Consider the following 277535-nt stretch of genomic DNA (forward strand, 5'->3'; position numbering starts at 1 on the left):
AGTGTCAAGCTTGCACAAACACACACGAGAGAGAAACTCAGGACAGAATTTAAAGAAAGGGAGATGCAGACTATTTGAAGGCACTTTGCTAACCCAATGGCACGCTTAGGAATCGTGCATAGGACACACGTAGCAGAGGATGGTTTCGATCCATCGACCTCTGGGTTATGGGCCCAGCACGCTTCCGCTGCGCCACTCTGCTGACGGCCTCTCTGCGTGTGGCGCACAACTGCTCTTTTTATTTCCTACATAAGTGATGAAAGAGTTGAAAGTTTCAACGACAAACGCAGACGTCACTTTGAGCGCTTGGTGTTGTAGCACAAATCATCACATGCTGCTCTACACTGGATTATAAAAGCCGACACATTTTCCAAACATTTTAATGCTGGAGTCACAATGTAGTATTAATAACAGTGCGATACTCGAGGAGCGTAGTGGGATCGCGGTGGCTCATCAGACCGCCCCGGGATTAGGGGCCAGCGTCAGGATGGCCGAGCGGTCTAAGGCGCTGCGTTCAGGTCGCAGTCTCCCCTGGAGGCGTTGGTTCGAATCTCACTCCTGACAAAAAGCTTGCTCAGTGCCGTCTCCAGTCGGGTGCAAATGGGTGAAGCAGCCTGACGCAGGGAACGTGCGCCGATAGGCGTAGGTGTATCCCCTGCCTCTTCCGATTTAGCTCGTGCTCCATAGGATGGAAGCGGATGCTCTGGCTTTTTGACTCGAATATAACCTGATCACAACAGAAGGCCGTGCAGCCCAGTGCTGGTTTAAGAATGCCTCGTGTCTTCAGGCCCCTATTCCTTCAGGTTACCCCTTTGGAATAGTCGTCCGAAAAAGACGGGAAAGGAAAAGCATGTAAGCTCCCACACACTGCGTTAGCATTAGCGGTTGGAATCTGATGGGAGAAAAGCAACCTGGCTCGCCGTCAAGCAATCCATCCCTGGTCTCCCACGTGACAGGCGGGGATACGCACCACTATACTAACGAGGAGCGCTTGCTTGGCGCTTGAAGACACTTCCTCTTGCGGCTACTACTGTTTCCGGTTTCGTCTTTTCTTTTCATTCCTCCCAGAGGAGCGCATGAAAACGTTTCCATCTGCGCCATCCTCACCCCTCCAATGCTATGGTCCCTGCTCCTCCTGGTGCACTGCAAACACTCATTCAGCCGGTTCTTTCAGTTTGAATACTTAGGTCTTCAAAGGCTGGAAGTAGGGCGCAAGACATGCCAATGCCAAAAGCGTGGCAGTGTGCTTCCAGCTGTGAAATGTCACTGGTGGATGTTGAAGACATTACTTCCAAGGCAGCAGGTCCAAGCGATTTAGCGTTTGTACAAGAAGCAGGAAGAGAGAAACGGCACTCCGCCTTTTTCTGGGCAGGCCGAAGCGACAGGAGAAGGGCGCCGTAGTCGGCAGGATTCGAGCCGACGCGGGGAGACCCCAATGGCTTTCTAGCCCAGCGCCTTAACCGCTCGGCCACGACTATAGGGAGCGCCGCCGCCGCCGGCTTGCGATCATTTAACACGGAGGGCGAGGCGGCGGCGGTAACCTTTTTCAATGTCGCTCTCCGTTTCCCCCCCAAAAAAGCCAAATGACATGCTAGCACTCGGACACCCTTCACAAGACTGAAGGGTGGCTTAAAGCTGGAATGATTAGGTCTCCTCCTTCCGACGCGACAATCGAACTTCCTTAGGCAGAGAGAAAGCAACATCGAGGAGCGTCAACAAGACTTTAGAAGCTGCGACACACGCCACTTTCAGTCGCAGACACAGCAGTTTTAAAGGCAGGAATCGCCTTTGCGAACGCCATGAGAAACAGAACGCAAGCTGTGCTGTCCTGCGGTTTAACAAACAGCCACGGCTTTCATGCGACTGGACATTTCTTTTCTGGAGCGAATTCACTTTCAACTTCAAGAAATTCACACAACTTGCGAAATACGAAATACAAATCGGGCTCATCGCTGCACAAGAAATACCGCCGGCTGGCAAGAAAATGACAACGGTGTTTTTCCTTAACGAAAAACTTCCCATGGAGAAAAACAACGGCTGTGCGTCTCTGTCGGCTTGATTCAGTTTAATGCAAGTATTCATTCTCCTCCTGGAAAATACAGCTTGCGAAAGATGAAATACAATTCTTGGCTTTTCTGGGTGAGTGCAGAAGAAATCCTGCCGGCTGGCAGAAGAATTCCAGCCTTTTTTACTCTTTAACCACAAACTTGCGAATGATACAAAGCAAGCGGGGTGCGTTTCTGTGCAGCTGTTAACTGAACAGCTGCTGCTTCAAGCCCACCCAGGGCTCATTCCGATTTCAACATCATGCCCCCTGAAGGTAGACTGGATTTCTTTGCGAAGCATTCACCTTTTGGACGTTTCAGGAAAGGTGCGTGTCGATGCCAGACTTGAAAAGCTTTCCATACAAAGAAACAACATAGTGCTTTTGATTGATGGGAAACGGCAAGAGCGGTTTGAGCAGCTCCGGCCTCTCAACCGCTTTACAATGTGATCGGCACCTCGGTAGCCAGTTTAGAAGGCTGAAAAGGATGCTGGAAGCACAGCGACGTTCTAAAACCAGCGCTTGAAAAGCATCTGCATACATAAAATGTCCATTTCCCCAAAGCTGAATCTGCAGCTTCAGAAGATTGTCAGCTATACGTTTTCGTTCTTTGTTTCCTTTTTTACATGACAAGCTTTCGAGAAATGAACTGTCTATTGTGATGAAGGCTGCATTAGAAATTGTGCATCTAGCTTAGTTCAATGAAATCGGGAGGTGCGCCTGTCTCAAGCGGATGGCTCTTTGCAGGCACACTACGGAAACCTGCGGGCGCAAGTTGGGAGAAGTGACTCTTGCAGAGTGTTGAGCTTTGAGAAGAGGGCTCCGCTCAGGAAGATATTTCCACATGTTGAAGAGTCGCTTTTCGCCCTTTCTTTCCCACATTTTTCCAGTGCGGTTATTGATCGCGTTCAAAATGTTTTCCCAACGTACGTGTTACCTGCAAAATCACAGTGAAACTGTTATGGCGAAAAGATTCCTAATAGTTATTGTATTAGAATAGCTCTCCAATTTCTTAGCCTTCGTACACGCAATGTTTAAGGAAACGCTAGAGTAAATGAAACTGTAAATAGACAGGAGCTCTTCTTAGTTTTCATACAAGTTATGATGGCTGCAGCTCCTATCTGCGTCCGGGTGACCGGAGCCAAGGGATTATCTGCGGAACCTTTGATTTATCTCTCGGGCAAGGAGCTAGATACGCCCTTTTCATCTCAGTTTGATCACACCTGTGCATTAAAACGCAGTGCTCGGTACCATCGAGGTGTAAGAGGTTCAAGGATGAGCGGGAAACTTTGTTAATAAGGAGACGGGCACCGCCCAACGTGGGGCTCGAACCCACGACCCTGAGATTAAGAGTCTCATGCTCTACCGACTGAGCTAGCCGGGCGCCGGTGGCGCAGGTGGTTAACTTGTCCCTGTTGACGGCAATTTGACAAGGTATACTTCCTGGCTTTTCATCATGTGCTGACCGGATTCGAGAGTAGCACACCCTGTTCTTTGTTGATTACTGTACCTCCAGCAGCGCAAATGTCAGTAATCATTGAAATGTACGACCTACAATCTCCTCAGCATTGTGGACTTCTCAGTGATCATCCTTCTACGTTCTGCTGTAGTTTTCATGCAAGTGAAAACCGTGCTCCAAATAACAGCGGCACAGTTGTATCCTGCGGTAAGCATTCTTCTAATTCCATCGTTTTGCTCCAGGTAAAAGGTAGCGCATCATAGTGTTGATATTCCAAGGTTTCAGAGTCCGTATTGGATGGCTTGGATGCAGACATCGCTCAGAGCTCCCAGTATGATTTTCCCGAGTTCAGTTTTGCAGTGTTTTAGTGCTTTACTACTTCCAGTGGGCCTTTGAATGCTCTGCTAAGTAGAGACGTGACATAATTACTAATGCGACCGAGTGTGCTGGCTGTTCCTGGTTCGTAATGATTAACGCGAGAAATCAATATAAACATAACTGCTTCGATTTCGAGGTTCAGTTGAAGCTTTCAAAGAAACTATCAAAGACCTCAGAACAACCGAAGACACATTTGGTCATCTCCGTATTGGTGAAGATTAAAGAGTCCCGCAAGTGTCAAGCTTGCACAAACACACACGAGAGAGAAACTCAGGACAGAATTTAAAGAAAGGGAGATGCAGACTATTTGAAGGCACTTTGCTAACCCAATGGCACGCTTAGGAATCGTGCATAGGACACACGTAGCAGAGGATGGTTTCGATCCATCGACCTCTGGGTTATGGGCCCAGCACGCTTCCGCTGCGCCACTCTGCTGACGGCCTCTCTGCGTGTGGCGCACAACTGCTCTTTTTATTTCCTACATAAGTGATGAAAGAGTTGAAAGTTTCAACGACAAACGCAGACGTCACTTTGAGCGCTTGGTGTTGTAGCACAAATCATCACATGCTGCTCTACACTGGATTATAAAAGCCGACACATTTTCCAAACATTTTAATGCTGGAGTCACAATGTAGTATTAATAACAGTGCGATACTCGAGGAGCGTAGTGGGATCGCGGTGGCTCATCAGACCGCCCCGGGATTAGGGGCCAGCGTCAGGATGGCCGAGCGGTCTAAGGCGCTGCGTTCAGGTCGCAGTCTCCCCTGGAGGCGTTGGTTCGAATCTCACTCCTGACAAAAAGCTTGCTCAGTGCCGTCTCCAGTCGGGTGCAAATGGGTGAAGCAGCCTGACGCAGGGAACGTGCGCCGATAGGCGTAGGTGTATCCCCTGCCTCTTCCGATTTAGCTCGTGCTCCATAGGATGGAAGCGGATGCTCTGGCTTTTTCACTCGAATATAACCTGATCACAACAGAAGGCCGTGCAGCCCAGTGCTGGTTTAAGAATGCCTCGTGTCTTCAGGCCCCTATTCCTTCAGGTTACCCCTTTGGAATAGTCGTCCGAAAAAGACGGGAAAGGAAAAGCATGTAAGCTCCCACACACTGCGTTAGCATTAGCGGTTGGAATCTGATGGGAGAAAAGCAACCTGGCTCGCCGTCAAGCAATCCATCCCTGGTCTCCCACGTGACAGGCGGGGATACGCACCACTATACTAACGAGGAGCGCTTGCTTGGCGCTTGAAGACACTTCCTCTTGCGGCTACTACTGTTTCCGGTTTCGTCTTTTCTTTTCATTCCTCCCAGAGGAGCGCATGAAAACGTTTCCATCTGCGCCATCCTCACCCCTCCAATGCTATGGTCCCTGCTCCTCCTGGTGCACTGCAAACACTCATTCAGCCGGTTCTTTCAGTTTGAATACTTAGGTCTTCAAAGGCTGGAAGTAGGGCGCAAGACATGCCAATGCCAAAAGCGTGGCAGTGTGCTTCCAGCTGTGAAATGTCACTGGTGGATGTTGAAGACATTACTTCCAAGGCAGCAGGTCCAAGCGATTTAGCGTTTGTACAAGAAGCAGGAAGAGAGAAACGGCACTCCGCCTTTTTCTGGGCAGGCCGAAGCGACAGGAGAAGGGCGCCGTAGTCGGCAGGATTCGAGCCGACGCGGGGAGACCCCAATGGCTTTCTAGCCCAGCGCCTTAACCGCTCGGCCACGACTATAGGGAGCGCCGCCGCCGCCGGCTTGCGATCATTTAACACGGAGGGCGAGGCGGCGGCGGTAACCTTTTTCAATGTCGCTCTCCGTTTCCCCCCCAAAAAAGCCAAATCACATGCTAGCACTCGGACACCCTTCACAAGACTGAAGGGTGGCTTAAAGCTGGAATGATTAGGTCTCCTCCTTCCGACGCGACAATCGAACTTCCTTAGGCAGAGAGAAAGCAACATCGAGGAGCGTCAACAAGACTTTAGAAGCTGCGACACACGCCACTTTCAGTCGCAGACACAGCAGTTTTAAAGGCAGGAATCGCCTTTGCGAACGCCATGAGAAACAGAACGCAAGCTGTCCTGTCCTGCGGTTTAACAAACAGCCACGGCTTTCATGCGACTGGACATTTCTTTTCTGGAGCGAATTCACTTTCAACTTCAAGAAATTCACACAACTTGCGAAATACGAAATACAAATCGGGCTCATCGCTGCACAAGAAATACCGCCGGCTGGCAAGAAAATGACAACGGTGTTTTTCCTTAACGAAAAACTTCCCATGGAGAAAAACAACGGCTGTGCGTCTCTGTCGGCTTGATTCAGTTTAATGCAAGTATTCATTCTCCTCCTGGAAAATACAGCTTGCGAAAGATGAAATACAATTCTTGGCTTTTCTGGGTGAGTGCAGAAGAAATCCTGCCGGCTGGCAGAAGAATTCCAGCCTTTTTTACTCTTTAACCACAAACTTGCGAATGATACAAAGCAAGCGGGGTGCGTTTCTGTGCAGCTGTTAACTGAACAGCTGCTGCTTCAAGCCCACCCAGGGCTCATTCCGATTTCAACATCATGCCCCCTGAAGGTAGACTGGATTTCTTTGCGAAGCATTCACCTTTTGGACGTTTCAGGAAAGGTGCGTGTCGATGCCAGACTTGAAAAGCTTTCCATACAAAGAAACAACATAGTGCTTTTGATTGATGGGAAACGGCAAGAGCGGTTTGAGCAGCTCCGGCCTCTCAACCGCTTTACAATGTGATCGGCACCTCGGTAGCCAGTTTAGAAGGCTGAAAAGGATGCTGGAAGCACAGCGACGTTCTAAAACCAGCGCTTGAAAAGCATCTGCATACATAAAATGTCCATTTCCCCAAAGCTGAATCTGCAGCTTCAGAAGATTGTCAGCTATACGTTTTCGTTCTTTGTTTCCTTTTTTACATGACAAGCTTTCGAGAAATGAACTGTCTATTGTGATGAAGGCTGCATTAGAAATTGTGCATCTAGCTTAGTTCAATGAAATCGGAGGTGCGCCTGTCTCAAGCGGATGGCTCTTTGCAGGCACACTACGGAAACCTGCGGGCGCAAGTTGGGAGAAGTGACTCTTGCAGAGTGTTGAGCTTTGAGAAGAGGGCTCCGCTCAGGAAGATATTTCCACATGTTGAAGAGTCGCTTTTCGCCCTTTCTTTCCCACATTTTTCCAGTGCGGTTATTGATCGCGTTCAAAATGTTTTCCCAACGTACGTGTTACCTGCAAAATCACAGTGAAACTGTTATGGCGAAAAGATTCCTAATAGTTATTGTATTAGAATAGCTCTCCAATTTCTTAGCCTTCGTACACGCAATGTTTAAGGAAACGCTAGAGTAAATGAAACTGTAAATAGACAGGAGCTCTTCTTAGTTTTCATACAAGTTATGATGGCTGCAGCTCCTATCTGCGTCCGGGTGACCGGAGCCAAGGGATTATCTGCGGAACCTTTGATTTATCTCTCGGGCAAGGAGCTAGATACGCCCTTTTCATCTCAGTTTGATCACACCTGTGCATTAAAACGCAGTGCTCGGTACCATCGAGGTGTAAGAGGTTCAAGGATGAGCGGGAAACTTTGTTAATAAGGAGACGGGCACCGCCCAACGTGGGGCTCGAACCCACGACCCTGAGATTAAGAGTCTCATGCTCTACCGACTGAGCTAGCCGGGCGCCGGTGGCGCAGGTGGTTAACTTGTCCCTGTTGACGGCAATTTGACAAGGTATACTTCCTGGCTTTTCATCATGTGCTGACCGGATTCGAGAGTAGCACACCCTGTTCTTTGTTGATTACTGTACCTCCAGCAGCGCAAATGTCAGTAATCATTGAAATGTACGACCTACAATCTCCTCAGCATTGTGGACTTCTCAGTGATCATCCTTCTACGTTCTGCTGTAGTTTTCATGCAAGTGAAAACCGTGCTCCAAATAACAGCGGCACAGTTGTATCCTGCGGTAAGCATTCTTCTAATTCCATCGTTTTGCTCCAGGTAAAAGGTAGCGCATCATAGTGTTGATATTCCAAGGTTTCAGAGTCCGTATTGGATGGCTTGGATGCAGACATCGCTCAGAGCTCCCAGTATGATTTTCCCGAGTTCAGTTTTGCAGTGTTTTAGTGCTTTACTACTTCCAGTGGGCCTTTGAATGCTCTGCTAAGTAGAGACGTGACATAATTACTAATGCGACCGAGTGTGCTGGCTGTTCCTGGTTCGTAATGATTAACGCGAGAAATCAATATAAACATAACTGCTTCGATTTCGAGGTTCAGTTGAAGCTTTCAAAGAAACTATCAAAGACCTCAGAACAACCGAAGACACATTTGGTCATCTCCGTATTGGTGAAGATTAAAGAGTCCCGCAAGTGTCAAGCTTGCACAAACACACACGAGAGAGAAACTCAGGACAGAATTTAAAGAAAGGGAGATGCAGACTATTTGAAGGCACTTTGCTAACCCAATGGCACGCTTAGGAATCGTGCATAGGACACACGTAGCAGAGGATGGTTTCGATCCATCGACCTCTGGGTTATGGGCCCAGCACGCTTCCGCTGCGCCACTCTGCTGACGGCCTCTCTGCGTGTGGCGCACAACTGCTCTTTTTATTTCCTACATAAGTGATGAAAGAGTTGAAAGTTTCAACGACAAACGCAGACGTCACTTTGAGCGCTTGGTGTTGTAGCACAAATCATCACATGCTGCTCTACACTGGATTATAAAAGCCGACACATTTTCCAAACATTTTAATGCTGGAGTCACAATGTAGTATTAATAACAGTGCGATACTCGAGGAGCGTAGTGGGATCGCGGTGGCTCATCAGACCGCCCCGGGATTAGGGGCCAGCGTCAGGATGGCCGAGCGGTCTAAGGCGCTGCGTTCAGGTCGCAGTCTCCCCTGGAGGCGTTGGTTCGAATCTCACTCCTGACAAAAAGCTTGCTCAGTGCCGTCTCCAGTCGGGTGCAAATGGGTGAAGCAGCCTGACGCAGGGAACGTGCGCCGATAGGCGTAGGTGTATCCCCTGCCTCTTCCGATTTAGCTCGTGCTCCATAGGATGGAAGCGGATGCTCTGGCTTTTTGACTCGAATATAACCTGATCACAACAGAAGGCCGTGCAGCCCAGTGCTGGTTTAAGAATGCCTCGTGTCTTCAGGCCCCTATTCCTTCAGGTTACCCCTTTGGAATAGTCGTCCGAAAAAGACGGGAAAGGAAAAGCATGTAAGCTCCCACACACTGCGTTAGCATTAGCGGTTGGAATCTGATGGGAGAAAAGCAACCTGGCTCGCCGTCAAGCAATCCATCCCTGGTCTCCCACGTGACAGGCGGGGATACGCACCACTATACTAACGAGGAGCGCTTGCTTGGCGCTTGAAGACACTTCCTCTTGCGGCTACTACTGTTTCCGGTTTCGTCTTTTCTTTTCATTCCTCCCAGAGGAGCGCATGAAAACGTTTCCATCTGCGCCATCCTCACCCCTCCAATGCTATGGTCCCTGCTCCTCCTGGTGCACTGCAAACACTCATTCAGCCGGTTCTTTCAGTTTGAATACTTAGGTCTTCAAAGGCTGGAAGTAGGGCGCAAGACATGCCAATGCCAAAAGCGTGGCAGTGTGCTTCCAGCTGTGAAATGTCACTGGTGGATGTTGAAGACATTACTTCCAAGGCAGCAGGTCCAAGCGATTTAGCGTTTGTACAAGAAGCAGGAAGAGAGAAACGGCACTCCGCCTTTTTCTGGGCAGGCCGAAGCGACAGGAGAAGGGCGCCGTAGTCGGCAGGATTCGAGCCGACGCGGGGAGACCCCAATGGCTTTCTAGCCCAGCGCCTTAACCGCTCGGCCACGACTATAGGGAGCGCCGCCGCCGCCGGCTTGCGATCATTTAACACGGAGGGCGAGGCGGCGGCGGTAACCTTTTTCAATGTCGCTCTCCGTTTCCCCCCCAAAAAAGCCAAATGACATGCTAGCACTCGGACACCCTTCACAAGACTGAAGGGTGGCTTAAAGCTGGAATGATTAGGTCTCCTCCTTCCGACGCGACAATCGAACTTCCTTAGGCAGAGAGAAAGCAACATCGAGGAGCGTCAACAAGACTTTAGAAGCTGCGACACACGCCACTTTCAGTCGCAGACACAGCAGTTTTAAAGGCAGGAATCGCCTTTGCGAACGCCATGAGAAACAGAACGCAAGCTGTCCTGTCCTGCGGTTTAACAAACAGCCACGGCTTTCATGCGACTGGACATTTCTTTTCTGGAGCGAATTCACTTTCAACTTCAAGAAATTCACACAACTTGCGAAATACGAAATACAAATCGGGCTCATCGCTGCACAAGAAATACCGCCGGCTGGCAAGAAAATGACAACGGTGTTTTTCCTTAACGAAAAACTTCCCATGGAGAAAAACAACGGCTGTGCGTCTCTGTCGGCTTGATTCAGTTTAATGCAAGTATTCATTCTCCTCCTGGAAAATACAGCTTGCGAAAGATGAAATACAATTCTTGGCTTTTCTGGGTGAGTGCAGAAGAAATCCTGCCGGCTGGCAGAAGAATTCCAGCCTTTTTTACTCTTTAACCACAAACTTGCGAATGATACAAAGCAAGCGGGGTGCGTTTCTGTGCAGCTGTTAACTGAACAGCTGCTGCTTCAAGCCCACCCAGGGCTCATTCCGATTTCAACATCATGCCCCCTGAAGGTAGACTGGATTTCTTTGCGAAGCATTCACCTTTTGGACGTTTCAGGAAAGGTGCGTGTCGATGCCAGACTTGAAAAGCTTTCCATACAAAGAAACAACATAGTGCTTTTGATTGATGGGAAACGGCAAGAGCGGTTTGAGCAGCTCCGGCCTCTCAACCGCTTTACAATGTGATCGGCACCTCGGTAGCCAGTTTAGAAGGCTGAAAAGGATGCTGGAAGCACAGCGACGTTCTAAAACCAGCGCTTGAAAAGCATCTGCATACATAAAATGTCCATTTCCCCAAAGCTGAATCTGCAGCTTCAGAAGATTGTCAGCTATACGTTTTCGTTCTTTGTTTCCTTTTTTACATGACAAGCTTTCGAGAAATGAACTGTCTATTGTGATGAAGGCTGCATTAGAAATTGTGCATCTAGCTTAGTTCAATGAAATCGGGAGGTGCGCCTGTCTCAAGCGGATGGCTCTTTGCAGGCACACTACGGAAACCTGCGGGCGCAAGTTGGGAGAAGTGACTCTTGCAGAGTGTTGAGCTTTGAGAAGAGGGCTCCGCTCAGGAAGATATTTCCACATGTTGAAGAGTCGCTTTTCGCCCTTTCTTTCCCACATTTTTCCAGTGCGGTTATTGATCGCGTTCAAAATGTTTTCCCAACGTACGTGTTACCTGCAAAATCACAGTGAAACTGTTATGGCGAAAAGATTCCTAATAGTTATTGTATTAGAATAGCTCTCCAATTTCTTAGCCTTCGTACACGCAATGTTTAAGGAAACGCTAGAGTAAATGAAACTGTAAATAGACAGGAGCTCTTCTTAGTTTTCATACAAGTTATGATGGCTGCAGCTCCTATCTGCGTCCGGGTGACCGGAGCCAAGGGATTATCTGCGGAACCTTTGATTTATCTCTCGGGCAAGGAGCTAGATACGCCCTTTTCATCTCAGTTTGATCACACCTGTGCATTAAAACGCAGTGCTCGGTACCATCGAGGTGTAAGAGGTTCAAGGATGAGCGGGAAACTTTGTTAATAAGGAGACGGGCACCGCCCAACGTGGGGCTCGAACCCACGACCCTGAGATTAAGAGTCTCATGCTCTACCGACTGAGCTAGCCGGGCGCCGGTGGCGCAGGTGGTTAACTTGTCCCTGTTGACGGCAATTTGACAAGGTATACTTCCTGGCTTTTCATCATGTGCTGACCGGATTCGAGAGTAGCACACCCTGTTCTTTGTTGATTACTGTACCTCCAGCAGCGCAAATGTCAGTAATCATTGAAATGTACGACCTACAATCTCCTCAGCATTGTGGACTTCTCAGTGATCATCCTTCTATCTTCTGCTGTAGTTTTCATGCAAGTGAAAACCGTGCTCCAAATAACAGCGGCACAGTTGTATCCTGCGGTAAGCATTCTTCTAATTCCATCGTTTTGCTCCAGGTAAAAGGTAGCGCATCATAGTGTTGATATTCCAAGGTTTCAGAGTCCGTATTGGATGGCTTGGATGCAGACATCGCTCAGAGCTCCCAGTATGATTTTCCCGAGTTCAGTTTTGCAGTGTTTTAGTGCTTTACTACTTCCAGTGGGCCTTTGAATGCTCTGCTAAGTAGAGACGTGACATAATTACTAATGCGACCGAGTGTGCTGGCTGTTCCTGGTTCGTAATGATTAACGCGAGAAATCAATATAAACATAACTGCTTCGATTTCGAGGTTCAGTTGAAGCTTTCAAAGAAACTATCAAAGACCTCAGAACAACCGAAGACACATTTGGTCATCTCCGTATTGGTGAAGATTAAAGAGTCCCGCAAGTGTCAAGCTTGCACAAACACACACGAGAGAGAAACTCAGGACAGAATTTAAAGAAAGGGAGATGCAGACTATTTGAAGGCACTTTGCTAACCCAATGGCACGCTTAGGAATCGTGCATAGGACACACGTAGCAGAGGATGGTTTCGATCCATCGACCTCTGGGTTATGGGCCCAGCACGCTTCCGCTGCGCCACTCTGCTGACGGCCTCTCTGCGTGTGGCGCACAACTGCTCTTTTTATTTCCTACATAAGTGATGAAAGAGTTGAAAGTTTCAACGACAAACGCAGACGTCACTTTGAGCGCTTGGTGTTGTAGCACAAATCATCACATGCTGCTCTACACTGGATTATAAAAGCCGACACATTTTCCAAACATTTTAATGCTGGAGTCACAATGTAGTATTAATAACAGTGCGATACTCGAGGAGCGTAGTGGGATCGCGGTGGCTCATCAGACCGCCCCGGGATTAGGGGCCAGCGTCAGGATGGCCGAGCGGTCTAAGGCGCTGCGTTCAGGTCGCAGTCTCCCCTGGAGGCGTTGGTTCGAATCTCACTCCTGACAAAAAGCTTGCTCAGTGCCGTCTCCAGTCGGGTGCAAATGGGTGAAGCAGCCTGACGCAGGGAACGTGCGCCGATAGGCGTAGGTGTATCCCCTGCCTCTTCCGATTTAGCTCGTGCTCCATAGGATGGAAGCGGATGCTCTGGCTTTTTGACTCGAATATAACCTGATCACAACAGAAGGCCGTGCAGCCCAGTGCTGGTTTAAGAATGCCTCGTGTCTTCAGGCCCCTATTCCTTCAGGTTACCCCTTTGGAATAGTCGTCCGAAAAAGACGGGAAAGGAAAAGCATGTAAGCTCCCACACACTGCGTTAGCATTAGCGGTTGGAATCTGATGGGAGAAAAGCAACCTGGCTCGCCGTCAAGCAATCCATCCCTGGTCTCCCACGTGACAGGCGGGGATACGCACCACTATACTAACGAGGAGCGCTTGCTTGGCGCTTGAAGACACTTCCTCTTGCGGCTACTACTGTTTCCGGTTTCGTCTTTTCTTTTCATTCCTCCCAGAGGAGCGCATGAAAACGTTTCCATCTGCGCCATCCTCACCCCTCCAATGCTATGGTCCCTGCTCCTCCTGGTGCACTGCAAACACTCATTCAGCCGGTTCTTTCAGTTTGAATACTTAGGTCTTCAAAGGCTGGAAGTAGGGCGCAAGACATGCCAATGCCAAAAGCGTGGCAGTGTGCTTCCAGCTGTGAAATGTCACTGGTGGATGTTGAAGACATTACTTCCAAGGCAGCAGGTCCAAGCGATTTAGCGTTTGTACAAGAAGCAGGAAGAGAGAAACGGCACTCCGCCTTTTTCTGGGCAGGCCGAAGCGACAGGAGAAGGGCGCCGTAGTCGGCAGGATTCGAGCCGACGCGGGGAGACCCCAATGGCTTTCTAGCCCAGCGCCTTAACCGCTCGGCCACGACTATAGGGAGCGCCGCCGCCGCCGGCTTGCGATCATTTAACACGGAGGGCGAGGCGGCGGCGGTAACCTTTTTCAATGTCGCTCTCCGTTTCCCCCCCAAAAAAGCCAAATGACATGCTAGCACTCGGACACCCTTCACAAGACTGAAGGGTGGCTTAAAGCTGGAATGATTAGGTCTCCTCCTTCCGACGCGACAATCGAACTTCCTTAGGCAGAGAGAAAGCAACATCGAGGAGCGTCAACAAGACTTTAGAAGCTGCGACACACGCCACTTTCAGTCGCAGACACAGCAGTTTTAAAGGCAGGAATCGCCTTTGCGAACGCCATGAGAAACAGAACGCAAGCTGTCCTGTCCTGCGGTTTAACAAACAGCCACGGCTTTCATGCGACTGGACATTTCTTTTCTGGAGCGAATTCACTTTCAACTTCAAGAAATTCACACAACTTGCGAAATACGAAATACAAATCGGGCTCATCGCTGCACAAGAAATACCGCCGGCTGGCAAGAAAATGACAACGGTGTTTTTCCTTAACGAAAAACTTCCCATGGAGAAAAACAACGGCTGTGCGTCTCTGTCGGCTTGATTCAGTTTAATGCAAGTATTCATTCTCCTCCTGGAAAATACAGCTTGCGAAAGATGAAATACAATTCTTGGCTTTTCTGGGTGAGTGCAGAAGAAATCCTGCCGGCTGGCAGAAGAATTCCAGCCTTTTTTACTCTTTAACCACAAACTTGCGAATGATACAAAGCAAGCGGGGTGCGTTTCTGTGCAGCTGTTAACTGAACAGCTGCTGCTTCAAGCCCACCCAGGGCTCATTCCGATTTCAACATCATGCCCCCTGAAGGTAGACTGGATTTCTTTGCGAAGCATTCACCTTTTGGACGTTTCAGGAAAGGTGCGTGTCGATGCCAGACTTGAAAAGCTTTCCATACAAAGAAACAACATAGTGCTTTTGATTGATGGGAAACGGCAAGAGCGGTTTGAGCAGCTCCGGCCTCTCAACCGCTTTACAATGTGATCGGCACCTCGGTAGCCAGTTTAGAAGGCTGAAAAGGATGCTGGAAGCACAGCGACGTTCTAAAACCAGCGCTTGAAAAGCATCTGCATACATAAAATGTCCATTTCCCCAAAGCTGAATCTGCAGCTTCAGAAGATTGTCAGCTATACGTTTTCGTTCTTTGTTTCCTTTTTTACATGACAAGCTTTCGAGAAATGAACTGTCTATTGTGATGAAGGCTGCATTAGAAATTGTGCATCTAGCTTAGTTCAATGAAATCGGGAGGTGCGCCTGTCTCAAGCGGATGGCTCTTTGCAGGCACACTACGGAAACCTGCGGGCGCAAGTTGGGAGAAGTGACTCTTGCAGAGTGTTGAGCTTTGAGAAGAGGGCTCCGCTCAGGAAGATATTTCCACATGTTGAAGAGTCGCTTTTCGCCCTTTCTTTCCCACATTTTTCCAGTGCGGTTATTGATCGCGTTCAAAATGTTTTCCCAACGTACGTGTTACCTGCAAAATCACAGTGAAACTGTTATGGCGAAAAGATTCCTAATAGTTATTGTATTAGAATAGCTCTCCAATTTCTTAGCCTTCGTACACGCAATGTTTAAGGAAACGCTAGAGTAAATGAAACTGTAAATAGACAGGAGCTCTTCTTAGTTTTCATACAAGTTATGATGGCTGCAGCTCCTATCTGCGTCCGGGTGACCGGAGCCAAGGGATTATCTGCGGAACCTTTGATTTATCTCTTGGGCAAGGAGCTAGATACGCCCTTTTCATCTCAGTTTGATCACACCTGTGCATTAAAACGCAGTGCTCGGTACCATCGAGGTGTAAGAGGTTCAAGGATGAGCGGGAAACTTTGTTAATAAGGAGACGGGCACCGCCCAACGTGGGGCTCGAACCCACGACCCTGAGATTAAGAGTCTCATGCTCTACCGACTGAGCTAGCCGGGCGCCGGTGGCGCAGGTGGTTAACTTGTCCCTGTTGACGGCAATTTGACAAGGTATACTTCCTGGCTTTTCATCATGTGCTGACCGGATTCGAGAGTAGCACACCCTGTTCTTTGTTGATTACTGTACCTCCAGCAGCGCAAATGTCAGTAATCATTGAAATGTACGACCTACAATCTCCTCAGCATTGTGGACTTCTCAGTGATCATCCTTCTACGTTCTGCTGTAGTTTTCATGCAAGTGAAAACCGTGCTCCAAATAACAGCGGCACAGTTGTATCCTGCGGTAAGCATTCTTCTAATTCCATCGTTTTGCTCCAGGTAAAAGGTAGCGCATCATAGTGTTGATATTCCAAGGTTTCAGAGTCCGTATTGGATGGCTTGGATGCAGACATCGCTCAGAGCTCCCAGTATGATTTTCCCGAGTTCAGTTTTGCAGTGTTTTAGTGCTTTACTACTTCCAGTGGGCCTTTGAATGCTCTGCTAAGTAGAGACGTGACATAATTACTAATGCGACCGAGTGTGCTGGCTGTTCCTGGTTCGTAATGATTAACGCGAGAAATCAATATAAACATAACTGCTTCGATTTCGAGGTTCAGTTGAAGCTTTCAAAGAAACTATCAAAGACCTCAGAACAACCGAAGACACATTTGGTCATCTCCGTATTGGTGAAGATTAAAGAGTCCCGCAAGTGTCAAGCTTGCACAAACACACACGAGAGAGAAACTCAGGACAGAATTTAAAGAAAGGGAGATGCAGACTATTTGAAGGCACTTTGCTAACCCAATGGCACGCTTAGGAATCGTGCATAGGACACACGTAGCAGAGGATGGTTTCGATCCATCGACCTCTGGGTTATGGGCCCAGCACGCTTCCGCTGCGCCACTCTGCTGACGGCCTCTCTGCGTGTGGCGCACAACTGCTCTTTTTATTTCCTACATAAGTGATGAAAGAGTTGAAAGTTTCAACGACAAACGCAGACGTCACTTTGAGCGCTTGGTGTTGTAGCACAAATCATCACATGCTGCTCTACACTGGATTATAAAAGCCGACACATTTTCCAAACATTTTAATGCTGGAGTCACAATGTAGTATTAATAACAGTGCGATACTCGAGGAGCGTAGTGGGATCGCGGTGGCTCATCAGACCGCCCCGGGATTAGGGGCCAGCGTCAGGATGGCCGAGCGGTCTAAGGCGCTGTGTTCAGGTCGCAGTCTCCCCTGGAGGCGTTGGTTCGAATCTCACTCCTGACAAAAAGCTTGCTCAGTGCCGTCTCCAGTCGGGTGCAAATGGGTGAAGCAGCCTGACGCAGGGAACGTGCGCCGATAGGCGTAGGTGTATCCCCTGCCTCTTCCGATTTAGCTCGTGCTCCATAGGATGGAAGCGGATGCTCTGGCTTTTTGACTCGAATATAACCTGATCACAACAGAAGGCCGTGCATCCCAGTGCTGGTTTAAGAATGCCTCGTGTCTTCAGGCCCCTATTCCTTCAGGTTACCCCTTTGGAATAGTCGTCCGAAAAAGACGGGAAAGGAAAAGCATGTAAGCTCCCACACACTGCGTTAGCATTAGCGGTTGGAATCTGATGGGAGAAAAGCAACCTGGCTCGCCGTCAAGCAATCCATCCCTGGTCTCCCACGTGACAGGCGGGGATACGCACCACTATACTAACGAGGAGCGCTTGCTTGGCGCTTGAAGACACTTCCTCTTGCGGCTACTACTGTTTCCGGTTTCGTCTTTTCTTTTCATTCCTCCCAGAGGAGCGCATGAAAACGTTTCCATCTGCGCCATCCTCACCCCTCCAATGCTATGGTCCCTGCTCCTCCTGGTGCACTGCAAACACTCATTCAGCCGGTTCTTTCAGTTTGAATACTTAGGTCTTCAAAGGCTGGAAGTAGGGCGCAAGACATGCCAATGCCAAAAGCGTGGCAGTGTGCTTCCAGCTGTGAAATGTCACTGGTGGATGTTGAAGACATTACTTCCAAGGCAGCAGGTCCAAGCGATTTAGCGTTTGTACAAGAAGCAGGAAGAGAGAAACGGCACTCCGCCTTTTTCTGGGCAGGCCGAAGCGACAGGAGAAGGGCGCCGTAGTCGGCAGGATTCGAGCCGACGCGGGGAGACCCCAATGGCTTTCTAGCCCAGCGCCTTAACCGCTCGGCCACGACTATAGGGAGCGCCGCCGCCGCCGGCTTGCGATCATTTAACACGGAGGGCGAGGCGGCGGCGGTAACCTTTTTCAATGTCGCTCTCCGTTTCCCCCCCAAAAAAGCCAAATGACATGCTAGCACTCGGACACCCTTCACAAGACTGAAGGGTGGCTTAAAGCTGGAATGATTAGGTCTCCTCCTTCCGACGCGACAATCGAACTTCCTTAGGCAGAGAGAAAGCAACATCGAGGAGCGTCAACAAGACTTTAGAAGCTGCGACACACGCCACTTTCAGTCGCAGACACAGCAGTTTTAAAGGCAGGAATCGCCTTTGCGAACGCCATGAGAAACAGAACGCAAGCTGTCCTGTCCTGCGGTTTAACAAACAGCCACGGCTTTCATGCGACTGGACATTTCTTTTCTGGAGCGAATTCACTTTCAACTTCAAGAAATTCACACAACTTGCGAAATACGAAATACAAATCGGGCTCATCGCTGCACAAGAAATACCGCCGGCTGGCAAGAAAATGACAACGGTGTTTTTCCTTAACGAAAAACTTCCCATGGAGAAAAACAACGGCTGTGCGTCTCTGTCGGCTTGATTCAGTTTAATGCAAGTATTCATTCTCCTCCTGGAAAATACAGCTTGCGAAAGATGAAATACAATTCTTGGCTTTTCTGGGTGAGTGCAGAAGAAATCCTGCCGGCTGGCAGAAGAATTCCAGCCTTTTTTACTCTTTAACCACAAACTTGCGAATGATACAAAGCAAGCGGGGTGCGTTTCTGTGCAGCTGTTAACTGAACAGCTGCTGCTTCAAGCCCACCCAGGGCTCATTCCGATTTCAACATCATGCCCCCTGAAGGTAGACTGGATTTCTTTGCGAAGCATTCACCTTTTGGACGTTTCAGGAAAGGTGCGTGTCGATGCCAGACTTGAAAAGCTTTCCATACAAAGAAACAACATAGTGCTTTTGATTGATGGGAAACGGCAAGAGCGGTTTGAGCAGCTCCGGCCTCTCAACCGCTTTACAATGTGATCGGCACCTCGGTAGCCAGTTTAGAAGGCTGAAAAGGATGCTGGAAGCACAGCGACGTTCTAAAACCAGCGCTTGAAAAGCATCTGCATACATAAAATGTCCATTTCCCCAAAGCTGAATCTGCAGCTTCAGAAGATTGTCAGCTATACGTTTTCGTTCTTTGTTTCCTTTTTTACATGACAAGCTTTCGAGAAATGAACTGTCTATTGTGATGAAGGCTGCATTAGAAATTGTGCATCTAGCTTAGTTCAATGAAATCGGGAGGTGCGCCTGTCTCAAGCGGATGGCTCTTTGCAGGCACACTACGGAAACCTGCGGGCGCAAGTTGGGAGAAGTGACTCTTGCAGAGTGTTGAGCTTTGAGAAGAGGGCTCCGCTCAGGAAGATATTTCCACATGTTGAAGAGTCGCTTTTCGCCCTTTCTTTCCCACATTTTTCCAGTGCGGTTATTGATCGCGTTCAAAATGTTTTCCCAACGTACGTGTTACCTGCAAAATCACAGTGAAACTGTTATGGCGAAAAGATTCCTAATAGTTATTGTATTAGAATAGCTCTCCAATTTCTTAGCCTTCGTACACGCAATGTTTAAGGAAACGCTAGAGTAAATGAAACTGTAAATAGACAGGAGCTCTTCTTAGTTTTCATACAAGTTATGATGGCTGCAGCTCCTATCTGCGTCCGGGTGACCGGAGCCAAGGGATTATCTGCGGAACCTTTGATTTATCTCTCGGGCAAGGAGCTAGATACGCCCTTTTCATCTCAGTTTGATCACACCTGTGCATTAAAACGCAGTGCTCGGTACCATCGAGGTGTAAGAGGTTCAAGGATGAGCGGGAAACTTTGTTAATAAGGAGACGGGCACCGCCCAACGTGGGGCTCGAACCCACGACCCTGAGATTAAGAGTCTCATGCTCTACCGACTGAGCTAGCCGGGCGCCGGTGGCGCAGGTGGTTAACTTGTCCCTGTTGACGGCAATTTGACAAGGTATACTTCCTGGCTTTTCATCATGTGCTGACCGGATTCGAGAGTAGCACACCCTGTTCTTTGTTGATTACTGTACCTCCAGCAGCGCAAATGTCAGTAATCATTGAAATGTACGACCTACAATCTCCTCAGCATTGTGGACTTCTCAGTGATCATCCTTCTACGTTCTGCTGTAGTTTTCATGCAAGTGAAAACCGTGCTCCAAATAACAGCGGCACAGTTGTATCCTGCGGTAAGCATTCTTCTAATTCCATCGTTTTGCTCCAGGTAAAAGGTAGCGCATCATAGTGTTGATATTCCAAGGTTTCAGAGTCCGTATTGGATGGCTTGGATGCAGACATCGCTCAGAGCTCCCAGTATGATTTTCCCGAGTTCAGTTTTGCAGTGTTTTAGTGCTTTACTACTTCCAGTGGGCCTTTGAATGCTCTGCTAAGTAGAGACGTGACATAATTACTAATGCGACCGAGTGTGCTGGCTGTTCCTGGTTCGTAATGATTAACGCGAGAAATCAATATAAACATAACTGCTTCGATTTCGAGGTTCAGTTGAAGCTTTCAAAGAAACTATCAAAGACCTCAGAACAACCGAAGACACATTTGGTCATCTCCGTATTGGTGAAGATTAAAGAGTCCCGCAAGTGTCAAGCTTGCACAAACACACACGAGAGAGAAACTCAGGACAGAATTTAAAGAAAGGGAGATGCAGACTATTTGAAGGCACTTTGCTAACCCAATGGCACGCTTAGGAATCGTGCATAGGACACACGTAGCAGAGGATGGTTTCGATCCATCGACCTCTGGGTTATGGGCCCAGCACGCTTCCGCTGCGCCACTCTGCTGACGGCCTCTCTGCGTGTGGCGCACAACTGCTCTTTTTATTTCCTACATAAGTGATGAAAGAGTTGAAAGTTTCAACGACAAACGCAGACGTCACTTTGAGCGCTTGGTGTTGTAGCACAAATCATCACATGCTGCTCTACACTGGATTATAAAAGCCGACACATTTTCCAAACATTTTAATGCTGGAGTCACAATGTAGTATTAATAACAGTGCGATACTCGAGGAGCGTAGTGGGATCGCGGTGGCTCATCAGACCGCCCCGGGATTAGGGGCCAGCGTCAGGATGGCCGAGCGGTCTAAGGCGCTGTGTTCAGGTCGCAGTCTCCCCTGGAGGCGTTGGTTCGAATCTCACTCCTGACAAAAAGCTTGCTCAGTGCCGTCTCCAGTCGGGTGCAAATGGGTGAAGCAGCCTGACGCAGGGAACGTGCGCCGATAGGCGTAGGTGTATCCCCTGCCTCTTCCGATTTAGCTCGTGCTCCATAGGATGGAAGCGGATGCTCTGGCTTTTTGACTCGAATATAACCTGATCACAACAGAAGGCCGTGCAGCCCAGTGCTGGTTTAAGAATGCCTCGTGTCTTCAGGCCCCTATTCCTTCAGGTTACCCCTTTGGAATAGTCGTCCGAAAAAGACGGGAAAGGAAAAGCATGTAAGCTCCCACACACTGCGTTAGCATTAGCGGTTGGAATCTGATGGGAGAAAAGCAACCTGGCTCGCCGTCAAGCAATCCATCCCTGGTCTCCCACGTGACAGGCGGGGATACGCACCACTATACTAACGAGGAGCGCTTGCTTGGCGCTTGAAGACACTTCCTCTTGCGGCTACTACTGTTTCCGGTTTCGTCTTTTCTTTTCATTCCTCCCAGAGGAGCGCATGAAAACGTTTCCATCTGCGCCATCCTCACCCCTCCAATGCTATGGTCCCTGCTCCTCCTGGTGCACTGCAAACACTCATTCAGCCGGTTCTTTCAGTTTGAATACTTAGGTCTTCAAAGGCTGGAAGTAGGGCGCAAGACATGCCAATGCCAAAAGCGTGGCAGTGTGCTTCCAGCTGTGAAATGTCACTGGTGGATGTTGAAGACATTACTTCCAAGGCAGCAGGTCCAAGCGATTTAGCGTTTGTACAAGAAGCAGGAAGAGAGAAACGGCACTCCGCCTTTTTCTGGGCAGGCCGAAGCGACAGGAGAAGGGCGCCGTAGTCGGCAGGATTCGAGCCGACGCGGGGAGACCCCAATGGCTTTCTAGCCCAGCGCCTTAACCGCTCGGCCACGACTATAGGGAGCGCCGCCGCCGCCGGCTTGCGATCATTTAACACGGAGGGCGAGGCGGCGGCGGTAACCTTTTTCAATGTCGCTCTCCGTTTCCCCCCCAAAAAAGCCAAATGACATGCTAGCACTCGGACACCCTTCACAAGACTGAAGGGTGGCTTAAAGCTGGAATGATTAGGTCTCCTCCTTCCGACGCGACAATCGAACTTCCTTAGGCAGAGAGAAAGCAACATCGAGGAGCGTCAACAAGACTTTAGAAGCTGCGACACACGCCACTTTCAGTCGCAGACACAGCAGTTTTAAAGGCAGGAATCGCCTTTGCGAACGCCATGAGAAACAGAACGCAAGCTGTCCTGTCCTGCGGTTTAACAAACAGCCACGGCTTTCATGCGACTGGACATTTCTTTTCTGGAGCGAATTCACTTTCAACTTCAAGAAATTCACACAACTTGCGAAATACGAAATACAAATCGGGCTCATCGCTGCACAAGAAATACCGCCGGCTGGCAAGAAAATGACAACGGTGTTTTTCCTTAACGAAAAACTTCCCATGGAGAAAAACAACGGCTGTGCGTCTCTGTCGGCTTGATTCAGTTTAATGCAAGTATTCATTCTCCTCCTGGAAAATACAGCTTGCGAAAGATGAAATACAATTCTTGGCTTTTCTGGGTGAGTGCAGAAGAAATCCTGCCGGCTGGCAGAAGAATTCCAGCCTTTTTTACTCTTTAACCACAAACTTGCGAATGATACAAAGCAAGCGGGGTGCGTTTCTGTGCAGCTGTTAACTGAACAGCTGCTGCTTCAAGCCCACCCAGGGCTCATTCCGATTTCAACATCATGCCCCCTGAAGGTAGACTGGATTTCTTTGCGAAGCATTCACCTTTTGGACGTTTCAGGAAAGGTGCGTGTCGATGCCAGACTTGAAAAGCTTTCCATACAAAGAAACAACATAGTGCTTTTGATTGATGGGAAACGGCAAGAGCGGTTTGAGCAGCTCCGGCCTCTCAACCGCTTTACAATGTGATCGGCACCTCGGTAGCCAGTTTAGAAGGCTGAAAAGGATGCTGGAAGCACAGCGACGTTCTAAAACCAGCGCTTGAAAAGCATCTGCATACATAAAATGTCCATTTCCCCAAAGCTGAATCTGCAGCTTCAGAAGATTGTCAGCTATACGTTTTCGTTCTTTGTTTCCTTTTTTACATGACAAGCTTTCGAGAAATGAACTGTCTATTGTGATGAAGGCTGCATTAGAAATTGTGCATCTAGCTTAGTTCAATGAAATCGGGAGGTGCGCCTGTCTCAAGCGGATGGCTCTTTGCAGGCACACTACGGAAACCTGCGGGCGCAAGTTGGGAGAAGTGACTCTTGCAGAGTGTTGAGCTTTGAGAAGAGGGCTCCGCTCAGGAAGATATTTCCACATGTTGAAGAGTCGCTTTTCGCCCTTTCTTTCCCACATTTTTCCAGTGCGGTTATTGATCGCGTTCAAAATGTTTTCCCAACGTACGTGTTACCTGCAAAATCACAGTGAAACTGTTATGGCGAAAAGATTCCTAATAGTTATTGTATTAGAATAGCTCTCCAATTTCTTAGCCTTCGTACACGCAATGTTTAAGGAAACGCTAGAGTAAATGAAACTGTAAATAGACAGGAGCTCTTCTTAGTTTTCATACAAGTTATGATGGCTGCAGCTCCTATCTGCGTCCGGGTGACCGGAGCCAAGGGATTATCTGCGGAACCTTTGATTTATCTCTCGGGCAAGGAGCTAGATACGCCCTTTTCATCTCAGTTTGATCACACCTGTGCATTAAAACGCAGTGCTCGGTACCATCGAGGTGTAAGAGGTTCAAGGATGAGCGGGAAACTTTGTTAATAAGGAGACGGGCACCGCCCAACGTGGGGCTCGAACCCACGACCCTGAGATTAAGAGTCTCATGCTCTACCGACTGAGCTAGCCGGGCGCCGGTGGCGCAGGTGGTTAACTTGTCCCTGTTGACGGCAATTTGACAAGGTATACTTCCTGGCTTTTCATCATGTGCTGACCGGATTCGAGAGTAGCACACCCTGTTCTTTGTTGATTACTGTACCTCCAGCAGCGCAAATGTCAGTAATCATTGAAATGTACGACCTACAATCTCCTCAGCATTGTGGACTTCTCAGTGATCATCCTTCAACGTTCTGATGTAGTTTTCATGCAAGTGAAAACCGTGCTCCAAATAACAGCGGCACAGTTGTATCCTGCGGTAAGCATTCTTCTAATTCCATCGTTTTGCTCCAGGTAAAAGGTAGCGCATCATAGTGTTGATATTCCAAGGTTTCAGAGTCCGTATTGGATGGCTTGGATGCAGACATCGCTCAGAGCTCCCAGTATGATTTTCCCGAGTTCAGTTTTGCAGTGTTTTAGTGCTTTACTACTTCCAGTGGGCCTTTGAATGCTCTGCTAAGTAGAGACGTGACATAATTACTAATGCGACCGAGTGTGCTGGCTGTTCCTGGTTCGTAATGATTAACGCGAGAAATCAATATAAACATAACTGCTTCGATTTCGAGGTTCAGTTGAAGCTTTCAAAGAAACTATCAAAGACCTCAGAACAACCGAAGACACATTTGGTCATCTCCGTATTGGTGAAGATTAAAGAGTCCCGCAAGTGTCAAGCTTGCACAAACACACACGAGAGAGAAACTCAGGACAGAATTTAAAGAAAGGGAGATGCAGACTATTTGAAGGCACTTTGCTAACCCAATGGCACGCTTAGGAATCGTGCATAGGACACACGTAGCAGAGGATGGTTTCGATCCATCGACCTCTGGGTTATGGGCCCAGCACGCTTCCGCTGCGCCACTCTGCTGACGGCCTCTCTGCGTGTGGCGCACAACTGCTCTTTTTATTTCCTACATAAGTGATGAAAGAGTTGAAAGTTTCAACGACAAACGCAGACGTCACTTTGAGCGCTTGGTGTTGTAGCACAAATCATCACATGCTGCTCTACACTGGATTATAAAAGCCGACACATTTTCCAAACATTTTAATGCTGGAGTCACAATGTAGTATTAATAACAGTGCGATACTCGAGGAGCGTAGTGGGATCGCGGTGGCTCATCAGACCGCCCCGGGATTAGGGGCCAGCGTCAGGATGGCCGAGCGGTCTAAGGCGCTGCGTTCAGGTCGCAGTCTCCCCTGGAGGCGTTGGTTCGAATCTCACTCCTGACAAAAAGCTTGCTCAGTGCCGTCTCCAGTCGGGTGCAAATGGGTGAAGCAGCCTGACGCAGGGAACGTGCGCCGATAGGCGTAGGTGTATCCCCTGCCTCTTCCGATTTAGCTCGTGCTCCATAGGATGGAAGCGGATGCTCTGGCTTTTTGACTCGAATATAACCTGATCACAACAGAAGGCCGTGCAGCCCAGTGCTGGTTTAAGAATGCCTCGTGTCTTCAGGCCCCTATTCCTTCAGGTTACCCCTTTGGAATAGTCGTCCGAAAAAGACGGGAAAGGAAAAGCATGTAAGCTCCCACACACTGCGTTAGCATTAGCGGTTGGAATCTGATGGGAGAAAAGCAACCTGGCTCGCCGTCAAGCAATCCATCCCTGGTCTCCCACGTGACAGGCGGGGATACGCACCACTATACTAACGAGGAGCGCTTGCTTGGCGCTTGAAGACACTTCCTCTTGCGGCTACTACTGTTTCCGGTTTCGTCTTTTCTTTTCATTCCTCCCAGAGGAGCGCATGAAAACGTTTCCATCTGCGCCATCCTCACCCCTCCAATGCTATGGTCCCTGCTCCTCCTGGTGCACTGCAAACACTCATTCAGCCGGTTCTTTCAGTTTGAATACTTAGGTCTTCAAAGGCTGGAAGTAGGGCGCAAGACATGCCAATGCCAAAAGCGTGGCAGTGTGCTTCCAGCTGTGAAATGTCACTGGTGGATGTTGAAGACATTACTTCCAAGGCAGCAGGTCCAAGCGATTTAGCGTTTGTACAAGAAGCAGGAAGAGAGAAACGGCACTCCGCCTTTTTCTGGGCAGGCCGAAGCGACAGGAGAAGGGCGCCGTAGTCGGCAGGATTCGAGCCGACGCGGGGAGACCCCAATGGCTTTCTAGCCCAGCGCCTTAACCGCTCGGCCACGACTATAGGGAGCGCCGCCGCCGCCGGCTTGCGATCATTTAACACGGAGGGCGAGGCGGCGGCGGTAACCTTTTTCAATGTCGCTCTCCGTTTCCCCCCCAAAAAAGCCAAATCACATGCTAGCACTCGGACACCCTTCACAAGACTGAAGGGTGGCTTAAAGCTGGAATGATTAGGTCTCCTCCTTCCGACGCGACAATCGAACTTCCTTAGGCAGAGAGAAAGCAACATCGAGGAGCGTCAACAAGACTTTAGAAGCTGCGACACACGCCACTTTCAGTCGCAGACACAGCAGTTTTAAAGGCAGGAATCGCCTTTGCGAACGCCATGAGAAACAGAACGCAAGCTGTCCTGTCCTGCGGTTTAACAAACAGCCACGGCTTTCATGCGACTGGACATTTCTTTTCTGGAGCGAATTCACTTTCAACTTCAAGAAATTCACACAACTTGCGAAATACGAAATACAAATCGGGCTCATCGCTGCACAAGAAATACCGCCGGCTGGCAAGAAAATGACAACGGTGTTTTTCCTTAACGAAAAACTTCCCATGGAGAAAAACAACGGCTGTGCGTCTCTGTCGGCTTGATTCAGTTTAATGCAAGTATTCATTCTCCTCCTGGAAAATACAGCTTGCGAAAGATGAAATACAATTCTTGGCTTTTCTGGGTGAGTGCAGAAGAAATCCTGCCGGCTGGCAGAAGAATTCCAGCCTTTTTTACTCTTTAACCACAAACTTGCGAATGATACAAAGCAAGCGGGGTGCGTTTCTGTGCAGCTGTTAACTGAACAGCTGCTGCTTCAAGCCCACCCAGGGCTCATTCCGATTTCAACATCATGCCCCCTGAAGGTAGACTGGATTTCTTTGCGAAGCATTCACCTTTTGGACGTTTCAGGAAAGGTGCGTGTCGATGCCAGACTTGAAAAGCTTTCCATACAAAGAAACAACATAGTGCTTTTGATTGATGGGAAACGGCAAGAGCGGTTTGAGCAGCTCCGGCCTCTCAACCGCTTTACAATGTGATCGGCACCTCGGTAGCCAGTTTAGAAGGCTGAAAAGGATGCTGGAAGCACAGCGACGTTCTAAAACCAGCGCTTGAAAAGCATCTGCATACATAAAATGTCCATTTCCCCAAAGCTGAATCTGCAGCTTCAGAAGATTGTCAGCTATACGTTTTCGTTCTTTGTTTCCTTTTTTACATGACAAGCTTTCGAGAAATGAACTGTCTATTGTGATGAAGGCTGCATTAGAAATTGTGCATCTAGCTTAGTTCAATGAAATCGGGAGGTGCGCCTGCCTCAAGCGGATGGCTCTTTGCAGGCACACTACGGAAACCTGCGGGCGCAAGTTGGGAGAAGTGACTCTTGCAGAGTGTTGAGCTTTGAGAAGAGGGCTCCGCTCAGGAAGATATTTCCACATGTTGAAGAGTCGCTTTTCGCCCTTTCTTTCCCACATTTTTCCAGTGCGGTTATTGATCGCGTTCAAAATGTTTTCCCAACGTACGTGTTACCTGCAAAATCACAGTGAAACTGTTATGGCGAAAAGATTCCTAATAGTTATTGTATTAGAATAGCTCTCCAATTTCTTAGCCTTCGTACACGCAATGTTTAAGGAAACGCTAGAGTAAATGAAACTGTAAATAGACAGGAGCTCTTCTTAGTTTTCATACAAGTTATGATGGCTGCAGCTCCTATCTGCGTCCGGGTGACCGGAGCCAAGGGATTATCTGCGGAACCTTTGATTTATCTCTCGGGCAAGGAGCTAGATACGCCCTTTTCATCTCAGTTTGATCACACCTGTGCATTAAAACGCAGTGCTCGGTACCATCGAGGTGTAAGAGGTTCAAGGATGAGCGGGAAACTTTGTTAATAAGGAGACGGGCACCGCCCAACGTGGGGCTCGAACCCACGACCCTGAGATTAAGAGTCTCATGCTCTACCGACTGAGCTAGCCGGGCGCCGGTGGCGCAGGTGGTTAACTTGTCCCTGTTGACGGCAATTTGACAAGGTATACTTCCTGGCTTTTCATCATGTGCTGACCGGATTCGAGAGTAGCACACCCTGTTCTTTGTTGATTACTGTACCTCCAGCAGCGCAAATGTCAGTAATCATTGAAATGTACGACCTACAATCTCCTCAGCATTGTGGACTTCTCAGTGATCATCCTTCTACGTTCTGCTGTAGTTTTCATGCAAGTGAAAACCGTGCTCCAAATAACAGCGGCACAGTTGTATCCTGCGGTAAGCATTCTTCTAATTCCATCGTTTTGCTCCAGGTAAAAGGTAGCGCATCACAGTTTTGATATTCCAAGGTTTCAGAGTCCGTATTGGATGGCTTGGATGCAGACATCGCTCAGAGCTCCCAGTATGATTTTCCCGAGTTCAGTTTTGCAGTGTTTTAGTGCTTTACTACTTCCAGTGGGCCTTTGAATGCTCTGCTAAGTAGAGACGTGACATAATTACTAATGCGACCGAGTGTGCTGGCTGTTCCTGGTTCGTAATGATTAACGCGAGAAATCAATATAAACATAACTGCTTCGATTTCGAGGTTCAGTTGAAGCTTTCAAAGAAACTATCAAAGACCTCAGAACAACCGAAGACACATTTGGTCATCTCCGTATTGGTGAAGATTAAAGAGTCCCGCAAGTGTCAAGCTTGCACAAACACACACGAGAGAGAAACTCAGGACAGAATTTAAAGAAAGGGAGATACAGACTATTTGAAGGCACTTTGCTAACCCAATGGCACGCTTAGGAATCGTGCATAGGACACACGTAGCAGAGGATGGTTTCGATCCATCGACCTCTGGGTTATGGGCCCAGCACGCTTCCGCTGCGCCACTCTGCTGACGGCCTCTCTGCGTGTGGCGCACAACTGCTCATTTTATTTCCTACATAAGTGATGAAAGAGTTGAAAGTTTCAACGACAAACGCAGACGTCACTTTGAGCGCTTGGTGTTGTAGCACAAATCATCACATGCTGCTCTACACTGGATTATAAAAGCCGACACATTTTCCAAACATTTTAATGCTGGAGTCACAATGTAGTATTAATAACAGTGCGATACTCGAGGAGCGTAGTGGGATCGCGGTGGCTCATCAGACCGCCCCGGGATTAGGGGCCAGCGTCAGGATGGCCGAGCGGTCTAAGGCGCTGCGTTCAGGTCGCAGTCTCCCCTGGAGGCGTTGGTTCGAATCTCACTCCTGACAAAAAGCTTGCTCAGTGCCGTCTCCAGTCGGGTGCAAATGGGTGAAGCAGCCTGACGCAGGGAACGTGCGCCGATAGGCGTAGGTGTATCCCCTGCCTCTTCCGATTTAGCTCGTGCTCCATAGGATGGAAGCGGATGCTCTGGCTTTTTGACTCGAATATAACCTGATCACAACAGAAGGCCGTGCAGCCCAGTGCTGGTTTAAGAATGCCTCGTGTCTTCAGGCCCCTATTCCTTCAGGTTACCCCTTTGGAATAGTCGTCCGAAAAAGACGGGAAAGGAAAAGCATGTAAGCTCCCACACACTGCGTTAGCATTAGCGGTTGGAATCTGATGGGAGAAAAGCAACCTGGCTCGCCGTCAAGCAATCCATCCCTGGTCTCCCACGTGACAGGCGGGGATACGCACCACTATACTAACGAGGAGCGCTTGCTTGGCGCTTGAAGACACTTCCTCTTGCGGCTACTACTGTTTCCGGTTTCGTCTTTTCTTTTCATTCCTCCCAGAGGAGCGCATGAAAACGTTTCCATCTGCGCCATCCTCACCCCTCCAATGCTATGGTCCCTGCTCCTCCTGGTGCACTGCAAACACTCATTCAGCCGGTTCTTTCAGTTTGAATACTTAGGTCTTCAAAGGCTGGAAGTAGGGCGCAAGACATGCCAATGCCAAAAGCGTGGCAGTGTGCTTCCAGCTGTGAAATGTCACTGGTGGATGTTGAAGACATTACTTCCAAGGCAGCAGGTCCAAGCGATTTAGCGTTTGTACAAGAAGCAGGAAGAGAGAAACGGCACTCCGCCTTTTTCTGGGCAGGCCGAAGCGACAGGAGAAGGGCGCCGTAGTCGGCAGGATTCGAGCCGACGCGGGGAGACCCCAATGGCTTTCTAGCCCAGCGCCTTAACCGCTCGGCCACGACTATAGGGAGCGCCGCCGCCGCCGGCTTGCGATCATTTAACACGGAGGGCGAGGCGGCGGCGGTAACCTTTTTCAATGTCGCTCTCCGTTTCCCCCCCAAAAAAGCCAAATCACATGCTAGCACTCGGACACCCTTCACAAGACTGAAGGGTGGCTTAAAGCTGGAATGATTAGGTCTCCTCCTTCCGACGCGACAATCGAACTTCCTTAGGCAGAGAGAAAGCAACATCGAGGAGCGTCAACAAGACTTTAGAAGCTGCGACACACGCCACTTTCAGTCGCAGACACAGCAGTTTTAAAGGCAGGAATCGCCTTTGCGAACGCCATGAGAAACAGAACGCAAGCTGTCCTGTCCTGCGGTTTAACAAACAGCCACGGCTTTCATGCGACTGGACATTTCTTTTCTGGAGCGAATTCACTTTCAACTTCAAGAAATTCACACAACTTGCGAAATACGAAATACAAATCGGGCTCATCGCTGCACAAGAAATACCGCCGGCTGGCAAGAAAATGACAACGGTGTTTTTCCTTAACGAAAAACTTCCCATGGAGAAAAACAACGGCTGTGCGTCTCTGTCGGCTTGATTCAGTTTAATGCAAGTATTCATTCTCCTCCTGGAAAATACAGCTTGCGAAAGATGAAATACAATTCTTGGCTTTTCTGGGTGAGTGCAGAAGAAATCCTGCCGGCTGGCAGAAGAATTCCAGCCTTTTTTACTCTTTAACCACAAACTTGCGAATGATACAAAGCAAGCGGGGTGCGTTTCTGTGCAGCTGTTAACTGAACAGCTGCTGCTTCAAGCCCACCCAGGGCTCATTCCGATTTCAACATCATGCCCCCTGAAGGTAGACTGGATTTCTTTGCGAAGCATTCACCTTTTGGACGTTTCAGGAAAGGTGCGTGTCGATGCCAGACTTGAAAAGCTTTCCATACAAAGAAACAACATAGTGCTTTTGATTGATGGGAAACGGCAAGAGCGGTTTGAGCAGCTCCGGCCTCTCAACCGCTTTACAATGTGATCGGCACCTCGGTAGCCAGTTTAGAAGGCTGAAAAGGATGCTGGAAGCACAGCGACGTTCTAAAACCAGCGCTTGAAAAGCATCTGCATACATAAAATGTCCATTTCCCCAAAGCTGAATCTGCAGCTTCAGAAGATTGTCAGCTATACGTTTTCGTTCTTTGTTTCCTTTTTTACATGACAAGCTTTCGAGAAATGAACTGTCTATTGTGATGAAGGCTGCATTAGAAATTGTGCATCTAGCTTAGTTCAATGAAATCGGGAGGTGCGCCTGTCTCAAGCGGATGGCTCTTTGCAGGCACACTACGGAAACCTGCGGGCGCAAGTTGGGAGAAGTGACTCTTGCAGAGTGTTGAGCTTTGAGAAGAGGGCTCCGCTCAGGAAGATATTTCCACATGTTGAAGAGTCGCTTTTCGCCCTTTCTTTCCCACATTTTTCCAGTGCGGTTATTGATCGCGTTCAAAATGTTTTCCCAACGTACGTGTTACCTGCAAAATCACAGTGAAACTGTTATGGCGAAAAGATTCCTAATAGTTATTGTATTAGAATAGCTCTCCAATTTCTTAGCCTTCGTACACGCAATGTTTAAGGAAACGCTAGAGTAAATGAAACTGTAAATAGACAGGAGCTCTTCTTAGTTTTCATACAAGTTATGATGGCTGCAGCTCCTATCTGCGTCCGGGTGACCGGAGCCAAGGGATTATCTGCGGAACCTTTGATTTATCTCTCGGGCAAGGAGCTAGATACGCCCTTTTCATCTCAGTTTGATCACACCTGTGCATTAAAACGCAGTGCTCGGTACCATCGAGGTGTAAGAGGTTCAAGGATGAGCGGGAAACTTTGTTAATAAGGAGACGGGCACCGCCCAACGTGGGGCTCGAACCCACGACCCTGAGATTAAGAGTCTCATGCTCTACCGACTGAGCTAGCCGGGCGCCGGTGGCGCAGGTGGTTAACTTGTCCCTGTTGACGGCAATTTGACAAGGTATACTTCCTGGCTTTTCATCATGTGCTGACCGGATTCGAGAGTAGCACACCCTGTTCTTTGTTGATTACTGTACCTCCAGCAGCGCAAATGTCAGTAATCATTGAAATGTACGACCTACAATCTCCTCAGCATTGTGGACTTCTCAGTGATCATCCTTCTACGTTCTGCTGTAGTTTTCATGCAAGTGAAAACCGTGCTCCAAATAACAGCGGCACAGTTGTATCCTGCGGTAAGCATTCTTCTAATTCCATCGTTTTGCTCCAGGTAAAAGGTAGCGCATCATAGTGTTGATATTCCAAGGTTTCAGAGTCCGTATTGGATGGCTTGGATGCAGACATCGCTCAGAGCTCCCAGTATGATTTTCCCGAGTTCAGTTTTGCAGTGTTTTAGTGCTTTACTACTTCCAGTGGGCCTTTGAATGCTCTGCTAAGTAGAGACGTGACATAATTACTAATGCGACCGAGTGTGCTGGCTGTTCCTGGTTCGTAATGATTAACGCGAGAAATCAATATAAACATAACTGCTTCGATTTCGAGGTTCAGTTGAAGCTTTCAAAGAAACTATCAAAGACCTCAGAACAACCGAAGACACATTTGGTCATCTCCGTATTGGTGAAGATTAAAGAGTCCCGCAAGTGTCAAGCTTGCACAAACACACACGAGAGAGAAACTCAGGACAGAATTTAAAGAAAGGGAGATGCAGACTATTTGAAGGCACTTTGCTAACCCAATGGCACGCTTAGGAATCGTGCATAGGACACACGTAGCAGAGGATGGTTTCGATCCATCGACCTCTGGGTTATGGGCCCAGCACGCTTCCGCTGCGCCACTCTGCTGACGGCCTCTCTGCGTGTGGCGCACAACTGCTCTTTTTATTTCCTACATAAGTGATGAAAGAGTTGAAAGTTTCAACGACAAACGCAGACGTCACTTTGAGCGCTTGGTGTTGTAGCACAAATCATCACATGCTGCTCTACACTGGATTATAAAAGCCGACACATTTTCCAAACATTTTAATGCTGGAGTCACAATGTAGTATTAATAACAGTGCGATACTCGAGGAGCGTAGTGGGATCGCGGTGGCTCATCAGACCGCCCCGGGATTAGGGGCCAGCGTCAGGATGGCCGAGCGGTCTAAGGCGCTGCGTTCAGGTCGCAGTCTCCCCTGGAGGCGTTGGTTCGAATCTCACTCCTGACAAAAAGCTTGCTCAGTGCCGTCTCCAGTCGGGTGCAAATGGGTGAAGCAGCCTGACGCAGGGAACGTGCGCCGATAGGCGTAGGTGTATCCCCTGCCTCTTCCGATTTAGCTCGTGCTCCATAGGATGGAAGCGGATGCTCTGGCTTTTTGACTCGAATATAACCTGATCACAACAGAAGGCCGTGCAGCCCAGTGCTGGTTTAAGAATGCCTCGTGTCTTCAGGCCCCTATTCCTTCAGGTTACCCCTTTGGAATAGTCGTCCGAAAAAGACGGGAAAGGAAAAGCATGTAAGCTCCCACACACTGCGTTAGCATTAGCGGTTGGAATCTGATGGGAGAAAAGCAACCTGGCTCGCCGTCAAGCAATCCATCCCTGGTCTCCCACGTGACAGGCGGGGATACGCACCACTATACTAACGAGGAGCGCTTGCTTGGCGCTTGAAGACACTTCCTCTTGCGGCTACTACTGTTTCCGGTTTCGTCTTTTCTTTTCATTCCTCCCAGAGGAGCGCATGAAAACGTTTCCATCTGCGCCATCCTCACCCCTCCAATGCTATGGTCCCTGCTCCTCCTGGTGCACTGCAAACACTCATTCAGCCGGTTCTTTCAGTTTGAATACTTAGGTCTTCAAAGGCTGGAAGTAGGGCGCAAGACATGCCAATGCCAAAAGCGTGGCAGTGTGCTTCCAGCTGTGAAATGTCACTGGTGGATGTTGAAGACATTACTTCCAAGGCAGCAGGTCCAAGCGATTTAGCGTTTGTACAAGAAGCAGGAAGAGAGAAACGGCACTCCGCCTTTTTCTGGGCAGGCCGAAGCGACAGGAGAAGGGCGCCGTAGTCGGCAGGATTCGAGCCGACGCGGGGAGACCCCAATGGCTTTCTAGCCCAGCGCCTTAACCGCTCGGCCACGACTATAGGGAGCGCCGCCGCCGCCGGCTTGCGATCATTTAACACGGAGGGCGAGGCGGCGGCGGTAACCTTTTTCAATGTCGCTCTCCGTTTCCCCCCCAAAAAAGCCAAATGACATGCTAGCACTCGGACACCCTTCACAAGACTGAAGGGTGGCTTAAAGCTGGAATGATTAGGTCTCCTCCTTCCGACGCGACAATCGAACTTCCTTAGGCAGAGAGAAAGCAACATCGAGGAGCGTCAACAAGACTTTAGAAGCTGCGACACACGCCACTTTCAGTCGCAGACACAGCAGTTTTAAAGGCAGGAATCGCCTTTGCGAACGCCATGAGAAACAGAACGCAAGCTGTCCTGTCCTGCGGTTTAACAAACAGCCACGGCTTTCATGCGACTGGACATTTCTTTTCTGGAGCGAATTCACTTTCAACTTCAAGAAATTCACACAACTTGCGAAATACGAAATACAAATCGGGCTCATCGCTGCACAAGAAATACCGCCGGCTGGCAAGAAAATGACAACGGTGTTTTTCCTTAACGAAAAACTTCCCATGGAGAAAAACAACGGCTGTGCGTCTCTGTCGGCTTGATTCAGTTTAATGCAAGTATTCATTCTCCTCCTGGAAAATACAGCTTGCGAAAGATGAAATACAATTCTTGGCTTTTCTGGGTGAGTGCAGAAGAAATCCTGCCGGCTGGCAGAAGAATTCCAGCCTTTTTTACTCTTTAACCACAAACTTGCGAATGATACAAAGCAAGCGGGGTGCGTTTCTGTGCAGCTGTTAACTGAACAGCTGCTGCTTCAAGCCCACCCAGGGCTCATTCCGATTTCAACATCATGCCCCCTGAAGGTAGACTGGATTTCTTTGCGAAGCATTCACCTTTTGGACGTTTCAGGAAAGGTGCGTGTCGATGCCAGACTTGAAAAGCTTTCCATACAAAGAAACAACATAGTGCTTTTGATTGATGGGAAACGGCAAGAGCGGTTTGAGCAGCTCCGGCCTCTCAACCGCTTTACAATGTGATCGGCACCTCGGTAGCCAGTTTAGAAGGCTGAAAAGGATGCTGGAAGCACAGCGACGTTCTAAAACCAGCGCTTGAAAAGCATCTGCATACATAAAATGTCCATTTCCCCAAAGCTGAATCTGCAGCTTCAGAAGATTGTCAGCTATACGTTTTCGTTCTTTGTTTCCTTTTTTACATGACAAGCTTTCGAGAAATGAACTGTCTATTGTGATGAAGGCTGCATTAGAAATTGTGCATCTAGCTTAGTTCAATGAAATCGGGAGGTGCGCCTGTCTCAAGCGGATGGCTCTTTGCAGGCACACTACGGAAACCTGCGGGCGCAAGTTGGGAGAAGTGACTCTTGCAGAGTGTTGAGCTTTGAGAAGAGGGCTCCGCTCAGGAAGATATTTCCACATGTTGAAGAGTCGCTTTTCGCCCTTTCTTTCCCACATTTTTCCAGTGCGGTTATTGATCGCGTTCAAAATGTTTTCCCAACGTACGTGTTACCTGCAAAATCACAGTGAAACTGTTATGGCGAAAAGATTCCTAATAGTTATTGTATTAGAATAGCTCTCCAATTTCTTAGCCTTCGTACACGCAATGTTTAAGGAAACGCTAGAGTAAATGAAACTGTAAATAGACAGGAGCTCTTCTTAGTTTTCATACAAGTTATGATGGCTGCAGCTCCTATCTGCGTCCGGGTGACCGGAGCCAAGGGATTATCTGCGGAACCTTTGATTTATCTCTCGGGCAAGGAGCTAGATACGCCCTTTTCATCTCAGTTTGATCACACCTGTGCATTAAAACGCAGTGCTCGGTACCATCGAGGTGTAAGAGGTTCAAGGATGAGCGGGAAACTTTGTTAATAAGGAGACGGGCACCGCCCAACGTGGGGCTCGAACCCACGACCCTGAGATTAAGAGTCTCATGCTCTACCGACTGAGCTAGCCGGGCGCCGGTGGCGCAGGTGGTTAACTTGTCCCTGTTGACGGCAATTTGACAAGGTATACTTCCTGGCTTTTCATCATGTGCTGACCGGATTCGAGAGTAGCACACCCTGTTCTTTGTTGATTACTGTACCTCCAGCAGCGCAAATGTCAGTAATCATTGAAATGTACGACCTACAATCTCCTCAGCATTGTGGACTTCTCAGTGATCATCCTTCTACGTTCTGCTGTAGTTTTCATGCAAGTGAAAACCGTGCTCCAAATAACAGCGGCACAGTTGTATCCTGCGGTAAGCATTCTTCTAATTCCATCGTTTTGCTCCAGGTAAAAGGTAGCGCATCATAGTGTTGATATTCCAAGGTTTCAGAGTCCGTATTGGATGGCTTGGATGCAGACATCGCTCAGAGCTCCCAGTATGATTTTCCCGAGTTCAGTTTTGCAGTGTTTTAGTGCTTTACTACTTCCAGTGGGCCTTTGAATGCTCTGCTAAGTAGAGACGTGACATAATTACTAATGCGACCGAGTGTGCTGGCTGTTCCTGGTTCGTAATGATTAACGCGAGAAATCAATATAAACATAACTGCTTCGATTTCGAGGTTCAGTTGAAGCTTTCAAAGAAACTATCAAAGACCTCAGAACAACCGAAGACACATTTGGTCATCTCCGTATTGGTGAAGATTAAAGAGTCCCGCAAGTGTCAAGCTTGCACAAACACACACGAGAGAGAAACTCAGGACAGAATTTAAAGAAAGGGAGATGCAGACTATTTGAAGGCACTTTGCTAACCCAATGGCACGCTTAGGAATCGTGCATAGGACACACGTAGCAGAGGATGGTTTCGATCCATCGACCTCTGGGTTATGGGCCCAGCACGCTTCCGCTGCGCCACTCTGCTGACGGCCTCTCTGCGTGTGGCGCACAACTGCTCTTTTTATTTCCTACATAAGTGATGAAAGAGTTGAAAGTTTCAACGACAAACGCAGACGTCACTTTGAGCGCTTGGTGTTGTAGCACAAATCATCACATGCTGCTCTACACTGGATTATAAAAGCCGACACATTTTCCAAACATTTTAATGCTGGAGTCACAATGTAGTATTAATAACAGTGCGATACTCGAGGAGCGTAGTGGGATCGCGGTGGCTCATCAGACCGCCCCGGGATTAGGGGCCAGCGTCAGGATGGCCGAGCGGTCTAAGGCGCTGCGTTCAGGTCGCAGTCTCCCCTGGAGGCGTTGGTTCGAATCTCACTCCTGACAAAAAGCTTGCTCAGTGCCGTCTCCAGTCGGGTGCAAATGGGTGAAGCAGCCTGACGCAGGGAACGTGCGCCGATAGGCGTAGGTGTATCCCCTGCCTCTTCCGATTTAGCTCGTGCTCCATAGGATGGAAGCGGATGCTCTGGCTTTTTGACTCGAATATAACCTGATCACAACAGAAGGCCGTGCAGCCCAGTGCTGGTTTAAGAATGCCTCGTGTCTTCAGGCCCCTATTCCTTCAGGTTACCCCTTTGGAATAGTCGTCCGAAAAAGACGGGAAAGGAAAAGCATGTAAGCTCCCACACACTGCGTTAGCATTAGCGGTTGGAATCTGATGGGAGAAAAGCAACCTGGCTCGCCGTCAAGCAATCCATCCCTGGTCTCCCACGTGACAGGCGGGGATACGCACCACTATACTAACGAGGAGCGCTTGCTTGGCGCTTGAAGACACTTCCTCTTGCGGCTACTACTGTTTCCGGTTTCGTCTTTTCTTTTCATTCCTCCCAGAGGAGCGCATGAAAACGTTTCCATCTGCGCCATCCTCACCCCTCCAATGCTATGGTCCCTGCTCCTCCTGGTGCACTGCAAACACTCATTCAGCCGGTTCTTTCAGTTTGAATACTTAGGTCTTCAAAGGCTGGAAGTAGGGCGCAAGACATGCCAATGCCAAAAGCGTGGCAGTGTGCTTCCAGCTGTGAAATGTCACTGGTGGATGTTGAAGACATTACTTCCAAGGCAGCAGGTCCAAGCGATTTAGCGTTTGTACAAGAAGCAGGAAGAGAGAAACGGCACTCCGCCTTTTTCTGGGCAGGCCGAAGCGACAGGAGAAGGGCGCCGTAGTCGGCAGGATTCGAGCCGACGCGGGGAGACCCCAATGGCTTTCTAGCCCAGCGCCTTAACCGCTCGGCCACGACTATAGGGAGCGCCGCCGCCGCCGGCTTGCGATCATTTAACACGGAGGGCGAGGCGGCGGCGGTAACCTTTTTCAATGTCGCTCTCCGTTTCCCCCCCAAAAAAGCCAAATGACATGCTAGCACTCGGACACCCTTCACAAGACTGAAGGGTGGCTTAAAGCTGGAATGATTAGGTCTCCTCCTTCCGACGCGACAATCGAACTTCCTTAGGCAGAGAGAAAGCAACATCGAGGAGCGTCAACAAGACTTTAGAAGCTGCGACACACGCCACTTTCAGTCGCAGACACAGCAGTTTTAAAGGCAGGAATCGCCTTTGCGAACGCCATGAGAAACAGAACGCAAGCTGTCCTGTCCTGCGGTTTAACAAACAGCCACGGCTTTCATGCGACTGGACATTTCTTTTCTGGAGCGAATTCACTTTCAACTTCAAGAAATTCACACAACTTGCGAAATACGAAATACAAATCGGGCTCATCGCTGCACAAGAAATACCGCCGGCTGGCAAGAAAATGACAACGGTGTTTTTCCTTAACGAAAAACTTCCCATGGAGAAAAACAACGGCTGTGCGTCTCTGTCGGCTTGATTCAGTTTAATGCAAGTATTCATTCTCCTCCTGGAAAATACAGCTTGCGAAAGATGAAATACAATTCTTGGCTTTTCTGGGTGAGTGCAGAAGAAATCCTGCCGGCTGGCAGAAGAATTCCAGCCTTTTTTACTCTTTAACCACAAACTTGCGAATGATACAAAGCAAGCGGGGTGCGTTTCTGTGCAGCTGTTAACTGAACAGCTGCTGCTTCAAGCCCACCCAGGGCTCATTCCGATTTCAACATCATGCCCCCTGAAGGTAGACTGGATTTCTTTGCGAAGCATTCACCTTTTGGACGTTTCAGGAAAGGTGCGTGTCGATGCCAGACTTGAAAAGCTTTCCATACAAAGAAACAACATAGTGCTTTTGATTGATGGGAAACGGCAAGAGCGGTTTGAGCAGCTCCGGCCTCTCAACCGCTTTACAATGTGATCGGCACCTCGGTAGCCAGTTTAGAAGGCTGAAAAGGATGCTGGAAGCACAGCGACGTTCTAAAACCAGCGCTTGAAAAGCATCTGCATACATAAAATGTCCATTTCCCCAAAGCTGAATCTGCAGCTTCAGAAGATTGTCAGCTATACGTTTTCGTTCTTTGTTTCCTTTTTTTACGACAAGCTTTCGAGAAATGAACTGTCTATTGTGATGAAGGCTGCGTTAGAAATTGTGCATCTAGCTTAGTTCAATGAAATCGGGAGGTGCACCTGTCTCAAGCGGATGGCTCTTTGCAGGCACACTACGGAAACCTGCGGGCGCAAGTTGGGAGAAGTGACTCTTGCAGAGTGTTGAGCTTCGAGAAGAGGGCTCCGCTCAGGAAGATATTTCCACATGTTGAAGAGTCGCTTTTCGCCCTTTCTTTCCCACATTTTTCCAGTGCGGTTATTGATCGCGTTCAAAATGTTTTCCCAACGTACGTGTTACCTGCAAAATCACAGTGAAACTGTTATGCCGAAAAGATTCCTAATAGTTATTGTATTAGAATAGCTCTCCAATTTCTTAGCCTTCGTACACGCAATGTTTAAGGAAACGCTAGAGTAAATGAAACTGTAAATAGACAGGAGCTCTTCTTAGTTTTCATACAAGTTATGATGGCTGCAGCTCCTATCTGCGTCCGGGTGACCGGAGCCAAGGGATTATCTGCGGAACCTTTGATTTATCTCTCGGGCAAGGAGCTAGATACGCCCTTTTCATCTCGGTTTGATCACACCTGTGCATTAAAACGCAGTGCTCGGTACCATCGAGGTGTAAGAGGTTCAAGGATGAGCGGGAAACTTTGTTAATAAGGAGACGGGCACCGCCCAACGTGGGGCTCGAACCCACGACCCTGAGATTAAGAGTCTCATGCTCTACCGACTGAGCTAGCCGGGCGCCGGTGGAGCTGGTGGTTAACTTGTCCCTGTTGACGGCAATTTGACAAGGTATACTTCCTGGCTTTTCATCATGTGCTGACCGGATTCGAGAGTAGCACACCCTGTTCTTTGTTGATTACTGTACCTCCAGCAGCGCAAATGTCAGTAATCATTGAAATGTACGACCTACAATCTCCTCAGCATGCCCGCGTGGACTCCTCAGTGATCATCCTTCTACGTTCTGCTGTAGTTTTCATGCAAGTGAAAACCGTGCTCCAAATAACAGCGGCACAGTTGTATCCTGCGGTAAGCATTCTTCTAATTCCATCGTTTTGCTCCAGGTAAAAGGTAGCGCATCATAGTGTTGATATTCCAAGGTTTCAGAGTCCGTATTGGATGGCTTGGATGCAGACATCGCTCAGAGCTCCCAGTATGATTTTCCCGAGTTCAGTTTTGCAGTGTTTTAGTGCTTTACTACTTCCAGTGGGCCTTTGAATGCTCTGCTAAGTAGAGACGTGACATAATTACTAATGCGACCGAGTGTGCTGGCTGTTCCTGGTTCGTAATGATTAACGCGAGAAATCAATATAAACATAACTGCTTCGATTTCGAGGTTCAGTTGAAGCTTTCAAAGAAACTATCAAAGACCTCAGAACAACCGAAGACACATTTGGTCATCTCCGTATTGGTGAAGATTAAAGAGTCCCGCAAGTGTCAAGCTTGCACAAACACACACGAGAGAGAAACTCAGGACAGAATTTAAAGAAAGGGAGATGCAGACTATTTGAAGGCACTTTGCTAACCCAATGGCATGCTTATGAATCGTGCATAGGACACATGTAGCAGAGGATGGTTTCGATCCATCGACCTCTGGGTTATGGGCCCAGCACGCTTCCGCTGCGCCACTCTGCTGACGGCCTCTCTGCGTGTGGCGCACAACTGCTCTTTTTATTTCCTACATCAGTGATGAAAGAGTTGAAAGTTTCAACGACAAACGCAGACGTCACTTTGAGCGCTTGGTGTTGTAGCACAAATCATCACATGCTGCTCTACACTGGATTATAAAAGCCGACACATTTTCCAAACATTTTAATGCTGGAGTCACACTGTAGTATTAATAACAGTGCGATACTCGAGGAGCGTAGTGGGATCGCGGTGGCTCATCAGACCGCCCCGGGACAGGGGGCCCGCGTCAGGATGGCCGAGCGGTCTAAGGCGCTGCGTTCAGGTCGCAGTCTCCCCTGGAGGCGTGGGTTCGAATCCCACTCCTGACAAAAAGCTTGCTCAGTGCCGTCTCCAGTCGGGTGCAAATGGGTGAAGCAGCCTGCCGCAGGGAACGTGCGCCGATAGGCGTAGGTGTATCCCCTGCCTCTTCCGATTTAGCTCGTGCTCCATAGGATGGAAGCGGATGCTCTGGCTTTTTGACTCGAATATAACCTGATCACAACAGAAGGCCGTGCAGCCCAGTGCTGGTTTAAGAATGCCTCGTGTCTTCAGGCCCCTATTCCTTCAGGTTACCCCTTTGGAATAGTCGTCCGAAAAAGACGACAAGTTATGATGGCTGCAGCTCCTATCTGCGTCCGGGTGACCGGAGCCAAGGGATTATCTGCGGAACCTTTGATTTATCTCTCGGGCAAGGAGCTAGATACGCCCTTTTCATCTCGGTTTGATCACACCTGTGCATTAAAACGCAGTGCTCGGTACCATCGAGGTGTAAGAGGTTCAAGGATGAGCGGGAAACTTTGTTAATAAGGAGACGGGCACCGCCCAACGTGGGGCTCGAACCCACAACCCTGAGATTAAGAGTCTCATGCTCTACCGACTGAGCTAGCCGGGCGCCGGTGGAGCTGGTGGTTAACTTGTCCCTGTTGACGGCAATTTGACAAGGTATACTTCCTGGCTTTTCATCATGTGCTGAAAGGAAAAAAAAGGGAAAGGAAAAGCATGTAAGCTCCCACACACTGCGTTAGCATTAGCGGTTGAAATCTGATGGGAGAAAAGCAACCTGGCTCGCCGTCAAGCAATCCATCCCTGGTCTCCCACGTGACAGGCGGGGATACGCACCACTATACTAACGAGGAGCGCTTGCTTGGCGCTTGAAGACACTTCCTCTTGCGGCTACTACTGTTTCCGGTTTCGTCTTTTCTTTTCATTCCTCCCAGAGGAGCGCATGAAAACGTTTCCATCTGCGCCATCCTCACCCCTCCAATGCTATGGTCCCTGCTCCTCCTGGTGCACTGCAAACACTCATTCAGCCGGTTCTTTCAGTTTGAATACTTAGGTCTTCAAAGGCTGGAAGTAGGGCGCAAGACATGCCAATGCCAAAAGCGTGGCAGTGTGCTTCCAGCTGTGAAATGTCACTGGTGGATGTTGAAGACATTACTTCCAAGGCAGCAGGTCCAAGCGATTTAGCGTTTGTACAAGAAGCAGGAAGAGAGAAACGGCACTCCGCCTTTTTCTGGGCAGGCCGAAGCGACAGGAGAAGGGCGCCGTAGTGGGCAGGATTCGAGCCGCCGCGGGGAGACCCCAATGGCTTTCTAGCCCAGCGCCTTAACCGCTCGGCCACGACTATAGGGAGCGCCGCCGCCGCCGGCTTGCGATCATTTAACACGGAGGGCGAGGCGGCGGCGGTAACCTTTTTCAATGTCGCTCTCCGTTTCCCCCCCAAAAAAGCCAAATCACATGCTAGCACTCGGACACCCTTCAGAAGACTGAAGGGTGGCTTAAAGCTGGAAGGATTAGGTCTCCCCGTTCCGACGCGACAATCGAACTTCCTTAGGCTGAGAGAAAGCAACATCGAGGAGCGTCAACAAGACTTTAGAAGCTGCGACACACGCCACTTTCAGTCGCAGACACAGCAGTTTTAAAGGCAGGAATCGCCTTTGCGAACGCCATGAGAAACAGAACGCAAGCTCAGGTCCTGCGGTTTAACAAACAGCCACGGCTTTCAAGCGACATTTCTTTTCTGGAGCGAATTCACTTTCAACTTCAAGAAATTCACACAACTTGCGAAATACGAAATACAAATCGGGCTCATCGCTGCACAAGAAATACCGCCGGCTGGCAAGAAAATGACAACGGTGTTTTTCCTTAACGAAAAACTTCCCATGGAGAAAAACAACGGCTGTGCGTCTCTGTCGGCTTGATTCAGTTTAATGCAAGTATTCATTCTCCTCCTGGAAAATACAGCTTGCGAAAGATGAAATACAATTCTTGGCTTTTCTGGGTGAGTGCAGAAGAAATCCTGCCGGCTGGCAGAAGAATTCCAGCCTTTTTTACTCTTTAACCACAAACTTGCGAATGATACAAAGAGAGCGGGGTGCGTTTCTGTGCAGCTGTTAACTGAACAGCTGCTGCTTCAAGCCCACCCAGGGCTCATTCCGATTTCAACATCATGCCCCCTGAAGGTAGACTGGATTTCTTTGCGAAGCATTCACCTTTTGGACGTTTCAGGAAAGGTGCATGTCGATGCCAGACTTGAAAAGCTTTCCATACAAAGAAACAACATAGTGCTTTTGATTGATGGGAAACGGCAAGAGCGGTTTGAGCAGCTCCGGCCTCTCAACCGCTTTACAATGTGATCGGCACCTCGGTAGCCAGTTTAGAAGGCTGAAAAGGATGCTGGAAGCACAGCGACGTTCTAAAACCAGCGCTTGAAAAGCATCTGCATACATAAAATGTCCATTTCCCCAAAGCTGAATCTGCATCTTCAGAAGATTGTCAGCTATACGTTTTCGTTCTTTGTTTCCTTTTTTTACGACAAGCTTTCGAGAAATGAACTGTCTATTGTGATGAAGGCTGCGTTAGAAATTGTGCATCTAGCTTAGTTCAATGAAATCGGGAGGTGCACCTGTCTCAAGCGGGTGGCTCTTTGCAGGCACACTACGGAAACCTGCGGGCGCAAGTTGGGAGAAGTGACTCTTGCAGAGTGTTGAGCTTCGAGAAGAGGGCTCCGCTCAGGAAGATATTTCCACATGTTGAAGAGTCGCTTTTCGCCCTTTCTTTCCCACATTTTTCCAGTGCGGTTATTGATCGCGTTCAAAATGTTTTCCCAACGTACGTGTTACCTGCAAAATCACAGTGAAACTGTTATGCCGAAAAGATTCCTAATAGTTATTGTATTAGAATAGCTCTCCAATTTCTTAGCCTTCGTACACGCAATGTTTAAGGAAACGCTAGAGTAAATGAAACTGTAAATAGACAGGAGCTCTTCTTAGTTTTCATACAAGTTATGATGGCTGCAGCTCCTATCTGCGTCCGGGTGACCGGAGCCAAGGGATTATCTGTGGAACCTTTGATTTATCTCTCGGGCAAGGAGCTAGATACGCCCTTTTCATCTCGGTTTGATCACACCTGTGCATTAAAACGCAGTGCTCGGTACCATCGAGGTGTAAGAGGTTCAAGGATGAGCGGGAAACTTTGTTAATAAGGAGCGGGCACCGCCCAACGTGGGGCTCGAACCCACGACCCTGAGATTAAGAGTCTCATGCTCTACCGACTGAGCTAGCCGGGCGCCGGTGGAGCTGGTGGTTAACTTGTCCCTGTTGACGGCAATTTGACAAGGTATACTTCCTGGCTTTTCATCATGTGCTGACCGGATTCGAGAGTAGCACACCCTGTTCTTTGTTGATTACTGTACCTCCAGCAGCGCAAATGTCAGTAATCATTGAAATGTACGACCTACAATCTCCTCAGCATGCCCGCGAGGACTCCTCAGTGATCATCCTTCTACCTTCTGCTGTAGTTTTCATGCAAGTGAAAACCGTGCTCCAAATAACAGCGGCACAGTTGTATCCTGCGGTAAGCATTCTTCTAATTCCATCGTTTTGCTCCAGGTAAAAGGTAGCGCATCATAGTGTTGATATTCCAAGGTTTCAGAGTCCGTATTGGATGGCTTGGATGCAGACATCGCTCAGAGCTCCCAGTATGATTTTCCCGAGTTCAGTTTTGCAGTGTTTTAGTGCTTTACTACTTCCAGTGGGCCTTTGAATGCTCTGCTAAGTAGAGACGTGACATAATTACTAATGCGACCGAGTGTGCTGGCTGTTCCTGGTTCGTAATGATTAACGCGAGAAATCAATATAAACATAACTGCTTCGATTTCGAGGTTCAGTTGAAGCTTTCAAAGAAACTATCAAAGACCTCAGAACAACCGAAGACACATTTGGTCATCTCCGTATTGGTGAAGATTAAAGAGTCCCGCAAGTGTCAAGCTTGCACAAACACACACGAGAGAGAAACTCAGGACAGAATTTAAAGAAAGGGAGATGCAGACTATTTGAAGGCACTTTGCTAACCTAATGGCACGCTTATGAATCGTGCATAGGACACATGTAGCAGAGGATGGTTTCGATCCATCGACCTCTGGGTTATGGGCCCAGCACGCTTCCGCTGCGCCACTCTGCTGACGGCCTCTCTGCGTGTGGCGCACAACTGCTCTTTTTATTTCCTACATAAGTGATGAAAGTTGAAAGTTTCAACGACAAACGCAGACGTCACTTTGAGCGCTTGGTGTTGTAGCACAAATCATCACATGCTGCTCTACACTGGATTATAAAAGCCGACACATTTTCCAAACATTTTAATGCTGGAGTCACACTGTAGTATTAATAACAGTGCGATACTCGAGGAGCGTAGTGGGATCGCGGTGGCTCATCAGACCGCCCCGGGACAGGGGGCCCGCGTCAGGATGGCCGAGCGGTCTAAGGCGCTGCGTTCAGGTCGCAGTCTCCCCTGGAGGCGTGGGTTCGAATCCCACTCCTGACAAAAAGCTTGCTCAGTGCCGTCTCCAGTCGGGTGCAAATGGGTGAAGCAGCCTGCCGCGGGGAACGTGCGCCGATAGGCGTAGGTGTATCCCCTGCCTCTTCCGATTTAGCTCGTGCTCCATAGGATGGAAGCGGATGCTCTGGCTTTTTGACTCGAATATAACCTGATCACAACAGAAGGCCGTGCAGCCCAGTGCTGGTTTAAGAATGCCTCGTGTCTTCAGGCCCCTATTCCTTCAGGTTACCCCTTTGGAATAGTCGTCCGAAAAAGACGGGAAAGTTAAAGCATGTAAGCTCCCACACACTGCGTTAGCATTAGCGGTTGGAATCTGATGGGAGAAAAGCAACCTGGCTCGCCGTCAAGCAATCCATCCCTGGTCTCCCACGTGACAGGCGGGGATACGCACCACTATACTAACGAGGAGCGCTTGCTTGGCGCTTGAAGACACTTCCTCTTGCGGCTACTACTGTTTCCGGTTTCGTCTTTTCTTTTCATTCCTCCCAGAGGAGCGCATGAAAACGTTTCCATCTGCGCCATCCTCACCCCTCCAATGCTATGGTCCCTGCTCCTCCTGGTGCACTGCAAACACTCATTCAGCCGGTTCTTTCAGTTTGAATACTTAGGTCTTCAAAGGCTGGAAGTAGGGCGCAAGACATGCCAATGCCAAAAGCGTGGCAGTGTGCTTCCAGCTGTGAAATGTCACTGGTGGATGTTGAAGACATTACTTCCAAGGCAGCAGGTCCAAGCGATTTAGCGTTTGTACAAGAAGCAGGAAGAGAGAAACGGCACTCCGCCTTTTTCTGGGCAGGCCGAAGCGACAGGAGAAGGGCGCCGTAGTCGGCAGGATTCGAGCCGACGCGGGGAGACCCCAATGGCTTTCCAGCCCATCGCCTTAACCGCTCGGCCACGACTACAGGGAGCGCCGCCGCCGCCGGCTTGCAATCATTTAACACGGAGGGCGAGGCGGCGGCGGTAACCTTTTTCAATGTCGCTCTCCGCTTCCCCCCAAAAACAGCCAAATGACATGCTAGCACTCGGACACCCTTCAGAAGACTGAAGGGTGGCTTAAAGCTGGAAGGATTAGGTCTCCCCGTTCCGACGCGACAATCGAACTTCCTTAGGCAGAGAGAAAGCAACATCGAGGAGCGTCAACAAGACTTTAGAAGCTGCGACACACGCCACTTTCAGTCGCAGACACAGCAGTTTTAAAGGCAGGAATCGCCTTTGCGAACGCCATGAGAAACAGAACGCAAGCTCAGGTCCTGCGGTTTAACAAACAGCCTCGGCTTTCAAGCGACATTTCTTTTCTGGAGCGAATTCACTTTCAACTTCAAGAAATTCACACAACTTGCGAAATACGAAATACAAATCTGGCTCATCGCTGCACAAGAAATACCGCCGGCTGGCAAGAAAATGACAACGGTGTTTTTCCTTAACGAAAAACTTCCCATGGAGAAAAACAACGGCTGTGCGTCTCTGTCGGCTTGATTCAGTTTAATGCAAGTATTCATTCTCCTCCTGGAAAATACAGCTTGCGAAAGATGAAATACAATTCTTGGCTTTTCTGGGTGAGTGCAGAAGAAATCCTGCCGGCTGGCAGAAGAATTCCAGCCTTTTTTACTCTTTAACCACAAACTTGCGAATGATACAAAGAGAGCGGGGTGCGTTTCTGTGCAGCTGTTAACTGAACAGCTGCTGCTTCAAGCCCACCCAGGGCTCATTCCGATTTCAACATCATGCCCCCTGAAGGTAGACTGGATTTCTTTGCGAAGCATTCACCTTTTGGACGTTTCAGGAAAGGTGCATGTCGATGCCAGACTTGAAAAGCTTTCCATACAAAGAAACAACATAGTGCTTTTGATTGATGGGAAACGGCAAGAGCGGTTTGAGCAGCTCCGGCCTCTCAACCGCTTTACAATGTGATCGGCACCTCGGTAGCCAGTTTAGAAGGCTGAAAAGGATGCTGGAAGCACAGCGACGTTCTAAAACCAGCGCTTGAAAAGCATCTGCATACATAAAATGTCCATTTCCCCAAAGCTGAATCTGCATCTTCAGAAGATTGTCAGCTATACGTTTTCGTTCTTTGTTTCCTTTTTTTACGACAAGCTTTCGAGAAATGAACTGTCTATTGTGATGAAGGCTGCGTTAGAAATTGTGCATCTAGCTTAGTTCAATGAAATCGGGAGGTGCACCTGTCTCAAGCGGGTGGCTCTTTGCAGGCACACTACGGAAACCTGCGGGCGCAAGTTGGGAGAAGTGACTCTTGCAGAGTGTTGAGCTTCGAGAAGAGGGCTCCGCTCAGGAAGATATTTCCACATGTTGAAGAGTCGTTTTTCGCCCTTTCTTTCCCACATTTTTCCAGTGCGGTTATTGATCGCGTTCAAAATGTTTTCCCAACGTACGTGTTACCTGCAAAATCACAGTGAAACTGTTATGCCGAAAAGATTCCTAATAGTTATTGTATTAGAATAGCTCTCCAATTTCTTAGCCTTCGTACACGCAATGTTTAAGGAAACGCTAGAGTAAATGAAACTGTAAATAGACAGGAGCTCTTCTTAGTTTTCATACAAGTTATGATGGCTGCAGCTCCTATCTGCGTCCGGGTGACCGGAGCCAAGGGATTATCTGCGGAACCTTTGATTTATCTCTCGGGCAAGGAGCTAGATACGCCCTTTTCATCTCGGTTTGATCACACCTGTGCATTAAAACGCAGTGCTCGGTACCATCGAGGTGTAAGAGGTTCAAGGATGAGCGGGAAACTTTGTTAATAAGGAGACGGGCACCGCCCAACGTGGGGCTCGAACCCACAACCCTGAGATTAAGAGTCTCATGCTCTACCGACTGAGCTAGCCGGGCGCCGGTGGAGCTGGTGGTTAACTTGTCCCTGTTGACGGCAATTTGACAAGGTATACTTCCTGGCTTTTCATCATGTGCTGACCGGATTCGAGAGTAGCACACCCTGTTCTTTGTTGATTACTGTACCTCCAGCAGCGCAAATGTCAGTAATCATTGAAATGTACGACCTACAATCTCCTCAGCATGCCCGCGAGGACTCCTCAGTGATCATCCTTCTACCTTCTGCTGTAGTTTTCATGCAAGTGAAAACCGTGCTCCAAATAACAGCGGCACAGTTGTATCCTGCGGTAAGCATTCTTCTAATTCCATCGTTTTGCTCCAGGTAAAAGGTAGCGCATCATAGTGTTGATATTCCAAGGTTTCAGAGTCCGTATTGGATGGCTTGGATGCAGACATCGCTCAGAGCTCCCAGTATGATTTTCCCGAGTTCAGTTTTGCAGTGTTTTAGTGCTTTACTACTTCCAGTGGGCCTTTGAATGCTCTGCTAAGTAGAGACGTGACATAATTACTAATGCGACCGAGTGTGCTGGCTGTTCCTGGTTCGTAATGATTAACGCGAGAAATCAATATAAACATAACTGCTTCGATTTCGAGGTTCAGTTGAAGCTTTCAAAGAAACTATCAAAGACCTCAGAACAACCGAAGACACATTTGGTCATCTCCGTATTGGTGAAGATTAAAGAGTCCCGCAAGTGTCAAGCTTGCACAAACACACACGAGAGAGAAACTCAGGACAGAATTTAAAGAAAGGGAGATGCAGACTATTTGAAGGCACTTTGCTAACCTAATGGCACGCTTATGAATCGTGCATAGGACACATGTAGCAGAGGATGGTTTCGATCCATCGACCTCTGGGTTATGGGCCCAGCACGCTTCCGCTGCGCCACTCTGCTGACGGCCTCTCTGCGTGTGGCGCACAACTGCTCTTTTTATTTCCTACATAAGTGATGAAAGTTGAAAGTTTCAACGACAAACGCAGACGTCACTTTGAGCGCTTGGTGTTGTAGCACAAATCATCACATGCTGCTCTACACTGGATTATAAAAGCCGACACATTTTCCAAACATTTTAATGCTGGAGTCACACTGTAGTATTAATAACAGTGCGATACTCGAGGAGCGTAGTGGGATCGCGGTGGCTCATCAGACCGCCCCGGGACAGGGGGCCCGCGTCAGGATGGCCGAGCGGTCTAAGGCGCTGCGTTCAGGTCGCAGTCTCCCCTGGAGGCGTGGGTTCGAATCCCACTCCTGACAAAAAGCTTGCTCAGTGCCGTCTCCAGTCGGGTGCAAATGGGTGAAGCAGCCTGCCGCGGGGAACGTGCGCCGATAGGCGTAGGTGTATCCCCTGCCTCTTCCGATTTAGCTCGTGCTCCATAGGATGGAAGCGGATGCTCTGGCTTTTTGACTCGAATATAACCTGATCACAACAGAAGGCCGTGCAGCCCAGTGCTGGTTTAAGAATGCCTCGTGTCTTCAGGCCCCTATTCCTTCAGGTTACCCCTTTGGAATAGTCGTCCGAAAAAGACGGGAAAGTTAAAGCATGTAAGCTCCCACACACTGCGTTAGCATTAGCGGTTGGAATCTGATGGGAGAAAAGCAACCTGGCTCGCCGTCAAGCAATCCATCCCTGGTCTCCCACGTGACAGGCGGGGATACGCACCACTATACTAACGAGGAGCGCTTGCTTGGCGCTTGAAGACACTTCCTCTTGCGGCTACTACTGTTTCCGGTTTCGTCTTTTCTTTTCATTCCTCCCAGAGGAGCGCATGAAAACGTTTCCATCTGCGCCATCCTCACCCCTCCAATGCTATGGTCCCTGCTCCTCCTGGTGCACTGCAAACACTCATTCAGCCGGTTCTTTCAGTTTGAATACTTAGGTCTTCAAAGGCTGGAAGTAGGGCGCAAGACATGCCAATGCCAAAAGCGTGGCAGTGTGCTTCCAGCTGTGAAATGTCACTGGTGGATGTTGAAGACATTACTTCCAAGGCAGCAGGTCCAAGCGATTTAGCGTTTGTACAAGAAGCAGGAAGAGAGAAACGGCACTCCGCCTTTTTCTGGGCAGGCCGAAGCGACAGGAGAAGGGCGCCGTAGTCGGCAGGATTCGAGCCGACGCGGGGAGACCCCAATGGCTTTCCAGCCCATCGCCTTAACCGCTCGGCCACGACTACAGGGAGCGCCGCCGCCGCCGGCTTGCAATCATTTAACACGGAGGGCGAGGCGGCGGCGGTAACCTTTTTCAATGTCGCTCTCCGCTTCCCCCCAAAAACAGCCAAATGACATGCTAGCACTCGGACACCCTTCAGAAGACTGAAGGGTGGCTTAAAGCTGGAAGGATTAGGTCTCCCCGTTCCGACGCGACAATCGAACTTCCTTAGGCAGAGAGAAAGCAACATCGAGGAGCGTCAACAAGACTTTAGAAGCTGCGACACACGCCACTTTCAGTCGCAGACACAGCAGTTTTAAAGGCAGGAATCGCCTTTGCGAACGCCATGAGAAACAGAACGCAAGCTCAGGTCCTGCGGTTTAACAAACAGCCTCGGCTTTCAAGCGACATTTCTTTTCTGGAGCGAATTCACTTTCAACTTCAAGAAATTCACACAACTTGCGAAATACGAAATACAAATCTGGCTCATCGCTGCACAAGAAATACCGCCGGCTGGCAAGAAAATGACAACGGTGTTTTTCCTTAACGAAAAACTTCCCATGGAGAAAAACAACGGCTGTGCGTCTCTGTCGGCTTGATTCAGTTTAATGCAAGTATTCATTCTCCTCCTGGAAAATACAGCTTGCGAAAGATGAAATACAATTCTTGGCTTTTCTGGGTGAGTGCAGAAGAAATCCTGCCGGCTGGCAGAAGAATTCCAGCCTTTTTTACTCTTTAACCACAAACTTGCGAATGATACAAAGAGAGCGGGGTGCGTTTCTGTGCAGCTGTTAACTGAACAGCTGCTGCTTCAAGCCCACCCAGGGCTCATTCCGATTTCAACATCATGCCCCCTGAAGGTAGACTGGATTTCTTTGCGAAGCATTCACCTTTTGGACGTTTCAGGAAAGGTGCATGTCGATGCCAGACTTGAAAAGCTTTCCATACAAAGAAACAACATAGTGCTTTTGATTGATGGGAAACGGCAAGAGCGGTTTGAGCAGCTCCGGCCTCTCAACCGCTTTACAATGTGATCGGCACCTCGGTAGCCAGTTTAGAAGGCTGAAAAGGATGCTGGAAGCACAGCGACGTTCTAAAACCAGCGCTTGAAAAGCATCTGCATACATAAAATGTCCATTTCCCCAAAGCTGAATCTGCATCTTCAGAAGATTGTCAGCTATACGTTTTCGTTCTTTGTTTCCTTTTTTTACGACAAGCTTTCGAGAAATGAACTGTCTATTGTGATGAAGGCTGCGTTAGAAATTGTGCATCTAGCTTAGTTCAATGAAATCGGGAGGTGCACCTGTCTCAAGCGGGTGGCTCTTTGCAGGCACACTACGGAAACCTGCGGGCGCAAGTTGGGAGAAGTGACTCTTGCAGAGTGTTGAGCTTCGAGAAGAGGGCTCCGCTCAGGAAGATATTTCCACATGTTGAAGAGTCGTTTTTCGCCCTTTCTTTCCCACATTTTTCCAGTGCGGTTATTGATCGCGTTCAAAATGTTTTCCCAACGTACGTGTTACCTGCAAAATCACAGTGAAACTGTTATGCCGAAAAGATTCCTAATAGTTATTGTATTAGAATAGCTCTCCAATTTCTTAGCCTTCGTACACGCAATGTTTAAGGAAACGCTAGAGTAAATGAAACTGTAAATAGACAGGAGCTCTTCTTAGTTTTCATACAAGTTATGATGGCTGCAGCTCCTATCTGCGTCCGGGTGACCGGAGCCAAGGGATTATCTGCGGAACCTTTGATTTATCTCTCGGGCAAGGAGCTAGATACGCCCTTTTCATCTCGGTTTGATCACACCTGTGCATTAAAACGCAGTGCTCGGTACCATCGAGGTGTAAGAGGTTCAAGGATGAGCGGGAAACTTTGTTAATAAGGAGACGGGCACCGCCCAACGTGGGGCTCGAACCCACAACCCTGAGATTAAGAGTCTCATGCTCTACCGACTGAGCTAGCCGGGCGCCGGTGGAGCTGGTGGTTAACTTGTCCCTGTTGACGGCAATTTGACAAGGTATACTTCCTGGCTTTTCATCATGTGCTGACCGGATTCGAGAGTAGCACACCCTGTTCTTTGTTGATTACTGTACCTCCAGCAGCGCAAATGTCAGTAATCATTGAAATGTACGACCTACAATCTCCTCAGCATGCCCGCGTGGACTCCTCAGTGATCATCCTTCTACCTTCTGCTGTAGTTTTCATGCAAGTGAAAACCGTGCTCCAAATAACAGCGGCACAGTTGTATCCTGCGGTAAGCATTCTTCTAATTCCATCGTTTTGCTCCAGGTAAAAGGTAGCGCATCATAGTGTTGATATTCCAAGGTTTCAGAGTCCGTATTGGATGGCTTGGATGCAGACATCGCTCAGAGCTCCCAGTATGATTTTCCCGAGTTCAGTTTTGCAGTGTTTTAGTGCTTTACTACTTCCAGTGGGCCTTTGAATGCTCTGCTAAGTAGAGACGTGACATAATTACTAATGCGACCGAGTGTGCTGGCTGTTCCTGGTTCGTAATGATTAACGCGAGAAATCAATATAAACATAACTGCTTCGATTTCGAGGTTCAGTTGAAGCTTTCAAAGAAACTATCAAAGACCTCAGAACAACCGAAGACACATTTGGTCATCTCCGTATTGGTGAAGATTAAAGAGTCCCGCAAGTGTCAAGCTTGCACAAACACACACGAGAGAGAAACTCAGGACAGAATTTAAAGAAAGGGAGATGCAGACTATTTGAAGGCACTTTGCTAACCTAATGGCACGCTTATGAATCGTGCATAGGACACATGTAGCAGAGGATGGTTTCGATCCATCGACCTCTGGGTTATGGGCCCAGCACGCTTCCGCTGCGCCACTCTGCTGACGGCCTCTCTGCGTGTGGCGCACAACTGCTCTTTTTATTTCCTACATAAGTGATGAAAGTTGAAAGTTTCAACGACAAACGCAGACGTCACTTTGAGCGCTTGGTGTTGTAGCACAAATCATCACATGCTGCTCTACACTGGATTATAAAAGCCGACACATTTTCCAAACATTTTAATGCTGGAGTCACACTGTAGTATTAATAACAGTGCGATACTCGAGGAGCGTAGTGGGATCGCGGTGGCTCATCAGACCGCCCCGGGACAGGGGGCCCGCGTCAGGATGGCCGAGCGGTCTAAGGCGCTGCGTTCAGGTCGCAGTCTCCCCTGGAGGCGTGGGTTCGAATCCCACTCCTGACAAAAAGCTTGCTCAGTGCCGTCTCCAGTCGGGTGCAAATGGGTGAAGCAGCCTGCCGCGGGGAACGTGCGCCGATAGGCGTAGGTGTATCCCCTGCCTCTTCCGATTTAGCTCGTGCTCCATAGGATGGAAGCGGATGCTCTGGCTTTTTGACTCGAATATAACCTGATCACAACAGAAGGCCGTGCAGCCCAGTGCTGGTTTAAGAATGCCTCGTGTCTTCAGGCCCCTATTCCTTCAGGTTACCCCTTTGGAATAGTCGTCCGAAAAAGACGGGAAAGTTAAAGCATGTAAGCTCCCACACACTGCGTTAGCATTAGCGGTTGGAATCTGATGGGAGAAAAGCAACCTGGCTCGCCGTCAAGCAATCCATCCCTGGTCTCCCACGTGACAGGCGGGGATACGCACCACTATACTAACGAGGAGCGCTTGCTTGGCGCTTGAAGACACTTCCTCTTGCGGCTACTACTGTTTCCGGTTTCGTCTTTTCTTTTCATTCCTCCCAGAGGAGCGCATGAAAACGTTTCCATCTGCGCCATCCTCACCCCTCCAATGCTATGGTCCCTGCTCCTCCTGGTGCACTGCAAACACTCATTCAGCCGGTTCTTTCAGTTTGAATACTTAGGTCTTCAAAGGCTGGAAGTAGGGCGCAAGACATGCCAATGCCAAAAGCGTGGCAGTGTGCTTCCAGCTGTGAAATGTCACTGGTGGATGTTGAAGACATTACTTCCAAGGCAGCAGGTCCAAGCGATTTAGCGTTTGTACAAGAAGCAGGAAGAGAGAAACGGCACTCCGCCTTTTTCTGGGCAGGCCGAAGCGACAGGAGAAGGGCGCCGTAGTCGGCAGGATTCGAGCCGACGCGGGGAGACCCCAATGGCTTTCCAGCCCATCGCCTTAACCGCTCGGCCACGACTACAGGGAGCGCCGCCGCCGCCGGCTTGCAATCATTTAACACGGAGGGCGAGGCGGCGGCGGTAACCTTTTTCAATGTCGCTCTCCGCTTCCCCCCAAAAACAGCCAAATGACATGCTAGCACTCGGACACCCTTCAGAAGACTGAAGGGTGGCTTAAAGCTGGAAGGATTAGGTCTCCCCGTTCCGACGCGACAATCGAACTTCCTTAGGCAGAGAGAAAGCAACATCGAGGAGCGTCAACAAGACTTTAGAAGCTGCGACACACGCCACTTTCAGTCGCAGACACAGCAGTTTTAAAGGCAGGAATCGCCTTTGCGAACGCCATGAGAAACAGAACGCAAGCTCAGGTCCTGCGGTTTAACAAACAGCCTCGGCTTTCAAGCGACATTTCTTTTCTGGAGCGAATTCACTTTCAACTTCAAGAAATTCACACAACTTGCGAAATACGAAATACAAATCTGGCTCATCGCTGCACAAGAAATACCGCCGGCTGGCAAGAAAATGACAACGGTGTTTTTCCTTAACGAAAAACTTCCCATGGAGAAAAACAACGGCTGTGCGTCTCTGTCGGCTTGATTCAGTTTAATGCAAGTATTCATTCTCCTCCTGGAAAATACAGCTTGCGAAAGATGAAATACAATTCTTGGCTTTTCTGGGTGAGTGCAGAAGAAATCCTGCCGGCTGGCAGAAGAATTCCAGCCTTTTTTACTCTTTAACCACAAACTTGCGAATGATACAAAGAGAGCGGGGTGCGTTTCTGTGCAGCTGTTAACTGAACAGCTGCTGCTTCAAGCCCACCCAGGGCTCATTCCGATTTCAACATCATGCCCCCTGAAGGTAGACTGGATTTCTTTGCGAAGCATTCACCTTTTGGACGTTTCAGGAAAGGTGCGTGTCGATGCCAGACTTGAAAAGCTTTCCATACAAAGAAACAACATAGTGCTTTTGATTGATGGGAAACGGCAAGAGCGGTTTGAGCAGCTCCGGCCTCTCAACCGCTTTACAATGTGATCGGCACCTCGGTAGCCAGTTTAGAAGGCTGAAAAGGATGCTGGAAGCACAGCGACGTTCTAAAACCAGCGCTTGAAAAGCATCTGCATACATAAAATGTCCATTTCCCCAAAGCTGAATCTGCATCTTCAGAAGATTGTCAGCTATACGTTTTCGTTCTTTGTTTCCTTTTTTTACGACAAGCTTTCGAGAAATGAACTGTCTATTGTGATGAAGGCTGCGTTAGAAATTGTGCATCTAGCTTAGTTCAATGAAATCGGGAGGTGCACCTGTCTCAAGCGGGTGGCTCTTTGCAGGCACACTACGGAAACCTGCGGGCGCAAGTTGGGAGAAGTGACTCTTGCAGAGTGTTGAGCTTCGAGAAGAGGGCTCCGCTCAGGAAGATATTTCCACATGTTGACGAGTCGCTTTTCGCCCTTTCTTTCCCACATTTTTCCAGTGCGGTTATTGATCGCGTTCAAAATGTTTTCCCAACGTACGTGTTACCTGCAAAATCACAGTGAAACTGTTATGCCGAAAAGATTCCTAATAGTTATTGTATTAGAATAGCTCTCCAATTTCTTAGCCTTCGTACACGCAATGTTTAAGGAAACGCTAGAGTAAATGAAACTGTAAATAGACAGGAGCTCTTCTTAGTTTTCATACAAGTTATGATGGCTGCAGCTCCTATCTGCGTCCGGGTGACCGGAGCCAAGGGATTATCTGCGGAACCTTTGATTTATCTCTCGGGCAAGGAGCTAGATACGCCCTTTTCATCTCGGTTTGATCACACCTGTGCATTAAAACGCAGTGCTCGGTACCATCGAGGTGTAAGAGGTTCAAGGATGAGCGGGAAACTTTGTTAATAAGGAGCGGGCACCGCCCAACGTGGGGCTCGAACCCACGACCCTGAGATTAAGAGTCTCATGCTCTACCGACTGAGCTAGCCGGGCGCCGGTGGAGCTGGTGGTTAACTTGTCCCTGTTGACGGCAATTTGACAAGGTATACTTCCTGGCTTTTCATCATGTGCTGACCGGATTCGAGAGTAGCACACCCTGTTCTTTGTTGATTACTGTACCTCCAGCAGCGCAAATGTCAGTAATCATTGAAATGTACGACCTACAATCTCCTCAGCATGCCCGCGAGGACTCCTCAGTGATCATCCTTCTACCTTCTGCTGTAGTTTTCATGCAAGTGAAAACCGTGCTCCAAATAACAGCGGCACAGTTGTATCCTGCGGTAAGCATTCTTCTAATTCCATCGTTTTGCTCCAGGTAAAAGGTAGCGCATCATAGTGTTGATATTCCAAGGTTTCAGAGTCCGTATTGGATGGCTTGGATGCAGACATCGCTCAGAGCTCCCAGTATGATTTTCCCGAGTTCAGTTTTGCAGTGTTTTAGTGCTTTACTACTTCCAGTGGGCCTTTGAATGCTCTGCTAAGTAGAGACGTGACATAATTACTAATGCGACCGAGTGTGCTGGCTGTTCCTGGTTCGTAATGATTAACGCGAGAAATCAATATAAACATAACTGCTTCGATTTCGAGGTTCAGTTGAAGCTTTCAAAGAAACTATCAAAGACCTCAGAACAACCGAAGACACATTTGGTCATCTCCGTATTGGTGAAGATTAAAGAGTCCCGCAAGTGTCAAGCTTGCACAAACACACACGAGAGAGAAACTCAGGACAGAATTTAAAGAAAGGGAGATGCAGACTATTTGAAGGCACTTTGCTAACCTAATGGCACGCTTATGAATCGTGCATAGGACACATGTAGCAGAGGATGGTTTCGATCCATCGACCTCTGGGTTATGGGCCCAGCACGCTTCCGCTGCGCCACTCTGCTGACGGCCTCTCTGCGTGTGGCGCACAACTGCTCTTTTTATTTCCTACATAAGTGATGAAAGTTGAAAGTTTCAACGACAAACGCAGACGTCACTTTGAGCGCTTGGTGTTGTAGCACAAATCATCACATGCTGCTCTACACTGGATTATAAAAGCCGACACATTTTCCAAACATTTTAATGCTGGAGTCACACTGTAGTATTAATAACAGTGCGATACTCGAGGAGCGTAGTGGGATCGCGGTGGCTCATCAGACCGCCCCGGGACAGGGGGCCCGCGTCAGGATGGCCGAGCGGTCTAAGGCGCTGCGTTCAGGTCGCAGTCTCCCCTGGAGGCGTGGGTTCGAATCCCACTCCTGACAAAAAGCTTGCTCAGTGCCGTCTCCAGTCGGGTGCAAATGGGTGAAGCAGCCTGCCGCGGGGAACGTGCGCCGATAGGCGTAGGTGTATCCCCTGCCTCTTCCGATTTAGCTCGTGCTCCATAGGATGGAAGCGGATGCTCTGGCTTTTTGACTCGAATATAACCTGATCACAACAGAAGGCCGTGCAGCCCAGTGCTGGTTTAAGAATGCCTCGTGTCTTCAGGCCCCTATTCCTTCAGGTTACCCCTTTGGAATAGTCGTCCGAAAAAGACGGGAAAGTTAAAGCATGTAAGCTCCCACACACTGCGTTAGCATTAGCGGTTGGAATCTGATGGGAGAAAAGCAACCTGGCTCGCCGTCAAGCAATCCATCCCTGGTCTCCCACGTGACAGGCGGGGATACGCACCACTATACTAACGAGGAGCGCTTGCTTGGCGCTTGAAGACACTTCCTCTTGCGGCTACTACTGTTTCCGGTTTCGTCTTTTCTTTTCATTCCTCCCAGAGGAGCGCATGAAAACGTTTCCATCTGCGCCATCCTCACCCCTCCAATGCTATGGTCCCTGCTCCTCCTGGTGCACTGCAAACACTCATTCAGCCGGTTCTTTCAGTTTGAATACTTAGGTCTTCAAAGGCTGGAAGTAGGGCGCAAGACATGCCAATGCCAAAAGCGTGGCAGTGTGCTTCCAGCTGTGAAATGTCACTGGTGGATGTTGAAGACATTACTTCCAAGGCAGCAGGTCCAAGCGATTTAGCGTTTGTACAAGAAGCAGGAAGAGAGAAACGGCACTCCGCCTTTTTCTGGGCAGGCCGAAGCGACAGGAGAAGGGCGCCGTAGTCGGCAGGATTCGAGCCGACGCGGGGAGACCCCAATGGCTTTCCAGCCCATCGCCTTAACCGCTCGGCCACGACTACAGGGAGCGCCGCCGCCGCCGGCTTGCAATCATTTAACACGGAGGGCGAGGCGGCGGCGGTAACCTTTTTCAATGTCGCTCTCCGCTTCCCCCCAAAAACAGCCAAATGACATGCTAGCACTCGGACACCCTTCAGAAGACTGAAGGGTGGCTTAAAGCTGGAAGGATTAGGTCTCCCCGTTCCGACGCGACAATCGAACTTCCTTAGGCAGAGAGAAAGCAACATCGAGGAGCGTCAACAAGACTTTAGAAGCTGCGACACACGCCACTTTCAGTCGCAGACACAGCAGTTTTAAAGGCAGGAATCGCCTTTGCGAACGCCATGAGAAACAGAACGCAAGCTCAGGTCCTGCGGTTTAACAAACAGCCTCGGCTTTCAAGCGACATTTCTTTTCTGGAGCGAATTCACTTTCAACTTCAAGAAATTCACACAACTTGCGAAATACGAAATACAAATCTGGCTCATCGCTGCACAAGAAATACCGCCGGCTGGCAAGAAAATGACAACGGTGTTTTTCCTTAACGAAAAACTTCCCATGGAGAAAAACAACGGCTGTGCGTCTCTGTCGGCTTGATTCAGTTTAATGCAAGTATTCATTCTCCTCCTGGAAAATACAGCTTGCGAAAGATGAAATACAATTCTTGGCTTTTCTGGGTGAGTGCAGAAGAAATCCTGCCGGCTGGCAGAAGAATTCCAGCCTTTTTTACTCTTTAACCACAAACTTGCGAATGATACAAAGAGAGCGGGGTGCGTTTCTGTGCAGCTGTTAACTGAACAGCTGCTGCTTCAAGCCCACCCAGGGCTCATTCCGATTTCAACATCATGCCCCCTGAAGGTAGACTGGATTTCTTTGCGAAGCATTCACCTTTTGGACGTTTCAGGAAAGGTGCATGTCGATGCCAGACTTGAAAAGCTTTCCATACAAAGAAACAACATAGTGCTTTTGATTGATGGGAAACGGCAAGAGCGGTTTGAGCAGCTCCGGCCTCTCAACCGCTTTACAATGTGATCGGCACCTCGGTAGCCAGTTTAGAAGGCTGAAAAGGATGCTGGAAGCACAGCGACGTTCTAAAACCAGCGCTTGAAAAGCATCTGCATACATAAAATGTCCATTTCCCCAAAGCTGAATCTGCATCTTCAGAAGATTGTCAGCTATACGTTTTCGTTCTTTGTTTCCTTTTTTTACGACAAGCTTTCGAGAAATGAACTGTCTATTGTGATGAAGGCTGCGTTAGAAATTGTGCATCTAGCTTAGTTCAATGAAATCGGGAGGTGCACCTGTCTCAAGCGGGTGGCTCTTTGCAGGCACACTACGGAAACCTGCGGGCGCAAGTTGGGAGAAGTGACTCTTGCAGAGTGTTGAGCTTCGAGAAGAGGGCTCCGCTCAGGAAGATATTTCCACATGTTGAAGAGTCGTTTTTCGCCCTTTCTTTCCCACATTTTTCCAGTGCGGTTATTGATCGCGTTCAAAATGTTTTCCCAACGTACGTGTTACCTGCAAAATCACAGTGAAACTGTTATGCCGAAAAGATTCCTAATAGTTATTGTATTAGAATAGCTCTCCAATTTCTTAGCCTTCGTACACGCAATGTTTAAGGAAACGCTAGAGTAAATGAAACTGTAAATAGACAGGAGCTCTTCTTAGTTTTCATACAAGTTATGATGGCTGCAGCTCCTATCTGCGTCCGGGTGACCGGAGCCAAGGGATTATCTGCGGAACCTTTGATTTATCTCTCGGGCAAGGAGCTAGATACGCCCTTTTCATCTCGGTTTGATCACACCTGTGCATTAAAACGCAGTGCTCGGTACCATCGAGGTGTAAGAGGTTCAAGGATGAGCGGGAAACTTTGTTAATAAGGAGACGGGCACCGCCCAACGTGGGGCTCGAACCCACAACCCTGAGATTAAGAGTCTCATGCTCTACCGACTGAGCTAGCCGGGCGCCGGTGGAGCTGGTGGTTAACTTGTCCCTGTTGACGGCAATTTGACAAGGTATACTTCCTGGCTTTTCATCATGTGCTGACCGGATTCGAGAGTAGCACACCCTGTTCTTTGTTGATTACTGTACCTCCAGCAGCGCAAATGTCAGTAATCATTGAAATGTACGACCTACAATCTCCTCAGCATGCCCGCGAGGACTCCTCAGTGATCATCCTTCTACCTTCTGCTGTAGTTTTCATGCAAGTGAAAACCGTGCTCCAAATAACAGCGGCACAGTTGTATCCTGCGGTAAGCATTCTTCTAATTCCATCGTTTTGCTCCAGGTAAAAGGTAGCGCATCATAGTGTTGATATTCCAAGGTTTCAGAGTCCGTATTGGATGGCTTGGATGCAGACATCGCTCAGAGCTCCCAGTATGATTTTCCCGAGTTCAGTTTTGCAGTGTTTTAGTGCTTTACTACTTCCAGTGGGCCTTTGAATGCTCTGCTAAGTAGAGACGTGACATAATTACTAATGCGACCGAGTGTGCTGGCTGTTCCTGGTTCGTAATGATTAACGCGAGAAATCAATATAAACATAACTGCTTCGATTTCGAGGTTCAGTTGAAGCTTTCAAAGAAACTATCAAAGACCTCAGAACAACCGAAGACACATTTGGTCATCTCCGTATTGGTGAAGATTAAAGAGTCCCGCAAGTGTCAAGCTTGCACAAACACACACGAGAGAGAAACTCAGGACAGAATTTAAAGAAAGGGAGATGCAGACTATTTGAAGGCACTTTGCTAACCTAATGGCACGCTTATGAATCGTGCATAGGACACATGTAGCAGAGGATGGTTTCGATCCATCGACCTCTGGGTTATGGGCCCAGCACGCTTCCGCTGCGCCACTCTGCTGACGGCCTCTCTGCGTGTGGCGCACAACTGCTCTTTTTATTTCCTACATAAGTGATGAAAGTTGAAAGTTTCAACGACAAACGCAGACGTCACTTTGAGCGCTTGGTGTTGTAGCACAAATCATCACATGCTGCTCTACACTGGATTATAAAAGCCGACACATTTTCCAAACATTTTAATGCTGGAGTCACACTGTAGTATTAATAACAGTGCGATACTCGAGGAGCGTAGTGGGATCGCGGTGGCTCATCAGACCGCCCCGGGACAGGGGGCCCGCGTCAGGATGGCCGAGCGGTCTAAGGCGCTGCGTTCAGGTCGCAGTCTCCCCTGGAGGCGTGGGTTCGAATCCCACTCCTGACAAAAAGCTTGCTCAGTGCCGTCTCCAGTCGGGTGCAAATGGGTGAAGCAGCCTGCCGCGGGGAACGTGCGCCGATAGGCGTAGGTGTATCCCCTGCCTCTTCCGATTTAGCTCGTGCTCCATAGGATGGAAGCGGATGCTCTGGCTTTTTGACTCGAATATAACCTGATCACAACAGAAGGCCGTGCAGCCCAGTGCTGGTTTAAGAATGCCTCGTGTCTTCAGGCCCCTATTCCTTCAGGTTACCCCTTTGGAATAGTCGTCCGAAAAAGACGGGAAAGTTAAAGCATGTAAGCTCCCACACACTGCGTTAGCATTAGCGGTTGGAATCTGATGGGAGAAAAGCAACCTGGCTCGCCGTCAAGCAATCCATCCCTGGTCTCCCACGTGACAGGCGGGGATACGCACCACTATACTAACGAGGAGCGCTTGCTTGGCGCTTGAAGACACTTCCTCTTGCGGCTACTACTGTTTCCGGTTTCGTCTTTTCTTTTCATTCCTCCCAGAGGAGCGCATGAAAACGTTTCCATCTGCGCCATCCTCACCCCTCCAATGCTATGGTCCCTGCTCCTCCTGGTGCACTGCAAACACTCATTCAGCCGGTTCTTTCAGTTTGAATACTTAGGTCTTCAAAGGCTGGAAGTAGGGCGCAAGACATGCCAATGCCAAAAGCGTGGCAGTGTGCTTCCAGCTGTGAAATGTCACTGGTGGATGTTGAAGACATTACTTCCAAGGCAGCAGGTCCAAGCGATTTAGCGTTTGTACAAGAAGCAGGAAGAGAGAAACGGCACTCCGCCTTTTTCTGGGCAGGCCGAAGCGACAGGAGAAGGGCGCCGTAGTCGGCAGGATTCGAGCCGACGCGGGGAGACCCCAATGGCTTTCCAGCCCATCGCCTTAACCGCTCGGCCACGACTACAGGGAGCGCCGCCGCCGCCGGCTTGCAATCATTTAACACGGAGGGCGAGGCGGCGGCGGTAACCTTTTTCAATGTCGCTCTCCGCTTCCCCCCAAAAACAGCCAAATGACATGCTAGCACTCGGACACCCTTCAGAAGACTGAAGGGTGGCTTAAAGCTGGAAGGATTAGGTCTCCCCGTTCCGACGCGACAATCGAACTTCCTTAGGCAGAGAGAAAGCAACATCGAGGAGCGTCAACAAGACTTTAGAAGCTGCGACACACGCCACTTTCAGTCGCAGACACAGCAGTTTTAAAGGCAGGAATCGCCTTTGCGAACGCCATGAGAAACAGAACGCAAGCTCAGGTCCTGCGGTTTAACAAACAGCCTCGGCTTTCAAGCGACATTTCTTTTCTGGAGCGAATTCACTTTCAACTTCAAGAAATTCACACAACTTGCGAAATACGAAATACAAATCTGGCTCATCGCTGCACAAGAAATACCGCCGGCTGGCAAGAAAATGACAACGGTGTTTTTCCTTAACGAAAAACTTCCCATGGAGAAAAACAACGGCTGTGCGTCTCTGTCGGCTTGATTCAGTTTAATGCAAGTATTCATTCTCCTCCTGGAAAATACAGCTTGCGAAAGATGAAATACAATTCTTGGCTTTTCTGGGTGAGTGCAGAAGAAATCCTGCCGGCTGGCAGAAGAATTCCAGCCTTTTTTACTCTTTAACCACAAACTTGCGAATGATACAAAGAGAGCGGGGTGCGTTTCTGTGCAGCTGTTAACTGAACAGCTGCTGCTTCAAGCCCACCCAGGGCTCATTCCGATTTCAACATCATGCCCCCTGAAGGTAGACTGGATTTCTTTGCGAAGCATTCACCTTTTGGACGTTTCAGGAAAGGTGCGTGTCGATGCCAGACTTGAAAAGCTTTCCATACAAAGAAACAACATAGTGCTTTTGATTGATGGGAAACGGCAAGAGCGGTTTGAGCAGCTCCGGCCTCTCAACCGCTTTACAATGTGATCGGCACCTCGGTAGCCAGTTTAGAAGGCTGAAAAGGATGCTGGAAGCACAGCGACGTTCTAAAACCAGCGCTTGAAAAGCATCTGCATACATAAAATGTCCATTTCCCCAAAGCTGAATCTGCATCTTCAGAAGATTGTCAGCTATACGTTTTCGTTCTTTGTTTCCTTTTTTTACGACAAGCTTTCGAGAAATGAACTGTCTATTGTGATGAAGGCTGCGTTAGAAATTGTGCATCTAGCTTAGTTCAATGAAATCGGGAGGTGCACCTGTCTCAAGCGGGTGGCTCTTTGCAGGCACACTACGGAAACCTGCGGGCGCAAGTTGGGAGAAGTGACTCTTGCAGAGTGTTGAGCTTCGAGAAGAGGGCTCCGCTCAGGAAGATATTTCCACATGTTGACGAGTCGCTTTTCGCCCTTTCTTTCCCACATTTTTCCAGTGCGGTTATTGATCGCGTTCAAAATGTTTTCCCAACGTACGTGTTACCTGCAAAATCACAGTGAAACTGTTATGCCGAAAAGATTCCTAATAGTTATTGTATTAGAATAGCTCTCCAATTTCTTAGCCTTCGTACACGCAATGTTTAAGGAAACGCTAGAGTAAATGAAACTGTAAATAGACAGGAGCTCTTCTTAGTTTTCATACAAGTTATGATGGCTGCAGCTCCTATCTGCGTCCGGGTGACCGGAGCCAAGGGATTATCTGCGGAACCTTTGATTTATCTCTCGGGCAAGGAGCTAGATACGCCCTTTTCATCTCGGTTTGATCACACCTGTGCATTAAAACGCAGTGCTCGGTACCATCGAGGTGTAAGAGGTTCAAGGATGAGCGGGAAACTTTGTTAATAAGGAGCGGGCACCGCCCAACGTGGGGCTCGAACCCACGACCCTGAGATTAAGAGTCTCATGCTCTACCGACTGAGCTAGCCGGGCGCCGGTGGAGCTGGTGGTTAACTTGTCCCTGTTGACGGCAATTTGACAAGGTATACTTCCTGGCTTTTCATCATGTGCTGACCGGATTCGAGAGTAGCACACCCTGTTCTTTGTTGATTACTGTACCTCCAGCAGCGCAAATGTCAGTAATCATTGAAATGTACGACCTACAATCTCCTCAGCATGCCCGCGAGGACTCCTCAGTGATCATCCTTCTACCTTCTGCTGTAGTTTTCATGCAAGTGAAAACCGTGCTCCAAATAACAGCGGCACAGTTGTATCCTGCGGTAAGCATTCTTCTAATTCCATCGTTTTGCTCCAGGTAAAAGGTAGCGCATCATAGTGTTGATATTCCAAGGTTTCAGAGTCCGTATTGGATGGCTTGGATGCAGACATCGCTCAGAGCTCCCAGTATGATTTTCCCGAGTTCAGTTTTGCAGTGTTTTAGTGCTTTACTACTTCCAGTGGGCCTTTGAATGCTCTGCTAAGTAGAGACGTGACATAATTACTAATGCGACCGAGTGTGCTGGCTGTTCCTGGTTCGTAATGATTAACGCGAGAAATCAATATAAACATAACTGCTTCGATTTCGAGGTTCAGTTGAAGCTTTCAAAGAAACTATCAAAGACCTCAGAACAACCGAAGACACATTTGGTCATCTCCGTATTGGTGAAGATTAAAGAGTCCCGCAAGTGTCAAGCTTGCACAAACACACACGAGAGAGAAACTCAGGACAGAATTTAAAGAAAGGGAGATGCAGACTATTTGAAGGCACTTTGCTAACCTAATGGCACGCTTATGAATCGTGCATAGGACACATGTAGCAGAGGATGGTTTCGATCCATCGACCTCTGGGTTATGGGCCCAGCACGCTTCCGCTGCGCCACTCTGCTGACGGCCTCTCTGCGTGTGGCGCACAACTGCTCTTTTTATTTCCTACATAAGTGATGAAAGTTGAAAGTTTCAACGACAAACGCAGACGTCACTTTGAGCGCTTGGTGTTGTAGCACAAATCATCACATGCTGCTCTACACTGGATTATAAAAGCCGACACATTTTCCAAACATTTTAATGCTGGAGTCACACTGTAGTATTAATAACAGTGCGATACTCGAGGAGCGTAGTGGGATCGCGGTGGCTCATCAGACCGCCCCGGGACAGGGGGCCCGCGTCAGGATGGCCGAGCGGTCTAAGGCGCTGCGTTCAGGTCGCAGTCTCCCCTGGAGGCGTGGGTTCGAATCCCACTCCTGACAAAAAGCTTGCTCAGTGCCGTCTCCAGTCGGGTGCAAATGGGTGAAGCAGCCTGCCGCGGGGAACGTGCGCCGATAGGCGTAGGTGTATCCCCTGCCTCTTCCGATTTAGCTCGTGCTCCATAGGATGGAAGCGGATGCTCTGGCTTTTTGACTCGAATATAACCTGATCACAACAGAAGGCCGTGCAGCCCAGTGCTGGTTTAAGAATGCCTCGTGTCTTCAGGCCCCTATTCCTTCAGGTTACCCCTTTGGAATAGTCGTCCGAAAAAGACGGGAAAGTTAAAGCATGTAAGCTCCCACACACTGCGTTAGCATTAGCGGTTGGAATCTGATGGGAGAAAAGCAACCTGGCTCGCCGTCAAGCAATCCATCCCTGGTCTCCCACGTGACAGGCGGGGATACGCACCACTATACTAACGAGGAGCGCTTGCTTGGCGCTTGAAGACACTTCCTCTTGCGGCTACTACTGTTTCCGGTTTCGTCTTTTCTTTTCATTCCTCCCAGAGGAGCGCATGAAAACGTTTCCATCTGCGCCATCCTCACCCCTCCAATGCTATGGTCCCTGCTCCTCCTGGTGCACTGCAAACACTCATTCAGCCGGTTCTTTCAGTTTGAATACTTAGGTCTTCAAAGGCTGGAAGTAGGGCGCAAGACATGCCAATGCCAAAAGCGTGGCAGTGTGCTTCCAGCTGTGAAATGTCACTGGTGGATGTTGAAGACATTACTTCCAAGGCAGCAGGTCCAAGCGATTTAGCGTTTGTACAAGAAGCAGGAAGAGAGAAACGGCACTCCGCCTTTTTCTGGGCAGGCCGAAGCGACAGGAGAAGGGCGCCGTAGTCGGCAGGATTCGAGCCGACGCGGGGAGACCCCAATGGCTTTCCAGCCCATCGCCTTAACCGCTCGGCCACGACTACAGGGAGCGCCGCCGCCGCCGGCTTGCAATCATTTAACACGGAGGGCGAGGCGGCGGCGGTAACCTTTTTCAATGTCGCTCTCCGCTTCCCCCCAAAAACAGCCAAATGACATGCTAGCACTCGGACACCCTTCAGAAGACTGAAGGGTGGCTTAAAGCTGGAAGGATTAGGTCTCCCCGTTCCGACGCGACAATCGAACTTCCTTAGGCAGAGAGAAAGCAACATCGAGGAGCGTCAACAAGACTTTAGAAGCTGCGACACACGCCACTTTCAGTCGCAGACACAGCAGTTTTAAAGGCAGGAATCGCCTTTGCGAACGCCATGAGAAACAGAACGCAAGCTCAGGTCCTGCGGTTTAACAAACAGCCTCGGCTTTCAAGCGACATTTCTTTTCTGGAGCGAATTCACTTTCAACTTCAAGAAATTCACACAACTTGCGAAATACGAAATACAAATCTGGCTCATCGCTGCACAAGAAATACCGCCGGCTGGCAAGAAAATGACAACGGTGTTTTTCCTTAACGAAAAACTTCCCATGGAGAAAAACAACGGCTGTGCGTCTCTGTCGGCTTGATTCAGTTTAATGCAAGTATTCATTCTCCTCCTGGAAAATACAGCTTGCGAAAGATGAAATACAATTCTTGGCTTTTCTGGGTGAGTGCAGAAGAAATCCTGCCGGCTGGCAGAAGAATTCCAGCCTTTTTTACTCTTTAACCACAAACTTGCGAATGATACAAAGAGAGCGGGGTGCGTTTCTGTGCAGCTGTTAACTGAACAGCTGCTGCTTCAAGCCCACCCAGGGCTCATTCCGATTTCAACATCATGCCCCCTGAAGGTAGACTGGATTTCTTTGCGAAGCATTCACCTTTTGGACGTTTCAGGAAAGGTGCATGTCGATGCCAGACTTGAAAAGCTTTCCATACAAAGAAACAACATAGTGCTTTTGATTGATGGGAAACGGCAAGAGCGGTTTGAGCAGCTCCGGCCTCTCAACCGCTTTACAATGTGATCGGCACCTCGGTAGCCAGTTTAGAAGGCTGAAAAGGATGCTGGAAGCACAGCGACGTTCTAAAACCAGCGCTTGAAAAGCATCTGCATACATAAAATGTCCATTTCCCCAAAGCTGAATCTGCATCTTCAGAAGATTGTCAGCTATACGTTTTCGTTCTTTGTTTCCTTTTTTTACGACAAGCTTTCGAGAAATGAACTGTCTATTGTGATGAAGGCTGCGTTAGAAATTGTGCATCTAGCTTAGTTCAATGAAATCGGGAGGTGCACCTGTCTCAAGCGGGTGGCTCTTTGCAGGCACACTACGGAAACCTGCGGGCGCAAGTTGGGAGAAGTGACTCTTGCAGAGTGTTGAGCTTCGAGAAGAGGGCTCCGCTCAGGAAGATATTTCCACATGTTGAAGAGTCGTTTTTCGCCCTTTCTTTCCCACATTTTTCCAGTGCGGTTATTGATCGCGTTCAAAATGTTTTCCCAACGTACGTGTTACCTGCAAAATCACAGTGAAACTGTTATGCCGAAAAGATTCCTAATAGTTATTGTATTAGAATAGCTCTCCAATTTCTTAGCCTTCGTACACGCAATGTTTAAGGAAACGCTAGAGTAAATGAAACTGTAAATAGACAGGAGCTCTTCTTAGTTTTCATACAAGTTATGATGGCTGCAGCTCCTATCTGCGTCCGGGTGACCGGAGCCAAGGGATTATCTGCGGAACCTTTGATTTATCTCTCGGGCAAGGAGCTAGATACGCCCTTTTCATCTCGGTTTGATCACACCTGTGCATTAAAACGCAGTGCTCGGTACCATCGAGGTGTAAGAGGTTCAAGGATGAGCGGGAAACTTTGTTAATAAGGAGACGGGCACCGCCCAACGTGGGGCTCGAACCCACAACCCTGAGATTAAGAGTCTCATGCTCTACCGACTGAGCTAGCCGGGCGCCGGTGGAGCTGGTGGTTAACTTGTCCCTGTTGACGGCAATTTGACAAGGTATACTTCCTGGCTTTTCATCATGTGCTGACCGGATTCGAGAGTAGCACACCCTGTTCTTTGTTGATTACTGTACCTCCAGCAGCGCAAATGTCAGTAATCATTGAAATGTACGACCTACAATCTCCTCAGCATGCCCGCGAGGACTCCTCAGTGATCATCCTTCTACCTTCTGCTGTAGTTTTCATGCAAGTGAAAACCGTGCTCCAAATAACAGCGGCACAGTTGTATCCTGCGGTAAGCATTCTTCTAATTCCATCGTTTTGCTCCAGGTAAAAGGTAGCGCATCATAGTGTTGATATTCCAAGGTTTCAGAGTCCGTATTGGATGGCTTGGATGCAGACATCGCTCAGAGCTCCCAGTATGATTTTCCCGAGTTCAGTTTTGCAGTGTTTTAGTGCTTTACTACTTCCAGTGGGCCTTTGAATGCTCTGCTAAGTAGAGACGTGACATAATTACTAATGCGACCGAGTGTGCTGGCTGTTCCTGGTTCGTAATGATTAACGCGAGAAATCAATATAAACATAACTGCTTCGATTTCGAGGTTCAGTTGAAGCTTTCAAAGAAACTATCAAAGACCTCAGAACAACCGAAGACACATTTGGTCATCTCCGTATTGGTGAAGATTAAAGAGTCCCGCAAGTGTCAAGCTTGCACAAACACACACGAGAGAGAAACTCAGGACAGAATTTAAAGAAAGGGAGATGCAGACTATTTGAAGGCACTTTGCTAACCTAATGGCACGCTTATGAATCGTGCATAGGACACATGTAGCAGAGGATGGTTTCGATCCATCGACCTCTGGGTTATGGGCCCAGCACGCTTCCGCTGCGCCACTCTGCTGACGGCCTCTCTGCGTGTGGCGCACAACTGCTCTTTTTATTTCCTACATAAGTGATGAAAGTTGAAAGTTTCAACGACAAACGCAGACGTCACTTTGAGCGCTTGGTGTTGTAGCACAAATCATCACATGCTGCTCTACACTGGATTATAAAAGCCGACACATTTTCCAAACATTTTAATGCTGGAGTCACACTGTAGTATTAATAACAGTGCGATACTCGAGGAGCGTAGTGGGATCGCGGTGGCTCATCAGACCGCCCCGGGACAGGGGGCCCGCGTCAGGATGGCCGAGCGGTCTAAGGCGCTGCGTTCAGGTCGCAGTCTCCCCTGGAGGCGTGGGTTCGAATCCCACTCCTGACAAAAAGCTTGCTCAGTGCCGTCTCCAGTCGGGTGCAAATGGGTGAAGCAGCCTGCCGCGGGGAACGTGCGCCGATAGGCGTAGGTGTATCCCCTGCCTCTTCCGATTTAGCTCGTGCTCCATAGGATGGAAGCGGATGCTCTGGCTTTTTGACTCGAATATAACCTGATCACAACAGAAGGCCGTGCAGCCCAGTGCTGGTTTAAGAATGCCTCGTGTCTTCAGGCCCCTATTCCTTCAGGTTACCCCTTTGGAATAGTCGTCCGAAAAAGACGGGAAAGTTAAAGCATGTAAGCTCCCACACACTGCGTTAGCATTAGCGGTTGGAATCTGATGGGAGAAAAGCAACCTGGCTCGCCGTCAAGCAATCCATCCCTGGTCTCCCACGTGACAGGCGGGGATACGCACCACTATACTAACGAGGAGCGCTTGCTTGGCGCTTGAAGACACTTCCTCTTGCGGCTACTACTGTTTCCGGTTTCGTCTTTTCTTTTCATTCCTCCCAGAGGAGCGCATGAAAACGTTTCCATCTGCGCCATCCTCACCCCTCCAATGCTATGGTCCCTGCTCCTCCTGGTGCACTGCAAACACTCATTCAGCCGGTTCTTTCAGTTTGAATACTTAGGTCTTCAAAGGCTGGAAGTAGGGCGCAAGACATGCCAATGCCAAAAGCGTGGCAGTGTGCTTCCAGCTGTGAAATGTCACTGGTGGATGTTGAAGACATTACTTCCAAGGCAGCAGGTCCAAGCGATTTAGCGTTTGTACAAGAAGCAGGAAGAGAGAAACGGCACTCCGCCTTTTTCTGGGCAGGCCGAAGCGACAGGAGAAGGGCGCCGTAGTCGGCAGGATTCGAGCCGACGCGGGGAGACCCCAATGGCTTTCCAGCCCATCGCCTTAACCGCTCGGCCACGACTACAGGGAGCGCCGCCGCCGCCGGCTTGCAATCATTTAACACGGAGGGCGAGGCGGCGGCGGTAACCTTTTTCAATGTCGCTCTCCGCTTCCCCCCAAAAACAGCCAAATGACATGCTAGCACTCGGACACCCTTCAGAAGACTGAAGGGTGGCTTAAAGCTGGAAGGATTAGGTCTCCCCGTTCCGACGCGACAATCGAACTTCCTTAGGCAGAGAGAAAGCAACATCGAGGAGCGTCAACAAGACTTTAGAAGCTGCGACACACGCCACTTTCAGTCGCAGACACAGCAGTTTTAAAGGCAGGAATCGCCTTTGCGAACGCCATGAGAAACAGAACGCAAGCTCAGGTCCTGCGGTTTAACAAACAGCCTCGGCTTTCAAGCGACATTTCTTTTCTGGAGCGAATTCACTTTCAACTTCAAGAAATTCACACAACTTGCGAAATACGAAATACAAATCTGGCTCATCGCTGCACAAGAAATACCGCCGGCTGGCAAGAAAATGACAACGGTGTTTTTCCTTAACGAAAAACTTCCCATGGAGAAAAACAACGGCTGTGCGTCTCTGTCGGCTTGATTCAGTTTAATGCAAGTATTCATTCTCCTCCTGGAAAATACAGCTTGCGAAAGATGAAATACAATTCTTGGCTTTTCTGGGTGAGTGCAGAAGAAATCCTGCCGGCTGGCAGAAGAATTCCAGCCTTTTTTACTCTTTAACCACAAACTTGCGAATGATACAAAGAGAGCGGGGTGCGTTTCTGTGCAGCTGTTAACTGAACAGCTGCTGCTTCAAGCCCACCCAGGGCTCATTCCGATTTCAACATCATGCCCCCTGAAGGTAGACTGGATTTCTTTGCGAAGCATTCACCTTTTGGACGTTTCAGGAAAGGTGCATGTCGATGCCAGACTTGAAAAGCTTTCCATACAAAGAAACAACATAGTGCTTTTGATTGATGGGAAACGGCAAGAGCGGTTTGAGCAGCTCCGGCCTCTCAACCGCTTTACAATGTGATCGGCACCTCGGTAGCCAGTTTAGAAGGCTGAAAAGGATGCTGGAAGCACAGCGACGTTCTAAAACCAGCGCTTGAAAAGCATCTGCATACATAAAATGTCCATTTCCCCAAAGCTGAATCTGCATCTTCAGAAGATTGTCAGCTATACGTTTTCGTTCTTTGTTTCCTTTTTTTACGACAAGCTTTCGAGAAATGAACTGTCTATTGTGATGAAGGCTGCGTTAGAAATTGTGCATCTAGCTTAGTTCAATGAAATCGGGAGGTGCACCTGTCTCAAGCGGGTGGCTCTTTGCAGGCACACTACGGAAACCTGCGGGCGCAAGTTGGGAGAAGTGACTCTTGCAGAGTGTTGAGCTTCGAGAAGAGGGCTCCGCTCAGGAAGATATTTCCACATGTTGAAGAGTCGTTTTTCGCCCTTTCTTTCCCACATTTTTCCAGTGCGGTTATTGATCGCGTTCAAAATGTTTTCCCAACGTACGTGTTACCTGCAAAATCACAGTGAAACTGTTATGCCGAAAAGATTCCTAATAGTTATTGTATTAGAATAGCTCTCCAATTTCTTAGCCTTCGTACACGCAATGTTTAAGGAAACGCTAGAGTAAATGAAACTGTAAATAGACAGGAGCTCTTCTTAGTTTTCATACAAGTTATGATGGCTGCAGCTCCTATCTGCGTCCGGGTGACCGGAGCCAAGGGATTATCTGCGGAACCTTTGATTTATCTCTCGGGCAAGGAGCTAGATACGCCCTTTTCATCTCGGTTTGATCACACCTGTGCATTAAAACGCAGTGCTCGGTACCATCGAGGTGTAAGAGGTTCAAGGATGAGCGGGAAACTTTGTTAATAAGGAGACGGGCACCGCCCAACGTGGGGCTCGAACCCACAACCCTGAGATTAAGAGTCTCATGCTCTACCGACTGAGCTAGCCGGGCGCCGGTGGAGCTGGTGGTTAACTTGTCCCTGTTGACGGCAATTTGACAAGGTATACTTCCTGGCTTTTCATCATGTGCTGACCGGATTCGAGAGTAGCACACCCTGTTCTTTGTTGATTACTGTACCTCCAGCAGCGCAAATGTCAGTAATCATTGAAATGTACGACCTACAATCTCCTCAGCATGCCCGCGTGGACTCCTCAGTGATCATCCTTCTACCTTCTGCTGTAGTTTTCATGCAAGTGAAAACCGTGCTCCAAATAACAGCGGCACAGTTGTATCCTGCGGTAAGCATTCTTCTAATTCCATCGTTTTGCTCCAGGTAAAAGGTAGCGCATCATAGTGTTGATATTCCAAGGTTTCAGAGTCCGTATTGGATGGCTTGGATGCAGACATCGCTCAGAGCTCCCAGTATGATTTTCCCGAGTTCAGTTTTGCAGTGTTTTAGTGCTTTACTACTTCCAGTGGGCCTTTGAATGCTCTGCTAAGTAGAGACGTGACATAATTACTAATGCGACCGAGTGTGCTGGCTGTTCCTGGTTCGTAATGATTAACGCGAGAAATCAATATAAACATAACTGCTTCGATTTCGAGGTTCAGTTGAAGCTTTCAAAGAAACTATCAAAGACCTCAGAACAACCGAAGACACATTTGGTCATCTCCGTATTGGTGAAGATTAAAGAGTCCCGCAAGTGTCAAGCTTGCACAAACACACACGAGAGAGAAACTCAGGACAGAATTTAAAGAAAGGGAGATGCAGACTATTTGAAGGCACTTTGCTAACCTAATGGCACGCTTATGAATCGTGCATAGGACACATGTAGCAGAGGATGGTTTCGATCCATCGACCTCTGGGTTATGGGCCCAGCACGCTTCCGCTGCGCCACTCTGCTGACGGCCTCTCTGCGTGTGGCGCACAACTGCTCTTTTTATTTCCTACATAAGTGATGAAAGTTGAAAGTTTCAACGACAAACGCAGACGTCACTTTGAGCGCTTGGTGTTGTAGCACAAATCATCACATGCTGCTCTACACTGGATTATAAAAGCCGACACATTTTCCAAACATTTTAATGCTGGAGTCACACTGTAGTATTAATAACAGTGCGATACTCGAGGAGCGTAGTGGGATCGCGGTGGCTCATCAGACCGCCCCGGGACAGGGGGCCCGCGTCAGGATGGCCGAGCGGTCTAAGGCGCTGCGTTCAGGTCGCAGTCTCCCCTGGAGGCGTGGGTTCGAATCCCACTCCTGACAAAAAGCTTGCTCAGTGCCGTCTCCAGTCGGGTGCAAATGGGTGAAGCAGCCTGCCGCGGGGAACGTGCGCCGATAGGCGTAGGTGTATCCCCTGCCTCTTCCGATTTAGCTCGTGCTCCATAGGATGGAAGCGGATGCTCTGGCTTTTTGACTCGAATATAACCTGATCACAACAGAAGGCCGTGCAGCCCAGTGCTGGTTTAAGAATGCCTCGTGTCTTCAGGCCCCTATTCCTTCAGGTTACCCCTTTGGAATAGTCGTCCGAAAAAGACGGGAAAGTTAAAGCATGTAAGCTCCCACACACTGCGTTAGCATTAGCGGTTGGAATCTGATGGGAGAAAAGCAACCTGGCTCGCCGTCAAGCAATCCATCCCTGGTCTCCCACGTGACAGGCGGGGATACGCACCACTATACTAACGAGGAGCGCTTGCTTGGCGCTTGAAGACACTTCCTCTTGCGGCTACTACTGTTTCCGGTTTCGTCTTTTCTTTTCATTCCTCCCAGAGGAGCGCATGAAAACGTTTCCATCTGCGCCATCCTCACCCCTCCAATGCTATGGTCCCTGCTCCTCCTGGTGCACTGCAAACACTCATTCAGCCGGTTCTTTCAGTTTGAATACTTAGGTCTTCAAAGGCTGGAAGTAGGGCGCAAGACATGCCAATGCCAAAAGCGTGGCAGTGTGCTTCCAGCTGTGAAATGTCACTGGTGGATGTTGAAGACATTACTTCCAAGGCAGCAGGTCCAAGCGATTTAGCGTTTGTACAAGAAGCAGGAAGAGAGAAACGGCACTCCGCCTTTTTCTGGGCAGGCCGAAGCGACAGGAGAAGGGCGCCGTAGTCGGCAGGATTCGAGCCGACGCGGGGAGACCCCAATGGCTTTCCAGCCCATCGCCTTAACCGCTCGGCCACGACTACAGGGAGCGCCGCCGCCGCCGGCTTGCAATCATTTAACACGGAGGGCGAGGCGGCGGCGGTAACCTTTTTCAATGTCGCTCTCCGCTTCCCCCCAAAAACAGCCAAATGACATGCTAGCACTCGGACACCCTTCAGAAGACTGAAGGGTGGCTTAAAGCTGGAAGGATTAGGTCTCCCCGTTCCGACGCGACAATCGAACTTCCTTAGGCAGAGAGAAAGCAACATCGAGGAGCGTCAACAAGACTTTAGAAGCTGCGACACACGCCACTTTCAGTCGCAGACACAGCAGTTTTAAAGGCAGGAATCGCCTTTGCGAACGCCATGAGAAACAGAACGCAAGCTCAGGTCCTGCGGTTTAACAAACAGCCTCGGCTTTCAAGCGACATTTCTTTTCTGGAGCGAATTCACTTTCAACTTCAAGAAATTCACACAACTTGCGAAATACGAAATACAAATCTGGCTCATCGCTGCACAAGAAATACCGCCGGCTGGCAAGAAAATGACAACGGTGTTTTTCCTTAACGAAAAACTTCCCATGGAGAAAAACAACGGCTGTGCGTCTCTGTCGGCTTGATTCAGTTTAATGCAAGTATTCATTCTCCTCCTGGAAAATACAGCTTGCGAAAGATGAAATACAATTCTTGGCTTTTCTGGGTGAGTGCAGAAGAAATCCTGCCGGCTGGCAGAAGAATTCCAGCCTTTTTTACTCTTTAACCACAAACTTGCGAATGATACAAAGCAAGCGGGGTGCGTTTCTGTGCAGCTGTTAACTGAACAGCTGCTGCTTCAAGCCCACCCAGGGCTCATTCCGATTTCAACATCATGCCCCCTGAAGGTAGACTGGATTTCTTTGCGAAGCATTCACCTTTTGGACGTTTCAGGAAAGGTGCGTGTCGATGCCAGACTTGAAAAGCTTTCCATACAAAGAAACAACATAGTGCTTTTGATTGATGGGAAACGGCAAGAGCGGTTTGAGCAGCTCCGGCCTCTCAACCGCTTTACAATGTGATCGGCACCTCGGTAGCCAGTTTAGAAGGCTGAAAAGGATGCTGGAAGCACAGCGACGTTCTAAAACCAGCGCTTGAAAAGCATCTGCATACATAAAATGTCCATTTCCCCAAAGCTGAATCTGCATCTTCAGAAGATTGTCAGCTATACGTTTTCGTTCTTTGTTTCCTTTTTTTACGACAAGCTTTCGAGAAATGAACTGTCTATTGTGATGAAGGCTGCGTTAGAAATTGTGCATCTAGCTTAGTTCAATGAAATCGGGAGGTGCACCTGTCTCAAGCGGATGGCTCTTTGCAGGCACACTACGGAAACCTGCGGGCGCAAGTTGGGAGAAGTGACTCTTGCAGAGTGTTGAGCTTCGAGAAGAGGGCTCCGCTCAGGAAGATATTTCCACATGTTGAAGAGTCGCTTTTCGCCCTTTCTTTCCCACATTTTTCCAGTGCGGTTATTGATCGCGTTCAAAATGTTTTCCCAACGTACGTGTTACCTGCAAAATCACAGTGAAACTGTTATGCCGAAAAGATTCCTAATAGTTATTGTATTAGAATAGCTCTCCAATTTCTTAGCCTTCGTACACGCAATGTTTAAGGAAACGCTAGAGTAAATGAAACTGTAAATAGACAGGAGCTCTTCTTAGTTTTCATACAAGTTATGATGGCTGCAGCTCCTATCTGCGTCCGGGTGACCGGAGCCAAGGGATTATCTGCGGAACCTTTGATTTATCTCTCGGGCAAGGAGCTAGATACGCCCTTTTCATCTCGGTTTGATCACACCTGTGCATTAAAACGCAGTGCTCGGTACCATCGAGGTGTAAGAGGTTCAAGGATGAGCGGGAAACTTTGTTAATAAGGAGACGGGCACCGCCCAACGTGGGGCTCGAACCCACGACCCTGAGATTAAGAGTCTCATGCTCTACCGACTGAGCTAGCCGGGCGCCGGTGGAGCTGGTGGTTAACTTGTCCCTGTTGACGGCAATTTGACAAGGTATACTTCCTGGCTTTTCATCATGTGCTGACCGGATTCGAGAGTAGCACACCCTGTTCTTTGTTGATTACTGTACCTCCAGCAGCGCAAATGTCAGTAATCATTGAAATGTACGACCTACAATCTCCTCAGCATGCCCGCGTGGACTCCTCAGTGATCATCCTTCTACGTTCTGCTGTAGTTTTCATGCAAGTGAAAACCGTGCTCCAAATAACAGCGGCACAGTTGTATCCTGCGGTAAGCATTCTTCTAATTCCATCGTTTTGCTCCAGGTAAAAGGTAGCGCATCATAGTGTTGATATTCCAAGGTTTCAGAGTCCGTATTGGATGGCTTGGATGCAGACATCGCTCAGAGCTCCCAGTATGATTTTCCCGAGTTCAGTTTTGCAGTGTTTTAGTGCTTTACTACTTCCAGTGGGCCTTTGAATGCTCTGCTAAGTAGAGACGTGACATAATTACTAATGCGACCGAGTGTGCTGGCTGTTCCTGGTTCGTAATGATTAACGCGAGAAATCAATATAAACATAACTGCTTCGATTTCGAGGTTCAGTTGAAGCTTTCAAAGAAACTATCAAAGACCTCAGAACAACCGAAGACACATTTGGTCATCTCCGTATTGGTGAAGATTAAAGAGTCCCGCAAGTGTCAAGCTTGCACAAACACACACGAGAGAGAAACTCAGGACAGAATTTAAAGAAAGGGAGATGCAGACTATTTGAAGGCACTTTGCTAACCCAATGGCATGCTTATGAATCGTGCATAGGACACATGTAGCAGAGGATGGTTTCGATCCATCGACCTCTGGGTTATGGGCCCAGCACGCTTCCGCTGCGCCACTCTGCTGACGGCCGCTCTGCGTGTGGCGCAACACTGCTCTTTTTATTTCCTACATAAGTGATGAAAGAGTTGAAAGTTTCAACGACAAACGCAGACGTCACTTTGAGCGCTTGGTGTTGTAGCACAAATCATCACATGCTGCTCTACACTGGATTATAAAAGCCGACACATTTTCCAAACATTTTAATGCTGGAGTCACACTGTAGTATTAATAACAGTGCGATACTCGAGGAGCGTAGTGGGATCGCGGTGGCTCATCAGACCGCCCCGGGACAGGGGGCCCGCGTCAGGATGGCCGAGCGGTCTAAGGCGCTGCGTTCAGGTCGCAGTCTCCCCTGGAGGCGTGGGTTCGAATCCCACTCCTGACAAAAAGCTTGCTCAGTGCCGTCTCCAGTCGGGTGCAAATGGGTGAAGCAGCCTGCCGCGGGGAACGTGCGCCGATAGGCGTAGGTGTATCCCCTGCCTCTTCCGATTTAGCTCGTGCTCCATAGGATGGAAGCGGATGCTCTGGCTTTTTCACTCGAATATAACCTGATCACAACAGAAGGCCGTGCAGCCCAGTGCTGGTTTAAGAATGCCTCGTGTCTTCAGGCTCCTATTCCTTCAGGTTACCCCTTTGGAATAGTCGTCCGAAAAAGACGGGAAAGTTAAAGCATGTAAGCTCCCACACACTGCGTTAGCATTAGCGGTTGGAATCTGATGGGAGAAAAGCAACCTGGCTCGCCGTCAAGCAATCCATCCCTGGTCTCCCACGTGACAGGCGGGGATACGCACCACTATACTAACGAGGAGCGCTTGCTTGGCGCTTGAAGACACTTCCTCTTGCGGCTACTACTGTTTCCGGTTTCGTCTTTTCTTTTCATTCCTCCCAGAGGAGCGCATGAAAACGTTTCCATCTGCGCCATCCTCACCCCTCCAATGCTATGGTCCCTGCTCCTCCTGGTGCACTGCAAACACTCATTCAGCCGGTTCTTTCAGTTTGAATACTTAGGTCTTCAAAGGCTGGAAGTAGGGCGCAAGACATGCCAATGCCAAAAGCGTGGCAGTGTGCTTCCAGCTGTGAAATGTCACTGGTGGATGTTGAAGACATTACTTCCAAGGCAGCAGGTCCAAGCGATTTAGCGTTTGTACAAGAAGCAGGAAGAGAGAAACGGCACTCCGCCTTTTTCTGGGCAGGCCGAAGCGACAGGAGAAGGGCGCCGTAGTCGGCAGGATTCGAGCCGACGCGGGGAGACCCCAATGGCTTTCCAGCCCATCGCCTTAACCGCTCGGCCACGACTACAGGGAGCGCCGCTGCCGCCGGCTTGCAATCATTTAACACGGAGGGCGAGGCGGCGGCGGTAACCTTTTTCAATGTCGCTCTCCGCTTCCCCCCAAAAACAGCCAAATGACATGCTAGCACTCGGACACCCTTCAGAAGACTGAAGGGTGGCTTAAAGCTGGAAGGATTAGGTCTCCCCGTTCCGACGCGACAATCGAACTTCCTTAGGCAGAGAGAAAGCAACATCGAGGAGCGTCAACATGACTTTAGAAGCTGCGACACACGCCACTTTCAGTCGCAGACACAGCAGTTTTAAAGGCAGGAATCGCCTTTGCGAACGCCATGAGAAACAGAACGCAAGCTCAGGTCCTGCGGTTTAACAAACAGCCTCGGCTTTCAAGCGACATTTCTTTTCTGGAGCGAATTCACTTTCAACTTCAAGAAATTCACACAACTTGCGAAATACGAAATACAAATCTGGCTCATCGCTGCACAAGAAATACCGCCGGCTGGCAAGAAAATGACAACGGTGTTTTTCCTTAACGAAAAACTTCCCATGGAGAAAAACAACGGCTGTGCGTCTCTGTCGGCTTGATTCAGTTTAATGCAAGTATTCATTCTCCTCCTGGAAAATACAGCTTGCGAAAGATGAAATACAATTCTTGGCTTTTCTGGGTGAGTGCAGAAGAAATCCTGCCGGCTGGCAGAAGAATTCCAGCCTTTTTTACTCTTTAACCACAAACTTGCGAATGATACAAAGCAAGCGGGGTGCGTTTCTGTGCAGCTGTTAACTGAACAGCTGCTGCTTCAAGCCCACCCAGGGCTCATTCCGATTTCAACATCATGCCCCCTGAAGGTAGACTGGATTTCTTTGCGAAGCATTCACCTTTTGGACGTTTCAGGAAAAGTGCGTGTCGATGCCAGACTTGAAAAGCTTTCCATACAAAGAAACAACATAGTGCTTTTGATTGATGGGAAACGGCAAGAGCGGTTTGAGCAGCTCCGGCCTCTCAACCGCTTTACAATGTGATCGGCACCTCGGTAGCCAGTTTAGAAGGCTGAAAAGGATGCTGGAAGCACAGCGACGTTCTAAAACCAGCGCTTGAAAAGCATCTGCATACATAAAATGTCCATTTCCCCAAAGCTGAATCTGCATCTTCAGAAGATTGTCAGCTATACGTTTTCGTTCTTTGTTTCCTTTTTTTACGACAAGCTTTCGAGAAATGAACTGTCTATTGTGATGAAGGCTGCGTTAGAAATTGTGCATCTAGCTTAGTTCAATGAAATCGGGAGGTGCACCTGTCTCAAGCGGATGGCTCTTTGCAGGCACACTACGGAAACCTGCGGGCGCAAGTTGGGAGAAGTGACTCTTGCAGAGTGTTGAGCTTCGAGAAGAGGGCTCCGCTCAGGAAGATATTTCCACATGTTGAAGAGTCGCTTTTCGCCCTTTCTTTCCCACATTTTTCCAGTGCGGTTATTGATCGCGTTCAAAATGTTTTCCCAACGTACGTGTTACCTGCAAAATCACAGTGAAACTGTTATGCCGAAAAGATTCCTAATAGTTATTGTATTAGAATAGCTCTCCAATTTCTTAGCCTTCGTACACGCAATGTTTAAGGAAACACTAGAGTAAATGAAACTGTAAATAGACAGGAGCTCTTCTTAGTTTTCATACAAGTTATGATGGCTGCAGCTCCTATCTGCGTCCGGGTGACCGGAGCCAAGGGATTATCTGCGGAACCTTTGATTTATCTCTCGGGCAAGGAGCTAGATACGCCCTTTTCATCTCGGTTTGATCACACCTGTGCATTAAAACGCAGTGCTCGGTACCATCGAGGTGTAAGAGGTTCAAGGATGAGCGGGAAACTTTGTTAATAAGGAGACGGGCACCGCCCAACGTGGGGCTCGAACCCACGACCCTGAGATTAAGAGTCTCATGCTCTACCGACTGAGCTAGCCGGGCGCCGGTGGAGCTGGTGGTTAACTTGTCCCTGTTGACGGCAATTTGACAAGGTATACTTCCTGGCTTTTCATCATGTGCTGACCGGATTCGAGAGTAGCACACCCTGTTCTTTGTTGATTACTGTACCTCCAGCAGCGCAAATGTCAGTAATCATTGAAATGTACGACCTACAATCTCCTCAGCATGCCCGCGTGGACTCCTCAGTGATCATCCTTCTACGTTCTGCTGTAGTTTTCATGCAAGTGAAAACCGTGCTCCAAATAACAGCGGCACAGTTGTATCCTGCGGTAAGCATTCTTCTAATTCCATCGTTTTGCTCCAGGTAAAAGGTAGCGCATCATAGTGTTGATATTCCAAGGTTTCAGAGTCCGTATTGGATGGCTTGGATGCAGACATCGCTCAGAGCTCCCAGTATGATTTTCCCGAGTTCAGTTTTGCAGTGTTTTAGTGCTTTACTACTTCCAGTGGGCCTTTGAATGCTCTGCTAAGTAGAGACGTGACATAATTACTAATGCGACCGAGTGTGCTGGCTGTTCCTGGTTCGTAATGATTAACGCGAGAAATCAATATAAACATAACTGCTTCGATTTCGAGGTTCAGTTGAAGCTTTCAAAGAAACTATCAAAGACCTCAGAACAACCGAAGACACATTTGGTCATCTCCGTATTGGTGAAGATTAAAGAGTCCCGCAAGTGTCAAGCTTGCACAAACACACACGAGAGAGAAACTCAGGACAGAATTTAAAGAAAGGGAGATGCAGACTATTTGAAGGCACTTTGCTAACCCAATGGCATGCTTATGAATCGTGCATAGGACACATGTAGCAGAGGATGGTTTCGATCCATCGACCTCTGGGTTATGGGCCCAGCACGCTTCCGCTGCGCCACTCTGCTGACGGCCGCTCTGCGTGTGGCGCACAACTGCTCTTTTTATTTCCTACATAAGTGATGAAAGAGTTGAAAGTTTCAACGACAAACGCAGACGTCACTTTGAGCGCTTGGTGTTGTAGCACAAATCATCACATGCTGCTCTACACTGGATTATAAAAGCCGACACATTTTCCAAACATTTTAATGCTGGAGTCACACTGTAGTATTAATAACAGTGCGATACTCGAGGAGCGTAGTGGGATCGCGGTGGCTCATCAGACCGCCCCGGGACAGGGGGCCCGCGTCAGGATGGCCGAGCGGTCTAAGGCGCTGCGTTCAGGTCGCAGTCTCCCCTGGAGGCGTGGGTTCGAATCCCACTCCTGACAAAAAGCTTGCTCAGTGCCGTCTCCAGTCGGGTGCAAATGGGTGAAGCAGCCTGCCGCGGGGAACGTGCGCCGATAGGCGTAGGTGTATCCCCTGCCTCTTCCGATTTAGCTCGTGCTCCATAGGATGGAAGCGGATGCTCTGGCTTTTTGACTCGAATATAACCTGATCACAACAGAAGGCCGTGCAGCCCAGTGCTGGTTTAAGAATGCCTCGTGTCTTCAGGCCCCTATTCCTTCAGGTTACCCCTTTGGAATAGTCGTCCGAAAAAGACGGGAAAGTTAAAGCATGTAAGCTCCCACACACTGCGTTAGCATTAGCGGTTGGAATCTGATGGGAGAAAAGCAACCTGGCTCGCCGTCAAGCAATCCATCCCTGGTCTCCCACGTGACAGGCGGGGATACGCACCACTATACTAACGAGGAGCGCTTGCTTGGCGCTTGAAGACACTTCCTCTTGCGGCTACTACTGTTTCCGGTTTCGTCTTTTCTTTTCATTCCTCCCAGAGGAGCGCATGAAAACGTTTCCATCTGCGCCATCCTCACCCCTCCAATGCTATGGTCCCTGCTCCTCCTGGTGCACTGCAAACACTCATTCAGCCGGTTCTTTCAGTTTGAATACTTAGGTCTTCAAAGGCTGGAAGTAGGGCGCAAGACATGCCAATGCCAAAAGCGTGGCAGTGTGCTTCCAGCTGTGAAATGTCACTGGTGGATGTTGAAGACATTACTTCCAAGGCAGCAGGTCCAAGCGATTTAGCGTTTGTACAAGAAGCAGGAAGAGAGAAACGGCACTCCGCCTTTTTCTGGGCAGGCCGAAGCGACAGGAGAAGGGCGCCGTAGTCGGCAGGATTCGAGCCGACGCGGGGAGACCCCAATGGCTTTCCAGCCCATCGCCTTAACCGCTCGGCCACGACTACAGGGAGCGCCGCCGCCGCCGGCTTGCAATCATTTAACACGGAGGGCGAGGCGGCGGCGGTAACCTTTTTCAATGTCGCTCTCCGCTTCCCCCCAAAAACAGCCAAATGACATGCTAGCACTCGGACACCCTTCAGAAGACTGAAGGGTGGCTTAAAGCTGGAAGGATTAGGTCTCCCCGTTCCGACGCGACAATCGAACTTCCTTAGGCAGAGAGAAAGCAACATCGAGGAGCGTCAACAAGACTTTAGAAGCTGCGACACACGCCACTTTCAGTCGCAGACACAGCAGTTTTAAAGGCAGGAATCGCCTTTGCGAACGCCATGAGAAACAGAACGCAAGCTCAGGTCCTGCGGTTTAACAAACAGCCTCGGCTTTCAAGCGACATTTCTTTTCTGGAGCGAATTCACTTTCAACTTCAAGAAATTCACACAACTTGCGAAATACGAAATACAAATCTGGCTCATCGCTGCACAAGAAATACCGCCGGCTGGCAAGAAAATGACAACGGTGTTTTTCCTTAACGAAAAACTTCCCATGGAGAAAAACAACGGCTGTGCGTCTCTGTCGGCTTGATTCAGTTTAATGCAAGTATTCATTCTCCTCCTGGAAAATACAGCTTGCGAAAGATGAAATACAATTCTTGGCTTTTCTGGGTGAGTGCAGAAGAAATCCTGCCGGCTGGCAGAAGAATTCCAGCCTTTTTTACTCTTTAACCACAAACTTGCGAATGATACAAAGCAAGCGGGGTGCGTTTCTGTGCAGCTGTTAACTGAACAGCTGCTGCTTCAAGCCCACCCAGGGCTCATTCCGATTTCAACATCATGCCCCCTGAAGGTAGACTGGATTTCTTTGCGAAGCATTCACCTTTTGGACGTTTCAGGAAAGGTGCGTGTCGATGCCAGACTTGAAAAGCTTTCCATACAAAGAAACAACATAGTGCTTTTGATTGATGGGAAACGGCAAGAGCGGTTTGAGCAGCTCCGGCCTCTCAACCGCTTTACAATGTGATCGGCACCTCGGTAGCCAGTTTAGAAGGCTGAAAAGGATGCTGGAAGCACAGCGACGTTCTAAAACCAGCGCTTGAAAAGCATCTGCATACATAAAATGTCCATTTCCCCAAAGCTGAATCTGCATCTTCAGAAGATTGTCAGCTATACGTTTTCGTTCTTTGTTTCCTTTTTTTACGACAAGCTTTCGAGAAATGAACTGTCTATTGTGATGAAGGCTGCGTTAGAAATTGTGCATCTAGCTTAGTTCAATGAAATCGGGAGGTGCACCTGTCTCAAGCGGATGGCTCTTTGCAGGCACACTACGGAAACCTGCGGGCGCAAGTTGGGAGAAGTGACTCTTGCACAGTGTTGAGCTTCGAGAAGAGGGCTCCGCTCAGGAAGATATTTCCACATGTTGAAGAGTCGCTTTTCGCCCTTTCTTTCCCACATTTTTCCAGTGCGGTTATTGATCGCGTTCAAAATGTTTTCCCAACGTACGTGTTACCTGCAAAATCACAGTGAAACTGTTATGCCGAAAAGATTCCTAATAGTTATTGTATTAGAATAGCTCTCCAATTTCTTAGCCTTCGTACACGCAATGTTTAAGGAAACGCTAGAGTAAATGAAACTGTAAATAGACAGGAGCTCTTCTTAGTTTTCATACAAGTTATGATGGCTGCAGCTCCTATCTGCGTCCGGGTGACCGGAGCCAAGGGATTATCTGCGGAACCTTTGATTTATCTCTCGGGCAAGGAGCTAGATACGCCCTTTTCATCTCGGTTTGATCACACCTGTGCATTAAAACGCAGTGCTCGGTACCATCGAGGTGTAAGAGGTTCAAGGATGAGCGGGAAACTTTGTTAATAAGGAGACGGGCACCGCCCAACGTGGGGCTCGAACCCACGACCCTGAGATTAAGAGTCTCATGCTCTACCGACTGAGCTAGCCGGGCGCCGGTGGAGCTGGTGGTTAACTTGTCCCTGTTGACGGCAATTTGACAAGGTATACTTCCTGGCTTTTCATCATGTGCTGACCGGATTCGAGAGTAGCACACCCTGTTCTTTGTTGATTACTGTACCTCCAGCAGCGCAAATGTCAGTAATCATTGAAATGTACGACCTACAATCTCCTCAGCATGCCCGCGTGGACTCCTCAGTGATCATCCTTCTACGTTCTGCTGTAGTTTTCATGCAAGTGAAAACCGTGCTCCAAATAACAGCGGCACAGTTGTATCCTGCGGTAAGCATTCTTCTAATTCCATCGTTTTGCTCCAGGTAAAAGGTAGCGCATCATAGTGTTGATATTCCAAGGTTTCAGAGTCCGTATTGGATGGCTTGGATGCAGACATCGCTCAGAGCTCCCAGTATGATTTTCCCGAGTTCAGTTTTGCAGTGTTTTAGTGCTTTACTACTTCCAGTGGGCCTTTGAATGCTCTGCTAAGTAGAGACGTGACATAATTACTAATGCGACCGAGTGTGCTGGCTGTTCCTGGTTCGTAATGATTAACGCGAGAAATCAATATAAACATAACTGCTTCGATTTCGAGGTTCAGTTGAAGCTTTCAAAGAAACTATCAAAGACCTCAGAACAACCGAAGACACATTTGGTCATCTCCGTATTGGTGAAGATTAAAGAGTCCCGCAAGTGTCAAGCTTGCACAAACACACACGAGAGAGAAACTCAGGACAGAATTTAAAGAAAGGGAGATGCAGACTATTTGAAGGCACTTTGCTAACCCAATGGCATGCTTATGAATCGTGCATAGGACACATGTAGCAGAGGATGGTTTCGATCCATCGACCTCTGGGTTATGGGCCCAGCACGCTTCCGCTGCGCCACTCTGCTGACGGCCGCTCTGCGTGTGGCGCAACACTGCTCTTTTTATTTCCTACATAAGTGATGAAAGAGTTGAAAGTTTCAACGACAAACGCAGACGTCACTTTGAGCGCTTGGTGTTGTAGCACAAATCATCACATGCTGCTCTACACTGGATTATAAAAGCCGACACATTTTCCAAACATTTTAATGCTGGAGTCACACTGTAGTATTAATAACAGTGCGATACTCGAGGAGCGTAGTGGGATCGCGGTGGCTCATCAGACCGCCCCGGGACAGGGGGCCCGCGTCAGGATGGCCGAGCGGTCTAAGGCGCTGCGTTCAGGTCGCAGTCTCCCCTGGAGGCGTGGGTTCGAATCCCACTCCTGACAAAAAGCTTGCTCAGTGCCGTCTCCAGTCGGGTGCAAATGGGTGAAGCAGCCTGCCGCGGGGAACGTGCGCCGATAGGCGTAGGTGTATCCCCTGCCTCTTCCGATTTAGCTCGTGCTCCATAGGATGGAAGCGGATGCTCTGGCTTTTTGACTCGAATATAACCTGATCACAACAGAAGGCCGTGCAGCCCAGTGCTGGTTTAAGAATGCCTCGTGTCTTCAGGCCCCTATTCCTTCAGGTTACCCCTTTGGAATAGTCGTCCGAAAAAGACGGGAAAGTTAAAGCATGTAAGCTCCCACACACTGCGTTAGCATTAGCGGTTGGAATCTGATGGGAGAAAAGCAACCTGGCTCGCCGTCAAGCAATCCATCCCTGGTCTCCCACGTGACAGGCGGGGATACGCACCACTATACTAACGAGGAGCGCTTGCTTGGCGCTTGAAGACACTTCCTCTTGCGGCTACTACTGTTTCCGGTTTCGTCTTTTCTTTTCATTCCTCCCAGAGGAGCGCATGAAAACGTTTCCATCTGCGCCATCCTCACCCCTCCAATGCTATGGTCCCTGCTCCTCCTGGTGCACTGCAAACACTCATTCAGCCGGTTCTTTCAGTTTGAATACTTAGGTCTTCAAAGGCTGGAAGTAGGGCGCAAGACATGCCAATGCCAAAAGCGTGGCAGTGTGCTTCCAGCTGTGAAATGTCACTGGTGGATGTTGAAGACATTACTTCCAAGGCAGCAGGTCCAAGCGATTTAGCGTTTGTACAAGAAGCAGGAAGAGAGAAACGGCACTCCGCCTTTTTCTGGGCAGGCCGAAGCGACAGGAGAAGGGCGCCGTAGTCGGCAGGATTCGAGCCGACGCGGGGAGACCCCAATGGCTTTCCAGCCCATCGCCTTAACCGCTCGGCCACGACTACAGGGAGCGCCGCCGCCGCCGGCTTGCAATCATTTAACACGGAGGGCGAGGCGGCGGCGGTAACCTTTTTCAATGTCGCTCTCCGCTTCCCCCCAAAAACAGCCAAATGACATGCTAGCACTCGGACACCCTTCAGAAGACTGAAGGGTGGCTTAAAGCTGGAAGGATTAGGTCTCCCCGTTCCGACGCGACAATCGAACTTCCTTAGGCAGAGAGAAAGCAACATCGAGGAGCGTCAACAAGACTTTAGAAGCTGCGACACACGCCACTTTCAGTCGCAGACACAGCAGTTTTAAAGGCAGGAATCGCCTTTGCGAACGCCATGAGAAACAGAACGCAAGCTCAGGTCCTGCGGTTTAACAAACAGCCTCGGCTTTCAAGCGACATTTCTTTTCTGGAGCGAATTCACTTTCAACTTCAAGAAATTCACACAACTTGCGAAATACGAAATACAAATCTGGCTCATCGCTGCACAAGAAATACCGCCGGCTGGCAAGAAAATGACAACGGTGTTTTTCCTTAACGAAAAACTTCCCATGGAGAAAAACAACGGCTGTGCGTCTCTGTCGGCTTGATTCAGTTTAATGCAAGTATTCATTCTCCTCCTGGAAAATACAGCTTGCGAAAGATGAAATACAATTCTTGGCTTTTCTGGGTGAGTGCAGAAGAAATCCTGCCGGCTGGCAGAAGAATTCCAGCCTTTTTTACTCTTTAACCACAAACTTGCGAATGATACAAAGCAAGCGGGGTGCGTTTCTGTGCAGCTGTTAACTGAACAGCTGCTGCTTCAAGCCCACCCAGGGCTCATTCCGATTTCAACATCATGCCCCCTGAAGGTAGACTGGATTTCTTTGCGAAGCATTCACCTTTTGGACGTTTCAGGAAAGGTGCGTGTCGATGCCAGACTTGAAAAGCTTTCCATACAAAGAAACAACATAGTGCTTTTGATTGATGGGAAACGGCAAGAGCGGTTTGAGCAGCTCCGGCCTCTCAACCGCTTTACAATGTGATCGGCACCTCGGTAGCCAGTTTAGAAGGCTGAAAAGGATGCTGGAAGCACAGCGACGTTCTAAAACCAGCGCTTGAAAAGCATCTGCATACATAAAATGTCCATTTCCCCAAAGCTGAATCTGCATCTTCAGAAGATTGTCAGCTATACGTTTTCGTTCTTTGTTTCCTTTTTTTACGACAAGCTTTCGAGAAATGAACTGTCTATTGTGATGAAGGCTGCGTTAGAAATTGTGCATCTAGCTTAGTTCAATGAAATCGGGAGGTGCACCTGTCTCAAGCGGATGGCTCTTTGCAGGCACACTACGGAAACCTGCGGGCGCAAGTTGGGAGAAGTGACTCTTGCACAGTGTTGAGCTTCGAGAAGAGGGCTCCGCTCAGGAAGATATTTCCACATGTTGAAGAGTCGCTTTTCGCCCTTTCTTTCCCACATTTTTCCAGTGCGGTTATTGATCGCGTTCAAAATGTTTTCCCAACGTACGTGTTACCTGCAAAATCACAGTGAAACTGTTATGCCGAAAAGATTCCTAATAGTTATTGTATTAGAATAGCTCTCCAATTTCTTAGCCTTCGTACACGCAATGTTTAAGGAAACGCTAGAGTAAATGAAACTGTAAATAGACAGGAGCTCTTCTTAGTTTTCATACAAGTTATGATGGCTGCAGCTCCTATCTGCGTCCGGGTGACCGGAGCCAAGGGATTATCTGCGGAACCTTTGATTTATCTCTCGGGCAAGGAGCTAGATACGCCCTTTTCATCTCGGTTTGATCACACCTGTGCATTAAAACGCAGTGCTCGGTACCATCGAGGTGTAAGAGGTTCAAGGATGAGCGGGAAACTTTGTTAATAAGGAGACGGGCACCGCCCAACGTGGGGCTCGAACCCACGACCCTGAGATTAAGAGTCTCATGCTCTACCGACTGAGCTAGCCGGGCGCCGGTGGAGCTGGTGGTTAACTTGTCCCTGTTGACGGCAATTTGACAAGGTATACTTCCTGGCTTTTCATCATGTGCTGACCGGATTCGAGAGTAGCACACCCTGTTCTTTGTTGATTACTGTACCTCCAGCAGCGCAAATGTCAGTAATCATTGAAATGTACGACCTACAATCTCCTCAGCATGCCCGCGTGGACTCCTCAGTGATCATCCTTCTACGTTCTGCTGTAGTTTTCATGCAAGTGAAAACCGTGCTCCAAATAACAGCGGCACAGTTGTATCCTGCGGTAAGCATTCTTCTAATTCCATCGTTTTGCTCCAGGTAAAAGGTAGCGCATCATAGTGTTGATATTCCAAGGTTTCAGAGTCCGTATTGGATGGCTTGGATGCAGACATCGCTCAGAGCTCCCAGTATGATTTTCCCGAGTTCAGTTTTGCAGTGTTTTAGTGCTTTACTACTTCCAGTGGGCCTTTGAATGCTCTGCTAAGTAGAGACGTGACATAATTACTAATGCGACCGAGTGTGCTGGCTGTTCCTGGTTCGTAATGATTAACGCGAGAAATCAATATAAACATAACTGCTTCGATTTCGAGGTTCAGTTGAAGCTTTCAAAGAAACTATCAAAGACCTCAGAACAACCGAAGACACATTTGGTCATCTCCGTATTGGTGAAGATTAAAGAGTCCCGCAAGTGTCAAGCTTGCACAAACACACACGAGAGAGAAACTCAGGACAGAATTTAAAGAAAGGGAGATGCAGACTATTTGAAGGCACTTTGCTAACCCAATGGCATGCTTATGAATCGTGCATAGGACACATGTAGCAGAGGATGGTTTCGATCCATCGACCTCTGGGTTATGGGCCCAGCACGCTTCCGCTGCGCCACTCTGCTGACGGCCGCTCTGCGTGTGGCGCAACACTGCTCTTTTTATTTCCTACATAAGTGATGAAAGAGTTGAAAGTTTCAACGACAAACGCAGACGTCACTTTGAGCGCTTGGTGTTGTAGCACAAATCATCACATGCTGCTCTACACTGGATTATAAAAGCCGACACATTTTCCAAACATTTTAATGCTGGAGTCACACTGTAGTATTAATAACAGTGCGATACTCGAGGAGCGTAGTGGGATCGCGGTGGCTCATCAGACCGCCCCGGGACAGGGGGCCCGCGTCAGGATGGCCGAGCGGTCTAAGGCGCTGCGTTCAGGTCGCAGTCTCCCCTGGAGGCGTGGGTTCGAATCCCACTCCTGACAAAAAGCTTGCTCAGTGCCGTCTCCAGTCGGGTGCAAATGGGTGAAGCAGCCTGCCGCGGGGAACGTGCGCCGATAGGCGTAGGTGTATCCCCTGCCTCTTCCGATTTAGCTCGTGCTCCATAGGATGGAAGCGGATGCTCTGGCTTTTTGACTCGAATATAACCTGATCACAACAGAAGGCCGTGCAGCCCAGTGCTGGTTTAAGAATGCCTCGTGTCTTCAGGCCCCTATTCCTTCAGGTTACCCCTTTGGAATAGTCGTCCGAAAAAGACGGGAAAGTTAAAGCATGTAAGCTCCCACACACTGCGTTAGCATTAGCGGTTGGAATCTGATGGGAGAAAAGCAACCTGGCTCGCCGTCAAGCAATCCATCCCTGGTCTCCCACGTGACAGGCGGGGATACGCACCACTATACTAACGAGGAGCGCTTGCTTGGCGCTTGAAGACACTTCCTCTTGCGGCTACTACTGTTTCCGGTTTCGTCTTTTCTTTTCATTCCTCCCAGAGGAGCGCATGAAAACGTTTCCATCTGCGCCATCCTCACCCCTCCAATGCTATGGTCCCTGCTCCTCCTGGTGCACTGCAAACACTCATTCAGCCGGTTCTTTCAGTTTGAATACTTAGGTCTTCAAAGGCTGGAAGTAGGGCGCAAGACATGCCAATGCCAAAAGCGTGGCAGTGTGCTTCCAGCTGTGAAATGTCACTGGTGGATGTTGAAGACATTACTTCCAAGGCAGCAGGTCCAAGCGATTTAGCGTTTGTACAAGAAGCAGGAAGAGAGAAACGGCACTCCGCCTTTTTCTGGGCAGGCCGAAGCGACAGGAGAAGGGCGCCGTAGTCGGCAGGATTCGAGCCGACGCGGGGAGACCCCAATGGCTTTCCAGCCCATCGCCTTAACCGCTCGGCCACGACTACAGGGAGCGCCGCCGCCGCCGGCTTGCAATCATTTAACACGGAGGGCGAGGCGGCGGCGGTAACCTTTTTCAATGTCGCTCTCCGCTTCCCCCCAAAAACAGCCAAATGACATGCTAGCACTCGGACACCCTTCAGAAGACTGAAGGGTGGCTTAAAGCTGGAAGGATTAGGTCTCCCCGTTCCGACGCGACAATCGAACTTCCTTAGGCAGAGAGAAAGCAACATCGAGGAGCGTCAACAAGACTTTAGAAGCTGCGACACACGCCACTTTCAGTCGCAGACACAGCAGTTTTAAAGGCAGGAATCGCCTTTGCGAACGCCATGAGAAACAGAACGCAAGCTCAGGTCCTGCGGTTTAACAAACAGCCTCGGCTTTCAAGCGACATTTCTTTTCTGGAGCGAATTCACTTTCAACTTCAAGAAATTCACACAACTTGCGAAATACGAAATACAAATCTGGCTCATCGCTGCACAAGAAATACCGCCGGCTGGCAAGAAAATGACAACGGTGTTTTTCCTTAACGAAAAACTTCCCATGGAGAAAAACAACGGCTGTGCGTCTCTGTCGGCTTGATTCAGTTTAATGCAAGTATTCATTCTCCTCCTGGAAAATACAGCTTGCGAAAGATGAAATACAATTCTTGGCTTTTCTGGGTGAGTGCAGAAGAAATCCTGCCGGCTGGCAGAAGAATTCCAGCCTTTTTTACTCTTTAACCACAAACTTGCGAATGATACAAAGCAAGCGGGGTGCGTTTCTGTGCAGCTGTTAACTGAACAGCTGCTGCTTCAAGCCCACCCAGGGCTCATTCCGATTTCAACATCATGCCCCCTGAAGGTAGACTGGATTTCTTTGCGAAGCATTCACCTTTTGGACGTTTCAGGAAAGGTGCGTGTCGATGCCAGACTTGAAAAGCTTTCCATACAAAGAAACAACATAGTGCTTTTGATTGATGGGAAACGGCAAGAGCGGTTTGAGCAGCTCCGGCCTCTCAACCGCTTTACAATGTGATCGGCACCTCGGTAGCCAGTTTAGAAGGCTGAAAAGGATGCTGGAAGCACAGCGACGTTCTAAAACCAGCGCTTGAAAAGCATCTGCATACATAAAATGTCCATTTCCCCAAAGCTGAATCTGCATCTTCAGAAGATTGTCAGCTATACGTTTTCGTTCTTTGTTTCCTTTTTTTACGACAAGCTTTCGAGAAATGAACTGTCTATTGTGATGAAGGCTGCGTTAGAAATTGTGCATCTAGCTTAGTTCAATGAAATCGGGAGGTGCACCTGTCTCAAGCGGATGGCTCTTTGCAGGCACACTACGGAAACCTGCGGGCGCAAGTTGGGAGAAGTGACTCTTGCAGAGTGTTGAGCTTCGAGAAGAGGGCTCCGCTCAGGAAGATATTTCCACATGTTGAAGAGTCGCTTTTCGCCCTTTCTTTCCCACATTTTTCCAGTGCGGTTATTGATCGCGTTCAAAATGTTTTCCCAACGTACGTGTTACCTGCAAAATCACAGTGAAACTGTTATGCCGAAAAGATTCCTAATAGTTATTGTATTAGAATAGCTCTCCAATTTCTTAGCCTTCGTACACGCAATGTTTAAGGAAACGCTAGAGTAAATGAAACTGTAAATAGACAGGAGCTCTTCTTAGTTTTCATACAAGTTATGATGGCTGCAGCTCCTATCTGCGTCCGGGTGACCGGAGCCAAGGGATTATCTGCGGAACCTTTGATTTATCTCTCGGGCAAGGAGCTAGATACGCCCTTTTCATCTCGGTTTGATCACACCTGTGCATTAAAACGCAGTGCTCGGTACCATCGAGGTGTAAGAGGTTCAAGGATGAGCGGGAAACTTTGTTAATAAGGAGACGGGCACCGCCCAACGTGGGGCTCGAACCCACGACCCTGAGATTAAGAGTCTCATGCTCTACCGACTGAGCTAGCCGGGCGCCGGTGGAGCTGGTGGTTAACTTGTCCCTGTTGACGGCAATTTGACAAGGTATACTTCCTGGCTTTTCATCATGTGCTGACCGGATTCGAGAGTAGCACACCCTGTTCTTTGTTGATTACTGTACCTCCAGCAGCGCAAATGTCAGTAATCATTGAAATGTACGACCTACAATCTCCTCAGCATGCCCGCGTGGACTCCTCAGTGATCATCCTTCTACGTTCTGCTGTAGTTTTCATGCAAGTGAAAACCGTGCTCCAAATAACAGCGGCACAGTTGTATCCTGCGGTAAGCATTCTTCTAATTCCATCGTTTTGCTCCAGGTAAAAGGTAGCGCATCATAGTGTTGATATTCCAAGGTTTCAGAGTCCGTATTGGATGGCTTGGATGCAGACATCGCTCAGAGCTCCCAGTATGATTTTCCCGAGTTCAGTTTTGCAGTGTTTTAGTGCTTTACTACTTCCAGTGGGCCTTTGAATGCTCTGCTAAGTAGAGACGTGACATAATTACTAATGCGACCGAGTGTGCTGGCTGTTCCTGGTTCGTAATGATTAACGCGAGAAATCAATATAAACATAACTGCTTCGATTTCGAGGTTCAGTTGAAGCTTTCAAAGAAACTATCAAAGACCTCAGAACAACCGAAGACACATTTGGTCATCTCCGTATTGGTGAAGATTAAAGAGTCCCGCAAGTGTCAAGCTTGCACAAACACACACGAGAGAGAAACTCAGGACAGAATTTAAAGAAAGGGAGATGCAGACTATTTGAAGGCACTTTGCTAACCCAATGGCATGCTTATGAATCGTGCATAGGACACATGTAGCAGAGGATGGTTTCGATCCATCGACCTCTGGGTTATGGGCCCAGCACGCTTCCGCTGCGCCACTCTGCTGACGGCCGCTCTGCGTGTGGCGCAACACTGCTCTTTTTATTTCCTACATAAGTGATGAAAGAGTTGAAAGTTTCAACGACAAACGCAGACGTCACTTTGAGCGCTTGGTGTTGTAGCACAAATCATCACATGCTGCTCTACACTGGATTATAAAAGCCGACACATTTTCCAAACATTTTAATGCTGGAGTCACACTGTAGTATTAATAACAGTGCGATACTCGAGGAGCGTAGTGGGATCGCGGTGGCTCATCAGACCGCCCCGGGACAGGGGGCCCGCGTCAGGATGGCCGAGCGGTCTAAGGCGCTGCGTTCAGGTCGCAGTCTCCCCTGGAGGCGTGGGTTCGAATCCCACTCCTGACAAAAAGCTTGCTCAGTGCCGTCTCCAGTCGGGTGCAAATGGGTGAAGCAGCCTGCCGCGGGGAACGTGCGCCGATAGGCGTAGGTGTATCCCCTGCCTCTTCCGATTTAGCTCGTGCTCCATAGGATGGAAGCGGATGCTCTGGCTTTTTGACTCGAATATAACCTGATCACAACAGAAGGCCGTGCAGCCCAGTGCTGGTTTAAGAATGCCTCGTGTCTTCAGGCCCCTATTCCTTCAGGTTACCCCTTTGGAATAGTCGTCCGAAAAAGACGGGAAAGTTAAAGCATGTAAGCTCCCACACACTGCGTTAGCATTAGCGGTTGGAATCTGATGGGAGAAAAGCAACCTGGCTCGCCGTCAAGCAATCCATCCCTGGTCTCCCACGTGACAGGCGGGGATACGCACCACTATACTAACGAGGAGCGCTTGCTTGGCGCTTGAAGACACTTCCTCTTGCGGCTACTACTGTTTCCGGTTTCGTCTTTTCTTTTCATTCCTCCCAGAGGAGCGCATGAAAACGTTTCCATCTGCGCCATCCTCACCCCTCCAATGCTATGGTCCCTGCTCCTCCTGGTGCACTGCAAACACTCATTCAGCCGGTTCTTTCAGTTTGAATACTTAGGTCTTCAAAGGCTGGAAGTAGGGCGCAAGACATGCCAATGCCAAAAGCGTGGCAGTGTGCTTCCAGCTGTGAAATGTCACTGGTGGATGTTGAAGACATTACTTCCAAGGCAGCAGGTCCAAGCGATTTAGCGTTTGTACAAGAAGCAGGAAGAGAGAAACGGCACTCCGCCTTTTTCTGGGCAGGCCGAAGCGACAGGAGAAGGGCGCCGTAGTCGGCAGGATTCGAGCCGACGCGGGGAGACCCCAATGGCTTTCCAGCCCATCGCCTTAACCGCTCGGCCACGACTACAGGGAGCGCCGCCGCCGCCGGCTTGCAATCATTTAACACGGAGGGCGAGGCGGCGGCGGTAACCTTTTTCAATGTCGCTCTCCGCTTCCCCCCAAAAACAGCCAAATGACATGCTAGCACTCGGACACCCTTCAGAAGACTGAAGGGTGGCTTAAAGCTGGAAGGATTAGGTCTCCCCGTTCCGACGCGACAATCGAACTTCCTTAGGCAGAGAGAAAGCAACATCGAGGAGCGTCAACAAGACTTTAGAAGCTGCGACACACGCCACTTTCAGTCGCAGACACAGCAGTTTTAAAGGCAGGAATCGCCTTTGCGAACGCCATGAGAAACAGAACGCAAGCTCAGGTCCTGCGGTTTAACAAACAGCCTCGGCTTTCAAGCGACATTTCTTTTCTGGAGCGAATTCACTTTCAACTTCAAGAAATTCACACAACTTGCGAAATACGAAATACAAATCTGGCTCATCGCTGCACAAGAAATACCGCCGGCTGGCAAGAAAATGACAACGGTGTTTTTCCTTAACGAAAAACTTCCCATGGAGAAAAACAACGGCTGTGCGTCTCTGTCGGCTTGATTCAGTTTAATGCAAGTATTCATTCTCCTCCTGGAAAATACAGCTTGCGAAAGATGAAATACAATTCTTGGCTTTTCTGGGTGAGTGCAGAAGAAATCCTGCCGGCTGGCAGAAGAATTCCAGCCTTTTTTACTCTTTAACCACAAACTTGCGAATGATACAAAGCAAGCGGGGTGCGTTTCTGTGCAGCTGTTAACTGAACAGCTGCTGCTTCAAGCCCACCCAGGGCTCATTCCGATTTCAACATCATGCCCCCTGAAGGTAGACTGGATTTCTTTGCGAAGCATTCACCTTTTGGACGTTTCAGGAAAGGTGCGTGTCGATGCCAGACTTGAAAAGCTTTCCATACAAAGAAACAACATAGTGCTTTTGATTGATGGGAAACGGCAAGAGCGGTTTGAGCAGCTCCGGCCTCTCAACCGCTTTACAATGTGATCGGCACCTCGGTAGCCAGTTTAGAAGGCTGAAAAGGATGCTGGAAGCACAGCGACGTTCTAAAACCAGCGCTTGAAAAGCATCTGCATACATAAAATGTCCATTTCCCCAAAGCTGAATCTGCATCTTCAGAAGATTGTCAGCTATACGTTTTCGTTCTTTGTTTCCTTTTTTTACGACAAGCTTTCGAGAAATGAACTGTCTATTGTGATGAAGGCTGCGTTAGAAATTGTGCATCTAGCTTAGTTCAATGAAATCGGGAGGTGCACCTGTCTCAAGCGGATGGCTCTTTGCAGGCACACTACGGAAACCTGCGGGCGCAAGTTGGGAGAAGTGACTCTTGCAGAGTGTTGAGCTTCGAGAAGAGGGCTCCGCTCAGGAAGATATTTCCACATGTTGAAGAGTCGCTTTTCGCCCTTTCTTTCCCACATTTTTCCAGTGCGGTTATTGATCGCGTTCAAAATGTTTTCCCAACGTACGTGTTACCTGCAAAATCACAGTGAAACTGTTATGCCGAAAAGATTCCTAATAGTTATTGTATTAGAATAGCTCTCCAATTTCTTAGCCTTCGTACACGCAATGTTTAAGGAAACGCTAGAGTAAATGAAACTGTAAATAGACAGGAGCTCTTCTTAGTTTTCATACAAGTTATGATGGCTGCAGCTCCTATCTGCGTCCGGGTGACCGGAGCCAAGGGATTATCTGCGGAACCTTTGATTTATCTCTCGGGCAAGGAGCTAGATACGCCCTTTTCATCTCGGTTTGATCACACCTGTGCATTAAAACGCAGTGCTCGGTACCATCGAGGTGTAAGAGGTTCAAGGATGAGCGGGAAACTTTGTTAATAAGGAGACGGGCACCGCCCAACGTGGGGCTCGAACCCACGACCCTGAGATTAAGAGTCTCATGCTCTACCGACTGAGCTAGCCGGGCGCCGGTGGAGCTGGTGGTTAACTTGTCCCTGTTGACGGCAATTTGACAAGGTATACTTCCTGGCTTTTCATCATGTGCTGACCGGATTCGAGAGTAGCACACCCTGTTCTTTGTTGATTACTGTACCTCCAGCAGCGCAAATGTCAGTAATCATTGAAATGTACGACCTACAATCTCCTCAGCATGCCCGCGTGGACTCCTCAGTGATCATCCTTCTACGTTCTGCTGTAGTTTTCATGCAAGTGAAAACCGTGCTCCAAATAACAGCGGCACAGTTGTATCCTGCGGTAAGCATTCTTCTAATTCCATCGTTTTGCTCCAGGTAAAAGGTAGCGCATCATAGTGTTGATATTCCAAGGTTTCAGAGTCCGTATTGGATGGCTTGGATGCAGACATCGCTCAGAGCTCCCAGTATGATTTTCCCGAGTTCAGTTTTGCAGTGTTTTAGTGCTTTACTACTTCCAGTGGGCCTTTGAATGCTCTGCTAAGTAGAGACGTGACATAATTACTAATGCGACCGAGTGTGCTGGCTGTTCCTGGTTCGTAATGATTAACGCGAGAAATCAATATAAACATAACTGCTTCGATTTCGAGGTTCAGTTGAAGCTTTCAAAGAAACTATCAAAGACCTCAGAACAACCGAAGACACATTTGGTCATCTCCGTATTGGTGAAGATTAAAGAGTCCCGCAAGTGTCAAGCTTGCACAAACACACACGAGAGAGAAACTCAGGACAGAATTTAAAGAAAGGGAGATGCAGACTATTTGAAGGCACTTTGCTAACCCAATGGCATGCTTATGAATCGTGCATAGGACACATGTAGCAGAGGATGGTTTCGATCCATCGACCTCTGGGTTATGGGCCCAGCACGCTTCCGCTGCGCCACTCTGCTGACGGCCGCTCTGCGTGTGGCGCAACACTGCTCTTTTTATTTCCTACATAAGTGATGAAAGAGTTGAAAGTTTCAACGACAAACGCAGACGTCACTTTGAGCGCTTGGTGTTGTAGCACAAATCATCACATGCTGCTCTACACTGGATTATAAAAGCCGACACATTTTCCAAACATTTTAATGCTGGAGTCACACTGTAGTATTAATAACAGTGCGATACTCGAGGAGCGTAGTGGGATCGCGGTGGCTCATCAGACCGCCCCGGGACAGGGGGGCCGCGTCAGGATGGCCGAGCGGTCTAAGGCGCTGCGTTCAGGTCGCAGTCTCCCCTGGAGGCGTGGGTTCGAATCCCACTCCTGACAAAAAGCTTGCTCAGTGCCGTCTCCAGTCGGGTGCAAATGGGTGAAGCAGCCTGCCGCGGGGAACGTGCGCCGATAGGCGTAGGTGTATCCCCTGCCTCTTCCGATTTAGCTCGTGCTCCATAGGATGGAAGCGGATGCTCTGGCTTTTTGACTCGAATATAACCTGATCACAACAGAAGGCCGTGCAGCCCAGTGCTGGTTTAAGAATGCCTCGTGTCTTCAGGCCCCTATTCCTTCAGGTTACCCCTTTGGAATAGTCGTCCGAAAAAGACGGGAAAGTTAAAGCATGTAAGCTCCCACACACTGCGTTAGCATTAGCGGTTGGAATCTGATGGGAGAAAAGCAACCTGGCTCGCCGTCAAGCAATCCATCCCTGGTCTCCCACGTGACAGGCGGGGATACGCACCACTATACTAACGAGGAGCGCTTGCTTGGCGCTTGAAGACACTTCCTCTTGCGGCTACTACTGTTTCCGGTTTCGTCTTTTCTTTTCATTCCTCCCAGAGGAGCGCATGAAAACGTTTCCATCTGCGCCATCCTCACCCCTCCAATGCTATGGTCCCTGCTCCTCCTGGTGCACTGCAAACACTCATTCAGCCGGTTCTTTCAGTTTGAATACTTAGGTCTTCAAAGGCTGGAAGTAGGGCGCAAGACATGCCAATGCCAAAAGCGTGGCAGTGTGCTTCCAGCTGTGAAATGTCACTGGTGGATGTTGAAGACATTACTTCCAAGGCAGCAGGTCCAAGCGATTTAGCGTTTGTACAAGAAGCAGGAAGAGAGAAACGGCACTCCGCCTTTTTCTGGGCAGGCCGAAGCGACAGGAGAAGGGCGCCGTAGTCGGCAGGATTCGAGCCGACGCGGGGAGACCCCAATGGCTTTCCAGCCCATCGCCTTAACCGCTCGGCCACGACTACAGGGAGCGCCGCCGCCGCCGGCTTGCAATCATTTAACACGGAGGGCGAGGCGGCGGCGGTAACCTTTTTCAATGTCGCTCTCCGCTTCCCCCCAAAAACAGCCAAATGACATGCTAGCACTCGGACACCCTTCAGAAGACTGAAGGGTGGCTTAAAGCTGGAAGGATTAGGTCTCCCCGTTCCGACGCGACAATCGAACTTCCTTAGGCAGAGAGAAAGCAACATCGAGGAGCGTCAACAAGACTTTAGAAGCTGCGACACACGCCACTTTCAGTCGCAGACACAGCAGTTTTAAAGGCAGGAATCGCCTTTGCGAACGCCATGAGAAACAGAACGCAAGCTCAGGTCCTGCGGTTTAACAAACAGCCTCGGCTTTCAAGCGACATTTCTTTTCTGGAGCGAATTCACTTTCAACTTCAAGAAATTCACACAACTTGCGAAATACGAAATACAAATCTGGCTCATCGCTGCACAAGAAATACCGCCGGCTGGCAAGAAAATGACAACGGTGTTTTTCCTTAACGAAAAACTTCCCATGGAGAAAAACAACGGCTGTGCGTCTCTGTCGGCTTGATTCAGTTTAATGCAAGTATTCATTCTCCTCCTGGAAAATACAGCTTGCGAAAGATGAAATACAATTCTTGGCTTTTCTGGGTGAGTGCAGAAGAAATCCTGCCGGCTGGCAGAAGAATTCCAGCCTTTTTTACTCTTTAACCACAAACTTGCGAATGATACAAAGCAAGCGGGGTGCGTTTCTGTGCAGCTGTTAACTGAACAGCTGCTGCTTCAAGCCCACCCAGGGCTCATTCCGATTTCAACATCATGCCCCCTGAAGGTAGACTGGATTTCTTTGCGAAGCATTCACCTTTTGGACGTTTCAGGAAAGGTGCGTGTCGATGCCAGACTTGAAAAGCTTTCCATACAAAGAAACAACATAGTGCTTTTGATTGATGGGAAACGGCAAGAGCGGTTTGAGCAGCTCCGGCCTCTCAACCGCTTTACAATGTGATCGGCACCTCGGTAGCCAGTTTAGAAGGCTGAAAAGGATGCTGGAAGCACAGCGACGTTCTAAAACCAGCGCTTGAAAAGCATCTGCATACATAAAATGTCCATTTCCCCAAAGCTGAATCTGCATCTTCAGAAGATTGTCAGCTATACGTTTTCGTTCTTTGTTTCCTTTTTTTACGACAAGCTTTCGAGAAATGAACTGTCTATTGTGATGAAGGCTGCGTTAGAAATTGTGCATCTAGCTTAGTTCAATGAAATCGGGAGGTGCACCTGTCTCAAGCGGATGGCTCTTTGCAGGCACACTACGGAAACCTGCGGGCGCAAGTTGGGAGAAGTGACTCTTGCAGAGTGTTGAGCTTCGAGAAGAGGGCTCCGCTCAGGAAGATATTTCCACATGTTGAAGAGTCGCTTTTCGCCCTTTCTTTCCCACATTTTTCCAGTGCGGTTATTGATCGCGTTCAAAATGTTTTCCCAACGTACGTGTTACCTGCAAAATCACAGTGAAACTGTTATGCCGAAAAGATTCCTAATAGTTATTGTATTAGAATAGCTCTCCAATTTCTTAGCCTTCGTACACGCAATGTTTAAGGAAACGCTAGAGTAAATGAAACTGTAAATAGACAGGAGCTCTTCTTAGTTTTCATACAAGTTATGATGGCTGCAGCTCCTATCTGCGTCCGGGTGACCGGAGCCAAGGGATTATCTGCGGAACCTTTGATTTATCTCTCGGGCAAGGAGCTAGATACGCCCTTTTCATCTCGGTTTGATCACACCTGTGCATTAAAACGCAGTGCTCGGTACCATCGAGGTGTAAGAGGTTCAAGGATGAGCGGGAAACTTTGTTAATAAGGGGACGGGCACCGCCCAACGTGGGGCTCGAACCCACGACCCTGAGATTAAGAGTCTCATGCTCTACCGACTGAGCTAGCCGGGCGCCGGTGGAGCTGGTGGTTAACTTGTCCCTGTTGACGGCAATTTGACAAGGTATACTTCCTGGCTTTTCATCATGTGCTGACCGGATTCGAGAGTAGCACACCCTGTTCTTTGTTGATTACTGTACCTCCAGCAGCGCAAATGTCAGTAATCATTGAAATGTACGACCTACAATCTCCTCAGCATGCCCGCGTGGACTCCTCAGTGATCATCCTTCTACGTTCTGCTGTAGTTTTCATGCAAGTGAAAACCGTGCTCCAAATAACAGCGGCACAGTTGTATCCTGCGGTAAGCATTCTTCTAATTCCATCGTTTTGCTCCAGGTAAAAGGTAGCGCATCATAGTGTTGATATTCCAAGGTTTCAGAGTCCGTATTGGATGGCTTGGATGCAGACATCGCTCAGAGCTCCCAGTATGATTTTCCCGAGTTCAGTTTTGCAGTGTTTTAGTGCTTTACTACTTCCAGTGGGCCTTTGAATGCTCTGCTAAGTAGAGACGTGACATAATTACTAATGCGACCGAGTGTGCTGGCTGTTCCTGGTTCGTAATGATTAACGCGAGAAATCAATATAAACATAACTGCTTCGATTTCGAGGTTCAGTTGAAGCTTTCAAAGAAACTATCAAAGACCTCAGAACAACCGAAGACACATTTGGTCATCTCCGTATTGGTGAAGATTAAAGAGTCCCGCAAGTGTCAAGCTTGCACAAACACACACGAGAGAGAAACTCAGGACAGAATTTAAAGAAAGGGAGATGCAGACTATTTGAAGGCACTTTGCTAACCCAATGGCATGCTTATGAATCGTGCATAGGACACATGTAGCAGAGGATGGTTTCGATCCATCGACCTCTGGGTTACGGGCCCAGCACGCTTCCGCTGCGCCACTCTGCTGACGGCCGCTCTGCGTGTGGCGCAACACTGCTCTTTTTATTTCCTACATAAGTGATGAAAGAGTTGAAAGTTTCAACGACAAACGCAGACGTCACTTTGAGCGCTTGGTGTTGTAGCACAAATCATCACATGCTGCTCTACACTGGATTATAAAAGCCGACACATTTTCCAAACATTTTAATGCTGGAGTCACACTGTAGTATTAATAACAGTGCGATACTCGAGGAGCGTAGTGGGATCGCGGTGGCTCATCAGACCGCCCCGGGACAGGGGGCCCGCGTCAGGATGGCCGAGCGGTCTAAGGCGCTGCGTTCAGGTCGCAGTCTCCCCTGGAGGCGTGGGTTCGAATCCCACTCCTGACAAAAAGCTTGCTCAGTGCTGTCTCCAGTCGGGTGCAAATGGGTGAAGCAGCCTGCCGCGGGGAACGTGCGCCGATAGGCGTAGGTGTATCCCCTGCCTCTTCCGATTTAGCTCGTGCTCCATAGGATGGAAGCGGATGCTCTGGCTTTTTGACTCGAATATAACCTGATCACAACAGAAGGCCGTGCAGCCCAGTGCTGGTTTAAGAATGCCTCGTGTCTTCAGGCCCCTATTCCTTCAGGTTACCCCTTTGGAATAGTCGTCCGAAAAAGACGGGAAAGTTAAAGCATGTAAGCTCCCACACACTGCGTTAGCATTAGCGGTTGGAATCTGATGGGAGAAAAGCAACCTGGCTCGCCGTCAAGCAATCCATCCCTGGTCTCCCACGTGACAGGCGGGGATACGCACCACTATACTAACGAGGAGCGCTTGCTTGGCGCTTGAAGACACTTCCTCTTGCGGCTACTACTGTTTCCGGTTTCGTCTTTTCTTTTCATTCCTCCCAGAGGAGCGCATGAAAACGTTTCCATCTGCGCCATCCTCACCCCTCCAATGCTATGGTCCCTGCTCCTCCTGGTGCACTGCAAACACTCATTCAGCCGGTTCTTTCAGTTTGAATACTTAGGTCTTCAAAGGCTGGAAGTAGGGCGCAAGACATGCCAATGCCAAAAGCGTGGCAGTGTGCTTCCAGCTGTGAAATGTCACTGGTGGATGTTGAAGACATTACTTCCAAGGCAGCAGGTCCAAGCGATTTAGCGTTTGTACAAGAAGCAGGAAGAGAGAAACGGCACTCCGCCTTTTTCTGGGCAGGCCGAAGCGACAGGAGAAGGGCGCCGTAGTCGGCAGGATTCGAGCCGACGCGGGGAGACCCCAATGGCTTTCCAGCCCATCGCCTTAACCGCTCGGCCACGACTACAGGGAGCGCCGCCGCCGCCGGCTTGCAATCATTTAACACGGAGGGCGAGGCGGCGGCGGTAACCTTTTTCAATGTCGCTCTCCGCTTCCCCCCAAAAACAGCCAAATGACATGCTAGCACTCGGACACCCTTCAGAAGACTGAAGGGTGGCTTAAAGCTGGAAGGATTAGGTCTCCCCGTTCCGACGCGACAATCGAACTTCCTTAGGCAGAGAGAAAGCAACATCGAGGAGCGTCAACAAGACTTTAGAAGCTGCGACACACGCCACTTTCAGTCGCAGACACAGCAGTTTTAAAGGCAGGAATCGCCTTTGCGAACGCCATGAGAAACAGAACGCAAGCTCAGGTCCTGCGGTTTAACAAACAGCCTCGGCTTTCAAGCGACATTTCTTTTCTGGAGCGAATTCACTTTCAACTTCAAGAAATTCACACAACTTGCGAAATACGAAATACAAATCTGGCTCATCGCTGCACAAGAAATACCGCCGGCTGGCAAGAAAATGACAACGGTGTTTTTCCTTAACGAAAAACTTCCCATGGAGAAAAACAACGGCTGTGCGTCTCTGTCGGCTTGATTCAGTTTAATGCAAGTATTCATTCTCCTCCTGGAAAATACAGCTTGCGAAAGATGAAATACAATTCTTGGCTTTTCTGGGTGAGTGCAGAAGAAATCCTGCCGGCTGGCAGAAGAATTCCAGCCTTTTTTACTCTTTAACCACAAACTTGCGAATGATACAAAGCAAGCGGGGTGCGTTTCTGTGCAGCTGTTAACTGAACAGCTGCTGCTTCAAGCCCACCCAGGGCTCATTCCGATTTCAACATCATGCCCCCTGAAGGTAGACTGGATTTCTTTGCGAAGCATTCACCTTTTGGACGTTTCAGGAAAGGTGCGTGTCGATGCCAGACTTGAAAAGCTTTCCATACAAAGAAACAACATAGTGCTTTTGATTGATGGGAAACGGCAAGAGCGGTTTGAGCAGCTCCGGCCTCTCAACCGCTTTACAATGTGATCGGCACCTCGGTAGCCAGTTTAGAAGGCTGAAAAGGATGCTGGAAGCACAGCGACGTTCTAAAACCAGCGCTTGAAAAGCATCTGCATACATAAAATGTCCATTTCCCCAAAGCTGAATCTGCATCTTCAGAAGATTGTCAGCTATACGTTTTCGTTCTTTGTTTCCTTTTTTTACGACAAGCTTTCGAGAAATGAACTGTCTATTGTGATGAAGGCTGCGTTAGAAATTGTGCATCTAGCTTAGTTCAATGAAATCGGGAGGTGCACCTGTCTCAAGCGGATGGCTCTTTGCAGGCACACTACGGAAACCTGCGGGCGCAAGTTGGGAGAAGTGACTCTTGCAGAGTGTTGAGCTTCGAGAAGAGGGCTCCGCTCAGGAAGATATTTCCACATGTTGAAGAGTCGCTTTTCGCCCTTTCTTTCCCACATTTTTCCAGTGCGGTTATTGATCGCGTTCAAAATGTTTTCCCAACGTACGTGTTACCTGCAAAATCACAGTGAAACTGTTATGCCGAAAAGATTCCTAATAGTTATTGTATTAGAATAGCTCTCCAATTTCTTAGCCTTCGTACACGCAATGTTTAAGGAAACGCTAGAGTAAATGAAACTGTAAATAGACAGGAGCTCTTCTTAGTTTTCATACAAGTTATGATGGCTGCAGCTCCTATCTGCGTCCGGGTGACCGGAGCCAAGGGATTATCTGCGGAACCTTTGATTTATCTCTCGGGCAAGGAGCTAGATACGCCCTTTTCATCTCGGTTTGATCACACCTGTGCATTAAAACGCAGTGCTCGGTACCATCGAGGTGTAAGAGGTTCAAGGATGAGCGGGAAACTTTGTTAATAAGGAGACGGGCACCGCCCAACGTGGGGCTCGAACCCACGACCCTGAGATTAAGAGTCTCATGCTCTACCGACTGAGCTAGCCGGGCGCCGGTGGAGCTGGTGGTTAACTTGTCCCTGTTGACGGCAATTTGACAAGGTATACTTCCTGGCTTTTCATCATGTGCTGACCGGATTCGAGAGTAGCACATCCTGTTCTTTGTTGATTACTGTACCTCCAGCAGCGCAAATGTCAGTAATCATTGAAATGTACGACCTACAATCTCCTCAGCATGCCCGCGTGGACTCCTCAGTGATCATCCTTCTACGTTCTGCTGTAGTTTTCATGCAAGTGAAAACCGTGCTCCAAATAACAGCGGCACAGTTGTATCCTGCGGTAAGCATTCTTCTAATTCCATCGTTTTGCTCCAGGTAAAAGGTAGCGCATCATAGTGTTGATATTCCAAGGTTTCAGAGTCCGTATTGGATGGCTTGGATGCAGACATCGCTCAGAGCTCCCAGTATGATTTTCCCGAGTTCAGTTTTGCAGTGTTTTAGTGCTTTACTACTTCCAGTGGGCCTTTGAATGCTCTGCTAAGTAGAGACGTGACATAATTACTAATGCGACCGAGTGTGCTGGCTGTTCCTGGTTCGTAATGATTAACGCGAGAAATCAATATAAACATAACTGCTTCGATTTCGAGGTTCAGTTGAAGCTTTCAAAGAAACTATCAAAGACCTCAGAACAACCGAAGACACATTTGGTCATCTCCGTATTGGTGAAGATTAAAGAGTCCCGCAAGTGTCAAGCTTGCACAAACACACACGAGAGAGAAACTCAGGACAGAATTTAAAGAAAGGGAGATGCAGACTATTTGAAGGCACTTTGCTAACCCAATGGCATGCTTATGAATCGTGCATAGGACACATGTAGCAGAGGATGGTTTCGATCCATCGACCTCTGGGTTATGGGCCCAGCACGCTTCCGCTGCGCCACTCTGCTGACGGACGCTCTGCGTGTGGCGCACAACTGCTCTTTTTATTTCCTACATAAGTGATGAAAGAGTTGAAAGTTTCAACGACAAACGCAGACGTCACTTTGAGCGCTTGGTGTTGTAGCACAAATCATCACATGCTGCTCTACACTGGATTATAAAAGCCGACACATTTTCCAAACATTTTAATGCTGGAGTCACACTGTAGTATTAATAACAGTGCGATACTCGAGGAGCGTAGTGGGATCGCGGTGGCTCATCAGACCGCCCCGGGACAGGGGGCCCGCGTCAGGATGGCCGAGCGGTCTAAGGCGCTGCGTTCAGGTCGCAGTCTCCCCTGGAGGCGTGGGTTCGAATCCCACTCCTGACAAAAAGCTTGCTCAGTGCCGTCTCCAGTCGGGTGCAAATGGGTGAAGCAGCCTGCCGCGGGGAACGTGCGCCGATAGGCGTAGGTGTATCCCCTGCCTCTTCCGATTTAGCTCGTGCTCCATAGGATGGAAGCGGATGCTCTGGCTTTTTGACTCGAATATAACCTGATCACAACAGAAGGCCGTGCAGCCCAGTGCTGGTTTAAGAATGCCTCGTGTCTTCAGGCCCCTATTCCTTCAGGTTACCCCTTTGGAATAGTCGTCCGAAAAAGACGGGAAAGTTAAAGCATGTAAGCTCCCACACACTGCGTTAGCATTAGCGGTTGGAATCTGATGGGAGAAAAGCAACCTGGCTCGCCGTCAAGCAATCCATCCCTGGTCTCCCACGTGACAGGCGGGGATACGCACCACTATACTAACGAGGAGCGCTTGCTTGGCGCTTGAAGACACTTCCTCTTGCGGCTACTACTGTTTCCGGTTTCGTCTTTTCTTTTCATTCCTCCCAGAGGAGCGCATGAAAACGTTTCCATCTGCGCCATCCTCACCCCTCCAATGCTATGGTCCCTGCTCCTCCTGGTGCACTGCAAACACTCATTCAGCCGGTTCTTTCAGTTTGAATACTTAGGTCTTCAAAGGCTGGAAGTAGGGCGCAAGACATGCCAATGCCAAAAGCGTGGCAGTGTGCTTCCAGCTGTGAAATGTCACTGGTGGATGTTGAAGACATTACTTCCAAGGCAGCAGGTCCAAGCGATTTAGCGTTTGTACAAGAAGCAGGAAGAGAGAAACGGCACTCCGCCTTTTTCTGGGCAGGCCGAAGCGACAGGAGAAGGGCGCCGTAGTCGGCAGGATTCGAGCCGACGCGGGGAGACCCCAATGGCTTTCCAGCCCATCGCCTTAACCGCTCGGCCACGACTACAGGGAGCGCCGCCGCCGCCGGCTTGCAATCATTTAACACGGAGGGCGAGGCGGCGGCGGTAACCTTTTTCAATGTCGCTCTCCGCTTCCCCCCAAAAACAGCCAAATGACATGCTAGCACTCGGACACCCTTCAGAAGACTGAAGGGTGGCTTAAAGCTGGAAGGATTAGGTCTCCCCGTTCCGACGCGACAATCGAACTTCCTTAGGCAGAGAGAAAGCAACATCGAGGAGCGTCAACAAGACTTTAGAAGCTGCGACACACGCCACTTTCAGTCGCAGACACAGCAGTTTTAAAGGCAGGAATCGCCTTTGCGAACGCCATGAGAAACAGAACGCAAGCTCAGGTCCTGCGGTTTAACAAACAGCCTCGGCTTTCAAGCGACATTTCTTTTCTGGAGCGAATTCACTTTCAACTTCAAGAAATTCACACAACTTGCGAAATACGAAATACAAATCTGGCTCATCGCTGCACAAGAAATACCGCCGGCTGGCAAGAAAATGACAACGGTGTTTTTCCTTAACGAAAAACTTCCCATGGAGAAAAACAACGGCTGTGCGTCTCTGTCGGCTTGATTCAGTTTAATGCAAGTATTCATTCTCCTCCTGGAAAATACAGCTTGCGAAAGATGAAATACAATTCTTGGCTTTTCTGGGTGAGTGCAGAAGAAATCCTGCCGGCTGGCAGAAGAATTCCAGCCTTTTTTACTCTTTAACCACAAACTTGCGAATGATACAAAGCAAGCGGGGTGCGTTTCTGTGCAGCTGTTAACTGAACAGCTGCTGCTTCAAGCCCACCCAGGGCTCATTCCGATTTCAACATCATGCCCCCTGAAGGTAGACTGGATTTCTTTGCGAAGCATTCACCTTTTGGACGTTTCAGGAAAGGTGCGTGTCGATGCCAGACTTGAAAAGCTTTCCATACAAAGAAACAACATAGTGCTTTTGATTGATGGGAAACGGCAAGAGCGGTTTGAGCAGCTCCGGCCTCTCAACCGCTTTACAATGTGATCGGCACCTCGGTAGCCAGTTTAGAAGGCTGAAAAGGATGCTGGAAGCACAGCGACGTTCTAAAACCAGCGCTTGAAAAGCATCTGCATACATAAAATGTCCATTTCCCCAAAGCTGAATCTGCATCTTCAGAAGATTGTCAGCTATACGTTTTCGTTCTTTGTTTCCTTTTTTTACGACAAGCTTTCGAGAAATGAACTGTCTATTGTGATGAAGGCTGCGTTAGAAATTGTGCATCTAGCTTAGTTCAATGAAATCGGGAGGTGCACCTGTCTCAAGCGGATGGCTCTTTGCAGGCACACTACGGAAACCTGCGGGCGCAAGTTGGGAGAAGTGACTCTTGCAGAGTGTTGAGCTTCGAGAAGAGGGCTCCGCTCAGGAAGATATTTCCACATGTTGAAGAGTCGCTTTTCGCCCTTTCTTTCCCACATTTTTCCAGTGCGGTTATTGATCGCGTTCAAAATGTTTTCCCAACGTACGTGTTACCTGCAAAATCACAGTGAAACTGTTATGCCGAAAAGATTCCTAATAGTTATTGTATTAGAATAGCTCTCCAATTTCTTAGCCTTCGTACACGCAATGTTTAAGGAAACGCTAGAGTAAATGAAACTGTAAATAGACAGGAGCTCTTCTTAGTTTTCATACAAGTTATGATGGCTGCAGCTCCTATCTGCGTCCGGGTGACCGGAGCCAAGGGATTATCTGCGGAACCTTTGATTTATCTCTCGGGCAAGGAGCTAGATACGCCCTTTTCATCTCGGTTTGATCACACCTGTGCATTAAAACGCAGTGCTCGGTACCATCGAGGTGTAAGAGGTTCAAGGATGAGCGGGAAACTTTGTTAATAAGGAGACGGGCACCGCCCAACGTGGGGCTCGAACCCACGACCCTGAGATTAAGAGTCTCATGCTCTACCGACTGAGCTAGCCGGGCGCCGGTGGAGCTGGTGGTTAACTTGTCCCTGTTGACGGCAATTTGACAAGGTATACTTCCTGGCTTTTCATCATGTGCTGACCGGATTCGAGAGTAGCACACCCTGTTCTTTGTTGATTACTGTACCTCCAGCAGCGCAAATGTCAGTAATCATTGAAATGTACGACCTACAATCTCCTCAGCATGCCCGCGTGGACTCCTCAGTGATCATCCTTCTACGTTCTGCTGTAGTTTTCATGCAAGTGAAAACCGTGCTCCAAATAACAGCGGCACAGTTGTATCCTGCGGTAAGCATTCTTCTAATTCCATCGTTTTGCTCCAGGTAAAAGGTAGCGCATCATAGTGTTGATATTCCAAGGTTTCAGAGTCCGTATTGGATGGCTTGGATGCAGACATCGCTCAGAGCTCCCAGTATGATTTTCCCGAGTTCAGTTTTGCAGTGTTTTAGTGCTTTACTACTTCCAGTGGGCCTTTGAATGCTCTGCTAAGTAGAGACGTGACATAATTACTAATGCGACCGAGTGTGCTGGCTGTTCCTGGTTCGTAATGATTAACGCGAGAAATCAATATAAACATAACTGCTTCGATTTCGAGGTTCAGTTGAAGCTTTCAAAGAAACTATCAAAGACCTCAGAACAACCGAAGACACATTTGGTCATCTCCGTATTGGTGAAGATTAAAGAGTCCCGCAAGTGTCAAGCTTGCACAAACACACACGAGAGAGAAACTCAGGACAGAATTTAAAGAAAGGGAGATGCAGACTATTTGAAGGCACTTTGCTAACCCAATGGCATGCTTATGAATCGTGCATAGGACACATGTAGCAGAGGATGGTTTCGATCCATCGACCTCTGGGTTATGGGCCCAGCACGCTTCCGCTGCGCCACTCTGCTGACGGCCGCTCTGCGTGTGGCGCAACACTGCTCTTTTTATTTCCTACATAAGTGATGAAAGAGTTGAAAGTTTCAACGACAAACGCAGACGTCACTTTGAGCGCTTGGTGTTGTAGCACAAATCATCACATGCTGCTCTACACTGGATTATAAAAGCCGACACATTTTCCAAACATTTTAATGCTGGAGTCACACTGTAGTATTAATAACAGTGCGATACTCGAGGAGCGTAGTGGGATCGCGGTGGCTCATCAGACCGCCCCGGGACAGGGGGCCCGCGTCAGGATGGCCGAGCGGTCTAAGGCGCTGCGTTCAGGTCGCAGTCTCCCCTGGAGGCGTGGGTTCGAATCCCACTCCTGACAAAAAGCTTGCTCAGTGCTGTCTCCAGTCGGGTGCAAATGGGTGAAGCAGCCTGCCGCGGGGAACGTGCGCCGATAGGCGTAGGTGTATCCCCTGCCTCTTCCGATTTAGCTCGTGCTCCATAGGATGGAAGCGGATGCTCTGGCTTTTTGACTCGAATATAACCTGATCACAACAGAAGGCCGTGCAGCCCAGTGCTGGTTTAAGAATGCCTCGTGTCTTCAGGCCCCTATTCCTTCAGGTTACCCCTTTGGAATAGTCGTCCGAAAAAGACGGGAAAGTTAAAGCATGTAAGCTCCCACACACTGCGTTAGCATTAGCGGTTGGAATCTGATGGGAGAAAAGCAACCTGGCTCGCCGTCAAGCAATCCATCCCTGGTCTCCCACGTGACAGGCGGGGATACGCACCACTATACTAACGAGGAGCGCTTGCTTGGCGCTTGAAGACACTTCCTCTTGCGGCTACTACTGTTTCCGGTTTCGTCTTTTCTTTTCATTCCTCCCAGAGGAGCGCATGAAAACGTTTCCATCTGCGCCATCCTCACCCCTCCAATGCTATGGTCCCTGCTCCTCCTGGTGCACTGCAAACACTCATTCAGCCGGTTCTTTCAGTTTGAATACTTAGGTCTTCAAAGGCTGGAAGTAGGGCGCAAGACATGCCAATGCCAAAAGCGTGGCAGTGTGCTTCCAGCTGTGAAATGTCACTGGTGGATGTTGAAGACATTACTTCCAAGGCAGCAGGTCCAAGCGATTTAGCGTTTGTACAAGAAGCAGGAAGAGAGAAACGGCACTCCGCCTTTTTCTGGGCAGGCCGAAGCGACAGGAGAAGGGCGCCGTAGTCGGCAGGATTCGAGCCGACGCGGGGAGACCCCAATGGCTTTCCAGCCCATCGCCTTAACCGCTCGGCCACGACTACAGGGAGCGCCGCCGCCGCCGGCTTGCAATCATTTAACACGGAGGGCGAGGCGGCGGCGGTAACCTTTTTCAATGTCGCTCTCCGCTTCCCCCCAAAAACAGCCAAATGACATGCTAGCACTCGGACACCCTTCAGAAGACTGAAGGGTGGCTTAAAGCTGGAAGGATTAGGTCTCCCCGTTCCGACGCGACAATCGAACTTCCTTAGGCAGAGAGAAAGCAACATCGAGGAGCGTCAACAAGACTTTAGAAGCTGCGACACACGCCACTTTCAGTCGCAGACACAGCAGTTTTAAAGGCAGGAATCGCCTTTGCGAACGCCATGAGAAACAGAACGCAAGCTCAGGTCCTGCGGTTTAACAAACAGCCTCGGCTTTCAAGCGACATTTCTTTTCTGGAGCGAATTCACTTTCAACTTCAAGAAATTCACACAACTTGCGAAATACGAAATACAAATCTGGCTCATCGCTGCACAAGAAATACCGCCGGCTGGCAAGAAAATGACAACGGTGTTTTTCCTTAACGAAAAACTTCCCATGGAGAAAAACAACGGCTGTGCGTCTCTGTCGGCTTGATTCAGTTTAATGCAAGTATTCATTCTCCTCCTGGAAAATACAGCTTGCGAAAGATGAAATACAATTCTTGGCTTTTCTGGGTGAGTGCAGAAGAAATCCTGCCGGCTGGCAGAAGAATTCCAGCCTTTTTTACTCTTTAACCACAAACTTGCGAATGATACAAAGCAAGCGGGGTGCGTTTCTGTGCAGCTGTTAACTGAACAGCTGCTGCTTCAAGCCCACCCAGGGCTCATTCCGATTTCAACATCATGCCCCCTGAAGGTAGACTGGATTTCTTTGCGAAGCATTCACCTTTTGGACGTTTCAGGAAAGGTGCGTGTCGATGCCAGACTTGAAAAGCTTTCCATACAAAGAAACAACATAGTGCTTTTGATTGATGGGAAACGGCAAGAGCGGTTTGAGCAGCTCCGGCCTCTCAACCGCTTTACAATGTGATCGGCACCTCGGTAGCCAGTTTAGAAGGCTGAAAAGGATGCTGGAAGCACAGCGACGTTCTAAAACCAGCGCTTGAAAAGCATCTGCATACATAAAATGTCCATTTCCCCAAAGCTGAATCTGCATCTTCAGAAGATTGTCAGCTATACGTTTTCGTTCTTTGTTTCCTTTTTTTACGACAAGCTTTCGAGAAATGAACTGTCTATTGTGATGAAGGCTGCGTTAGAAATTGTGCATCTAGTTCATTAGTTCAATGAAATCGGGAGGTGCACCTGTCTCAAGCGGATGGCTCTTTGCAGGCACACTACGGAAACCTGCGGGCGCAAGTTGGGAGAAGTGACTCTTGCACAGTGTTGAGCTTCGAGAAGAGGGCTCCGCTCAGGAAGATATTTCCACATGTTGAAGAGTCGCTTTTCGCCCTTTCTTTCCCACATTTTTCCAGTGCGGTTATTGATCGCGTTCAAAATGTTTTCCCAACGTACGTGTTACCTGCAAAATCACAGTGAAACTGTTATGCCGAAAAGATTCCTAATAGTTATTGTATTAGAATAGCTCTCCAATTTCTTAGCCTTCGTACACGCAATGTTTAAGGAAACGCTAGAGTAAATGAAACTGTAAATAGACAGGAGCTCTTCTTAGTTTTCATACAAGTTATGATGGCTGCAGCTCCTATCTGCGTCCGGGTGACCGGAGCCAAGGGATTATCTGCGGAACCTTTGATTTATCTCTCGGGCAAGGAGCTAGATACGCCCTTTTCATCTCGGTTTGATCACACCTGTGCATTAAAACGCAGTGCTCGGTACCATCGAGGTGTAAGAGGTTCAAGGATGAGCGGGAAACTTTGTTAATAAGGAGACGGGCACCGCCCAACGTGGGGCTCGAACCCACGACCCTGAGATTAAGAGTCTCATGCTCTACCGACTGAGCTAGCCGGGCGCCGGTGGAGCTGGTGGTTAACTTGTCCCTGTTGACGGCAATTTGACAAGGTATACTTCCTGGCTTTTCATCATGTGCTGACCGGATTCGAGAGTAGCACACCCTGTTCTTTGTTGATTACTGTACCTCCAGCAGCGCAAATGTCAGTAATCATTGAAATGTACGACCTACAATCTCCTCAGCATGCCCGCGTGGACTCCTCAGTGATCATCCTTCTACGTTCTGCTGTAGTTTTCATGCAAGTGAAAACCGTGCTCCAAATAACAGCGGCACAGTTGTATCCTGCGGTAAGCATTCTTCTAATTCCATCGTTTTGCTCCAGGTAAAAGGTAGCGCATCATAGTGTTGATATTCCAAGGTTTCAGAGTCCGTATTGGATGGCTTGGATGCAGACATCGCTCAGAGCTCCCAGTATGATTTTCCCGAGTTCAGTTTTGCAGTGTTTTAGTGCTTTACTACTTCCAGTGGGCCTTTGAATGCTCTGCTAAGTAGAGACGTGACATAATTACTAATGCGACCGAGTGTGCTGGCTGTTCCTGGTTCGTAATGATTAACGCGAGAAATCAATATAAACATAACTGCTTCGATTTCGAGGTTCAGTTGAAGCTTTCAAAGAAACTATCAAAGACCTCAGAACAACCGAAGACACATTTGGTCATCTCCGTATTGGTGAAGATTAAAGAGTCCCGCAAGTGTCAAGCTTGCACAAACACACACGAGAGAGAAACTCAGGACAGAATTTAAAGAAAGGGAGATGCAGACTATTTGAAGGCACTTTGCTAACCCAATGGCATGCTTATGAATCGTGCATAGGACACATGTAGCAGAGGATGGTTTCGATCCATCGACCTCTGGGTTATGGGCCCAGCACGCTTCCGCTGCGCCACTCTGCTGACGGCCGCTCTGCGTGTGGCGCACAACTGCTCTTTTTATTTCCTACATAAGTGATGAAAGAGTTGAAAGTTTCAACGACAAACGCAGACGTCACTTTGAGCGCTTGGTGTTGTAGCACAAATCATCACATGCTGCTCTACACTGGATTATAAAAGCCGACACATTTTCCAAACATTTTAATGCTGGAGTCACACTGTAGTATTAATAACAGTGCGATACTCGAGGAGCGTAGTGGGATCGCGGTGGCTCATCAGACCGCCCCGGGACAGGGGGCCCGCGTCAGGATGGCCGAGCGGTCTAAGGCGCTGCGTTCAGGTCGCAGTCTCCCCTGGAGGCGTGGGTTCGAATCCCACTCCTGACAAAAAGCTTGCTCAGTGCCGTCTCCAGTCGGGTGCAAATGGGTGAAGCAGCCTGCCGCGGGGAACGTGCGCCGATAGGCGTAGGTGTATCCCCTGCCTCTTCCGATTTAGCTCGTGCTCCATAGGATGGAAGCGGATGCTCTGGCTTTTTGACTCGAATATAACCTGATCACAACAGAAGGCCGTGCAGCCCAGTGCTGGTTTAAGAATGCCTCGTGTCTTCAGGCCCCTATTCCTTCAGGTTACCCCTTTGGAATAGTCGTCCGAAAAAGACGGGAAAGTTAAAGCATGTAAGCTCCCACACACTGCGTTAGCATTAGCGGTTGGAATCTGATGGGAGAAAAGCAACCTGGCTCGCCGTCAAGCAATCCATCCCTGGTCTCCCACGTGACAGGCGGGGATACGCACCACTATACTAACGAGGAGCGCTTGCTTGGCGCTTGAAGACACTTCCTCTTGCGGCTACTACTGTTTCCGGTTTCGTCTTTTCTTTTCATTCCTCCCAGAGGAGCGCATGAAAACGTTTCCATCTGCGCCATCCTCACCCCTCCAATGCTATGGTCCCTGCTCCTCCTGGTGCACTGCAAACACTCATTCAGCCGGTTCTTTCAGTTTGAATACTTAGGTCTTCAAAGGCTGGAAGTAGGGCGCAAGACATGCCAATGCCAAAAGCGTGGCAGTGTGCTTCCAGCTGTGAAATGTCACTGGTGGATGTTGAAGACATTACTTCCAAGGCAGCAGGTCCAAGCGATTTAGCGTTTGTACAAGAAGCAGGAAGAGAGAAACGGCACTCCGCCTTTTTCTGGGCAGGCCGAAGCGACAGGAGAAGGGCGCCGTAGTCGGCAGGATTCGAGCCGACGCGGGGAGACCCCAATGGCTTTCCAGCCCATCGCCTTAACCGCTCGGCCACGACTACAGGGAGCGCCGCCGCCGCCGGCTTGCAATCATTTAACACGGAGGGCGAGGCGGCGGCGGTAACCTTTTTCAATGTCGCTCTCCGCTTCCCCCCAAAAACAGCCAAATGACATGCTAGCACTCGGACACCCTTCAGAAGACTGAAGGGTGGCTTAAAGCTGGAAGGATTAGGTCTCCCCGTTCCGACGCGACAATCGAACTTCCTTAGGCAGAGAGAAAGCAACATCGAGGAGCGTCAACAAGACTTTAGAAGCTGCGACACACGCCACTTTCAGTCGCAGACACAGCAGTTTTAAAGGCAGGAATCGCCTTTGCGAACGCCATGAGAAACAGAACGCAAGCTCAGGTCCTGCGGTTTAACAAACAGCCTCGGCTTTCAAGCGACATTTCTTTTCTGGAGCGAATTCACTTTCAACTTCAAGAAATTCACACAACTTGCGAAATACGAAATACAAATCTGGCTCATCGCTGCACAAGAAATACCGCCGGCTGGCAAGAAAATGACAACGGTGTTTTTCCTTAACGAAAAACTTCCCATGGAGAAAAACAACGGCTGTGCGTCTCTGTCGGCTTGATTCAGTTTAATGCAAGTATTCATTCTCCTCCTGGAAAATACAGCTTGCGAAAGATGAAATACAATTCTTGGCTTTTCTGGGTGAGTGCAGAAGAAATCCTGCCGGCTGGCAGAAGAATTCCAGCCTTTTTTACTCTTTAACCACAAACTTGCGAATGATACAAAGCAAGCGGGGTGCGTTTCTGTGCAGCTGTTAACTGAACAGCTGCTGCTTCAAGCCCACCCAGGGCTCATTCCGATTTCAACATCATGCCCCCTGAAGGTAGACTGGATTTCTTTGCGAAGCATTCACCTTTTGGACGTTTCAGGAAAGGTGCGTGTCGATGCCAGACTTGAAAAGCTTTCCATACAAAGAAACAACATAGTGCTTTTGATTGATGGGAAACGGCAAGAGCGGTTTGAGCAGCTCCGGCCTCTCAACCGCTTTACAATGTGATCGGCACCTCGGTAGCCAGTTTAGAAGGCTGAAAAGGATGCTGGAAGCACAGCGACGTTCTAAAACCAGCGCTTGAAAAGCATCTGCATACATAAAATGTCCATTTCCCCAAAGCTGAATCTGCATCTTCAGAAGATTGTCAGCTATACGTTTTCGTTCTTTGTTTCCTTTTTTTACGACAAGCTTTCGAGAAATGAACTGTCTATTGTGATGAAGGCTGCGTTAGAAATTGTGCATCTAGTTCATTAGTTCAATGAAATCGGGAGGTGCACCTGTCTCAAGCGGATGGCTCTTTGCAGGCACACTACGGAAACCTGCGGGCGCAAGTTGGGAGAAGTGACTCTTGCACAGTGTTGAGCTTCGAGAAGAGGGCTCCGCTCAGGAAGATATTTCCACATGTTGAAGAGTCGCTTTTCGCCCTTTCTTTCCCACATTTTTCCAGTGCGGTTATTGATCGCGTTCAAAATGTTTTCCCAACGTACGTGTTACCTGCAAAATCACAGTGAAACTGTTATGCCGAAAAGATTCCTAATAGTTATTGTATTAGAATAGCTCTCCAATTTCTTAGCCTTCGTACACGCAATGTTTAAGGAAACGCTAGAGTAAATGAAACTGTAAATAGACAGGAGCTCTTCTTAGTTTTCATACAAGTTATGATGGCTGCAGCTCCTATCTGCGTCCGGGTGACCGGAGCCAAGGGATTATCTGCGGAACCTTTGATTTATCTCTCGGGCAAGGAGCTAGATACGCCCTTTTCATCTCGGTTTGATCACACCTGTGCATTAAAACGCAGTGCTCGGTACCATCGAGGTGTAAGAGGTTCAAGGATGAGCGGGAAACTTTGTTAATAAGGAGACGGGCACCGCCCAACGTGGGGCTCGAACCCACGACCCTGAGATTAAGAGTCTCATGCTCTACCGACTGAGCTAGCCGGGCGCCGGTGGAGCTGGTGGTTAACTTGTCCCTGTTGACGGCAATTTGACAAGGTATACTTCCTGGCTTTTCATCATGTGCTGACCGGATTCGAGAGTAGCACACCCTGTTCTTTGTTGATTACTGTACCTCCAGCAGCGCAAATGTCAGTAATCATTGAAATGTACGACCTACAATCTCCTCAGCATGCCCGCGTGGACTCCTCAGTGATCATCCTTCTACGTTCTGCTGTAGTTTTCATGCAAGTGAAAACCGTGCTCCAAATAACAGCGGCACAGTTGTATCCTGCGGTAAGCATTCTTCTAATTCCATCGTTTTGCTCCAGGTAAAAGGTAGCGCATCATAGTGTTGATATTCCAAGGTTTCAGAGTCCGTATTGGATGGCTTGGATGCAGACATCGCTCAGAGCTCCCAGTATGATTTTCCCGAGTTCAGTTTTGCAGTGTTTTAGTGCTTTACTACTTCCAGTGGGCCTTTGAATGCTCTGCTAAGTAGAGACGTGACATAATTACTAATGCGACCGAGTGTGCTGGCTGTTCCTGGTTCGTAATGATTAACGCGAGAAATCAATATAAACATAATTGCTTCGATTTCGAGGTTCAGTTGAAGCTTTCAAAGAAACTATCAAAGACCTCAGAACAACCGAAGACACATTTGGTCATCTCCGTATTGGTGAAGATTAAAGAGTCCCGCAAGTGTCAAGCTTGCACAAACACACACGAGAGAGAAACTCAGGACAGAATTTAAAGAAAGGGAGATGCAGACTATTTGAAGGCACTTTGCTAACCCAATGGCATGCTTATGAATCGTGCATAGGACACATGTAGCAGAGGATGGTTTCGATCCATCAACCTCTGGGTTATGGGCCCAGCACGCTTCCGCTGCGCCACTCTGCTGACGGCCGCTCTGCGTGTGGCGCACAACTGCTCTTTTTATTTCCTACATAAGTGATGAAAGAGTTGAAAGTTTCAACGACAAACGCAGACGTCACTTTGAGCGCTTGGTGTTGTAGCACAAATCATCACATGCTGCTCTACACTGGATTATAAAAGCCGACACATTTTCCAAACATTTTAATGCTGGAGTCACACTGTAGTATTAATAACAGTGCGATACTCGAGGAGCGTAGTGGGATCGCGGTGGCTCATCAGACCGCCCCGGGACAGGGGGCCCGCGTCAGGATGGCCGAGCGGTCTAAGGCGCTGCGTTCAGGTCGCAGTCTCCCCTGGAGGCGTGGGTTCGAATCCCACTCCTGACAAAAAGCTTGCTCAGTGCCGTCTCCAGTCGGGTGCAAATGGGTGAAGCAGCCTGCCGCGGGGAACGTGCGCCGATAGGCGTAGGTGTATCCCCTGCCTCTTCCGATTTAGCTCGTGCTCCATAGGATGGAAGCGGATGCTCTGGCTTTTTGACTCGAATATAACCTGATCACAACAGAAGGCCGTGCAGCCCAGTGCTGGTTTAAGAATGCCTCGTGTCTTCAGGCCCCTATTCCTTCAGGTTACCCCTTTGGAATAGTCGTCCGAAAAAGACGGGAAAGTTAAAGCATGTAAGCTCCCACACACTGCGTTAGCATTAGCGGTTGGAATCTGATGGGAGAAAAGCAACCTGGCTCGCCGTCAAGCAATCCATCCCTGGTCTCCCACGTGACAGGCGGGGATACGCACCACTATACTAACGAGGAGCGCTTGCTTGGCGCTTGAAGACACTTCCTCTTGCGGCTACTACTGTTTCCGGTTTCGTCTTTTCTTTTCATTCCTCCCAGAGGAGCGCATGAAAACGTTTCCATCTGCGCCATCCTCACCCCTCCAATGCTATGGTCCCTGCTCCTCCTGGTGCACTGCAAACACTCATTCAGCCGGTTCTTTCAGTTTGAATACTTAGGTCTTCAAAGGCTGGAAGTAGGGCGCAAGACATGCCAATGCCAAAAGCGTGGCAGTGTGCTTCCAGCTGTGAAATGTCACTGGTGGATGTTGAAGACATTACTTCCAAGGCAGCAGGTCCAAGCGATTTAGCGTTTGTACAAGAAGCAGGAAGAGAGAAACGGCACTCCGCCTTTTTCTGGGCAGGCCGAAGCGACAGGAGAAGGGCGCCGTAGTCGGCAGGATTCGAGCCGACGCGGGGAGACCCCAATGGCTTTCCAGCCCATCGCCTTAACCGCTCGGCCACGACTACAGGGAGCGCCGCCGCCGCCGGCTTGCAATCATTTAACACGGAGGGCGAGGCGGCGGCGGTAACCTTTTTCAATGTCGCTCTCCGCTTCCCCCCAAAAACAGCCAAATGACATGCTAGCACTCGGACACCCTTCAGAAGACTGAAGGGTGGCTTAAAGCTGGAAGGATTAGGTCTCCCCGTTCCGACGCGACAATCGAACTTCCTTAGGCAGAGAGAAAGCAACATCGAGGAGCGTCAACAAGACTTTAGAAGCTGCGACACACGCCACTTTCAGTCGCAGACACAGCAGTTTTAAAGGCAGGAATCGCCTTTGCGAACGCCATGAGAAACAGAACGCAAGCTCAGGTCCTGCGGTTTAACAAACAGCCTCGGCTTTCAAGCGACATTTCTTTTCTGGAGCGAATTCACTTTCAACTTCAAGAAATTCACACAACTTGCGAAATACGAAATACAAATCTGGCTCATCGCTGCACAAGAAATACCGCCGGCTGGCAAGAAAATGACAACGGTGTTTTTCCTTAACGAAAAACTTCCCATGGAGAAAAACAACGGCTGTGCGTCTCTGTCGGCTTGATTCAGTTTAATGCAAGTATTCATTCTCCTCCTGGAAAATACAGCTTGCGAAAGATGAAATACAATTCTTGGCTTTTCTGGGTGAGTGCAGAAGAAATCCTGCCGGCTGGCAGAAGAATTCCAGCCTTTTTTACTCTTTAACCACAAACTTGCGAATGATACAAAGCAAGCGGGGTGCGTTTCTGTGCAGCTGTTAACTGAACAGCTGCTGCTTCAAGCCCACCCAGGGCTCATTCCGATTTCAACATCATGCCCCCTGAAGGTAGACTGGATTTCTTTGCGAAGCATTCACCTTTTGGACGTTTCAGGAAAGGTGCGTGTCGATGCCAGACTTGAAAAGCTTTCCATACAAAGAAACAACATAGTGCTTTTGATTGATGGGAAACGGCAAGAGCGGTTTGAGCAGCTCCGGCCTCTCAACCGCTTTACAATGTGATCGGCACCTCGGTAGCCAGTTTAGAAGGCTGAAAAGGATGCTGGAAGCACAGCGACGTTCTAAAACCAGCGCTTGAAAAGCATCTGCATACATAAAATGTCCATTTCCCCAAAGCTGAATCTGCATCTTCAGAAGATTGTCAGCTATACGTTTTCGTTCTTTGTTTCCTTTTTTTACGACAAGCTTTCGAGAAATGAACTGTCTATTGTGATGAAGGCTGCGTTAGAAATTGTGCATCTAGTTCATTAGTTCAATGAAATCGGGAGGTGCACCTGTCTCAAGCGGATGGCTCTTTGCAGGCACACTACGGAAACCTGCGGGCGCAAGTTGGGAGAAGTGACTCTTGCACAGTGTTGAGCTTCGAGAAGAGGGCTCCGCTCAGGAAGATATTTCCACATGTTGAAGAGTCGCTTTTCGCCCTTTCTTTCCCACATTTTTCCAGTGCGGTTATTGATCGCGTTCAAAATGTTTTCCCAACGTACGTGTTACCTGCAAAATCACAGTGAAACTGTTATGCCGAAAAGATTCCTAATAGTTATTGTATTAGAATAGCTCTCCAATTTCTTAGCCTTCGTACACGCAATGTTTAAGGAAACGCTAGAGTAAATGAAACTGTAAATAGACAGGAGCTCTTCTTAGTTTTCATACAAGTTATGATGGCTGCAGCTCCTATCTGCGTCCGGGTGACCGGAGCCAAGGGATTATCTGCGGAACCTTTGATTTATCTCTCGGGCAAGGAGCTAGATACGCCCTTTTCATCTCGGTTTGATCACACCTGTGCATTAAAACGCAGTGCTCGGTACCATCGAGGTGTAAGAGGTTCAAGGATGAGCGGGAAACTTTGTTAATAAGGAGACGGGCACCGCCCAACGTGGGGCTCGAACCCACGACCCTGAGATTAAGAGTCTCATGCTCTACCGACTGAGCTAGCCGGGCGCCGGTGGAGCTGGTGGTTAACTTGTCCCTGTTGACGGCAATTTGACAAGGTATACTTCCTGGCTTTTCATCATGTGCTGACCGGATTCGAGAGTAGCACACCCTGTTCTTTGTTGATTACTGTACCTCCAGCAGCGCAAATGTCAGTAATCATTGAAATGTACGACCTACAATCTCCTCAGCATGCCCGCGTGGACTCCTCAGTGATCATCCTTCTACGTTCTGCTGTAGTTTTCATGCAAGTGAAAACCGTGCTCCAAATAACAGCGGCACAGTTGTATCCTGCGGTAAGCATTCTTCTAATTCCATCGTTTTGCTCCAGGTAAAAGGTAGCGCATCATAGTGTTGATATTCCAAGGTTTCAGAGTCCGTATTGGATGGCTTGGATGCAGACATCGCTCAGAGCTCCCAGTATGATTTTCCCGAGTTCAGTTTTGCAGTGTTTTAGTGCTTTACTACTTCCAGTGGGCCTTTGAATGCTCTGCTAAGTAGAGACGTGACATAATTACTAATGCGACCGAGTGTGCTGGCTGTTCCTGGTTCGTAATGATTAACGCGAGAAATCAATATAAACATAATTGCTTCGATTTCGAGGTTCAGTTGAAGCTTTCAAAGAAACTATCAAAGACCTCAGAACAACCGAAGACACATTTGGTCATCTCCGTATTGGTGAAGATTAAAGAGTCCCGCAAGTGTCAAGCTTGCACAAACACACACGAGAGAGAAACTCAGGACAGAATTTAAAGAAAGGGAGATGCAGACTATTTGAAGGCACTTTGCTAACCCAATGGCATGCTTATGAATCGTGCATAGGACACATGTAGCAGAGGATGGTTTCGATCCATCAACCTCTGGGTTATGGGCCCAGCACGCTTCCGCTGCGCCACTCTGCTGACGGCCGCTCTGCGTGTGGCGCACAACTGCTCTTTTTATTTCCTATATAAGTGATGAAAGAGTTGAAAGTTTCAACGACAAACGCAGACGTCACTTTGAGCGCTTGGTGTTGTAGCACAAATCATCACATGCTGCTCTACACTGGATTATAAAAGCCGACACATTTTCCAAACATTTTAATGCTGGAGTCACACTGTAGTATTAATAACAGTGCGATACTCGAGGAGCGTAGTGGGATCGCGGTGGCTCATCAGACCGCCCCGGGACAGGGGGCCCGCGTCAGGATGGCCGAGCGGTCTAAGGCGCTGCGTTCAGGTCGCAGTCTCCCCTGGAGGCGTGGGTTCGAATCCCACTCCTGACAAAAAGCTTGCTCAGTGCCGTCTCCAGTCGGGTGCAAATGGGTGAAGCAGCCTGCCGCGGGGAACGTGCGCCGATAGGCGTAGGTGTATCCCCTGCCTCTTCCGATTTAGCTCGTGCTCCATAGGATGGAAGCGGATGCTCTGGCTTTTTGACTCGAATATAACCTGATCACAACAGAAGGCCGTGCAGCCCAGTGCTGGTTTAAGAATGCCTCGTGTCTTCAGGCCCCTATTCCTTCAGGTTACCCCTTTGGAATAGTCGTCCGAAAAAGACGGGAAAGTTAAAGCATGTAAGCTCCCACACACTGCGTTAGCATTAGCGGTTGGAATCTGATGGGAGAAAAGCAACCTGGCTCGCCGTCAAGCAATCCATCCCTGGTCTCCCACGTGACAGGCGGGGATACGCACCACTATACTAACGAGGAGCGCTTGCTTGGCGCTTGAAGACACTTCCTCTTGCGGCTACTACTGTTTCCGGTTTCGTCTTTTCTTTTCATTCCTCCCAGAGGAGCGCATGAAAACGTTTCCATCTGCGCCATCCTCACCCCTCCAATGCTATGGTCCCTGCTCCTCCTGGTGCACTGCAAACACTCATTCAGCCGGTTCTTTCAGTTTGAATACTTAGGTCTTCAAAGGCTGGAAGTAGGGCGCAAGACATGCCAATGCCAAAAGCGTGGCAGTGTGCTTCCAGCTGTGAAATGTCACTGGTGGATGTTGAAGACATTACTTCCAAGGCAGCAGGTCCAAGCGATTTAGCGTTTGTACAAGAAGCAGGAAGAGAGAAACGGCACTCCGCCTTTTTCTGGGCAGGCCGAAGCGACAGGAGAAGGGCGCCGTAGTCGGCAGGATTCGAGCCGACGCGGGGAGACCCCAATGGCTTTCCAGCCCATCGCCTTAACCGCTCGGCCACGACTACAGGGAGCGCCGCCGCCGCCGGCTTGCAATCATTTAACACGGAGGGCGAGGCGGCGGCGGGAACCTTTTTCAATGTCGCTCTCCGCTTCCCCCCAAAAACAGCCAAATGACATGCTAGCACTCGGACACCCTTCAGAAGACTGAAGGGTGGCTTAAAGCTGGAAGGATTAGGTCTCCCCGTTCCGACGCGACAATCGAACTTCCTTAGGCAGAGAGAAAGCAACATCGAGGAGCGTCAACAAGACTTTAGAAGCTGCGACACACGCCACTTTCAGTCGCAGACACAGCAGTTTTAAAGGCAGGAATCGCCTTTGCGAACGCCATGAGAAACAGAACGCAAGCTCAGGTCCTGCGGTTTAACAAACAGCCTCGGCTTTCAAGCGACATTTCTTTTCTGGAGCGAATTCACTTTCAACTTCAAGAAATTCACACAACTTGCGAAATACGAAATACAAATCTGGCTCATCGCTGCACAAGAAATACCGCCGGCTGGCAAGAAAATGACAACGGTGTTTTTCCTTAACGAAAAACTTCCCATGGAGAAAAACAACGGCTGTGCGTCTCTGTCGGCTTGATTCAGTTTAATGCAAGTATTCATTCTCCTCCTGGAAAATACAGCTTGCGAAAGATGAAATACAATTCTTGGCTTTTCTGGGTGAGTGCAGAAGAAATCCTGCCGGCTGGCAGAAGAATTCCAGCCTTTTTTACTCTTTAACCACAAACTTGCGAATGATACAAAGCAAGCGGGGTGCGTTTCTGTGCAGCTGTTAACTGAACAGCTGCTGCTTCAAGCCCACCCAGGGCTCATTCCGATTTCAACATCATGCCCCCTGAAGGTAGACTGGATTTCTTTGCGAAGCATTCACCTTTTGGACGTTTCAGGAAAGGTGCGTGTCGATGCCAGACTTGAAAAGCTTTCCATACAAAGAAACAACATAGTGCTTTTGATTGATGGGAAACGGCAAGAGCGGTTTGAGCAGCTCCGGCCTCTCAACCGCTTTACAATGTGATCGGCACCTCGGTAGCCAGTTTAGAAGGCTGAAAAGGATGCTGGAAGCACAGCGACGTTCTAAAACCAGCGCTTGAAAAGCATCTGCATACATAAAATGTCCATTTCCCCAAAGCTGAATCTGCATCTTCAGAAGATTGTCAGCTATACGTTTTCGTTCTTTGTTTCCTTTTTTTACGACAAGCTTTCGAGAAATGAACTGTCTATTGTGATGAAGGCTGCGTTAGAAATTGTGCATCTAGTTCATTAGTTCAATGAAATCGGGAGGTGCACCTGTCTCAAGCGGATGGCTCTTTGCAGGCACACTACGGAAACCTGCGGGCGCAAGTTGGGAGAAGTGACTCTTGCACAGTGTTGAGCTTCGAGAAGAGGGCTCCGCTCAGGAAGATATTTCCACATGTTGAAGAGTCGCTTTTCGCCCTTTCTTTCCCACATTTTTCCAGTGCGGTTATTGATCGCGTTCAAAATGTTTTCCCAACGTACGTGTTACCTGCAAAATCACAGTGAAACTGTTATGCCGAAAAGATTCCTAATAGTTATTGTATTAGAATAGCTCTCCAATTTCTTAGCCTTCGTACACGCAATGTTTAAGGAAACGCTAGAGTAAATGAAACTGTAAATAGACAGGAGCTCTTCTTAGTTTTCATACAAGTTATGATGGCTGCAGCTCCTATCTGCGTCCGGGTGACCGGAGCCAAGGGATTATCTGCGGAACCTTTGATTTATCTCTCGGGCAAGGAGCTAGATACGCCCTTTTCATCTCGGTTTGATCACACCTGTGCATTAAAACGCAGTGCTCGGTACCATCGAGGTGTAAGAGGTTCAAGGATGAGCGGGAAACTTTGTTAATAAGGAGACGGGCACCGCCCAACGTGGGGCTCGAACCCACGACCCTGAGATTAAGAGTCTCATGCTCTACCGACTGAGCTAGCCGGGCGCCGGTGGAGCTGGTGGTTAACTTGTCCCTGTTGACGGCAATTTGACAAGGTATACTTCCTGGCTTTTCATCATGTGCTGACCGGATTCGAGAGTAGCACACCCTGTTCTTTGTTGATTACTGTACCTCCAGCAGCGCAAATGTCAGTAATCATTGAAATGTACGACCTACAATCTCCTCAGCATGCCCGCGTGGACTCCTCAGTGATCATCCTTCTACGTTCTGCTGTAGTTTTCATGCAAGTGAAAACCGTGCTCCAAATAACAGCGGCACAGTTGTATCCTGCGGTAAGCATTCTTCTAATTCCATCGTTTTGCTCCAGGTAAAAGGTAGCGCATCATAGTGTTGATATTCCAAGGTTTCAGAGTCCGTATTGGATGGCTTGGATGCAGACATCGCTCAGAGCTCCCAGTATGATTTTCCCGAGTTCAGTTTTGCAGTGTTTTAGTGCTTTACTACTTCCAGTGGGCCTTTGAATGCTCTGCTAAGTAGAGACGTGACATAATTACTAATGCGACCGAGTGTGCTGGCTGTTCCTGGTTCGTAATGATTAACGCGAGAAATCAATATAAACATAATTGCTTCGATTTCGAGGTTCAGTTGAAGCTTTCAAAGAAACTATCAAAGACCTCAGAACAACCGAAGACACATTTGGTCATCTCCGTATTGGTGAAGATTAAAGAGTCCCGCAAGTGTCAAGCTTGCACAAACACACACGAGAGAGAAACTCAGGACAGAATTTAAAGAAAGGGAGATGCAGACTATTTGAAGGCACTTTGCTAACCCAATGGCATGCTTATGAATCGTGCATAGGACACATGTAGCAGAGGATGGTTTCGATCCATCAACCTCTGGGTTATGGGCCCAGCACGCTTCCGCTGCGCCACTCTGCTGACGGCCGCTCTGCGTGTGGCGCACAACTGCTCTTTTTATTTCCTATATAAGTGATGAAAGAGTTGAAAGTTTCAACGACAAACGCAGACGTCACTTTGAGCGCTTGGTGTTGTAGCACAAATCATCACATGCTGCTCTACACTGGATTATAAAAGCCGACACATTTTCCAAACATTTTAATGCTGGAGTCACACTGTAGTATTAATAACAGTGCGATACTCGAGGAGCGTAGTGGGATCGCGGTGGCTCATCAGACCGCCCCGGGACAGGGGGCCCGCGTCAGGATGGCCGAGCGGTCTAAGGCGCTGCGTTCAGGTCGCAGTCTCCCCTGGAGGCGTGGGTTCGAATCCCACTCCTGACAAAAAGCTTGCTCAGTGCCGTCTCCAGTCGGGTGCAAATGGGTGAAGCAGCCTGCCGCGGGGAACGTGCGCCGATAGGCGTAGGTGTATCCCCTGCCTCTTCCGATTTAGCTCGTGCTCCATAGGATGGAAGCGGATGCTCTGGCTTTTTGACTCGAATATAACCTGATCACAACAGAAGGCCGTGCAGCCCAGTGCTGGTTTAAGAATGCCTCGTGTCTTCAGGCCCCTATTCCTTCAGGTTACCCCTTTGGAATAGTCGTCCGAAAAAGACGGGAAAGTTAAAGCATGTAAGCTCCCACACACTGCGTTAGCATTAGCGGTTGGAATCTGATGGGAGAAAAGCAACCTGGCTCGCCGTCAAGCAATCCATCCCTGGTCTCCCACGTGACAGGCGGGGATACGCACCACTATACTAACGAGGAGCGCTTGCTTGGCGCTTGAAGACACTTCCTCTTGCGGCTACTACTGTTTCCGGTTTCGTCTTTTCTTTTCATTCCTCCCAGAGGAGCGCATGAAAACGTTTCCATCTGCGCCATCCTCACCCCTCCAATGCTATGGTCCCTGCTCCTCCTGGTGCACTGCAAACACTCATTCAGCCGGTTCTTTCAGTTTGAATACTTAGGTCTTCAAAGGCTGGAAGTAGGGCGCAAGACATGCCAATGCCAAAAGCGTGGCAGTGTGCTTCCAGCTGTGAAATGTCACTGGTGGATGTTGAAGACATTACTTCCAAGGCAGCAGGTCCAAGCGATTTAGCGTTTGTACAAGAAGCAGGAAGAGAGAAACGGCACTCCGCCTTTTTCTGGGCAGGCCGAAGCGACAGGAGAAGGGCGCCGTAGTCGGCAGGATTCGAGCCGACGCGGGGAGACCCCAATGGCTTTCCAGCCCATCGCCTTAACCGCTCGGCCACGACTACAGGGAGCGCCGCCGCCGCCGGCTTGCAATCATTTAACACGGAGGGCGAGGCGGCGGCGGGAACCTTTTTCAATGTCGCTCTCCGCTTCCCCCCAAAAACAGCCAAATGACATGCTAGCACTCGGACACCCTTCAGAAGACTGAAGGGTGGCTTAAAGCTGGAAGGATTAGGTCTCCCCGTTCCGACGCGACAATCGAACTTCCTTAGGCAGAGAGAAAGCAACATCGAGGAGCGTCAACAAGACTTTAGAAGCTGCGACACACGCCACTTTCAGTCGCAGACACAGCAGTTTTAAAGGCAGGAATCGCCTTTGCGAACGCCATGAGAAACAGAACGCAAGCTCAGGTCCTGCGGTTTAACAAACAGCCTCGGCTTTCAAGCGACATTTCTTTTCTGGAGCGAATTCACTTTCAACTTCAAGAAATTCACACAACTTGCGAAATACGAAATACAAATCTGGCTCATCGCTGCACAAGAAATACCGCCGGCTGGCAAGAAAATGACAACGGTGTTTTTCCTTAACGAAAAACTTCCCATGGAGAAAAACAACGGCTGTGCGTCTCTGTCGGCTTGATTCAGTTTAATGCAAGTATTCATTCTCCTCCTGGAAAATACAGCTTGCGAAAGATGAAATACAATTCTTGGCTTTTCTGGGTGAGTGCAGAAGAAATCCTGCCGGCTGGCAGAAGAATTCCAGCCTTTTTTACTCTTTAACCACAAACTTGCGAATGATACAAAGCAAGCGGGGTGCGTTTCTGTGCAGCTGTTAACTGAACAGCTGCTGCTTCAAGCCCACCCAGGGCTCATTCCGATTTCAACATCATGCCCCCTGAAGGTAGACTGGATTTCTTTGCGAAGCATTCACCTTTTGGACGTTTCAGGAAAGGTGCGTGTCGATGCCAGACTTGAAAAGCTTTCCATACAAAGAAACAACATAGTGCTTTTGATTGATGGGAAACGGCAAGAGCGGTTTGAGCAGCTCCGGCCTCTCAACCGCTTTACAATGTGATCGGCACCTCGGTAGCCAGTTTAGAAGGCTGAAAAGGATGCTGGAAGCACAGCGACGTTCTAAAACCAGCGCTTGAAAAGCATCTGCATACATAAAATGTCCATTTCCCCAAAGCTGAATCTGCATCTTCAGAAGATTGTCAGCTATACGTTTTCGTTCTTTGTTTCCTTTTTTTACGACAAGCTTTCGAGAAATGAACTGTCTATTGTGATGAAGGCTGCGTTAGAAATTGTGCATCTAGCTTAGTTCAATGAAATCGGGAGGTGCACCTGTCTCAAGCGGATGGCTCTTTGCAGGCACACTACGGAAACCTGCGGGCGCAAGTTGGGAGAAGTGACTCTTGCACAGTGTTGAGCTTCGAGAAGAGGGCTCCGCTCAGGAAGATATTTCCACATGTTGAAGAGTCGCTTTTCGCCCTTTCTTTCCCACATTTTTCCAGTGCGGTTATTGATCGCGTTCAAAATGTTTTCCCAACGTACGTGTTACCTGCAAAATCACAGTGAAACTGTTATGCCGAAAAGATTCCTAATAGTTATTGTATTAGAATAGCTCTCCAATTTCTTAGCCTTCGTACACGCAATGTTTAAGGAAACGCTAGAGTAAATGAAACTGTAAATAGACAGGAGCTCTTCTTAGTTTTCATACAAGTTATGATGGCTGCAGCTCCTATCTGCGTCCGGGTGACCGGAGCCAAGGGATTATCTGCGGAACCTTTGATTTATCTCTCGGGCAAGGAGCTAGATACGCCCTTTTCATCTCGGTTTGATCACACCTGTGCATTAAAACGCAGTGCTCGGTACCATCGAGGTGTAAGAGGTTCAAGGATGAGCGGGAAACTTTGTTAATAAGGAGACGGGCACCGCCCAACGTGGGGCTCGAACCCACGACCCTGAGATTAAGAGTCTCATGCTCTACCGACTGAGCTAGCCGGGCGCCGGTGGAGCTGGTGGTTAACTTGTCCCTGTTGACGGCAATTTGACAAGGTATACTTCCTGGCTTTTCATCATGTGCTGACCGGATTCGAGAGTAGCACACCCTGTTCTTTGTTGATTACTGTACCTCCAGCAGCGCAAATGTCAGTAATCATTGAAATGTACGACCTACAATCTCCTCAGCATGCCCGCGTGGACTCCTCAGTGATCATCCTTCTACGTTCTGCTGTAGTTTTCATGCAAGTGAAAACCGTGCTCCAAATAACAGCGGCACAGTTGTATCCTGCGGTAAGCATTCTTCTAATTCCATCGTTTTGCTCCAGGTAAAAGGTAGCGCATCATAGTGTTGATATTCCAAGGTTTCAGAGTCCGTATTGGATGGCTTGGATGCAGACATCGCTCAGAGCTCCCAGTATGATTTTCCCGAGTTCAGTTTTGCAGTGTTTTAGTGCTTTACTACTTCCAGTGGGCCTTTGAATGCTCTGCTAAGTAGAGACGTGACATAATTACTAATGCGACCGAGTGTGCTGGCTGTTCCTGGTTCGTAATGATTAACGCGAGAAATCAATATAAACATAATTGCTTCGATTTCGAGGTTCAGTTGAAGCTTTCAAAGAAACTATCAAAGACCTCAGAACAACCGAAGACACATTTGGTCATCTCCGTATTGGTGAAGATTAAAGAGTCCCGCAAGTGTCAAGCTTGCACAAACACACACGAGAGAGAAACTCAGGACAGAATTTAAAGAAAGGGAGATGCAGACTATTTGAAGGCACTTTGCTAACCCAATGGCATGCTTATGAATCGTGCATAGGACACATGTAGCAGAGGATGGTTTCGATCCATCAACCTCTGGGTTATGGGCCCAGCACGCTTCCGCTGCGCCACTCTGCTGACGGCCGCTCTGCGTGTGGCGCACAACTGCTCTTTTTATTTCCTACATAAGTGATGAAAGAGTTGAAAGTTTCAACGACAAACGCAGACGTCACTTTGAGCGCTTGGTGTTGTAGCACAAATCATCACATGCTGCTCTACACTGGATTATAAAAGCCGACACATTTTCCAAACATTTTAATGCTGGAGTCACACTGTAGTATTAATAACAGTGCGATACTCGAGGAGCGTAGTGGGATCGCGGTGGCTCATCAGACCGCCCCGGGACAGGGGGCCCGCGTCAGGATGGCCGAGCGGTCTAAGGCGCTGCGTTCAGGTCGCAGTCTCCCCTGGAGGCGTGGGTTCGAATCCCACTCCTGACAAAAAGCTTGCTCAGTGCCGTCTCCAGTCGGGTGCAAATGGGTGAAGCAGCCTGCCGCGGGGAACGTGCGCCGATAGGCGTAGGTGTATCCCCTGCCTCTTCCGATTTAGCTCGTGCTCCATAGGATGGAAGCGGATGCTCTGGCTTTTTGACTCGAATATAACCTGATCACAACAGAAGGCCGTGCAGCCCAGTGCTGGTTTAAGAATGCCTCGTGTCTTCAGGCCCCTATTCCTTCAGGTTACCCCTTTGGAATAGTCGTCCGAAAAAGACGGGAAAGTTAAAGCATGTAAGCTCCCACACACTGCGTTAGCATTAGCGGTTGGAATCTGATGGGAGAAAAGCAACCTGGCTCGCCGTCAAGCAATCCATCCCTGGTCTCCCACGTGACAGGCGGGGATACGCACCACTATACTAACGAGGAGCGCTTGCTTGGCGCTTGAAGACACTTCCTCTTGCGGCTACTACTGTTTCCGGTTTCGTCTTTTCTTTTCATTCCTCCCAGAGGAGCGCATGAAAACGTTTCCATCTGCGCCATCCTCACCCCTCCAATGCTATGGTCCCTGCTCCTCCTGGTGCACTGCAAACACTCATTCAGCCGGTTCTTTCAGTTTGAATACTTAGGTCTTCAAAGGCTGGAAGTAGGGCGCAAGACATGCCAATGCCAAAAGCGTGGCAGTGTGCTTCCAGCTGTGAAATGTCACTGGTGGATGTTGAAGACATTACTTCCAAGGCAGCAGGTCCAAGCGATTTAGCGTTTGTACAAGAAGCAGGAAGAGAGAAACGGCACTCCGCCTTTTTCTGGGCAGGCCGAAGCGACAGGAGAAGGGCGCCGTAGTCGGCAGGATTCGAGCCGACGCGGGGAGACCCCAATGGCTTTCCAGCCCATCGCCTTAACCGCTCGGCCACGACTACAGGGAGCGCCGCCGCCGCCGGCTTGCAATCATTTAACACGGAGGGCGAGGCGGCGGCGGTAACCTTTTTCAATGTCGCTCTCCGCTTCCCCCCAAAAACAGCCAAATGACATGCTAGCACTCGGACACCCTTCAGAAGACTGAAGGGTGGCTTAAAGCTGGAAGGATTAGGTCTCCCCGTTCCGACGCGACAATCGAACTTCCTTAGGCAGAGAGAAAGCAACATCGAGGAGCGTCAACAAGACTTTAGAAGCTGCGACACACGCCACTTTCAGTCGCAGACACAGCAGTTTTAAAGGCAGGAATCGCCTTTGCGAACGCCATGAGAAACAGAACGCAAGCTCAGGTCCTGCGGTTTAACAAACAGCCTCGGCTTTCAAGCGACATTTCTTTTCTGGAGCGAATTCACTTTCAACTTCAAGAAATTCACACAACTTGCGAAATACGAAATACAAATCTGGCTCATCGCTGCACAAGAAATACCGCCGGCTGGCAAGAAAATGACAACGGTGTTTTTCCTTAACGAAAAACTTCCCATGGAGAAAAACAACGGCTGTGCGTCTCTGTCGGCTTGATTCAGTTTAATGCAAGTATTCATTCTCCTCCTGGAAAATACAGCTTGCGAAAGATGAAATACAATTCTTGGCTTTTCTGGGTGAGTGCAGAAGAAATCCTGCCGGCTGGCAGAAGAATTCCAGCCTTTTTTACTCTTTAACCACAAACTTGCGAATGATACAAAGCAAGCGGGGTGCGTTTCTGTGCAGCTGTTAACTGAACAGCTGCTGCTTCAAGCCCACCCAGGGCTCATTCCGATTTCAACATCATGCCCCCTGAAGGTAGACTGGATTTCTTTGCGAAGCATTCACCTTTTGGACGTTTCAGGAAAGGTGCGTGTCGATGCCAGACTTGAAAAGCTTTCCATACAAAGAAACAACATAGTGCTTTTGATTGATGGGAAACGGCAAGAGCGGTTTGAGCAGCTCCGGCCTCTCAACCGCTTTACAATGTGATCGGCACCTCGGTAGCCAGTTTAGAAGGCTGAAAAGGATGCTGGAAGCACAGTGACGTTCTAAAACCAGCGCTTGAAAAGCATCTGCATACATAAAATGTCCATTTCCCCAAAGCTGAATCTGCATCTTCAGAAGATTGTCAGCTATACGTTTTCGTTCTTTGTTTCCTTTTTTTACGACAAGCTTTCGAGAAATGAACTGTCTATTGTGATGAAGGCTGCGTTAGAAATTGTGCATCTAGTTCATTAGTTCAATGAAATCGGGAGGTGCACCTGTCTCAAGCGGATGGCTCTTTGCAGGCACACTACGGAAACCTGCGGGCGCAAGTTGGGAGAAGTGACTCTTGCACAGTGTTGAGCTTCGAGAAGAGGGCTCCGCTCAGGAAGATATTTCCACATGTTGAAGAGTCGCTTTTCGCCCTTTCTTTCCCACATTTTTCCAGTGCGGTTATTGATCGCGTTCAAAATGTTTTCCCAACGTACGTGTTACCTGCAAAATCACAGTGAAACTGTTATGCCGAAAAGATTCCTAATAGTTATTGTATTAGAATAGCTCTCCAATTTCTTAGCCTTCGTACACGCAATGTTTAAGGAAACGCTAGAGTAAATGAAACTGTAAATAGACAGGAGCTCTTCTTAGTTTTCATACAAGTTATGATGGCTGCAGCTCCTATCTGCGTCCGGGTGACCGGAGCCAAGGGATTATCTGCGGAACCTTTGATTTATCTCTCGGGCAAGGAGCTAGATACGCCCTTTTCATCTCGGTTTGATCACACCTGTGCATTAAAACGCAGTGCTCGGTACCATCGAGGTGTAAGAGGTTCAAGGATGAGCGGGAAACTTTGTTAATAAGGAGACGGGCACCGCCCAACGTGGGGCTCGAACCCACGACCCTGAGATTAAGAGTCTCATGCTCTACCGACTGAGCTAGCCGGGCGCCGGTGGAGCTGGTGGTTAACTTGTCCCTGTTGACGGCAATTTGACAAGGTATACTTCCTGGCTTTTCATCATGTGCTGACCGGATTCGAGAGTAGCACACCCTGTTCTTTGTTGATTACTGTACCTCCAGCAGCGCAAATGTCAGTAATCATTGAAATGTACGACCTACAATCTCCTCAGCATGCCCGCGTGGACTCCTCAGTGATCATCCTTCTACGTTCTGCTGTAGTTTTCATGCAAGTGAAAACCGTGCTCCAAATAACAGCGGCACAGTTGTATCCTGCGGTAAGCATTCTTCTAATTCCATCGTTTTGCTCCAGGTAAAAGGTAGCGCATCATAGTGTTGATATTCCAAGGTTTCAGAGTCCGTATTGGATGGCTTGGATGCAGACATGGCTCAGAGCTCCCAGTATGATTTTCCCGAGTTCAGTTTTGCAGTGTTTTAGTGCTTTACTACTTCCAGTGGGCCTTTGAATGCTCTGCTAAGTAGAGACGTGACATAATTACTAATGCGACCGAGTGTGCTGGCTGTTCCTGGTTCGTAATGATTAACGCGAGAAATCAATATAAACATAATTGCTTCGATTTCGAGGTTCAGTTGAAGCTTTCAAAGAAACTATCAAAGACCTCAGAACAACCGAAGACACATTTGGTCATCTCCGTATTGGTGAAGATTAAAGAGTCCCGCAAGTGTCAAGCTTGCACAAACACACACGAGAGAGAAACTCAGGACAGAATTTAAAGAAAGGGAGATGCAGACTATTTGAAGGCACGTTGCTAACCCAATGGCATGCTTATGAATCGTGCATAGGACACATGTAGCAGAGGATGGTTTCGATCCATCAACCTCTGGGTTATGGGCCCAGCACGCTTCCGCTGCGCCACTCTGCTGACGGCCGCTCTGCGTGTGGCGCACAACTGCTCTTTTTATTTCCTACATAAGTGATGAAAGAGTTGAAAGTTTCAACGACAAACGCAGACGTCACTTTGAGCGCTTGGTGTTGTAGCACAAATCATCACATGCTGCTCTACACTGGATTATAAAAGCCGACACATTTTCCAAACATTTTAATGCTGGAGTCACACTGTAGTATTAATAACAGTGCGATACTCGAGGAGCGTAGTGGGATCGCGGTGGCTCATCAGACCGCCCCGGGACAGGGGGCCCGCGTCAGGATGGCCGAGCGGTCTAAGGCGCTGCGTTCAGGTCGCAGTCTCCCCTGGAGGCGTGGGTTCGAATCCCACTCCTGACAAAAAGCTTGCTCAGTGCCGTCTCCAGTCGGGTGCAAATGGGTGAAGCAGCCTGCCGCGGGGAACGTGCGCCGATAGGCGTAGGTGTATCCCCTGCCTCTTCCGATTTAGCTCGTGCTCCATAGGATGGAAGCGGATGCTCTGGCTTTTTGACTCGAATATAACCTGATCACAACAGAAGGCCGTGCAGCCCAGTGCTGGTTTAAGAATGCCTCGTGTCTTCAGGCCCCTATTCCTTCAGGTTACCCCTTTGGAATAGTCGTCCGAAAAAGACGGGAAAGTTAAAGCATGTAAGCTCCCACACACTGCGTTAGCATTAGCGGTTGGAATCTGATGGGAGAAAAGCAACCTGGCTCGCCGTCAAGCAATCCATCCCTGGTCTCCCACGTGACAGGCGGGGATACGCACCACTATACTAACGAGGAGCGCTTGCTTGGCGCTTGAAGACACTTCCTCTTGCGGCTACTACTGTTTCCGGTTTCGTCTTTTCTTTTCATTCCTCCCAGAGGAGCGCATGAAAACGTTTCCATCTGCGCCATCCTCACCCCTCCAATGCTATGGTCCCTGCTCCTCCTGGTGCACTGCAAACACTCATTCAGCCGGTTCTTTCAGTTTGAATACTTAGGTCTTCAAAGGCTGGAAGTAGGGCGCAAGACATGCCAATGCCAAAAGCGTGGCAGTGTGCTTCCAGCTGTGAAATGTCACTGGTGGATGTTGAAGACATTACTTCCAAGGCAGCAGGTCCAAGCGATTTAGCGTTTGTACAAGAAGCAGGAAGAGAGAAACGGCACTCCGCCTTTTTCTGGGCAGGCCGAAGCGACAGGAGAAGGGTGCCGTAGTCGGCAGGATTCGAGCCGACGCGGGGAGACCCCAATGGCTTTCCAGCCCATCGCCTTAACCGCTCGGCCACGACTACAGGGAGCGCCGCCGCCGCCGGCTTGCAATCATTTAACACGGAGGGCGAGGCGGCGGCGGTAACCTTTTTCAATGTCGCTCTCCGCTTCCCCCCAAAAACAGCCAAATGACATGCTAGCACTCGGACACCCTTCAGAAGACTGAAGGGTGGCTTAAAGCTGGAAGGATTAGGTCTCCCCGTTCCGACGCGACAATCGAACTTCCTTAGGCAGAGAGAAAGCAACATCGAGGAGCGTCAACAAGACTTTAGAAGCTGCGACACACGCCACTTTCAGTCGCAGACACAGCAGTTTTAAAGGCAGGAATCGCCTTTGCGAACGCCATGAGAAACAGAACGCAAGCTCAGGTCCTGCGGTTTAACAAACAGCCTCGGCTTTCAAGCGACATTTCTTTTCTGGAGCGAATTCACTTTCAACTTCAAGAAATTCACACAACTTGCGAAATACGAAATACAAATCTGGCTCATCGCTGCACAAGAAATACCGCCGGCTGGCAAGAAAATGACAACGGTGTTTTTCCTTAACGAAAAACTTCCCATGGAGAAAAACAACGGCTGTGCGTCTCTGTCGGCTTGATTCAGTTTAATGCAAGTATTCATTCTCCTCCTGGAAAATACAGCTTGCGAAAGATGAAATACAATTCTTGGCTTTTCTGGGTGAGTGCAGAAGAAATCCTGCCGGCTGGCAGAAGAATTCCAGCCTTTTTTACTCTTTAACCACAAACTTGCGAATGATACAAAGCAAGCGGGGTGCGTTTCTGTGCAGCTGTTAACTGAACAGCTGCTGCTTCAAGCCCACCCAGGGCTCATTCCGATTTCAACATCATGCCCCCTGAAGGTAGACTGGATTTCTTTGCGAAGCATTCACCTTTTGGACGTTTCAGGAAAGGTGCGTGTCGATGCCAGACTTGAAAAGCTTTCCATACAAAGAAACAACATAGTGCTTTTGATTGATGGGAAACGGCAAGAGCGGTTTGAGCAGCTCCGGCCTCTCAACCGCTTTACAATGTGATCGGCACCTCGGTAGCCAGTTTAGAAGGCTGAAAAGGATGCTGGAAGCACAGCGACGTTCTAAAACCAGCGCTTGAAAAGCATCTGCATACATAAAATGTCCATTTCCCCAAAGCTGAATCTGCATCTTCAGAAGATTGTCAGCTATACGTTTTCGTTCTTTGTTTCCTTTTTTTACGACAAGCTTTCGAGAAATGAACTGTCTATTGTGATGAAGGCTGCGTTAGAAATTGTGCATCTAGCTTAGTTCAATGAAATCGGGAGGTGCACCTGTCTCAAGCGGATGGCTCTTTGCAGGCACACTACGGAAACCTGCGGGCGCAAGTTGGGAGAAGTGACTCTTGCACAGTGTTGAGCTTCGAGAAGAGGGCTCCGCTCAGGAAGATATTTCCACATGTTGAAGAGTCGCTTTTCGCCCTTTCTTTCCCACATTTTTCCAGTGCGGTTATTGATCGCGTTCAAAATGTTTTCCCAACGTACGTGTTACCTGCAAAATCACAGTGAAACTGTTATGCCGAAAAGATTCCTAATAGTTATTGTATTAGAATAGCTCTCCAATTTCTTAGCCTTCGTACACGCAATGTTTAAGGAAACGCTAGAGTAAATGAAACTGTAAATAGACAGGAGCTCTTCTTAGTTTTCATACAAGTTATGATGGCTGCAGCTCCTATCTGCGTCCGGGTGACCGGAGCCAAGGGATTATCTGCGGAACCTTTGATTTATCTCTCGGGCAAGGAGCTAGATACGCCCTTTTCATCTCGGTTTGATCACACCTGTGCATTAAAACGCAGTGCTCGGTACCATCGAGGTGTAAGAGGTTCAAGGATGAGCGGGAAACTTTGTTAATAAGGAGACGGGCACCGCCCAACGTGGGGCTCGAACCCACGACCCTGAGATTAAGAGTCTCATGCTCTACCGACTGAGCTAGCCGGGCGCCGGTGGAGCTGGTGGTTAACTTGTCCCTGTTGACGGCAATTTGACAAGGTATACTTCCTGGCTTTTCATCATGTGCTGACCGGATTCGAGAGTAGCACACCCTGTTCTTTGTTGATTACTGTACCTCCAGCAGCGCAAATGTCAGTAATCATTGAAATGTACGACCTACAATCTCCTCAGCATGCCCGCGTGGACTCCTCAGTGATCATCCTTCTACGTTCTGCTGTAGTTTTCATGCAAGTGAAAACCGTGCTCCAAATAACAGCGGCACAGTTGTATCCTGCGGTAAGCATTCTTCTAATTCCATCGTTTTGCTCCAGGTAAAAGGTAGCGCATCATAGTGTTGATATTCCAAGGTTTCAGAGTCCGTATTGGATGGCTTGGATGCAGACATCGCTCAGAGCTCCCAGTATGATTTTCCCGAGTTCAGTTTTGCAGTGTTTTAGTGCTTTACTACTTCCAGTGGGCCTTTGAATGCTCTGCTAAGTAGAGACGTGACATAATTACTAATGCGACCGAGTGTGCTGGCTGTTCCTGGTTCGTAATGATTAACGCGAGAAATCAATATAAACATAATTGCTTCGATTTCGAGGTTCAGTTGAAGCTTTCAAAGAAACTATCAAAGACCTCAGAACAACCGAAGACACATTTGGTCATCTCCGTATTGGTGAAGATTAAAGAGTCCCGCAAGTGTCAAGCTTGCACAAACACACACGAGAGAGAAACTCAGGACAGAATTTAAAGAAAGGGAGATGCAGACTATTTGAAGGCACTTTGCTAACCCAATGGCATGCTTATGAATCGTGCATAGGACACATGTAGCAGAGGATGGTTTCGATCCATCAACCTCTGGGTTATGGGCCCAGCACGCTTCCGCTGCGCCACTCTGCTGACGGCCGCTCTGCGTGTGGCGCACAACTGCTCTTTTTATTTCCTACATAAGTGATGAAAGAGTTGAAAGTTTCAACGACAAACGCAGACGTCACTTTGAGCGCTTGGTGTTGTAGCACAAATCATCACATGCTGCTCTACACTGGATTATAAAAGCCGACACATTTTCCAAACATTTTAATGCTGGAGTCACACTGTAGTATTAATAACAGTGCGATACTCGAGGAGCGTAGTGGGATCGCGGTGGCTCATCAGACCGCCCCGGGACAGGGGGCCCGCGTCAGGATGGCCGAGCGGTCTAAGGCGCTGCGTTCAGGTCGCAGTCTCCCCTGGAGGCGTGGGTTCGAATCCCACTCCTGACAAAAAGCTTGCTCAGTGCCGTCTCCAGTCGGGTGCAAATGGGTGAAGCAGCCTGCCGCGGGGAACGTGCGCCGATAGGCGTAGGTGTATCCCCTGCCTCTTCCGATTTAGCTCGTGCTCCATAGGATGGAAGCGGATGCTCTGGCTTTTTGACTCGAATATAACCTGATCACAACAGAAGGCCGTGCAGCCCAGTGCTGGTTTAAGAATGCCTCGTGTCTTCAGGCCCCTATTCCTTCAGGTTACCCCTTTGGAATAGTCGTCCGAAAAAGACGGGAAAGTTAAAGCATGTAAGCTCCCACACACTGCGTTAGCATTAGCGGTTGGAATCTGATGGGAGAAAAGCAACCTGGCTCGCCGTCAAGCAATCCATCCCTGGTCTCCCACGTGACAGGCGGGGATACGCACCACTATACTAACGAGGAGCGCTTGCTTGGCGCTTGAAGACACTTCCTCTTGCGGCTACTACTGTTTCCGGTTTCGTCTTTTCTTTTCATTCCTCCCAGAGGAGCGCATGAAAACGTTTCCATCTGCGCCATCCTCACCCCTCCAATGCTATGGTCCCTGCTCCTCCTGGTGCACTGCAAACACTCATTCAGCCGGTTCTTTCAGTTTGAATACTTAGGTCTTCAAAGGCTGGAAGTAGGGCGCAAGACATGCCAATGCCAAAAGCGTGGCAGTGTGCTTCCAGCTGTGAAATGTCACTGGTGGATGTTGAAGACATTACTTCCAAGGCAGCAGGTCCAAGCGATTTAGCGTTTGTACAAGAAGCAGGAAGAGAGAAACGGCACTCCGCCTTTTTCTGGGCAGGCCGAAGCGACAGGAGAAGGGCGCCGTAGTCGGCAGGATTCGAGCCGACGCGGGGAGACCCCAATGGCTTTCCAGCCCATCGCCTTAACCGCTCGGCCACGACTACAGGGAGCGCCGCCGCCGCCGGCTTGCAATCATTTAACACGGAGGGCGAGGCGGCGGCGGTAACCTTTTTCAATGTCGCTCTCCGCTTCCCCCCAAAAACAGCCAAATGACATGCTAGCACTCGGACACCCTTCAGAAGACTGAAGGGTGGCTTAAAGCTGGAAGGATTAGGTCTCCCCGTTCCGACGCGACAATCGAACTTCCTTAGGCAGAGAGAAAGCAACATCGAGGAGCGTCAACAAGACTTTAGAAGCTGCGACACACGCCACTTTCAGTCGCAGACACAGCAGTTTTAAAGGCAGGAATCGCCTTTGCGAACGCCATGAGAAACAGAACGCAAGCTCAGGTCCTGCGGTTTAACAAACAGCCTCGGCTTTCAAGCGACATTTCTTTTCTGGAGCGAATTCACTTTCAACTTCAAGAAATTCACACAACTTGCGAAATACGAAATACAAATCTGGCTCATCGCTGCACAAGAAATACCGCCGGCTGGCAAGAAAATGACAACGGTGTTTTTCCTTAACGAAAAACTTCCCATGGAGAAAAACAACGGCTGTGCGTCTCTGTCGGCTTGATTCAGTTTAATGCAAGTATTCATTCTCCTCCTGGAAAATACAGCTTGCGAAAGATGAAATACAATTCTTGGCTTTTCTGGGTGAGTGCAGAAGAAATCCTGCCGGCTGGCAGAAGAATTCCAGCCTTTTTTACTCTTTAACCACAAACTTGCGAATGATACAAAGCAAGCGGGGTGCGTTTCTGTGCAGCTGTTAACTGAACAGCTGCTGCTTCAAGCCCACCCAGGGCTCATTCCGATTTCAACATCATGCCCCCTGAAGGTAGACTGGATTTCTTTGCGAAGCATTCACCTTTTGGACGTTTCAGGAAAGGTGCGTGTCGATGCCAGACTTGAAAAGCTTTCCATACAAAGAAACAACATAGTGCTTTTGATTGATGGGAAACGGCAAGAGCGGTTTGAGCAGCTCCGGCCTCTCAACCGCTTTACAATGTGATCGGCACCTCGGTAGCCAGTTTAGAAGGCTGAAAAGGATGCTGGAAGCACAGCGACGTTCTAAAACCAGCGCTTGAAAAGCATCTGCATACATAAAATGTCCATTTCCCCAAAGCTGAATCTGCATCTTCAGAAGATTGTCAGCTATACGTTTTCGTTCTTTGTTTCCTTTTTTTACGACAAGCTTTCGAGAAATGAACTGTCTATTGTGATGAAGGCTGCGTTAGAAATTGTGCATCTAGCTTAGTTCAATGAAATCGGGAGGTGCACCTGTCTCAAGCGGATGGCTCTTTGCAGGCACACTACGGAAACCTGCGGGCGCAAGTTGGGAGAAGTGACTCTTGCACAGTGTTGAGCTTCGAGAAGAGGGCTCCGCTCAGGAAGATATTTCCACATGTTGAAGAGTCGCTTTTCGCCCTTTCTTTCCCACATTTTTCCAGTGCGGTTATTGATCGCGTTCAAAATGTTTTCCCAACGTACGTGTTACCTGCAAAATCACAGTGAAACTGTTATGCCGAAAAGATTCCTAATAGTTATTGTATTAGAATAGCTCTCCAATTTCTTAGCCTTCGTACACGCAATGTTTAAGGAAACGCTAGAGTAAATGAAACTGTAAATAGACAGGAGCTCTTCTTAGTTTTCATACAAGTTATGATGGCTGCAGCTCCTATCTGCGTCCGGGTGACCGGAGCCAAGGGATTATCTGCGGAACCTTTGATTTATCTCTCGGGCAAGGAGCTAGATACGCCCTTTTCATCTCGGTTTGATCACACCTGTGCATTAAAACGCAGTGCTCGGTACCATCGAGGTGTAAGAGGTTCAAGGATGAGCGGGAAACTTTGTTAATAAGGAGACGGGCACCGCCCAACGTGGGGCTCGAACCCACGACCCTGAGATTAAGAGTCTCATGCTCTACCGACTGAGCTAGCCGGGCGCCGGTGGAGCTGGTGGTTAACTTGTCCCTGTTGACGGCAATTTGACAAGGTATACTTCCTGGCTTTTCATCATGTGCTGACCGGATTCGAGAGTAGCACACCCTGTTCTTTGTTGATTACTGTACCTCCAGCAGCGCAAATGTCAGTAATCATTGAAATGTACGACCTACAATCTCCTCAGCATGCCCGCGTGGACTCCTCAGTGATCATCCTTCTACGTTCTGCTGTAGTTTTCATGCAAGTGAAAACCGTGCTCCAAATAACAGCGGCACAGTTGTATCCTGCGGTAAGCATTCTTCTAATTCCATCGTTTTGCTCCAGGTAAAAGGTAGCGCATCATAGTGTTGATATTCCAAGGTTTCAGAGTCCGTATTGGATGGCTTGGATGCAGACATCGCTCAGAGCTCCCAGTATGATTTTCCCGAGTTCAGTTTTGCAGTGTTTTAGTGCTTTACTACTTCCAGTGGGCCTTTGAATGCTCTGCTAAGTAGAGACGTGACATAATTACTAATGCGACCGAGTGTGCTGGCTGTTCCTGGTTCGTAATGATTAACGCGAGAAATCAATATAAACATAATTGCTTCGATTTCGAGGTTCAGTTGAAGCTTTCAAAGAAACTATCAAAGACCTCAGAACAACCGAAGACACATTTGGTCATCTCCGTATTGGTGAAGATTAAAGAGTCCCGCAAGTGTCAAGCTTGCACAAACACACACGAGAGAGAAACTCAGGACAGAATTTAAAGAAAGGGAGATGCAGACTATTTGAAGGCACTTTGCTAACCCAATGGCATGCTTATGAATCGTGCATAGGACACATGTAGCAGAGGATGGTTTCGATCCATCAACCTCTGGGTTATGGGCCCAGCACGCTTCCGCTGCGCCACTCTGCTGACGGCCGCTCTGCGTGTGGCGCACAACTGCTCTTTTTATTTCCTACATAAGTGATGAAAGAGTTGAAAGTTTCAACGACAAACGCAGACGTCACTTTGAGCGCTTGGTGTTGTAGCACAAATCATCACATGCTGCTCTACACTGGATTATAAAAGCCGACACATTTTCCAAACATTTTAATGCTGGAGTCACACTGTAGTATTAATAACAGTGCGATACTCGAGGAGCGTAGTGGGATCGCGGTGGCTCATCAGACCGCCCCGGGACAGGGGGCCCGCGTCAGGATGGCCGAGCGGTCTAAGGCGCTGCGTTCAGGTCGCAGTCTCCCCTGGAGGCGTGGGTTCGAATCCCACTCCTGACAAAAAGCTTGCTCAGTGCCGTCTCCAGTCGGGTGCAAATGGGTGAAGCAGCCTGCCGCGGGGAACGTGCGCCGATAGGCGTAGGTGTATCCCCTGCCTCTTCCGATTTAGCTCGTGCTCCATAGGATGGAAGCGGATGCTCTGGCTTTTTGACTCGAATATAACCTGATCACAACAGAAGGCCGTGCAGCCCAGTGCTGGTTTAAGAATGCCTCGTGTCTTCAGGCCCCTATTCCTTCAGGTTACCCCTTTGGAATAGTCGTCCGAAAAAGACGGGAAAGTTAAAGCATGTAAGCTCCCACACACTGCGTTAGCATTAGCGGTTGGAATCTGATGGGAGAAAAGCAACCTGGCTCGCCGTCAAGCAATCCATCCCTGGTCTCCCACGTGACAGGCGGGGATACGCACCACTATACTAACGAGGAGCGCTTGCTTGGCGCTTGAAGACACTTCCTCTTGCGGCTACTACTGTTTCCGGTTTCGTCTTTTCTTTTCATTCCTCCCAGAGGAGCGCATGAAAACGTTTCCATCTGCGCCATCCTCACCCCTCCAATGCTATGGTCCCTGCTCCTCCTGGTGCACTGCAAACACTCATTCAGCCGGTTCTTTCAGTTTGAATACTTAGGTCTTCAAAGGCTGGAAGTAGGGCGCAAGACATGCCAATGCCAAAAGCGTGGCAGTGTGCTTCCAGCTGTGAAATGTCACTGGTGGATGTTGAAGACATTACTTCCAAGGCAGCAGGTCCAAGCGATTTAGCGTTTGTACAAGAAGCAGGAAGAGAGAAACGGCACTCCGCCTTTTTCTGGGCAGGCCGAAGCGACAGGAGAAGGGCGCCGTAGTCGGCAGGATTCGAGCCGACGCGGGGAGACCCCAATGGCTTTCCAGCCCATCGCCTTAACCGCTCGGCCACGACTACAGGGAGCGCCGCCGCCGCCGGCTTGCAATCATTTAACACGGAGGGCGAGGCGGCGGCGGTAACCTTTTTCAATGTCGCTCTCCGCTTCCCCCCAAAAACAGCCAAATGACATGCTAGCACTCGGACACCCTTCAGAAGACTGAAGGGTGGCTTAAAGCTGGAAGGATTAGGTCTCCCCGTTCCGACGCGACAATCGAACTTCCTTAGGCAGAGAGAAAGCAACATCGAGGAGCGTCAACAAGACTTTAGAAGCTGCGACACACGCCACTTTCAGTCGCAGACACAGCAGTTTTAAAGGCAGGAATCGCCTTTGCGAACGCCATGAGAAACAGAACGCAAGCTCAGGTCCTGCGGTTTAACAAACAGCCTCGGCTTTCAAGCGACATTTCTTTTCTGGAGCGAATTCACTTTCAACTTCAAGAAATTCACACAACTTGCGAAATACGAAATACAAATCTGGCTCATCGCTGCACAAGAAATACCGCCGGCTGGCAAGAAAATGACAACGGTGTTTTTCCTTAACGAAAAACTTCCCATGGAGAAAAACAACGGCTGTGCGTCTCTGTCGGCTTGATTCAGTTTAATGCAAGTATTCATTCTCCTCCTGGAAAATACAGCTTGCGAAAGATGAAATACAATTCTTGGCTTTTCTGGGTGAGTGCAGAAGAAATCCTGCCGGCTGGCAGAAGAATTCCAGCCTTTTTTACTCTTTAACCACAAACTTGCGAATGATACAAAGCAAGCGGGGTGCGTTTCTGTGCAGCTGTTAACTGAACAGCTGCTGCTTCAAGCCCACCCAGGGCTCATTCCGATTTCAACATCATGCCCCCTGAAGGTAGACTGGATTTCTTTGCGAAGCATTCACCTTTTGGACGTTTCAGGAAAGGTGCGTGTCGATGCCAGACTTGAAAAGCTTTCCATACAAAGAAACAACATAGTGCTTTTGATTGATGGGAAACGGCAAGAGCGGTTTGAGCAGCTCCGGCCTCTCAACCGCTTTACAATGTGATCGGCACCTCGGTAGCCAGTTTAGAAGGCTGAAAAGGATGCTGGAAGCACAGTGACGTTCTAAAACCAGCGCTTGAAAAGCATCTGCATACATAAAATGTCCATTTCCCCAAAGCTGAATCTGCATCTTCAGAAGATTGTCAGCTATACGTTTTCGTTCTTTGTTTCCTTTTTTTACGACAAGCTTTCGAGAAATGAACTGTCTATTGTGATGAAGGCTGCGTTAGAAATTGTGCATCTAGTTCATTAGTTCAATGAAATCGGGAGGTGCACCTGTCTCAAGCGGATGGCTCTTTGCAGGCACACTACGGAAACCTGCGGGCGCAAGTTGGGAGAAGTGACTCTTGCACAGTGTTGAGCTTCGAGAAGAGGGCTCCGCTCAGGAAGATATTTCCACATGTTGAAGAGTCGCTTTTCGCCCTTTCTTTCCCACATTTTTCCAGTGCGGTTATTGATCGCGTTCAAAATGTTTTCCCAACGTACGTGTTACCTGCAAAATCACAGTGAAACTGTTATGCCGAAAAGATTCCTAATAGTTATTGTATTAGAATAGCTCTCCAATTTCTTAGCCTTCGTACACGCAATGTTTAAGGAAACGCTAGAGTAAATGAAACTGTAAATAGACAGGAGCTCTTCTTAGTTTTCATACAAGTTATGATGGCTGCAGCTCCTATCTGCGTCCGGGTGACCGGAGCCAAGGGATTATCTGCGGAACCTTTGATTTATCTCTCGGGCAAGGAGCTAGATACGCCCTTTTCATCTCGGTTTGATCACACCTGTGCATTAAAACGCAGTGCTCGGTACCATCGAGGTGTAAGAGGTTCAAGGATGAGCGGGAAACTTTGTTAATAAGGAGACGGGCACCGCCCAACGTGGGGCTCGAACCCACGACCCTGAGATTAAGAGTCTCATGCTCTACCGACTGAGCTAGCCGGGCGCCGGTGGAGCTGGTGGTTAACTTGTCCCTGTTGACGGCAATTTGACAAGGTATACTTCCTGGCTTTTCATCATGTGCTGACCGGATTCGAGAGTAGCACACCCTGTTCTTTGTTGATTACTGTACCTCCAGCAGCGCAAATGTCAGTAATCATTGAAATGTACGACCTACAATCTCCTCAGCATGCCCGCGTGGACTCCTCAGTGATCATCCTTCTACGTTCTGCTGTAGTTTTCATGCAAGTGAAAACCGTGCTCCAAATAACAGCGGCACAGTTGTATCCTGCGGTAAGCATTCTTCTAATTCCATCGTTTTGCTCCAGGTAAAAGGTAGCGCATCATAGTGTTGATATTCCAAGGTTTCAGAGTCCGTATTGGATGGCTTGGATGCAGACATCGCTCAGAGCTCCCAGTATGATTTTCCCGAGTTCAGTTTTGCAGTGTTTTAGTGCTTTACTACTTCCAGTGGGCCTTTGAATGCTCTGCTAAGTAGAGACGTGACATAATTACTAATGCGACCGAGTGTGCTGGCTGTTCCTGGTTCGTAATGATTAACGCGAGAAATCAATATAAACATAATTGCTTCGATTTCGAGGTTCAGTTGAAGCTTTCAAAGAAACTATCAAAGACCTCAGAACAACCGAAGACACATTTGGTCATCTCCGTATTGGTGAAGATTAAAGAGTCCCGCAAGTGTCAAGCTTGCACAAACACACACGAGAGAGAAACTCAGGACAGAATTTAAAGAAAGGGAGATGCAGACTATTTGAAGGCACGTTGCTAACCCAATGGCATGCTTATGAATCGTGCATAGGACACATGTAGCAGAGGATGGTTTCGATCCATCAACCTCTGGGTTATGGGCCCAGCACGCTTCCGCTGCGCCACTCTGCTGACGGCCGCTCTGCGTGTGGCGCACAACTGCTCTTTTTATTTCCTACATAAGTGATGAAAGAGTTGAAAGTTTCAACGACAAACGCAGACGTCACTTTGAGCGCTTGGTGTTGTAGCACAAATCATCACATGCTGCTCTACACTGGATTATAAAAGCCGACACATTTTCCAAACATTTTAATGCTGGAGTCACACTGTAGTATTAATAACAGTGCGATACTCGAGGAGCGTAGTGGGATCGCGGTGGCTCATCAGACCGCCCCGGGACAGGGGGCCCGCGTCAGGATGGCCGAGCGGTCTAAGGCGCTGCGTTCAGGTCGCAGTCTCCCCTGGAGGCGTGGGTTCGAATCCCACTCCTGACAAAAAGCTTGCTCAGTGCCGTCTCCAGTCGGGTGCAAATGGGTGAAGCAGCCTGCCGCGGGGAACGTGCGCCGATAGGCGTAGGTGTATCCCCTGCCTCTTCCGATTTAGCTCGTGCTCCATAGGATGGAAGCGGATGCTCTGGCTTTTTGACTCGAATATAACCTGATCACAACAGAAGGCCGTGCAGCCCAGTGCTGGTTTAAGAATGCCTCGTGTCTTCAGGCCCCTATTCCTTCAGGTTACCCCTTTGGAATAGTCGTCCGAAAAAGACGGGAAAGTTAAAGCATGTAAGCTCCCACACACTGCGTTAGCATTAGCGGTTGGAATCTGATGGGAGAAAAGCAACCTGGCTCGCCGTCAAGCAATCCATCCCTGGTCTCCCACGTGACAGGCGGGGATACGCACCACTATACTAACGAGGAGCGCTTGCTTGGCGCTTGAAGACACTTCCTCTTGCGGCTACTACTGTTTCCGGTTTCGTCTTTTCTTTTCATTCCTCCCAGAGGAGCGCATGAAAACGTTTCCATCTGCGCCATCCTCACCCCTCCAATGCTATGGTCCCTGCTCCTCCTGGTGCACTGCAAACACTCATTCAGCCGGTTCTTTCAGTTTGAATACTTAGGTCTTCAAAGGCTGGAAGTAGGGCGCAAGACATGCCAATGCCAAAAGCGTGGCAGTGTGCTTCCAGCTGTGAAATGTCACTGGTGGATGTTGAAGACATTACTTCCAAGGCAGCAGGTCCAAGCGATTTAGCGTTTGTACAAGAAGCAGGAAGAGAGAAACGGCACTCCGCCTTTTTCTGGGCAGGCCGAAGCGACAGGAGAAGGGTGCCGTAGTCGGCAGGATTCGAGCCGACGCGGGGAGACCCCAATGGCTTTCCAGCCCATCGCCTTAACCGCTCGGCCACGACTACAGGGAGCGCCGCCGCCGCCGGCTTGCAATCATTTAACACGGAGGGCGAGGCGGCGGCGGTAACCTTTTTCAATGTCGCTCTCCGCTTCCCCCCAAAAACAGCCAAATGACATGCTAGCACTCGGACACCCTTCAGAAGACTGAAGGGTGGCTTAAAGCTGGAAGGATTAGGTCTCCCCGTTCCGACGCGACAATCGAACTTCCTTAGGCAGAGAGAAAGCAACATCGAGGAGCGTCAACAAGACTTTAGAAGCTGCGACACACGCCACTTTCAGTCGCAGACACAGCAGTTTTAAAGGCAGGAATCGCCTTTGCGAACGCCATGAGAAACAGAACGCAAGCTCAGGTCCTGCGGTTTAACAAACAGCCTCGGCTTTCAAGCGACATTTCTTTTCTGGAGCGAATTCACTTTCAACTTCAAGAAATTCACACAACTTGCGAAATACGAAATACAAATCTGGCTCATCGCTGCACAAGAAATACCGCCGGCTGGCAAGAAAATGACAACGGTGTTTTTCCTTAACGAAAAACTTCCCATGGAGAAAAACAACGGCTGTGCGTCTCTGTCGGCTTGATTCAGTTTAATGCAAGTATTCATTCTCCTCCTGGAAAATACAGCTTGCGAAAGATGAAATACAATTCTTGGCTTTTCTGGGTGAGTGCAGAAGAAATCCTGCCGGCTGGCAGAAGAATTCCAGCCTTTTTTACTCTTTAACCACAAACTTGCGAATGATACAAAGCAAGCGGGGTGCGTTTCTGTGCAGCTGTTAACTGAACAGCTGCTGCTTCAAGCCCACCCAGGGCTCATTCCGATTTCAACATCATGCCCCCTGAAGGTAGACTGGATTTCTTTGCGAAGCATTCACCTTTTGGACGTTTCAGGAAAGGTGCGTGTCGATGCCAGACTTGAAAAGCTTTCCATACAAAGAAACAACATAGTGCTTTTGATTGATGGGAAACGGCAAGAGCGGTTTGAGCAGCTCCGGCCTCTCAACCGCTTTACAATGTGATCGGCACCTCGGTAGCCAGTTTAGAAGGCTGAAAAGGATGCTGGAAGCACAGCGACGTTCTAAAACCAGCGCTTGAAAAGCATCTGCATACATAAAATGTCCATTTCCCCAAAGCTGAATCTGCATCTTCAGAAGATTGTCAGCTATACGTTTTCGTTCTTTGTTTCCTTTTTTTACGACAAGCTTTCGAGAAATGAACTGTCTATTGTGATGAAGGCTGCGTTAGAAATTGTGCATCTAGCTTAGTTCAATGAAATCGGGAGGTGCACCTGTCTCAAGCGGATGGCTCTTTGCAGGCACACTACGGAAACCTGCGGGCGCAAGTTGGGAGAAGTGACTCTTGCACAGTGTTGAGCTTCGAGAAGAGGGCTCCGCTCAGGAAGATATTTCCACATGTTGAAGAGTCGCTTTTCGCCCTTTCTTTCCCACATTTTTCCAGTGCGGTTATTGATCGCGTTCAAAATGTTTTCCCAACGTACGTGTTACCTGCAAAATCACAGTGAAACTGTTATGCCGAAAAGATTCCTAATAGTTATTGTATTAGAATAGCTCTCCAATTTCTTAGCCTTCGTACACGCAATGTTTAAGGAAACGCTAGAGTAAATGAAACTGTAAATAGACAGGAGCTCTTCTTAGTTTTCATACAAGTTATGATGGCTGCAGCTCCTATCTGCGTCCGGGTGACCGGAGCCAAGGGATTATCTGCGGAACCTTTGATTTATCTCTCGGGCAAGGAGCTAGATACGCCCTTTTCATCTCGGTTTGATCACACCTGTGCATTAAAACGCAGTGCTCGGTACCATCGAGGTGTAAGAGGTTCAAGGATGAGCGGGAAACTTTGTTAATAAGGAGACGGGCACCGCCCAACGTGGGGCTCGAACCCACGACCCTGAGATTAAGAGTCTCATGCTCTACCGACTGAGCTAGCCGGGCGCCGGTGGAGCTGGTGGTTAACTTGTCCCTGTTGACGGCAATTTGACAAGGTATACTTCCTGGCTTTTCATCATGTGCTGACCGGATTCGAGAGTAGCACACCCTGTTCTTTGTTGATTACTGTACCTCCAGCAGCGCAAATGTCAGTAATCATTGAAATGTACGACCTACAATCTCCTCAGCATGCCCGCGTGGACTCCTCAGTGATCATCCTTCTACGTTCTGCTGTAGTTTTCATGCAAGTGAAAACCGTGCTCCAAATAACAGCGGCACAGTTGTATCCTGCGGTAAGCATTCTTCTAATTCCATCGTTTTGCTCCAGGTAAAAGGTAGCGCATCATAGTGTTGATATTCCAAGGTTTCAGAGTCCGTATTGGATGGCTTGGATGCAGACATCGCTCAGAGCTCCCAGTATGATTTTCCCGAGTTCAGTTTTGCAGTGTTTTAGTGCTTTACTACTTCCAGTGGGCCTTTGAATGCTCTGCTAAGTAGAGACGTGACATAATTACTAATGCGACCGAGTGTGCTGGCTGTTCCTGGTTCGTAATGATTAACGCGAGAAATCAATATAAACATAATTGCTTCGATTTCGAGGTTCAGTTGAAGCTTTCAAAGAAACTATCAAAGACCTCAGAACAACCGAAGACACATTTGGTCATCTCCGTATTGGTGAAGATTAAAGAGTCCCGCAAGTGTCAAGCTTGCACAAACACACACGAGAGAGAAACTCAGGACAGAATTTAAAGAAAGGGAGATGCAGACTATTTGAAGGCACTTTGCTAACCCAATGGCATGCTTATGAATCGTGCATAGGACACATGTAGCAGAGGATGGTTTCGATCCATCAACCTCTGGGTTATGGGCCCAGCACGCTTCCGCTGCGCCACTCTGCTGACGGCCGCTCTGCGTGTGGCGCACAACTGCTCTTTTTATTTCCTACATAAGTGATGAAAGAGTTGAAAGTTTCAACGACAAACGCAGACGTCACTTTGAGCGCTTGGTGTTGTAGCACAAATCATCACATGCTGCTCTACACTGGATTATAAAAGCCGACACATTTTCCAAACATTTTAATGCTGGAGTCACACTGTAGTATTAATAACAGTGCGATACTCGAGGAGCGTAGTGGGATCGCGGTGGCTCATCAGACCGCCCCGGGACAGGGGGCCCGCGTCAGGATGGCCGAGCGGTCTAAGGCGCTGCGTTCAGGTCGCAGTCTCCCCTGGAGGCGTGGGTTCGAATCCCACTCCTGACAAAAAGCTTGCTCAGTGCCGTCTCCAGTCGGGTGCAAATGGGTGAAGCAGCCTGCCGCGGGGAACGTGCGCCGATAGGCGTAGGTGTATCCCCTGCCTCTTCCGATTTAGCTCGTGCTCCATAGGATGGAAGCGGATGCTCTGGCTTTTTGACTCGAATATAACCTGATCACAACAGAAGGCCGTGCAGCCCAGTGCTGGTTTAAGAATGCCTCGTGTCTTCAGGCCCCTATTCCTTCAGGTTACCCCTTTGGAATAGTCGTCCGAAAAAGACGGGAAAGTTAAAGCATGTAAGCTCCCACACACTGCGTTAGCATTAGCGGTTGGAATCTGATGGGAGAAAAGCAACCTGGCTCGCCGTCAAGCAATCCATCCCTGGTCTCCCACGTGACAGGCGGGGATACGCACCACTATACTAACGAGGAGCGCTTGCTTGGCGCTTGAAGACACTTCCTCTTGCGGCTACTACTGTTTCCGGTTTCGTCTTTTCTTTTCATTCCTCCCAGAGGAGCGCATGAAAACGTTTCCATCTGCGCCATCCTCACCCCTCCAATGCTATGGTCCCTGCTCCTCCTGGTGCACTGCAAACACTCATTCAGCCGGTTCTTTCAGTTTGAATACTTAGGTCTTCAAAGGCTGGAAGTAGGGCGCAAGACATGCCAATGCCAAAAGCGTGGCAGTGTGCTTCCAGCTGTGAAATGTCACTGGTGGATGTTGAAGACATTACTTCCAAGGCAGCAGGTCCAAGCGATTTAGCGTTTGTACAAGAAGCAGGAAGAGAGAAACGGCACTCCGCCTTTTTCTGGGCAGGCCGAAGCGACAGGAGAAGGGCGCCGTAGTCGGCAGGATTCGAGCCGACGCGGGGAGACCCCAATGGCTTTCCAGCCCATCGCCTTAACCGCTCGGCCACGACTACAGGGAGCGCCGCCGCCGCCGGCTTGCAATCATTTAACACGGAGGGCGAGGCGGCGGCGGTAACCTTTTTCAATGTCGCTCTCCGCTTCCCCCCAAAAACAGCCAAATGACATGCTAGCACTCGGACACCCTTCAGAAGACTGAAGGGTGGCTTAAAGCTGGAAGGATTAGGTCTCCCCGTTCCGACGCGACAATCGAACTTCCTTAGGCAGAGAGAAAGCAACATCGAGGAGCGTCAACAAGACTTTAGAAGCTGCGACACACGCCACTTTCAGTCGCAGACACAGCAGTTTTAAAGGCAGGAATCGCCTTTGCGAACGCCATGAGAAACAGAACGCAAGCTCAGGTCCTGCGGTTTAACAAACAGCCTCGGCTTTCAAGCGACATTTCTTTTCTGGAGCGAATTCACTTTCAACTTCAAGAAATTCACACAACTTGCGAAATACGAAATACAAATCTGGCTCATCGCTGCACAAGAAATACCGCCGGCTGGCAAGAAAATGACAACGGTGTTTTTCCTTAACGAAAAACTTCCCATGGAGAAAAACAACGGCTGTGCGTCTCTGTCGGCTTGATTCAGTTTAATGCAAGTATTCATTCTCCTCCTGGAAAATACAGCTTGCGAAAGATGAAATACAATTCTTGGCTTTTCTGGGTGAGTGCAGAAGAAATCCTGCCGGCTGGCAGAAGAATTCCAGCCTTTTTTACTCTTTAACCACAAACTTGCGAATGATACAAAGCAAGCGGGGTGCGTTTCTGTGCAGCTGTTAACTGAACAGCTGCTGCTTCAAGCCCACCCAGGGCTCATTCCGATTTCAACATCATGCCCCCTGAAGGTAGACTGGATTTCTTTGCGAAGCATTCACCTTTTGGACGTTTCAGGAAAGGTGCGTGTCGATGCCAGACTTGAAAAGCTTTCCATACAAAGAAACAACATAGTGCTTTTGATTGATGGGAAACGGCAAGAGCGGTTTGAGCAGCTCCGGCCTCTCAACCGCTTTACAATGTGATCGGCACCTCGGTAGCCAGTTTAGAAGGCTGAAAAGGATGCTGGAAGCACAGCGACGTTCTAAAACCAGCGCTTGAAAAGCATCTGCATACATAAAATGTCCATTTCCCCAAAGCTGAATCTGCATCTTCAGAAGATTGTCAGCTATACGTTTTCGTTCTTTGTTTCCTTTTTTTACGACAAGCTTTCGAGAAATGAACTGTCTATTGTGATGAAGGCTGCGTTAGAAATTGTGCATCTAGTTCATTAGTTCAATGAAATCGGGAGGTGCACCTGTCTCAAGCGGATGGCTCTTTGCAGGCACACTACGGAAACCTGCGGGCGCAAGTTGGGAGAAGTGACTCTTGCACAGTGTTGAGCTTCGAGAAGAGGGCTCCGCTCAGGAAGATATTTCCACATGTTGAAGAGTCGCTTTTCGCCCTTTCTTTCCCACATTTTTCCAGTGCGGTTATTGATCGCGTTCAAAATGTTTTCCCAACGTACGTGTTACCTGCAAAATCACAGTGAAACTGTTATGCCGAAAAGATTCCTAATAGTTATTGTATTAGAATAGCTCTCCAATTTCTTAGCCTTCGTACACGCAATGTTTAAGGAAACGCTAGAGTAAATGAAACTGTAAATAGACAGGAGCTCTTCTTAGTTTTCATACAAGTTATGATGGCTGCAGCTCCTATCTGCGTCCGGGTGACCGGAGCCAAGGGATTATCTGCGGAACCTTTGATTTATCTCTCGGGCAAGGAGCTAGATACGCCCTTTTCATCTCGGTTTGATCACACCTGTGCATTAAAACGCAGTGCTCGGTACCATCGAGGTGTAAGAGGTTCAAGGATGAGCGGGAAACTTTGTTAATAAGGAGACGGGCACCGCCCAACGTGGGGCTCGAACCCACGACCCTGAGATTAAGAGTCTCATGCTCTACCGACTGAGCTAGCCGGGCGCCGGTGGAGCTGGTGGTTAACTTGTCCCTGTTGACGGCAATTTGACAAGGTATACTTCCTGGCTTTTCATCATGTGCTGACCGGATTCGAGAGTAGCACACCCTGTTCTTTGTTGATTACTGTACCTCCAGCAGCGCAAATGTCAGTAATCATTGAAATGTACGACCTACAATCTCCTCAGCATGCCCGCGTGGACTCCTCAGTGATCATCCTTCTACGTTCTGCTGTAGTTTTCATGCAAGTGAAAACCGTGCTCCAAATAACAGCGGCACAGTTGTATCCTGCGGTAAGCATTCTTCTAATTCCATCGTTTTGCTCCAGGTAAAAGGTAGCGCATCATAGTGTTGATATTCCAAGGTTTCAGAGTCCGTATTGGATGGCTTGGATGCAGACATCGCTCAGAGCTCCCAGTATGATTTTCCCGAGTTCAGTTTTGCAGTGTTTTAGTGCTTTACTACTTCCAGTGGGCCTTTGAATGCTCTGCTAAGTAGAGACGTGACATAATTACTAATGCGACCGAGTGTGCTGGCTGTTCCTGGTTCGTAATGATTAACGCGAGAAATCAATATAAACATAACTGCTTCGATTTCGAGGTTCAGTTGAAGCTTTCAAAGAAACTATCAAAGACCTCAGAACAACCGAAGACACATTTGGTCATCTCCGTATTGGTGAAGATTAAAGAGTCCCGCAAGTGTCAAGCTTGCACAAACACACACGAGAGAGAAACTCAGGACAGAATTTAAAGAAAGGGAGATGCAGACTATTTGAAGGCACTTTGCTAACCCAATGGCATGCTTATGAATCGTGCATAGGACACATGTAGCAGAGGATGGTTTCGATCCATCAACCTCTGGGTTATGGGCCCAGCACGCTTCCGCTGCGCCACTCTGCTGACGGCCGCTCTGCGTGTGGCGCACAACTGCTCTTTTTATTTCCTACATAAGTGATGAAAGAGTTGAAAGTTTCAACGACAAACGCAGACGTCACTTTGAGCGATTGGTGTTGTAGCACAAATCATCACATGCTGCTCTACACTGGATTATAAAAGCCGACACATTTTCCAAACATTTTAATGCTGGAGTCACACTGTAGTATTAATAACAGTGCGATACTCGAGGAGCGTAGTGGGATCGCGGTGGCTCATCAGACCGCCCCGGGACAGGGGGCCCGTGTCAGGATGGCCGAGCGGTCTAAGGCGCTGCGTTCAGGTCGCAGTCTCCCCTGGAGGCGTGGGTTCGAATCCCACTCCTGACAAAAAGCTTGCTCAGTGCCGTCTCCAGTCGGGTGCAAATGGGTGAAGCAGCCTGCCGCGGGGAACGTGCGCCGATAGGCGTAGGTGTATCCCCTGCCTCTTCCGATTTAGCTCGTGCTCCATAGGATGGAAGCGGATGCTCTGGCTTTTTGACTCGAATATAACCTGATCACAACAGAAGGCCGTGCAGCCCAGTGCTGGTTTAAGAATGCCTCGTGTCTTCAGGCCCCTATTCCTTCAGGTTACCCCTTTGGAATAGTCGTCCGAAAAAGACGGGAAAGTTAAAGCATGTAAGCTCCCACACACTGCGTTAGCATTAGCGGTTGGAATCTGATGGGAGAAAAGCAACCTGGCTCGCCGTCAAGCAATCCATCCCTGGTCTCCCACGTGACAGGCGGGGATACGCACCACTATACTAACGAGGAGCGCTTGCTTGGCGCTTGAAGACACTTCCTCTTGCGGCTACTACTGTTTCCGGTTTCGTCTTTTCTTTTCATTCCTCCCAGAGGAGCGCATGAAAACGTTTCCATCTGCGCCATCCTCACCCCTCCAATGCTATGGTCCCTGCTCCTCCTGGTGCACTGCAAACACTCATTCAGCCGGTTCTTTCAGTTTGAATACTTAGGTCTTCAAAGGCTGGAAGTAGGGCGCAAGACATGCCAATGCCAAAAGCGTGGCAGTGTGCTTCCAGCTGTGAAATGTCACTGGTGGATGTTGAAGACATTACTTCCAAGGCAGCAGGTCCAAGCGATTTAGCGTTTGTACAAGAAGCAGGAAGAGAGAAACGGCACTCCGCCTTTTTCTGGGCAGGCCGAAGCGACAGGAGAAGGGCGCCGTAGTCGGCAGGATTCGAGCCGACGCGGGGAGACCCCAATGGCTTTCCAGCCCATCGCCTTAACCGCTCGGCCACGACTACAGGGAGCGCCGCCGCCGCCGGCTTGCAATCATTTAACACGGAGGGCGAGGCGGCGGCGGGAACCTTTTTCAATGTCGCTCTCCGCTTCCCCCCAAAAACAGCCAAATGACATGCTAGCACTCGGACACCCTTCAGAAGACTGAAGGGTGGCTTAAAGCTGGAAGGATTAGGTCTCCCCGTTCCGACGCGACAATCGAACTTCCTTAGGCAGAGAGAAAGCAACATCGAGGAGCGTCAACAAGACTTTAGAAGCTGCGACACACGCCACTTTCAGTCGCAGACACAGCAGTTTTAAAGGCAGGAATCGCCTTTGCGAACGCCATGAGAAACAGAACGCAAGCTCAGGTCCTGCGGTTTAACAAACAGCCTCGGCTTTCAAGCGACATTTCTTTTCTGGAGCGAATTCACTTTCAACTTCAAGAAATTCACACAACTTGCGAAATACGAAATACAAATCTGGCTCATCGCTGCACAAGAAATACCGCCGGCTGGCAAGAAAATGACAACGGTGTTTTTCCTTAACGAAAAACTTCCCATGGAGAAAAACAACGGCTGTGCGTCTCTGTCGGCTTGATTCAGTTTAATGCAAGTATTCATTCTCCTCCTGGAAAATACAGCTTGCGAAAGATGAAATACAATTCTTGGCTTTTCTGGGTGAGTGCAGAAGAAATCCTGCCGGCTGGCAGAAGAATTCCAGCCTTTTTTACTCTTTAACCACAAACTTGCGAATGATACAAAGCAAGCGGGGTGCGTTTCTGTGCAGCTGTTAACTGAACAGCTGCTGCTTCAAGCCCACCCAGGGCTCATTCCGATTTCAACATCATGCCCCCTGAAGGTAGACTGGATTTCTTTGCGAAGCATTCACCTTTTGGACGTTTCAGGAAAGGTGCGTGTCGATGCCAGACTTGAAAAGCTTTCCATACAAAGAAACAACATAGTGCTTTTGATTGATGGGAAACGGCAAGAGCGGTTTGAGCAGCTCCGGCCTCTCAACCGCTTTACAATGTGATCGGCACCTCGGTAGCCAGTTTAGAAGGCTGAAAAGGATGCTGGAAGCACAGCGACGTTCTAAAACCAGCGCTTGAAAAGCATCTGCATACATAAAATGTCCATTTCCCCAAAGCTGAATCTGCATCTTCAGAAGATTGTCAGCTATACGTTTTCGTTCTTTGTTTCCTTTTTTTACGACAAGCTTTCGAGAAATGAACTGTCTATTGTGATGAAGGCTGCGTTAGAAATTGTGCATCTAGTTCATTAGTTCAATGAAATCGGGAGGTGCACCTGTCTCAAGCGGATGGCTCTTTGCAGGCACACTACGGAAACCTGCGGGCGCAAGTTGGGAGAAGTGACTCTTGCACAGTGTTGAGCTTCGAGAAGAGGGCTCCGCTCAGGAAGATATTTCCACATGTTGAAGAGTCGCTTTTCGCCCTTTCTTTCCCACATTTTTCCAGTGCGGTTATTGATCGCGTTCAAAATGTTTTCCCAACGTACGTGTTACCTGCAAAATCACAGTGAAACTGTTATGCCGAAAAGATTCCTAATAGTTATTGTATTAGAATAGCTCTCCAATTTCTTAGCCTTCGTACACGCAATGTTTAAGGAAACGCTAGAGTAAATGAAACTGTAAATAGACAGGAGCTCTTCTTAGTTTTCATACAAGTTATGATGGCTGCAGCTCCTATCTGCGTCCGGGTGACCGGAGCCAAGGGATTATCTGCGGAACCTTTGATTTATCTCTCGGGCAAGGAGCTAGATACGCCCTTTTCATCTCGGTTTGATCACACCTGTGCATTAAAACGCAGTGCTCGGTACCATCGAGGTGTAAGAGGTTCAAGGATGAGCGGGAAACTTTGTTAATAAGGAGACGGGCACCGCCCAACGTGGGGCTCGAACCCACGACCCTGAGATTAAGAGTCTCATGCTCTACCGACTGAGCTAGCCGGGCGCCGGTGGAGCTGGTGGTTAACTTGTCCCTGTTGACGGCAATTTGACAAGGTATACTTCCTGGCTTTTCATCATGTGCTGACCGGATTCGAGAGTAGCACACCCTGTTCTTTGTTGATTACTGTACCTCCAGCAGCGCAAATGTCAGTAATCATTGAAATGTACGACCTACAATCTCCTCAGCATGCCCGCGTGGACTCCTCAGTGATCATCCTTCTACGTTCTGCTGTAGTTTTCATGCAAGTGAAAACCGTGCTCCAAATAACAGCGGCACAGTTGTATCCTGCGGTAAGCATTCTTCTAATTCCATCGTTTTGCTCCAGGTAAAAGGTAGCGCATCATAGTGTTGATATTCCAAGGTTTCAGAGTCCGTATTGGATGGCTTGGATGCAGACATCGCTCAGAGCTCCCAGTATGATTTTCCCGAGTTCAGTTTTGCAGTGTTTTAGTGCTTTACTACTTCCAGTGGGCCTTTGAATGCTCTGCTAAGTAGAGACGTGACATAATTACTAATGCGACCGAGTGTGCTGGCTGTTCCTGGTTCGTAATGATTAACGCGAGAAATCAATATAAACATAACTGCTTCGATTTCGAGGTTCAGTTGAAGCTTTCAAAGAAACTATCAAAGACCTCAGAACAACCGAAGACACATTTGGTCATCTCCGTATTGGTGAAGATTAAAGAGTCCCGCAAGTGTCAAGCTTGCACAAACACACACGAGAGAGAAACTCAGGACAGAATTTAAAGAAAGGGAGATGCAGACTATTTGAAGGCACTTTGCTAACCCAATGGCATGCTTATGAATCGTGCATAGGACACATGTAGCAGAGGATGGTTTCGATCCATCAACCTCTGGGTTATGGGCCCAGCACGCTTCCGCTGCGCCACTCTGCTGACGGCCGCTCTGCGTGTGGCGCACAACTGCTCTTTTTATTTCCTACATAAGTGATGAAAGAGTTGAAAGTTTCAACGACAAACGCAGACGTCACTTTGAGCGATTGGTGTTGTAGCACAAATCATCACATGCTGCTCTACACTGGATTATAAAAGCCGACACATTTTCCAAACATTTTAATGCTGGAGTCACACTGTAGTATTAATAACAGTGCGATACTCGAGGAGCGTAGTGGGATCGCGGTGGCTCATCAGACCGCCCCGGGACAGGGGGCCCGCGTCAGGATGGCCGAGCGGTCTAAGGCGCTGCGTTCAGGTCGCAGTCTCCCCTGGAGGCGTGGGTTCGAATCCCACTCCTGACAAAAAGCTTGCTCAGTGCCGTCTCCAGTCGGGTGCAAATGGGTGAAGCAGCCTGCCGCGGGGAACGTGCGCCGATAGGCGTAGGTGTATCCCCTGCCTCTTCCGATTTAGCTCGTGCTCCATAGGATGGAAGCGGATGCTCTGGCTTTTTGACTCGAATATAACCTGATCACAACAGAAGGCCGTGCAGCCCAGTGCTGGTTTAAGAATGCCTCGTGTCTTCAGGCCCCTATTCCTTCAGGTTACCCCTTTGGAATAGTCGTCCGAAAAAGACGGGAAAGTTAAAGCATGTAAGCTCCCACACACTGCGTTAGCATTAGCGGTTGGAATCTGATGGGAGAAAAGCAACCTGGCTCGCCGTCAAGCAATCCATCCCTGGTCTCCCACGTGACAGGCGGGGATACGCACCACTATACTAACGAGGAGCGCTTGCTTGGCGCTTGAAGACACTTCCTCTTGCGGCTACTACTGTTTCCGGTTTCGTCTTTTCTTTTCATTCCTCCCAGAGGAGCGCATGAAAACGTTTCCATCTGCGCCATCCTCACCCCTCCAATGCTATGGTCCCTGCTCCTCCTGGTGCACTGCAAACACTCATTCAGCCGGTTCTTTCAGTTTGAATACTTAGGTCTTCAAAGGCTGGAAGTAGGGCGCAAGACATGCCAATGCCAAAAGCGTGGCAGTGTGCTTCCAGCTGTGAAATGTCACTGGTGGATGTTGAAGACATTACTTCCAAGGCAGCAGGTCCAAGCGATTTAGCGTTTGTACAAGAAGCAGGAAGAGAGAAACGGCACTCCGCCTTTTTCTGGGCAGGCCGAAGCGACAGGAGAAGGGCGCCGTAGTCGGCAGGATTCGAGCCGACGCGGGGAGACCCCAATGGCTTTCCAGCCCATCGCCTTAACCGCTCGGCCACGACTACAGGGAGCGCCGCCGCCGCCGGCTTGCAATCATTTAACACGGAGGGCGAGGCGGCGGCGGGAACCTTTTTCAATGTCGCTCTCCGCTTCCCCCCAAAAACAGCCAAATGACATGCTAGCACTCGGACACCCTTCAGAAGACTGAAGGGTGGCTTAAAGCTGGAAGGATTAGGTCTCCCCGTTCCGACGCGACAATCGAACTTCCTTAGGCAGAGAGAAAGCAACATCGAGGAGCGTCAACAAGACTTTAGAAGCTGCGACACACGCCACTTTCAGTCGCAGACACAGCAGTTTTAAAGGCAGGAATCGCCTTTGCGAACGCCATGAGAAACAGAACGCAAGCTCAGGTCCTGCGGTTTAACAAACAGCCTCGGCTTTCAAGCGACATTTCTTTTCTGGAGCGAATTCACTTTCAACTTCAAGAAATTCACACAACTTGCGAAATACGAAATACAAATCTGGCTCATCGCTGCACAAGAAATACCGCCGGCTGGCAAGAAAATGACAACGGTGTTTTTCCTTAACGAAAAACTTCCCATGGAGAAAAACAACGGCTGTGCGTCTCTGTCGGCTTGATTCAGTTTAATGCAAGTATTCATTCTCCTCCTGGAAAATACAGCTTGCGAAAGATGAAATACAATTCTTGGCTTTTCTGGGTGAGTGCAGAAGAAATCCTGCCGGCTGGCAGAAGAATTCCAGCCTTTTTTACTCTTTAACCACAAACTTGCGAATGATACAAAGCAAGCGGGGTGCGTTTCTGTGCAGCTGTTAACTGAACAGCTGCTGCTTCAAGCCCACCCAGGGCTCATTCCGATTTCAACATCATGCCCCCTGAAGGTAGACTGGATTTCTTTGCGAAGCATTCACCTTTTGGACGTTTCAGGAAAGGTGCGTGTCGATGCCAGACTTGAAAAGCTTTCCATACAAAGAAACAACATAGTGCTTTTGATTGATGGGAAACGGCAAGAGCGGTTTGAGCAGCTCCGGCCTCTCAACCGCTTTACAATGTGATCGGCACCTCGGTAGCCAGTTTAGAAGGCTGAAAAGGATGCTGGAAGCACAGCGACGTTCTAAAACCAGCGCTTGAAAAGCATCTGCATACATAAAATGTCCATTTCCCCAAAGCTGAATCTGCATCTTCAGAAGATTGTCAGCTATACGTTTTCGTTCTTTGTTTCCTTTTTTTACGACAAGCTTTCGAGAAATGAACTGTCTATTGTGATGAAGGCTGCGTTAGAAATTGTGCATCTAGTTCATTAGTTCAATGAAATCGGGAGGTGCACCTGTCTCAAGCGGATGGCTCTTTGCAGGCACACTACGGAAACCTGCGGGCGCAAGTTGGGAGAAGTGACTCTTGCACAGTGTTGAGCTTCGAGAAGAGGGCTCCGCTCAGGAAGATATTTCCACATGTTGAAGAGTCGCTTTTCGCCCTTTCTTTCCCACATTTTTCCAGTGCGGTTATTGATCGCGTTCAAAATGTTTTCCCAACGTACGTGTTACCTGCAAAATCACAGTGAAACTGTTATGCCGAAAAGATTCCTAATAGTTATTGTATTAGAATAGCTCTCCAATTTCTTAGCCTTCGTACACGCAATGTTTAAGGAAACGCTAGAGTAAATGAAACTGTAAATAGACAGGAGCTCTTCTTAGTTTTCATACAAGTTATGATGGCTGCAGCTCCTATCTGCGTCCGGGTGACCGGAGCCAAGGGATTATCTGCGGAACCTTTGATTTATCTCTCGGGCAAGGAGCTAGATACGCCCTTTTCATCTCGGTTTGATCACACCTGTGCATTAAAACGCAGTGCTCGGTACCATCGAGGTGTAAGAGGTTCAAGGATGAGCGGGAAACTTTGTTAATAAGGAGACGGGCACCGCCCAACGTGGGGCTCGAACCCACGACCCTGAGATTAAGAGTCTCATGCTCTACCGACTGAGCTAGCCGGGCGCCGGTGGAGCTGGTGGTTAACTTGTCCCTGTTGACGGCAATTTGACAAGGTATACTTCCTGGCTTTTCATCATGTGCTGACCGGATTCGAGAGTAGCACACCCTGTTCTTTGTTGATTACTGTACCTCCAGCAGCGCAAATGTCAGTAATCATTGAAATGTACGACCTACAATCTCCTCAGCATGCCCGCGTGGACTCCTCAGTGATCATCCTTCTACGTTCTGCTGTAGTTTTCATGCAAGTGAAAACCGTGCTCCAAATAACAGCGGCACAGTTGTATCCTGCGGTAAGCATTCTTCTAATTCCATCGTTTTGCTCCAGGTAAAAGGTAGCGCATCATAGTGTTGATATTCCAAGGTTTCAGAGTCCGTATTGGATGGCTTGGATGCAGACATCGCTCAGAGCTCCCAGTATGATTTTCCCGAGTTCAGTTTTGCAGTGTTTTAGTGCTTTACTACTTCCAGTGGGCCTTTGAATGCTCTGCTAAGTAGAGACGTGACATAATTACTAATGCGACCGAGTGTGCTGGCTGTTCCTGGTTCGTAATGATTAACGCGAGAAATCAATATAAACATAACTGCTTCGATTTCGAGGTTCAGTTGAAGCTTTCAAAGAAACTATCAAAGACCTCAGAACAACCGAAGACACATTTGGTCATCTCCGTATTGGTGAAGATTAAAGAGTCCCGCAAGTGTCAAGCTTGCACAAACACACACGAGAGAGAAACTCAGGACAGAATTTAAAGAAAGGGAGATGCAGACTATTTGAAGGCACTTTGCTAACCCAATGGCATGCTTATGAATCGTGCATAGGACACATGTAGCAGAGGATGGTTTCGATCCATCAACCTCTGGGTTATGGGCCCAGCACGCTTCCGCTGCGCCACTCTGCTGACGGCCGCTCTGCGTGTGGCGCACAACTGCTCTTTTTATTTCCTACATAAGTGATGAAAGAGTTGAAAGTTTCAACGACAAACGCAGACGTCACTTTGAGCGATTGGTGTTGTAGCACAAATCATCACATGCTGCTCTACACTGGATTATAAAAGCCGACACATTTTCCAAACATTTTAATGCTGGAGTCACACTGTAGTATTAATAACAGTGCGATACTCGAGGAGCGTAGTGGGATCGCGGTGGCTCATCAGACCGCCCCGGGACAGGGGGCCCGTGTCAGGATGGCCGAGCGGTCTAAGGCGCTGCGTTCAGGTCGCAGTCTCCCCTGGAGGCGTGGGTTCGAATCCCACTCCTGACAAAAAGCTTGCTCAGTGCCGTCTCCAGTCGGGTGCAAATGGGTGAAGCAGCCTGCCGCGGGGAACGTGCGCCGATAGGCGTAGGTGTATCCCCTGCCTCTTCCGATTTAGCTCGTGCTCCATAGGATGGAAGCGGATGCTCTGGCTTTTTGACTCGAATATAACCTGATCACAACAGAAGGCCGTGCAGCCCAGTGCTGGTTTAAGAATGCCTCGTGTCTTCAGGCCCCTATTCCTTCAGGTTACCCCTTTGGAATAGTCGTCCGAAAAAGACGGGAAAGTTAAAGCATGTAAGCTCCCACACACTGCGTTAGCATTAGCGGTTGGAATCTGATGGGAGAAAAGCAACCTGGCTCGCCGTCAAGCAATCCATCCCTGGTCTCCCACGTGACAGGCGGGGATACGCACCACTATACTAACGAGGAGCGCTTGCTTGGCGCTTGAAGACACTTCCTCTTGCGGCTACTACTGTTTCCGGTTTCGTCTTTTCTTTTCATTCCTCCCAGAGGAGCGCATGAAAACGTTTCCATCTGCGCCATCCTCACCCCTCCAATGCTATGGTCCCTGCTCCTCCTGGTGCACTGCAAACACTCATTCAGCCGGTTCTTTCAGTTTGAATACTTAGGTCTTCAAAGGCTGGAAGTAGGGCGCAAGACATGCCAATGCCAAAAGCGTGGCAGTGTGCTTCCAGCTGTGAAATGTCACTGGTGGATGTTGAAGACATTACTTCCAAGGCAGCAGGTCCAAGCGATTTAGCGTTTGTACAAGAAGCAGGAAGAGAGAAACGGCACTCCGCCTTTTTCTGGGCAGGCCGAAGCGACAGGAGAAGGGCGCCGTAGTCGGCAGGATTCGAGCCGACGCGGGGAGACCCCAATGGCTTTCCAGCCCATCGCCTTAACCGCTCGGCCACGACTACAGGGAGCGCCGCCGCCGCCGGCTTGCAATCATTTAACACGGAGGGCGAGGCGGCGGCGGGAACCTTTTTCAATGTCGCTCTCCGCTTCCCCCCAAAAACAGCCAAATGACATGCTAGCACTCGGACACCCTTCAGAAGACTGAAGGGTGGCTTAAAGCTGGAAGGATTAGGTCTCCCCGTTCCGACGCGACAATCGAACTTCCTTAGGCAGAGAGAAAGCAACATCGAGGAGCGTCAACAAGACTTTAGAAGCTGCGACACACGCCACTTTCAGTCGCAGACACAGCAGTTTTAAAGGCAGGAATCGCCTTTGCGAACGCCATGAGAAACAGAACGCAAGCTCAGGTCCTGCGGTTTAACAAACAGCCTCGGCTTTCAAGCGACATTTCTTTTCTGGAGCGAATTCACTTTCAACTTCAAGAAATTCACACAACTTGCGAAATACGAAATACAAATCTGGCTCATCGCTGCACAAGAAATACCGCCGGCTGGCAAGAAAATGACAACGGTGTTTTTCCTTAACGAAAAACTTCCCATGGAGAAAAACAACGGCTGTGCGTCTCTGTCGGCTTGATTCAGTTTAATGCAAGTATTCATTCTCCTCCTGGAAAATACAGCTTGCGAAAGATGAAATACAATTCTTGGCTTTTCTGGGTGAGTGCAGAAGAAATCCTGCCGGCTGGCAGAAGAATTCCAGCCTTTTTTACTCTTTAACCACAAACTTGCGAATGATACAAAGCAAGCGGGGTGCGTTTCTGTGCAGCTGTTAACTGAACAGCTGCTGCTTCAAGCCCACCCAGGGCTCATTCCGATTTCAACATCATGCCCCCTGAAGGTAGACTGGATTTCTTTGCGAAGCATTCACCTTTTGGACGTTTCAGGAAAGGTGCGTGTCGATGCCAGACTTGAAAAGCTTTCCATACAAAGAAACAACATAGTGCTTTTGATTGATGGGAAACGGCAAGAGCGGTTTGAGCAGCTCCGGCCTCTCAACCGCTTTACAATGTGATCGGCACCTCGGTAGCCAGTTTAGAAGGCTGAAAAGGATGCTGGAAGCACAGCGACGTTCTAATACCAGCGCTTGAAAAGCATCTGCATACATAAAATGTCCATTTCCCCAAAGCTGAATCTGCATCTTCAGAAGATTGTCAGCTATACGTTTTCGTTCTTTGTTTCCTTTTTTTACGACAAGCTTTCGAGAAATGAACTGTCTATTGTGATGAAGGCTGCGTTAGAAATTGTGCATCTAGCTTAGTTCAATGAAATCGGGAGGTGCACCTGTCTCAAGCGGATGGCTCTTTGCAGGCACACTACGGAAACCTGCGGGCGCAAGTTGGGAGAAGTGACTCTTGCACAGTGTTGAGCTTCGAGAAGAGGGCTCCGCTCAGGAAGATATTTCCACATGTTGAAGAGTCGCTTTTCGCCCTTTCTTTCCCACATTTTTCCAGTGCGGTTATTGATCGCGTTCAAAATGTTTTCCCAACGTACGTGTTACCTGCAAAATCACAGTGAAACTGTTATGCCGAAAAGATTCCTAATAGTTATTGTATTAGAATAGCTCTCCAATTTCTTAGCCTTCGTACACGCAATGTTTAAGGAAACGCTAGAGTAAATGAAACTGTAAATAGACAGGAGCTCTTCTTAGTTTTCATACAAGTTATGATGGCTGCAGCTCCTATCTGCGTCCGGGTGACCGGAGCCAAGGGATTATCTGCGGAACCTTTGATTTATCTCTCGGGCAAGGAGCTAGATACGCCCTTTTCATCTCGGTTTGATCACACCTGTGCATTAAAACGCAGTGCTCGGTACCATCGAGGTGTAAGAGGTTCAAGGATGAGCGGGAAACTTTGTTAATAAGGAGACGGGCACCGCCCAACGTGGGGCTCGAACCCACGACCCTGAGATTAAGAGTCTCATGCTCTACCGACTGAGCTAGCCGGGCGCCGGTGGAGCTGGTGGTTAACTTGTCCCTGTTGACGGCAATTTGACAAGGTATACTTCCTGGCTTTTCATCATGTGCTGACCGGATTCGAGAGTAGCACACCCTGTTCTTTGTTGATTACTGTACCTCCAGCAGCGCAAATGTCAGTAATCATTGAAATGTACGACCTACAATCTCCTCAGCATGCCCGCGTGGACTCCTCAGTGATCATCCTTCTACGTTCTGCTGTAGTTTTCATGCAAGTGAAAACCGTGCTCCAAATAACAGCGGCACAGTTGTATCCTGCGGTAAGCATTCTTCTAATTCCATCGTTTTGCTCCAGGTAAAAGGTAGCGCATCATAGTGTTGATATTCCAAGGTTTCAGAGTCCGTATTGGATGGCTTGGATGCAGACATCGCTCAGAGCTCCCAGTATGATTTTCCCGAGTTCAGTTTTGCAGTGTTTTAGTGCTTTACTACTTCCAGTGGGCCTTTGAATGCTCTGCTAAGTAGAGACGTGACATAATTACTAATGCGACCGAGTGTGCTGGCTGTTCCTGGTTCGTAATGATTAACGCGAGAAATCAATATAAACATAACTGCTTCGATTTCGAGGTTCAGTTGAAGCTTTCAAAGAAACTATCAAAGACCTCAGAACAACCGAAGACACATTTGGTCATCTCCGTATTGGTGAAGATTAAAGAGTCCCGCAAGTGTCAAGCTTGCACAAACACACACGAGAGAGAAACTCAGGACAGAATTTAAAGAAAGGGAGATGCAGACTATTTGAAGGCACTTTGCTAACCCAATGGCATGCTTAGGAATCGTGCATAGGACACATGTAGCAGAGGATGGTTTCGATCCATCAACCTCTGGGTTATGGGCCCAGCACGCTTCCGCTGCGCCACTCTGCTGACGGCCGCTCTGCGTGTGGCGCACAACTGCTCTTTTTATTTCCTACATAAGTGATGAAAGAGTTGAAAGTTTCAACGACAAACGCAGACGTCACTTTGAGCGCTTGGTGTTGTAGCACAAATCATCACATGCTGCTCTACACTGGATTATAAAAGCCGACACATTTTCCAAACATTTTAATGCTGGAGTCACACTGTAGTATTAATAACAGTGCGATACTCGAGGAGCGTAGTGGGATCGCGGTGGCTCATCAGACCGCCCCGGGACAGGGGGCCCGCGTCAGGATGGCCGAGCGGTCTAAGGCGCTGCGTTCAGGTCGCAGTCTCCCCTGGAGGCGTGGGTTCGAATCCCACTCCTGACAAAAAGCTTGCTCAGTGCCGTCTCCAGTCGGGTGCAAATGGGTGAAGCAGCCTGCCGCGGGGAACGTGCGCCGATAGGCGTAGGTGTATCCCCTGCCTCTTCCGATTTAGCTCGTGCTCCATAGGATGGAAGCGGATGCTCTGGCTTTTTGACTCGAATATAACCTGATCACAACAGAAGGCCGTGCAGCCCAGTGCTGGTTTAAGAATGCCTCGTGTCTTCAGGCCCCTATTCCTTCAGGTTACCCCTTTGGAATAGTCGTCCGAAAAAGACGGGAAAGTTAAAGCATGTAAGCTCCCACACACTGCGTTAGCATTAGCGGTTGGAATCTGATGGGAGAAAAGCAACCTGGCTCGCCGTCAAGCAATCCATCCCTGGTCTCCCACGTGACAGGCGGGGATACGCACCACTATACTAACGAGGAGCGCTTGCTTGGCGCTTGAAGACACTTCCTCTTGCGGCTACTACTGTTTCCGGTTTCGTCTTTTCTTTTCATTCCTCCCAGAGGAGCGCATGAAAACGTTTCCATCTGCGCCATCCTCACCCCTCCAATGCTATGGTCCCTGCTCCTCCTGGTGCACTGCAAACACTCATTCAGCCGGTTCTTTCAGTTTGAATACTTAGGTCTTCAAAGGCTGGAAGTAGGGCGCAAGACATGCCAATGCCAAAAGCGTGGCAGTGTGCTTCCAGCTGTGAAATGTCACTGGTGGATGTTGAAGACATTACTTCCAAGGCAGCAGGTCCAAGCGATTTAGCGTTTGTACAAGAAGCAGGAAGAGAGAAACGGCACTCCGCCTTTTTCTGTGCAGGCCGAAGCGACAGGAGAAGGGCGCCGTAGTCGGCAGGATTCGAGCCGACGCGGGGAGACCCCAATGGCTTTCCAGCCCATCGCCTTAACCGCTCGGCCACGACTACAGGGAGCGCCGCCGCCGCCGGCTTGCAATCATTTAACACGGAGGGCGAGGCGGAGGCGGTAACCTTTTTCAATGTCGCTCTCCGCTTCCCCCCAAAAACAGCCAAATGACATGCTAGCACTCGGACACCCTTCAGAAGACTGAAGGGTGGCTTAAAGCTGGAAGGATTAGGTCTCCCCGTTCCGACGCGACAATCGAACTTCCTTAGGCAGAGAGAAAGCAACATCGAGGAGCGTCAACAAGACTTTAGAAGCTGCGACACACGCCACTTTCAGTCGCAGACACAGCAGTTTTAAAGGCAGGAATCGCCTTTGCGAACGCCATGAGAAACAGAACGCAAGCTCAGGTCCTGCGGTTTAACAAACAGCCTCGGCTTTCAAGCGACATTTCTTTTCTGGAGCGAATTCACTTTCAACTTCAAGAAATTCACACAACTTGCGAAATACGAAATACAAATCTGGCTCATCGCTGCACAAGAAATACCGCCGGCTGGCAAGAAAATGACAACGGTGTTTTTCCTTAACGAAAAACTTCCCATGGAGAAAAACAACGGCTGTGCGTCTCTGTCGGCTTGATTCAGTTTAATGCAAGTATTCATTCTCCTCCTGGAAAATACAGCTTGCGAAAGATGAAATACAATTCTTGGCTTTTCTGGGTGAGTGCAGAAGAAATCCTGCCGGCTGGCAGAAGAATTCCAGCCTTTTTTACTCTTTAACCACAAACTTGCGAATGATACAAAGCAAGCGGGGTGCGTTTCTGTGCAGCTGTTAACTGAACAGCTGCTGCTTCAAGCCCACCCAGGGCTCATTCCGATTTCAACATCATGCCCCCTGAAGGTAGACTGGATTTCTTTGCGAAGCATTCACCTTTTGGACGTTTCAGGAAAGGTGCGTGTCGATGCCAGACTTGAAAAGCTTTCCATACAAAGAAACAACATAGTGCTTTTGATTGATGGGAAACGGCAAGAGCGGTTTGAGCAGCTCCGGCCTCTCAACCGCTTTACAATGTGATCGGCACCTCGGTAGCCAGTTTAGAAGGCTGAAAAGGATGCTGGAAGCACAGCGACGTTCTAAAACCAGCGCTTGAAAAGCATCTGCATACATAAAATGTCCATTTCCCCAAAGCTGAATCTGCATCTTCAGAAGATTGTCAGCTATACGTTTTCGTTCTTTGTTTCCTTTTTTTACGACAAGCTTTCGAGAAATGAACTGTCTATTGTGATGAAGGCTGCGTTAGAAATTGTGCATCTAGCTTAGTTCAATGAAATCGGGAGGTGCACCTGTCTCAAGCGGATGGCTCTTTGCAGGCACACTACGGAAACCTGCGGGCGCAAGTTGGGAGAAGTGACTCTTGCACAGTGTTGAGCTTCGAGAAGAGGGCTCCGCTCAGGAAGATATTTCCACATGTTGAAGAGTCGCTTTTCGCCCTTTCTTTCCCACATTTTTCCAGTGCGGTTATTGATCGCGTTCAAAATGTTTTCCCAACGTACGTGTTACCTGCAAAATCACAGTGAAACTGTTATGCCGAAAAGATTCCTAATAGTTATTGTATTAGAATAGCTCTCCAATTTCTTAGCCTTCGTACACGCAATGTTTAAGGAAACGCTAGAGTAAATGAAACTGTAAATAGACAGGAGCTCTTCTTAGTTTTCATACAAGTTATGATGGCTGCAGCTCCTATCTGCGTCCGGGTGACCGGAGCCAAGGGATTATCTGCGGAACCTTTGATTTATCTCTCGGGCAAGGAGCTAGATACGCCCTTTTCATCTCGGTTTGATCACACCTGTGCATTAAAACGCAGTGCTCGGTACCATCGAGGTGTAAGAGGTTCAAGGATGAGCGGGAAACTTTGTTAATAAGGAGACGGGCACCGCCCAACGTGGGGCTCGAACCCACGACCCTGAGATTAAGAGTCTCATGCTCTACCGACTGAGCTAGCCGGGCGCCGGTGGAGCTGGTGGTTAACTTGTCCCTGTTGACGGCAATTTGACAAGGTATACTTCCTGGCTTTTCATCATGTGCTGACCGGATTCGAGAGTAGCACACCCTGTTCTTTGTTGATTACTGTACCTCCAGCAGCGCAAATGTCAGTAATCATTGAAATGTACGACCTACAATCTCCTCAGCATGCCCGCGTGGACTCCTCAGTGATCATCCTTCTACGTTCTGCTGTAGTTTTCATGCAAGTGAAAACCGTGCTCCAAATAACAGCGGCACAGTTGTATCCTGCGGTAAGCATTCTTCTAATTCCATCGTTTTGCTCCAGGTAAAAGGTAGCGCATCATAGTGTTGATATTCCAAGGTTTCAGAGTCCGTATTGGATGGCTTGGATGCAGACATCGCTCAGAGCTCCCAGTATGATTTTCCCGAGTTCAGTTTTGCAGTGTTTTAGTGCTTTACTACTTCCAGTGGGCCTTTGAATGCTCTGCTAAGTAGAGACGTGACATAATTACTAATGCGACCGAGTGTGCTGGCTGTTCCTGGTTCGTAATGATTAACGCGAGAAATCAATATAAACATAATTGCTTCGATTTCGAGGTTCAGTTGAAGCTTTCAAAGAAACTATCAAAGACCTCAGAACAACCGAAGACACATTTGGTCATCTCCGTATTGGTGAAGATTAAAGAGTCCCGCAAGTGTCAAGCTTGCACAAACACACACGAGAGAGAAACTCAGGACAGAATTTAAAGAAAGGGAGATGCAGACTATTTGAAGGCACTTTGCTAACCCAATGGCATGCTTATGAATCGTGCATAGGACACATGTAGCAGAGGATGGTTTCGATCCATCAACCTCTGGGTTATGGGCCCAGCACGCTTCCGCTGCGCCACTCTGCTGACGGCCGCTCTGCGTGTGGCGCACAACTGCTCTTTTTATTTCCTACATAAGTGATGAAAGAGTTGAAAGTTTCAACGACAAACGCAGACGTCACTTTGAGCGCTTGGTGTTGTAGCACAAATCATCACATGCTGCTCTACACTGGATTATAAAAGCCGACACATTTTCCAAACATTTTAATGCTGGAGTCACACTGTAGTATTAATAACAGTGCGATACTCGAGGAGCGTAGTGGGATCGCGGTGGCTCATCAGACCGCCCCGGGACAGGGGGCCCGCGTCAGGATGTCCGAGCGGTCTAAGGCGCTGCGTTCAGGTCGCAGTCTCCCCTGGAGGCGTGGGTTCGAATCCCACTCCTGACAAAAAGCTTGCTCAGTGCCGTCTCCAGTCGGGTGCAAATGGGTGAAGCAGCCTGCCGCGGGGAACGTGCGCCGATAGGCGTAGGTGTATCCCCTGCCTCTTCCGATTTAGCTCGTGCTCCATAGGATGGAAGCGGATGCTCTGGCTTTTTGACTCGAATATAACCTGATCACAACAGAAGGCCGTGCAGCCCAGTGCTGGTTTAAGAATGCCTCGTGTCTTCAGGCCCCTATTCCTTCAGGTTACCCCTTTGGAATAGTCGTCCGAAAAAGACGGGAAAGTTAAAGCATGTAAGCTCCCACACACTGCGTTAGCATTAGCGGTTGGAATCTGATGGGAGAAAAGCAACCTGGCTCGCCGTCAAGCAATCCATCCCTGGTCTCCCACGTGACAGGCGGGGATACGCACCACTATACTAACGAGGAGCGCTTGCTTGGCGCTTGAAGACACTTCCTCTTGCGGCTACTACTGTTTCCGGTTTCGTCTTTTCTTTTCATTCCTCCCAGAGGAGCGCATGAAAACGTTTCCATCTGCGCCATCCTCACCCCTCCAATGCTATGGTCCCTGCTCCTCCTGGTGCACTGCAAACACTCATTCAGCCGGTTCTTTCAGTTTGAATACTTAGGTCTTCAAAGGCTGGAAGTAGGGCGCAAGACATGCCAATGCCAAAAGCGTGGCAGTGTGCTTCCAGCTGTGAAATGTCACTGGTGGATGTTGAAGACATTACTTCCAAGGCAGCAGGTCCAAGCGATTTAGCGTTTGTACAAGAAGCAGGAAGAGAGAAACGGCACTCCGCCTTTTTCTGGGCAGGCCGAAGCGACAGGAGAAGGGCGCCGTAGTCGGCAGGATTCGAGCCGACGCGGGGAGACCCCAATGGCTTTCCAGCCCATCGCCTTAACCGCTCGGCCACGACTACAGGGAGCGCCGCCGCCGCCGGCTTGCAATCATTTAACACGGAGGGCGAGGCGGCGGCGGTAACCTTTTTCAATGTCGCTCTCCGCTTCCCCCCAAAAACAGCCAAATGACATGCTAGCACTCGGACACCCTTCAGAAGACTGAAGGGTGGCTTAAAGCTGGAAGGATTAGGTCTCCCCGTTCCGACGCGACAATCGAACTTCCTTAGGCAGAGAGAAAGCAACATCGAGGAGCGTCAACAAGACTTTAGAAGCTGCGACACACGCCACTTTCAGTCGCAGACACAGCAGTTTTAAAGGCAGGAATCGCCTTTGCGAACGCCATGAGAAACAGAACGCAAGCTCAGGTCCTGCGGTTTAACAAACAGCCTCGGCTTTCAAGCGACATTTCTTTTCTGGAGCGAATTCACTTTCAACTTCAAGAAATTCACACAACTTGCGAAATACGAAATACAAATCTGGCTCATCGCTGCACAAGAAATACCGCCGGCTGGCAAGAAAATGACAACGGTGTTTTTCCTTAACGAAAAACTTCCCATGGAGAAAAACAACGGCTGTGCGTCTCTGTCGGCTTGATTCAGTTTAATGCAAGTATTCATTCTCCTCCTGGAAAATACAGCTTGCGAAAGATGAAATACAATTCTTGGCTTTTCTGGGTGAGTGCAGAAGAAATCCTGCCGGCTGGCAGAAGAATTCCAGCCTTTTTTACTCTTTAACCACAAACTTGCGAATGATACAAAGCAAGCGGGGTGCGTTTCTGTGCAGCTGTTAACTGAACAGCTGCTGCTTCAAGCCCACCCAGGGCTCATTCCGATTTCAACATCATGCCCCCTGAAGGTAGACTGGATTTCTTTGCGAAGCATTCACCTTTTGGACGTTTCAGGAAAGGTGCGTGTCGATGCCAGACTTGAAAAGCTTTCCATACAAAGAAACAACATAGTGCTTTTGATTGATGGGAAACGGCAAGAGCGGTTTGAGCAGCTCCGGCCTCTCAACCGCTTTACAATGTGATCGGCACCTCGGTAGCCAGTTTAGAAGGCTGAAAAGGATGCTGGAAGCACAGCGACGTTCTAAAACCAGCGCTTGAAAAGCATCTGCATACATAAAATGTCCATTTCCCCAAAGCTGAATCTGCATCTTCAGAAGATTGTCAGCTATACGTTTTCGTTCTTTGTTTCCTTTTTTTACGACAAGCTTTCGAGAAATGAACTGTCTATTGTGATGAAGGCTGCGTTAGAAATTGTGCATCTAGCTTAGTTCAATGAAATCGGGAGGTGCACCTGTCTCAAGCGGATGGCTCTTTGCAGGCACACTACGGAAACCTGCGGGCGCAAGTTGGGAGAAGTGACTCTTGCACAGTGTTGAGCTTCGAGAAGAGGGCTCCGCTCAGGAAGATATTTCCACATGTTGAAGAGTCGCTTTTCGCCCTTTCTTTCCCACATTTTTCCAGTGCGGTTATTGATCGCGTTCAAAATGTTTTCCCAACGTACGTGTTACCTGCAAAATCACAGTGAAACTGTTATGCCGAAAAGATTCCTAATAGTTATTGTATTAGAATAGCTCTCCAATTTCTTAGCCTTCGTACACGCAATGTTTAAGGAAACGCTAGAGTAAATGAAACTGTAAATAGACAGGAGCTCTTCTTAGTTTTCATACAAGTTATGATGGCTGCAGCTCCTATCTGCGTCCGGGTGACCGGAGCCAAGGGATTATCTGCGGAACCTTTGATTTATCTCTCGGGCAAGGAGCTAGATACGCCCTTTTCATCTCGGTTTGATCACACCTGTGCATTAAAACGCAGTGCTCGGTACCATCGAGGTGTAAGAGGTTCAAGGATGAGCGGGAAACTTTGTTAATAAGGAGACGGGCACCGCCCAACGTGGGGCTCGAACCCACGACCCTGAGATTAAGAGTCTCATGCTCTACCGACTGAGCTAGCCGGGCGCCGGTGGAGCTGGTGGTTAACTTGTCCCTGTTGACGGCAATTTGACAAGGTATACTTCCTGGCTTTTCATCATGTGCTGACCGGATTCGAGAGTAGCACACCCTGTTCTTTGTTGATTACTGTACCTCCAGCAGCGCAAATGTCAGTAATCATTGAAATGTACGACCTACAATCTCCTCAGCATGCCCGCGTGGACTCCTCAGTGATCATCCTTCTACGTTCTGCTGTAGTTTTCATGCAAGTGAAAACCGTGCTCCAAATAACAGCGGCACAGTTGTATCCTGCGGTAAGCATTCTTCTAATTCCATCGTTTTGCTCCAGGTAAAAGGTAGCGCATCATAGTGTTGATATTCCAAGGTTTCAGAGTCCGTATTGGATGGCTTGGATGCAGACATCACTCAGAGCTCCCAGTATGATTTTCCCGAGTTCAGTTTTGCAGTGTTTTAGTGCTTTACTACTTCCAGTGGGCCTTTGAATGCTCTGCTAAGTAGAGACGTGACATAATTACTAATGCGACCGAGTGTGCTGGCTGTTCCTGGTTCGTAATGATTAACGCGAGAAATCAATATAAACATAATTGCTTCGATTTCGAGGTTCAGTTGAAGCTTTCAAAGAAACTATCAAAGACCTCAGAACAACCGAAGACACATTTGGTCATCTCCGTATTGGTGAAGATTAAAGAGTCCCGCAAGTGTCAAGCTTGCACAAACACACACGAGAGAGAAACTCAGGACAGAATTTAAAGAAAGGGAGATGCAGACTATTTGAAGGCACTTTGCTAACCCAATGGCATGCTTATGAATCGTGCATAGGACACATGTAGCAGAGGATGGTTTCGATCCATCAACCTCTGGGTTATGGGCCCAGCACGCTTCCGCTGCGCCACTCTGCTGACGGCCGCTCTGCGTGTGGCGCACAACTGCTCTTTTTATTTCCTACATAAGTGATGAAAGAGTTGAAAGTTTCAACGACAAACGCAGACGTCACTTTGAGCGCTTGGTGTTGTAGCACAAATCATCACATGCTGCTCTACACTGGATTATAAAAGCCGACACATTTTCCAAACATTTTAATGCTGGAGTCACACTGTAGTATTAATAACAGTGCGATACTCGAGGAGCGTAGTGGGATCGCGGTGGCTCATCAGACCGCCCCGGGACAGGGGGCCCGCGTCAGGATGGCCGAGCGGTCTAAGGCGCTGCGTTCAGGTCGCAGTCTCCCCTGGAGGCGTGGGTTCGAATCCCACTCCTGACAAAAAGCTTGCTCAGTGCCGTCTCCAGTCGGGTGCAAATGGGTGAAGCAGCCTGCCGCGGGGAACGTGCGCCGATAGGCGTAGGTGTATCCCCTGCCTCTTCCGATTTAGCTCGTGCTCCATAGGATGGAAGCGGATGCTCTGGCTTTTTGACTCGAATATAACCTGATCACAACAGAAGGCCGTGCAGCCCAGTGCTGGTTTAAGAATGCCTCGTGTCTTCAGGCCCCTATTCCTTCAGGTTACCCCTTTGGAATAGTCGTCCGAAAAAGACGGGAAAGTTAAAGCATGTAAGCTCCCACACACTGCGTTAGCATTAGCGGTTGGAATCTGATGGGAGAAAAGCAACCTGGCTCGCCGTCAAGCAATCCATCCCTGGTCTCCCACGTGACAGGCGGGGATACGCACCACTATACTAACGAGGAGCGCTTGCTTGGCGCTTGAAGACACTTCCTCTTGCGGCTACTACTGTTTCCGGTTTCGTCTTTTCTTTTCATTCCTCCCAGAGGAGCGCATGAAAACGTTTCCATCTGCGCCATCCTCACCCCTCCAATGCTATGGTCCCTGCTCCTCCTGGTGCACTGCAAACACTCATTCAGCCGGTTCTTTCAGTTTGAATACTTAGGTCTTCAAAGGCTGGAAGTAGGGCGCAAGACATGCCAATGCCAAAAGCGTGGCAGTGTGCTTCCAGCTGTGAAATGTCACTGGTGGATGTTGAAGACATTACTTCCAAGGCAGCAGGTCCAAGCGATTTAGCGTTTGTACAAGAAGCAGGAAGAGAGAAACGGCACTCCGCCTTTTTCTGGGCAGGCCGAAGCGACAGGAGAAGGGCGCCGTAGTCGGCAGGATTCGAGCCGACGCGGGGAGACCCCAATGGCTTTCCAGCCCATCGCCTTAACCGCTCGGCCACGACTACAGGGAGCGCCGCCGCCGCCGGCTTGCAATCATTTAACACGGAGGGCGAGGCGGCGGCGGTAACCTTTTTCAATGTCGCTCTCCGCTTCCCCCCAAAAACAGCCAAATGACATGCTAGCACTCGGACACCCTTCAGAAGACTGAAGGGTGGCTTAAAGCTGGAAGGATTAGGTCTCCCCGTTCCGACGCGACAATCGAACTTCCTTAGGCAGAGAGAAAGCAACATCGAGGAGCGTCAACAAGACTTTAGAAGCTGCGACACACGCCACTTTCAGTCGCAGACACAGCAGTTTTAAAGGCAGGAATCGCCTTTGCGAACGCCATGAGAAACAGAACGCAAGCTCAGGTCCTGCGGTTTAACAAACAGCCTCGGCTTTCAAGCGACATTTCTTTTCTGGAGCGAATTCACTTTCAACTTCAAGAAATTCACACAACTTGCGAAATACGAAATACAAATCTGGCTCATCGCTGCACAAGAAATACCGCCGGCTGGCAAGAAAATGACAACGGTGTTTTTCCTTAACGAAAAACTTCCCATGGAGAAAAACAACGGCTGTGCGTCTCTGTCGGCTTGATTCAGTTTAATGCAAGTATTCATTCTCCTCCTGGAAAATACAGCTTGCGAAAGATGAAATACAATTCTTGGCTTTTCTGGGTGAGTGCAGAAGAAATCCTGCCGGCTGGCAGAAGAATTCCAGCCTTTTTTACTCTTTAACCACAAACTTGCGAATGATACAAAGCAAGCGGGGTGCGTTTCTGTGCAGCTGTTAACTGAACAGCTGCTGCTTCAAGCCCACCCAGGGCTCATTCCGATTTCAACATCATGCCCCCTGAAGGTAGACTGGATTTCTTTGCGAAGCATTCACCTTTTGGACGTTTCAGGAAAGGTGCGTGTCGATGCCAGACTTGAAAAGCTTTCCATACAAAGAAACAACATAGTGCTTTTGATTGATGGGAAACGGCAAGAGCGGTTTGAGCAGCTCCGGCCTCTCAACCGCTTTACAATGTGATCGGCACCTCGGTAGCCAGTTTAGAAGGCTGAAAAGGATGCTGGAAGCACAGCGACGTTCTAAAACCAGCGCTTGAAAAGCATCTGCATACATAAAATGTCCATTTCCCCAAAGCTGAATCTGCATCTTCAGAAGATTGTCAGCTATACGTTTTCGTTCTTTGTTTCCTTTTTTTACGACAAGCTTTCGAGAAATGAACTGTCTATTGTGATGAAGGCTGCGTTAGAAATTGTGCATCTAGCTTAGTTCAATGAAATCGGGAGGTGCACCTGTCTCAAGCGGATGGCTCTTTGCAGGCACACTACGGAAACCTGCGGGCGCAAGTTGGGAGAAGTGACTCTTGCACAGTGTTGAGCTTCGAGAAGAGGGCTCCGCTCAGGAAGATATTTCCACATGTTGAAGAGTCGCTTTTCGCCCTTTCTTTCCCACATTTTTCCAGTGCGGTTATTGATCGCGTTCAAAATGTTTTCCCAACGTACGTGTTACCTGCAAAATCACAGTGAAACTGTTATGCCGAAAAGATTCCTAATAGTTATTGTATTAGAATAGCTCTCCAATTTCTTAGCCTTCGTACACGCAATGTTTAAGGAAACGCTAGAGTAAATGAAACTGTAAATAGACAGGAGCTCTTCTTAGTTTTCATACAAGTTATGATGGCTGCAGCTCCTATCTGCGTCCGGGTGACCGGAGCCAAGGGATTATCTGCGGAACCTTTGATTTATCTCTCGGGCAAGGAGCTAGATACGCCCTTTTCATCTCGGTTTGATCACACCTGTGCATTAAAACGCAGTGCTCGGTACCATCGAGGTGTAAGAGGTTCAAGGATGAGCGGGAAACTTTGTTAATAAGGAGACGGGCACCGCCCAACGTGGGGCTCGAACCCACGACCCTGAGATTAAGAGTCTCATGCTCTACCGACTGAGCTAGCCGGGCGCCGGTGGAGCTGGTGGTTAACTTGTCCCTGTTGACGGCAATTTGACAAGGTATACTTCCTGGCTTTTCATCATGTGCTGACCGGATTCGAGAGTAGCACACCCTGTTCTTTGTTGATTACTGTACCTCCAGCAGCGCAAATGTCAGTAATCATTGAAATGTACGACCTACAATCTCCTCAGCATGCCCGCGTGGACTCCTCAGTGATCATCCTTCTACGTTCTGCTGTAGTTTTCATGCAAGTGAAAACCGTGCTCCAAATAACAGCGGCACAGTTGTATCCTGCGGTAAGCATTCTTCTAATTCCATCGTTTTGCTCCAGGTAAAAGGTAGCGCATCATAGTGTTGATATTCCAAGGTTTCAGAGTCCGTATTGGATGGCTTGGATGCAGACATCGCTCAGAGCTCCCAGTATGATTTTCCCGAGTTCAGTTTTGCAGTGTTTTAGTGCTTTACTACTTCCAGTGGGCCTTTGAATGCTCTGCTAAGTAGAGACGTGACATAATTACTAATGCGACCGAGTGTGCTGGCTGTTCCTGGTTCGTAATGATTAACGCGAGAAATCAATATAAACATAATTGCTTCGATTTCGAGGTTCAGTTGAAGCTTTCAAAGAAACTATCAAAGACCTCAGAACAACCGAAGACACATTGGGTCATCTCCGTATTGGTGAAGATTAAAGAGTCCCGCAAGTGTCAAGCTTGCACAAACACACACGAGAGAGAAACTCAGGACAGAATTTAAAGAAAGGGAGATGCAGACTATTTGAAGGCACTTTGCTAACCCAATGGCATGCTTAGGAATCGTGCATAGGACACATGTAGCAGAGGATGGTTTCGATCCATCAACCTCTGGGTTATGGGCCCAGCACGCTTCCGCTGCGCCACTCTGCTGACGGCCGCTCTGCGTGTGGCGCACAACTGCTCTTTTTATTTCCTACATAAGTGATGAAAGAGTTGAAAGTTTCAACGACAAACGCAGACGTCACTTTGAGCGCTTGGTGTTGTAGCACAAATCATCACATGCTGCTCTACACTGGATTATAAAAGCCGACACATTTTCCAAACATTTTAATGCTGGAGTCACACTGTAGTATTAATAACAGTGCGATACTCGAGGAGCGTAGTGGGATCGCGGTGGCTCATCAGACCGCCCCGGGACAGGGGGCCCGCGTCAGGATGGCCGAGCGGTCTAAGGCGCTGCGTTCAGGTCGCAGTCTCCCCTGGAGGCGTGGGTTCGAATCCCACTCCTGACAAAAAGCTTGCTCAGTGCCGTCTCCAGTCGGGTGCAAATGGGTGAAGCAGCCTGCCGCGGGGAACGTGCGCCGATAGGCGTAGGTGTATCCCCTGCCTCTTCCGATTTAGCTCGTGCTCCATAGGATGGAAGCGGATGCTCTGGCTTTTTGACTCGAATATAACCTGATCACAACAGAAGGCCGTGCAGCCCAGTGCTGGTTTAAGAATGCCTCGTGTCTTCAGGCCCCTATTCCTTCAGGTTACCCCTTTGGAATAGTCGTCCGAAAAAGACGGGAAAGTTAAAGCATGTAAGCTCCCACACACTGCGTTAGCATTAGCGGTTGGAATCTGATGGGAGAAAAGCAACCTGGCTCGCCGTCAAGCAATCCATCCCTGGTCTCCCACGTGACAGGCGGGGATACGCACCACTATACTAACGAGGAGCGCTTGCTTGGCGCTTGAAGACACTTCCTCTTGCGGCTACTACTGTTTCCGGTTTCGTCTTTTCTTTTCATTCCTCCCAGAGGAGCGCATGAAAACGTTTCCATCTGCGCCATCCTCACCCCTCCAATGCTATGGTCCCTGCTCCTCCTGGTGCACTGCAAACACTCATTCAGCCGGTTCTTTCAGTTTGAATACTTAGGTCTTCAAAGGCTGGAAGTAGGGCGCAAGACATGCCAATGCCAAAAGCGTGGCAGTGTGCTTCCAGCTGTGAAATGTCACTGGTGGATGTTGAAGACATTACTTCCAAGGCAGCAGGTCCAAGCGATTTAGCGTTTGTACAAGAAGCAGGAAGAGAGAAACGGCACTCCGCCTTTTTCTGGGCAGGCCGAAGCGACAGGAGAAGGGCGCCGTAGTCGGCAGGATTCGAGCCGACGCGGGGAGACCCCAATGGCTTTCCAGCCCATCGCCTTAACCGCTCGGCCACGACTACAGGGAGCGCCGCCGCCGCCGGCTTGCAATCATTTAACACGGAGGGCGAGGCGGCGGCGGTAACCTTTTTCAATGTCGCTCTCCGCTTCCCCCCAAAAACAGCCAAATGACATGCTAGCACTCGGACACCCTTCAGAAGACTGAAGGGTGGCTTAAAGCTGGAAGGATTAGGTCTCCCCGTTCCGACGCGACAATCGAACTTCCTTAGGCAGAGAGAAAGCAACATCGAGGAGCGTCAACAAGACTTTAGAAGCTGCGACACACGCCACTTTCAGTCGCAGACACAGCAGTTTTAAAGGCAGGAATCGCCTTTGCGAACGCCATGAGAAACAGAACGCAAGCTCAGGTCCTGCGGTTTAACAAACAGCCTCGGCTTTCAAGCGACATTTCTTTTCTGGAGCGAATTCACTTTCAACTTCAAGAAATTCACACAACTTGCGAAATACGAAATACAAATCTGGCTCATCGCTGCACAAGAAATACCGCCGGCTGGCAAGAAAATGACAACGGTGTTTTTCCTTAACGAAAAACTTCCCATGGAGAAAAACAACGGCTGTGCGTCTCTGTCGGCTTGATTCAGTTTAATGCAAGTATTCATTCTCCTCCTGGAAAATACAGCTTGCGAAAGATGAAATACAATTCTTGGCTTTTCTGGGTGAGTGCAGAAGAAATCCTGCCGGCTGGCAGAAGAATTCCAGCCTTTTTTACTCTTTAACCACAAACTTGCGAATGATACAAAGCAAGCGGGGTGCGTTTCTGTGCAGCTGTTAACTGAACAGCTGCTGCTTCAAGCCCACCCAGGGCTCATTCCGATTTCAACATCATGCCCCCTGAAGGTAGACTGGATTTCTTTGCGAAGCATTCACCTTTTGGACGTTTCAGGAAAGGTGCGTGTCGATGCCAGACTTGAAAAGCTTTCCATACAAAGAAACAACATAGTGCTTTTGATTGATGGGAAACGGCAAGAGCGGTTTGAGCAGCTCCGGCCTCTCAACCGCTTTACAATGTGATCGGCACCTCGGTAGCCAGTTTAGAAGGCTGAAAAGGATGCTGGAAGCACAGCGACGTTCTAAAACCAGCGCTTGAAAAGCATCTGCATACATAAAATGTCCATTTCCCCAAAGCTGAATCTGCATCTTCAGAAGATTGTCAGCTATACGTTTTCGTTCTTTGTTTCCTTTTTTTACGACAAGCTTTCGAGAAATGAACTGTCTATTGTGATGAAGGCTGCGTTAGAAATTGTGCATCTAGCTTAGTTCAATGAAATCGGGAGGTGCACCTGTCTCAAGCGGATGGCTCTTTGCAGGCACACTACGGAAACCTGCGGGCGCAAGTTGGGAGAAGTGACTCTTGCACAGTGTTGAGCTTCGAGAAGAGGGCTCCGCTCAGGAAGATATTTCCACATGTTGAAGAGTCGCTTTTCGCCCTTTCTTTCCCACATTTTTCCAGTGCGGTTATTGATCGCGTTCAAAATGTTTTCCCAACGTACGTGTTACCTGCAAAATCACAGTGAAACTGTTATGCCGAAAAGATTCCTAATAGTTATTGTATTAGAATAGCTCTCCAATTTCTTAGCCTTCGTACACGCAATGTTTAAGGAAACGCTAGAGTAAATGAAACTGTAAATAGACAGGAGCTCTTCTTAGTTTTCATACAAGTTATGATGGCTGCAGCTCCTATCTGCGTCCGGGTGACCGGAGCCAAGGGATTATCTGCGGAACCTTTGATTTATCTCTCGGGCAAGGAGCTAGATACGCCCTTTTCATCTCGGTTTGATCACACCTGTGCATTAAAACGCAGTGCTCGGTACCATCGAGGTGTAAGAGGTTCAAGGATGAGCGGGAAACTTTGTTAATAAGGAGACGGGCACCGCCCAACGTGGGGCTCGAACCCACGACCCTGAGATTAAGAGTCTCATGCTCTACCGACTGAGCTAGCCGGGCGCCGGTGGAGCTGGTGGTTAACTTGTCCCTGTTGACGGCAATTTGACAAGGTATACTTCCTGGCTTTTCATCATGTGCTGACCGGATTCGAGAGTAGCACACCCTGTTCTTTGTTGATTACTGTACCTCCAGCAGCGCAAATGTCAGTAATCATTGAAATGTACGACCTACAATCTCCTCAGCATGCCCGCGTGGACTCCTCAGTGATCATCCTTCTACGTTCTGCTGTAGTTTTCATGCAAGTGAAAACCGTGCTCCAAATAACAGCGGCACAGTTGTATCCTGCGGTAAGCATTCTTCTAATTCCATCGTTTTGCTCCAGGTAAAAGGTAGCGCATCATAGTGTTGATATTCCAAGGTTTCAGAGTCCGTATTGGATGGCTTGGATGCAGACATCGCTCAGAGCTCCCAGTATGATTTTCCCGAGTTCAGTTTTGCAGTGTTTTAGTGCTTTACTACTTCCAGTGGGCCTTTGAATGCTCTGCTAAGTAGAGACGTGACATAATTACTAATGCGACCGAGTGTGCTGGCTGTTCCTGGTTCGTAATGATTAACGCGAGAAATCAATATAAACATAATTGCTTCGATTTCGAGGTTCAGTTGAAGCTTTCAAAGAAACTATCAAAGACCTCAGAACAACCGAAGACACATTGGGTCATCTCCGTATTGGTGAAGATTAAAGAGTCCCGCAAGTGTCAAGCTTGCACAAACACACACGAGAGAGAAACTCAGGACAGAATTTAAAGAAAGGGAGATGCAGACTATTTGAAGGCACTTTGCTAACCCAATGGCATGCTTAGGAATCGTGCATAGGACACATGTAGCAGAGGATGGTTTCGATCCATCAACCTCTGGGTTATGGGCCCAGCACGCTTCCGCTGCGCCACTCTGCTGACGGCCGCTCTGCGTGTGGCGCACAACTGCTCTTTTTATTTCCTACATAAGTGATGAAAGAGTTGAAAGTTTCAACGACAAACGCAGACGTCACTTTGAGCGCTTGGTGTTGTAGCACAAATCATCACATGCTGCTCTACACTGGATTATAAAAGCCGACACATTTTCCAAACATTTTAATGCTGGAGTCACACTGTAGTATTAATAACAGTGCGATACTCGAGGAGCGTAGTGGGATCGCGGTGGCTCATCAGACCGCCCCGGGACAGGGGGCCCGCGTCAGGATGGCCGAGCGGTCTAAGGCGCTGCGTTCAGGTCGCAGTCTCCCCTGGAGGCGTGGGTTCGAATCCCACTCCTGACAAAAAGCTTGCTCAGTGCCGTCTCCAGTCGGGTGCAAATGGGTGAAGCAGCCTGCCGCGGGGAACGTGCGCCGATAGGCGTAGGTGTATCCCCTGCCTCTTCCGATTTAGCTCGTGCTCCATAGGATGGAAGCGGATGCTCTGGCTTTTTGACTCGAATATAACCTGATCACAACAGAAGGCCGTGCAGCCCAGTGCTGGTTTAAGAATGCCTCGTGTCTTCAGGCCCCTATTCCTTCAGGTTACCCCTTTGGAATAGTCGTCCGAAAAAGACGGGAAAGTTAAAGCATGTAAGCTCCCACACACTGCGTTAGCATTAGCGGTTGGAATCTGATGGGAGAAAAGCAACCTGGCTCGCCGTCAAGCAATCCATCCCTGGTCTCCCACGTGACAGGCGGGGATACGCACCACTATACTAACGAGGAGCGCTTGCTTGGCGCTTGAAGACACTTCCTCTTGCGGCTACTACTGTTTCCGGTTTCGTCTTTTCTTTTCATTCCTCCCAGAGGAGCGCATGAAAACGTTTCCATCTGCGCCATCCTCACCCCTCCAATGCTATGGTCCCTGCTCCTCCTGGTGCACTGCAAACACTCATTCAGCCGGTTCTTTCAGTTTGAATACTTAGGTCTTCAAAGGCTGGAAGTAGGGCGCAAGACATGCCAATGCCAAAAGCGTGGCAGTGTGCTTCCAGCTGTGAAATGTCACTGGTGGATGTTGAAGACATTACTTCCAAGGCAGCAGGTCCAAGCGATTTAGCGTTTGTACAAGAAGCAGGAAGAGAGAAACGGCACTCCGCCTTTTTCTGGGCAGGCCGAAGCGACAGGAGAAGGGCGCCGTAGTCGGCAGGATTCGAGCCGACGCGGGGAGACCCCAATGGCTTTCCAGCCCATCGCCTTAACCGCTCGGCCACGACTACAGGGAGCGCCGCCGCCGCCGGCTTGCAATCATTTAACACGGAGGGCGAGGCGGCGGCGGTAACCTTTTTCAATGTCGCTCTCCGCTTCCCCCCAAAAACAGCCAAATGACATGCTAGCACTCGGACACCCTTCAGAAGACTGAAGGGTGGCTTAAAGCTGGAAGGATTAGGTCTCCCCGTTCCGACGCGACAATCGAACTTCCTTAGGCAGAGAGAAAGCAACATCGAGGAGCGTCAACAAGACTTTAGAAGCTGCGACACACGCCACTTTCAGTCGCAGACACAGCAGTTTTAAAGGCAGGAATCGCCTTTGCGAACGCCATGAGAAACAGAACGCAAGCTCAGGTCCTGCGGTTTAACAAACAGCCTCGGCTTTCAAGCGACATTTCTTTTCTGGAGCGAATTCACTTTCAACTTCAAGAAATTCACACAACTTGCGAAATACGAAATACAAATCTGGCTCATCGCTGCACAAGAAATACCGCCGGCTGGCAAGAAAATGACAACGGTGTTTTTCCTTAACGAAAAACTTCCCATGGAGAAAAACAACGGCTGTGCGTCTCTGTCGGCTTGATTCAGTTTAATGCAAGTATTCATTCTCCTCCTGGAAAATACAGCTTGCGAAAGATGAAATACAATTCTTGGCTTTTCTGGGTGAGTGCAGAAGAAATCCTGCCGGCTGGCAGAAGAATTCCAGCCTTTTTTACTCTTTAACCACAAACTTGCGAATGATACAAAGCAAGCGGGGTGCGTTTCTGTGCAGCTGTTAACTGAACAGCTGCTGCTTCAAGCCCACCCAGGGCTCATTCCGATTTCAACATCATGCCCCCTGAAGGTAGACTGGATTTCTTTGCGAAGCATTCACCTTTTGGACGTTTCAGGAAAGGTGCGTGTCGATGCCAGACTTGAAAAGCTTTCCATACAAAGAAACAACATAGTGCTTTTGATTGATGGGAAACGGCAAGAGCGGTTTGAGCAGCTCCGGCCTCTCAACCGCTTTACAATGTGATCGGCACCTCGGTAGCCAGTTTAGAAGGCTGAAAAGGATGCTGGAAGCACAGCGACGTTCTAAAACCAGCGCTTGAAAAGCATCTGCATACATAAAATGTCCATTTCCCCAAAGCTGAATCTGCATCTTCAGAAGATTGTCAGCTATACGTTTTCGTTCTTTGTTTCCTTTTTTTACGACAAGCTTTCGAGAAATGAACTGTCTATTGTGATGAAGGCTGCGTTAGAAATTGTGCATCTAGCTTAGTTCAATGAAATCGGGAGGTGCACCTGTCTCAAGCGGATGGCTCTTTGCAGGCACACTACGGAAACCTGCGGGCGCAAGTTGGGAGAAGTGACTCTTGCACAGTGTTGAGCTTCGAGAAGAGGGCTCCGCTCAGGAAGATATTTCCACATGTTGAAGAGTCGCTTTTCGCCCTTTCTTTCCCACATTTTTCCAGTGCGGTTATTGATCGCGTTCAAAATGTTTTCCCAACGTACGTGTTACCTGCAAAATCACAGTGAAACTGTTATGCCGAAAAGATTCCTAATAGTTATTGTATTAGAATAGCTCTCCAATTTCTTAGCCTTCGTACACGCAATGTTTAAGGAAACGCTAGAGTAAATGAAACTGTAAATAGACAGGAGCTCTTCTTAGTTTTCATACAAGTTATGATGGCTGCAGCTCCTATCTGCGTCCGGGTGACCGGAGCCAAGGGATTATCTGCGGAACCTTTGATTTATCTCTCGGGCAAGGAGCTAGATACGCCCTTTTCATCTCGGTTTGATCACACCTGTGCATTAAAACGCAGTGCTCGGTACCATCGAGGTGTAAGAGGTTCAAGGATGAGCGGGAAACTTTGTTAATAAGGAGACGGGCACCGCCCAACGTGGGGCTCGAACCCACGACCCTGAGATTAAGAGTCTCATGCTCTACCGACTGAGCTAGCCGGGCGCCGGTGGAGCTGGTGGTTAACTTGTCCCTGTTGACGGCAATTTGACAAGGTATACTTCCTGGCTTTTCATCATGTGCTGACCGGATTCGAGAGTAGCACACCCTGTTCTTTGTTGATTACTGTACCTCCAGCAGCGCAAATGTCAGTAATCATTGAAATGTACGACCTACAATCTCCTCAGCATGCCCGCGTGGACTCCTCAGTGATCATCCTTCTACGTTCTGCTGTAGTTTTCATGCAAGTGAAAACCGTGCTCCAAATAACAGCGGCACAGTTGTATCCTGCGGTAAGCATTCTTCTAATTCCATCGTTTTGCTCCAGGTAAAAGGTAGCGCATCATAGTGTTGATATTCCAAGGTTTCAGAGTCCGTATTGGATGGCTTGGATGCAGACATCGCTCAGAGCTCCCAGTATGATTTTCCCGAGTTCAGTTTTGCAGTGTTTTAGTGCTTTACTACTTCCAGTGGGCCTTTGAATGCTCTGCTAAGTAGAGACGTGACATAATTACTAATGCGACCGAGTGTGCTGGCTGTTCCTGGTTCGTAATGATTAACGCGAGAAATCAATATAAACATAATTGCTTCGATTTCGAGGTTCAGTTGAAGCTTTCAAAGAAACTATCAAAGACCTCAGAACAACCGAAGACACATTGGGTCATCTCCGTATTGGTGAAGATTAAAGAGTCCCGCAAGTGTCAAGCTTGCACAAACACACACGAGAGAGAAACTCAGGACAGAATTTAAAGAAAGGGAGATGCAGACTATTTGAAGGCACTTTGCTAACCCAATGGCATGCTTAGGAATCGTGCATAGGACACATGTAGCAGAGGATGGTTTCGATCCATCAACCTCTGGGTTATGGGCCCAGCACGCTTCCGCTGCGCCACTCTGCTGACGGCCGCTCTGCGTGTGGCGCACAACTGCTCTTTTTATTTCCTACATAAGTGATGAAAGAGTTGAAAGTTTCAACGACAAACGCAGACGTCACTTTGAGCGCTTGGTGTTGTAGCACAAATCATCACATGCTGCTCTACACTGGATTATAAAAGCCGACACATTTTCCAAACATTTTAATGCTGGAGTCACACTGTAGTATTAATAACAGTGCGATACTCGAGGAGCGTAGTGGGATCGCGGTGGCTCATCAGACCGCCCCGGGACAGGGGGCCCGCGTCAGGATGGCCGAGCGGTCTAAGGCGCTGCGTTCAGGTCGCAGTCTCCCCTGGAGGCGTGGGTTCGAATCCCACTCCTGACAAAAAGCTTGCTCAGTGCCGTCTCCAGTCGGGTGCAAATGGGTGAAGCAGCCTGCCGCGGGGAACGTGCGCCGATAGGCGTAGGTGTATCCCCTGCCTCTTCCGATTTAGCTCGTGCTCCATAGGATGGAAGCGGATGCTCTGGCTTTTTGACTCGAATATAACCTGATCACAACAGAAGGCCGTGCAGCCCAGTGCTGGTTTAAGAATGCCTCGTGTCTTCAGGCCCCTATTCCTTCAGGTTACCCCTTTGGAATAGTCGTCCGAAAAAGACGGGAAAGTTAAAGCATGTAAGCTCCCACACACTGCGTTAGCATTAGCGGTTGGAATCTGATGGGAGAAAAGCAACCTGGCTCGCCGTCAAGCAATCCATCCCTGGTCTCCCACGTGACAGGCGGGGATACGCACCACTATACTAACGAGGAGCGCTTGCTTGGCGCTTGAAGACACTTCCTCTTGCGGCTACTACTGTTTCCGGTTTCGTCTTTTCTTTTCATTCCTCCCAGAGGAGCGCATGAAAACGTTTCCATCTGCGCCATCCTCACCCCTCCAATGCTATGGTCCCTGCTCCTCCTGGTGCACTGCAAACACTCATTCAGCCGGTTCTTTCAGTTTGAATACTTAGGTCTTCAAAGGCTGGAAGTAGGGCGCAAGACATGCCAATGCCAAAAGCGTGGCAGTGTGCTTCCAGCTGTGAAATGTCACTGGTGGATGTTGAAGACATTACTTCCAAGGCAGCAGGTCCAAGCGATTTAGCGTTTGTACAAGAAGCAGGAAGAGAGAAACGGCACTCCGCCTTTTTCTGGGCAGGCCGAAGCGACAGGAGAAGGGCGCCGTAGTCGGCAGGATTCGAGCCGACGCGGGGAGACCCCAATGGCTTTCCAGCCCATCGCCTTAACCGCTCGGCCACGACTACAGGGAGCGCCGCCGCCGCCGGCTTGCAATCATTTAACACGGAGGGCGAGGCGGCGGCGGTAACCTTTTTCAATGTCGCTCTCCGCTTCCCCCCAAAAACAGCCAAATGACATGCTAGCACTCGGACACCCTTCAGAAGACTGAAGGGTGGCTTAAAGCTGGAAGGATTAGGTCTCCCCGTTCCGACGCGACAATCGAACTTCCTTAGGCAGAGAGAAAGCAACATCGAGGAGCGTCAACAAGACTTTAGAAGCTGCGACACACGCCACTTTCAGTCGCAGACACAGCAGTTTTAAAGGCAGGAATCGCCTTTGCGAACGCCATGAGAAACAGAACGCAAGCTCAGGTCCTGCGGTTTAACAAACAGCCTCGGCTTTCAAGCGACATTTCTTTTCTGGAGCGAATTCACTTTCAACTTCAAGAAATTCACACAACTTGCGAAATACGAAATACAAATCTGGCTCATCGCTGCACAAGAAATACCGCCGGCTGGCAAGAAAATGACAACGGTGTTTTTCCTTAACGAAAAACTTCCCATGGAGAAAAACAACGGCTGTGCGTCTCTGTCGGCTTGATTCAGTTTAATGCAAGTATTCATTCTCCTCCTGGAAAATACAGCTTGCGAAAGATGAAATACAATTCTTGGCTTTTCTGGGTGAGTGCAGAAGAAATCCTGCCGGCTGGCAGAAGAATTCCAGCCTTTTTTACTCTTTAACCACAAACTTGCGAATGATACAAAGCAAGCGGGGTGCGTTTCTGTGCAGCTGTTAACTGAACAGCTGCTGCTTCAAGCCCACCCAGGGCTCATTCCGATTTCAACATCATGCCCCCTGAAGGTAGACTGGATTTCTTTGCGAAGCATTCACCTTTTGGACGTTTCAGGAAAGGTGCGTGTCGATGCCAGACTTGAAAAGCTTTCCATACAAAGAAACAACATAGTGCTTTTGATTGATGGGAAACGGCAAGAGCGGTTTGAGCAGCTCCGGCCTCTCAACCGCTTTACAATGTGATCGGCACCTCGGTAGCCAGTTTAGAAGGCTGAAAAGGATGCTGGAAGCACAGCGACGTTCTAAAACCAGCGCTTGAAAAGCATCTGCATACATAAAATGTCCATTTCCCCAAAGCTGAATCTGCATCTTCAGAAGATTGTCAGCTATACGTTTTCGTTCTTTGTTTCCTTTTTTTACGACAAGCTTTCGAGAAATGAACTGTCTATTGTGATGAAGGCTGCGTTAGAAATTGTGCATCTAGCTTAGTTCAATGAAATCGGGAGGTGCACCTGTCTCAAGCGGATGGCTCTTTGCAGGCACACTACGGAAACCTGCGGGCGCAAGTTGGGAGAAGTGACTCTTGCAGAGTGTTGAGCTTCGAGAAGAGGGCTCCGCTCAGGAAGATATTTCCACATGTTGAAGAGTCGCTTTTCGCCCTTTCTTTCCCACATTTTTCCAGTGCGGTTATTGATCGCGTTCAAAATGTTTTCCCAACGTACGTGTTACCTGCAAAATCACAGTGAAACTGTTATGCCGAAAAGATTCCTAATAGTTATTGTATTAGAATAGCTCTCCAATTTCTTAGCCTTCGTACACGCAATGTTTAAGGAAACGCTAGAGTAAATGAAACTGTAAATAGACAGGAGCTCTTCTTAGTTTTCATACAAGTTATGATGGCTGCAGCTCCTATCTGCGTCCGGGTGACCGGAGCCAAGGGATTATCTGCGGAACCTTTGATTTATCTCTCGGGCAAGGAGCTAGATACGCCCTTTTCATCTCGGTTTGATCACACCTGTGCATTAAAACGCAGTGCTCGGTACCATCGAGGTGTAAGAGGTTCAAGGATGAGTGGGAAACTTTGTTAATAAGGAGACGGGCACCGCCCAACGTGGGGCTCGAACCCACGACCCTGAGATTAAGAGTCTCATGCTTTACCGACTGAGCTAGCCGGGCGCCGGTGGAGCTGATGGTTAACTTGTCCCTGTTGACGGCAATTTGACAAGGTATACTTCCTGGCTTTTCATCATGTGCTGACCGGATTCGAGAGTAGCACACCCTGTTCTTTGTTGATTACTCTACCTCCAGCAGCGCAAATGTCAGTAATCATTGAAATGTACGACCTACAATCTCCTCAGCATGCCCGCGTGGACTCCTCAGTGATCATCCTTCTACGTTCTGCTGTAGTTTTCATGCAAGTGAAAACCGTGCTCCAAATAACAGCGGCACAGTTGTATCCTGCGGTAAGCATTCTTCTAATTCCATCGTTTTGCTCCAGGTAAAAGGTAGCGCATCATAGTGTTGATATTCCAAGGTTTCAGAGTCCGTATTGGATGGCTTGGATGCAGACATCGCTCAGAGCTCCCAGTATGATTTTCCCGAGTTCAGTTTTGCAGTGTTTTAGTGCTTTACTACTTCCAGTGGGCCTTTGAATGCTCTGCTAAGTAGAGACGTGACATAATTACTAATGCGACCGAGTGTGCTGGCTGTTCCTGGTTCGTAATGATTAACGCGAGAAATCAATATAAACATAACTGCTTCGATTTCGAGGTTCAGTTGAAGCTTTCAAAGAAACTATCAAAGACCTCAGAACAACCGAAGACACATTTGGTCATCTCCGTATTGGTGAAGATTAAAGAGTCCCGCAAGTGTCAAGCTTGCACAAACACACACGAGAGAGAAACTCAGGACAGAATTTAAAGAAAGGGAGATGCAGACTATTTGAAGGCACTTTGCTAACCCAATGGCATGCTTATGAATCGTGCATAGGACACATGTAGCAGAGGATGGTTTCGATCCATCGACCTCTGGGTTATGGGCCCAGCACGCTTCCGCTGCGCCACTCTGCTGACGGCCTCTCTGCGTGTGGCGCACAACTGCTCTTTTTATTTCCTACATAAGTGATGAAAGAGTTGAAAGTTTCAACGACAAACGCAGACGTCACTTTGAGCGCTTGGTGTTGTAGCACAAATCATCACATGCTGCTCTACACTGGATTATAAAAGCCGACACATTTTCCAAACATTTTAATGCTGGAGTCACACTGTAGTATTAATAACAGTGCGATACTCGAGGAGCGTAGTGGGATCGCGGTGGCTCATCAGACCGCCCCGGGACAGGGGGCCCGCGTTAGGATGGCCGAGCGGTCTAAGGCGCTGCGTTCAGGTCGCAGTCTCCCCTGGAGGCGTGGGTTCGAATCCCACTCCTGACAAAAAGCTTGCTCAGTGCCGTCTCCAGTCGGGTGCAAATGGGTGAAGCAGCCTGCCGCAGGGAACGTGCGCCGATAGGCGTAGGTGTATCCCCTGCCTCTTCCGATTTAGCTCGTGCTCCATAGGATGGAAGCGGATGCTCTGGCTTTTTGACTCGAATATAACCTGATCACAACAGAAGGCCGTGCAGCCCAGTGCTGGTTTAAGAATGCCTCGTGTCTTCAGGCCCCTATTCCTTCAGGTTACCCCTTTGGAATAGTCGTCCGAAAAAGACGGGAAAGGAAAAGCATGTAAGCTCCCACACACTGCGTTAGCATTAGCGGTTGGAATCTGATGGGAGAAAAGCAACCTGGCTCGCCGTCAAGCAATCCATCCCTGGTCTCCCACGTGACAGGCGGGGATACGCACCACTATACTAACGAGGAGCGCTTGCTTGGCGCTTGAAGACACTTCCTCTTGCGGCTGCTACTGTTTCCGGTTTCGTCTTTTCTTTTCATTCCTCCCAGAGGAGCGCATGAAAACGTTTCCATCTGCGCCATCCTCACCCCTCCAATGCTATGGTCCCTGCTCCTCCTGGTGCACTGCAAACACTCATTCAGCCGGTTCTTTCAGTTTGAATACTTAGGTCTTCAAAGGCTGGAAGTAGGGCGCAAGACATGCCAATACCAAAAGCGTGGCAGTGTGCTTCCAGCTGTGAAATGTCACTGGTGGATGTTGAAGACATTACTTCCAAGGCAGCAGGTCCAAGCGATTTAGCGTTTGTACAAGAAGCAGGAAGAGAGAAACGGCACTCCGCCTTTTTCTGGGCAGGCCGAAGCGACAGGAGAAGGGCGCCGTAGTCGGCAGGATTCGAGCCGACGCGGGGAGACCCCAGTGGCTTTCCAGCCCATCGCCTTAACCGCTCGGCCACGACTACAGGGAGCGCCGCCGCCGCCGGCTTGCAATCATTTAACACGGAGGGCGAGGCGGCGGCGGTAACCTTTTTCAATGTCGCTCTCCGCTTCCCCCCAAAAACAGCCAAATGACATGCTAGCACTCGGACACCCTTCAGAAGACTGAAGGGTGGCTTAAAGCTGGAAGGATTAGGTCTCCCCGTTCCGACGCGACAATCGAACTTCCTTAGGCAGAGAGAAAGCAACATCGAGGAGCGTCAACAAGACTTTAGAAGCTGCGACACACGCCACTTTCAGTCGCAGACACAGCAGTTTTAAAGGCAGGAATCGCCTTTGCGAACGCCATGAGAAACAGAACGCAAGCTCAGGTCCTGCGGTTTAACAAACAGCCTCGGCTTTCAAGCGACATTTCTTTTCTGGAGCGAATTCACTTTCAACTTCAAGAAATTCACACAACTTGCGAAATACGAAATACAAATCTGGCTCATCGCTGCACAAGAAATACCGCCGGCTGGCAAGAAAATGACAACGGTGTTTTTCCTTAACGAAAAACTTCCCATGGAGAAAAACAACGGCTGTGCGTCTCTGTCGGCTTGATTCAGTTTAATGCAAGTATTCATTCTCCTCCTGGAAAATACAGCTTGCGAAAGATGAAATACAATTCTTGGCTTTTCTGGGTGAGTGCAGAAGAAATCCTGCCGGCTGGCAGAAGAATTCCAGCCTTTTTTACTCTTTAACCACAAACTTGCGAATGATACAAAGCAAGCGGGGTGCGTTTCTGTGCAGCTGTTAACTGAACAGCTGCTGCTTCAAGCCCACCCAGGGCTCATTCCGATTTCAACATCATGCCCCCTGAAGGTAGACTGGATTTCTTTGCGAAGCATTCACCTTTTGGACGTTTCAGGAAAGGTGCGTGTCGATGCCAGACTTGAAAAGCTTTCCATACAAAGAAACAACATAGTGCTTTTGATTGATGGGAAACGGCAAGAGCGGTTTGAGCAGCTCCGGCCTCTCAACCGCTTTACAATGTGATCGGCACCTCGGTAGCCAGTTTAGAAGGCTGAAAAGGATGCTGGAAGCACAGCGACGTTCTAAAACCAGCGCTTGAAAAGCATCTGCATACATAAAATGTCCATTTCCCCAAAGCTGAATCTGCATCTTCAGAAGATTGTCAGCTATACGTTTTCGTTCTTTGTTTCCTTTTTTTACGACAAGCTTTCGAGAAATGAACTGTCTATTGTGATGAAGGCTGCGTTAGAAATTGTGCATCTAGCTTAGTTCAATGAAATCGGGAGGTGCACCTGTCTCAAGCGGATGGCTCTTTGCAGGCACACTACGGAAACCTGCGGGCGCAAGTTGGGAGAAGTGACTCTTGCAGAGTGTTGAGCTTCGAGAAGAGGGCTCCGCTCAGGAAGATATTTCCACATGTTGAAGAGTCGCTTTTCGCCCTTTCTTTCCCACATTTTTCCAGTGCGGTTATTGATCGCGTTCAAAATGTTTTCCCAACGTACGTGTTACCTGCAAAATCACAGTGAAACTGTTATGCCGAAAAGATTCCTAATAGTTATTGTATTAGAATAGCTCTCCAATTTCTTAGCCTTCGTACACGCAATGTTTAAGGAAACGCTAGAGTAAATGAAACTGTAAATAGACAGGAGCTCTTCTTAGTTTTCATACAAGTTATGATGGCTGCAGCTCCTATCTGCGTCCGGGTGACCGGAGCCAAGGGATTATCTGCGGAACCTTTGATTTATCTCTCGGGCAAGGAGCTAGATACGCCCTTTTCATCTCGGTTTGATCACACCTGTGCATTAAAACGCAGTGCTCGGTACCATCGAGGTGTAAGAGGTTCAAGGATGAGTGGGAAACTTTGTTAATAAGGAGACGGGCACCGCCCAACGTGGGGCTCGAACCCACGACCCTGAGATTAAGAGTCTCATGCTTTACCGACTGAGCTAGCCGGGCGCCGGTGGAGCTGATGGTTAACTTGTCCCTGTTGACGGCAATTTGACAAGGTATACTTCCTGGCTTTTCATCATGTGCTGACCGGATTCGAGAGTAGCACACCCTGTTCTTTGTTGATTACTCTACCTCCAGCAGCGCAAATGTCAGTAATCATTGAAATGTACGACCTACAATCTCCTCAGCATGCCCGCGTGGACTCCTCAGTGATCATCCTTCTACGTTCTGCTGTAGTTTTCATGCAAGTGAAAACCGTGCTCCAAATAACAGCGGCACAGTTGTATCCTGCGGTAAGCATTCTTCTAATTCCATCGTTTTGCTCCAGGTAAAAGGTAGCGCATCATAGTGTTGATATTCCAAGGTTTCAGAGTCCGTATTGGATGGCTTGGATGCAGACATCGCTCAGAGCTCCCAGTATGATTTTCCCGAGTTCAGTTTTGCAGTGTTTTAGTGCTTTACTACTTCCAGTGGGCCTTTGAATGCTCTGCTAAGTAGAGACGTGACATAATTACTAATGCGACCGAGTGTGCTGGCTGTTCCTGGTTCGTAATGATTAACGCGAGAAATCAATATAAACATAACTGCTTCGATTTCGAGGTTCAGTTGAAGCTTTCAAAGAAACTATCAAAGACCTCAGAACAACTGAAGACACATTTGGTCATCTCCGTATTGGTGAAGATTAAAGAGTCCCGCAAGTGTCAAGCTTGCACAAACACACACGAGAGAGAAACTCAGGACAGAATTTAAAGAAAGGGAGATGCAGACTATTTGAAGGCACTTTGCTAACCCAATGGCATGCTTATGAATCGTGCATAGGACACATGTAGCAGAGGATGGTTTCGATCCATCGACCTCTGGGTTATGGGCCCAGCACGCTTCCGCTGCGCCACTCTGCTGACGGCCTCTCTGCGTGTGGCGCACAACTGCTCTTTTTATTTCCTACATAAGTGATGAAAGAGTTGAAAGTTTCAACGACAAACGCAGACGTCACTTTGAGCGCTTGGTGTTGTAGCACAAATCATCACATGCTGCTCTACACTGGATTATAAAAGCCGACACATTTTCCAAACATTTTAATGCTGGAGTCACACTGTAGTATTAATAACAGTGCGATACTCGAGGAGCGTAGTGGGATCGCGGTGGCTCATCAGACCGCCCCGGGACAGGGGGCCCGCGTTAGGATGGCCGAGCGGTCTAAGGCGCTGCGTTCAGGTCGCAGTCTCCCCTGGAGGCGTGGGTTCGAATCCCACTCCTGACAAAAAGCTTGCTCAGTGCCGTCTCCAGTCGGGTGCAAATGGGTGAAGCAGCCTGCCGCAGGGAACGTGCGCCGATAGGCGTAGGTGTATCCCCTGCCTCTTCCGATTTAGCTCGTGCTCCATAGGATGGAAGCGGATGCTCTGGCTTTTTGACTCGAATATAACCTGATCACAACAGAAGGCCGTGCAGCCCAGTGCTGGTTTAAGAATGCCTCGTGTCTTCAGGCCCCTATTCCTTCAGGTTACCCCTTTGGAATAGTCGTCCGAAAAAGACGGGAAAGGAAAAGCATGTAAGCTCCCACACACTGCGTTAGCATTAGCGGTTGGAATCTGATGGGAGAAAAGCAACCTGGCTCGCCGTCAAGCAATCCATCCCTGGTCTCCCACGTGACAGGCGGGGATACGCACCACTATACTAACGAGGAGCGCTTGCTTGGCGCTTGAAGACACTTCCTCTTGCGGCTACTACTGTTTCCGGTTTCGTCTTTTCTTTTCATTCCTCCCAGAGGAGCGCATGAAAACGTTTCCATCTGCGCCATCCTCACCCCTCCAATGCTATGGTCCCTGCTCCTCCTGGTGCACTGCAAACACTCATTCAGCCGGTTCTTTCAGTTTGAATACTTAGGTCTTCAAAGGCTGGAAGTAGGGCGCAAGACATGCCAATGCCAAAAGCGTGGCAGTGTGCTTCCAGCTGTGAAATGTCACTGGTGGATGTTGAAGACATTACTTCCAAGGCAGCAGGTCCAAGCGATTTAGCGTTTGTACAAGAAGCAGGAAGAGAGAAACGGCACTCCGCCTTTTTCTGGGCAGGCCGAAGCGACAGGAGAAGGGCGCCGTAGTCGGCAGGATTCGAGCCGACGCGGGGAGACCCCAGTGGCTTTCTAGCCCATCGCCTTAACCGCTCGGCCACGACTACAGGGAGCGTCGCCGCCGCCGGCTTGCAATCATTTAACACGGAGGGCGAGGCGGCGGCGGTAACCTTTTTCAATGTCGCTCTCCGCTTCCCCCCAAAAAAAGCCAAATGACATGCTAGCACTCGGACACCCTTCAGAAGACTGAAGGGTGGCTTAAAGCTGGAAGGATTAGGTCTCCCCGTTCCGACGCGACAATCGAACTTCCTTAGGCAGAGAGAAAGCAACATCGAGGAGCGTCAACAAGACTTTAGAAGCTGCGACACACGCCACTTTCAGTCGCAGACACAGCAGTTTTAAAGGCAGGAATCGCCTTTGCGAACGCCATGAGAAACAGAACGCAAGCTCAGGTCCTGCGGTTTAACAAACAGCCTCGGCTTTCAAGCGACATTTCTTTTCTGGAGCGAATTCACTTTCAACTTCAAGAAATTCACACAACTTGCGAAATACGAAATACAAATCTGGCTCATCGCTGCACAAGAAATACCGCCGGCTGGCAAGAAAATGACAACGGTGTTTTTCCTTAACGAAAAACTTCCCATGGAGAAAAACAACGGCTGTGCGTCTCTGTCGGCTTGATTCAGTTTAATGCAAGTATTCATTCTCCTCCTGGAAAATACAGCTTGCGAAAGATGAAATACAATTCTTGGCTTTTCTGGGTGAGTGCAGAAGAAATCCTGCCGGCTGGCAGAAGAATTCCAGCCTTTTTTACTCTTTAACCACAAACTTGCGAATGATACAAAGCAAGCGGGGTGCGTTTCTGTGCAGCTGTTAACTGAACAGCTGCTGCTTCAAGCCCACCCAGGGCTCATTCCGATTTCAACATCATGCCCCCTGAAGGTAGACTGGATTTCTTTGCGAAGCATTCACCTTTTGGACGTTTCAGGAAAGGTGCGTGTCGATGCCAGACTTGAAAAGCTTTCCATACAAAGAAACAACATAGTGCTTTTGATTGATGGGAAACGGCAAGAGCGGTTTGAGCAGCTCCGGCCTCTCAACCGCTTTACAATGTGATCGGCACCTCGGTAGCCAGTTTAGAAGGCTGAAAAGGATGCTGGAAGCACAGCGACGTTCTAAAACCAGCGCTTGAAAAGCATCTGCATACATAAAATGTCCATTTCCCCAAAGCTGAATCTGCATCTTCAGAAGATTGTCAGCTATACGTTTTCGTTCTTTGTTTCCTTTTTTTACGACAAGCTTTCGAGAAATGAACTGTCTATTGTGATGAAGGCTGCGTTAGAAATTGTGCATCTAGCTTAGTTCAATGAAATCGGGAGGTGCACCTGTCTCAAGCGGATGGCTCTTTGCAGGCACACTACGGAAACCTGCGGGCGCAAGTTGGGAGAAGTGACTCTTGCAGAGTGTTGAGCTTCGAGAAGAGGGCTCCGCTCAGGAAGATATTTCCACATGTTGAAGAGTCGCTTTTCGCCCTTTCTTTCCCACATTTTTCCAGTGCGGTTATTGATCGCGTTCAAAATGTTTTCCCAACGTACGTGTTACCTGCAAAATCACAGTGAAACTGTTATGCCGAAAAGATTCCTAATAGTTATTGTATTAGAATAGCTCTCCAATTTCTTAGCCTTCGTACACGCAATGTTTAAGGAAACGCTAGAGTAAATGAAACTGTAAATAGACAGGAGCTCTTCTTAGTTTTCATACAAGTTATGATGGCTGCAGCTCCTATCTGCGTCCGGGTGACCGGAGCCAAGGGATTATCTGCGGAACCTTTGATTTATCTCTCGGGCAAGGAGCTAGATACGCCCTTTTCATCTCGGTTTGATCACACCTGTGCATTAAAACGCAGTGCTCGGTACCATCGAGGTGTAAGAGGTTCAAGGATGAGCGGGAAACTTTGTTAATAAGGAGACGGGCACCGCCCAACGTGGGGCTCGAACCCACGACCCTGAGATTAAGAGTCTCATGCTTTACCGACTGAGCTAGCCGGGCGCCGGTGGAGCTGATGGTTAACTTGTCCCTGTTGACGGCAATTTGACAAGGTATACTTCCTGGCTTTTCATCATGTGCTGACCGGATTCGAGAGTAGCACACCCTGTTCTTTGTTGATTACTCTACCTCCAGCAGCGCAAATGTCAGTAATCATTGAAATGTACGACCTACAATCTCCTCAGCATGCCCGCGTGGACTCCTCAGTGATCATCCTTCTACGTTCTGCTGTAGTTTTCATGCAAGTGAAAACCGTGCTCCAAATAACAGCGGCACAGTTGTATCCTGCGGTAAGCATTCTTCTAATTCCATCGTTTTGCTCCAGGTAAAAGGTAGCGCATCATAGTGTTGATATTCCAAGGTTTCAGAGTCCGTATTGGATGGCTTGGATGCAGACATCGCTCAGAGCTCCCAGTATGATTTTCCCGAGTTCAGTTTTGCAGTGTTTTAGTGCTTTACTACTTCCAGTGGGCCTTTGAATGCTCTGCTAAGTAGAGACGTGACATAATTACTAATGCGACCGAGTGTGCTGGCTGTTCCTGGTTCGTAATGATTAACGCGAGAAATCAATATAAACATAACTGCTTCGATTTCGAGGTTCAGTTGAAGCTTTCAAAGAAACTATCAAAGACCTCAGAACAACCGAAGACACATTTGGTCATCTCCGTATTGGTGAAGATTAAAGAGTCCCGCAAGTGTCAAGCTTGCACAAACACACACGAGAGAGAAACTCAGGACAGAATTTAAAGAAAGGGAGATGCAGACTATTTGAAGGCACTTTGCTAACCCAATGGCATGCTTATGAATCGTGCATAGGACACATGTAGCAGAGGATGGTTTCGATCCATCGACCTCTGGGTTATGGGCCCAGCACGCTTCCGCTGCGCCACTCTGCTGACGGCCTCTCTGCGTGTGGCGCACAACTGCTCTTTTTATTTCCTACATAAGTGATGAAAGAGTTGAAAGTTTCAACGACAAACGCAGACGTCACTTTGAGCGCTTGGTGTTGTAGCACAAATCATCACATGCTGCTCTACACTGGATTATAAAAGCCGACACATTTTCCAAACATTTTAATGCTGGAGTCACACTGTAGTATTAATAACAGTGCGATACTCGAGGAGCGTAGTGGGATCGCGGTGGCTCATCAGACCGCCCCGGGACAGGGGGCCCGCGTTAGGATGGCCGAGCGGTCTAAGGCGCTGCGTTCAGGTCGCAGTCTCCCCTGGAGGCGTGGGTTCGAATCCCACTCCTGACAAAAAGCTTGCTCAGTGCCGTCTCCAGTCGGGTGCAAATGGGTGAAGCAGCCTGCCGCAGGGAACGTGCGCCGATAGGCGTAGGTGTATCCCCTGCCTCTTCCGATTTAGCTCGTGCTCCATAGGATGGAAGCGGATGCTCTGGCTTTTTGACTCGAATATAACCTGATCACAACAGAAGGCCGTGCAGCCCAGTGCTGGTTTAAGAATGCCTCGTGTCTTCAGGCCCCTATTCCTTCAGGTTACCCCTTTGGAATAGTCGTCCGAAAAAGACGGGAAAGGAAAAGCATGTAAGCTCCCACACACTGCGTTAGCATTAGCGGTTGGAATCTGATGGGAGAAAAGCAACCTGGCTCGCCGTCAAGCAATCCATCCCTGGTCTCCCACGTGACAGGCGGGGATACGCACCACTATACTAACGAGGAGCGCTTGCTTGGCGCTTGAAGACACTTCCTCTTGCGGCTACTACTGTTTCCGGTTTCGTCTTTTCTTTTCATTCCTCCCAGAGGAGCGCATGAAAACGTTTCCATCTGCGCCATCCTCACCCCTCCAATGCTATGGTCCCTGCTCCTCCTGGTGCACTGCAAACACTCATTCAGCCGGTTCTTTCAGTTTGAATACTTAGGTCTTCAAAGGCTGGAAGTAGGGCGCAAGACATGCCAATGCCAAAAGCGTGGCAGTGTGCTTCCAGCTGTGAAATGTCACTGGTGGATGTTGAAGACATTACTTCCAAGGCAGCAGGTCCAAGCGATTTAGCGTTTGTACAAGAAGCAGGAAGAGAGAAACGGCACTCCGCCTTTTTCTGGGCAGGCCGAAGCGACAGGAGAAGGGCGCCGTAGTCGGCAGGATTCGAGCCGACGCGGGGAGACCCCAGTGGCTTTCTAGCCCATCGCCTTAACCGCTCGGCCACGACTACAGGGAGCGTCGCCGCCGCCGGCTTGCAATCATTTAACACGGAGGGCGAGGCGGCGGCGGTAACCTTTTTCAATGTCGCTCTCCGCTTCCCCCCAAAAAAAGCCAAATGACATGCTAGCACTCGGACACCCTTCAGAAGACTGAAGGGTGGCTTAAAGCTGGAAGGATTAGGTCTCCCCGTTCCGACGCGACAATCGAACTTCCTTAGGCAGAGAGAAAGCAACATCGAGGAGCGTCAACAAGACTTTAGAAGCTGCGACACACGCCACTTTCAGTCGCAGACACAGCAGTTTTAAAGGCAGGAATCGCCTTTGCGAACGCCATGAGAAACAGAACGCAAGCTCAGGTCCTGCGGTTTAACAAACAGCCTCGGCTTTCAAGCGACATTTCTTTTCTGGAGCGAATTCACTTTCAACTTCAAGAAATTCACACAACTTGCGAAATACGAAATACAAATCTGGCTCATCGCTGCACAAGAAATACCGCCGGCTGGCAAGAAAATGACAACGGTGTTTTTCCTTAACGAAAAACTTCCCATGGAGAAAAACAACGGCTGTGCGTCTCTGTCGGCTTGATTCAGTTTAATGCAAGTATTCATTCTCCTCCTGGAAAATACAGCTTGCGAAAGATGAAATACAATTCTTGGCTTTTCTGGGTGAGTGCAGAAGAAATCCTGCCGGCTGGCAGAAGAATTCCAGCCTTTTTTACTCTTTAACCACAAACTTGCGAATGATACAAAGCAAGCGGGGTGCGTTTCTGTGCAGCTGTTAACTGAACAGCTGCTGCTTCAAGCCCACCCAGGGCTCATTCCGATTTCAACATCATGCCCCCTGAAGGTAGACTGGATTTCTTTGCGAAGCATTCACCTTTTGGACGTTTCAGGAAAGGTGCGTGTCGATGCCAGACTTGAAAAGCTTTCCATACAAAGAAACAACATAGTGCTTTTGATTGATGGGAAACGGCAAGAGCGGTTTGAGCAGCTCCGGCCTCTCAACCGCTTTACAATGTGATCGGCACCTCGGTAGCCAGTTTAGAAGGCTGAAAAGGATGCTGGAAGCACAGCGACGTTCTAAAACCAGCGCTTGAAAAGCATCTGCATACATAAAATGTCCATTTCCCCAAAGCTGAATCTGCATCTTCAGAAGATTGTCAGCTATACGTTTTCGTTCTTTGTTTCCTTTTTTTACGACAAGCTTTCGAGAAATGAACTGTCTATTGTGATGAAGGCTGCGTTAGAAATTGTGCATCTAGCTTAGTTCAATGAAATCGGGAGGTGCACCTGTCTCAAGCGGATGGCTCTTTGCAGGCACACTACGGAAACCTGCGGGCGCAAGTTGGGAGAAGTGACTCTTGCAGAGTGTTGAGCTTCGAGAAGAGGGCTCCGCTCAGGAAGATATTTCCACATGTTGAAGAGTCGCTTTTCGCCCTTTCTTTCCCACATTTTTCCAGTGCGGTTATTGATCGCGTTCAAAATGTTTTCCCAACGTACGTGTTACCTGCAAAATCACAGTGAAACTGTTATGCCGAAAAGATTCCTAATAGTTATTGTATTAGAATAGCTCTCCAATTTCTTAGCCTTCGTACACGCAATGTTTAAGGAAACGCTAGAGTAAATGAAACTGTAAATAGACAGGAGCTCTTCTTAGTTTTCATACAAGTTATGATGGCTGCAGCTCCTATCTGCGTCCGGGTGACCGGAGCCAAGGGATTATCTGCGGAACCTTTGATTTATCTCTCGGGCAAGGAGCTAGATACGCCCTTTTCATCTCGGTTTGATCACACCTGTGCATTAAAACGCAGTGCTCGGTACCATCGAGGTGTAAGAGGTTCAAGGATGAGCGGGAAACTTTGTTAATAAGGAGACGGGCACCGCCCAACGTGGGGCTCGAACCCACGACCCTGAGATTAAGAGTCTCATGCTTTACCGACTGAGCTAGCCGGGCGCCGGTGGAGCTGATGGTTAACTTGTCCCTGTTGACGGCAATTTGACAAGGTATACTTCCTGGCTTTTCATCATGTGCTGACCGGATTCGAGAGTAGCACACCCTGTTCTTTGTTGATTACTCTACCTCCAGCAGCGCAAATGTCAGTAATCATTGAAATGTACGACCTACAATCTCCTCAGCATGCCCGCGTGGACTCCTCAGTGATCATCCTTCTACGTTCTGCTGTAGTTTTCATGCAAGTGAAAACCGTGCTCCAAATAACAGCGGCACAGTTGTATCCTGCGGTAAGCATTCTTCTAATTCCATCGTTTTGCTCCAGGTAAAAGGTAGCGCATCATAGTGTTGATATTCCAAGGTTTCAGAGTCCGTATTGGATGGCTTGGATGCAGACATCGCTCAGAGCTCCCAGTATGATTTTCCCGAGTTCAGTTTTGCAGTGTTTTAGTGCTTTACTACTTCCAGTGGGCCTTTGAATGCTCTGCTAAGTAGAGACGTGACATAATTACTAATGCGACCGAGTGTGCTGGCTGTTCCTGGTTCATAATGATTAACGCGAGAAATCAATATAAACATAACTGCTTCGATTTCGAGGTTCAGTTGAAGCTTTCAAAGAAACTATCAAAGACCTCAGAACAACCGAAGACACATTTGGTCATCTCCGTATTGGTGAAGATTAAAGAGTCCCGCAAGTGTCAAGCTTGCACAAACACACACGAGAGAGAAACTCAGGACAGAATTTAAAGAAAGGGAGATGCAGACTATTTGAAGGCACTTTGCTAACCCAATGGCATGCTTATGAATCGTGCATAGGACACATGTAGCAGAGGATGGTTTCGATCCATCGACCTCTGGGTTATGGGCCCAGCACGCTTCCGCTGCGCCACTCTGCTGACGGCCTCTCTGCGTGTGGCGCACAACTGCTCTTTTTATTTCCTACATAAGTGATGAAAGAGTTGAAAGTTTCAACGACAAACGCAGACGTCACTTTGAGCGCTTGGTGTTGTAGCACAAATCATCACATGCTGCTCTACACTGGATTATAAAAGCCGACACATTTTCCAAACATTTTAATGCTGGAGTCACACTGTAGTATTAATAACAGTGCGATACTCGAGGAGCGTAGTGGGATCGCGGTGGCTCATCAGACCGCCCCGGGACAGGGGGCCCGCGTTAGGATGGCCGAGCGGTCTAAGGCGCTGCGTTCAGGTCGCAGTCTCCCCTGGAGGCGTGGGTTCGAATCCCACTCCTGACAAAAAGCTTGCTCAGTGCCGTCTCCAGTCGGGTGCAAATGGGTGAAGCAGCCTGCCGCAGGGAACGTGCGCCGATAGGCGTAGGTGTATCCCCTGCCTCTTCCGATTTAGCTCGTGCTCCATAGGATGGAAGCGGATGCTCTGGCTTTTTGACTCGAATATAACCTGATCACAACAGAAGGCCGTGCAGCCCAGTGCTGGTTTAAGAATGCCTCGTGTCTTCAGGCCCCTATTCCTTCAGGTTACCCCTTTGGAATAGTCGTCCGAAAAAGACGGGAAAGGAAAAGCATGTAAGCTCCCACACACTGCGTTAGCATTAGCGGTTGGAATCTGATGGGAGAAAAGCAACCTGGCTCGCCGTCAAGCAATCCATCCCTGGTCTCCCACGTGACAGGCGGGGATACGCACCACTATACTAACGAGGAGCGCTTGCTTGGCGCTTGAAGACACTTCCTCTTGCGGCTACTACTGTTTCCGGTTTCGTCTTTTCTTTTCATTCCTCCCAGAGGAGCGCATGAAAACGTTTCCATCTGCGCCATCCTCACCCCTCCAATGCTATGGTCCCTGCTCCTCCTGGTGCACTGCAAACACTCATTCAGCCGGTTCTTTCAGTTTGAATACTTAGGTCTTCAAAGGCTGGAAGTAGGGCGCAAGACATGCCAATGCCAAAAGCGTGGCAGTGTGCTTCCAGCTGTGAAATGTCACTGGTGGATGTTGAAGACATTACTTCCAAGGCAGCAGGTCCAAGCGATTTAGCGTTTGTACAAGAAGCAGGAAGAGAGAAACGGCACTCCGCCTTTTTCTGGGCAGGCCGAAGCGACAGGAGAAGGGCGCCGTAGTCGGCAGGATTCGAGCCGACGCGGGGAGACCCCAGTGGCTTTCTAGCCCATCGCCTTAACCGCTCGGCCACGACTACAGGGAGCGTCGCCGCCGCCGGCTTGCAATCATTTAACACGGAGGGCGAGGCGGCGGCGGTAACCTTTTTCAATGTCGCTCTCCGCTTCCCCCCAAAAAAAGCCAAATGACATGCTAGCACTCGGACACCCTTCAGAAGACTGAAGGGTGGCTTAAAGCTGGAAGGATTAGGTCTCCCCGTTCCGACGCGACAATCGAACTTCCTTAGGCAGAGAGAAAGCAACATCGAGGAGCGTCAACAAGACTTTAGAAGCTGCGACACACGCCACTTTCAGTCGCAGACACAGCAGTTTTAAAGGCAGGAATCGCCTTTGCGAACGCCATGAGAAACAGAACGCAAGCTCAGGTCCTGCGGTTTAACAAACAGCCTCGGCTTTCAAGCGACATTTCTTTTCTGGAGCGAATTCACTTTCAACTTCAAGAAATTCACACAACTTGCGAAATACGAAATACAAATCTGGCTCATCGCTGCACAAGAAATACCGCCGGCTGGCAAGAAAATGACAACGGTGTTTTTCCTTAACGAAAAACTTCCCATGGAGAAAAACAACGGCTGTGCGTCTCTGTCGGCTTGATTCAGTTTAATGCAAGTATTCATTCTCCTCCTGGAAAATACAGCTTGCGAAAGATGAAATACAATTCTTGGCTTTTCTGGGTGAGTGCAGAAGAAATCCTGCCGGCTGGCAGAAGAATTCCAGCCTTTTTTACTCTTTAACCACAAACTTGCGAATGATACAAAGCAAGCGGGGTGCGTTTCTGTGCAGCTGTTAACTGAACAGCTGCTGCTTCAAGCCCACCCAGGGCTCATTCCGATTTCAACATCATGCCCCCTGAAGGTAGACTGGATTTCTTTGCGAAGCATTCACCTTTTGGACGTTTCAGGAAAGGTGCGTGTCGATGCCAGACTTGAAAAGCTTTCCATACAAAGAAACAACATAGTGCTTTTGATTGATGGGAAACGGCAAGAGCGGTTTGAGCAGCTCCGGCCTCTCAACCGCTTTACAATGTGATCGGCACCTCGGTAGCCAGTTTAGAAGGCTGAAAAGGATGCTGGAAGCACAGCGACGTTCTAAAACCAGCGCTTGAAAAGCATCTGCATACATAAAATGTCCATTTCCCCAAAGCTGAATCTGCATCTTCAGAAGATTGTCAGCTATACGTTTTCGTTCTTTGTTTCCTTTTTTTACGACAAGCTTTCGAGAAATGAACTGTCTATTGTGATGAAGGCTGCGTTAGAAATTGTGCATCTAGCTTAGTTCAATGAAATCGGGAGGTGCACCTGTCTCAAGCGGATGGCTCTTTGCAGGCACACTACGGAAACCTGCGGGCGCAAGTTGGGAGAAGTGACTCTTGCAGAGTGTTGAGCTTCGAGAAGAGGGCTCCGCTCAGGAAGATATTTCCACATGTTGAAGAGTCGCTTTTCGCCCTTTCTTTCCCACATTTTTCCAGTGCGGTTATTGATCGCGTTCAAAATGTTTTCCCAACGTACGTGTTACCTGCAAAATCACAGTGAAACTGTTATGCCGAAAAGATTCCTAATAGTTATTGTATTAGAATAGCTCTCCAATTTCTTAGCCTTCGTACACGCAATGTTTAAGGAAACGCTAGAGTAAATGAAACTGTAAATAGACAGGAGCTCTTCTTAGTTTTCATACAAGTTATGATGGCTGCAGCTCCTATCTGCGTCCGGGTGACCGGAGCCAAGGGATTATCTGCGGAACCTTTGATTTATCTCTCGGGCAAGGAGCTAGATACGCCCTTTTCATCTCGGTTTGATCACACCTGTGCATTAAAACGCAGTGCTCGGTACCATCGAGGTGTAAGAGGTTCAAGGATGAGCGGGAAACTTTGTTAATAAGGAGACGGGCACCGCCCAACGTGGGGCTCGAACCCACGACCCTGAGATTAAGAGTCTCATGCTTTACCGACTGAGCTAGCCGGGCGCCGGTGGAGCTGATGGTTAACTTGTCCCTGTTGACGGCAATTTGACAAGGTATACTTCCTGGCTTTTCATCATGTGCTGACCGGATTCGAGAGTAGCACACCCTGTTCTTTGTTGATTACTCTACCTCCAGCAGCGCAAATGTCAGTAATCATTGAAATGTACGACCTACAATCTCCTCAGCATGCCCGCGTGGACTCCTCAGTGATCATCCTTCTACGTTCTGCTGTAGTTTTCATGCAAGTGAAAACCGTGCTCCAAATAACAGCGGCACAGTTGTATCCTGCGGTAAGCATTCTTCTAATTCCATCGTTTTGCTCCAGGTAAAAGGTAGCGCATCATAGTGTTGATATTCCAAGGTTTCAGAGTCCGTATTGGATGGCTTGGATGCAGACATCGCTCAGAGCTCCCAGTATGATTTTCCCGAGTTCAGTTTTGCAGTGTTTTAGTGCTTTACTACTTCCAGTGGGCCTTTGAATGCTCTGCTAAGTAGAGACGTGACATAATTACTAATGCGACCGAGTGTGCTGGCTGTTCCTGGTTCGTAATGATTAACGCGAGAAATCAATATAAACATAACTGCTTCGATTTCGAGGTTCAGTTGAAGCTTTCAAAGAAACTATCAAAGACCTCAGAACAACCGAAGACACATTTGGTCATCTCCGTATTGGTGAAGATTAAAGAGTCCCGCAAGTGTCAAGCTTGCACAAACACACACGAGAGAGAAACTCAGGACAGAATTTAAAGAAAGGGAGATGCAGACTATTTGAAGGCACTTTGCTAACCCAATGGCATGCTTATGAATCGTGCATAGGACACATGTAGCAGAGGATGGTTTCGATCCATCGACCTCTGGGTTATGGGCCCAGCACGCTTCCGCTGCGCCACTCTGCTGACGGCCTCTCTGCGTGTGGCGCACAACTGCTCTTTTTATTTCCTACATAAGTGATGAAAGAGTTGAAAGTTTCAACGACAAACGCAGACGTCACTTTGAGCGCTTGGTGTTGTAGCACAAATCATCACATGCTGCTCTACACTGGATTATAAAAGCCGACACATTTTCCAAACATTTTAATGCTGGAGTCACACTGTAGTATTAATAACAGTGCGATACTCGAGGAGCGTAGTGGGATCGCGGTGGCTCATCAGACCGCCCCGGGACAGGGGGCCCGCGTTAGGATGGCCGAGCGGTCTAAGGCGCTGCGTTCAGGTCGCAGTCTCCCCTGGAGGCGTGGGTTCGAATCCCACTCCTGACAAAAAGCTTGCTCAGTGCCGTCTCCAGTCGGGTGCAAATGGGTGAAGCAGCCTGCCGCAGGGAACGTGCGCCGATAGGCGTAGGTGTATCCCCTGCCTCTTCCGATTTAGCTCGTGCTCCATAGGATGGAAGCGGATGCTCTGGCTTTTTGACTCGAATATAACCTGATCACAACAGAAGGCCGTGCAGCCCAGTGCTGGTTTAAGAATGCCTCGTGTCTTCAGGCCCCTATTCCTTCAGGTTACCCCTTTGGAATAGTCGTCCGAAAAAGACGGGAAAGGAAAAGCATGTAAGCTCCCACACACTGCGTTAGCATTAGCGGTTGGAATCTGATGGGAGAAAAGCAACCTGGCTCGCCGTCAAGCAATCCATCCCTGGTCTCCCACGTGACAGGCGGGGATACGCACCACTATACTAACGAGGAGCGCTTGCTTGGCGCTTGAAGACACTTCCTCTTGCGGCTACTACTGTTTCCGGTTTCGTCTTTTCTTTTCATTCCTCCCAGAGGAGCGCATGAAAACGTTTCCATCTGCGCCATCCTCACCCCTCCAATGCTATGGTCCCTGCTCCTCCTGGTGCACTGCAAACACTCATTCAGCCGGTTCTTTCAGTTTGAATACTTAGGTCTTCAAAGGCTGGAAGTAGGGCGCAAGACATGCCAATGCCAAAAGCGTGGCAGTGTGCTTCCAGCTGTGAAATGTCACTGGTGGATGTTGAAGACATTACTTCCAAGGCAGCAGGTCCAAGCGATTTAGCGTTTGTACAAGAAGCAGGAAGAGAGAAACGGCACTCCGCCTTTTTCTGGGCAGGCCGAAGCGACAGGAGAAGGGCGCCGTAGTCGGCAGGATTCGAGCCGACGCGGGGAGACCCCAGTGGCTTTCTAGCCCATCGCCTTAACCGCTCGGCCACGACTACAGGGAGCGTCGCCGCCGCCGGCTTGCAATCATTTAACACGGAGGGCGAGGCGGCGGCGGTAACCTTTTTCAATGTCGCTCTCCGCTTCCCCCCAAAAAAAGCCAAATGACATGCTAGCACTCGGACACCCTTCAGAAGACTGAAGGGTGGCTTAAAGCTGGAAGGATTAGGTCTCCCCGTTCCGACGCGACAATCGAACTTCCTTAGGCAGAGAGAAAGCAACATCGAGGAGCGTCAACAAGACTTTAGAAGCTGCGACACACGCCACTTTCAGTCGCAGACACAGCAGTTTTAAAGGCAGGAATCGCCTTTGCGAACGCCATGAGAAACAGAACGCAAGCTCAGGTCCTGCGGTTTAACAAACAGCCTCGGCTTTCAAGCGACATTTCTTTTCTGGAGCGAATTCACTTTCAACTTCAAGAAATTCACACAACTTGCGAAATACGAAATACAAATCTGGCTCATCGCTGCACAAGAAATACCGCCGGCTGGCAAGAAAATGACAACGGTGTTTTTCCTTAACGAAAAACTTCCCATGGAGAAAAACAACGGCTGTGCGTCTCTGTCGGCTTGATTCAGTTTAATGCAAGTATTCATTCTCTTCCTGGAAAATACAGCTTGCGAAAGATGAAATACAATTCTTGGCTTTTCTGGGTGAGTGCAGAAGAAATCCTGCCGGCTGGCAGAAGAATTCCAGCCTTTTTTACTCTTTAACCACAAACTTGCGAATGATACAAAGCAAGCGGGGTGCGTTTCTGTGCAGCTGTTAACTGAACAGCTGCTGCTTCAAGCCCACCCAGGGCTCATTCCGATTTCAACATCATGCCCCCTGAAGGTAGACTGGATTTCTTTGCGAAGCATTCACCTTTTGGACGTTTCAGGAAAGGTGCGTGTCGATGCCAGACTTGAAAAGCTTTCCATACAAAGAAACAACATAGTGCTTTTGATTGATGGGAAACGGCAAGAGCGGTTTGAGCAGCTCCGGCCTCTCAACCGCTTTACAATGTGATCGGCACCTCGGTAGCCAGTTTAGAAGGCTGAAAAGGATGCTGGAAGCACAGCGACGTTCTAAAACCAGCGCTTGAAAAGCATCTGCATACATAAAATGTCCATTTCCCCAAAGCTGAATCTGCATCTTCAGAAGATTGTCAGCTATACGTTTTCGTTCTTTGTTTCCTTTTTTTACGACAAGCTTTCGAGAAATGAACTGTCTATTGTGATGAAGGCTGCGTTAGAAATTGTGCATCTAGCTTAGTTCAATGAAATCGGGAGGTGCACCTGTCTCAAGCGGATGGCTCTTTGCAGGCACACTACGGAAACCTGCGGGCGCAAGTTGGGAGAAGTGACTCTTGCAGAGTGTTGAGCTTCGAGAAGAGGGCTCCGCTCAGGAAGATATTTCCACATGTTGAAGAGTCGCTTTTCGCCCTTTCTTTCCCACATTTTTCCAGTGCGGTTATTGATCGCGTTCAAAATGTTTTCCCAACGTACGTGTTACCTGCAAAATCACAGTGAAACTGTTATGCCGAAAAGATTCCTAATAGTTATTGTATTAGAATAGCTCTCCAATTTCTTAGCCTTCGTACACGCAATGTTTAAGGAAACGCTAGAGTAAATGAAACTGTAAATAGACAGGAGCTCTTCTTAGTTTTCATACAAGTTATGATGGCTGCAGCTCCTATCTGCGTCCGGGTGACCGGAGCCAAGGGATTATCTGCGGAACCTTTGATTTATCTCTCGGGCAAGGAGCTAGATACGCCCTTTTCATCTCGGTTTGATCACACCTGTGCATTAAAACGCAGTGCTCGGTACCATCGAGGTGTAAGAGGTTCAAGGATGAGCGGGAAACTTTGTTAATAAGGAGACGGGCACCGCCCAACGTGGGGCTCGAACCCACGACCCTGAGATTAAGAGTCTCATGCTTTACCGACTGAGCTAGCCGGGCGCCGGTGGAGCTGATGGTTAACTTGTCCCTGTTGACGGCAATTTGACAAGGTATACTTCCTGGCTTTTCATCATGTGCTGACCGGATTCGAGAGTAGCACACCCTGTTCTTTGTTGATTACTCTACCTCCAGCAGCGCAAATGTCAGTAATCATTGAAATGTACGACCTACAATCTCCTCAGCATGCCCGCGTGGACTCCTCAGTGATCATCCTTCTACGTTCTGCTGTAGTTTTCATGCAAGTGAAAACCGTGCTCCAAATAACAGCGGCACAGTTGTATCCTGCGGTAAGCATTCTTCTAATTCCATCGTTTTGCTCCAGGTAAAAGGTAGCGCATCATAGTGTTGATATTCCAAGGTTTCAGAGTCCGTATTGGATGGCTTGGATGCAGACATCACTCAGAGCTCCCAGTATGATTTTCCCGAGTTCAGTTTTGCAGTGTTTTAGTGCTTTACTACTTCCAGTGGGCCTTTGAATGCTCTGCTAAGTAGAGACGTGACATAATTACTAATGCGACCGAGTGTGCTGGCTGTTCCTGGTTCGTAATGATTAACGCGAGAAATCAATATAAACATAACTGCTTCGATTTCGAGGTTCAGTTGAAGCTTTCAAAGAAACTATCAAAGACCTCAGAACAACCGAAGACACATTTGGTCATCTCCGTATTGGTGAAGATTAAAGAGTCCCGCAAGTGTCAAGCTTGCACAAACACACACGAGAGAGAAACTCAGGACAGAATTTAAAGAAAGGGAGATGCAGACTATTTGAAGGCACTTTGCTAACCCAATGGCATGCTTATGAATCGTGCATAGGACACATGTAGCAGAGGATGGTTTCGATCCATCGACCTCTGGGTTATGGGCCCAGCACGCTTCCGCTGCGCCACTCTGCTGACGGCCTCTCTGCGTGTGGCGCACAACTGCTCTTTTTATTTCCTACATAAGTGATGAAAGAGTTGAAAGTTTCAACGACAAACGCAGACGTCACTTTGAGCGCTTGGTGTTGTAGCACAAATCATCACATGCTGCTCTACACTGGATTATAAAAGCCGACACATTTTCCAAACATTTTAATGCTGGAGTCACACTGTAGTATTAATAACAGTGCGATACTCGAGGAGCGTAGTGGGATCGCGGTGGCTCATCAGACCGCCCCGGGACAGGGGGCCCGCGTTAGGATGGCCGAGCGGTCTAAGGCGCTGCGTTCAGGTCGCAGTCTCCCCTGGAGGCGTGGGTTCGAATCCCACTCCTGACAAAAAGCTTGCTCAGTGCCGTCTCCAGTCGGGTGCAAATGGGTGAAGCAGCCTGCCGCAGGGAACGTGCGCCGATAGGCGTAGGTGTATCCCCTGCCTCTTCCGATTTAGCTCGTGCTCCATAGGATGGAAGCGGATGCTCTGGCTTTTTGACTCGAATATAACCTGATCACAACAGAAGGCCGTGCAGCCCAGTGCTGGTTTAAGAATGCCTCGTGTCTTCAGGCCCCTATTCCTTCAGGTTACCCCTTTGGAATAGTCGTCCGAAAAAGACGGGAAAGGAAAAGCATGTAAGCTCCCACACACTGCGTTAGCATTAGCGGTTGGAATCTGATGGGAGAAAAGCAACCTGGCTCGCCGTCAAGCAATCCATCCCTGGTCTCCCACGTGACAGGCGGGGATACGCACCACTATACTAACGAGGAGCGCTTGCTTGGCGCTTGAAGACACTTCCTCTTGCGGCTACTACTGTTTCCGGTTTCGTCTTTTCTTTTCATTCCTCCCAGAGGAGCGCATGAAAACGTTTCCATCTGCGCCATCCTCACCCCTCCAATGCTATGGTCCCTGCTCCTCCTGGTGCACTGCAAACACTCATTCAGCCGGTTCTTTCAGTTTGAATACTTAGGTCTTCAAAGGCTGGAAGTAGGGCGCAAGACATGCCAATGCCAAAAGCGTGGCAGTGTGCTTCCAGCTGTGAAATGTCACTGGTGGATGTTGAAGACATTACTTCCAAGGCAGCAGGTCCAAGCGATTTAGCGTTTGTACAAGAAGCAGGAAGAGAGAAACGGCACTCCGCCTTTTTCTGGGCAGGCCGAAGCGACAGGAGAAGGGCGCCGTAGTCGGCAGGATTCGAGCCGACGCGGGGAGACCCCAGTGGCTTTCTAGCCCATCGCCTTAACCGCTCGGCCACGACTACAGGGAGCGTCGCCGCCGCCGGCTTGCAATCATTTAACACGGAGGGCGAGGCGGCGGCGGTAACCTTTTTCAATGTCGCTCTCCGCTTCCCCCCAAAAAAAGCCAAATGACATGCTAGCACTCGGACACCCTTCAGAAGACTGAAGGGTGGCTTAAAGCTGGAAGGATTAGGTCTCCCCGTTCCGACGCGACAATCGAACTTCCTTAGGCAGAGAGAAAGCAACATCGAGGAGCGTCAACAAGACTTTAGAAGCTGCGACACACGCCACTTTCAGTCGCAGACACAGCAGTTTTAAAGGCAGGAATCGCCTTTGCGAACGCCATGAGAAACAGAACGCAAGCTCAGGTCCTGCGGTTTAACAAACAGCCTCGGCTTTCAAGCGACATTTCTTTTCTGGAGCGAATTCACTTTCAACTTCAAGAAATTCACACAACTTGCGAAATACGAAATACAAATCTGGCTCATCGCTGCACAAGAAATACCGCCGGCTGGCAAGAAAATGACAACGGTGTTTTTCCTTAACGAAAAACTTCCCATGGAGAAAAACAACGGCTGTGCGTCTCTGTCGGCTTGATTCAGTTTAATGCAAGTATTCATTCTCCTCCTGGAAAATACAGCTTGCGAAAGATGAAATACAATTCTTGGCTTTTCTGGGTGAGTGCAGAAGAAATCCTGCCGGCTGGCAGAAGAATTCCAGCCTTTTTTACTCTTTAACCACAAACTTGCGAATGATACAAAGCAAGCGGGGTGCGTTTCTGTGCAGCTGTTAACTGAACAGCTGCTGCTTCAAGCCCACCCAGGGCTCATTCCGATTTCAACATCATGCCCCCTGAAGGTAGACTGGATTTCTTTGCGAAGCATTCACCTTTTGGACGTTTCAGGAAAGGTGCGTGTCGATGCCAGACTTGAAAAGCTTTCCATACAAAGAAACAACATAGTGCTTTTGATTGATGGGAAACGGCAAGAGCGGTTTGAGCAGCTCCGGCCTCTCAACCGCTTTACAATGTGATCGGCACCTCGGTAGCCAGTTTAGAAGGCTGAAAAGGATGCTGGAAGCACAGCGACGTTCTAAAACCAGCGCTTGAAAAGCATCTGCATACATAAAATGTCCATTTCCCCAAAGCTGAATCTGCATCTTCAGAAGATTGTCAGCTATACGTTTTCGTTCTTTGTTTCCTTTTTTTACGACAAGCTTTCGAGAAATGAACTGTCTATTGTGATGAAGGCTGCGTTAGAAATTGTGCATCTAGCTTAGTTCAATGAAATCGGGAGGTGCACCTGTCTCAAGCGGATGGCTCTTTGCAGGCACACTACGGAAACCTGCGGGCGCAAGTTGGGAGAAGTGACTCTTGCAGAGTGTTGAGCTTCGAGAAGAGGGCTCCGCTCAGGAAGATATTTCCACATGTTGAAGAGTCGCTTTTCGCCCTTTCTTTCCCACATTTTTCCAGTGCGGTTATTGATCGCGTTCAAAATGTTTTCCCAACGTACGTGTTACCTGCAAAATCACAGTGAAACTGTTATGCCGAAAAGATTCCTAATAGTTATTGTATTAGAATAGCTCTCCAATTTCTTAGCCTTCGTACACGCAATGTTTAAGGAAACGCTAGAGTAAATGAAACTGTAAATAGACAGGAGCTCTTCTTAGTTTTCATACAAGTTATGATGGCTGCAGCTCCTATCTGCGTCCGGGTGACCGGAGCCAAGGGATTATCTGCGGAACCTTTGATTTATCTCTCGGGCAAGGAGCTAGATACGCCCTTTTCATCTCGGTTTGATCACACCTGTGCATTAAAACGCAGTGCTCGGTACCATCGAGGTGTAAGAGGTTCAAGGATGAGCGGGAAACTTTGTTAATAAGGAGACGGGCACCGCCCAACGTGGGGCTCGAACCCACGACCCTGAGATTAAGAGTCTCATGCTTTACCGACTGAGCTAGCCGGGCGCCGGTGGAGCTGATGGTTAACTTGTCCCTGTTGACGGCAATTTGACAAGGTATACTTCCTGGCTTTTCATCATGTGCTGACCGGATTCGAGAGTAGCACACCCTGTTCTTTGTTGATTACTCTACCTCCAGCAGCGCAAATGTCAGTAATCATTGAAATGTACGACCTACAATCTCCTCAGCATGCCCGCGTGGACTCCTCAGTGATCATCCTTCTACGTTCTGCTGTAGTTTTCATGCAAGTGAAAACCGTGCTCCAAATAACAGCGGCACAGTTGTATCCTGCGGTAAGCATTCTTCTAATTCCATCGTTTTGCTCCAGGTAAAAGGTAGCGCATCATAGTGTTGATATTCCAAGGTTTCAGAGTCCGTATTGGATGGCTTGGATGCAGACATCGCTCAGAGCTCCCAGTATGATTTTCCCGAGTTCAGTTTTGCAGTGTTTTAGTGCTTTACTACTTCCAGTGGGCCTTTGAATGCTCTGCTAAGTAGAGACGTGACATAATTACTAATGCGACCGAGTGTGCTGGCTGTTCCTGGTTCGTAATGATTAACGCGAGAAATCAATATAAACATAACTGCTTCGATTTCGAGGTTCAGTTGAAGCTTTCAAAGAAACTATCAAAGACCTCAGAACAACCGAAGACACATTTGGTCATCTCCGTATTGGTGAAGATTAAAGAGTCCCGCAAGTGTCAAGCTTGCACAAACACACACGAGAGAGAAACTCAGGACAGAATTTAAAGAAAGGGAGATGCAGACTATTTGAAGGCACTTTGCTAACCCAATGGCATGCTTATGAATCGTGCATAGGACACATGTAGCAGAGGATGGTTTCGATCCATCGACCTCTGGGTTATGGGCCCAGCACGCTTCCGCTGCGCCACTCTGCTGACGGCCTCTCTGCGTGTGGCGCACAACTGCTCTTTTTATTTCCTACATAAGTGATGAAAGAGTTGAAAGTTTCAACGACAAACGCAGACGTCACTTTGAGCGCTTGGTGTTGTAGCACAAATCATCACATGCTGCTCTACACTGGATTATAAAAGCCGACACATTTTCCAAACATTTTAATGCTGGAGTCACACTGTAGTATTAATAACAGTGCGATACTCGAGGAGCGTAGTGGGATCGCGGTGGCTCATCAGACCGCCCCGGGACAGGGGGCCCGCGTTAGGATGGCCGAGCGGTCTAAGGCGCTGCGTTCAGGTCGCAGTCTCCCCTGGAGGCGTGGGTTCGAATCCCACTCCTGACAAAAAGCTTGCTCAGTGCCGTCTCCAGTCGGGTGCAAATGGGTGAAGCAGCCTGCCGCAGGGAACGTGCGCCGATAGGCGTAGGTGTATCCCCTGCCTCTTCCGATTTAGCTCGTGCTCCATAGGATGGAAGCGGATGCTCTGGCTTTTTGACTCGAATATAACCTGATCACAACAGAAGGCCGTGCAGCCCAGTGCTGGTTTAAGAATGCCTCGTGTCTTCAGGCCCCTATTCCTTCAGGTTACCCCTTTGGAATAGTCGTCCGAAAAAGACGGGAAAGGAAAAGCATGTAAGCTCCCACACACTGCGTTAGCATTAGCGGTTGGAATCTGATGGGAGAAAAGCAACCTGGCTCGCCGTCAAGCAATCCATCCCTGGTCTCCCACGTGACAGGCGGGGATACGCACCACTATACTAACGAGGAGCGCTTGCTTGGCGCTTGAAGACACTTCCTCTTGCGGCTACTACTGTTTCCGGTTTCGTCTTTTCTTTTCATTCCTCCCAGAGGAGCGCATGAAAACGTTTCCATCTGCGCCATCCTCACCCCTCCAATGCTATGGTCCCTGCTCCTCCTGGTGCACTGCAAACACTCATTCAGCCGGTTCTTTCAGTTTGAATACTTAGGTCTTCAAAGGCTGGAAGTAGGGCGCAAGACATGCCAATGCCAAAAGCGTGGCAGTGTGCTTCCAGCTGTGAAATGTCACTGGTGGATGTTGAAGACATTACTTCCAAGGCAGCAGGTCCAAGCGATTTAGCGTTTGTACAAGAAGCAGGAAGAGAGAAACGGCACTCCGCCTTTTTCTGGGCAGGCCGAAGCGACAGGAGAAGGGCGCCGTAGTCGGCAGGATTCGAGCCGACGCGGGGAGACCCCAGTGGCTTTCTAGCCCATCGCCTTAACCGCTCGGCCACGACTACAGGGAGCGTCGCCGCCGCCGGCTTGCAATCATTTAACACGGAGGGCGAGGCGGCGGCGGTAACCTTTTTCAATGTCGCTCTCCGCTTCCCCCCAAAAAAAGCCAAATGACATGCTAGCACTCGGACACCCTTCAGAAGACTGAAGGGTGGCTTAAAGCTGGAAGGATTAGGTCTCCCCGTTCCGACGCGACAATCGAACTTCCTTAGGCAGAGAGAAAGCAACATCGAGGAGCGTCAACAAGACTTTAGAAGCTGCGACACACGCCACTTTCAGTCGCAGACACAGCAGTTTTAAAGGCAGGAATCGCCTTTGCGAACGCCATGAGAAACAGAACGCAAGCTCAGGTCCTGCGGTTTAACAAACAGCCTCGGCTTTCAAGCGACATTTCTTTTCTGGAGCGAATTCACTTTCAACTTCAAGAAATTCACACAACTTGCGAAATACGAAATACAAATCTGGCTCATCGCTGCACAAGAAATACCGCCGGCTGGCAAGAAAATGACAACGGTGTTTTTCCTTAACGAAAAACTTCCCATGGAGAAAAACAACGGCTGTGCGTCTCTGTCGGCTTGATTCAGTTTAATGCAAGTATTCATTCTCCTCCTGGAAAATACAGCTTGCGAAAGATGAAATACAATTCTTGGCTTTTCTGGGTGAGTGCAGAAGAAATCCTGCCGGCTGGCAGAAGAATTCCAGCCTTTTTTACTCTTTAACCACAAACTTGCGAATGATACAAAGCAAGCGGGGTGCGTTTCTGTGCAGCTGTTAACTGAACAGCTGCTGCTTCAAGCCCACCCAGGGCTCATTCCGATTTCAACATCATGCCCCCTGAAGGTAGACTGGATTTCTTTGCGAAGCATTCACCTTTTGGACGTTTCAGGAAAGGTGCGTGTCGATGCCAGACTTGAAAAGCTTTCCATACAAAGAAACAACATAGTGCTTTTGATTGATGGGAAACGGCAAGAGCGGTTTGAGCAGCTCCGGCCTCTCAACCGCTTTACAATGTGATCGGCACCTCGGTAGCCAGTTTAGAAGGCTGAAAAGGATGCTGGAAGCACAGCGACGTTCTAAAACCAGCGCTTGAAAAGCATCTGCATACATAAAATGTCCATTTCCCCAAAGCTGAATCTGCATCTTCAGAAGATTGTCAGCTATACGTTTTCGTTCTTTGTTTCCTTTTTTTACGACAAGCTTTCGAGAAATGAACTGTCTATTGTGATGAAGGCTGCGTTAGAAATTGTGCATCTAGCTTAGTTCAATGAAATCGGGAGGTGCACCTGTCTCAAGCGGATGGCTCTTTGCAGGCACACTACGGAAACCTGCGGGCGCAAGTTGGGAGAAGTGACTCTTGCAGAGTGTTGAGCTTCGAGAAGAGGGCTCCGCTCAGGAAGATATTTCCACATGTTGAAGAGTCGCTTTTCGCCCTTTCTTTCCCACATTTTTCCAGTGCGGTTATTGATCGCGTTCAAAATGTTTTCCCAACGTACGTGTTACCTGCAAAATCACAGTGAAACTGTTATGCCGAAAAGATTCCTAATAGTTATTGTATTAGAATAGCTCTCCAATTTCTTAGCCTTCGTACACGCAATGTTTAAGGAAACGCTAGAGTAAATGAAACTGTAAATAGACAGGAGCTCTTAGTTTTCATACAAGTTATGATGGCTGCAGCTCCTATCTGCGTCCGGGTGACCGGAGCCAAGGGATTATCTGCGGAACCTTTGATTTATCTCTCGGGCAAGGAGCTAGATACGCCCTTTTCATCTCGGTTTGATCACACCTGTGCATTAAAACGCAGTGCTCGGTACCATCGAGGTGTAAGAGGTTCAAGGATGAGCGGGAAACTTTGTTAGTAAGGAGACGGGCACCGCCCAACGTGGGGCTCGAACCCACGACCCTGAGATTAAGAGTCTCATGCTCTACCGACTGAGCTAGCCGGGCGCCGGTGGAGCTGGTGGTTAACTTGTCCCTGTTGACGGCAATTTGACAAGGTATACTTCCTGGCTTTTCATCATGTGCTGACCGGATTCGAGAGTAGCACACCCTGTTCTTTGTTGATTACTGTACCTCCAGCAGCGCAAATGTCAGTAATCATTGAAATGTACGACCTACAATCTCCTCAGCATGCCCGCGTGGACTCCTCAGTGATCATCCTTCTACGTTCTGCTGTAGTTTTCATGCAAGTGAAAACCGTGCTCCAAATAACAGCGGCACAGTTGTATCCTGCGGTAAGCATTCTTCTAATTCCATCGTTTTGCTCCAGGTAAAAGGTAGCGCATCATAGTGTTGATATTCCAAGGTTTCAGAGTCCGTATTGGATGGCTTGGATGCAGACATCGCTCAGAGCTCCCAGTATGATTTTCCCGAGTTCAGTTTTGCAGTGTTTTAGTGCTTTACTACTTCCAGTGGGCCTTTGAATGCTCTGCTAAGTAGAGACGTGACATAATTACTAATGCGACCGAGTGTGCTGGCTGTTCCTGGTTCGTAATGATTAACGCGAGAAATCAATATAAACATAACTGCTTCGATTTCGAGGTTCAGTTGAAGCTTTCAAAGAAACTATCAAAGACCTCAGAACAACCGAAGACACATTTGGTCATCTCCGTATTGGTGAAGATTAAAGAGTCCCGCAAGTGTCAAGCTTGCACAAACACACACGAGAGAGAAACTCAGGACAGAATTTAAAGAAAGGGAGACGCAGACTATTTGAAGGCACTTTGCTAACCCAATGGCATGCTTATGAATCGTGCATAGGACACATGTAGCAGAGGATGGTTTCGATCCATCAACCTCTGGGTTATGGGCCCAGCACGCTTCCGCTGCGCCACTCTGCTGACGGCCGCTCTGCGTGTGGCGCACAACTGCTCTTTTTATTTCCTACATAAGTGATGAAAGAGTTGAAAGTTTCAACGACAAACGCAGACGTCACTTTGAGCGCTTGGTGTTGTAGCACAAATCATCACATGCTGCTCTACACTGGATTATAAAAGCCGACACATTTTCCAAACATTTTAATGCTGGAGTCACACTGTAGTATTAATAACAGTGCGATACTCGAGGAGCGTAGTGGGATCGCGGTGGCTCATCAGACCGCCCCGGGACAGGGGGCCCGCGTCAGGATGGCCGAGCGGTCTAAGGCGCTGCGTTCAGGTCGCAGTCTCCCCTGGAGGCGTGGGTTCGAATCCCACTCCTGACAAAAAGCTTGCTCAGTGCCGTCTCCAGTCGGGTGCAAATGGGTGAAGCAGCCTGCCGCGGGGAACGTGCGCCGATAGGCGTAGGTGTATCCCCTGCCTCTTCCGATTTAGCTCGTGCTCCATAGGATGGAAGCGGATGCTCTGGCTTTTTGACTCGAATATAACCTGATCACAACAGAAGGCCGTGCAGCCCAGTGCTGGTTTAAGAATGCCTCGTGTCTTCAGGCCCCTATTCCTTCAGGTTACCCCTTTGGAATAGTCGTCCGAAAAAGACGGGAAAGTTAAAGCATGTAAGCTCCCACACACTGCGTTAGCATTAGCGGTTGGAATCTGATGGGAGAAAAGCAACCTGGCTCGCCGTCAAGCAATCCATCCCTGGTCTCCCACGTGACAGGCGGGGATACGCACCACTATACTAACGAGGAGCGCTTGCTTGGCGCTTGAAGACACTTCCTCTTGCGGCTACTACTGTTTCCGGTTTCGTCTTTTCTTTTCATTCCTCCCAGAGGAGCGCATGAAAACGTTTCCATCTGCGCCATCCTCACCCCTCCAATGCTATGGTCCCTGCTCCTCCTGGTGCACTGCAAACACTCATTCAGCCGGTTCTTTCAGTTTGAATACTTAGGTCTTCAAAGGCTGGAAGTAGGGCGCAAGACATGCCAATGCCAAAAGCGTGGCAGTGTGCTTCCAGCTGTGAAATGTCACTGGTGGATGTTGAAGACATTACTTCCAAGGCAGCAGGTCCAAGCGATTTAGCGTTTGTACAAGAAGCAGGAAGAGAGAAACGGCACTCCGCCTTTTTCTGGGCAGGCCGAAGCGACAGGAGAAGGGCGCCGTAGTCGGCAGGATTCGAGCCGACGCGGGGAGACCCCAATGGCTTTCCAGCCCATCGCCTTAACCGCTCGGCCACGACTACAGGGAGCGCCGCCGCCGCCGGCTTGCAATCATTTAACACGGAGGGCGAGGCGGCGGCGGTAACCTTTTTCAATGTCGCTCTCCGCTTCCCCCCAAAAACAGCCAAATGACATGCGAGCACTCGGACACCCTTCAGAAGACTGAAGGGTGGCTTAAAGCTGGAAGGATTAGGTCTCCCCGTTCCGACGCGACAATCGAACTTCCTTAGGCAGAGAGAAAGCAACATCGAGGAGCGTCAACAAGACTTTAGAAGCTGCGACACACGCCACTTTCAGTCGCAGACACAGCAGTTTTAAAGGCAGGAATCGCCTTTGCGAACGCCATGAGAAACAGAACGCAAGCTCAGGTCCTGCGGTTTAACAAACAGCCTCGGCTTTCAAGCGACATTTCTTTTCTGGAGCGAATTCACTTTCAACTTCAAGAAATTCACACAACTTGCGAAATACGAAATACAAATCTGGCTCATCGCTGCACAAGAAATACCGCCGGCTGGCAAGAAAATGACAACGGTGTTTTTCCTTAACGAAAAACTTCCCATGGAGAAAAACAACGGCTGTGCGTCTCTGTCGGCTTGATTCAGTTTAATGCAAGTATTCATTCTCCTCCTGGAAAATACAGCTTGCGAAAGATGAAATACAATTCTTGGCTTTTCTGGGTGAGTGCAGAAGAAATCCTGCCGGCTGGCAGAAGAATTCCAGCCTTTTTTACTCTTTAACCACAAACTTGCGAATGATACAAAGCAAGCGGGGTGCGTTTCTGTGCAGCTGTTAACTGAACAGCTGCTGCTTCAAGCCCACCCAGGGCTCATTCCGATTTCAACATCATGCCCCCTGAAGGTAGACTGGATTTCTTTGCGAAGCATTCACCTTTTGGACGTTTCAGGAAAGGTGCGTGTCGATGCCAGACTTGAAAAGCTTTCCATACAAAGAAACAACATAGTGCTTTTGATTGATGGGAAACGGCAAGAGCGGTTTGAGCAGCTCCGGCCTCTCAACCGCTTTACAATGTGATCGGCACCTCGGTAGCCAGTTTAGAAGGCTGAAAAGGATGCTGGAAGCACAGCGACGTTCTAAAACCAGCGCTTGAAAAGCATCTGCATACATAAAATGTCCATTTCCCCAAAGCTGAATCTGCATCTTCAGAAGATTGTCAGCTATACGTTTTCGTTCTTTGTTTCCTTTTTTTACGACAAGCTTTCGAGAAATGAACTGTCTATTGTGATGAAGGCTGCGTTAGAAATTGTGCATCTAGCTTAGTTCAATGAAATCGGGAGGTGCACCTGTCTCAAGCGGATGGCTCTTTGCAGGCACACTACGGAAACCTGCGGGCGCAAGTTGGGAGAAGTGACTCTTGCACAGTGTTGAGCTTCGAGAAGAGGGCTCCGCTCAGGAAGATATTTCCACATGTTGAAGAGTCGCTTTTCGCCCTTTCTTTCCCACATTTTTCCAGTGCGGTTATTGATCGCGTTCAAAATGTTTTCCCAACGTACGTGTTACCTGCAAAATCACAGTGAAACTGTTATGCCGAAAAGATTCCTAATAGTTATTGTATTAGAATAGCTCTCCAATTTCTTAGCCTTCGTACACGCAATGTTTAAGGAAACGCTAGAGTAAATGAAACTGTAAATAGACAGGAGCTCTTCTTAGTTTTCATACAAGTTATGATGGCTGCAGCTCCTATCTGCGTCCGGGTGACCGGAGCCAAGGGATTATCTGCGGAACCTTTGATTTATCTCTCGGGCAAGGAGCTAGATACGCCCTTTTCATCTCGGTTTGATCACACCTGTGCATTAAAACGCAGTGCTCGGTACCATCGAGGTGTAAGAGGTTCAAGGATGAGCGGGAAACTTTGTTAATAAGGAGACGGGCACCGCCCAACGTGGGGCTCGAACCCACGACCCTGAGATTAAGAGTCTCATGCTCTACCGACTGAGCTAGCCGGGCGCCGGTGGAGCTGGTGGTTAACTTGTCCCTGTTGACGGCAATTTGACAAGGTATACTTCCTGGCTTTTCATCATGTGCTGACCGGATTCGAGAGTAGCACACCCTGTTCTTTGTTGATTACTGTACCTCCAGCAGCGCAAATGTCAGTAATCATTGAAATGTACGACCTACAATCTCCTCAGCATGCCCGCGTGGACTCCTCAGTGATCATCCTTCTACGTTCTGCTGTAGTTTTCATGCAAGTGAAAACCGTGCTCCAAATAACAGCGGCACAGTTGTATCCTGCGGTAAGCATTCTTCTAATTCCATCGTTTTGCTCCAGGTAAAAGGTAGCGCATCATAGTGTTGATATTCCAAGGTTTCAGAGTCCGTATTGGATGGCTTGGATGCAGACATCGCTCAGAGCTCCCAGTATGATTTTCCCGAGTTCAGTTTTGCAGTGTTTTAGTGCTTTACTACTTCCAGTGGGCCTTTGAATGCTCTGCTAAGTAGAGACGTGACATAATTACTAATGCGACCGAGTGTGCTGGCTGTTCCTGGTTCGTAATGATTAACGCGAGAAATCAATATAAACATAATTGCTTCGATTTCGAGGTTCAGTTGAAGCTTTCAAAGAAACTATCAAAGACCTCAGAACAACCGAAGACACATTTGGTCATCTCCGTATTGGTGAAGATTAAAGAGTCCCGCAAGTGTCAAGCTTGCACAAACACACACGAGAGAGAAACTCAGGACAGAATTTAAAGAAAGGGAGATGCAGACTATTTGAAGGCACTTTGCTAACCCAATGGCATGCTTAGGAATCGTGCATAGGACACATGTAGCAGAGGATGGTTTCGATCCATCAACCTCTGGGTTATGGGCCCAGCACGCTTCCGCTGCGCCACTCTGCTGACGGCCGCTCTGCGTGTGGCGCACAACTGCTCTTTTTATTTCCTACATAAGTGATGAAAGAGTTGAAAGTTTCAACGACAAACGCAGACGTCACTTTGAGCGCTTGGTGTTGTAGCACAAATCATCACATGCTGCTCTACACTGGATTATAAAAGCCGACACATTTTCCAAACATTTTAATGCTGGAGTCACACTGTAGTATTAATAACAGTGCGATACTCGAGGAGCGTAGTGGGATCGCGGTGGCTCATCAGACCGCCCCGGGACAGGGGGCCTGCGTCAGGATGGCCGAGCGGTCTAAGGCGCTGCGTTCAGGTCGCAGTCTCCCCTGGAGGCGTGGGTTCGAATCCCACTCCTGACAAAAAGCTTGCTCAGTGCCGTCTCCAGTCGGGTGCAAATGGGTGAAGCAGCCTGCCGCGGGGAACGTGCGCCGATAGGCGTAGGTGTATCCCCTGCCTCTTCCGATTTAGCTCGTGCTCCATAGGATGGAAGCGGATGCTCTGGCTTTTTGACTCGAATATAACCTGATCACAACAGAAGGCCGTGCAGCCCAGTGCTGGTTTAAGAATGCCTCGTGTCTTCAGGCCCCTATTCCTTCAGGTTACCCCTTTGGAATAGTCGTCCGAAAAAGACGGGAAAGTTAAAGCATGTAAGCTCCCACACACTGCGTTAGCATTAGCGGTTGGAATCTGATGGGAGAAAAGCAACCTGGCTCGCCGTCAAGCAATCCATCCCTGGTCTCCCACGTGACAGGCGGGGATACGCACCACTATACTAACGAGGAGCGCTTGCTTGGCGCTTGAAGACACTTCCTCTTGCGGCTACTACTGTTTCCGGTTTCGTCTTTTCTTTTCATTCCTCCCAGAGGAGCGCATGAAAACGTTTCCATCTGCGCCATCCTCACCCCTCCAATGCTATGGTCCCTGCTCCTCCTGGTGCACTGCAAACACTCATTCAGCCGGTTCTTTCAGTTTGAATACTTAGGTCTTCAAAGGCTGGAAGTAGGGCGCAAGACATGCCAATGCCAAAAGCGTGGCAGTGTGCTTCCAGCTGTGAAATGTCACTGGTGGATGTTGAAGACATTACTTCCAAGGCAGCAGGTCCAAGCGATTTAGCGTTTGTACAAGAAGCAGGAAGAGAGAAACGGCACTCCGCCTTTTTCTGGGCAGGCCGAAGCGACAGGAGAAGGGCGCCGTAGTCGGCAGGATTCGAGCCGACGCGGGGAGACCCCAATGGCTTTCCAGCCCATCGCCTTAACCGCTCGGCCACGACTACAGGGAGCGCCGCCGCCGCCGGCTTGCAATCATTTAACACGGAGGGCGAGGCGGCGGCGGTAACCTTTTTCAATGTCGCTCTCCGCTTCCCCCCAAAAACAGCCAAATGACATGCTAGCACTCGGACACCCTTCAGAAGACTGAAGGGTGGCTTAAAGCTGGAAGGATTAGGTCTCCCCGTTCCGACGCGACAATCGAACTTCCTTAGGCAGAGAGAAAGCAACATCGAGGAGCGTCAACAAGACTTTAGAAGCTGCGACACACGCCACTTTCAGTCGCAGACACAGCAGTTTTAAAGGCAGGAATCGCCTTTGCGAACGCCATGAGAAACAGAACGCAAGCTCAGGTCCTGCGGTTTAACAAACAGCCTCGGCTTTCAAGCGACATTTCTTTTCTGGAGCGAATTCACTTTCAACTTCAAGAAATTCACACAACTTGCGAAATACGAAATACAAATCTGGCTCATCGCTGCACAAGAAATACCGCCGGCTGGCAAGAAAATGACAACGGTGTTTTTCCTTAACGAAAAACTTCCCATGGAGAAAAACAACGGCTGTGCGTCTCTGTCGGCTTGATTCAGTTTAATGCAAGTATTCATTCTCCTCCTGGAAAATACAGCTTGCGAAAGATGAAATACAATTCTTGGCTTTTCTGGGTGAGTGCAGAAGAAATCCTGCCGGCTGGCAGAAGAATTCCAGCCTTTTTTACTCTTTAACCACAAACTTGCGAATGATACAAAGCAAGCGGGGTGCGTTTCTGTGCAGCTGTTAACTGAACAGCTGCTGCTTCAAGCCCACCCAGGGCTCATTCCGATTTCAACATCATGCCCCCTGAAGGTAGACTGGATTTCTTTGCGAAGCATTCACCTTTTGGACGTTTCAGGAAAGGTGCGTGTCGATGCCAGACTTGAAAAGCTTTCCATACAAAGAAACAACATAGTGCTTTTGATTAATGGGAAACGGCAAGAGCGGTTTGAGCAGCTCCGGCCTCTCAACCGCTTTACAATGTGATCGGCACCTCGGTAGCCAGTTTAGAAGGCTGAAAAGGATGCTGGAAGCACAGCGACGTTCTAAAACCAGCGCTTGAAAAGCATCTGCATACATAAAATGTCCATTTCCCCAAAGCTGAATCTGCATCTTCAGAAGATTGTCAGCTATACGTTTTCGTTCTTTGTTTCCTTTTTTTACGACAAGCTTTCGAGAAATGAACTGTCTATTGTGATGAAGGCTGCGTTAGAAATTGTGCATCTAGCTTAGTTCAATGAAATCGGGAGGTGCACCTGTCTCAAGCGGATGGCTCTTTGCAGGCACACTACGGAAACCTGCGGGCGCAAGTTGGGAGAAGTGACTCTTGCACAGTGTTGAGCTTCGAGAAGAGGGCTCCGCTCAGGAAGATATTTCCACATGTTGAAGAGTCGCTTTTCGCCCTTTCTTTCCCACATTTTTCCAGTGCGGTTATTGATCGCGTTCAAAATGTTTTCCCAACGTACGTGTTACCTGCAAAATCACAGTGAAACTGTTATGCCGAAAAGATTCCTAATAGTTATTGTATTAGAATAGCTCTCCAATTTCTTAGCCTTCGTACACGCAATGTTTAAGGAAACGCTAGAGTAAATGAAACTGTAAATAGACAGGAGCTCTTCTTAGTTTTCATACAAGTTATGATGGCTGCAGCTCCTATCTGCGTCCGGGTGACCGGAGCCAAGGGATTATCTGCGGAACCTTTGATTTATCTCTCGGGCAAGGAGCTAGATACGCCCTTTTCATCTCGGTTTGATCACACCTGTGCATTAAAACGCAGTGCTCGGTACCATCGAGGTGTAAGAGGTTCAAGGATGAGCGGGAAACTTTGTTAATAAGGAGACGGGCACCGCCCAACGTGGGGCTCGAACCCACGACCCTGAGATTAAGAGTCTCATGCTCTACCGACTGAGCTAGCCGGGCGCCGGTGGAGCTGGTGGTTAACTTGTCCCTGTTGACGGCAATTTGACAAGGTATACTTCCTGGCTTTTCATCATGTGCTGACCGGATTCGAGAGTAGCACACCCTGTTCTTTGTTGATTACTGTACCTCCAGCAGCGCAAATGTCAGTAATCATTGAAATGTACGACCTACAATCTCCTCAGCATGCCCGCGTGGACTCCTCAGTGATCATCCTTCTACGTTCTGCTGTAGTTTTCATGCAAGTGAAAACCGTGCTCCAAATAACAGCGGCACAGTTGTATCCTGCGGTAAGCATTCTTCTAATTCCATCGTTTTGCTCCAGGTAAAAGGTAGCGCATCATAGTGTTGATATTCCAAGGTTTCAGAGTCCGTATTGGATGGCTTGGATGCAGACATCGCTCAGAGCTCCCAGTATGATTTTCCCGAGTTCAGTTTTGCAGTGTTTTAGTGCTTTACTACTTCCAGTGGGCCTTTGAATGCTCTGCTAAGTAGAGACGTGACATAATTACTAATGCGACCGAGTGTGCTGGCTGTTCCTGGTTCGTAATGATTAACGCGAGAAATCAATATAAACATAACTGCTTCGATTTCGAGGTTCAGTTGAAGCTTTCAAAGAAACTATCAAAGACCTCAGAACAACCGAAGACACATTTGGTCATCTCCGTATTGGTGAAGATTAAAGAGTCCCGCAAGTGTCAAGCTTGCACAAACACACACGAGAGAGAAACTCAGGACAGAATTTAAAGAAAGGGAGATGCAGACTATTTGAAGGCACTTTGCTAACCCAATGGCATGCTTATGAATCGTGCATAGGACACATGTAGCAGAGGATGGTTTCGATCCATCAACCTCTGGGTTATGGGCCCAGCACGCTTCCGCTGCGCCACTCTGCTGACGGCCGCTCTGCGTGTGGCGCACAACTGCTCTTTTTATTTCCTACATAAGTGATGAAAGAGTTGAAAGTTTCAACGACAAACGCAGACGTCACTTTGAGCGCTTGGTGTTGTAGCACAAATCATCACATGCTGCTCTACACTGGATTATAAAAGCCGACACATTTTCCAAACATTTTAATGCTGGAGTCACACTGTAGTATTAATAACAGTGCGATACTCGAGGAGCGTAGTGGGATCGCGGTGGCTCATCAGACCGCCCCGGGACAGGGGGCCCGCGTCAGGATGGCCGAGCGGTCTAAGGCGCTGCGTTCAGGTCGCAGTCTCCCCTGGAGGCGTGGGTTCGAATCCCACTCCTGACAAAAAGCTTGCTCAGTGCCGTCTCCAGTCGGGTGCAAATGGGTGAAGCAGCCTGCCGCGGGGAACGTGCGCCGATAGGCGTAGGTGTATCCCCTGCCTCTTCCGATTTAGCTCGTGCTCCATAGGATGGAAGCGGATGCTCTGGCTTTTTGACTCGAATATAACCTGATCACAACAGAAGGCCGTGCAGCCCAGTGCTGGTTTAAGAATGCCTCGTGTCTTCAGGCCCCTATTCCTTCAGGTTACCCCTTTGGAATAGTCGTCCGAAAAAGACGGGAAAGTTAAAGCATGTAAGCTCCCACACACTGCGTTAGCATTAGCGGTTGGAATCTGATGGGAGAAAAGCAACCTGGCTCGCCGTCAAGCAATCCATCCCTGGTCTCCCACGTGACAGGCGGGGATACGCACCACTATACTAACGAGGAGCGCTTGCTTGGCGCTTGAAGACACTTCCTCTTGCGGCTACTACTGTTTCCGGTTTCGTCTTTTCTTTTCATTCCTCCCAGAGGAGCGCATGAAAACGTTTCCATCTGCGCCATCCTCACCCCTCCAATGCTATGGTCCCTGCTCCTCCTGGTGCACTGCAAACACTCATTCAGCCGGTTCTTTCAGTTTGAATACTTAGGTCTTCAAAGGCTGGAAGTAGGGCGCAAGACATGCCAATGCCAAAAGCGTGGCAGTGTGATTCCAGCTGTGAAATGTCACTGGTGGATGTTGAAGACATTACTTCCAAGGCAGCAGGTCCAAGCGATTTAGCGTTTGTACAAGAAGCAGGAAGAGAGAAACGGCACTCCGCCTTTTTCTGGGCAGGCCGAAGCGACAGGAGAAGGGCGCCGTAGTCGGCAGGATTCGAGCCGACGCGGGGAGACCCCAGTGGCTTTCTAGCCCATCGCCTTAACCGCTCGGCCACGACTACAGGGAGCGTCGCCGCCGCCGGCTTGCAATCATTTAACACGGAGGGCGAGGCGGCGGCGGTAACCTTTTTCAATGTCGCTCTCCGCTTCCCCCCAAAAAAAGCCAAATGACATGCTAGCACTCGGACACCCTTCAGAAGACTGAAGGGTGGCTTAAAGCTGGAAGGATTAGGTCTCCCCGTTCCGACGCGACAATCGAACTTCCTTAGGCAGAGAGAAAGCAACATCGAGGAGCGTCAACAAGACTTTAGAAGCTGCGACACACGCCACTTTCAGTCGCAGACACAGCAGTTTTAAAGGCAGGAATCGCCTTTGCGAACGCCATGAGAAACAGAACGCAAGCTCAGGTCCTGCGGTTTAACAAACAGCCTCGGCTTTCAAGCGACATTTCTTTTCTGGAGCGAATTCACTTTCAACTTCAAGAAATTCACACAACTTGCGAAATACGAAATACAAATCTGGCTCATCGCTGCACAAGAAATACCGCCGGCTGGCAAGAAAATGACAACGGTGTTTTTCCTTAACGAAAAACTTCCCATGGAGAAAAACAACGGCTGTGCGTCTCTGTCGGCTTGATTCAGTTTAATGCAAGTATTCATTCTCCTCCTGGAAAATACAGCTTGCGAAAGATGAAATACAATTCTTGGCTTTTCTGGGTGAGTGCAGAAGAAATCCTGCCGGCTGGCAGAAGAATTCCAGCCTTTTTTACTCTTTAACCACAAACTTGCGAATGATACAAAGCAAGCGGGGTGCGTTTCTGTGCAGCTGTTAACTGAACAGCTGCTGCTTCAAGCCCACCCAGGGCTCATTCCGATTTCAACATCATGCCCCCTGAAGGTAGACTGGATTTCTTTGCGAAGCATTCACCTTTTGGACGTTTCAGGAAAGGTGCGTGTCGATGCCAGACTTGAAAAGCTTTCCATACAAAGAAACAACATAGTGCTTTTGATTGATGGGAAACGGCAAGAGCGGTTTGAGCAGCTCCGGCCTCTCAACCGCTTTACAATGTGATCGGCACCTCGGTAGCCAGTTTAGAAGGCTGAAAAGGATGCTGGAAGCACAGCGACGTTCTAAAACCAGCGCTTGAAAAGCATCTGCATACATAAAATGTCCATTTCCCCAAAGCTGAATCTGCATCTTCAGAAGATTGTCAGCTATACGTTTTCGTTCTTTGTTTCCTTTTTTTACGACAAGCTTTCGAGAAATGAACTGTCTATTGTGATGAAGGCTGCGTTAGAAATTGTGCATCTAGCTTAGTTCAATGAAATCGGGAGGTGCACCTGTCTCAAGCGGATGGCTCTTTGCAGGCACACTACGGAAACCTGCGGGCGCAAGTTGGGAGAAGTGACTCTTGCACAGTGTTGAGCTTCGAGAAGAGGGCTCCGCTCAGGAAGATATTTCCACATGTTGAAGAGTCGCTTTTCGCCCTTTCTTTCCCACATTTTTCCAGTGCGGTTATTGATCGCGTTCAAAATGTTTTCCCAACGTACGTGTTACCTGCAAAATCACAGTGAAACTGTTATGCCGAAAAGATTCCTAATAGTTATTGTATTAGAATAGCTCTCCAATTTCTTAGCCTTCGTACACGCAATGTTTAAGGAAACGCTAGAGTAAATGAAACTGTAAATAGACAGGAGCTCTTCTTAGTTTTCATACAAGTTATGATGGCTGCAGCTCCTATCTGCGTCCGGGTGACCGGAGCCAAGGGATTATCTGCGGAACCTTTGATTTATCTCTCGGGCAAGGAGCTAGATACGCCCTTTTCATCTCGGTTTGATCACACCTGTGCATTAAAACGCAGTGCTCGGTACCATCGAGGTGTAAGAGGTTCAAGGATGAGCGGGAAACTTTGTTAATAAGGAGACGGGCACCGCCCAACGTGGGGCTCGAACCCACGACCCTGAGATTAAGAGTCTCATGCTCTACCGACTGAGCTAGCCGGGCGCCGGTGGAGCTGGTGGTTAACTTGTCCCTGTTGACGGCAATTTGACAAGGTATACTTCCTGGCTTTTCATCATGTGCTGACCGGATTCGAGAGTAGCACACCCTGTTCTTTGTTGATTACTGTACCTCCAGCAGCGCAAATGTCAGTAATCATTGAAATGTACGACCTACAATCTCCTCAGCATGCCCGCGTGGACTCCTCAGTGATCATCCTTCTACGTTCTGCTGTAGTTTTCATGCAAGTGAAAACCGTGCTCCAAATAACAGCGGCACAGTTGTATCCTGCGGTAAGCATTCTTCTAATTCCATCGTTTTGCTCCAGGTAAAAGGTAGCGCATCATAGTGTTGATATTCCAAGGTTTCAGAGTCCGTATTGGATGGCTTGGATGCAGACATCGCTCAGAGCTCCCAGTATGATTTTCCCGAGTTCAGTTTTGCAGTGTTTTAGTGCTTTACTACTTCCAGTGGGCCTTTGAATGCTCTGCTAAGTAGAGACGTGACATAATTACTAATGCGACCGAGTGTGCTGGCTGTTCCTGGTTCGTAATGATTAACGCGAGAAATCAATATAAACATAACTGCTTCGATTTCGAGGTTCAGTTGAAGCTTTCAAAGAAACTATCAAAGACCTCAGAACAACCGAAGACACATTTGGTCATCTCCGTATTGGTGAAGATTAAAGAGTCCCGCAAGTGTCAAGCTTGCACAAACACACACGAGAGAGAAACTCAGGACAGAATTTAAAGAAAGGGAGATGCAGACTATTTGAAGGCACTTTGCTAACCCAATGGCATGCTTATGAATCGTGCATAGGACACATGTAGCAGAGGATGGTTTCGATCCATCAACCTCTGGGTTATGGGCCCAGCACGCTTCCGCTGCGCCACTCTGCTGACGGCCGCTCTGCGTGTGGCGCACAACTGCTCTTTTTATTTCCTACATAAGTGATGAAAGAGTTGAAAGTTTCAACGACAAACGCAGACGTCACTTTGAGCGCTTGGTGTTGTAGCACAAATCATCACATGCTGCTCTACACTGGATTATAAAAGCCGACACATTTTCCAAACATTTTAATGCTGGAGTCACACTGTAGTATTAATAACAGTGCGATACTCGAGGAGCGTAGTGGGATCGCGGTGGCTCATCAGACCGCCCCGGGACAGGGGGCCCGCGTCAGGATGGCCGAGCGGTCTAAGGCGCTGCGTTCAGGTCGCAGTCTCCCCTGGAGGCGTGGGTTCGAATCCCACTCCTGACAAAAAGCTTGCTCAGTGCCGTCTCCAGTCGGGTGCAAATGGGTGAAGCAGCCTGCCGCGGGGAACGTGCGCCGATAGGCGTAGGTGTATCCCCTGCCTCTTCCGATTTAGCTCGTGCTCCATAGGATGGAAGCGGATGCTCTGGCTTTTTGACTCGAATATAACCTGATCACAACAGAAGGCCGTGCAGCCCAGTGCTGGTTTAAGAATGCCTCGTGTCTTCAGGCCCCTATTCCTTCAGGTTACCCCTTTGGAATAGTCGTCCGAAAAAGACGGGAAAGTTAAAGCATGTAAGCTCCCACACACTGCGTTAGCATTAGCGGTTGGAATCTGATGGGAGAAAAGCAACCTGGCTCGCCGTCAAGCAATCCATCCCTGGTCTCCCACGTGACAGGCGGGGATACGCACCACTATACTAACGAGGAGCGCTTGCTTGGCGCTTGAAGACACTTCCTCTTGCGGCTACTACTGTTTCCGGTTTCGTCTTTTCTTTTCATTCCTCCCAGAGGAGCGCATGAAAACGTTTCCATCTGCGCCATCCTCACCCCTCCAATGCTATGGTCCCTGCTCCTCCTGGTGCACTGCAAACACTCATTCAGCCGGTTCTTTCAGTTTGAATACTTAGGTCTTCAAAGGCTGGAAGTAGGGCGCAAGACATGCCAATGCCAAAAGCGTGGCAGTGTGATTCCAGCTGTGAAATGTCACTGGTGGATGTTGAAGACATTACTTCCAAGGCAGCAGGTCCAAGCGATTTAGCGTTTGTACAAGAAGCAGGAAGAGAGAAACGGCACTCCGCCTTTTTCTGGGCAGGCCGAAGCGACAGGAGAAGGGCGCCGTAGTCGGCAGGATTCGAGCCGACGCGGGGAGACCCCAGTGGCTTTCTAGCCCATCGCCTTAACCGCTCGGCCACGACTACAGGGAGCGTCGCCGCCGCCGGCTTGCAATCATTTAACACGGAGGGCGAGGCGGCGGCGGTAACCTTTTTCAATGTCGCTCTCCGCTTCCCCCCAAAAAAAGCCAAATGACATGCTAGCACTCGGACACCCTTCAGAAGACTGAAGGGTGGCTTAAAGCTGGAAGGATTAGGTCTCCCCGTTCCGACGCGACAATCGAACTTCCTTAGGCAGAGAGAAAGCAACATCGAGGAGCGTCAACAAGACTTTAGAAGCTGCGACACACGCCACTTTCAGTCGCAGACACAGCAGTTTTAAAGGCAGGAATCGCCTTTGCGAACGCCATGAGAAACAGAACGCAAGCTCAGGTCCTGCGGTTTAACAAACAGCCTCGGCTTTCAAGCGACATTTCTTTTCTGGAGCGAATTCACTTTCAACTTCAAGAAATTCACACAACTTGCGAAATACGAAATACAAATCTGGCTCATCGCTGCACAAGAAATACCGCCGGCTGGCAAGAAAATGACAACGGTGTTTTTCCTTAACGAAAAACTTCCCATGGAGAAAAACAACGGCTGTGCGTCTCTGTCGGCTTGATTCAGTTTAATGCAAGTATTCATTCTCCTCCTGGAAAATACAGCTTGCGAAAGATGAAATACAATTCTTGGCTTTTCTGGGTGAGTGCAGAAGAAATCCTGCCGGCTGGCAGAAGAATTCCAGCCTTTTTTACTCTTTAACCACAAACTTGCGAATGATACAAAGCAAGCGGGGTGCGTTTCTGTGCAGCTGTTAACTGAACAGCTGCTGCTTCAAGCCCACCCAGGGCTCATTCCGATTTCAACATCATGCCCCCTGAAGGTAGACTGGATTTCTTTGCGAAGCATTCACCTTTTGGACGTTTCAGGAAAGGTGCGTGTCGATGCCAGACTTGAAAAGCTTTCCATACAAAGAAACAACATAGTGCTTTTGATTGATGGGAAACGGCAAGAGCGGTTTGAGCAGCTCCGGCCTCTCAACCGCTTTACAATGTGATCGGCACCTCGGTAGCCAGTTTAGAAGGCTGAAAAGGATGCTGGAAGCACAGCGACGTTCTAAAACCAGCGCTTGAAAAGCATCTGCATACATAAAATGTCCATTTCCCCAAAGCTGAATCTGCATCTTCAGAAGATTGTCAGCTATACGTTTTCGTTCTTTGTTTCCTTTTTTTACGACAAGCTTTCGAGAAATGAACTGTCTATTGTGATGAAGGCTGCGTTAGAAATTGTGCATCTAGCTTAGTTCAATGAAATCGGGAGGTGCACCTGTCTCAAGCGGATGGCTCTTTGCAGGCACACTACGGAAACCTGCGGGCGCAAGTTGGGAGAAGTGACTCTTGCAGAGTGTTGAGCTTCGAGAAGAGGGCTCCGCTCAGGAAGATATTTCCACATGTTGAAGAGTCGCTTTTCGCCCTTTCTTTCCCACATTTTTCCAGTGCGGTTATTGATCGCGTTCAAAATGTTTTCCCAACGTACGTGTTACCTGCAAAATCACAGTGAAACTGTTATGCCGAAAAGATTCCTAATAGTTATTGTATTAGAATAGCTCTCCAATTTCTTAGCCTTCGTACACGCAATGTTTAAGGAAACGCTAGAGTAAATGAAACTGTAAATAGACAGGAGCTCTTCTTAGTTTTCATACAAGTTATGATGGCTGCAGCTCCTATCTGCGTCCGGGTGACCGGAGCCAAGGGATTATCTGCGGAACCTTTGATTTATCTCTCGGGCAAGGAGCTAGATACGCCCTTTTCATCTCGGTTTGATCACACCTGTGCATTAAAACGCAGTGCTCGGTACCATCGAGGTGTAAGAGGTTCAAGGATGAGCGGGAAACTTTGTTAATAAGGAGACAGGCACCGCCCAACGTGGGGCTCGAACCCACGACCCTGAGATTAAGAGTCTCATGCTCTACCGACTGAGCTAGCCGGGTGCCGGTGGAGCTGGTGGTTAACTTGTCCCTGTTGACGGCAATTTGACAAGGTATACTTCCTGGCTTTTCATCATGTGCTGACCGGATTCGAGAGTAGCACACCCTGTTCTTTGTTGATTACTCTACCTCCAGCAGCGCAAATGTCAGTAATCATTGAAATGTACGACCTACAATCTCCTCAGCATGCCCGCGTGGACTCCTCAGTGATCATCCTTCTACGTTCTGCTGTAGTTTTCATGCAAGTGAAAACCGTGCTCCAAATAACAGCGGCACAGTTGTATCCTGCGGTAAGCATTCTTCTAATTCCATCGTTTTGCTCCAGGTAAAAGGTAGCGCATCATAGTGTTGATATTCCAAGGTTTCAGAGTCCGTATTGGATGGCTTGGATGCAGACATCGCTCAGAGCTCCCAGTATGATTTTCCCGAGTTCAGTTTTGCAGTGTTTTAGTGCTTTACTACTTCCAGTGGGCCTTTGAATGCTCTGCTAAGTAGAGACGTGACATAATTACTAATGCGACCGAGTGTGCTGGCTGTTCCTGGTTCGTAATGATTAACGCGAGAAATCAATATAAACATAACTGCTTCGATTTCGAGGTTCAGTTGAAGCTTTCAAAGAAACTATCAAAGACCTCAGAACAACCGAAGACACATTTGGTCATCTCCGTATTGGTGAAGATTAAAGAGTCCCGCAAGTGTCAAGCTTGCACAAACACACACGAGAGAGAAACTCAGGACAGAATTTAAAGAAAGGGAGATGCAGACTATTTGAAGGCACTTTGCTAACCCAATGGCATGCTTATGAATCGTGCATAGGACACATGTAGCAGAGGATGGTTTCGATCCATCGACCTCTGGGTTATGGGCCCAGCACGCTTCCGCTGCGCCACTCTGCTGACGGCCTCTCTGCGTGTGGCGCACAACTGCTCTTTTTATTTCCTACATAAGTGATGAAAGAGTTGAAAGTTTCAACGACAAACGCAGACGTCACTTTGAGCGCTTGGTGTTGTAGCACAAATCATCACATGCTGCTCTACACTGGATTATAAAAGCCGACACATTTTCCAAACATTTTAATGCTGGAGTCACACTGTAGTATTAATAACAGTGCGATACTCGAGGAGCGTAGTGGGATCGCGGTGGCTCATCAGACCGCCCCGGGACAGGGGGCCCACGTCAGGATGGCCGAGCGGTCTAAGGCGCTGCGTTCAGGTCGCAGTCTCCCCTGGAGGCGTGGGTTCGAATCCCACTCCTGACAAAAAGCTTGCTCAGTGCCGTCTCCAGTCGGGTGCAAATGGGTGAAGCAGCCTGCCGCAGGGAACGTGCGCCGATAGGCGTAGGTGTATCCCCTGCCTCTTCCGATTTAGCTCGTGCTCCATAGGATGGAAGCGGATGCTCTGGCTTTTTGACTCGAATATAACCTGATCACAACAGAAGGCCGTGCAGCCCAGTGCTGGTTTAAGAATGCCTCGTGTCTTCAGGCCCCTATTCCTTCAGGTTACCCCTTTGGAATAGTCGTCCGAAAAAGACGGGAAAGGAAAAGCATGTAAGCTCCCACACACTGCGTTAGCATTAGCGGTTGGAATCTGATGGGAGAAAAGCAACCTGGCTCGCCGTCAAGCAATCCATCCCTGGTCTCCCACGTGACAGGCGGGGATACGCACCACTATACTAACGAGGAGCGCTTGCTTGGCGCTTGAAGACACTTCCTCTTGCGGCTACTACTGTTTCCGGTTTCGTCTTTTCTTTTCATTCCTCCCAGAGGAGCGCATGAAAACGTTTCCATCTGCGCCATCCTCACCCCTCCAATGCTATGGTCCCTGCTCCTCCTGGTGCACTGCAAACACTCATTCAGCCGGTTCTTTCAGTTTGAATACTTAGGTCTTCAAAGGCTGGAAGTAGGGCGCAAGACATGCCAATGCCAAAAGCGTGGCAGTGTGCTTCCAGCTGTGAAATGTCACTGGTGGATGTTGAAGACATTACTTCCAAGGCAGCAGGTCCAAGCGATTTAGCGTTTGTACAAGAAGCAGGAAGAGAGAAACGGCACTCCGCCTTTTTCTGGGCAGGCCGAAGCGACAGGAGAAGGGCGCCGTAGTCGGCAGGATTCGAGCCGACGCGGGGAGACCCCAGTGGCTTTCTAGCCCATCGCCTTAACCGCTCGGCCACGACTACAGGGAGCGTCGCCGCCGCCGGCTTGCAATCATTTAACACGGAGGGCGAGGCGGCGGCGGTAACCTTTTTCAATGTCGCTCTCCGCTTCCCCCCAAAAAAAGCCAAATGACATGCTAGCACTCGGACACCCTTCAGAAGACTGAAGGGTGGCTTAAAGCTGGAAGGATTAGGTCTCCCCGTTCCGACGCGACAATCGAACTTCCTTAGGCAGAGAGAAAGCAACATCGAGGAGCGTCAACAAGACTTTAGAAGCTGCGACACACGCCACTTTCAGTCGCAGACACAGCAGTTTTAAAGGCAGGAATCGCCTTTGCGAACGCCATGAGAAACAGAACGCAAGCTCAGGTCCTGCGGTTTAACAAACAGCCTCGGCTTTCAAGCGACATTTCTTTTCTGGAGCGAATTCACTTTCAACTTCAAGAAATTCACACAACTTGCGAAATACGAAATACAAATCTGGCTCATCGCTGCACAAGAAATACCGCCGGCTGGCAAGAAAATGACAACGGTGTTTTTCCTTAACGAAAAACTTCCCATGGAGAAAAACAACGGCTGTGCGTCTCTGTCGGCTTGATTCAGTTTAATGCAAGTATTCATTCTCCTCCTGGAAAATACAGCTTGCGAAAGATGAAATACAATTCTTGGCTTTTCTGGGTGAGTGCAGAAGAAATCCTGCCGGCTGGCAGAAGAATTCCAGCCTTTTTTACTCTTTAACCACAAACTTGCGAATGATACAAAGCAAGCGGGGTGCGTTTCTGTGCAGCTGTTAACTGAACAGCTGCTGCTTCAAGCCCACCCAGGGCTCATTCCGATTTCAACATCATGCCCCCTGAAGGTAGACTGGATTTCTTTGCGAAGCATTCACCTTTTGGACGTTTCAGGAAAGGTGCGTGTCGATGCCAGACTTGAAAAGCTTTCCATACAAAGAAACAACATAGTGCTTTTGATTGATGGGAAACGGCAAGAGCGGTTTGAGCAGCTCCGGCCTCTCAACCGCTTTACAATGTGATCGGCACCTCGGTAGCCAGTTTAGAAGGCTGAAAAGGATGCTGGAAGCACAGCGACGTTCTAAAACCAGCGCTTGAAAAGCATCTGCATACATAAAATGTCCATTTCCCCAAAGCTGAATCTGCATCTTCAGAAGATTGTCAGCTATACGTTTTCGTTCTTTGTTTCCTTTTTTTACGACAAGCTTTCGAGAAATGAACTGTCTATTGTGATGAAGGCTGCGTTAGAAATTGTGCATCTAGCTTAGTTCAATGAAATCGGGAGGTGCACCTGTCTCAAGCGGATGGCTCTTTGCAGGCACACTACGGAAACCTGCGGGCGCAAGTTGGGAGAAGTGACTCTTGCAGAGTGTTGAGCTTCGAGAAGAGGGCTCCGCTCAGGAAGATATTTCCACATGTTGAAGAGTCGCTTTTCGCCCTTTCTTTCCCACATTTTTCCAGTGCGGTTATTGATCGCGTTCAAAATGTTTTCCCAACGTACGTGTTACCTGCAAAATCACAGTGAAACTGTTATGCCGAAAAGATTCCTAATAGTTATTGTATTAGAATAGCTCTCCAATTTCTTAGCCTTCGTACACGCAATGTTTAAGGAAACGCTAGAGTAAATGAAACTGTAAATAGACAGGAGCTCTTCTTAGTTTTCATACAAGTTATGATGGCTGCAGCTCCTATCTGCGTCCGGGTGACCGGAGCCAAGGGATTATCTGCGGAACCTTTGATTTATCTCTCGGGCAAGGAGCTAGATACGCCCTTTTCATCTCGGTTTGATCACACCTGTGCATTAAAACGCAGTGCTCGGTACCATCGAGGTGTAAGAGGTTCAAGGATGAGCGGGAAACTTTGTTAATAAGGAGACGGGCACCGCCCAACGTGGGGCTCGAACCCACGACCCTGAGATTAAGAGTCTCATGCTTTACCGACTGAGCTAGCCGGGCGCCGGTGGAGCTGATGGTTAACTTGTCCCTGTTGACGGCAATTTGACAAGGTATACTTCCTGGCTTTTCATCATGTGCTGACCGGATTCGAGAGTAGCACACCCTGTTCTTTGTTGATTACTCTACCTCCAGCAGCGCAAATGTCAGTAATCATTGAAATGTACGACCTACAATCTCCTCAGCATGCCCGCGTGGACTCCTCAGTGATCATCCTTCTACGTTCTGCTGTAGTTTTCATGCAAGTGAAAACCGTGCTCCAAATAACAGCGGCACAGTTGTATCCTGCGGTAAGCATTCTTCTAATTCCATCGTTTTGCTCCAGGTAAAAGGTAGCGCATCATAGTGTTGATATTCCAAGGTTTCAGAGTCCGTATTGGATGGCTTGGATGCAGACATCGCTCAGAGCTCCCAGTATGATTTTCCCGAGTTCAGTTTTGCAGTGTTTTAGTGCTTTACTACTTCCAGTGGGCCTTTGAATGCTCTGCTAAGTAGAGACGTGACATAATTACTAATGCGACCGAGTGTGCTGGCTGTTCCTGGTTCGTAATGATTAACGCGAGAAATCAATATAAACATAACTGCTTCGATTTCGAGGTTCAGTTGAAGCTTTCAAAGAAACTATCAAAGACCTCAGAACAACCGAAGACACATTTGGTCATCTCCGTATTGGTGAAGATTAAAGAGTCCCGCAAGTGTCAAGCTTGCACAAACACACACGAGAGAGAAACTCAGGACAGAATTTAAAGAAAGGGAGATGCAGACTATTTGAAGGCACTTTGCTAACCCAATGGCATGCTTATGAATCGTGCATAGGACACATGTAGCAGAGGATGGTTTCGATCCATCGACCTCTGGGTTATGGGCCCAGCACGCTTCCGCTGCGCCACTCTGCGTGTGGCGCACAACTGCTCTTTTTATTTCCTACATAAGTGATGAAAGAGTTGAAAGTTTCAACGACAAACGCAGACGTCACTTTGAGCGCTTGGTGTTGTAGCACAAATCATCACATGCTGCTCTACACTGGATTATAAAAGCCGACACATTTTCCAAACATTTTAATGCTGGAGTCACACTGTAGTATTAATAACAGTGCGATACTCGAGGAGCGTAGTGGGATCGCGGTGGCTCATCAGACCGCCCCGGGACAGGGGGCCCGCGTTAGGATGGCCGAGCGGTCTAAGGCGCTGCGTTCAGGTCGCAGTCTCCCCTGGAGGCGTGGGTTCGAATCCCACTCCTGACAAAAAGCTTGCTCAGTGCCGTCTCCAGTCGGGTGCAAATGGGTGAAGCAGCCTGCCGCAGGGAACGTGCGCCGATAGGCGTAGGTGTATCCCCTGCCTCTTCCGATTTAGCTCGTGCTCCATAGGATGGAAGCGGATGCTCTGGCTTTTTGACTCGAATATAACCTGATCACAACAGAAGGCCGTGCAGCCCAGTGCTGGTTTAAGAATGCCTCGTGTCTTCAGGCCCCTATTCCTTCAGGTTACCCCTTTGGAATAGTCGTCCGAAAAAGACGGGAAAGGAAAAGCATGTAAGCTCCCACACACTGCGTTAGCATTAGCGGTTGGAATCTGATGGGAGAAAAGCAACCTGGCTCGCCGTCAAGCAATCCATCCCTGGTCTCCCACGTGACAGGCGGGGATACGCACCACTATACTAACGAGGAGCGCTTGCTTGGCGCTTGAAGACACTTCCTCTTGCGGCTACTACTGTTTCCGGTTTCGTCTTTTCTTTTCATTCCTCCCAGAGGAGCGCATGAAAACGTTTCCATCTGCGCCATCCTCACCCCTCCAATGCTATGGTCCCTGCTCCTCCTGGTGCACTGCAAACACTCATTCAGCCGGTTCTTTCAGTTTGAATACTTAGGTCTTCAAAGGCTGGAAGTAGGGCGCAAGACATGCCAATGCCAAAAGCGTGGCAGTGTGCTTCCAGCTGTGAAATGTCACTGGTGGATGTTGAAGACATTACTTCCAAGGCAGCAGGTCCAAGCGATTTAGCGTTTGTACAAGAAGCAGGAAGAGAGAAACGGCACTCCGCCTTTTTCTGGGCAGGCCGAAGCGACAGGAGAAGGGCGCCGTAGTCGGCAGGATTCGAGCCGACGCGGGGAGACCCCAGTGGCTTTCTAGCCCATCGCCTTAACCGCTCGGCCACGACTACAGGGAGCGTCGCCGCCGCCGGCTTGCAATCATTTAACACGGAGGGCGAGGCGGCGGCGGTAACCTTTTTCAATGTCGCTCTCCGCTTCCCCCCAAAAAAAGCCAAATGACATGCTAGCACTCGGACACCCTTCAGAAGACTGAAGGGTGGCTTAAAGCTGGAAGGATTAGGTCTCCCCGTTCCGACGCGACAATCGAACTTCCTTAGGCAGAGAGAAAGCAACATCGAGGAGCGTCAACAAGACTTTAGAAGCTGCGACACACGCCACTTTCAGTCGCAGACACAGCAGTTTTAAAGGCAGGAATCGCCTTTGCGAACGCCATGAGAAACAGAACGCAAGCTCAGGTCCTGCGGTTTAACAAACAGCCTCGGCTTTCAAGCGACATTTCTTTTCTGGAGCGAATTCACTTTCAACTTCAAGAAATTCACACAACTTGCGAAATACGAAATACAAATCTGGCTCATCGCTGCACAAGAAATACCGCCGGCTGGCAAGAAAATGACAACGGTGTTTTTCCTTAACGAAAAACTTCCCATGGAGAAAAACAACGGCTGTGCGTCTCTGTCGGCTTGATTCAGTTTAATGCAAGTATTCATTCTCCTCCTGGAAAATACAGCTTGCGAAAGATGAAATACAATTCTTGGCTTTTCTGGGTGAGTGCAGAAGAAATCCTGCCGGCTGGCAGAAGAATTCCAGCCTTTTTTACTCTTTAACCACAAACTTGCGAATGATACAAAGCAAGCGGGGTGCGTTTCTGTGCAGCTGTTAACTGAACAGCTGCTGCTTCAAGCCCACCCAGGGCTCATTCCGATTTCAACATCATGCCCCCTGAAGGTAGACTGGATTTCTTTGCGAAGCATTCACCTTTTGGACGTTTCAGGAAAGGTGCGTGTCGATGCCAGACTTGAAAAGCTTTCCATACAAAGAAACAACATAGTGCTTTTGATTGATGGGAAACGGCAAGAGCGGTTTGAGCAGCTCCGGCCTCTCAACCGCTTTACAATGTGATCGGCACCTCGGTAGCCAGTTTAGAAGGCTGAAAAGGATGCTGGAAGCACAGCGACGTTCTAAAACCAGCGCTTGAAAAGCATCTGCATACATAAAATGTCCATTTCCCCAAAGCTGAATCTGCATCTTCAGAAGATTGTCAGCTATACGTTTTCGTTCTTTGTTTCCTTTTTTTACGACAAGCTTTCGAGAAATGAACTGTCTATTGTGATGAAGGCTGCGTTAGAAATTGTGCATCTAGCTTAGTTCAATGAAATCGGGAGGTGCACCTGTCTCAAGCGGATGGCTCTTTGCAGGCACACTACGGAAACCTGCGGGCGCAAGTTGGGAGAAGTGACTCTTGCAGAGTGTTGAGCTTCGAGAAGAGGGCTCCGCTCAGGAAGATATTTCCACATGTTGAAGAGTCGCTTTTCGCCCTTTCTTTCCCACATTTTTCCAGTGCGGTTATTGATCGCGTTCAAAATGTTTTCCCAACGTACGTGTTACCTGCAAAATCACAGTGAAACTGTTATGCCGAAAAGATTCCTAATAGTTATTGTATTAGAATAGCTCTCCAATTTCTTAGCCTTCGTACACGCAATGTTTAAGGAAACGCTAGAGTAAATGAAACTGTAAATAGACAGGAGCTCTTCTTAGTTTTCATACAAGTTATGATGGCTGCAGCTCCTATCTGCGTCCGGGTGACCGGAGCCAAGGGATTATCTGCGGAACCTTTGATTTATCTCTCGGGCAAGGAGCTAGATACGCCCTTTTCATCTCGGTTTGATCACACCTGTGCATTAAAACGCAGTGCTCGGTACCATCGAGGTGTAAGAGGTTCAAGGATGAGCGGGAAACTTTGTTAATAAGGAGACGGGCACCGCCCAACGTGGGGCTCGAACCCACGACCCTGAGATTAAGAGTCTCATGCTTTACCGACTGAGCTAGCCGGGCGCCGGTGGAGCTGATGGTTAACTTGTCCCTGTTGACGGCAATTTGACAAGGTATACTTCCTGGCTTTTCATCATGTGCTGACCGGATTCGAGAGTAGCACACCCTGTTCTTTGTTGATTACTCTACCTCCAGCAGCGCAAATGTCAGTAATCATTGAAATGTACGACCTACAATCTCCTCAGCATGCCCGCGTGGACTCCTCAGTGATCATCCTTCTACGTTCTGCTGTAGTTTTCATGCAAGTGAAAACCGTGCTCCAAATAACAGCGGCACAGTTGTATCCTGCGGTAAGCATTCTTCTAATTCCATCGTTTTGCTCCAGGTAAAAGGTAGCGCATCATAGTGTTGATATTCCAAGGTTTCAGAGTCCGTATTGGATGGCTTGGATGCAGACATCGCTCAGAGCTCCCAGTATGATTTTCCCGAGTTCAGTTTTGCAGTGTTTTAGTGCTTTACTACTTCCAGTGGGCCTTTGAATGCTCTGCTAAGTAGAGACGTGACATAATTACTAATGCGACCGAGTGTGCTGGCTGTTCCTGGTTCGTAATGATTAACGCGAGAAATCAATATAAACATAACTGCTTCGATTTCGAGGTTCAGTTGAAGCTTTCAAAGAAACTATCAAAGACCTCAGAACAACCGAAGACACATTTGGTCATCTCCGTATTGGTGAAGATTAAAGAGTCCCGCAAGTGTCAAGCTTGCACAAACACACACGAGAGAGAAACTCAGGACAGAATTTAAAGAAAGGGAGATGCAGACTATTTGAAGGCACTTTGCTAACCCAATGGCATGCTTATGAATCGTGCATAGGACACATGTAGCAGAGGATGGTTTCGATCCATCGACCTCTGGGTTATGGGCCCAGCACGCTTCCGCTGCGCCACTCTGCTGACGGCCTCTCTGCGGGTGGCGCACAACTGCTCTTTTTATTTCCTACATAAGTGATGAAAGAGTTGAAAGTTTCAACGACAAACGCAGACGTCACTTTGAGCGCTTGGTGTTGTAGCACAAATCATCACATGCTGCTCTACACTGGATTATAAAAGCCGACACATTTTCCAAACATTTTAATGCTGGAGTCACACTGTAGTATTAATAACAGTGCGATACTCGAGGAGCGTAGTGGGATCGCGGTGGCTCATCAGACCGCCCCGGGACAGGGGGCCCGCGTTAGGATGGCCGAGCGGTCTAAGGCGCTGCGTTCAGGTCGCAGTCTCCCCTGGAGGCGTGGGTTCGAATCCCACTCCTGACAAAAAGCTTGCTCAGTGCCGTCTCCAGTCGGGTGCAAATGGGTGAAGCAGCCTGCCGCAGGGAACGTGCGCCGATAGGCGTAGGTGTATCCCCTGCCTCTTCCGATTTAGCTCGTGCTCCATAGGATGGAAGCGGATGCTCTGGCTTTTTGACTCGAAAATAACCTGATCACAACAGAAGGCCGTGCAGCCCAGTGCTGGTTTAAGAATGCCTCGTGTCTTCAGGCCCCTATTCCTTCAGGTTACCCCTTTGGAATAGTCGTCCGAAAAAGACGGGAAAGGAAAAGCATGTAAGCTCCCACACACTGCGTTAGCATTAGCGGTTGGAATCTGATGGGAGAAAAGCAACCTGGCTCGCCGTCAAGCAATCCATCCCTGGTCTCCCACGTGACAGGCGGGGATACGCACCACTATACTAACGAGGAGCGCTTGCTTGGCGCTTGAAGACACTTCCTCTTGCGGCTACTACTGTTTCCGGTTTCGTCTTTTCTTTTCATTCCTCCCAGAGGAGCGCATGAAAACGTTTCCATCTGCGCCATCCTCACCCCTCCAATGCTATGGTCCCTGCTCCTCCTGGTGCACTGCAAACACTCATTCAGCCGGTTCTTTCAGTTTGAATACTTAGGTCTTCAAAGGCTGGAAGTAGGGCGCAAGACATGCCAATGCCAAAAGCGTGGCAGTGTGCTTCCAGCTGTGAAATGTCACTGGTGGATGTTGAAGACATTACTTCCAAGGCAGCAGGTCCAAGCGATTTAGCGTTTGTACAAGAAGCAGGAAGAGAGAAACGGCACTCCGCCTTTTTCTGGGCAGGCCGAAGCGACAGGAGAAGGGCGCCGTAGTCGGCAGGATTCGAGCCGACGCGGGGAGACCCCAGTGGCTTTCTAGCCCATCGCCTTAACCGCTCGGCCACGACTACAGGGAGCGTCGCCGCCGCCGGCTTGCAATCATTTAACACGGAGGGCGAGGCGGCGGCGGTAACCTTTTTCAATGTCGCTCTCCGCTTCCCCCCAAAAAAAGCCAAATGACATGCTAGCACTCGGACACCCTTCAGAAGACTGAAGGGTGGCTTAAAGCTGGAAGGATTAGGTCTCCCCGTTCCGACGCGACAATCGAACTTCCTTAGGCAGAGAGAAAGCAACATCGAGGAGCGTCAACAAGACTTTAGAAGCTGCGACACACGCCACTTTCAGTCGCAGACACAGCAGTTTTAAAGGCAGGAATCGCCTTTGCGAACGCCATGAGAAACAGAACGCAAGCTCAGGTCCTGCGGTTTAACAAACAGCCTCGGCTTTCAAGCGACATTTCTTTTCTGGAGCGAATTCACTTTCAACTTCAAGAAATTCACACAACTTGCGAAATACGAAATACAAATCTGGCTCATCGCTGCACAAGAAATACCGCCGGCTGGCAAGAAAATGACAACGGTGTTTTTCCTTAACGAAAAACTTCCCATGGAGAAAAACAACGGCTGTGCGTCTCTGTCGGCTTGATTCAGTTTAATGCAAGTATTCATTCTCCTCCTGGAAAATACAGCTTGCGAAAGATGAAATACAATTCTTGGCTTTTCTGGGTGAGTGCAGAAGAAATCCTGCCGGCTGGCAGAAGAATTCCAGCCTTTTTTACTCTTTAACCACAAACTTGCGAATGATACAAAGCAAGCGGGGTGCGTTTCTGTGCAGCTGTTAACTGAACAGCTGCTGCTTCAAGCCCACCCAGGGCTCATTCCGATTTCAACATCATGCCCCCTGAAGGTAGACTGGATTTCTTTGCGAAGCATTCACCTTTTGGACGTTTCAGGAAAGGTGCGTGTCGATGCCAGACTTGAAAAGCTTTCCATACAAAGAAACAACATAGTGCTTTTGATTGATGGGAAACGGCAAGAGCGGTTTGAGCAGCTCCGGCCTCTCAACCGCTTTACAATGTGATCGGCACCTCGGTAGCCAGTTTAGAAGGCTGAAAAGGATGCTGGAAGCACAGCGACGTTCTAAAACCAGCGCTTGAAAAGCATCTGCATACATAAAATGTCCATTTCCCCAAAGCTGAATCTGCATCTTCAGAAGATTGTCAGCTATACGTTTTCGTTCTTTGTTTCCTTTTTTTACGACAAGCTTTCGAGAAATGAACTGTCTATTGTGATGAAGGCTGCGTTAGAAATTGTGCATCTAGCTTAGTTCAATGAAATCGGGAGGTGCACCTGTCTCAAGCGGATGGCTCTTTGCAGGCACACTACGGAAACCTGCGGGCGCAAGTTGGGAGAAGTGACTCTTGCAGAGTGTTGAGCTTCGAGAAGAGGGCTCCGCTCAGGAAGATATTTCCACATGTTGAAGAGTCGCTTTTCGCCCTTTCTTTCCCACATTTTTCCAGTGCGGTTATTGATCGCGTTCAAAATGTTTTCCCAACGTACGTGTTACCTGCAAAATCACAGTGAAACTGTTATGCCGAAAAGATTCCTAATAGTTATTGTATTAGAATAGCTCTCCAATTTCTTAGCCTTCGTACACGCAATGTTTAAGGAAACGCTAGAGTAAATGAAACTGTAAATAGACAGGAGCTCTTAGTTTTCATACAAGTTATGATGGCTGCAGCTCCTATCTGCGTCCGGGTGACCGGAGCCAAGGGATTATCTGCGGAACCTTTGATTTATCTCTCGGGCAAGGAGCTAGATACGCCCTTTTCATCTCGGTTTGATCACACCTGTGCATTAAAACGCAGTGCTCGGTACCATCGAGGTGTAAGAGGTTCAAGGATGAGCGGGAAACTTTGTTAGTAAGGAGACGGGCACCGCCCAACGTGGGGCTCGAACCCACGACCCTGAGATTAAGAGTCTCATGCTCTACCGACTGAGCTAGCCGGGCGCCGGTGGAGCTGGTGGTTAACTTGTCCCTGTTGACGGCAATTTGACAAGGTATACTTCCTGGCTTTTCATCATGTGCTGACCGGATTCGAGAGTAGCACACCCTGTTCTTTGTTGATTACTGTACCTCCAGCAGCGCAAATGTCAGTAATCATTGAAATGTACGACCTACAATCTCCTCAGCATGCCCGCGTGGACTCCTCAGTGATCATCCTTCTACGTTCTGCTGTAGTTTTCATGCAAGTGAAAACCGTGCTCCAAATAACAGCGGCACAGTTGTATCCTGCGGTAAGCATTCTTCTAATTCCATCGTTTTGCTCCAGGTAAAAGGTAGCGCATCATAGTGTTGATATTCCAAGGTTTCAGAGTCCGTATTGGATGGCTTGGATGCAGACATCGCTCAGAGCTCCCAGTATGATTTTCCCGAGTTCAGTTTTGCAGTGTTTTAGTGCTTTACTACTTCCAGTGGGCCTTTGAATGCTCTGCTAAGTAGAGACGTGACATAATTACTAATGCGACCGAGTGTGCTGGCTGTTCCTGGTTCGTAATGATTAACGCGAGAAATCAATATAAACATAACTGCTTCGATTTCGAGGTTCAGTTGAAGCTTTCAAAGAAACTATCAAAGACCTCAGAACAACCGAAGACACATTTGGTCATCTCCGTATTGGTGAAGATTAAAGAGTCCCGCAAGTGTCAAGCTTGCACAAACACACACGAGAGAGAAACTCAGGACAGAATTTAAAGAAAGGGAGATGCAGACTATTTGAAGGCACTTTGCTAACCCAATGGCATGCTTATGAATCGTGCATAGGACACATGTAGCAGAGGATGGTTTCGATCCATCAACCTCTGGGTTATGGGCCCAGCACGCTTCCGCTGCGCCACTCTGCTGACGGCCGCTCTGCGTGTGGCGCACAACTGCTCTTTTTATTTCCTACATCAGTGATGAAAGAGTTGAAAGTTTCAACGACAAACGCAGACGTCACTTTGAGCGCTTGGTGTTGTAGCACAAATCATCACATGCTGCTCTACACTGGATTATAAAAGCCGACACATTTTCCAAACATTTTAATGCTGGAGTCACACTGTAGTATTAATAACAGTGCGATACTCGAGGAGCGTAGTGGGATCGCGGTGGCTCATCAGACCGCCCCGGGACAGGGGGCCCGCGTCAGGATGGCCGAGCGGTCTAAGGCGCTGCGTTCAGGTCGCAGTCTCCCCTGGAGGCGTGGGTTCGAATCCCACTCCTGACAAAAAGCTTGCTCAGTGCCGTCTCCAGTCGGGTGCAAATGGGTGAAGCAGCCTGCCGCGGGGAACGTGCGCCGATAGGCGTAGGTGTATCCCCTGCCTCTTCCGATTTAGCTCGTGCTCCATAGGATGGAAGCGGATGCTCTGGCTTTTTGACTCGAATATAACCTGATCACAACAGAAGGCCGTGCAGCCCAGTGCTGGTTTAAGAATGCCTCGTGTCTTCAGGCCCCTATTCCTTCAGGTTACCCCTTTGGAATAGTCGTCCGAAAAAGACGGGAAAGTTAAAGCATGTAAGCTCCCACACACTGCGTTAGCATTAGCGGTTGGAATCTGATGGGAGAAAAGCAACCTGGCTCGCCGTCAAGCAATCCATCCCTGGTCTCCCACGTGACAGGCGGGGATACGCACCACTATACTAACGAGGAGCGCTTGCTTGGCGCTTGAAGACACTTCCTCTTGCGGCTACTACTGTTTCCGGTTTCGTCTTTTCTTTTCATTCCTCCCAGAGGAGCGCATGAAAACGTTTCCATCTGCGCCATCCTCACCCCTCCAATGCTATGGTCCCTGCTCCTCCTGGTGCACTGCAAACACTCATTCAGCCGGTTCTTTCAGTTTGAATACTTAGGTCTTCAAAGGCTGGAAGTAGGGCGCAAGACATGCCAATGCCAAAAGCGTGGCAGTGTGCTTCCAGCTGTGAAATGTCACTGGTGGATGTTGAAGACATTACTTCCAAGGCAGCAGGTCCAAGCGATTTAGCGTTTGTACAAGAAGCAGGAAGAGAGAAACGGCACTCCGCCTTTTTCTGGGCAGGCCGAAGCGACAGGAGAAGGGCGCCGTAGTCGGCAGGATTCGAGCCGACGCGGGGAGACCCCAATGGCTTTCTAGCCCATCGCCTTAACCGCTCGGCCACGACTACAGGGAGCGCCGCCGCCGCCGGCTTGCAATCATTTAACACGGAGGGCGAGGCGGCGGCGGTAACCTTTTTCAATGTCGCTCTCCGCTTCCCCCCAAAAAAAGCCAAATGACATGCTAGCACTCGGACACCCTTCAGAAGACTGAAGGGTGGCTTAAAGCTGGAAGGATTAGGTCTCCCCGTTCCGACGCGACAATCGAACTTCCTTAGGCAGAGAGAAAGCAACATCGAGGAGCGTCAACAAGACTTTAGAAGCTGCGACACACGCCACTTTCAGTCGCAGACACAGCAGTTTTAAAGGCAGGAATCGCCTTTGCGAACGCCATGAGAAACAGAACGCAAGCTCAGGTCCTGCGGTTTAACAAACAGCCTCGGCTTTCAAGCGACATTTCTTTTCTGGAGCGAATTCACTTTCAACTTCAAGAAATTCACACAACTTGCGAAATACGAAATACAAATCTGGCTCATCGCTGCACAAGAAATACCGCCGGCTGGCAAGAAAATGACAACGGTGTTTTTCCTTAACGAAAAACTTCCCATGGAGAAAAACAACGGCTGTGCGTCTCTGTCGGCTTGATTCAGTTTAATGCAAGTATTCATTCTCCTCCTGGAAAATACAGCTTGCGAAAGATGAAATACAATTCTTGGCTTTTCTGGGTGAGTGCAGAAGAAATCCTGCCGGCTGGCAGAAGAATTCCAGCCTTTTTTACTCTTTAACCACAAACTTGCGAATGATACAAAGCAAGCGGGGTGCGTTTCTGTGCAGCTGTTAACTGAACAGCTGCTGCTTCAAGCCCACCCAGGGCTCATTCCGATTTCAACATCATGCCCCCTGAAGGTAGACTGGATTTCTTTGCGAAGCATTCACCTTTTGGACGTTTCAGAAAAGGTGCGTGTCGATGCCAGACTTGAAAAGCTTTCCATACAAAGAAACAACATAGTGCTTTTGATTGATGGGAAACGGCAAGAGCGGTTTGAGCAGCTCCGGCCTCTCAACCGCTTTACAATGTGATCGGCACCTCGGTAGCCAGTTTAGAAGGCTGAAAAGGATGCTGGAAGCACAGCGACGTTCTAAAACCAGCGCTTGAAAAGCATCTGCATACATAAAATGTCCATTTCCCCAAAGCTGAATCTGCATCTTCAGAAGATTGTCAGCTATACGTTTTCGTTCTTTGTTTCCTTTTTTTACGACAAGCTTTCGAGAAATGAACTGTCTATTGTGATGAAGGCTGCGTTAGAAATTGTGCATCTAGCTTAGTTCAATGAAATCGGGAGGTGCACCTGTCTCAAGCGGATGGCTCTTTGCAGGCACACTACGGAAACCTGCGGGCGCAAGTTGGGAGAAGTGACTCTTGCAGAGTGTTGAGCTTCGAGAAGAGGGCTCCGCTCAGGAAGATATTTCCACATGTTGAAGAGTCGCTTTTCGCCCTTTCTTTCCCACATTTTTCCAGTGCGGTTATTGATCGCGTTCAAAATGTTTTCCCAACGTACGTGTTACCTGCAAAATCACAGTGAAACTGTTATGCCGAAAAGATTCCTAATAGTTATTGTATTAGAATAGCTCTCCAATTTCTTAGCCTTCGTACACGCAATGTTTAAGGAAACGCTAGAGTAAATGAAACTGTAAATAGACAGGAGCTCTTCTTAGTTTTCATACAAGTTATGATGGCTGCAGCTCCTATCTGCGTCCGGGTGACCGGAGCCAAGGGATTATCTGCGGAACCTTTGATTTATCTCTCGGGCAAGGAGCTAGATACGCCCTTTTCATCTCGGTTTGATCACACCTGTGCATTAAAACGCAGTGCTCGGTACCATCGAGGTGTAAGAGGTTCAAGGATGAGCGGGAAACTTTGTTAATAAGGAGACGGGCACCGCCCAACGTGGGGCTCGAACCCACGACCCTGAGATTAAGAGTCTCATGCTTTACCGACTGAGCTAGCCGGGCGCCGGTGGAGCTGATGGTTAACTTGTCCCTGTTGACGGCAATTTGACAAGGTATACTTCCTGGCTTTTCATCATGTGCTGACCGGATTCGAGAGTAGCACACCCTGTTCTTTGTTGATTACTCTACCTCCAGCAGCGCAAATGTCAGTAATCATTGAAATGTACGACCTACAATCTCCTCAGCATGCCCGCGTGGACTCCTCAGTGATCATCCTTCTACGTTCTGCTGTAGTTTTCATGCAAGTGAAAACCGTGCTCCAAATAACAGCGGCACAGTTGTATCCTGCGGTAAGCATTCTTCTAATTCCATCGTTTTGCTCCAGGTAAAAGGTAGCGCATCATAGTGTTGATATTCCAAGGTTTCAGAGTCCGTATTGGATGGCTTGGATGCAGACATCGCTCAGAGCTCCCAGTATGATTTTCCCGAGTTCAGTTTTGCAGTGTTTTAGTGCTTTACTACTTCCAGTGGGCCTTTGAATGCTCTGCTAAGTAGAGACGTGACATAATTACTAATGCGACCGAGTGTGCTGGCTGTTCCTGGTTCGTAATGATTAACGCGAGAAATCAATATAAACATAACTGCTTCGATTTCGAGGTTCAGTTGAAGCTTTCAAAGAAACTATCAAAGACCTCAGAACAACCGAAGACACATTTGGTCATCTCCGTATTGGTGAAGATTAAAGAGTCCCGCAAGTGTCAAGCTTGCACAAACACACACGAGAGAGAAACTCAGGACAGAATTTAAAGAAAGGGAGATGCAGACTATTTGAAGGCACTTTGCTAACCCAATGGCATGCTTATGAATCGTGCATAGGACACATGTAGCAGAGGATGGTTTCGATCCATCGACCTCTGGGTTATGGGCCCAGCACGCTTCCGCTGCGCCACTCTGCTGACGGCCTCTCTGCGTGTGGCGCACAACTGCTCTTTTTATTTCCTACATCAGTGATGAAAGAGTTGAAAGTTTCAACGACAAACGCAGACGTCACTTTGAGCGCTTGGTGTTGTAGCACAAATCATCACATGCTGCTCTACACTGGATTATAAAAGCCGACACATTTTCCAAACATTTTAATGCTGGAGTCACACTGTAGTATTAATAACAGTGCGATACTCGAGGAGCGTAGTGGGATCGCGGTGGCTCATCAGACCGCCCCGGGACAGGGGGCCCGCGTCAGGATGGCCGAGCGGTCTAAGGCGCTGCGTTCAGGTCGCAGTCTCCCCTGGAGGCGTGGGTTCGAATCCCACTCCTGACAAAAAGCTTGCTCAGTGCCGTCTCCAGTCGGGTGCAAATGGGTGAAGCAGCCTGCCGCAGGGAACGTGCGCCGATAGGCGTAGGTGTATCCCCTGCCTCTTCCGATTTAGCTCGTGCTCCATAGGATGGAAGCGGATGCTCTGGCTTTTTGACTCGAATATAACCTGATCACAACAGAAGGCCGTGCAGCCCAGTGCTGGTTTAAGAATGCCTCGTGTCTTCAGGCCCCTATTCCTTCAGGTTACCCCTTTGGAATAGTCGTCCGAAAAAGACGGGAAAGGAAAAGCATGTAAGCTCCCACACACTGCGTTAGCATTAGCGGTTGGAATCTGATGGGAGAAAAGCAACCTGGCTCGCCGTCAAGCAATCCATCCCTGGTCTCCCACGTGACAGGCGGGGATACGCACCACTATACTAACGAGGAGCGCTTGCTTGGCGCTTGAAGACACTTCCTCTTGCGGCTACTACTGTTTCCGGTTTCGTCTTTTCTTTTCATTCCTCCCAGAGGAGCGCATGAAAACGTTTCCATCTGCGCCATCCTCACCCCTCCAATGCTATGGTCCCTGCTCCTCCTGGTGCACTGCAAACACTCATTCAGCCGGTTCTTTCAGTTTGAATACTTAGGTCTTCAAAGGCTGGAAGTAGGGCGCAAGACATGCCAATGCCAAAAGCGTGGCAGTGTGCTTCCAGCTGTGAAATGTCACTGGTGGATGTTGAAGACATTACTTCCAAGGCAGCAGGTCCAAGCGATTTAGCGTTTGTACAAGAAGCAGGAAGAGAGAAACGGCACTCCGCCTTTTTCTGGGCAGGCCGAAGCGACAGGAGAAGGGCGCCGTAGTCGGCAGGATTCGAGCCGACGCGGGGAGACCCCAATGGCTTTCTAGCCCATCGCCTTAACCGCTCGGCCACGACTACAGGGAGCGCCGCCGCCGCCGGCTTGCAATCATTTAACACGGAGGGCGAGGCGGCGGCGGTAACCTTTTTCAATGTCGCTCTCCGCTTCCCCCAAAAAACAGCCAAATGACATGCTAGCACTCGGACACCCTTCAGAAGACTGAAGGGTGGCTTAAAGCTGGAAGGATTAGGTCTCCCCGTTCCGACGCGACAATCGAACTTCCTTAGGCAGAGAGAAAGCAACATCGAGGAGCGTCAACAAGACTTTAGAAGCTGCGACACACGCCACTTTCAGTCGCAGACACAGCAGTTTTAAAGGCAGGAATCGCCTTTGCGAACGCCATGAGAAACAGAACGCAAGCTCAGGTCCTGCGGTTTAACAAACAGCCTCGGCTTTCAAGCGACATTTCTTTTCTGGAGCGAATTCACTTTCAACTTCAAGAAATTCACACAACTTGCGAAATACGAAATACAAATCTGGCTCATCGCTGCACAAGAAATACCGCCGGCTGGCAAGAAAATGACAACGGTGTTTTTCCTTAACGAAAAACTTCCCATGGAGAAAAACAACGGCTGTGCGTCTCTGTCGGCTTGATTCAGTTTAATGCAAGTATTCATTCTCCTCCTGGAAAATACAGCTTGCGAAAGATGAAATACAATTCTTGGCTTTTCTGGGTGAGTGCAGAAGAAATCCTGCCGGCTGGCAGAAGAATTCCAGCCTTTTTTACTCTTTAACCACAAACTTGCGAATGATACAAAGCAAGCGGGGTGCGTTTCTGTGCAGCTGTTAACTGAACAGCTGCTGCTTCAAGCCCACCCAGGGCTCATTCCGATTTCAACATCATGCCCCCTGAAGGTAGACTGGATTTCTTTGCGAAGCATTCACCTTTTGGACGTTTCAGGAAAGGTGCGTGTCGATGCCAGACTTGAAAAGCTTTCCATACAAAGAAACAACATAGTGCTTTTGATTGATGGGAAACGGCAAGAGCGGTTTGAGCAGCTCCGGCCTCTCAACCGCTTTACAATGTGATCGGCACCTCGGTAGCCAGTTTAGAAGGCTGAAAAGGATGCTGGAAGCACAGCGACGTTCTAAAACCAGCGCTTGAAAAGCATCTGCATACATAAAATGTCCATTTCCCCAAAGCTGAATCTGCATCTTCAGAAGATTGTCAGCTATACGTTTTCGTTCTTTGTTTCCTTTTTTTACGACAAGCTTTCGAGAAATGAACTGTCTATTGTGATGAAGGCTGCGTTAGAAATTGTGCATCTAGCTTAGTTCAATGAAATCGGGAGGTGCACCTGTCTCAAGCGGATGGCTCTTTGCAGGCACACTACGGAAACCTGCGGGCGCAAGTTGGGAGAAGTGACTCTTGCAGAGTGTTGAGCTTCGAGAAGAGGGCTCCGCTCAGGAAGATATTTCCACATGTTGAAGAGTCGCTTTTCGCCCTTTCTTTCCCACATTTTTCCAGTGCGGTTATTGATCGCGTTCAAAATGTTTTCCCAACGTACGTGTTACCTGCAAAATCACAGTGAAACTGTTATGCCGAAAAGATTCCTAATAGTTATTGTATTAGAATAGCTCTCCAATTTCTTAGCCTTCGTACACGCAATGTTTAAGGAAACGCTAGAGTAAATGAAACTGTAAATAGACAGGAGCTCTTCTTAGTTTTCATACAAGTTATGATGGCTGCAGCTCCTATCTGCGTCCGGGTGACCGGAGCCAAGGGATTATCTGCGGAACCTTTGATTTATCTCTCGGGCAAGGAGCTAGATACGCCCTTTTCATCTCGGTTTGATCACACCTGTGCATTAAAACGCAGTGCTCGGTACCATCGAGGTGTAAGAGGTTCAAGGATGAGCGGGAAACTTTGTTAATAAGGAGACGGGCACCGCCCAACGTGGGGCTCGAACCCACGACCCTGAGATTAAGAGTCTCATGCTCTACCGACTGAGCTAGCCGGGCGCCGGTGGAGCTGGTGGTTAACTTGTCCCTGTTGACGGCAATTTGACAAGGTATACTTCCTGGCTTTTCATCATGTGCTGACCGGATTCGAGAGTAGCACACCCTGTTCTTTGTTGATTACTGTACCTCCAGCAGCGCAAATGTCAGTAATCATTGAAATGTACGACCTACAATCTCCTCAGCATGCCCGCGTGGACTCCTCAGTGATCATCCTTCTACGTTCTGCTGTAGTTTTCATGCAAGTGAAAACCGTGCTCCAAATAACAGCGGCACAGTTGTATCCTGCGGTAAGCATTCTTCTAATTCCATCGTTTTGCTCCAGGTAAAAGGTAGCGCATCATAGTGTTGATATTCCAAGGTTTCAGAGTCCGTATTGGATGGCTTGGATGCAGACATCGCTCAGAGCTCCCAGTATGATTTTCCCGAGTTCAGTTTTGCAGTGTTTTAGTGCTTTACTACTTCCAGTGGGCCTTTGAATGCTCTGCTAAGTAGAGACGTGACATAATTACTAATGCGACCGAGTGTGCTGGCTGTTCCTGGTTCGTAATGATTAACGCGAGAAATCAATATAAACATAACTGCTTCGATTTCGAGGTTCAGTTGAAGCTTTCAAAGAAACTATCAAAGACCTCAGAACAACCGAAGACACATTTGGTCATCTCCGTATTGGTGAAGATTAAAGAGTCCCGCAAGTGTCAAGCTTGCACAAACACACACGAGAGAGAAACTCAGGACAGAATTTAAAGAAAGGGAGATGCAGACTATTTGAAGGCACTTTGCTAACCCAATGGCATGCTTATGAATCGTGCATAGGACACATGTAGCAGAGGATGGTTTCGATCCATCGACCTCTGGGTTATGGGCCCAGCACGCTTCCGCTGCGCCACTCTGCTGACGGCCTCTCTGCGTGTGGCGCACAACTGCTCTTTTTATTTCCTACATCAGTGATGAAAGAGTTGAAAGTTTCAACGACAAACGCAGACGTCACTTTGAGCGCTTGGTGTTGTAGCACAAATCATCACATGCTGCTCTACACTGGATTATAAAAGCCGACACATTTTCCAAACATTTTAATGCTGGAGTCACACTGTAGTATTAATAACAGTGCGATACTCGAGGAGCGTAGTGGGATCGCGGTGGCTCATCAGACCGCCCCGGGACAGGGGGCCCGCGTCAGGATGGCCGAGCGGTCTAAGGCGCTGCGTTCAGGTCGCAGTCTCCCCTGGAGGCGTGGGTTCGAATCCCACTCCTGACAAAAAGCTTGCTCAGTGCCGTCTCCAGTCGGGTGCAAATGGGTGAAGCAGCCTGCCGCAGGGAACGTGCGCCGATAGGCGTAGGTGTATCCCCTGCCTCTTCCGATTTAGCTCGTGCTCCATAGGATGGAAGCGGATGCTCTGGCTTTTTGACTCGAATATAACCTGATCACAACAGAAGGCCGTGCAGCCCAGTGCTGGTTTAAGAATGCCTCGTGTCTTCAGGCCCCTATTCCTTCAGGTTACCCCTTTGGAATAGTCGTCCGAAAAAGACGGGAAAGGAAAAGCATGTAAGCTCCCACACACTGCGTTAGCATTAGCGGTTGGAATCTGATGGGAGAAAAGCAACCTGGCTCGCCGTCAAGCAATCCATCCCTGGTCTCCCACGTGACAGGCGGGGATACGCACCACTATACTAACGAGGAGCGCTTGCTTGGCGCTTGAAGACACTTCCTCTTGCGGCTACTACTGTTTCCGGTTTCGTCTTTTCTTTTCATTCCTCCCAGAGGAGCGCATGAAAACGTTTCCATCTGCGCCATCCTCACCCCTCCAATGCTATGGTCCCTGCTCCTCCTGGTGCACTGCAAACACTCATTCAGCCGGTTCTTTCAGTTTGAATACTTAGGTCTTCAAAGGCTGGAAGTAGGGGGCAAGACATGCCAATGCCAAAAGCGTGGCAGTGTGCTTCCAGCTGTGAAATGTCACTGGTGGATGTAGAAGACATTACTTCCAAGGCAGCAGGTCCAAGCGATTTAGCGTTTGTACAAGAAGCAGGAAGAGAGAAACGGCACTCCGCCTTTTTCTGGGCAGGCCGAAGCGACAGGAGAAGGGCGCCGTAGTCGGCAGGATTCGAGCCGACGCGGGGAGACCCCAATGGCTTTCTAGCCCATCGCCTTAACCGCTCGGCCACGACTACAGGGAGCGCCGCCGCCGCCGGCTTGCAATCATTTAACACGGAGGGCGAGGCGGCGGCGGTAACCTTTTTCAATGTCGCTCTCCGCTTCCCCCAAAAAACAGCCAAATGACATGCTAGCACTCGGACACCCTTCAGAAGACTGAAGGGTGGCTTAAAGCTGGAAGGATTAGGTCTCCCCGTTCCGACGCGACAATCGAACTTCCTTAGGCAGAGAGAAAGCAACATCGAGGAGCGTCAACAAGACTTTAGAAGCTGCGACACACGCCACTTTCAGTCGCAGACACAGCAGTTTTAAAGGCAGGAATCGCCTTTGCGAACGCCATGAGAAACAGAACGCAAGCTCAGGTCCTGCGGTTTAACAAACAGCCTCGGCTTTCAAGCGACATTTCTTTTCTGGAGCGAATTCACTTTCAACTTCAAGAAATTCACACAACTTGCGAAATACGAAATACAAATCTGGCTCATCGCTGCACAAGAAATACCGCCGGCTGGCAAGAAAATGACAACGGTGTTTTTCCTTAACGAAAAACTTCCCATGGAGAAAAACAACGGCTGTGCGTCTCTGTCGGCTTGATTCAGTTTAATGCAAGTATTCATTCTCCTCCTGGAAAATACAGCTTGCGAAAGATGAAATACAATTCTTGGCTTTTCTGGGTGAGTGCAGAAGAAATCCTGCCGGCTGGCAGAAGAATTCCAGCCTTTTTTACTCTTTAACCACAAACTTGCGAATGATACAAAGCAAGCGGGGTGCGTTTCTGTGCAGCTGTTAACTGAACAGCTGCTGCTTCAAGCCCACCCAGGGCTCATTCCGATTTCAACATCATGCCCCCTGAAGGTAGACTGGATTTCTTTGCGAAGCATTCACCTTTTGGACGTTTCAGGAAAGGTGCGTGTCGATGCCAGACTTGAAAAGCTTTCCATACAAAGAAACAACATAGTGCTTTTGATTGATGGGAAACGGCAAGAGCGGTTTGAGCAGCTCCGGCCTCTCAACCGCTTTACAATGTGATCGGCACCTCGGTAGCCAGTTTAGAAGGCTGAAAAGGATGCTGGAAGCACAGCGACGTTCTAAAACCAGCGCTTGAAAAGCATCTGCATACATAAAATGTCCATTTCCCCAAAGCTGAATCTGCATCTTCAGAAGATTGTCAGCTATACGTTTTCGTTCTTTGTTTCCTTTTTTTACGACAAGCTTTCGAGAAATGAACTGTCTATTGTGATGAAGGCTGCGTTAGAAATTGTGCATCTAGCTTAGTTCAATGAAATCGGGAGGTGCACCTGTCTCAAGCGGATGGCTCTTTGCAGGCACACTACGGAAACCTGCGGGCGCAAGTTGGGAGAAGTGACTCTTGCAGAGTGTTGAGCTTCGAGAAGAGGGATATTTCCACATGTTGAAGAGTCGCTGTTCGCCCTTTCTTTCCCACATTTTTCCAGTGCGGTTATTGATCGCGTTCAAAATGTTTTCCCAACGTACGTGTTACCTGCAAAATCACAGTGAAACTGTTATGCCGAAAAGATTCCTAATAGTTATTGTATTAGAATAGCTCTCCAATTTCTTAGCCTTCGTACACGCAATGTTTAAGGAAACGCTAGAGTAAATGAAACTGTAAATAGACAGGAGCTCTTCTTAGTTTTCATACAAGTTATGATGGCTGCAGCTCCTATCTGCGTCCGGGTGACCGGAGCCAAGGGATTATCTGCGGAACCTTTGATTTATCTCTCGGGCAAGGAGCTAGATACGCCCTTTTCATCTCGGTTTGATCACACCTGTGCATTAAAACGCAGTGCTCGGTACCATCGAGGTGTAAGAGGTTCAAGGATGAGCGGGAAACTTTGTTAATAAGGAGACGGGCACCGCCCAACGTGGGGCTCGAACCCACGACCCTGAGATTAAGAGTCTCATGCTCTACCGACTGAGCTAGCCGGGCGCCGGTGGAGCTGGTGGTTAACTTGTCCCTGTTGACGGCAATTTGACAAGGTATACTTCCTGGCTTTTCATCATGTGCTGACCGGATTCGAGAGTAGCACACCCTGTTCTTTGTTGATTACTGTACCTCCAGCAGCGCAAATGTCAGTAATCATTGAAATGTACGACCTACAATCTCCTCAGCATGCCCGCGTGGACTCCTCAGTGATCATCCTTCTACGTTCTGCTGTAGTTTTCATGCAAGTGAAAACCGTGCTCCAAATAACAGCGGCACAGTTGTATCCTGCGGTAAGCATTCTTCTAATTCCATCGTTTTGCTCCAGGTAAAAGGTAGCGCATCATAGTGTTGATATTCCAAGGTTTCAGAGTCCGTATTGGATGGCTTGGATGCAGACATCGCTCAGAGCTCCCAGTATGATTTTCCCGAGTTCAGTTTTGCAGTGTTTTAGTGCTTTACTACTTCCAGTGGGCCTTTGAATGCTCTGCTAAGTAGAGACGTGACATAATTACTAATGCGACCGAGTGTGCTGGCTGTTCCTGGTTCGTAATGATTAACGCGAGAAATCAATATAAACATAACTGCTTCGATTTCGAGGTTCAGTTGAAGCTTTCAAAGAAACTATCAAAGACCTCAGAACAACCGAAGACACATTTGGTCATCTCCGTATTGGTGAAGATTAAAGAGTCCCGCAAGTGTCAAGCTTGCACAAACACACACGAGAGAGAAACTCAGGACAGAATTTAAAGAAAGGGAGATGCAGACTATTTGAAGGCACTTTGCTAACCCAATGGCATGCTTATGAATCGTGCATAGGACACATGTAGCAGAGGATGGTTTCGATCCATCGACCTCTGGGTTATGGGCCCAGCACGCTTCCGCTGCGCCACTCTGCTGACGGCCTCTCTGCGTGTGGCGCACAACTGCTCTTTTTATTTCCTACATCAGTGATGAAAGAGTTGAAAGTTTCAACGACAAACGCAGACGTCACTTTGAGCGCTTGGTGTTGTAGCACAAATCATCACATGCTGCTCTACACTGGATTATAAAAGCCGACACATTTTCCAAACATTTTAATGCTGGAGTCACACTGTAGTATTAATAACAGTGCGATACTCGAGGAGCGTAGTGGGATCGCGGTGGCTCATCAGACCGCCCCGGGACAGGGGGCCCGCGTCAGGATGGCCGAGCGGTCTAAGGCGCTGCGTTCAGGTCGCAGTCTCCCCTGGAGGCGTGGGTTCGAATCCCACTCCTGACAAAAAGCTTGCTCAGTGCCGTCTCCAGTCGGGTGCAAATGGGTGAAGCAGCCTGCCGCAGGGAACGTGCGCCGATAGGCGTAGGTGTATCCCCTGCCTCTTCCGATTTAGCTCGTGCTCCATAGGATGGAAGCGGATGCTCTGGCTTTTTGACTCGAATATAACCTGATCACAACAGAAGGCCGTGCAGCCCAGTGCTGGTTTAAGAATGCCTCGTGTCTTCAGGCCCCTATTCCTTCAGGTTACCCCTTTGGAATAGTCGTCCGAAAAAGACGGGAAAGGAAAAGCATGTAAGCTCCCACACACTGCGTTAGCATTAGCGGTTGGAATCTGATGGGAGAAAAGCAACCTGGCTCGCCGTCAAGCAATCCATCCCTGGTCTCCCACGTGACAGGCGGGGATACGCACCACTATACTAACGAGGAGCGCTTGCTTGGCGCTTGAAGACACTTCCTCTTGCGGCTACTACTGTTTCCGGTTTCGTCTTTTCTTTTCATTCCTCCCAGAGGAGCGCATGAAAACGTTTCCATCTGCGCCATCCTCACCCCTCCAATGCTATGGTCCCTGCTCCTCCTGGTGCACTGCAAACACTCATTCAGCCGGTTCTTTCAGTTTGAATACTTAGGTCTTCAAAGGCTGGAAGTAGGGGGCAAGACATGCCAATGCCAAAAGCGTGGCAGTGTGCTTCCAGCTGTGAAATGTCACTGGTGGATGTAGAAGACATTACTTCCAAGGCAGCAGGTCCAAGCGATTTAGCGTTTGTACAAGAAGCAGGAAGAGAGAAACGGCACTCCGCCTTTTTCTGGGCAGGCCGAAGCGACAGGAGAAGGGCGCCGTAGTCGGCAGGATTCGAGCCGACGCGGGGAGACCCCAATGGCTTTCTAGCCCATCGCCTTAACCGCTCGGCCACGACTACAGGGAGCGCCGCCGCCGCCGGCTTGCAATCATTTAACACGGAGGGCGAGGCGGCGGCGGTAACCTTTTTCAATGTCGCTCTCCGCTTCCCCCAAAAAACAGCCAAATGACATGCTAGCACTCGGACACCCTTCAGAAGACTGAAGGGTGGCTTAAAGCTGGAAGGATTAGGTCTCCCCGTTCCGACGCGACAATCGAACTTCCTTAGGCAGAGAGAAAGCAACATCGAGGAGCGTCAACAAGACTTTAGAAGCTGCGACACACGCCACTTTCAGTCGCAGACACAGCAGTTTTAAAGGCAGGAATCGCCTTTGCGAACGCCATGAGAAACAGAACGCAAGCTCAGGTCCTGCGGTTTAACAAACAGCCTCGGCTTTCAAGCGACATTTCTTTTCTGGAGCGAATTCACTTTCAACTTCAAGAAATTCACACAACTTGCGAAATACGAAATACAAATCTGGCTCATCGCTGCACAAGAAATACCGCCGGCTGGCAAGAAAATGACAACGGTGTTTTTCCTTAACGAAAAACTTCCCATGGAGAAAAACAACGGCTGTGCGTCTCTGTCGGCTTGATTCAGTTTAATGCAAGTATTCATTCTCCTCCTGGAAAATACAGCTTGCGAAAGATGAAATACAATTCTTGGCTTTTCTGGGTGAGTGCAGAAGAAATCCTGCCGGCTGGCAGAAGAATTCCAGCCTTTTTTACTCTTTAACCACAAACTTGCGAATGATACAAAGCAAGCGGGGTGCGTTTCTGTGCAGCTGTTAACTGAACAGCTGCTGCTTCAAGCCCACCCAGGGCTCATTCCGATTTCAACATCATGCCCCCTGAAGGTAGACTGGATTTCTTTGCGAAGCATTCACCTTTTGGACGTTTCAGGAAAGGTGCGTGTCGATGCCAGACTTGAAAAGCTTTCCATACAAAGAAACAACATAGTGCTTTTGATTGATGGGAAACGGCAAGAGCGGTTTGAGCAGCTCCGGCCTCTCAACCGCTTTACAATGTGATCGGCACCTCGGTAGCCAGTTTAGAAGGCTGAAAAGGATGCTGGAAGCACAGCGACGTTCTAAAACCAGCGCTTGAAAAGCATCTGCATACATAAAATGTCCATTTCCCCAAAGCTGAATCTGCATCTTCAGAAGATTGTCAGCTATACGTTTTCGTTCTTTGTTTCCTTTTTTTACGACAAGCTTTCGAGAAATGAACTGTCTATTGTGATGAAGGCTGCGTTAGAAATTGTGCATCTAGCTTAGTTCAATGAAATCGGGAGGTGCACCTGTCTCAAGCGGATGGCTCTTTGCAGGCACACTACGGAAACCTGCGGGCGCAAGTTGGGAGAAGTGACTCTTGCAGAGTGTTGAGCTTCGAGAAGAGGGATATTTCCACATGTTGAAGAGTCGCTTTTCGCCCTTTCTTTCCCACATTTTTCCAGTGCGGTTATTGATCGCGTTCAAAATGTTTTCCCAACGTACGTGTTACCTGCAAAATCACAGTGAAACTGTTATGCCGAAAAGATTCCTAATAGTTATTGTATTAGAATAGCTCTCCAATTTCTTAGCCTTCGTACACGCAATGTTTAAGGAAACGCTAGAGTAAATGAAACTGTAAATAGACAGGAGCTCTTCTTAGTTTTCATACAAGTTATGATGGCTGCAGCTCCTATCTGCGTCCGGGTGACCGGAGCCAAGGGATTATCTGCGGAACCTTTGATTTATCTCTCGGGCAAGGAGCTAGATACGCCCTTTTCATCTCGGTTTGATCACACCTGTGCATTAAAACGCAGTGCTCGGTACCATCGAGGTGTAAGAGGTTCAAGGATGAGCGGGAAACTTTGTTAATAAGGAGACGGGCACCGCCCAACGTGGGGCTCGAACCCACGACCCTGAGATTAAGAGTCTCATGCTCTACCGACTGAGCTAGCCGGGCGCCGGTGGAGCTGGTGGTTAACTTGTCCCTGTTGACGGCAATTTGACAAGGTATACTTCCTGGCTTTTCATCATGTGCTGACCGGATTCGAGAGTAGCACACCCTGTTCTTTGTTGATTACTGTACCTCCAGCAGCGCAAATGTCAGTAATCATTGAAATGTACGACCTACAATCTCCTCAGCATGCCCGCGTGGACTCCTCAGTGATCATCCTTCTACGTTCTGCTGTAGTTTTCATGCAAGTGAAAACCGTGCTCCAAATAACAGCGGCACAGTTGTATCCTGCGGTAAGCATTCTTCTAATTCCATCGTTTTGCTCCAGGTAAAAGGTAGCGCATCATAGTGTTGATATTCCAAGGTTTCAGAGTCCGTATTGGATGGCTTGGATGCAGACATCGCTCAGAGCTCCCAGTATGATTTTCCCGAGTTCAGTTTTGCAGTGTTTTAGTGCTTTACTACTTCCAGTGGGCCTTTGAATGCTCTGCTAAGTAGAGACGTGACATAATTACTAATGCGACCGAGTGTGCTGGCTGTTCCTGGTTCGTAATGATTAACGCGAGAAATCAATATAAACATAACTGCTTCGATTTCGAGGTTCAGTTGAAGCTTTCAAAGAAACTATCAAAGACCTCAGAACAACCGAAGACACATTTGGTCATCTCCGTATTGGTGAAGATTAAAGAGTCCCGCAAGTGTCAAGCTTGCACAAACACACACGAGAGAGAAACTCAGGACAGAATTTAAAGAAAGGGAGATGCAGACTATTTGAAGGCACTTTGCTAACCCAATGGCATGCTTATGAATCGTGCATAGGACACATGTAGCAGAGGATGGTTTCGATCCATCGACCTCTGGGTTATGGGCCCAGCACGCTTCCGCTGCGCCACTCTGCTGACGGCCTCTCTGCGTGTGGCGCACAACTGCTCTTTTTATTTCCTACATCAGTGATGAAAGAGTTGAAAGTTTCAACGACAAACGCAGACGTCACTTTGAGCGCTTGGTGTTGTAGCACAAATCATCACATGCTGCTCTACACTGGATTATAAAAGCCGACACATTTTCCAAACATTTTAATGCTGGAGTCACACTGTAGTATTAATAACAGTGCGATACTCGAGGAGCGTAGTGGGATCGCGGTGGCTCATCAGACCGCCCCGGGACAGGGGGCCCGCGTCAGGATGGCCGAGCGGTCTAAGGCGCTGCGTTCAGGTCGCAGTCTCCCCTGGAGGCGTGGGTTCGAATCCCACTCCTGACAAAAAGCTTGCTCAGTGCCGTCTCCAGTCGGGTGCAAATGGGTGAAGCAGCCTGCCGCAGGGAACGTGCGCCGATAGGCGTAGGTGTATCCCCTGCCTCTTCCGATTTAGCTCGTGCTCCATAGGATGGAAGCGGATGCTCTGGCTTTTTGACTCGAATATAACCTGATCACAACAGAAGGCCGTGCAGCCCAGTGCTGGTTTAAGAATGCCTCGTGTCTTCAGGCCCCTATTCCTTCAGGTTACCCCTTTGGAATAGTCGTCCGAAAAAGACGGGAAAGGAAAAGCATGTAAGCTCCCACACACTGCGTTAGCATTAGCGGTTGGAATCTGACGGGAGAAAAGCAACCTGGCTCGCCGTCAAGCAATCCATCCCTGGTCTCCCACGTGACAGGCGGGGATACGCACCACTATACTAACGAGGAGCGCTTGCTTGGCGCTTGAAGACACTTCCTCTTGCGGCTACTACTGTTTCCGGTTTCGTCTTTTCTTTTCATTCCTCCCAGAGGAGCGCATGAAAACGTTTCCATCTGCGCCATCCTCACCCCTCCAATGCTATGGTCCCTGCTCCTCCTGGTGCACTGCAAACACTCATTCAGCCGGTTCTTTCAGTTTGAATACTTAGGTCTTCAAAGGCTGGAAGTAGGGGGCAAGACATGCCAATGCCAAAAGCGTGGCAGTGTGCTTCCAGCTGTGAAATGTCACTGGTGGATGTAGAAGACATTACTTCCAAGGCAGCAGGTCCAAGCGATTTAGCGTTTGTACAAGAAGCAGGAAGAGAGAAACGGCACTCCGCCTTTTTCTGGGCAGGCCGAAGCGACAGGAGAAGGGCGCCGTAGTCGGCAGGATTCGAGCCGACGCGGGGAGACCCCAATGGCTTTCTAGCCCATCGCCTTAACCGCTCGGCCACGACTACAGGGAGCGCCGCCGCCGCCGGCTTGCAATCATTTAACACGGAGGGCGAGGCGGCGGCGGTAACCTTTTTCAATGTCGCTCTCCGCTTCCCCCAAAAAACAGCCAAATGACATGCTAGCACTCGGACACCCTTCAGAAGACTGAAGGGTGGCTTAAAGCTGGAAGGATTAGGTCTCCCCGTTCCGACGCGACAATCGAACTTCCTTAGGCAGAGAGAAAGCAACATCGAGGAGCGTCAACAAGACTTTAGAAGCTGCGACACACGCCACTTTCAGTCGCAGACACAGCAGTTTTAAAGGCAGGAATCGCCTTTGCGAACGCCATGAGAAACAGAACGCAAGCTCAGGTCCTGCGGTTTAACAAACAGCCTCGGCTTTCAAGCGACATTTCTTTTCTGGAGCGAATTCACTTTCAACTTCAAGAAATTCACACAACTTGCGAAATACGAAATACAAATCTGGCTCATCGCTGCACAAGAAATACCGCCGGCTGGCAAGAAAATGACAACGGTGTTTTTCCTTAACGAAAAACTTCCCATGGAGAAAAACAACGGCTGTGCGTCTCTGTCGGCTTGATTCAGTTTAATGCAAGTATTCATTCTCCTCCTGGAAAATACAGCTTGCGAAAGATGAAATACAATTCTTGGCTTTTCTGGGTGAGTGCAGAAGAAATCCTGCCGGCTGGCAGAAGAATTCCAGCCTTTTTTACTCTTTAACCACAAACTTGCGAATGATACAAAGCAAGCGGGGTGCGTTTCTGTGCAGCTGTTAACTGAACAGCTGCTGCTTCAAGCCCACCCAGGGCTCATTCCGATTTCAACATCATGCCCCCTGAAGGTAGACTGGATTTCTTTGCGAAGCATTCACCTTTTGGACGTTTCAGGAAAGGTGCGTGTCGATGCCAGACTTGAAAAGCTTTCCATACAAAGAAACAACATAGTGCTTTTGATTGATGGGAAACGGCAAGAGCGGTTTGAGCAGCTCCGGCCTCTCAACCGCTTTACAATGTGATCGGCACCTCGGTAGCCAGTTTAGAAGGCTGAAAAGGATGCTGGAAGCACAGCGACGTTCTAAAACCAGCGCTTGAAAAGCATCTGCATACATAAAATGTCCATTTCCCCAAAGCTGAATCTGCATCTTCAGAAGATTGTCAGCTATACGTTTTCGTTCTTTGTTTCCTTTTTTTACGACAAGCTTTCGAGAAATGAACTGTCTATTGTGATGAAGGCTGCGTTAGAAATTGTGCATCTAGCTTAGTTCAATGAAATCGGGAGGTGCACCTGTCTCAAGCGGATGGCTCTTTGCAGGCACACTACGGAAACCTGCGGGCGCAAGTTGGGAGAAGTGACTCTTGCAGAGTGTTGAGCTTCGAGAAGAGGGATATTTCCACATGTTGAAGAGTCGCTTTTCGCCCTTTCTTTCCCACATTTTTCCAGTGCGGTTATTGATCGCGTTCAAAATGTTTTCCCAACGTACGTGTTACCTGCAAAATCACAGTGAAACTGTTATGCCGAAAAGATTCCTAATAGTTATTGTATTAGAATAGCTCTCCAATTTCTTAGCCTTCGTACACGCAATGTTTAAGGAAACGCTAGAGTAAATGAAACTGTAAATAGACAGGAGCTCTTCTTAGTTTTCATACAAGTTATGATGGCTGCAGCTCCTATCTGCGTCCGGGTGACCGGAGCCAAGGGATTATCTGCGGAACCTTTGATTTATCTCTCGGGCAAGGAGCTAGATACGCCCTTTTCATCTCGGTTTGATCACACCTGTGCATTAAAACGCAGTGCTCGGTACCATCGAGGTGTAAGAGGTTCAAGGATGAGCGGGAAACTTTGTTAATAAGGAGACGGGCACCGCCCAACGTGGGGCTCGAACCCACGACCCTGAGATTAAGAGTCTCATGCTCTACCGACTGAGCTAGCCGGGCGCCGGTGGTGCTGGTGGTTAACTTGTCCCTGTTGACGGCAATTTGACAAGGTATACTTCCTGGCTTTTCATCATGTGCTGACCGGATTCGAGAGTAGCACACCCTGTTCTTTGTTGATTACTGTACCTCCAGCAGCGCAAATGTCAGTAATCATTGAAATGTACGACCTACAATCTCCTCAGCATGCCCGCGTGGACTCCTCAGTGATCATCCTTCTACGTTCTGCTGTAGTTTTCATGCAAGTGAAAACCGTGCTCCAAATAACAGCGGCACAGTTGTATCCTGCGGTAAGCATTCTTCTAATTCCATCGTTTTGCTCCAGGTAAAAGGTAGCGCATCATAGTGTTGATATTCCAAGGTTTCAGAGTCCGTATTGGATGGCTTGGATGCAGACATCGCTCAGAGCTCCCAGTATGATTTTCCCGAGTTCAGTTTTGCAGTGTTTTAGTGCTTTACTACTTCCAGTGGGCCTTTGAATGCTCTGCTAAGTAGAGACGTGACATAATTACTAATGCGACCGAGTGTGCTGGCTGTTCCTGGTTCGTAATGATTAACGCGAGAAATCAATATAAACATAACTGCTTCGATTTCGAGGTTCAGTTGAAGCTTTCAAAGAAACTATCAAAGACCTCAGAACAACCGAAGACACATTTGGTCATCTCCGTATTGGTGAAGATTAAAGAGTCCCGCAAGTGTCAAGCTTGCACAAACACACACGAGAGAGAAACTCAGGACAGAATTTAAAGAAAGGGAGATGCAGACTATTTGAAGGCACTTTGCTAACCCAATGGCATGCTTATGAATCGTGCATAGGACACATGTAGCAGAGGATGGTTTCGATCCATCGACCTCTGGGTTATGGGCCCAGCACGCTTCCGCTGCGCCACTCTGCTGACGGCCTCTCTGCGTGTGGCGCACAACTGCTCTTTTTATTTCCTACATCAGTGATGAAAGAGTTGAAAGTTTCAACGACAAACGCAGACGTCACTTTGAGCGCTTGGTGTTGTAGCACAAATCATCACATGCTGCTCTACACTGGATTATAAAAGCCGACACATTTTCCAAACATTTTAATGCTGGAGTCACACTGTAGTATTAATAACAGTGCGATACTCGAGGAGCGTAGTGGGATCGCGGTGGCTCATCAGACCGCCCCGGGACAGGGGGCCCGCGTCAGGATGGCCGAGCGGTCTAAGGCGCTGCGTTCAGGTCGCAGTCTCCCCTGGAGGCTAGGTTCGAATCCCACTCCTGACAAAAAGCTTGCTCAGTGCCGTCTCCAGTCGGGTGCAAATGGGTGAAGCAGCCTGCCGCAGGGAACGTGCGCCGATAGGCGTAGGTGTATCCCCTGCCTCTTCCGATTTAGCTCGTGCTCCATAGGATGGAAGCGGATGCTCTGGCTTTTTGACTCGAATATAACCTGATCACAACAGAAGGCCGTGCAGCCCAGTGCTGGTTTAAGAATGCCTCGTGTCTTCAGGCCCCTATTCCTTCAGGTTACCCCTTTGGAATAGTCGTCCGAAAAAGACGGGAAAGGAAAAGCATGTAAGCTCCCACACACTGCGTTAGCATTAGCGGTTGGAATCTGATGGGAGAAAAGCAACCTGGCTCGCCGTCAAGCAATCCATCCCTGGTCTCCCACGTGACAGGCGGGGATACGCACCACTATACTAACGAGGAGCGCTTGCTTGGCGCTTGAAGACACTTCCTCTTGCGGCTACTACTGTTTCCGGTTTCGTCTTTTCTTTTCATTCCTCCCAGAGGAGCGCATGAAAACGTTTCCATCTGCGCCATCCTCACCCCTCCAATGCTATGGTCCCTGCTCCTCCTGGTGCACTGCAAACACTCATTCAGCCGGTTCTTTCAGTTTGAATACTTAGGTCTTCAAAGGCTGGAAGTAGGGGGCAAGACATGCCAATGCCAAAAGCGTGGCAGTGTGCTTCCAGCTGTGAAATGTCACTGGTGGATGTAGAAGACATTACTTCCAAGGCAGCAGGTCCAAGCGATTTAGCGTTTGTACAAGAAGCAGGAAGAGAGAAACGGCACTCCGCCTTTTTCTGGGCAGGCCGAAGCGACAGGAGAAGGGCGCCGTAGTCGGCAGGATTCGAGCCGACGCGGGGAGACCCCAATGGCTTTCTAGCCCATCGCCTTAACCGCTCGGCCACGACTACAGGGAGCGCCGCCGCCGCCGGCTTGCAATCATTTAACACGGAGGGCGAGGCGGCGGCGGTAACCTTTTTCAATGTCGCTCTCCGCTTCCCCCAAAAAACAGCCAAATGACATGCTAGCACTCGGACACCCTTCAGAAGACTGAAGGGTGGCTTAAAGCTGGAAGGATTAGGTCTCCCCGTTCCGACGCGACAATCGAACTTCCTTAGGCAGAGAGAAAGCAACATCGAGGAGCGTCAACAAGACTTTAGAAGCTGCGACACACGCCACTTTCAGTCGCAGACACAGCAGTTTTAAAGGCAGGAATCGCCTTTGCGAACGCCATGAGAAACAGAACGCAAGCTCAGGTCCTGCGGTTTAACAAACAGCCTCGGCTTTCAAGCGACATTTCTTTTCTGGAGCGAATTCACTTTCAACTTCAAGAAATTCACACAACTTGCGAAATACGAAATACAAATCTGGCTCATCGCTGCACAAGAAATACCGCCGGCTGGCAAGAAAATGACAACGGTGTTTTTCCTTAACGAAAAACTTCCCATGGAGAAAAACAACGGCTGTGCGTCTCTGTCGGCTTGATTCAGTTTAATGCAAGTATTCATTCTCCTCCTGGAAAATACAGCTTGCGAAAGATGAAATACAATTCTTGGCTTTTCTGGGTGAGTGCAGAAGAAATCCTGCCGGCTGGCAGAAGAATTCCAGCCTTTTTTACTCTTTAACCACAAACTTGCGAATGATACAAAGCAAGCGGGGTGCGTTTCTGTGCAGCTGTTAACTGAACAGCTGCTGCTTCAAGCCCACCCAGGGCTCATTCCGATTTCAACATCATGCCCCCTGAAGGTAGACTGGATTTCTTTGCGAAGCATTCACCTTTTGGACGTTTCAGGAAAGGTGCGTGTCGATGCCAGACTTGAAAAGCTTTCCATACAAAGAAACAACATAGTGCTTTTGATTGATGGGAAACGGCAAGAGCGGTTTGAGCAGCTCCGGCCTCTCAACCGCTTTACAATGTGATCGGCACCTCGGTAGCCAGTTTAGAAGGCTGAAAAGGATGCTGGAAGCACAGCGACGTTCTAAAACCAGCGCTTGAAAAGCATCTGCATACATAAAATGTCCATTTCCCCAAAGCTGAATCTGCATCTTCAGAAGATTGTCAGCTATACGTTTTCGTTCTTTGTTTCCTTTTTTTACGACAAGCTTTCGAGAAATGAACTGTCTATTGTGATGAAGGCTGCGTTAGAAATTGTGCATCTAGCTTAGTTCAATGAAATCGGGAGGTGCACCTGTCTCAAGCGGATGGCTCTTTGCAGGCACACTACGGAAACCTGCGGGCGCAAGTTGGGAGAAGTGACTCTTGCAGAGTGTTGAGCTTCGAGAAGAGGGCTCCGCTCAGGAAGATATTTCCACATGTTGAAGAGTCGCTTTTCGCCCTTTCTTTCCCACATTTTTCCAGTGCGGTTATTGATCGCGTTCAAAATGTTTTCCCAACGTACGTGTTACCTGCAAAATCACAGTGAAACTGTTATGCCGAAAAGATTCCTAATAGTTATTGTATTAGAATAGCTCTCCAATTTCTTAGCCTTCGTACACGCAATGTTTAAGGAAACGCTAGAGTAAATGAAACTGTAAATAGACAGGAGCTCTTCTTAGTTTTCATACAAGTTATGATGGCTGCAGCTCCTATCTGCGTCCGGGTGACCGGAGCCAAGGGATTATCTGCGGAACCTTTGATTTATCTCTCGGGCAAGGAGCTAGATACGCCCTTTTCATCTCGGTTTGATCACACCTGTGCATTAAAACGCAGTGCTCGGTACCATCGAGGTGTAAGAGGTTCAAGGATGAGCGGGAAACTTTGTTAATAAGGAGACGGGCACCGCCCAACGTGGGGCTCGAACCCACGACCCTGAGATTAAGAGTCTCATGCTCTACCGACTGAGCTAGCCGGGCGCCGGTGGAGCTGGTGGTTAACTTGTCCCTGTTGACGGCAATTTGACAAGGTATACTTCCTGGCTTTTCATCATGTGCTGACCGGATTCGAGAGTAGCACACCCTGTTCTTTGTTGATTACTGTACCTCCAGCAGCGCAAATGTCAGTAATCATTGAAATGTACGACCTACAATCTCCTCAGCATGCCCGCGTGGACTCCTCAGTGATCATCCTTCTACGTTCTGCTGTAGTTTTCATGCAAGTGAAAACCGTGCTCCAAATAACAGCGGCACAGTTGTATCCTGCGGTAAGCATTCTTCTAATTCCATCGTTTTGCTCCAGGTAAAAGGTAGCGCATCATAGTGTTGATATTCCAAGGTTTCAGAGTCCGTATTGGATGGCTTGGATGCAGACATCGCTCAGAGCTCCCAGTATGATTTTCCCGAGTTCAGTTTTGCAGTGTTTTAGTGCTTTACTACTTCCAGTGGGCCTTTGAATGCTCTGCTAAGTAGAGACGTGACATAATTACTAATGCGACCGAGTGTGCTGGCTGTTCCTGGTTCGTAATGATTAACGCGAGAAATCAATATAAACATAACTGCTTCGATTTCGAGGTTCAGTTGAAGCTTTCAAAGAAACTATCAAAGACCTCAGAACAACCGAAGACACATTTGGTCATCTCCGTATTGGTGAAGATTAAAGAGTCCCGCAAGTGTCAAGCTTGCACAAACACACACGAGAGAGAAACTCAGGACAGAATTTAAAGAAAGGGAGATGCAGACTATTTGAAGGCACTTTGCTAACCCAATGGCATGCTTATGAATCGTGCATAGGACACATGTAGCAGAGGATGGTTTCGATCCATCGACCTCTGGGTTATGGGCCCAGCACGCTTCCGCTGCGCCACTCTGCTGACGGCCTCTCTGCGTGTGGCGCACAACTGCTCTTTTTATTTCCTACATCAGTGATGAAAGAGTTGAAAGTTTCAACGACAAACGCAGACGTCACTTTGAGCGCTTGGTGTTGTAGCACAAATCATCACATGCTGCTCTACACTGGATTATAAAAGCCGACACATTTTCCAAACATTTTAATGCTGGAGTCACACTGTAGTATTAATAACAGTGCGATACTCGAGGAGCGTAGTGGGATCGCGGTGGCTCATCAGACCGCCCCGGGACAGGGGGCCCGCGTCAGGATGGCCGAGCGGTCTAAGGCGCTGCGTTCAGGTCGCAGTCTCCCCTGGAGGCGTGGGTTCGAATCCCACTCCTGACAAAAAGCTTGCTCAGTGCCGTCTCCAGTCGGGTGCAAATGGGTGAAGCAGCCTGCCGCAGGGAACGTGCGCCGATAGGCGTAGGTGTATCCCCTGCCTCTTCCGATTTAGCTCGTGCTCCATAGGATGGAAGCGGATGCTCTGGCTTTTTGACTCGAATATAACCTGATCACAACAGAAGGCCGTGCAGCCCAGTGCTGGTTTAAGAATGCCTCGTGTCTTCAGGCCCCTATTCCTTCAGGTTACCCCTTTGGAATAGTCGTCCGAAAAAGACGGGAAAGGAAAAGCATGTAAGCTCCCACACACTGCGTTAGCATTAGCGGTTGGAATCTGATGGGAGAAAAGCAACCTGGCTCGCCGTCAAGCAATCCATCCCTGGTCTCCCACGTGACAGGCGGGGATACGCACCACTATACTAACGAGGAGCGCTTGCTTGGCGCTTGAAGACACTTCCTCTTGCGGCTACTACTGTTTCCGGTTTCGTCTTTTCTTTTCATTCCTCCCAGAGGAGCGCATGAAAACGTTTCCATCTGCTTCAGGTTACCCCTTTGGAATAGTCGTCCGAAAAAGACGGGAAAGGAAAAGCATGTAAGCTCCCACACACTGCGTTAGCATTAGCGGTTGGAATCTGATGGGAGAAAAGCAACCTGGCTCGCCGTCAAGCAATCCATCCCTGGTCTCCCACGTGACAGGCGGGGATACGCACCACTATACTAACGAGGAGCGCTTGCTTGGCGCTTGAAGACACTTCCTCTTGCGGCTACTACTGTTTCCGGTTTCGTCTTTTCTTTTCATTCCTCCCAGAGGAGCGCATGAAAACGTTTCCATCTGCGCCATCCTCACCCCTCCAATGCTATGGTCCCTGCTCCTCCTGGTGCACTGCAAACACTCATTCAGCCGGTTCTTTCAGTTTGAATACTTAGGTCTTCAAAGGCTGGAAGTAGGGCGCAAGACATGCCAATGCCAAAAGCGTGGCAGTGTGCTTCCAGCTGTGAAATGTCACTGGTGGATGTAGAAGACATTACTTCCAAGGCAGCAGGTCCAAGCGATTTAGCGTTTGTACAAGAAGCAGGAAGAGAGAAACGGCACTCCGCCTTTTTCTGGGCAGGCCGAAGCGACAGGAGAAGGGCGCCGTAGTCGGCAGGATTCGAGCCGACGCGGGGAGACCCCAATGG

General features: G+C 48.9%; 86 non-coding genes across 86 annotated transcripts; 47 read left to right on the forward strand and 39 right to left on the reverse strand.

Annotated features, from left to right (window-relative positions):
• Positions 1-41624: 41624 nt before the first annotated feature.
• trnal-cag (transfer RNA leucine (anticodon CAG)) lies at positions 41625-41707 on the forward strand. Its single transcript has one exon. It is a non-coding gene; the product is annotated as a tRNA-Leu (tRNA).
• A 4409-nt stretch (positions 41708-46116) lies between these two features.
• On the forward strand, positions 46117-46199 carry trnal-cag (transfer RNA leucine (anticodon CAG)). Its single transcript has one exon. It is a non-coding gene; the product is annotated as a tRNA-Leu (tRNA).
• An 832-nt stretch (positions 46200-47031) lies between these two features.
• On the reverse strand, positions 47032-47113 carry trnas-gga (transfer RNA serine (anticodon GGA)). Its single transcript has one exon. It is a non-coding gene; the product is annotated as a tRNA-Ser (tRNA).
• Positions 47114-50225: 3112 nt separating this feature from the next.
• Positions 50226-50308, forward strand: trnal-cag (transfer RNA leucine (anticodon CAG)). The gene has a single exon. It is a non-coding gene; the product is annotated as a tRNA-Leu (tRNA).
• An 832-nt stretch (positions 50309-51140) lies between these two features.
• trnas-gga (transfer RNA serine (anticodon GGA)) lies at positions 51141-51222 on the reverse strand. Its single transcript has one exon. It is a non-coding gene; the product is annotated as a tRNA-Ser (tRNA).
• A 3112-nt stretch (positions 51223-54334) lies between these two features.
• trnal-cag (transfer RNA leucine (anticodon CAG)) lies at positions 54335-54417 on the forward strand. The gene has a single exon. It is a non-coding gene; the product is annotated as a tRNA-Leu (tRNA).
• Positions 54418-55249: 832 nt separating this feature from the next.
• Positions 55250-55331, reverse strand: trnas-gga (transfer RNA serine (anticodon GGA)). Its single transcript has one exon. It is a non-coding gene; the product is annotated as a tRNA-Ser (tRNA).
• A 3111-nt stretch (positions 55332-58442) lies between these two features.
• On the forward strand, positions 58443-58525 carry trnal-cag (transfer RNA leucine (anticodon CAG)). The gene has a single exon. It is a non-coding gene; the product is annotated as a tRNA-Leu (tRNA).
• Positions 58526-59357: 832 nt separating this feature from the next.
• On the reverse strand, positions 59358-59439 carry trnas-gga (transfer RNA serine (anticodon GGA)). The gene has a single exon. It is a non-coding gene; the product is annotated as a tRNA-Ser (tRNA).
• A 3112-nt stretch (positions 59440-62551) lies between these two features.
• trnal-cag (transfer RNA leucine (anticodon CAG)) lies at positions 62552-62634 on the forward strand. Its single transcript has one exon. It is a non-coding gene; the product is annotated as a tRNA-Leu (tRNA).
• Positions 62635-63466: 832 nt separating this feature from the next.
• On the reverse strand, positions 63467-63548 carry trnas-gga (transfer RNA serine (anticodon GGA)). Its single transcript has one exon. It is a non-coding gene; the product is annotated as a tRNA-Ser (tRNA).
• A 3111-nt stretch (positions 63549-66659) lies between these two features.
• On the forward strand, positions 66660-66742 carry trnal-cag (transfer RNA leucine (anticodon CAG)). The gene has a single exon. It is a non-coding gene; the product is annotated as a tRNA-Leu (tRNA).
• Positions 66743-67574: 832 nt separating this feature from the next.
• Positions 67575-67656, reverse strand: trnas-gga (transfer RNA serine (anticodon GGA)). Its single transcript has one exon. It is a non-coding gene; the product is annotated as a tRNA-Ser (tRNA).
• Positions 67657-70768: 3112 nt separating this feature from the next.
• trnal-cag (transfer RNA leucine (anticodon CAG)) lies at positions 70769-70851 on the forward strand. The gene has a single exon. It is a non-coding gene; the product is annotated as a tRNA-Leu (tRNA).
• An 832-nt stretch (positions 70852-71683) lies between these two features.
• trnas-gga (transfer RNA serine (anticodon GGA)) lies at positions 71684-71765 on the reverse strand. The gene has a single exon. It is a non-coding gene; the product is annotated as a tRNA-Ser (tRNA).
• Positions 71766-74877: 3112 nt separating this feature from the next.
• trnal-cag (transfer RNA leucine (anticodon CAG)) lies at positions 74878-74960 on the forward strand. The gene has a single exon. It is a non-coding gene; the product is annotated as a tRNA-Leu (tRNA).
• An 832-nt stretch (positions 74961-75792) lies between these two features.
• trnas-gga (transfer RNA serine (anticodon GGA)) lies at positions 75793-75874 on the reverse strand. The gene has a single exon. It is a non-coding gene; the product is annotated as a tRNA-Ser (tRNA).
• A 3114-nt stretch (positions 75875-78988) lies between these two features.
• On the forward strand, positions 78989-79071 carry trnal-cag (transfer RNA leucine (anticodon CAG)). Its single transcript has one exon. It is a non-coding gene; the product is annotated as a tRNA-Leu (tRNA).
• Positions 79072-79903: 832 nt separating this feature from the next.
• trnas-gga (transfer RNA serine (anticodon GGA)) lies at positions 79904-79985 on the reverse strand. The gene has a single exon. It is a non-coding gene; the product is annotated as a tRNA-Ser (tRNA).
• A 3114-nt stretch (positions 79986-83099) lies between these two features.
• trnal-cag (transfer RNA leucine (anticodon CAG)) lies at positions 83100-83182 on the forward strand. Its single transcript has one exon. It is a non-coding gene; the product is annotated as a tRNA-Leu (tRNA).
• An 832-nt stretch (positions 83183-84014) lies between these two features.
• On the reverse strand, positions 84015-84096 carry trnas-gga (transfer RNA serine (anticodon GGA)). Its single transcript has one exon. It is a non-coding gene; the product is annotated as a tRNA-Ser (tRNA).
• A 3114-nt stretch (positions 84097-87210) lies between these two features.
• On the forward strand, positions 87211-87293 carry trnal-cag (transfer RNA leucine (anticodon CAG)). Its single transcript has one exon. It is a non-coding gene; the product is annotated as a tRNA-Leu (tRNA).
• Positions 87294-88125: 832 nt separating this feature from the next.
• On the reverse strand, positions 88126-88207 carry trnas-gga (transfer RNA serine (anticodon GGA)). Its single transcript has one exon. It is a non-coding gene; the product is annotated as a tRNA-Ser (tRNA).
• A 3114-nt stretch (positions 88208-91321) lies between these two features.
• On the forward strand, positions 91322-91404 carry trnal-cag (transfer RNA leucine (anticodon CAG)). The gene has a single exon. It is a non-coding gene; the product is annotated as a tRNA-Leu (tRNA).
• Positions 91405-92236: 832 nt separating this feature from the next.
• trnas-gga (transfer RNA serine (anticodon GGA)) lies at positions 92237-92318 on the reverse strand. Its single transcript has one exon. It is a non-coding gene; the product is annotated as a tRNA-Ser (tRNA).
• Positions 92319-95432: 3114 nt separating this feature from the next.
• Positions 95433-95515, forward strand: trnal-cag (transfer RNA leucine (anticodon CAG)). The gene has a single exon. It is a non-coding gene; the product is annotated as a tRNA-Leu (tRNA).
• An 832-nt stretch (positions 95516-96347) lies between these two features.
• On the reverse strand, positions 96348-96429 carry trnas-gga (transfer RNA serine (anticodon GGA)). The gene has a single exon. It is a non-coding gene; the product is annotated as a tRNA-Ser (tRNA).
• A 3114-nt stretch (positions 96430-99543) lies between these two features.
• Positions 99544-99626, forward strand: trnal-cag (transfer RNA leucine (anticodon CAG)). Its single transcript has one exon. It is a non-coding gene; the product is annotated as a tRNA-Leu (tRNA).
• An 832-nt stretch (positions 99627-100458) lies between these two features.
• Positions 100459-100540, reverse strand: trnas-gga (transfer RNA serine (anticodon GGA)). The gene has a single exon. It is a non-coding gene; the product is annotated as a tRNA-Ser (tRNA).
• A 2763-nt stretch (positions 100541-103303) lies between these two features.
• Positions 103304-103375, reverse strand: trnat-cgu (transfer RNA threonine (anticodon CGU)). The gene has a single exon. It is a non-coding gene; the product is annotated as a tRNA-Thr (tRNA).
• A 279-nt stretch (positions 103376-103654) lies between these two features.
• On the forward strand, positions 103655-103737 carry trnal-cag (transfer RNA leucine (anticodon CAG)). Its single transcript has one exon. It is a non-coding gene; the product is annotated as a tRNA-Leu (tRNA).
• Positions 103738-104569: 832 nt separating this feature from the next.
• trnas-gga (transfer RNA serine (anticodon GGA)) lies at positions 104570-104651 on the reverse strand. The gene has a single exon. It is a non-coding gene; the product is annotated as a tRNA-Ser (tRNA).
• A 3114-nt stretch (positions 104652-107765) lies between these two features.
• trnal-cag (transfer RNA leucine (anticodon CAG)) lies at positions 107766-107848 on the forward strand. Its single transcript has one exon. It is a non-coding gene; the product is annotated as a tRNA-Leu (tRNA).
• Positions 107849-108680: 832 nt separating this feature from the next.
• trnas-gga (transfer RNA serine (anticodon GGA)) lies at positions 108681-108762 on the reverse strand. The gene has a single exon. It is a non-coding gene; the product is annotated as a tRNA-Ser (tRNA).
• Positions 108763-111876: 3114 nt separating this feature from the next.
• On the forward strand, positions 111877-111959 carry trnal-cag (transfer RNA leucine (anticodon CAG)). Its single transcript has one exon. It is a non-coding gene; the product is annotated as a tRNA-Leu (tRNA).
• An 832-nt stretch (positions 111960-112791) lies between these two features.
• Positions 112792-112873, reverse strand: trnas-gga (transfer RNA serine (anticodon GGA)). Its single transcript has one exon. It is a non-coding gene; the product is annotated as a tRNA-Ser (tRNA).
• A 3117-nt stretch (positions 112874-115990) lies between these two features.
• Positions 115991-116073, forward strand: trnal-cag (transfer RNA leucine (anticodon CAG)). The gene has a single exon. It is a non-coding gene; the product is annotated as a tRNA-Leu (tRNA).
• Positions 116074-116905: 832 nt separating this feature from the next.
• Positions 116906-116987, reverse strand: trnas-gga (transfer RNA serine (anticodon GGA)). The gene has a single exon. It is a non-coding gene; the product is annotated as a tRNA-Ser (tRNA).
• Positions 116988-120104: 3117 nt separating this feature from the next.
• On the forward strand, positions 120105-120187 carry trnal-cag (transfer RNA leucine (anticodon CAG)). Its single transcript has one exon. It is a non-coding gene; the product is annotated as a tRNA-Leu (tRNA).
• Positions 120188-121019: 832 nt separating this feature from the next.
• Positions 121020-121101, reverse strand: trnas-gga (transfer RNA serine (anticodon GGA)). Its single transcript has one exon. It is a non-coding gene; the product is annotated as a tRNA-Ser (tRNA).
• A 3117-nt stretch (positions 121102-124218) lies between these two features.
• trnal-cag (transfer RNA leucine (anticodon CAG)) lies at positions 124219-124301 on the forward strand. The gene has a single exon. It is a non-coding gene; the product is annotated as a tRNA-Leu (tRNA).
• Positions 124302-125133: 832 nt separating this feature from the next.
• Positions 125134-125215, reverse strand: trnas-gga (transfer RNA serine (anticodon GGA)). The gene has a single exon. It is a non-coding gene; the product is annotated as a tRNA-Ser (tRNA).
• Positions 125216-128332: 3117 nt separating this feature from the next.
• Positions 128333-128415, forward strand: trnal-cag (transfer RNA leucine (anticodon CAG)). The gene has a single exon. It is a non-coding gene; the product is annotated as a tRNA-Leu (tRNA).
• Positions 128416-129247: 832 nt separating this feature from the next.
• Positions 129248-129329, reverse strand: trnas-gga (transfer RNA serine (anticodon GGA)). The gene has a single exon. It is a non-coding gene; the product is annotated as a tRNA-Ser (tRNA).
• A 3114-nt stretch (positions 129330-132443) lies between these two features.
• On the forward strand, positions 132444-132526 carry trnal-cag (transfer RNA leucine (anticodon CAG)). The gene has a single exon. It is a non-coding gene; the product is annotated as a tRNA-Leu (tRNA).
• Positions 132527-133358: 832 nt separating this feature from the next.
• trnas-gga (transfer RNA serine (anticodon GGA)) lies at positions 133359-133440 on the reverse strand. Its single transcript has one exon. It is a non-coding gene; the product is annotated as a tRNA-Ser (tRNA).
• Positions 133441-136557: 3117 nt separating this feature from the next.
• On the forward strand, positions 136558-136640 carry trnal-cag (transfer RNA leucine (anticodon CAG)). Its single transcript has one exon. It is a non-coding gene; the product is annotated as a tRNA-Leu (tRNA).
• Positions 136641-137472: 832 nt separating this feature from the next.
• Positions 137473-137554, reverse strand: trnas-gga (transfer RNA serine (anticodon GGA)). Its single transcript has one exon. It is a non-coding gene; the product is annotated as a tRNA-Ser (tRNA).
• Positions 137555-140668: 3114 nt separating this feature from the next.
• Positions 140669-140751, forward strand: trnal-cag (transfer RNA leucine (anticodon CAG)). The gene has a single exon. It is a non-coding gene; the product is annotated as a tRNA-Leu (tRNA).
• An 832-nt stretch (positions 140752-141583) lies between these two features.
• Positions 141584-141665, reverse strand: trnas-gga (transfer RNA serine (anticodon GGA)). The gene has a single exon. It is a non-coding gene; the product is annotated as a tRNA-Ser (tRNA).
• Positions 141666-144779: 3114 nt separating this feature from the next.
• On the forward strand, positions 144780-144862 carry trnal-cag (transfer RNA leucine (anticodon CAG)). Its single transcript has one exon. It is a non-coding gene; the product is annotated as a tRNA-Leu (tRNA).
• An 832-nt stretch (positions 144863-145694) lies between these two features.
• trnas-gga (transfer RNA serine (anticodon GGA)) lies at positions 145695-145776 on the reverse strand. The gene has a single exon. It is a non-coding gene; the product is annotated as a tRNA-Ser (tRNA).
• A 3117-nt stretch (positions 145777-148893) lies between these two features.
• trnal-cag (transfer RNA leucine (anticodon CAG)) lies at positions 148894-148976 on the forward strand. Its single transcript has one exon. It is a non-coding gene; the product is annotated as a tRNA-Leu (tRNA).
• Positions 148977-149808: 832 nt separating this feature from the next.
• trnas-gga (transfer RNA serine (anticodon GGA)) lies at positions 149809-149890 on the reverse strand. Its single transcript has one exon. It is a non-coding gene; the product is annotated as a tRNA-Ser (tRNA).
• Positions 149891-153004: 3114 nt separating this feature from the next.
• On the forward strand, positions 153005-153087 carry trnal-cag (transfer RNA leucine (anticodon CAG)). Its single transcript has one exon. It is a non-coding gene; the product is annotated as a tRNA-Leu (tRNA).
• An 832-nt stretch (positions 153088-153919) lies between these two features.
• On the reverse strand, positions 153920-154001 carry trnas-gga (transfer RNA serine (anticodon GGA)). Its single transcript has one exon. It is a non-coding gene; the product is annotated as a tRNA-Ser (tRNA).
• A 3117-nt stretch (positions 154002-157118) lies between these two features.
• trnal-cag (transfer RNA leucine (anticodon CAG)) lies at positions 157119-157201 on the forward strand. The gene has a single exon. It is a non-coding gene; the product is annotated as a tRNA-Leu (tRNA).
• Positions 157202-158033: 832 nt separating this feature from the next.
• Positions 158034-158115, reverse strand: trnas-gga (transfer RNA serine (anticodon GGA)). Its single transcript has one exon. It is a non-coding gene; the product is annotated as a tRNA-Ser (tRNA).
• Positions 158116-161232: 3117 nt separating this feature from the next.
• trnal-cag (transfer RNA leucine (anticodon CAG)) lies at positions 161233-161315 on the forward strand. The gene has a single exon. It is a non-coding gene; the product is annotated as a tRNA-Leu (tRNA).
• Positions 161316-162147: 832 nt separating this feature from the next.
• On the reverse strand, positions 162148-162229 carry trnas-gga (transfer RNA serine (anticodon GGA)). The gene has a single exon. It is a non-coding gene; the product is annotated as a tRNA-Ser (tRNA).
• A 3117-nt stretch (positions 162230-165346) lies between these two features.
• On the forward strand, positions 165347-165429 carry trnal-cag (transfer RNA leucine (anticodon CAG)). Its single transcript has one exon. It is a non-coding gene; the product is annotated as a tRNA-Leu (tRNA).
• An 832-nt stretch (positions 165430-166261) lies between these two features.
• On the reverse strand, positions 166262-166343 carry trnas-gga (transfer RNA serine (anticodon GGA)). Its single transcript has one exon. It is a non-coding gene; the product is annotated as a tRNA-Ser (tRNA).
• A 3114-nt stretch (positions 166344-169457) lies between these two features.
• Positions 169458-169540, forward strand: trnal-cag (transfer RNA leucine (anticodon CAG)). The gene has a single exon. It is a non-coding gene; the product is annotated as a tRNA-Leu (tRNA).
• An 832-nt stretch (positions 169541-170372) lies between these two features.
• trnas-gga (transfer RNA serine (anticodon GGA)) lies at positions 170373-170454 on the reverse strand. The gene has a single exon. It is a non-coding gene; the product is annotated as a tRNA-Ser (tRNA).
• Positions 170455-174483: 4029 nt separating this feature from the next.
• On the reverse strand, positions 174484-174565 carry trnas-gga (transfer RNA serine (anticodon GGA)). The gene has a single exon. It is a non-coding gene; the product is annotated as a tRNA-Ser (tRNA).
• Positions 174566-177679: 3114 nt separating this feature from the next.
• trnal-cag (transfer RNA leucine (anticodon CAG)) lies at positions 177680-177762 on the forward strand. Its single transcript has one exon. It is a non-coding gene; the product is annotated as a tRNA-Leu (tRNA).
• An 832-nt stretch (positions 177763-178594) lies between these two features.
• On the reverse strand, positions 178595-178676 carry trnas-gga (transfer RNA serine (anticodon GGA)). Its single transcript has one exon. It is a non-coding gene; the product is annotated as a tRNA-Ser (tRNA).
• Positions 178677-181790: 3114 nt separating this feature from the next.
• trnal-cag (transfer RNA leucine (anticodon CAG)) lies at positions 181791-181873 on the forward strand. Its single transcript has one exon. It is a non-coding gene; the product is annotated as a tRNA-Leu (tRNA).
• Positions 181874-182705: 832 nt separating this feature from the next.
• Positions 182706-182787, reverse strand: trnas-gga (transfer RNA serine (anticodon GGA)). Its single transcript has one exon. It is a non-coding gene; the product is annotated as a tRNA-Ser (tRNA).
• A 3114-nt stretch (positions 182788-185901) lies between these two features.
• trnal-cag (transfer RNA leucine (anticodon CAG)) lies at positions 185902-185984 on the forward strand. The gene has a single exon. It is a non-coding gene; the product is annotated as a tRNA-Leu (tRNA).
• Positions 185985-186816: 832 nt separating this feature from the next.
• trnas-gga (transfer RNA serine (anticodon GGA)) lies at positions 186817-186898 on the reverse strand. The gene has a single exon. It is a non-coding gene; the product is annotated as a tRNA-Ser (tRNA).
• Positions 186899-190012: 3114 nt separating this feature from the next.
• Positions 190013-190095, forward strand: trnal-cag (transfer RNA leucine (anticodon CAG)). The gene has a single exon. It is a non-coding gene; the product is annotated as a tRNA-Leu (tRNA).
• An 832-nt stretch (positions 190096-190927) lies between these two features.
• On the reverse strand, positions 190928-191009 carry trnas-gga (transfer RNA serine (anticodon GGA)). Its single transcript has one exon. It is a non-coding gene; the product is annotated as a tRNA-Ser (tRNA).
• A 31888-nt stretch (positions 191010-222897) lies between these two features.
• Positions 222898-222980, forward strand: trnal-cag (transfer RNA leucine (anticodon CAG)). The gene has a single exon. It is a non-coding gene; the product is annotated as a tRNA-Leu (tRNA).
• Positions 222981-223812: 832 nt separating this feature from the next.
• On the reverse strand, positions 223813-223894 carry trnas-gga (transfer RNA serine (anticodon GGA)). Its single transcript has one exon. It is a non-coding gene; the product is annotated as a tRNA-Ser (tRNA).
• Positions 223895-227008: 3114 nt separating this feature from the next.
• Positions 227009-227091, forward strand: trnal-cag (transfer RNA leucine (anticodon CAG)). The gene has a single exon. It is a non-coding gene; the product is annotated as a tRNA-Leu (tRNA).
• An 832-nt stretch (positions 227092-227923) lies between these two features.
• On the reverse strand, positions 227924-228005 carry trnas-gga (transfer RNA serine (anticodon GGA)). The gene has a single exon. It is a non-coding gene; the product is annotated as a tRNA-Ser (tRNA).
• Positions 228006-231119: 3114 nt separating this feature from the next.
• On the forward strand, positions 231120-231202 carry trnal-cag (transfer RNA leucine (anticodon CAG)). Its single transcript has one exon. It is a non-coding gene; the product is annotated as a tRNA-Leu (tRNA).
• A 4028-nt stretch (positions 231203-235230) lies between these two features.
• On the forward strand, positions 235231-235313 carry trnal-cag (transfer RNA leucine (anticodon CAG)). Its single transcript has one exon. It is a non-coding gene; the product is annotated as a tRNA-Leu (tRNA).
• Positions 235314-239341: 4028 nt separating this feature from the next.
• On the forward strand, positions 239342-239424 carry trnal-cag (transfer RNA leucine (anticodon CAG)). The gene has a single exon. It is a non-coding gene; the product is annotated as a tRNA-Leu (tRNA).
• A 12232-nt stretch (positions 239425-251656) lies between these two features.
• trnal-cag (transfer RNA leucine (anticodon CAG)) lies at positions 251657-251739 on the forward strand. The gene has a single exon. It is a non-coding gene; the product is annotated as a tRNA-Leu (tRNA).
• A 4028-nt stretch (positions 251740-255767) lies between these two features.
• On the forward strand, positions 255768-255850 carry trnal-cag (transfer RNA leucine (anticodon CAG)). Its single transcript has one exon. It is a non-coding gene; the product is annotated as a tRNA-Leu (tRNA).
• Positions 255851-259878: 4028 nt separating this feature from the next.
• Positions 259879-259961, forward strand: trnal-cag (transfer RNA leucine (anticodon CAG)). The gene has a single exon. It is a non-coding gene; the product is annotated as a tRNA-Leu (tRNA).
• Positions 259962-263975: 4014 nt separating this feature from the next.
• On the forward strand, positions 263976-264058 carry trnal-cag (transfer RNA leucine (anticodon CAG)). The gene has a single exon. It is a non-coding gene; the product is annotated as a tRNA-Leu (tRNA).
• Positions 264059-268072: 4014 nt separating this feature from the next.
• Positions 268073-268155, forward strand: trnal-cag (transfer RNA leucine (anticodon CAG)). Its single transcript has one exon. It is a non-coding gene; the product is annotated as a tRNA-Leu (tRNA).
• An 8124-nt stretch (positions 268156-276279) lies between these two features.
• trnal-cag (transfer RNA leucine (anticodon CAG)) lies at positions 276280-276362 on the forward strand. Its single transcript has one exon. It is a non-coding gene; the product is annotated as a tRNA-Leu (tRNA).
• The last annotated feature ends 1173 nt before the right edge of the window (positions 276363-277535 follow it).

The sequence above is a fragment of the Lepisosteus oculatus genome, unplaced genomic scaffold (assembly GCF_040954835.1).
Source record: "Lepisosteus oculatus isolate fLepOcu1 unplaced genomic scaffold, fLepOcu1.hap2 HAP2_SCAFFOLD_39, whole genome shotgun sequence".
Classification (NCBI taxonomy): Eukaryota; Metazoa; Chordata; class Actinopteri; order Semionotiformes; family Lepisosteidae; genus Lepisosteus; species Lepisosteus oculatus.